The 288358-nt window shown below is 39.8% G+C and overlaps 3 protein-coding genes, 2 non-coding genes and 5 pseudogenes across 8 annotated transcripts; 5 read left to right on the top strand and 5 right to left on the bottom strand.

The window, feature by feature from the left end:
• Window positions 1-22082: 22082 nt before the first annotated feature.
• On the top strand, window positions 22083-27234 carry LOC101049501 (RNA-binding motif protein, X chromosome-like; annotated as a pseudogene).
• A 4560-nt stretch (window positions 27235-31794) lies between these two features.
• On the top strand, window positions 31795-32682 carry LOC101049809 (cTAGE family member 8-like; annotated as a pseudogene).
• An 18562-nt stretch (window positions 32683-51244) lies between these two features.
• PRCP (prolylcarboxypeptidase) lies at window positions 51245-128559 on the bottom strand. Its single transcript, XM_003935047.4, has 9 exons — window positions 127825-128559; window positions 86978-87118; window positions 80491-80592; window positions 77744-77925; window positions 77306-77463; window positions 76452-76621; window positions 66942-67106; window positions 66060-66247; window positions 51245-52000 (listed from the first exon to the last, which is right to left on the bottom strand). Exons 1-9 carry the CDS (start codon window positions 127990-127992, stop codon window positions 51784-51786), a joined length of 1491 nt encoding a protein of 496 aa, XP_003935096.1. The 5' UTR covers window positions 127993-128559; the 3' UTR covers window positions 51245-51783.
• Window positions 63146-64759, top strand: LOC120360952 (eukaryotic translation initiation factor 2 subunit 2 pseudogene; annotated as a pseudogene).
• On the top strand, window positions 71650-71750 carry LOC120361021 (small nucleolar RNA U13). Its single transcript, XR_005577384.1, has one exon. It is a non-coding gene; the product is annotated as a small nucleolar RNA U13 (small nucleolar RNA).
• On the bottom strand, window positions 87033-127818 carry LOC141584801 (cytochrome c1, heme protein, mitochondrial pseudogene; annotated as a pseudogene).
• LOC120360999 (U6 spliceosomal RNA) lies at window positions 122167-122273 on the bottom strand. Its single transcript, XR_005577364.1, has one exon. It is a non-coding gene; the product is annotated as a U6 spliceosomal RNA (small nuclear RNA).
• Window positions 128560-129346: 787 nt separating the features above from the next.
• Window positions 129347-162759, top strand: DDIAS (DNA damage induced apoptosis suppressor). 2 transcript variants are annotated; one of them, XM_074400386.1, is made up of 7 exons: window positions 129347-129533; window positions 137148-137311; window positions 141516-141639; window positions 142949-143077; window positions 154666-154827; window positions 156002-156119; window positions 157966-162759. In XM_074400386.1, exons 4-7 carry the CDS (start codon window positions 142965-142967, stop codon window positions 160576-160578), a joined length of 3006 nt encoding a protein of 1001 aa, XP_074256487.1. In that variant the 5' UTR covers window positions 129347-129533; window positions 137148-137311; window positions 141516-141639; window positions 142949-142964; the 3' UTR covers window positions 160579-162759. The 2 variants fall into 2 exon arrangements, with proteins under 2 accessions (XP_074256487.1, XP_010343918.1); XM_010345616.3 differs by lacking the exon at window positions 137148-137311.
• Window positions 162760-187812: 25053 nt separating this feature from the next.
• RAB30 (RAB30, member RAS oncogene family) lies at window positions 187813-287793 on the bottom strand. Of its 3 annotated transcripts, none has more exons than XM_003935050.3 (5): window positions 287592-287793; window positions 210454-210554; window positions 206699-206782; window positions 200963-201146; window positions 187813-195410 (listed from the first exon to the last, which is right to left on the bottom strand). In XM_003935050.3, the coding sequence occupies exons 2-5, from the start codon at window positions 210544-210546 to the stop codon at window positions 195160-195162; spliced, it is 612 nt and encodes a 203-aa protein (XP_003935099.1). In that variant the 5' UTR covers window positions 210547-210554; window positions 287592-287793; the 3' UTR covers window positions 187813-195159. The 3 variants fall into 3 exon arrangements, with proteins under 3 accessions (XP_003935099.1, XP_074256488.1, XP_039318237.1); XM_074400387.1 differs by lacking the exon at window positions 287592-287793 and adding an exon at window positions 277889-283731; XM_039462303.2 differs by lacking the exon at window positions 287592-287793 and adding an exon at window positions 249091-249300.
• LOC120361006 (small nucleolar RNA SNORA70) lies at window positions 257008-257100 on the bottom strand (annotated as a pseudogene).
• Window positions 287794-288358: the final 565 nt, after the last annotated feature.

Below are 288358 nucleotides of genomic sequence, written 5' to 3'. Positions count from 1 at the left end.
AAATCCCATATATGTGGATAGCCCCCCAAGTAAGAGGCTGAGCCTTATTAATGGGAAAGGAATATCTCCCACTTCTATTTTCATGCAAATTGTCCCAGCAGAAGAAAAACGGGGACAGTGAAAGTGATGACACTGATCTAATTATCTGCAGGCCAATATCACCAAGTTCCTGAAAGGAGCCCACAGAATGGCCTAACACAGACACACAAAACACAGCCAGGAAACAATCGGGACCTTAGCAACAAGGCAAAAACTGGCTCCTCTCTGCATAAAGAGCTGTTTTATGAGCATTTCTTGTTACTTTCAATTAGGCCCCGCCACCTCCCCGAAAAAAAGGTCCATTTTTAATCACTGCCGCCATTGCCCTGCAATTACTGGCACATACCACTCCACCAGCTCTGCCTTCAAGACCAGCATCTACTCACATAGTTTCAAGCCCTGGTTCTGTGAGAGAATACGACTTCAGTGGTTACAAAGCCTCAGCATCCTGACAATGTGCTACTTCACAAACTCTCTCATATGATTCACATGATCCTCAGAAGCACAGAGTGAGGCAAGTATCAAAATCCTCACATTTAAGAAGAGGAAAATGAAATCCAAGAAAATTAGGTCATCTGATGAAACCTTCAGAGCCAGCAACTATGGGTAAAGGAGCCTGAAGTTGCCTTCTCTTCCATGAAGAGCACCCGGCCAGTGAGCACCGTGAAGGCAAAGACTGGGTCTTGATCCACCTCTGGGTTCCAGCACTTGAGCCAATGCCTGTTCATAATTCTCTGCACAAGCCCAAGCTTTCAATCCTAATAGAGGTTTTACTATTTCCTCTGGGCTTTCCTTAAGTGTTCACATGCCTGTTTTTCTCCTCTTAACAAGAATTCAGGCAGGAAACTTCCTAGAATTTGTCCATGAAGATCTAGCAAGGGGCCAGGCATGGTGGTTCACACTGTTATTCCACTATTTTGGGAGGCTGAGGCAAGAGGATCACTTCAGACCAGGAGTTCAGGACCAGCCTGGGCAACATAGCAAGACTCTTGTCTCTGCAAATAATAAAATGCTAGCCAAGTCTTGTGGTGCAAGTCAGCAGTCTTATCTACTCAGGAGGCTGACGCTGGAGGACCTGAGACACCAGGCTGATCAAGAAAAGGCAGCTAATTAGATGTCAGACACCTGAACACACAGGATGTGCCAGGCCTTTCTCACCTTCCTTCTTGTGTCACAATTAGCAGGAAAGACAGACAGCAATCACCAACAATCATTTGTGCCTACTTACACAATAAGTGGAGAGCAGGAAGCCTGAATCCACCCACTTCACCCTCTTCCCTAACCCTGTCTGTTGTAGCTAAAGATGGTGAACATCTGAGAGCAAGTGATTTTCACTTGTTTCACAGAGGAAACTTTAGGAGTAAATGGTGCCCAGTAGGTCATTTCGTAAAGCAGATGAGAGCAGAGCTTCTCTGATGGAAGTGAAGGTATGAGGTCGAGAATGCCACCCGCTCAGCCCCCTCCTTGTTCCTTGCACTTGGTGGGGGTGGAGGTGTAAGCAGATGGGGAGAGCTGGGAGAAAGATGAGGAGGTTTTGGTCCATAAAGAGAAGCCAGGATGCCGCAGAGCATGAGGGATTTTATATTCTTTAGGGTTTTGTTATGGCACAACAATGGTAGGAGAACACAGTCAGGAATGAATAATAACTGGCTTCCAGGATCCTCACGAACCATGGTGATTATCTCTCAGCCAAAGTCTACAGGCAGCAGACTGATAAGAGACACATCAGTTCTTCTGTTTACAATTCATTTAGAGCTTTTTGTTTTTTCATTTATGTGGAAGCCAGTTATTCGGGCCTCCAAGATAGGTCTCTAGTCACCAGGGAAACATTTGTCTGTTGTCCCTCAACTACCTCTTGACTCCTCAAAACCAGAGAGGAAAAGATACCTAGCCAGATGGTAAGAGAGGTCTAAGTTCACGCAGGACCTTCCTTCAAAGGCTGTGGAGGCAGGAGCCCATGTAACTGCATCAGCTGGTGGCCAGGCATCCTCCAGACGCCCCTCTCCCACCACACCCCAGCTCTGGGCAGCTGCTTCCCAGCTGCAGTGCCTGCCAACCCACAGACTAGAGAGAAGGAAATGAAACCATAACCATTTATCACCTGTCAAAAATTTAGACTTCACTTGTCCTGAACAGCACAGCCAGACACACAAATACAAGCACCAGTCAGAGGACAAGAAGGGGGATGTGAAGGAGAGCCGAGGGGCCTGTAGTCCACTTGCAGAGAAGAAGACAGGACCGTAACAGAACATTTTGCCAGTATTTTTCCTGTCCTTGACCTAAATAGGGCAGCACAGTCTGTGGATGCGCATTTCTCTAGGAGTAAAAAGAGCTGGCTGAGGGTTTCTGTTCCACTCCTTCACTGTGTGCCTTTCAGAAACTTACCTGGGCCTTCTAAGACCTGGCTCCTTCATCTGTGGAGAGGTAATAATAGGAACACCTGCTTCGAGATTTTCGTAAAGGTCAACTAAGACATGTGACAAGCTTTGCAAACTCTAAAGCACTGTAAACATAAGTTAGTATTAAGAGCATCTAAAGGCTCTCTAGATTCTGATTCTGAGTATATTTATCAGATTATCATCTACCTGTTTCTGTTTTGCCCTATGTTTGACTTAGGACAAAGCAAAGGAATCAGTGACTGTCAATTGCCATGCCGCCTGGGACAACAGCCTGTTTAGATCACCAAAGAAGACTGCAGTGTGCAGAGGAAATCACAAAGGCCTGAAGGCAAATAAGCTACTACCAGCCATGGGGCCCTGGGCACAATACTTTATGTTTTTGTGTGTGTACCCTTATCTGTGATATCAGGCTGATAGCACACACCTTCTGAGTTGGGGTGATCGGTCAGTGTCTAAACTTCCCAGTTTGTACGTGAAGATCAGGATGATCATGCTTGTTGGGGTCACTAAGACAAAATATCTTGAAATTAGTATTCTTGTAACAAGGACGCAATTTATATTTTCATATTTTATGAAATATTATTTCATAATGAGGGTACTATTTCATATTTTCTTTAATTGCTCCAATTCTCCTCAAAAGTTACAGGAGAGAGAAGACAACTTTTTCAATTCACGGTATCTCTTTCTCTTCATGCTTAACAGTCTCTTCCGTGTATGTTGGTGTCTTTGGGGTCAACGCTCTTTTGACTTTCTCTCCCTTCCTCTGCTCCACTCAGAAATGGCATTTGGGTCAAAGAGGAGGGGCTTAACTGAACTTGTGGCAGTTGAAGAGAAAGGTCCTCACATTTCTCCAGAAAGTTCCTTAGGTTTTTACTCTCTCATTTGGCCTCTAGACTGGTTCATGATGAGGTGTTGCTAATTTTTCATATCTTTTAAGGTTATCATTTGTCTGGGTTGCAAAACTTCTATGTGATCTTTTTTTCCTGCCCACCCCCCCACCCCCATTTTGTGAGACAGCATCTTGCTCGGTCACACCTGTCACACAGGCTGAAGTGCAGTGGTGCGATCTCAGCTCACTACAACCTCTTCCTCCCGGGTTCAAGTGATACTCCTGCCTCAGCCACCCGAGTACCTGGGATTGTAGGTATCTGGCACCACGCCCAGCTAATTTTTCTATTTTTAGTAGAGACAAGGTTTTGCCATGTTGGCCAGGCTGGTCTTGAACTCCTAGCCTCAACTGACCCACCTAACTTTGCCTTCCAAAGTGCTGGGGTTATAGGTGTGTGCCACCACACCTGGCCTCTATGTTAATGATCTTTTCTTTATCTCAATCCCAGCTCAACTAGTCCATTAATCTCCTTGGCACATCTGAGGCCCCTCACCAAACCAAGCAGAAACTTTTGAATTCCCTATGGGTCCTGCACAGGCCAGGGGAATCGGCAGTACTAACTTACGCTATCTAGGCCACTTCTTGACCACTGCTACATTTTGCAGCTTCTGCCTCAGCTTAGGCTCAATGCTAACTCGAACGCACTTCTTCTAGAGGTTTCCTGCAACCCTAAGCCCTGAACCCAGGCCACTAGTTCTATTACCTTCAGTTCTCTTATGACTCTCTGAAGGCTTCCACGATGCATACACACAAACGCACACATACACATACACATCCCGCACACACACACACCTCAAAGTTATACCCTAAAGAGATGGGGAAATGAGGGCACTGGTGTTTGTCTGTCTTATCCTTCCATGCTCGCTCTTCTCCTTCCAACGTTAACAATGCCAGAAAAGGTGGAATTGCTCAAGTTATTTCTCATGAGTCAGAGCCTTTTTCTATGTACCCTGAGCATTCCTAGTATTACGGTTTATAGTCATTTTTAAAATTATACATTACTAATGTGTCATAAAATCTATTTAGTGGGTCAAGACCAGATTTTTAGAAACAAAATATAGGACACAATAAAAAGTATCAGAAGGCATCTCCTAAATAAGGGCAGTAGTATTTCCTGAAAATTTTATTACAATTTTACATCAATGTGTGTCTGTGTGTCTGTGTGTGTGTGTGTGTGTGTATGTGTGTGTGTGTGTGTGTGTGTGTTGAGCAATAACAAAAAATATATTCTTTACCATAGATTGTAATCAAAAAGTCTAGGCCAGTGCGGTGACTAATGCCTATAATCCCACTACTTTGGGAAGCCAAGGCAGGAGGATTGTTTGAGCCCAGGAGTTCCAGACCAGCCAGGGCAACATAGTGAGACCTTGTCTCCACAAAAAGTAAAATAATTAGCTGTGCGTGGTAACACATGCCTGTATTGCCAACTACTCAGGAGGATGATGTAGGAGGATCTCCTGAGCCCAGGAGATCAAGGCTACAGTGAGATGTGATTGCATCGCTGCATTCCAGCCTGGGTGACAGAGCTAGAGCCTGTTACAAAACAAAACAAAACAAAACAAAACAAAACAAAACAAAACAAAACAAACTTGAAAATCACTGGCTACATTTAAATGTTAATGTTGAAAAATTTTTAAAAATATATGCATAAATGAAAAGAAATCCAAGCAATGCTTTTAGTATATAAAGATAGCTTAAGACTTAAAAAATCTATCTTGGCCAGGCAGGATGGTCATGCCTGTAGCTACTTGATAGGCTGAGGCAGGAAGACTGCTTGAATCCAGGATTTTGAGGCCAGCGTTGGCAACAGAGCAATAATGCCATCTCAAAAATAATAATAATAAAGGAAAAAAATCAGTCTTTCTGTCAAAAATGCCTGATCTCAAAACTGCTGTTTTACTAGAAATTCATGAAAGTATTCTGGGATGAAAGCGAATTCTGAGTAATAGACATTTTGCTATGGTGTTTTCTACCCTTGCAGTGACAGATGATGACATTGAGTCATAGAGTGAAGAGCTCCAAGGCAGCAAGATTTATAATATATTAAAAAATAATATGAATAGTACAAAAAGTATGCTGCCCAGTACTATCGTAGAATGTGTATCCACCACCAGCAGACCTGGTCCAAAGGGCACACTAAGATTCAATGACCTCTTACTACCTAGCATTTTGTCAGACATCCCAGAATCAAGGATGCCCTGACTGACTTGCAACCTGCCACAAATGGTAATCCGTGATTATCTTCAACCAAATTGAGTTTTTCACAATTTTAAAGGCCAAATTCAGGAGTGACCCTGCCATGATACTTTCCAACATCCCAGTTTATAAGAGGAGCCAAAGCAGGTCTGGAATAAATGTCCATAAATGGTTTTAAACAAGTAACTGCAGTCCAGTTCCATCAGAAACATCCACCAATCGAGTCAGGAGAAAGCCTCAGAGCATCTTGTGCCATGTAAGTGAAAAGAGTGTCTCACAGTTCGGGTTGATCCAGAAAAGACCACCCTCTCTTGAGTTCTGTGCTGCAGACAGGACCCTCGCTCTCCCTCCTCCTACCCCTCCAACACTCACAGCCTATATCCCTACCTGCCTCGAGACCATCAGAGTTAATTTCATATGCCCTTTACTCTGCTTAAATTAGACACCAAAAGCAGTGTGGAGCTTCCTTGTCCTCTGGGCTCTCATCCCCATTTGGCTTGCTATATCCACTTTTCTGATGCCAACTACCTGGGGAGATATCTGAGGAAACTCTCCCACTGTATCCGCCTGGAAATCAGAGCCAGTCATCAGCAAATCCCATACATCCTCCTGACACTCCCAGGAAGACAATGCTTCTCCAGCAACCCTCTCAAGTGGCTGCTGTTTTAAACTCCTTGTACCACGCAGAGCCCTGGTGGGGGCAAATGTTTCCTTGTCCATCTTGATGCCTGTTGACCATTTCACCCCTCTGCCCTAACACTCTGCTTTTAATTGCATCACCAGGCTCTATCACTCCTACTCCTACTTCATTGCTGTCATCTACTGGCCTCTAAGTTACGCTTCTTTGCTTCTTGAAGATCATATCTCACTTTCGCTCTCATTTAGTTTAAATTAATAATTTCACTGAGGCATAATTTAAATAACCATACAGATCTTCCTTCCTATATCCTGGCTTACGTATTCATTGATCTCATCTTCTCCAATGATATTGTCTCATACCCTAGTCATGGTAATGTCCTACACCTTATTATTACCAATAATTTGATTTTCAAGCATCCCACTCTCTGATCATCACCCCTCTTATCTTTCCAGTTTAGTGTCCCAATTCCAGAAAATTTTTGGCCCCACAGAGGCCTCCAATCTACAGATCCCACTCCTTTTCACTGCCCCCCACCCCTCACCCCTAGCAGTCCCTATGAGGTATCACTCCCCTCCCCTCCTTTTCCAGCTTAGAGCATATTCTCATCATCATAATTTCTCTCTTCAACTAGAAAAATTATGTTTCTTGCTTTATTACACTCTTCTTGAAAAGTTCCAAAGAACTTCAGTGAGATTCACCTCTTCACTTCCAGCCTGCACCTGAGCAGCTCAAGCTGGCTAAAGGTAACACACAACCGTACTGACTGGTCTGACTTAAGTCCATGACTCTAAGCTCAAGCAGGCCCTCGTAACTGCTCAGGAATCATCTCCCGGATCCATTCACTCTCCACTTGCTTCACTGAGGAAGTAGAAACAGTCATACAGAACTTCCAGAGGTTGCATCACTACATTTGACCTAATGCATTTGTCTGTGCCCACACTCGCCTCCTTCCTTCCCATTACTCTGAATAGATCGTCTTCACTCCCCCTCAGGCCAACCTGTCCACTTGTCCATGAGATGCCATCCCCACTCCCTTGGTTAAAAAGTCATAATTACAGAAAATCTCTTCTCCTTTTCTGCATTTCCAAAGAAGTTGCACCATTTTATTAATATATTTGCACCAGTCATTTATGAAAGTTTTTATTTTCCCCCATCTTTGCTAGCATATGCTGTCTTCCATTTTTTTTATCATAGCCATCTTGAGTGTTGAAGTAGTATCTTGTGATTTTGAGTTTTCCTAATGACTAATGATACTGAATACATTTTCATGCATTTGTTAACCATTTGTGTATACATTTTTCTCTAGAAAAATCTATTTCAGTTCTTTGCCCGATTTTTTCTTTAAGGTTTTTATGCTTTGCAAATACTTTCTAGCACCCGACATGTAGAAGAAATTTACCAACAATCTTCCTACCCTCAATAATGTAGCAAGTGTTTTTTGTGTTTCCAAGTTTATCTACATACATAATTCTTTAATTCTATTTTTTAATTGTGATAAACTATACATAACATAAAATTTGCCTAGTACACAGTGGCTGCCAGGTAAATGTATATTGAATGAGTGAATGAATGAATGAATGAACAAATAATGAAATAAAAGTCCCACACCTTAGGCTGACTAGTCCCAGATGCCACCCCCATCTCCAGAACAGTTTCCTGTACTTTTCTGAGAGAAGACTAGAGCTGTTAGCTTCTTTCAGCAGTGCTGAGTTGGCAGAGAGAAATTGCTAGCCTCGTCCCCTGCACTCAGCTGGCTGGGCTCCAAGCTCCATGGCTGGCCCTGGGTTCTGGGGAAAAAGAGAAGTGCAGCTATAGATCACTGCTTGTGTGAAGCAAGCAACACTTGCTTCCGCAAACAAAATGCCTCCTTTATTCACCTTCACCTCAGCCAGAAGAGCTGCGAACCAGCCAGCTTTGTCCTCAGACCCTTCTCCTCTATCTCAGGAAGCCAAGAGCCAGAGCCCACTCCCTCAGTTCTGGTGTGTGGTCTGAGTCTCAATTCTGTCTAGCAGACAGTATGGAGGACCCAGGTCAGCGAGGTCATCAGAATGCTAAGAGGAAATCTGATTGATGAGCAAGTGTCTGCAGGGATGAATGGAAACCTTAATTAATGACTTCTGTCCTGTTTCAAAGAAAGGTTCTCTTATACCCAGTTCCCTCTTTTCTCTGAAAAAAAGAAAAAATTGGGGTGGGTGAGGAACTGAGGAAGAAAAGGAGGAAAAAACACTCCTATAATCCAAAGTTTTCTAAATGACATAAAGGAGACTTCAAAGACAGGCATGGTCAGTTTTTTATGTGCAAGACTGGTTCAGTGATTCTCTCCTCTCTTTGTTTCCACGGACAGCTAGGCTCCATTCCAAAGCTAAAAAATAAAAGGCCACTTTGTTCTGAGGGGAGCTAGCTTTTACAAGAAATTTCCTCCTCACCACTGGGGCAAATTAACTGCCTCAGTCCTGGTTACTCTGGGAGCATTTCTCCAGAGCTGGTCTGGCAGTCCAGCCTCCCACTCTTGCCATAAGATACATGTATACAAAGTTTACATAGTCCACTCCACACACTTAGAAAACTGACTTGATCAAAGTCAGTGTGAGAACTGCGATAATGGAGGACTGTTACAGGCTCATGTGCAATAAAGACAAGGCAATATCAGCAGAAATAGGCTACAGAGGATTCGTAGAATAGACGATGTCTGCACTGAGGTTTACCTTCATAATATTAATTGGTAACTCAGCATTGAACATCTGCCACATGCCTGGTCCCAAGTCTGGCTGATGCAGAATATAAAGAGGAACCTTCAACTTGCAACTCGGCAAGTCACTTCAAATCTCTGTTCTCTGAATCCTCACCTCTAAAGTGGAGTCATAATACCTGTTTCCAGATGTTGCTAAAGAAGCAGTGAAATAAGTTTGCTTAGGTAAAATTCTTATGCAGTACCTGGGCCATAGAAGATAATCAATAAATAATAGTTAAGAAAGGCAGAGCGGGTCAGTATCCATGTCCAGCGAGAACAGCAAACATAAAAAACACATAATTACATTGTGTTGTTACAAAGCCTACATGAGGTGTGCACGAAGTATAGGGCACCAAATACAAGTATGAAGTATACTTATATTTGAAACCCACAGGGAAAGTTTCAATGCAGGTTTCACAGAGAAGACAAATTTTATCTGGATGTTGAAAATCGAATAACAATTTACCAGGTAAAGTGAGGAGGAAGGGCAATAGGAGCAGAGGGCCCAGTTGAAGGCACATCAAGCTATTCCTATGGGCTTGTGTGGATGAAGAGTCAGTGGCAGAGAGGAAAGACATTAGGATGACAGAAGCAACCAACCTTGGTAATGGGTTGGACATGGGGCTGAGTGAGGGAAGAGGAAGAAGTCAAAGACGGCAGAGGGTGGGCTTAGCAGTGGGAAGATTGTGGTGCTCCAAATTAGTCTCACAAGGAAGACTAATTTTCCAAGGCAGAGGTGCCTATTCAGGGCAAAGATGAAAGAGAAGGTGGGTTGGATCCACAAATCCAAACCAATGGGGTAATTGAGATGCTCTTACACTCCTGGAAGTGATGAAGTGATGAATAGGAGGGAGGACACTTGGCTAACTTTGGCCTAGTGGCCTCAAATTGCAGCAGACCCTACCTCGGCAATTCTATGACCTTTATGAGTTACTGTTGAAACCCTCATCAGATATGTCCCTGGCAACTCTGTAAGGCATGTGAACAGACTTGCTGTTCAGTTTAACAATGAGAAAGCTGGAACAATGAGTGGGCTTTAACTCAACAATTCAGGTATACTAATTAACTTAATTATATTAACTGTTTAAGTTATAATCCAGGAATTTCATTTGCTGAATTTTGCAAAAACGCCCAAGCCACAAAGTCAAATGTTTGCCAATGACAAATCAAGTTCACATAAAGTTAAATTACCTTTTACGGATAGTTTTCTTATCAGTTGTATTTTTAGTCAGTTGTATAATTTATTTTTATTAGAAAATACAGAACCATGGTAAAACATTTTAAATGTATGAAAGGATACCAGTTTCTTGTATATCTTTACACAAGAATATATTTACTTATAAAATTTATTCTATACTAATAAAAGTTGGTTTGCATAACTCCTTTTATTTATACAAATGATATATACTCATTTTCTGCACAGTCTGAAAATGGAACCATTAATATTTTTCTCATTTTCTTTTTTAGATTAAAAAATATCTATTAAACTCTAATAAATGATGTGCACACAGCTTTTAGAAAAGGTAGCCTTTTGTAATGTATACAGATATCTTTACATTCTTTATGCTGACTTTTAAATTGTCATCTTTTTCAATTACAATTTTTGTACATAGTAAAAGAGAAGATGTGTACAGACCCTGTTATTGCCAAGCATCTTAAAGATGAAGAGGGAATTAATGATAGGTATAATTCAGTCAAAATGCCAAAAAAAGATTCAGCAAAGTAAAAAATATTTTTAAAACTTGATTCTCTAGGTCCTTTTTGTTTTACATTCTCAAACCATTGTCAAATATTCTAAATATCTGACTGTCTTTTTAATCAATATTCCATACCAAAAATTGTTTTATTAAATATTTTGGTACATAAGCCACAAAAAAAGGGAATCCTCCCTAACTCATTTTATGAGACCAACATCATCCTGATACCAACACCTGGCAGAGACACAACTAAAAAGAAAATTTCAGGCCAATATCCATGATGAACATTGATACAAAAATCTTCAATAAAATACTGGCAAACCAATTGCAACAGCACAACAAAAAGTTTATCCATCACAATCAAGTAGGCTTCATCCCAGGGATGCAAGGCTGGTTCAACATACCCGAATCTATAAATGTAATCCGTCACATAAATAGAACCAATGATTATCTCAATAGATGCAGAGAAAGTCTTTGACAAAAATTCAACAGATCTTTCTGCTAAAAACTCTCAATAAACTAGGTATCAATGGAACGTATCACAAAATAATAAAAGTTATTTATGACAAACCCACTGCTGATATCGTACTAAACAGACAAAAACTGGAAGCACTCTCTTTGAAAACTGGCACTAGACAAGGGTGCCCTCTCTCACCACTCCTATTCAACACAGTGTTGGAAGTTCTAGCCAGAGCAATCAGGCAAGAAAAAGAAACAAAGTGTATTTAATTAGAAAAAGAGGAAGCCAAATTGTTTCCATTTGCAGATGACAGGATTGTATATTTAGAAGACCCCAATCCTCTCAACCAAAAATCTCCTTAAGATGAGAAGAAACTTGAGCAAAATCTCAGGATACAAAATCAATGTGCAAAAATCGCAGGCATTTCTATACACTGATAACAGAGAGCCAAATCATGAGTGAACTCCCATTCACAATTGCTACAAAGAGAATAAAATACCTAGGAATACACCTAACAGGGGACGTGAAGGACCTCTTCAAGGAGAGCTGCAAATCACTGCTCAAGGAAATAAGAGAAGACACAAACAGAAGGAAAAACATTCCATGCTCATGGTTAGGAAGAATCAGTATCATTAAAATGGCCACACTGCCCAAAGTAATTTATAGATTCAACGCTATCCCCAAATAGCTACCAATGACCTTCTTCGCAGAACTGGGTAAAAAAAAACAACTTAAACTTCATTTGGAATGAAAAAATAGCCCACATAGCCCAAGAAAATCCTAAGCCAAAAGAACAAAGCTGGAGGCATCATGCTTCCTGACTTCAAACTATACTACAAGGCTACAGTAATCAAAACAGCATACTATTAGTACCAAAACAGATTTATAGACCAATGCAATGGAACAGAGGCCTCGGAAGTAATGCCACACATCTACAACCATCTGATCTTTGACAAACCCGACAAAAACAAGCAATGGGAAAAGAATTCCCTGTTTAATAAACAGTATTGGGAAAACTGGCTAGCCATGTGCAGAAAACTGAAACTGGAACCCTGCCTTACATCTTACACAAAAATTAACTCCAGATGGGTTAAAGATTTAAACATAAGACCTAACAGCATAAAAATCCTAGAAGAAAACCTAGGCAATACCATTCAGGACATAGGCATAGGCAAGGACTTCGTGACTAAAACATCAAAAGCAATGGCAGCAAAAGCCAAAATAGACAAATGGGATCTAATTAAACTTAAGAGCTTCTGCACAGCAAAAGAAACAATCATTAGAGTGAACAGGCAACCAACAGAATGAGAAAAAAATTTTGCAAGCTACCCATCTGACAAAGGGCTAATATCCAGAATCTATAAAGAACTAAAACAAACTACCCATCAAAAAGTGGGCTAAGCATATGAACAGACACTTTTCAAAAGAAGACATTTATGTGGGCAACAAACATATTTTAAAAAGCTCATCATCAGTGGTCATTAGAGAAATGCAAATCAAAACCACATTGAGATACCATCTCACACCAGTTAGAATGGATATCATTAAAAAATCTGGAGACAATAGATGCTGGAGAGGATATGGAGAAATAGGCTTTAACACTCTTGGTGGGAGTGTAAATTCAACCACTGTGGAAGACAGTGTCATGATTCCTCAGGGAGCTAGAGATGGAAATACCATTTGACCAATCAATCCCATTACTGGGTATATACCCAAAGGATTATAAATCATTCTATTATAAAACACATGCACACATATGTTCGCTGTGGCACTGTTTACAATAGCAAAGACTTGGAACCAATCCAAATGCCCATCAATGATAGACTGAATAAAGAAAACGTGACACATATACACCATGGAATACTATGCAGTCATAAAAAATGATGAGTTCATGTCCTTTGCAGGGACATGGATGAAGCAGGAAACCATCATTCTCAGCAAACTGACACAAGAACAGAAAACCAAACATCACATGTTCTCGCTCATAAGTGGATACTGAACAATGAGAACACAGGGACACAGGGAGGGGAACATCACACACTGGGGCCTATTGGGGGGTGGGGAGGCTAGGGAAGGGAAGACAGGAGGTAGGGGGATTGGGAAGGGATAACATTAGGAGAAATACCTAATGTTGGTGACAGGGGGACGGAGGTAGCAAACCACTGTGGCATGTGTATACTTATGTAACAATCCTGCACAATCTGCACATGTACCCCAGAACTTACAGTATTATTTAAAAAATAGAAAGAAATAGAACTTCGGGGGGGTGGGAAATGCTAGGTATATTTTTACTTTTTGAAGTTATTGCTGCCAAGCTCAGTGGCTCATGCCTGTAATCCCATCACTTTGGGAGGCCAAGGTGGGTGGATCACCTGAAGTCAGGAGTTCAAGACCAGCCTAACCAATATGGTGAGGCTGACCTTCACTAGTAAAAATACAAAAATTAGCCAGGTGTGGTGGCAAGCACCTATAATCCTAGCTACTCAGAGGGCTAAGCCAGGAGAATCGCTTGAACACAGGAGGCGGAGGTTCCAGTGAGCCAAGATCACACCACTGGACTCCAACCTGGGTGACAGAGCAAGACTCCATCTCAAAAAAAAAAAAAAAAAAAAAAAAAAAAAAAAAAAAAAAAAAGTCATTACCAAATTGCTGTCTTGTTAACAATTCCATTAGCAATTTATTTATTTATTTATTTATTTGAGACGGAGTTTCACTCTTGTTACCCAGGATGGAGTGTAATGGCGCGATCTCGGCTCACCGCAACCTCTGCCTCCTGGGTTCAGGCAATTCTCCCACCTCAGCCTCCTGAGTAGCTGAGATTACAGGCACACGCCACCATGCCCAGCTAATTTTTTGTATTTTTAGTAGAGACGGGGTTTCACTATGTTGACCAGGATGGTCTCGATCTCTTGACTTCGTGATCCACCTGCCTCGGCCTCCCAAAGTGCTGGGATTACAGGCTTGAGCTCCATTAGCAATTTATTAAAGTGCCTCATTTCCCTCACTCTCACCAATGCAATGTGTTATCAAATATGTTCATCTTTTTCAATCTGACAGGTAAAAGTGATATCTTTTTAAATTTTTTAAGTTTTATTTTTATAGATTTAGGGGTACAGTGAAGTTGTGCTACATGGATTTATTGCGTAGTGGTGAAATCTAGGCTTTTAGTGTATTCTTTACCAAATAGTGTATCTTGTATCCAATAGGCAATATTTCATCTCTCTCCCCCTCCCATCTTTTGGAGCCCCCAGTATCTATTGTTTCAGTCTGTATGTCCATGTATACCCATTGTTTTGCTCCACTTACAAGTGAGAACATAAATTTTTTGACTTTCTGTTTCTAAGTCATTTTACTTAAGATAATGGCCTCTAATTTCAACCATGTTGCTGCAAAAGACATGATTTCATTCTTTTTTTAATTAAAAAGGATTATATATATTATATATAATACAGATAATGGTCTCCAATATAAAATATAAAATAAATACATTATATGTAACATTTATATTATATTGGAGGCCATTATCTATATTTTATACATATCACATTTTTAACCCAATTATCCATTAATGGACGCTTGTTTCCATGACTTTGCCATTGCAAACAGTGCTGTGATAAACAAGTGCAGGTGTCTTTCTTATATAATCATTTATTTTCCTCTGGGGAGATTCTCAGTAGAGGGATTTCTGGATCAAAGGGTAGTTCTGTTTTTAGTTCTTCAAGAAATCATCATACTATTTCCCTCAGATGTACTAATTTCATATTCCCACAACAATGTATAAGCATTCCCTTTTCTCCACATCCTCTCCAACATCTGTTGTTTACTGACTTTTTACTAATAGCCATTTTGACTGGTGTAAGATGGTATCTCATTGTGGTTTTCATTTGCATTTCTCTGATCGTTAGTGATGAGCATTTTTTTCATATGTTCATTGGCTCCTTGTACGTCTTCTTTTGAAAAATGTCTGTTCATGTCCTTTGCTCACTTTTTAATGGGATAATCAGGTTTTTTTTTCCTTGTTGAGTAATGTAAGTTCCTTGTAGATTCTGGATATTAGCCCTTTATTGGATGCATTGTTTGCAAATATTTTCTCCCAGTCCATGTGTTATGTGTTTACTCTGCTACTATTTCTTTTTCTGTGCAGCAGTTTTTTAGTTTAAGGCCCATTTGTGTATTTTTGGTTTTGTTGCAATTGCTTTAGGGAACTTAGTCAAAAATTCTTTGCCTAGTCAAATGTCCAGAAGAGTCTTTTGTAGGTTGCCTTCTAGAATTTTTATAGTTTCAAGTCTTGCATCTAAGTCTTTAATCCATCCTGAGTTAATTTTTGTGTGTGATGAGAGATAGGGGTTCAGTTTCATTTTTCTGCATATGGCCATACAATTTTCCCAGGACCCCTTATTGAATAAGGTGTTGGTATGGTTTGGCTGTCTCCCCACCCACATCTCACGTTAAATTGTAATCCTTATAATCCCTATGTGTCAAGGGTGGGACCGGGTGGAGGTAATTGGATCATGGGGGCAGTTGCCACGATGCTGTTCTCCCAATAGTGAGTGTGTTCTCATGAGATATGATGGGCTTATAAGCATCTGGCCTTTACCCTGCTTGCACTTCTCCTTCCTGCCACCTTGTGAAGAATGTGTCTTACTTCCCCTTTGCCTTCTGCCATGATTGTAAGTCTCCTGAGGATTCCCCAGCCACAATAAGTCAATTAAATCCCTTTCCTTTATAGATTACCAAGTCTTGGGCAGTTCTTTATAGCAGTGTGAAAACGGACTAATATAGGTGTTCTTTCCCCATTGTATATTTTTGTTAATTTTGTCAAAGATCAGTTGGTTGTGGGTATGTGACATCATTTCTGGGTTCTCTATTCTGTGTATTTGTTTTATACCAGTACAATGCTGATTTGGTTACCATAACCTTGTAATATAATTTGAAGTCAATGTGATACCTCCAGCATTATTCTTTTTGCTTAGGATTGCTTTGGCTATTCAGGCTCTTTTTCGACTTCATATGTATTTTAGTATTGTTTTCTCTACCTCTGTGAAAAATTATGTTGGTAGTTTCATAGGAATTGCATTGAATCTACAGATTGTTTTGTGCAGTATGGTCATTTTAATAATATTGATTCTTCCAATAAATATTGTTAAATAGGCCAAAATTTTTAAAGGCCAACAGGGGAAGAATGGAGATACTCAAAATAGGAAGGTTTCTCCCCTTTGTATTCTGTCAAAAAGGAAGAAGAGAAAACAAAAAAATTAGTTTGGAGGAGATCATCCATGAGCATGGGATGTTTTTCCATTTGTTTTTGTCATCCATGATTTCTTTCATCAGTGTTGTGTAGTTCTCCTTGCAGAGATCTTTCACCTCCTTGGTTAAATGTATTCCTAAGTATTTTTACAGCAATTGCAAATAGGATTACTTTCTTGATTTGGTTCTCAGCTTTATCATCATTGATCTATAGAAATGCTACTAATTTTTGCAGTTTGATTTCCGTATCCTGAAACTTTATTGAAGTTACTTATAAAATCTAGGAATCTTTTGGAGGAGTCTTTAAGTTTTTACAGGTGTAAGAGTAAATCTTCGGCTAACAGAGATAATTTGACTTCCTCTTTTCCAATTTGAATGCTTTTCATTTCTTTCTCTTGCCTGATTGCTTTAGCTAGAACTTCTAGTACTGTATGAAAACAAGTGGTGAAAGTAGGTAACTTTCTCTTCTTCCAGTTCTTAGGGGGAATGCTTTCAACTTTTCTCTGTTTAGTAGGATGTTGGTTGTGGATTTGTCATATATGGCCTTTATTATTTTGAGGTATGTCTCTTCTATGCTTAATATGGTCAAGGTTTTTATCATGAAAGGATGTTGGATGTTTAAAATGCTTTTTCTGCATCTATCTATATGATCATATGGTTTTTGTTTTTCATTCTGTTTGTGTGGTGAATCACATTTATTGATTTATGTATGTTGAACTAACCTTGCATCCCTGGAATAAAACCCACTTGACCATAGCATATGATCTTTTTGATGTGCTGTTGTATACAATGTATTAGTATTTTGTTGAGGATTTTGGCATCCATGTTCATCAGGGATATTGTTCTATAGTTTTCTTTTTTGATGTGTCCTTGCCTGGCTTTGGTATCAAGATGATGCTGGTTTCATAGAATGAGATAGGGAGGATTCACTCCTCCTTGATTTTTTGGGGAATAGTTTTATTAGGATTAGTATCAGTTCTTCCTTGTATATCTGGTATAACTGGCCAGTGTAGACCAACACTGGCCAGTTATTTGTTTGGGCCAAATAAGAAAAAAAAAAAAAGATTCAACTGTGAACCCCCTGTCTGGTCTTGGAATTTTTGTTGTTGCTGGTTTTGGAAGACTTTTTTGTTACTGATCCAATTCCACTACTCATTATTGATCTATTCAGGATTTCCATTTCTTCCTGATTCAATCTTGGGAGGTTTGTGTTTCCAGTCAGGTATCCATTTCCTCTAGTTTTTCTAGTTTGCACACATAGAGATGCTCATAGTAGTCTCTGATTATCTATTCTATTTCTATTGTACCAATTGTAATGACATCTTTATCACTTTTGATTGTGCTTGTTAGAATCACCCGCTTTTAAATCAGTTAACCTATTAGTCGCCTATCACTTTTATCTTGTCTTTTATTTTATTTTTTTGTTTGTTTGCTTGCTTGCTTTTTAAAGACGTGGTCTTGCTCTGTCACCCAGGCTGGAGTGCAGTAGCACAATAAGGGCTCACTGCAGCCTTAACCTCCCAAACTCAAGTGATCCTCCCACTTATTCTGTGTTTGTAGAATAGAATGTTCTGCAAATGTCTGTTAAAACTATATGGTCTAGAATCCAGTTTAAGTCCAGAGTTTCTTTGATTTTTCTGCCTCAATGATATGTCCAATACTGTCAGTGGGACATTAAACTCTTCAGTATTATTGTATTGACATCTATGTTTTTTCTTAGATCCAGTAGTATTTGTGTCTCAGATCTAGTAGCATCTGGGCACTCTGGTGTTGGGTGCATGTATGCTTAGAATTGTTATATCTTCCTGTTGGATTGATCTTTTTGTCATTATATAATGACTTCCTTTGTCTTTTTTAATGGTTGTTAATTTAAAGTATGTTTTTATCTGATATAAGTAAAGCTACACCTGCTCCTATTTTTGGTTTCTGTTTGCCTAGAATATCTTTCTCTGCCCCTCTAGTTTGAGTCTGTAAATGTCTTTAGCAGTTAGGTTGGTTTCTTATATACAGAACATGGTTGGATTTTGCTTTTTTCAATACATTTCCCTAGCCTGTATCTTTTAAGTAGAGAATTGTGTTTATTTATGTTTGGGGTTAGTATTGATATGTAAGGTTCCCTTCCTGTTACAGTGTTAATTATTACGGTGTTGCTTTGCAGTCTTTATTGTGTAACCACTTTATAAGACATAGGCGTTTTATATTTTCCTGTGTTTTTATGATAGAAAGTATTACCTTTTCATTTCTATGTTTAGATCTTTGAATGGTTCTTGCAGGGCTGGTGTAATGGTGAGAAATTCTCTTGGTGTTTGTCTTTGAAAGGGTTTTTATTTCTCCTTCATTTATGAAGCTTAGTTTAGCAAGACAAAAAATTTATTGGCTGGCATTTCTTTTCTTTACAAAGACTGAAAATAGGCCCCCAGTCTTTTCTGCTGAGAATTCCACTGTTAGTCTGATGGGATTTCCGTTATAGGTGATTAGATGCTTCTCTCCTCTTTTAAGGATTTTTCCTTCATGTTAACTTTAATAGTCTGATGACTGGGTATTTTTAAAAGCAATATTTTGAATTATTTATCTGGTATTTCAAAAATTTCCTTTTTGTTAAGTTCCATTGCTAGAGAGTTAGTGTGGTGCTTTGGGGTGTTACAACACTCTCCTTAAATATTTCCAGAACTGTTCTTCTGGTTCCTTCTCATCTGGGTAAGCTACCTCTTCCTCTTATTTTTGAATTTACTTTCATTGTGATGAGATTTTACTCTCTCTCTCAAAGATTTGACTACAATATCTGTTGAATGGAGTCCTTTGGAGTTGGTTCTGGGTGCTTTCAGTGGCAAAGACTGTGCAGTTTCCTTAGTGTGTGTGCATGTGTGTGTGTGTGTGTGTGTGTGTACAACTTTCTCCTCATCAAATGTTTTTAAAATCAATATTTTGAATTCCTCATCTGGTATTTCAAAAATTTTATTTTGGTTAAGATCCATTGCTAAAGAGTTAGTGTGGTCCTCTGGGGATGTTGTAACACTCTCTTTAAATACTTCCAAAACTTTTCTTTTGGTTCCTTCTCATCTGGGTAAGTGATCTCTTTCTCTTATTTTTGAATTTACTTTCATTGGCATAAGATTTTTTTTCTCTCTCTCAAGGATTTGACTGTAATGTTGTTGAAGAGAATCCTTTGGGTTTGGTTCTGAGTGCTTTCAGTGGCAAAGACTCTGTGTAGTTTCCTAAGTTATAGATAGCTTTTGTACAGGAGCTTTCTCCAATCCTGGTTGTAGTAGTAATGTACTGGGCAGATAAGCAGGCTCACTGCCTCTTGCGTGGCCTATATAGCAGAGGCCTCAGGAAACTAATCTAGTTCCTCACTGCTGAGTGCTTATGTCAGCAAATTATATTTTGGGTTGTTTAGTTCATCCTCTCAGTCTGTGGGTGATTCTTATGGGTAAGAGCCAGGTGCAGCTCAGGTAAATGGGTATATGCTTGATCTCTGTTTGCCACAAGGTGCTCCCTGTTGCCTTAGGCAATAGGCCATCCTGTAGAATGCACAGTGGTCTGAGCTTCCTGCTCAGTTCTGGAAGAGATGAAGCTTGGCCTGCCAAATTGGGCAGACCCACCTATTCATCCCCCAATAGCAAGTGTAAGCAATGGCTCCAAAAGGGAAGTCCAGGAGGCAGCCACCAAGCACCTAGAGCTATGCCTGAGTATGGAGTGGAGAAACTTCTGCTTCCCCAAGTGTTCTGCCCAGGAAGGGAGGAGTGGCCTAAACACCCGAAGAGTGGTTGTGCCAAATGCCTGGAGATACATCTGGGCATGGAGTAGAGGGGTTGCTGCTGCACTGAGATCTCTGTACCTGAAGGAAGAGGTAGCTCAGGCTCCTAATCCAGGTGAGTGAGTGTACCATATACCTAAGAATATGCCCCAGTGTGGAGCAATGACGGCTCCACTGCACCAAGGGACTTCTGCACAAGAAGGAATATTTGACCCACTTGACCCAGGAGGCCAACAGGAGAAGAATGGAGCTACTCAGAATGAGAGAGTTTCTCCCCTTTGTATTACATCAAAAAAGAAGAAGAGAAATTAGAAACATTAACTTGAAGGAGATCAAACCTGTTGTCATTTCTCCTAGCCAGTGAATTCTATAGGTCCTGAGCCATTTGCATGTGTCTTTGAGCCCGTTGGGGAATGTTGATTTAATCATCAATTCACAGTGATTGCAGGAGAGAGGGAATATTTTAAATCACACCAAAAAGATTCAAACAGCAAAATCTGGAGGGTGGGAAACTATAGGGAGAAAAAAATTTCAATATTTCTTCAACAAATAATTTGTAAAGGGCAGGAGTGTATTTACTAGATTAAAGCATACTTGCAAGACTTTGCAACCAAATCAATATAAAGAAATCATTTGAATCCATAGTTTAGTTTTAAAAAATAAACTAATTTTTGGCCAGAGTGCAGTGGCTCAAGTCTGTAATCCCAGGACTCTGGGAGGCTGAAGTGGGTGGATCACCTGAGGTCAGGAGTTTGAGACCAGCCTGACCAACATAGTGAAACCCCATCTCTACTAAAAAATACAATAAAATTAGCCTGGCATGGTGGCACATGCCTATAATCCCAGCTACTTGGGAGGCTGAGGCAGGAGAACTGCTTGAACCGGGAGGCAGAGGTTGCAATGAGCTGAGATTGCACCATTGCACTATGGCCTGGGTAACAAGAACAAAACTCTGTCTCAAAAAATAAGAAAAAATAATTTTTAAAATTTATAAGACAACTAGGAAAATGTGGAAAATAATCTAAATTTTGATGATATTGAGTAATTATAGTTACTTGCTTAGGCATAATAGGAGTATTGTGGTTGCATTGTTTTTTAAACACTTCTTATCTCTTATATATACACTGAAATTGTAATAGATGAAAATACAATATCAAAAATTTTCTAATAATTCAGTTTGAAGTCAGGAAAGTGGGTGAGGAGCATGTCAAACAATAATGGTGATAATTATCAAAGCACAGTGATGGGTACTTGGGAGCTCATCATACTATTATATTTTTACATATGTTTGAAACATAAAAACTAACTTTAGCCCCTACCTCACACCACAAAAACGAGTAATTAAATCTGTATCACAGACCTAAATATGAAAGCTAAAACTATAAAGATCCTAGAAGAAAATGTAGAGTATTTTCCTGACCTTGGAGTAGGCAAAAGTGTTTTAGTTAAGACATAAAAGTCACTTTCTTTCTCACAAAAAAAGAAATTAATAAATCCAACTTCATAAAAATAAAAAACATACACTTTTCCAAAATAAAACCAAAATGAGATGGTCACCAAAATGGCCAAATTTAAAATAAAAAGATTGGCCACAAAAAGTAATTAAAGAGATAGAGTAATTTGAACTTTCATGCACTGTGAGTGGAACTCTACAATGTTAAACCAAATTTACAAATTGGTCTAACAATTTATGATAAAGACAAACATGTTATCTACCAAGCAATTCCACTTTTAGGTATATTCCTAAAATAAACATGCAAATATTCACAAAAAGTTTTGTATTGTAATACTCATAGGAGCTTTATTTATAATAGCCCAAACCTGACATAACCCAGATGTCTATCTACAGAAGAATGGACAAAGAAGAAATTGTTTTGGTTGTGTAGTAGTGCTAGCAGCTTCGCGGTTCAGTTTTCAAACCCAGAAGCCGCCACTTGTGTTGAGCTGGGTAGGAAGCCCTTGTTGGCAAGCTATTTGGAGCTTGAACCCAATGTCACCCCTCTGACTCACCAGTTGGGGGTAAAAAAATGGTTGAAGCAGATCACCCAGGAAAGCTCTTCACTGGTGGGCTTAATACAGAAACAAACTAAAAAGCTCTTGAAGCAGGATTTGGCAAATATGGACAAATAGTCAAAGTAGTATTGACAAAAGACCATGAAACCAACAAATCAAGAGGATCTAATTTTTGTCACCTTTGAAAACCCAGCAGATGCTAAGGATGCAGCCAGAGACATGAATAAAAAGTCATTAGATGAAAAAGCCATCAAGGTGAAACAAGCCACCAAACTATCATTTGAAAGTAGTAGTCGTGGACTGCCTCCACCTCCAAGAAGTAGAGGCCCTCCAACAGGTCTTAGAGGTGGAAGAGGAGGAAGTGAAGGAACCAGGGGGCCTCCCTCATGGGGAGAACATATGAATGATGGTGAATATTCCACGAATTTTAACACGAGTTCTTGCAGGGTACCACTACCTGTTAAAAGAAGACCACCACCAGTGTGCTGTATCCAGGAAACCCATCTCACTTGCAAGGATACACAAAGGCTCAAAATAAAGGGTTGGAGGAAGATTTACCAAGCAAATAGTGAGCAAAAAAAAGCAGGAGTTGCAATCCTAGTCTCTGATAAAATAGACTTTAAACCAACAAAGATCAAAAGAGACAAAGAAGGGCATTACATAATGGTAAAAGGATCAATCCAACAAGAAGAGCTAATGATCCTAAATATATACGCATCCAATGCAGGAGCACCCAGACACATAAAGCAAGTTCTTAATGACTTACAAAGAGACTTAGACTCCCACACAATAATAGTGGGAGACTTTAACACCCCACTGTCAACATTAGACAGACCAACAGGACAGAAAATTAACAAGGATATCCAGGACTTAAACTCAGACCTGGAACAAGCAAACCTAATAGGCATTTACAGAACTCTCCACCCCAAATCCACAGAATATACATTCTTCTTAGCACCACATCACACCTACTCTAAAATTGACCACATAATTGGAAGCAAATCACTCCTCAGCAAATGCAAAAGAATGGAAATCATAACAAACAGTCTCTCAGACCACAATGCAATCAAGTTAGAACTCAGAATTCAGAAACTAACTCAGAACCACACAACTTCACGGAAGCTGAACAACTGGCTCTTGAATGTTGAACGGATAAACAACAAAATGAAGGCAGAAATACAGATGTTCTTTGAAACCAACAAGAACGAAGACACAACATACCAGAATCTCTGGGACACATTTAAAGCAGTGTCTAGAGGAAAATATATAGCAATAAATGCCCACATTAGAAGCAAGAAAAGATCTAAAATTGACTATCATCAAAATTGAAAGAGCTAGAGGAATAAGATCAAAAAAAACTCAAAGCGAGCAGAAGACAAGAAATAACTAAGATCAGAGCAGAACTGAAGGAGATAGAGACCCAAAAAGTCCTTCAAAAAATCAACAAATCCAGGAGCTGGTTTTTCAAAAAGATCAACAAAATAGACAGACCACTAGCCAGATTAATAAAAAAGAAAAGAGAGAATAATCAAATAGATACAATAAAAAACAATAAAGGGGATATCACCACAGACTCCACAGAAATACAAACCACCATCAGAGATTATTACAAACAACTTTATGCACATAAACTAGTACACCTGGAAGAAATGGATAAATTCCTGGACACTTGCCTCCTCCCAAGCCTAAACCAGGAAGAAGTTGAAACCCTGAATAAACCAATAACAAGGGCTGAAGTTGCGGCAGCAATTAATAGCCTACCACCCAAAAAAGCCCAGGTCCAGATGAATTCACAGCCAGATTCTACCAGACATACAAAGAGGAGTTGGTACCATTCCTTCTGAAACTATTCCAAACAATACAAAAAGAAGGAATCCTTCCCAAATCATTTTATGAGACCAACATCACCCTGATACCAAAACCCGGCAGAGACTCAACAAGAAAAGAAAACCTCAGGCCAATATCCATGATGAACATAGATGCAAAAATCTTCAATAAAATACTGACAAACCGATTGTAACAACACACTGTAAAGCTTATCCACCATGTTCAAGTAGGCTTCATCCTGGGGATGTAAAGCTGGTTCAACATATGCAAGTCTATAAATGTAATTCACCACATAAACAGAACCAAAGACAAAAACCATGTGATTATCTCAATTGATGCAGAGGAAGGCCTTTCACAAAATTCAACAGCCCTTTATGCTAAAAAACCCTCAATAAACTAGGTAATGACGGAACCTATCTCAAAATAATAAAAGCTATTTATGACAAACTAACAGCCAATATCATACTGAATGGGCAAAAACTGGAAGCATTCCCTTTGAAATCTGGCACTAGACAAGGATGCCCTCTCTCACCACTCCTATTCAATATAGTATTGGAAGTTGTAGCCAGAGCAATCAGGCAAGAAAAAGAAATAAAGAGTATTCAGTTAGGAAAGGAGGAAGTCAAATTGTCTCTATTTGCAGACAACATGATTGTATATTTAGAAGACCCCATTGTCTCAGCCCAAAATCTCCTTAAGGTGATAAGCAACTTCAGCAAAGTCTCAGGATACAAAATCAATGTGCAAAAATCACAAACATTACTATGCACCAATAACAGACTTAAAGAGAGCCAAATCAAGAATGAACTGCCATTCGCAATTGCTGCAAAGAGAATAAAATACCTAGGAATACAACTAACAAAGAATGTAAAGGACCTTTCCAAGGAGAACAACAAACCACTGTTCAATGAAATGAGAGAGGACACAGATGGAGAAACATTCCATGCTCATGCTTAGGAAGAAACAATATCATGAAAATGGCCATACTGCCCAAAGTAATTTAGATTAAATGCTATCCCCATCAAGCTACCAATGACCTTCACAGAACTGGAAAAAACCACCTTAAACTTCATATGGAACCAAAAGAGAGCCCGCATAGCCAAGTCAATTGTAAGCAAAAAGAACAAAGCTGGAGGAATCACACTACTGGACTTCAAACTACACTACAAGTTTACAGTAATCAAAACAGCAGAGTACTGGTACCAAAACAGAGATATAGACCAATGGAACAGACCAGAGGCCTTGGAGGGAACACCACACATCTACAACCATCTGATCTTTGACAAACCTGACAAAAACAAGCAATGGGGAAAGGATTCCCTGTTTAATAAATGGTGCTGGGAAAACTGGCTAGCCATGTGCACAATGCGGAAACTGGACCCCTTCCTGACACCTTACACTAATTAAAGACTTAAACATAAGACCTAACACCATAAAAACCCTAAAAGAAAACTAGGCAAAACCATTCAGGACATAGGCATAGGCAAGGACTTCATGACCAAAACACCAAAAGCATTGGGAACAAAAGCCAAAACAGACAAATGGGACCTAATCAAACTCCACAGCTTCTGCACAGCAAAAGAAACAGTCATTAGAGTGAATCAGCAACCAACAGAATGGGAAAAAATTTTTGCAATCTACCCATCCGACAAAGGGCTAATATCCAGAATCTACAAAGAACTAAAACAGATTTACAAGAAAAAAAAAAAAAAGAAAGAAACAAGCCCATTCAAAAGTGAACGAAGGATATGAACAGACAGTTTACAAAAGAAGACATATATGAGGCCAGCAAACATATGAAAAAATGCTGCTCATCACTGATCATTAGAGAAATGCAAATCAAAAGCACATTGAGATACCATCTCCCATCAGTTAGAATGGCGATCATTAAAAAATCTGGAGACAAAAGATGCTGGAGAGGATGTGGAGAAATAGAAACACTTTTACACTGTTGGTGGGACTGCAAATTAGTTCAACCATTGTGGAAGACAATGTGGTGATTCCTCAAGGACCTAGAAATAGAAATTCCATTTGACCCAGCAATCCCATTACTGGGTATATATCCAAAGGATTATAAATCGTTCTACTATAAGGATACATGCACATGAATGTTCATTGCAGCACTGTTTACAATAGCGAAGACTTGGAACCAACCCAAATGCTCATCGATGATAGACTGGGACAGGGAAAATGTGGCACATATACACCATGGAATACTACACAGCCATAAAAAAACGATGAGTTTGTGTTCTTTGTAGCGACATGGATGAAACTGGAAACCATCATTCTCAGCAAACTGACACAAGAACAGAAAATCAGACACCGCATGTTCTCATTCACAGGTGGGTATTGAACAATGAGAACACATGGACACAGGGAGAGGAGCATCACACACTGGGATCTGTCGGGGGAAATAGGGGAAGGACAGTGGGGGGTGGGGAGCTGGGGAGAGATAGCATGGGGAGAAATGCCAGATATAGGTGAGGGAGAGGAAGGCAACAAATCACACTGCCATGTGTGTACCTATGCAACAATCTTGCATGTTCTTCACATGTACCCCAAAACCGAAAATGCAATTGAAAAAAAACCACAAAGTCTAAAAATACAAAAAAAAAAAAAAACAATACCACCACCAAGCAGTGGGGGGTCCTCCTAAGAGATCTGCACCTTCAGGACCAGTTTGCAGCAGCAGTGGAATGGGAGGAAGATCTCCTGTATCAGGTGGAAGAGATAGTTACGAGGCCCACCTCAAAGGGAACTGCTGCCCTCTCATAGAGATGTTTATTTGTCCCCACGAGATGATGGGTATTCTACTAGAGACAGCTGTTCAAGCAGCGATTATCCAAGTTTTCGTGATATAAGAGATTATGCACCACCATGAGATTATACTTATCGTGATTATGGTCACTCCAATTCAAGTGATGACTATCTATCAAGAGGCTATAGTGATAGAGATGATATGGTCATGATCGTGACTCTTCAGATCATCAAAGTGGAGGTTTCTACAGAGATTCACATGAGAGTTTTGGCAACTCACGTAGCGCTCCACCTACACGAGGGCCCCCACCTTCTTATGGTGGAAGCAGTTGCTATGATGATTACAGCAGCTCACGTGACAGATATGGTGGAAGTCGAGACAGTTACTCAATCAGCTGAAGTGATCTCTACTTAAGTGGTCATTATCAGGTTGGCAGACAAGAAAGAGGGCTTCCTCCTTCTATGGAAAGAGGGTACCCTCCTCCACATGATTCCTACAGCAGTTCAAGCCAAAGAACACCTAGAGGTGGTGGCCGTGAAGGAAGCCGATCTGATAGAGGGGGAGGCAGAAACAGATACTAGAAACAAACAAAACTGGCACCAAAATCCCAGTTCAAAGAAACAAAAAATGGAAACTATTCTGTCATCACTACCCAAGGACTACTAAAAGAAAAAATATATATTACCTTTTTTAAATTCCCTGTTAAGTTCCCCTCCATAATTTTTATATTCTTGTGAGGAAAAAATTAAAACATGTTTAATTTTATTGACTTTATGACATTTGCAACAAGCAAATGTTAAATGTCTTAAGATTTCTTGTACACTTTCCAAATAAAAGTGTCCTTAATGGCCACTTCCTATGTGATTTTCCCCAGTAAATTAGGGAAGAAATTCTAAGATCTTCCACAAAACATCCAGCCATGTAAAAAATGAAGAGAATCGTTCTGCCTGTACAAACAAGCTAGCTATTAGAGGGTGATTGGGGTACTCTACTCAAGATTTCAGGGTGTCTTTCAACTGAAATCTCAGTGTTGTCAGTATGAAAAATCTGAAATCAGATGCTTATGTAAGGAAAGTGCTGTTTACTCAGTAAACCCAAAAAAGCAAATGAAGTATGCCGATCGTTTTGCCTTTCTGACATTTCCCTGGGAATCTGCAAGAACCTCCCTTTCCCCTCCCCCAATATGACCGTTGTAGCGTGTGTTAAACAACTACAGAATATTAAATAAAAAGTTTGACAAAAAAAAGAGAGAGAGAGAGAGAGAGAGAGAAAGAGAGAAATTGTTTTGTGTTTGTACCATGAATTATACCTAGTCAATAATATAAACTACTAATGTGATAACATGGATAGATCTAAAAACTGTTGAGCAAAATAAACTAGAAACAAAAGTTCATTCTGTATAATTCCATTTATGTGAAGCTCTATAACAGGCAAAACAGATTTATGGTAGCAGAAATCAATATAGTAGTTACCTCTGGAAGTGGGTGGCTTCACTCAGAAAGAGACGTAAGGATACTTTCTGGAGTCATGAAAATGTTCTAATCTTTTTCTGGATAATGGTCACATAAGTTTATATCTATGTAAAAAAAATGTACTGTTCTATTCACTTCAGATTTGTGCATTTTACTAGTTGTAATGTATAACTCAATAAAGCAGTATTCTAAGAACATAAGAGACAAAAACAGAAACATATATTACTGACAGCATGATAGAATACATACTTTAAGAAACATGCTGAGTAAACTAAAACAATTATACATTTAAGTGCAAATTATGGCAGAAAGGAGAAAGTAAAATTACAGAAAGAATTGAATAACTGTGTATAAGTAGCAAGAATATACAAGAAGGAGGCTAAAAGCTAGAAGGGTAGGAGGAGAATTTGAAGAGAAATGATGCCAGAAAGCATGACAGTGAGCTGGAAAATATTTCTAGCCAAAAATCCATAGAGCAAGAAATGGTTCATTGATATTTATATCAGTGATAGCTGTCAGTTGTTACACATACATGCTATAATAACCCCTTTTGTTACACAAACCTTTATTGAAAGAATGCCAGACACAACTTTTCTTAATGGTGCTTTGAGGGAAATTAAAGGGAAAAATAAATATGTAGCACACCTAGGATGATATAGGCAAGAAGGAAGGAAAGCAACCATAAGGTCTGTGTGGTAGTAGGGAAAGAAGAAAACCACCATGTATACCCACCATATACACACAGGTATTCTCAGAGTGCTGAAAAGGCATTGTGTTAATTCAGCCACCACTCGAATCTTTTTAACTCTGAAAAATTAACTAACTGATAAAGTAACCAAAAACAAAAGCATATATCCCGTTAAACAGATAAATACTGAAGATGTTTTCAATGCAATCAAGAACCAAAAATGTTGACTGCTATCACCACTATCACCCAGCATTGTTTTTGAAAGACATTAGGCTAATACAAGGAGATGAGAGAAATATAAAATTTGTATAATGTTTAAAAATGAGACACAATGCTATCATTATGTACAAGTGACACTTAGAAAACCCAAGAGACTCTTTAAAACCTATCATTAGCATTTGTCAAGACAGTAGAATACAAGATACCAAACTCATTCAACAAATATTTAGTAAGTACCTACTGTGTTCCATAAATTGTTTTAGGAGCTGAGGATATAGATGAAGAAAACAGAAATACATTCCTGCCCCCAAACAGCTTTTACTGTGCCAGTGGTGGGAAACAGAGAGTAAACAAAATAAATAAGTAAAATATATTCATTATTAGTTGATAAGGCCTTAACGGAAAAATATGTAAAGGGAAAGATGACAGCAGAGAAGGTAGTGAGATATATTTTAAGGTGGAGCTGCCAGGATTCTGTCAGATTGGACGCAGAATGCAATAGAAAGAATTCAAGAATTATTTTAAGGACTTCTGGCCTAAGAATCTGGAGGAACAGAACTGCCATTTCTTGATAAGGGGAAGACAGCATGGGGAGCAGGTTTGGAGAAACAGATTCAGGAGTTTAGTTTGGGGACCCTGAGTGTGAGATTTCTATTAGCCATTCAAATGAGAGATCAGGTAGACACTTTGATATATGTGTCTGGAATTCAGTCTAGACACAAGAATCAGTATATATACGATATTAAGGCCAGGAGAATGATGGATAATGTAGGCAGTAATCATAGACTGAAAAGAGAAGTATAAGGACTGAGTCCTGCCACACATCGCATTCAAAGTTCAAGATGATCAGGAGATTTTCAGTAAAGAAAGAGGCATACATACAAAAATCTATAGCTTGTTTCCTTGTGACAATAATCCATTAGAAAGGAATATTGGACAAAATTTCCACTTATATTCATAAAATACCTAGGAATAAATTTAACAAGAAAAGTATAAAATCTGTATAATGGAAAACCATAAAATCTCATATAAAAATATAAAACAAAAACTAAACAAGCAGAGAAGTCTACCAAGTTTCTCTAGATTTCATTCACAATAATAATAACTTCAGTCCTTTCCAATGCAATTGCAACTAGAATTCTAATGGATTTTTGTCTCCAAAAATGATTGTAGTATAAAAAAAGTAAAAACAACCAAAAAATCTTGATAAGTGAAAACAGTAAAAGATCTTGCTTTACAAATATTAAGTTACTATAACCCTCTTCCATTTCTCCTTCCCTTTCCTTACAATTCAGTGCCAAGACATTAGGTGGCACCAAGCCAGGTCTGCAGTCAGAGAGAGGACACAGTGATACAGAGTGGGATGCTGGAACCCAGGCAGGGTGAGGAGGGTGGGGTGTCTGTACAGCAGGGCAGGCCATCATTGAAAATCTGAGCCCACAGGGGATGAGGGGGACATCCACATGTGGGAGTAGCCTGGTGTGAAATATTGGAGTCAGAATTGGGTGAGAAGGTCATCCCTACAGAGGGGAGGCCTTGTGTACAGTATCAGATGGTCTGGCCATGGTGGCTCACTCCTGTAATCCAGCACTTTGGGAGGCTATGGTGGGAGAATTACTTCAACCAGGAGGTCGAGGCTGCAGTGAGCTGTGATAAGGTTACAGCTGGTAGCTAGTTTAGACATAAACAGGTAAGGAGAGAGGCCCCCACTCCAGGAAAGTTAAACGACCATCAGGTGATGGTCAGGCGGTTGTTAACTATCTCTCTAATAACGTAGCAGCCAGCACCAGGAAAAGGCAGGCTCCCTATAGATAGGAAAAACCTGGAAGTGGTGATCTGTGCTTTCTGCTAAGATTTCAGGAGTTGGGTGGATGGGCTTACACATGTGCACTAAGAGGCAAAATGGCAGACTTTAACTGGTATATGATCTTCTAAGAATATTTGGCTGGTAAGGGAAGAACGTCTCAAGTGAGCATGCATGTAACTCCAGTAAACACACTGCATGTGGCCTGTCCCAGGTGCTGGCAGGCCACTGCGCAGGTGGACAGCCCACCCCAAGGAAAGAATCAGGGGAGAGAATATGCAAGAGCCCGGAAGCATGCTAACATATAAAACCCCGAGTCAAAAGGTCAAACCCTACACTTGTCCTCCAAGATGCCCGCTTTGCCCTCTTCGAAGTGTAATTTACGTTTTTTATTTTTTCATTCCTGCTCTAAAGCTTTTTATTAAACTTCACTCTTGCTCTAAAACTTGCCTTAGTCTCTTCTTCTGCCTTATGCCCCTCCGTCAAATTCTTTCTTCTGAGGACGCAAGAATTGAGGTTGCTGCAGATCCTTCTGGATTCGCTCCCGGTAAACCGGATAATCACCATGGAAAACAGTAACACCACGGTACTCCAGCCCGGGCGAGAGTGAGGCTCTGTCTCCAAAAAATAAGAAATAGAAACCAAACCGAGGGGTCGGGTGGTGAGGACATGGTGCGTCACAGGCTTGTGCAGGTTGGGCTCAGACCTGTGCTGTCTCAGGATGTAAAGTGTAACAAGGGGGCGGGGGTGGGCAGCGTGGGCCTGTGAGGCCTGTGGGTGCCTGTGTCTCCCAGCTCCCCCTGCAGCCAGCTCTGCAGTGGTCCGCTCCAGTTGCCACGTGACAACGATTCAGGTTCAAGACCATCATGGTTTACCGAATGCTTAGTGTTCTCTGCCCGTCACTGTGACCCCAACAGACCTGGGTTACTGAGGCAACCTCCAGAGCAGCCTTGGCACTATGGAGCAGCCCCGAGCTACCCCTCAGAGGTGCTTACAGCTGGTCCTGAAGGTTCTACTGCCTGATGGTATGATACAGGATTCTAATCCTTATGGTTTTCCATGGGAATTGGTGATATGGGCAGCTATTATTGGATTTTTTGCTTTTCCCTTTTTTTTTTGCAGAGAAGTTTTAGATCAGTTAGGAGTCGGCTTTATGTGGAAAGAGAGAAAAAGCTTGCCATGGCGCTTTCTGGACTAATTGAAGAAAAATGTAAACTACTTGAAAAATTTAGCCTTGTTCAAAAAGAGTATGAAGGCTATGAAGTAGTGTCATCTTTAATGGATGCCAGCTTTGAGGAGGCAACAGAAATGCAAAGTTTGGAGGCAGCCTGTGAATAGCTAATAAACAGGTCCAATTCTGAACTAAAGGATGAAATACTCTGTCTAGTAAAAGAGTTAAAAGAAGAGAAATCTAAGCATTCTGAACAAGATGAATTGATGGTAGATATTTCAAAAAGATTACAGTCCCTACAAGATGAGTCAAAATCCCTCAAATCACAAGTAGCTGAAGCCAAAATTACCTTCAAGATATTTCAAATGAATGAAGAACAACCGAAGAGAGCAATAAAAGATGCTTTGAATGAACGTTCTCAACTTCAGAAGCAGAAACAGCTTTTTCAAGAAGCCGAAGTATGGAAAGAACAAGTCAGTGAACTTAACAAACAGAAAATAACATTTGAAGACTCCAAAGTACACACAGAACAAGTTCTAAATGACAAAATCACATCAAGACTTTGACTGGTGCTTGCTAAAGATGAAAGATTGGGCTGCTATGCTTGGAGAACATGTAACGGATGATGAGAACTTGGAATTAGAAGTGGACAGTGAATTGGAAAATGGTGCTTAATTAGATAATCCTCCAAAAGGAGCCTTGAAGGGAAGTTAAATGCTTCTTTAAAAACCTTAGAAGCAGAAAAAAAACAAATTTATGTTTAGTTATCTGAAGGTGATTAAACAAAGGAAGAGTTTACAGAGCATATTAAACATTTTCACACTGAACAAGCATCTTTGCAGTCAGAAAACACACATTTTGAAAATGAGAATCAGAAACTTCAATAGAAACTTAGAGTGATGACTGAATTATATCAAGAAAATGAAATGAAACTCCACAAGAAATTAGTATTAGAGGAAAATTACCAGTTAGAGAAAGAAGAAAAACTTTCTGAAGTGGATGAAAAGATCAGCCACAGCACTGAAGAGTTGGAGACCTATAGAAAGCGAGCCAAAGATTTTGAAGAATTGCAGAGAACTATTCATTATTATAAAGGCGGATTATTTCCTATAAGAAAAAAGCACATGATAATTGGTTGGCAGCTCAGACTGCTGAAAGAAACCTCAAAGATTTAAGGACAGAAAATGCTTACAACAGACAAAAATTAACTGAAACAGTGTTTAAATTTGAACTTTTAGAAAAAGACTCTTATGTACTTTATGTTCCAAATATAGCATTTGAAAGAGAACATTCCCCACATGGTCCCTCACCATTGAGTCGGCCTTCATTTGAAACGAGAGCTTTTCTCTCTCTTCCAACTTTGTTCAAGGGCCCACTCAGACTCTCATCTTTGCTTCCCGGGGGAGAAGGAAGAGGCTCAAGAAGCCCAGGGTATCCTCTGAACCTTCAGATTACCAATGAAAGAATCAAGCTGTGACCAATTAACCAGTCCTCATAGGGCTCCTGACAGTGCGTCCCTGTCACTGCATGGGAACAGGACCATAGGATAATGTTTCCTACACCAGGACAATCATATCCTGATTCAGCTCTTCTTCCACAAAGCCAAGACAGATTTTATTCTAATTCTGGTAGACTGTCTGGACCAGCAGAACTCAGAAGTTTTAGTATGTCTTCTTTGGGATATTACCTTCCCCCAAGGCCTGGATTTTTCGCCCCAACCCCACATTCTGAAGGTAGAAGGGTTGATTCGGCCTGCTACTGGACACCCAGAACCACAGCAAGAAACCTGACAATATTTTTGCTCTCTTCTCATTTTCAGTCTAAGCAACTACTGTTATTCAAGTATTAAACTTTTGCTCAAATTGAAGCATTAAGCTTCCATTCTCAGGATGGTATTTTATAAACATAGATGATTTAAATATGAATCTTATGAGTAAATTCTACCCATTTTATTTTATTGATACTATAACTATTTCAATACGATTAATGAATCCACTATTATATAAACAATAGTGAGAATTTTATATATGTAATCTTGCAGGTGGAGAGGCTTTAATTCTAAAGCCTGTGTCTTTAGGACTGTATTTACTGTGGTAGTAGACCAATGTGAAAGTAACTTTATGCTTAATTAAATAAATTTTTGTTGATTTTTTTTTTTAGTATGCCAGTTTTTTGTTTTTTGTTTTATGTTTTATGCACTTTAAGTTCTGGGATACATGTGCAGATCTTGCAAGATTGTTGCATAGGTACACAGATGCCATGGTAGTTTGCTGTCTCCATACCCCCCATCACCTACATCAGGCATTTCTCCCAGTGTTATTCCTCCCCAACCTCTGCACCTGCCACCGTTCCTCCCCTAGCTCCCACCCCCCAACAGACCCCAGTGTGTTACATTCCCCTCCCTGTGCCCAGGTGTTCTAATTGTTCAACACCCACTTATGAGTGAGAACATGCAGTGTTTGGTTTTCTGTTCTTGTGTCAGTTTGCTGAGAATGATGGTTTCCAGATTCATCCATGTCCCCACAAAGGACATGAACTCATCCTTTGTATGGCTGTATAGTATTCCATGGTGCATATGTGCCACATTTTCTTTGTCCAGTCTATCACTGATGGGCATTTGGGTTGGTTCCAGGTCTTTACTATTGTAAACAGTGCTGCAACGAACATACATGTGCATGTGTCTTTATAATAAAATGATTTATACTCCTTTGGGTATATACCTAGTAATGGGATTGCTGAGTCAACTGGAATTTCTGTTTCTAGATTCTCAAGGAATTGCCACACTGTCTTCCACAATGGTTGAACTAATTTACACTCCCACCAATACTGTCAAAGTGTTCCTATTACTCCAATTTCTCCACATCCTCACCAACATCTGTTGTCTCCAGATTTTTTTCATGATCACCATGCTAACTGGTGTGAGATGGTATCTCAATATGGTTTCAATTTGCATTTCTCTAATGACTAGCGATGATGAGCATTTTTTTATATGTTTGTTGGCTGCATACATGTCTTCTTTTGAAAAGTGTCTGTTCATATCCTTAGCCCACTTTCGAATGGGTTTATTTGTTTGTTTCTTGCAATTTTGTTTTAGCTCTTTGTAGATTCTGGATATTAGCCCTTTGTCAGATAGGTAGCTTGCAAATTTTTTTTTTTCCCTATCCTGTTGGCTTCTGGTTCACTCTAATGATTGTCTCTTTTGCTGTGCAGAAACTCTTTAGTTTAATTAGATCCCATTTGTCTATTTTGGCTTTTGTTGCCATTGCTTTCGGTGTTTTAGTCATGAAGTCCTTGCCTATACCTATGTCCTGAATAGTTTTGCCTAGGTTTTCTTTTAGGGTTTTTATGGTGTTAGGTGTTATGTTTAAATCTTTAATCCATCTGGAGTTAATATTTGTATAAGGTGTAAGAAAGGGGTCCAGTTTCAGCTTTCTGCATATGGCTAGCCAGTTTTCCCAATACCATTTATTAAACAGGAAGTCCTTTCCCCATTTCTTGTTTTTGCTGGTTTGTCAAAGATCAGATGGTTGTAGATGTGTGGTGTTACTTCCAAGGTCTCTGTTCTGTTCCATTGGTCTATATCTCTGTTTTGGCACTAGTAGCATGCGGTTTTGATTACTGTAGCCTTGTAGTATAGTTCGAAGTCAGGTAGCATGATGCCTCCAGCCTTGTTGTTTTTGCTTAGGATTGTCTTGGTTATGCAGGCTCTCTTTTGGTTCCATCTGAAGTTTAAAGTGGTTTTTTCCAGTTCTGTGAAGAAGGTCAATGGTAGCTATATGGGGATAGCATTGAATCTATAAATTACTTTGGGCAGTGTGGCCATTTTCATAATATTGATTCTTCCTAACCATGAGCATGGAATGTTTTTCCATCTGTTTGTGTCCTCTTTTATTTCCTTGAGCAGTGGTTTGTAGTTCTCCTTGAAGGGGTCCTTCACATCCTTTGTTAGTTGTATTCCTAGGTATTTTATTCTCTTTGTAGCAATTGTGAATGGGAGTTCGCTCATAATTTGGCTGTTTGTCTGTTATTGGTGTATAAGAATGCTTGTGATTTCTGCACATTGACTTTGTATCCTGAGACTGCTCAAGTTGCTTATCAGCTTAAGGAGATTTTGGGCTGAGATGATGAGGTTTTCTAAATATACAATTATGTCATCTGCTAATAGAGACAATTTGACTTCCTCTTTTTCTAATTGAATACACTTTATTTCTTTTTCTTTTAAAAATGAGAAATAAGAGTAATATTTTTCTTTGGAAACAAGAACATCAGCTGGATGGTGTCTAAACAGGATGAGAAGGCTTCTACAGCAGGGTGAGCACAGTGCTGAGTATCAGTTCAAGTAGGGTGAGAAGGGGTCTGGCCATACAGGAGAGCTGCTTGGTGCAGAGGGTTGAAGACAGGAAAAGGAGGGCATCCATGAAAGCTGGCACGAAGTACTGGAGCCTGATCAGAGTGAAAAGGGTACCCATACCCAGAGTGAAAAGGTCAACCCCACATGAGCCCTAGCAGGGCGAGAAGGGGGTTCATTAGAAGAAGGAGTACTGTGGTCTGAATATTTGTGTCTCCCTCAAAATTCATATTTTGAAATCCTAATCCCCAAGGTGATGACATTGAAAGGTGGGGTCTTTGGGAGGTAATCAGGCCATGAGCACACAGCATTCATGATTGAGATTAGTGCCCTTATAAAAGAGGCACCAGAAAGCTAGCTGTTTTCTTATGCCATGTGGGGACACAGCTAAAAGGCACCATTTATTAATGAGAAGGCTGGGTCCTGACCAGGCATTGGATTTTTAAGTCTCTAGTACCATGAGAAACAAATTTTTGTTGTTTATGAGCTACCCATTCTATCCATTTTGTTATAGCAGCCAAAGCAGATCAAGACAGGAGGCTTCCACCCAAGTAGAGTGAGAAGTAATACATGCTAAAAAAGGATGGTGTCATTGATAGAAGATTGGTTACACATGTGGAGATTGATCAAGCAAGTAAATATATTAAGGATATTGAGAGCTGGTTTCTCATTATTAGAAAAGAGAATTATAATGATGGAAAGGAATAAAACTAGCAGAAACCCTATGATACTGGACTGAAATTGGAAACATCATGGTTTTCCATATATAGTGATAGATGTAGAAATACGTGTGTGTGTGTGGTATATATTATTATGGAAAGCTATATATCTTTCCTACCCCTATCCCCTAAGAGGGTCTGAGACCAGCAACACCTCACTAGGTATGAGTACAATTTGTACCAATGTGTGGTTTCTAAAATACTACTCTCTGGTGAAAGAAACCAGGTCTCCTTGGAGAAATAGCTAATTTCAGAGCTGGGGTAGAGAAATTATAAGATGAACCTAGAACATCTTATGCTAAAAAACACAGAAGAGCTCAAAGAATAATGGGACCATGTCAAAAGGACAGAAAATTCAGCTTGAAAGGTTCCTACTAATGAAATCAAAGAAAATTTGAGCAGCAAAATAAAAATAGTAACAAAGTATAATCCACTGGATAAAATAAATAAATAAACAAATGGGAAGTTCAAGGGAGAACACATTATTAATATATTTTCAAAGTCCCTGTCCATAAAAGACTTACTTCTTACAAAGTTAAAAATGAGTAAATTTAACTGGACAACCCTGGGAGAGATAATCAAATGATTAAAGTAAACATCATCAGTAGCCGAACAAATTGAAATCATGCATCATCTAATAAGATGTTAAGAAAATACAGCATCATTCCTGCTAGAGACGCCTAACCTGAATGTAACCATGAAGAAACTTTATGCAGACACAAACGAAAGATATTCTGCAAAATAACTGGCCAATAATTGGCAAGAGTTTCGAGGTCATGAAAATCAAGGAAGGTCTGAGAAACTGTTCCACATTAAAGGAGTGATAACAACTAAATTCGAGGCTTGATTCTGAACTATAACTTTTGGCTATAAAGCACATTATTGGATCAACTGGGGTAACTAATGGAATCTGAGGATTAGATAGTAATAATATGCCAATATTAATTTCCTGACTTTGATGATACATTGTTGCTATGGAGAAGAATATCCTGGTTTGTCAGAATTGTACACTAAAGTATTTGGAGGCAATGGGACATTAATTCAGTAGCTTACTGTCAAGTAGTTTAAGTTTAAAAACATCTGTATATGTAACTTTTTTGGAAGTTTGCAGGTGTTTCAAACTTTTTTAATGAAGCTTTACAGTGAGCTGTAATGGCATCACTGCATTCCAGCTGGTCTACAGAGTGAGAACTTGTCTCAAAACAAATGGTAACCACTAGAGATTGTTATTTTTTTTAAAAAAGAAAAGAGATATTTTAAAGATCATAATGTTAAGAGTTCAATTAAAACACATGCCACAGAGACACAATATTCGGCAGTCTATCTCAGTAAAGGTCTCTTGAGAAAATTAAATTCTACAAAAAATATCATGAATTACTTTTTTTAAAAAATTCTCCTAACAATGGTGTACAGTTAATGCCATTTCTTGATGCAGTGGTGAGACATTAATTCCATTACACACAATGGATGCTTTACACCACTGGGGCATAATTCCTTCATGGTATTCAGAATAGAGAGCCTTAGATAGAGAAAGGGTCAAGAAGAAAGCATGGGTTCCTGGCTTGGAACCTGTGAAGCTGGGAGTTCTATTTACTGAAATTAAAAACACACATATTCTCCATCTTTTTGGTGTAGAAAGTTCTTCCACATCTAATGTGCTGTTTCTTGTTCTTTCTACCCAATCTACCTGAATGTCCCACCAGCAAACTAGCTCCTCATGTCCTAAAACAAGTTCTTATTTTCCATTCTTCCACATCCCATCTGCACCTTCAGTTGAGTGGACTTTACCCTGGAGATGACAGGAAGCCAGTGTTTTGCAAGCATCTCTTCAAGGTTGGGGTCTACATAGATGTACTTGTGCAATCTCGCGCCACAGGACAAGTGTATTGAGTAAATAATTTGGAATGCATTACTTATGATAACTAAACCATTTGGGGTTTTTTAAAGTAAGTAAATGACAAGATATGTATTTACAGGGATTACTCAGGCTACGATGTACAGAACCTCCTAGAGTAGGATTTCTCAATCTCAGCACTATTAACATTTGGACTTGATAATTCTTGTTGTGGGGGGTTGTTCTGTGCATGTAGGATTTTTAGCAGCATCTCTGACCTCTTCCACCAAATCCCAGCAATGTCCCACTGCCCCCATTTATGACAATCAAAATAGTCTTCAGGCATCGCAATGTCCCTATGAAGTAAAATTGCCCCTGATTGGGAAACACTGTCCTAGAGGGAAAAGATGAAAGATCAGTCAAATGGAGGGCATTCACTGGACAATGTTATAGGGGAAAGAAGGCAGTGAACTCAAATTGATTAAAAATGTTTACTATGTGCTCAGCACTTTACCTATGTTATCCCATTTCAAAGTGGGATATGAGATAAGAGAACCCCACCCCATCTCCATCCCAACTGGCCCCTGAAATTCCTTCAGGGTAACCTTAGGTCAAGCTCCCAATTTATTAAACCCTAAAACAGACACCATTACCTTCCCCGGCCCCATTTGTGTGCAGTGAAGTCTAATTCCCACGCCATGTCAAAGAGGAGTGTTGACATTGCTCCATGGGTATTAAGTTATTCCAGAGAGGCTTCAAAATCATTTTCCAGTCAGCTCCAAGGGGGAAAGGGGCAGAGGTTCTTTGACACAAGTTGGTCAAACTCCAGGACTTGGGTGACTTCTTCCTCCACCCAAGTTCTCAGCCATCTTTGGGGAGCCTCTCCCTGGGGCCCATGCAGTGGCTGAGCCAAGAGCTGAATGCTGGCGCTGGGTCTGTTTTCATGGTGAGGTCCAACTCAGAGGGACCAGGCAGGTGCCTGTGCATTCACTCAGCAGTCTGACAACTTAGTCTGCTCCTCTGCTCCCACCAACGCCCGCTGGTTGCTGCTAGTATTAATAACATGAGCAGCAGGAGGCTTTGCACCAGGATCAGGGCTGTCTGGATAATTAGCCAGTGGCTTAGGACTAGTCCGTAAATTACTCTGTGACCTGAGAATCCAGCTGGCCACCACCATCACTCAGGCCAGCTCACTTTATTGCTCTCCCCTCCTGCTGTACTCTGTCTAGTTTACATTCAGAGCATTGATTTCATGCCTTTTTGTTTTCCATCTTAGGGTGAGAAGTAGTCCCTTTGGGGAGACTGGTTCTCAGGTCAGTGGGATGGCTGTAGTGACATGGGAAAGAGGAATATTGGAGTTTTTGTTTTGTGCAGTCATTTAGTTTCCTTCAGTATGTCAGCACTTGCTCTCTGTGGCATTCCCAAATGACCTTCAGTCTTCTTCATCAGACTTGTGACATAATAAACTGCATATATATATATATAAAACTTTGCATCTTTGCATATTGGAGAAGGAAAGAGTGAAGAAAAAACTCTAATATCATTCCCAACTTACACACTCCACACAGGACTATCAAATGGGAAAAGTGCATTCAAGCTGTGGTCTCTCTCCTTGGGGCATTTGCACAAACTGTTTCCTTTGCCTAGAGCACTATTTGTTCTCCCCTTTACCCCACTTTCACTCACCTTTCAAGTTTTTCTTTAGATATTGCTCTCCCACGAAGCTTTTCCTAATTCATTCAGTTGCTCACTTCTCTGGGCTTTCAAAGCTCCTATTCCATATTATATGACTAATCCCAGTTTGTTGCAATTACCTGTTTTCTCATCTGCTATGTCTTTCAGATCATGAGCTTGGTGAGAACAAGAAACAGGCCACATCTGTACCAGGCCCCCACTTAAGTAGTCAATAAAAATTAATAAATAGACATAGAAAGATAATAAATTCTACCTTCCAGACAAATCTGATTCCCAGCTTTAACCCAGCCAAGGCACCCACTTAGACACACAGCACCATTTCCAAAGAGAGTTGTCACAAGCGTTCTCAATGGAAAATCTATAGCCTCAGCAATAAGTTCCTCAAAAAATTTCCTCCATTGTTCAAGTAGGGGATAGAAAGGAGAAAGACTTCCTTTCTCACTTCCTGGAATTATCAACTGCATCTCTCCCTCTTTTCAACTCACTGATTTCTATAAATGCATCTGAAGATAATTCTGTAATTCTCACTTAATGTTTTCTTTAACTCCATAATTCACCTTAAAAAACACCAATATTTTGCTTTAGCTGGTTAAACTCCTTTGTAACCTTGATTGAGACATCTACATACATGCACTTTTGATTTCCTCTTGCATAGAATGAATTTATGATCTTTTAAGTGCCTTCCATCCTTGAAGTTTTCTGATCCTAAAATTTGAAGTATATTTTGTAATCTTGTACCATAAAGGTGACAACAGTTCCCACTTTGCTGCAAAACCTTTTTTGACAAACAAGATACAAACAAAATAATTAAAATATAAATACTCACTTTTTTTCACGACAAGGCTATAAGAGAAATCATAGTTGGTCCCCTGCTTACTCCTCTAACCTGCCCCACTCCACTATTAACTACAAACTGCTTCCAGTTCCTCTCTGCACAAATGCTTTCCTGGCCAAGGTGCTTTTACCTGTGCCATTCCCTCTGCTCACAATGCCCTTTCTCCTCAGTGTACCTAGCAAACTTCCAGTTCCGTGTTGAAACCCACCTATGGTCACATCCTCTAGGAAGTCTCTTTTAACTCGGGATAGAGCACCACACAATGGGGAAGAGTTTAGACTGGGAAGCCAAGCAGACCCAGGATGCTAATTTGGCCCACCACATGCCAGCTGTAATACTATGGAAAAGTGACTTACTTGATCTGACTGAGCCTTAGCCTCCTCATCTGTGAACGGGATGATAGCAGTTCTTACCTCCTGGGGCTGTGGGGATTGAATGAGGTAACTTAAGCAAAGCATTTGGCTTACCTCCAAGCAAATAATAGGCACTGTGTGAGGCTTAGCTATTATTATTAATTATCCCAAATTAGAATTAATTATTTCTAATACACAGTTTTTAGCTACATCTTACATGCCTGCCTCCCTATAACACTGCGACCTTTTTAAAAGTCAGAGACTGACTTCTCCTATATGCATCTCCAGAACTGTGCACAATGCCCCGCACTTAAGTGGCCTGTAAATGCTTTACGGAGCTAAATTAAATTATACATCTAGAATAGTATTCTTCAAAGAACAAGATTTAAAACTTTAAAATAAAAATAAAAAGTGTGCAACATGTTATGTGGTAATATTCCAGATTAGCTGGGACACTTCATATTCCCATTTTCAATTCCCACAGTGAATTAATATGGCAAGTATTATTATCTCTAGTTCACAAACGAGAGAACAGAGGACCAGAAGAATTTAAGTCTGACCCAAAGTTACAGAGCACATTGCAGAACTCAAACCTGTATCACTTTTATCCCTTCTTAAGTTTCTCTTGCCCAGCCATTCCCAAGGAGGAATAGCTAAGCCGCTCTTTTTTTTGACATGGAGTTATGCTCTTGTTGCCCAGGCTGGAGTGCAATGGCGCAATCTCGGCTCATTGCAACCTCTGCCTCCTGGGTTCAAGCAATTCTCCTGCCTCAGCCTCCCAAGTAGTTGGGAGTATAGGCATGCCCACCATGCCCAGCTAATTTTGTATATTTTAGTAGAGATGGGATTTCACAAAATGATTGATTAAATGGTGGTCAGGCTGGTCACTTTTAAACCTCAGGTGTTAGATTTTAAACATCAATAAGTGATCTGAGACCCAGCACCTCATGAAAGCAGGTGCCAGAAAAGGGACACTTCTCTGAGGTGCCATGCCCAATGGTGACCACAGTCCTCCCTTCTCAGGATGTCATGGAGAAAGCACGCCATGTGCTGTACGTTTAGCCCTCAGCATTCAGAGGGGACACTGCTTTCTATCAGTGCTTCGGACTCCTTCAGCTTTTCCTTTGCTTTTGTGCAGCCGAGAAGGTGAAGCATAAGAGTATCAAAAGCTGCAAACAGTCCCTACCTCTGGAGGCAGGCATTTACCAGAAGAAAGAATGGACCAATGGCTTCCCAGAGCATTGTTCAGCCACATTAGAGAAAGGATTAAGCAGATACATTCAGCTATTCTAACAGATTTTCTTTAAGCCTTGAATACGCCTCTCACACTCACTCAGATAATCACATTAGTTTTGTCATTAAAAGATTCCTTTTATAGAAAGTACCTAAACCGCTTAAACCACCCAGAGAGGTTGCATACATTATCAAACACCAAGACAAACAAAAGGGGTTTTCTGTCCCACATCTCAGCTTTCCTTTCTCCTCAAAAAATTTGGGAAATGAAGGTAGAAATGATTTTGCAAATGGCCAGTGGCTGCACAGCAACCCTCAGTCCTTCCTCCCCTGGGTAGTCCTCTGCAATCAGAACTGGGAGGACTGGAAAATAACTTCAGCACTGAGGCTAGCAGAAAACAGTTTAGAAACAGATGAAGACAGCAAGCACAAGGAGCGGGTACAAAGGAGTGTGCTTGCCTCTCTGCCATGGGAAATTGCATTTGGAACCACAAAAGAGTAGAAAAACACAGGATTTGGAATCAGGCAACTACCACTACTTACTAGGTCTGTGGCCATGGTTGGGGAGAGAAGGGAATCAATTCATTTACTTCATGGTCCTCAGTTATAAAATTGAGACAATATGTATTTCTCCTCCCACCAGGGTGTTTGTGGGGCTAAAATGAGAAAACGTAGGCAGAACAGTTCTGAGGTCTATAAAGAATGATTCAAGCATTAAAGGGGAGATTTTATTTGTTTCTTTTTTCAGTAGGCCCCATGATAGGAGCTATATGTTTTGGGATTTTTGTTTTGTTTTGTTTTGTTTCAGAGTAACATGTGTGGTATCTAACTACTGGCATATAATGGGTGCTTAACAACTTTTTCTCAACGAATAGTGCTTTTACTGACTTTCCCTCAAGTCCCCAACCATGCTGCAAACTCTCATCCCTCAAATTGCAGTTTAAATGTTGCTTCTCCTTGAAAGCCTTCCTCAGACCTGTAGGATGAGTTAATCCGACCTGCATTCACACTCCCACGGCATCCTGAATGCGGCACAGATTATTAGTCCAATGTGTGTAATCATCTGACATTGCAACTGTCTTTCTCCATGAGCCTTGAGCTTCTTGAGAACACCGAGCTTTACCTTTAAACAGTTAAACTCCTTAACACTAAACCTGCACAAAGTTGCCATTGAATAAATGTTTGAGTGAATGAATGATAAGTAAACAAACAATCCAAAGAATTAAGATTATTTGGCCCAGAAAAGAGGAAGTATCTCAAGAATCAGTCTCCAAAATAAAGGTTATTAAATTTGCAGATTAATGTCTATACTAGACATTGTACTACTGTGCTGTTTAGAGGGTAAAGTGTAAGGCTATTGAGTTAACAATCAGTTTTTCATTTCGTATGCAGGGTAAAAGTTGAGGAAAGGGTCTCAAATTATGATGGGAAAAATTTAGGTTAGACTAGGTTAATATCAACACTATTGCCACTTGGGACCCAGTAAATCTTTTTGTGGGGAGCTGTCCTGTGCATTGCAAGATGTTCAGCATCATCCCTGGTCTGCATCAGGGATGTTGCTGGCACACCTCCGCCCCAGCTGTGACAACCAAAACCATCTCCAGCATTGCCAGCTGTCCTCTAGGAGGCAAAATTGCTACAAGTTGGGAACCACTGTTGTAAACCTAAAGAACAAACTGCTGCAGGTGAGGGTCCAGTTATTCAGAAAAGGAGACAAAAGAGATGGTGGATCTGAATGTAAGCTCCTTAAAGATAAAGCAGGCCGGGCCGGGTGGCTCAAGCCTGTAATCCCAGCAATTTGGGAGGCCGAAGCAGGTGGATCACGAGGTCAAGAGATCGAGACCATTCCGGTCAACATGGTGAAACCCCGTCTCTACTAAAAATACAAAAAATTAGCTGGGCATGGTGGCACGTGCCTGTAATCCCAGCTTCTCAGGAGGCTGAGGCAGCAGAATTGCCTGAACCAGGGAGGCAGAGGTTGCGGTGAGCCGAAATCGCGCCATTGCACTCCAACCGAGAGAAACTCGGTCTCAAAAAAAAAAAAAAAAAAAAAAAAAGATAAAGCAGATGGATATTTTATTTTACTGGTTTATATTTTATCTTCCATTTTGAAGGGAGGTAGTTTAACCAAATGAACTGACATTATGGTAACATATGAAATGTCTTCTGTTAACTGTAAAAGAGACTTCTGAAATAGGAATAATCTGATAGCTCTTTGATGATGAGAGAAAGCCATTTATCAAATCTTCTGGCTTCTTCCACTTCTGTAATCTTAAGCACACTTACTTGTACATTCTCAGTGTCATAGCACTTTCTATACATCCTTAGCACACAGCTCCATTTAGAGTTTAGTATCTTGGAGTTATTGATTGATGGTTAAAACCTTTCTTTCTTTGGCTATGTACCTCTACATGTTAGGAGTTATGAAACAAAGAAAAACAGTTAGCACCACTCCTCCAAATGGACAGAGGAAATTTAGTAACAGATGCCAACCTCTCTGTGTTGAAAGAAGCTCCTGGTTGCTTGTCTTGACTCTGCCTCCCATGGCTGGGAAGCCCAGTTCACCTCTAAGCCAAGTAGGATGAGAGTATATTTGGTGTCTGAGCTCATTTTCAAAACTACTTCATTATTCCTTCCCCCTGTTCAACTACCTACTAAGGCATTTAAACTGGCCAAGAAACATTTATCTAGCAAAACTTTGGCTGAGAATGTCCCTCCAGATACTAAAATCTATTTCTAAATTAAACCATATTAGCAAAAATGTGTATACCTGTATTATATTTCCTTAGTTCACTGTAAAATCATTGTTATATTCTGGTTTATGACTCATTTATAATGCAAGATTACACAATTATGAAGATGGTGAAACCTGTAAATATATGAAGAGAGAATGGAGCTCTCATTCATACTTTTCCCATTTCTGAGGTTCTTCCAATAAGTTCCTACATGGGCTTCTCCAGATTAATTGGTCTGTTTTTATCTGATGCACAGAGTAAAAACTGCTTAACTGCCTTCATTTTTGTTTTCTGCTAGAAAGCTTAGAGCCAGATTTTCTTAGCCCTCATCTTCAGAAAATACACAGACTTCTATGGCAGCATTTCCCAACAGGTGTTCAGCAAAGCACTCATTTCTCAAATGTTCCATTTAGGAAGAGTTTCATATCAAATAAATTTGAGAAATGTCACCTTCTTGTTCATTCACAATATGTGAAACGTGACATGAAAAAGGGTTCTCAATCAAATACATTTTGGAAAAAAACCTGTTTTGGAAAGTATCTTATTGATTCACAATGCTTATAGCATATTCAAGGTTTGAGAGATTTGGTAATAAAGATAACCTGTTTAAACTTGTTTCAACCATGTTCAAATACTTTTGCCCAAGGTACCCCTTTTTTGTTGTTGCTGTTCTAGTTTTGAAGGTATATATATATCCTAAGTTATAATACTTTGCTTAATGTTCTCACCCTGTTTTTAGGAAAAACAAGTTCTCTGATGACAAGGACCAACAAGAGGTGGTCAGGTACTGTTTAAAGTGCTAGAAAAGCAGACAGACAATCCCCACCTTGGTGGATTTTACATTCTAGCTGACATACTAGGTGTAAACCTGGTTCTGTGAGAGCACAGATAAGGAATTACTTCCTTTAGGAAAGCTGGGAAAGACTTCACAGGGAAGGCAATCAAATTGATCTTGGCTTTAAAAGATGCAGAGCAGTTTGCCAGTAAAAAAAAAAAAAAAAATATATATATATATATATATATATGTATGTGGCTGGGTGCTGTCACTCATGCCTGTAATCATAGTACTTTGGGGAGGCCAAGACAGGTGGATCACCTGAGGTCAGGAGTTCAAGACCAGCGTGGGCAACATGGTGAAACCCCATCTCTACTAAAAATACAAAAATTAGCTGGGCGTGGTGGTGCATATCTGTAATCCCAGCTACTCGGGAGGCCGAGGAGGAAGCAGGAGAACTGCTTGAGCCTAGGAGACAGAGGTTGCAGTGAGCTGAGATTATAGCACTGCACTCTAGCCTGGGCTACAGAACGAGATTCCATCTCAACAACAACAAAAAAAAAATGGAGGTTTCTGCTGAGAAAGGGATTTTAGGCAGAAGAGCAGTATTTCAGAATAATGAGAAGTTTGGTACAACTGAAGTACAGGGTTACTAGGAAAGTGAAGGGTGGCAGTAAAAATGGGAAGTGAATCCAGAGAGGTAATTTAAAGAAAGGTTGTACTGGGGCTCAGTGGTGTCTTGGATCAGTAGAGTCATATGTAAGGGAATTAGGATGTTTGGATATTTCTTTAAAAATATTTTAGGAAAGTACAGGATGAGCTCCTGAAATATGTTTTTCAAACACTAGCACCTTGAGCCCATGCTTTGATTGCCATCTACTCACCATGACTCTCCAGCACACACTAGGTTCCACATCTCTATGTCCAACAACCCTACTTGACAGCCAGCTCCACTTGGTTATTTCAAAAGTTCATACAACTCAGCATGACAAAACTAACTCAAGTCTTCCTGTCAAACCTGGCCACCCTCCAGGGCACCTTCTCCTGTATATGGCACCACCATCTATCCAAGTGCACAAACCAGACATCATCATCTTTGACACCTGCCCAACTCATACCTCATATAGAACCTATTACCAAATCCCATTGACTTTTTTTTACTAAATCTTTCTCCAATTTTTCCACTTCTCCTTATCTCCATCTCTACCACTCTAGTCAAAACTACCTTTTTAACTTGACAACTGCAACTGGGGTTCCTAAGTATTTGCTTGTCCCTACAATATATCCTCTACTCTATAGCCAGAGTAGTCCTTTTCAATGAAAATCTGTTCATGTCATACCCCTGATTAAAGCCCATCAAAGGTGTTTCATCCATATAATTCTACTTGAATGAGCATTCCCACTGCTCATGTCTTCATATTCATCTTATGTCACATTCTCCGTGGTTGTTTCCCATTGCAGTGGCTTTCTTTCAGTTCCTTGAATATGCTACACTCAGGGCTTTTGCTCATGTCATTTTCTCCACTCCTCTTCCTAGTATAGCTCCCATTTATCATTTAGATCACAGCTAAAATGTGACATCTCAAAAAGGCACTGCTATTCCCCCAGACTATGTCATAATATTGTCTAAATGCTAAACATTTAACATTTAGTGTTATCAAGATTTGGGGCCATTAGAGTAGGACATTTAGCAATTAACCTCTTTCTATTTTCCTATTAGATTACAATTAACATCCTAATATACTCAACTCTTCATAACACTTATCATTGTAACGTATAACTTGACATGTCATGTCTTTCTCTTAGCAGAACATAAACTTTATTAAATTAGGTGCTGTGTTTGCTTTTTCACCATTGTATTTTTCAGGTTCTAGACCAATTCCTTATGCCTCTGTTAAGAACATAAAAAGTTGTACTCTCAATCACCATTTAGGAGAGTCACATACTACCTACAGATATACAAAACAACGATCTAACTTCATTTGTCCCCTTATTTTCCACACTTGCTCCACAATAGGTATAGGTCTTTCTACTACACGAGTTACTGGCATATTGTTGGATACCTGTTCTCCAAGAAACTGTGATAGATGCCGTGTGATTGAGTTGCCTGAACTGCTTCCCCCATCCTAGGAAGTACACCTCTGTAACCATGTTTTCATGGCCCTGTCCTTCCCTAACTACCTGAGAGTTGTGAATTTGTGAGGCATTGCTCCCTCAGAGGGCTGAGGACACCATTCAAAGAAGTCATCAAGGGCCTTGTGCAAATAGAGAAAAGTAAGCTGGTCTGTAGAGGATAAATAAAAATAAATAAATAAATAAATAAATAAATAAATAAATAAATAAATAAAGCAGTCATGGGGAGAGATGAATTAGGCAGGGCTCCCACACTCAGTTGAGTCAGGCAGGATGACAGAAGTAAGGTGAACTAAATTCAAATTCAAATTTCAGATTCTTTCAACTAATGACTCTCAAAGTGTGATGCTCCAGCATCACCTGCAAACTTGTTAGAAATTCAACTTCCCAAGATCCGCCCCAACACGTCAGAAACTCTGGGATGGGGCTCAGCAATCAGCATTTTTACAAGCCCTTTTGGGAAATTCTCGTACATGCTTTAGACTGCCTACTGAATTGTAGACACTGAATTGTAGACATCTGACAAACAAATCAAAACCACAGTCTGACAACAGGTCACTGCTGTTGAAAATGAAACAGCACACAGCAGTACTGATTTTCAGCGACTTTCCAGACCCTAGTTCTAGTTCCCCATGATTTCTAGTAACCCAAGTCCTGGGACTGATCTTGCTGTTTCAAAATGTTTCTTTTCCTTAAGCTGGTTTTGTGGGCTTTTGTTGCTTGAATCCAAACAAAAATTAAACTGTAACAGTAAAATGAAGCAAACAAAATCTGCCAAAAAGGAGCCCCAGTTCTGCCCCAGTTTTGCCACAGAGGAGCTGTGAGGCCTTAGACAAGTTCCTTCTCTCTAGGCCACAATTCTCTCTATTACAAAATAAGAGTTGAACTGGATATCTCCGGGGCCTTCGCCCTCTAATATGCTGGCTTAGACACCAGCTCTTCTGGATAACCTCTTGGCGCTACAGATTCCCTAAGAAAGTGCCCCTAAATTTCTTTAGTTTTACCAATTGAATCCAGGCACTTAAAGTAACAAAAATAAAAAGCACCCAATTCTTTCTAAGCTCTAGGGAGTTGAGAAAAATAAAAATTAAAAGCACTCAAGTCTCCATGTCTCTCTTTCCCTGTCAGTAAAAAGTGCAGTTTTATTAGAGGGATGCTTTAAATAATAAGGCTTATCTGACACTTCAATTATTTTTCATTTTAAAATTAAACTTTAGCATATTATAATTATACTCATTTCAGTTAAGGCTGCTATCTATATTTATAAAATGCATACAGGATAAAATTATGGATAACAGGATAAAATTATGCTTGCCAAAAAAATCTGTATTTTTGCAGTTTCTTCAGAATGATGCAACTCATCCAAACAATCAATATTAATTAAAATGGTACAGTATTTTAAAGATTCTAAACAAAGAAAAAAACCCTAAAACTGTAAAATAAATTGTAAGAATATCCTCTATTAAGCCCATAAACCCTGCATTATATAATTTCTTAGTTGACAAAGCATAAAAACTACCATTGTTTTGACCCTTAAATTCCCACCCCAATAGATTGTTCTCTGATGCTGAAACAAAAATAGTGACCAAATACTTTGATAGACAACTCATTACAATGAGAACTGAAGGCTTCTAAAACAAGACAAAGATTTTCCTGTATCTCCCAGATGCCAGGGAAAGTAAAAAAAAAAAAAAATATTTCAGCCTTCCACCCCAAGAATGAACTCTGTATCTGCACTTTAAAAAAAAAATTAATAAGTGCCTTAGAAATGACCAAGCTCAAGATACAGTTTTTAAAAAGCAGAAAATGTTCCCAAGGCACGTTGAAGAAAAAAAAAAATATTGAAAGAAAATGAAAAGAAACAAGGAGGAAGAAATCTTTCAACAGAGTAGAAACTGTTAGTCTCTCTCTTTCTCTCTCTCTCTCTGTGTCCCTGAAAGGTTTTGATCCAACCCTATTTGTTATCCTAGAAAAGCTCTTCTGAAGAAAGGTCTCAGTGTAAGAACTGCTTGAAAGAAGCCAACCCCTTGGAAATGGGAATGGCTTGGCCATTTATTAATGTCAAATATGCTGCCTGCATGAATTAGTCAGCTTGTCTTTTGGAAGTCATACAGAAAAGTTCTTGTACACCTGCCTGTTTGTCTGAAACTTCTGGTTTTAATGATAGCAGTAACAACTATTAGAAAATAAAATTTAAAAAATTTAAAAGCTGAATACTATATTCTACTTTTGGAATAGCTGATTCATCCATTTTAAAGGATCCTTACTGAAATATAATTAGTGACTATGACATAAAGCTTGCTTCGATTTAAAAAGACAAAACAGAGTCATTTTCCTAAACTGGCAGAATTTAAACCAAATTACCACAAAACTGACCTTAGAAACAAAGAGAAATGGAGCAGAAAAAGGCCAGATTTCTTACTGGCAGTACCACAGTGGCCAACATCCCAGAACTAAGAAAAGCTGCCAAGTGAAAGAGAAAAAAATTAAAGGACTTTCCAAAAACAGCTAAGTCCAGTGCACACAGCATTCCCAACAGCCGCAGTCAGAGTGAGTTTCAGAAGCAACACCCAGGTATAAGGTCCAGCTGTATTTTTTATTTACAGCACAGTTCAAAGTCATTAAATCCAGCACAAAAGAAATGGCTCTCATTTCCTGGATTGGCACCAGACATCCTACCAGCTGCAATTACATCATTTTTTATCTATCTTCTGCTTTTACTTTTTGTAGGGTAGGGATGGGGACTTACAAATGGGCCAAAGAGACTTCAACCACAAAACCAAGGAGAAATCTCTGCTTGCAGAGATACAAAAGAATTAACCCTCCCTCTTATGAAAGGCAGTCAGGAACTCTGCTCCAGTTGTGAGGGCCACTGATGGTGTGGGAGAGCTATCAGGAAGATTCTTCCTAGATGTGGTGCAAAGACAGTGAGAACCCAGGAAATCACACTCTTGGGACAGCTGCTCTTACCATCATCACCCTCTATTCTATCTCAACCGTGGCCCCATCAAATCTAATGATAAACAAGAGAAAGTAATTGCATGTAGAAAATCAGAGTAAATGGGAATGTGGTGGTGTGAACATAAAAGAAGAAACCGAAAAAAATCAAAAGTTGCTCAGTGCTGTTTTCTCACACTGCCATAGAATTCTCTGATCCAATTCTTCATATGTCTAACTTCCAAGGAGCGGGCTAACAGCACAGACGTGGGATCCAAGGCATTTTTGGCACGGAGATCTAAGTGGTGGGCCCCCTCTGAGATGGTGACTGCAACCAGAGTGTCTGTGATATCCTTAGTTACTCCACCTCCTGACCAGGGGTCTAGTTCACCATTGCTGCAAGTGAAAAAAAGAAGAAAAAATAAAGTTGTTAGTTTTTCTTATCGACACTCAGATAAAGCTAGGAGAAACCTATTATATGCTTAACACCTAAAATTATAAATTCATAGCCTGGTGGATTTGATCTGAGGATCTAATTTATCATACAGAAAGATGCTTCATACTGGAGTTTTGCAATATTCCTGCAACCAAGTGCAAAAACAAAAAACAAAACAAAACAAAAAAAAAAAAAACAAAAACAAAACAGAACCAGAGATTATTGAAGGAAGTGTTCCCATAAATCCGTAAATCATCCTAGACTGTACTGGGATATGAAATTTAGAAACCTGAATTTCAATCCTCATTTCATCATTCAAAAGTTACATAAAGCAAGTTGCCTGACTCAGTTTCCTAATCTGTAACACAGAGGTAACAGGCCAGGCCCAGAGGCTCATGCTTATAATCTCAGCTCTTTGGAAAACCAAGATGGTGAATCACTTAAGCCCAGGAGTTTGAGACTAGCCTGGGCAACATGGTGAAACCCCATCTTCTCAACAGAGGGAAAAAGGGAGAAAGGGAGGGAGGAAGGGAAGAAAGGAGAAAGCTGCATTTTTCGTCCAATACAGTACAGTACTTTGAAAAACAGGATGGTAGATCTGAAAAATGACACCAGGAACTAGAATCAGAAAATTTGGATTTTACTCAAAAATCTTCATTTTACATTAGCTTTAAAGTTAAGGAAACTCTACCAGGTTATTAGTCTCAGCTGATTCACACAACACAATTCAGAATAATGTAAACAGGATCAGTCATTGAAACTATTTAGTTTAACTGAGTAAAAAATCCAATATAACCACAGACAGCATCCCCAATAATATTTCTGAACAGTTTTGTTGAGATATAATTCACCTACCACAGAATTCACTCATTTAAAATACACAATTCAATGGTTTTTAGTATACTTAGAATTGTGCAACCAGCACCACACACCATTTTAGAACATTTTCATCACCCCAAATAGAAACCCATTATTCATTAGCAGTCACTCCTCATCTTCCTATCTTGCTGTTAGCCCCAGGAAACCATGAATCTATTTTCTGAATCTATAGTATAGATTTGCCTATTCTGGACATTTCATACAAATGGAATTAAATAATAGGTGGTCTTTTGGAACTGGCCTCTTTCACTTTGCTTAATGTTTTCAAGTTTTATCCATGTTGTGGCATGAATCAATACATGTTCCTTTTTATTGCCAAATAATATTTCATTGTATGGATACATCATATGTCATTTCTCTCTTCATCATTTGATGCACATTTGTGTTGTTTTCACTTTTTAGCTAATGAATATTGCTCCTTTGAACATTCACATACAAGTTTTTGTGTGGATGTATGATTTCACTTCTCTTAGGCATACACTTAAGAATTTCTAGGACATATGGTAACAATCTATTAACTGCCAGACTACTTTCCAAAGGGACTGCACCATTTTATACTCTCAGTAGCAACAGCTGAGGGTTCCACTTTCTTCAACACTTATTATTATCTATTTTAGACATCCTAGGCTAGTAAGTATTAAATGGTATTTCACTGTGGCTTTAATTTGCATTTCCCAAGAGACTGATGGGATTTAAAGATCTTATGTGCTGATTGGCCATTTGCATATCTTCTTTGGAAAGATATGACTATATCTTTATCTTTGCTCATTTTTTAACGAGGGTTATATGTCTTTTTATTCTTGAGTGAGAGCTCATACTCTGTTGTGTACTGCATAGTAGGAAAAGCATGAGGCTTGGGATCAAACACACTTTGGTTCCAGTGTCAGGCCTGCCTCTCATCTACCTAATCTCACAGAAAAAACTGTCATTGAAATACCTGAATCTAAGTACTCAGCCCATGGCAAGCCCTTGTATGGCACCTCTTGCCATCTCTTTACTTACATACGACTTGAAATCACTTATAAAACATTTTTATGTGTGTCCTGATACTTGTTTAACACGAACTCCGTTTTGCTGGTATTATTTACAAAGCCTTATCTATTCTGGATACAAGTTCCTTATCAAATATATGAATTGCAAACATTTTCTCCCATTCTGCAGACTATCTTCTAACTTCCTTGATAGTATCATTTGCAGCACGTTTTTCATTTTCATGAAGTCAAATTTATCTATTTTTTCTCTTTGTGTTTTTGGTATTGTATCCAACAAACTGCTGTCTAACCCATGGTGAAGAAGATTTATTTCTAAGTTTTCCTCTATGAGATTTATCACTTTAGCTCTTACATTTAAGCCTTTGATCTTTTCTGAGTTGATTTTTTTGTTATGGTATGAAATAGGGAGCGACCCTCAATCTTCTACATGCTGATCTCCAGTTTTCCCAGCATCATTTGCTAAAAAAACTATTCTTTTCTCAATGAATAGTCTTGCTACTTTTGTTGAAAATCAATAGGCCATACATATAAGGTTTGACTTCTGGACACTCAATTCTCTTCCACTTATCTATATATCTATATATATCCTTATGCCAATATCACACTGTATTGACTGTAGCTTTGTAATAAGTTTGTAATCAGGAAGCGTGAGTTCTTCAAGTTTGTTCTTCCTTTTCAAGATTGTTTTGGCTATTCTGGGTTCCTTATATTCCCATATAAATTTAAGGAGCAGCTTGTTAATTTCTATTTTGTAAAAAAAAGGCCAGCTGGAAATTTGACAGAGATCACATCAAAACTGTGGATCAACTTGAGGAGCATAGTCATCTTAAAAGTATTAACACTCAATAGTATTAATACATCTTGATAGTATTGACACTTAAGTATTAACACGTAATACTATTAAGTCATCTTAATGGTATACTAGTAATATTAATATTAATAGTGTTAATAATAACACAACTGTATTAATACTGTTAATATGTTAATACTATTAATATAATACTTAATAGTATTAATGCTAATACTATTAATACTTAATATTGTTAATAAGTGTTAATGCTATTAGTAGTATTAACACTTAACATAAGCTGTCTTTCCATTTAAAGGCAGCAATTTTTAATTTTTTTGTCTCCAATGTATACATCTTGCACTTCTTTTGCTAAATTAATACTTTTGTCAAAGTATTTTATTCTTGATGCTATTTAAGTCAAATTTTTCCCTAGTATAACATATTATGCATAGATTGCATTAGTGTTAACAGAGCCTTTCGCATTTGTTCATTGTAACAACCCTAGGAAGTAAGGTTAATTACAATTCTTTTATAGATGAGAAAACTAATACCCAAGAGGTTAAAAGGATTGGCAAAATCATTTGACTTGGCAAAATCATTTGACTTGGCAAATCTGAGATTCAAACATAGCTCTAAAAACCCTAGTCCAAGGCTTAATTTTATACCACATTGCATCGCGCAGAAACATGACTGCTGTTGGAAGACGACGGTTTACATTCTCTTAACTTGTGTGCGGCAGAGTAAGAAGAACATGAGCTTTGGGATCAGACACACTTTGGTTCCGGTCTCAGGTCTGCCTCTCATCTACCTGATCTCATAGAAACACATTCCTTAGGAAAAAAACTGTCATTGAAATACCTGGATCTGAGTGTTCCGCCCATGGCAAGTATTAGATTACTTTCCCCTTCTATGGTACCTCTTGGCCTATCTTTACCTACCTACCACTTGGAATCACTTATAGAACATTTTTATATGTGCCCTGATATTTGTTTATTACAAACTCCATTTTGCTAATATTGCTTTCAAAGCCTGAAATAAAAAATCTTTAAGCTCACATTATCGAATACATGAAATTATTTCCATAATTTGCATAATCATCAAAAAACTTCTCAGCTATAAGTACAACCTATACACATATGACTACCAAATAATGTATCTAGCCAGGATTATTCCCCCCAAACTTCAGAATCAAAGTTCAACTGTCTATTTGACATTTTTACATGGAAGTCAAATTAGACACTTAGCAGTTCCAGATACTCCCCAAATGCCAACCAGTCCCTTCTGCCATCTTTCCAATCTCGATTAGTGGAAAGTCTATCCTTTCAGTTGCTCAGGCCAAAAAATTTGGTGTCACTCTTTAATTTTTTTGGTTTTACTCTTTAATCTTCTCATTGTTTAACACACAATCTGTCAACAAATCCTGTCATCTATATCTTCAAATATATCCATAATCTCACCATTTTCCACTACCTCCACTGCACCACCCTCATCCAAGTCACCATTATCACTAGCCTGAGTTACTACAATAGCCTTTTAAGTGATCTTTCTGCTTCTACCCTTGTCTCCCTACAATTTAATATCCACAGAGCAGCCAACTTGATCCTGCTAAAACCTGAACCAGATTATGTCATTCCTTTTCTCAAAATGTTCCAAGTTTTCCTATCTCATTCATCATAAAAACCTAAGTCCTTACTAGAACCAACAAGTTTCTACATGATGCGGGGCCTCTGCTCCCTCCCTGATTTCATCTACTGTTACTCTCTCACTAACTCCACTCCAGCCACACTGACCTTACTTCACCTGAAGAATAACATGCTGGGGACACTTCTCTTTCAAGACCTTTGCCTTTGGTTAATCCTCTTACCCCACCAACTTCGTGGTTAGCTCCTTTAATTCCTCTATATCATTTTTTTACAAGTTACCCCTTGATGATATCTTCCTGGTCACGCTAATAAAAAATTTCAATTGTTTTCCCTCCCTATGACATTTTATAGCCCCTTTCCCTGGTTCATTTTTTTCTTTTTGTCACTTATATCCTTTTAACATATTTATAAGTTCTATCTTGTTTCATTACCTATCTCTCAAACTAGAACTCCATGAGGGCAGAGATTTTTGTCCATTTTGTTTATTTCTATATCTCCCAGTTCCTAGAAGCAGACCTGGCTCACAGTAGGAGCCCCCCCAAAAAATTACTGAATGAACTTAAAAAGTATCTAGTTGTCTGTGGCCTTATGTTGGATGCCCATCCTAGACATCTATAAATATACATATGCAAGTTCATAAACACGTTATAAATCATTTCAGTACTTTTTACATTGGAAAAAAAAGTTTATATAAATGATTAATACAAATATAAAGAGACTGACCTTCAGCTGTGTGTTAATAGTGGAAAGAACAATGAATTAATTCAGCAGATCTAAGCTGTACATCCTTACTAGCTGCATGGTGTTGGGTAAGTTACTGACCCTTGTGAACCTCAGTTCTCATGTGGATTATAGAAAAAAAAAAGTTTTTTTAAGAGAGATAATATCTTTCTCTCAGAGAACTATTGTGAGGCCCAAGTCAAATAATATATGTGGAAATAAATAAACTATAAATACTACACAAATGTATGATGTCATTATAGTTATTACCATATTCTGTAAGCATAATAAGTATTAACACCAGCAAGAGGTAAATGAATCATGAAAATATAATGTACAAATTATATGAGAAAAAAACATTTAGGCACAATAAGTTTATGTATGTTTGAAATACAATTTAAAATTGCCTGTCCTGGCCAGGCACAGTGGCTCATGCCTGTAATGCCAGCACTTTGGGGGGCCAAGGTGGATGGATCACTTAAGATCAGGAGTTCGAGATCAGCCTGCCCAACATGGTGAAACCCCACCTCTACTAAAAATACAAAAATTAGCTGGGCGTGGTGGCGCATGCCTATAATTCCAGCTACTTAGGAGGTTAAGGCAGGAGAATGGCTTGGACCCAGGAGGTAGAAGTTGCAGTGAGCCAAGATCATGCCACTGCACTCCAGCCTGGATGACAGAGCAAGACTCCGTCTCAAAAAAAAAAAAAAAAAAAAAAAAAAATTGCCTATCCTCTGTTCAATTGCAACTTAACATAATTCTTAAAAAAAAAAAAAAAAAATCTATACCCCAGAAGTGAACTTTTTTGGTTTTATTAAAAACAAGAAGAAAAACTCATATAAAATAGAAGCCTTAGTTTTCAACTACCAGATAAACTTTTAAAGTAAACTACACAAGGAGTTGGAATCTCTTAAATGAACAAATCGCCTTTATCATTATTCCAATTTGACAAGCCCAACCCAGATAGGAAACTCTCCATTATTTGCAAAACAAAAAAGCTATCCCAACAGCCACATAATAAGCAAACTGCATTTGATTTAAAAGGTCATCTGAAATAGCCTAGTGGCTTAGCAACAGTGTTTGGAGTTGCTGAGAGACCTAAGATGCACATAGACTTGAATTTCTTGGTCCTAGACCTGTGAAAGCCAAACCGATCATTGGGAAATCTACAACAAAAAGAAAAAAAAAAAAAAGCTGGCTTTCATGAGAGGATCTAGATGCCTGAGTAAAACCAACAGGGAGCTTCACTTAGTCGCTGGCAACAATTAATTTGCCTGAGAAATGATGTTAAACTAACCAGCTCCCCAGGGACTCCCTTTTGGATCTATACTAAAATAACTGAGAATGACTGTTGGCAAAATAATGTTGGGAAAGAAAATAAATCTTCCCCCCAAAAAACAATTGTGGAATAAAAAAAGAATTGCTGTAATGAGACTATTAACAGGTAAATAAATGTTTTCTGAGTACCTACTATATATATCAAGCACTGATTGGGCATGGGACTCCACAGTGAACAAAACAGACAAAATCTGTTGCTTACTTCCACAATAATTTATTCCTTGAAATAACCCTATTAGGTACTCATTATTATTCCTAACTAATATGAATTGGCAATTTGCCCAAGGCCATGCACCTAATTCAGGGAAGAAGAATGGCATCAAGGTCTACCTGACTTCAAAGCTTTAACTGAAAAATCTCCAGTCCAACACTTAAAGATTAAACTTCCCAACCAGAAAAGCAGTCAAACTTGGATTCATGTGAGGCAGCCTAGGGAGAGAAGCCTGGACATAAAGATTAAGATGTGTTCCGCAGGCCTCCTTAGACACCTTCTTTATTATTATTATTATTATTATTATTATTATTACTATACTTTAAATTCTGAGATACATGGGTAGAACATGCAGATTTGTTACATAGGTATACACGTGCCATAGTGGTTTAATGCATCCATCAACCCATCATCTACATTAGGTATTTCTTTTAACCCTAACCCTCCTCCCAGCACCCATCCCTTGACAGGCCCCGGTGTATGATGTTCCCCTCCCTGTGTCCATGTGTTCTCATTTGTTCAGCTCCCACTTACAAGTGAGAACATGTGGTGTTTGATTTTCTGTTCCTGTGTTAGTTTGCTGAGAATGATGGTTTCCAGCTTCATCCATGTCCCTGCAAAAGACATGAACTCATTCCTTTTTATGGCTGCATAGTATTCCATGGTATATATATGCCACATTTTCTTTATCCAGTCTATCATTGATGAGCATTTGGGTTGGTTCCAAGTCTTTGATATTGTGAATAGTGCTGCAATAAACGTACATGTGCATGTGTCTTTATAATAGAATGATTTATAATCCTTTGGGTAGATACCCAGTAATAGGATTGCTGGGTCAAATGGTATTTCTGGTTCTAGATCCTGGAGGAATGGCCACACTGTCTTCCATAATGGTTAAACTAATTCATGCTCCACCAACAGTGTAAAAGCGTTCCTATTTCTCCACATCCTCTCCAGCATCTGTTGTTTCCAGACTCTTTAATGATTGCCATTCTAACTGACATGAGATGGTATCTCATTATGGCTTTGATTTGCATTTCTCTAGTGACCAGTGATGATGAGCTTTTTTTCTTACGTCTGTTGGCCGCATAAATGTCTTCTTTTGAGAAGTGTCTGTTCATATCCTTTGCCCACTTTTTGATGGGGTTGTTTTTTTTTTCTTGTAAATTTGTTTAAGCTCCTTGTAGATTCTGGATATTAGCCCTTTGTCAGAACGATAGATTGCAAAAATTTTCTCCCATTATGTAGGTTGCTGGTTCACTTTGATGATAGTTTCTTTTGCTGCACAGAAGCTCTTTAGTTTACTTAGATCCCAAAATGTCTATTTTGGCTTTTGCTGCTATTGCTTTTGGTGTTTTAGTCATGATATCTTTCCCCATGCCTATACTTGGACAGCTTCTTACTCAGCAACCAGAAACGTTTTATAGCTAGTGGCCGTAAAGTACACAGAATAGGCACACCTGTGGCTGTTCCTTTACTTTGGGAGTACTCTTTCTTCAGAAAAGTAGGAGAATTTTGAATTTTTTAATAACTTAAAACTTTTTACATTGGATTTCTCATACCTAGCAAACTGTAGAAAAAGATTTCTTTGTAAAAGTAAACCTGCCACTGCAAAAAGATAAACCAGCATCTTCAAACAGTCCTGCCTTTAAACTTTCACATGCTTCTGAAGCCTTCCTGAGCTGTGTATTTCATTCATTGTCCTTATCAACAATAGGCACATTATTGGGCATTCATTATGTGCCAGTCACTGTAGCAGGTGCTAAAGATACAGAGATGGTTAAGATGAAGCCCCTGCCACTGATAAATTCACAATCTCATGGGGCAGATAGAAAAACAGATGACTACCACACGGAGTGATAAGCGGTTTTTACAGGTGCTACTAGAAGTAAGGGGGAGGTGGAAACCTATCCTCCCTTGGGAAGTATTTCTTGGAGAAAGTATGAGTCTTAAGGAAAAAGAGAGAGGGAAAGGACATTCAGGGACAAGCATACAGTTCCCTGTGGCTAGAACATAAAGGGCAAGGTGAAAGTGTACCTTCATTTACTCATTTAACAAATATTTTTTGAGCATAGATATTTGTCAGGTCTGGGCCAAGTACTTTGATGGGCTAACTATTTTAATGCATCACAACTTTATGGGGTGAGTGATATTATTATTCTCATTTCACAGAGGATAAAACTGATGATCAAAAAAGCTTAAGTAATTTTATTTAAGACAGCTCATTCTACCTTTGTATAGCTGTTCTTTAAAGTCCTTTCTTACACTGAGCTAAAAGTTTCTTACATGGAGCTCTAATTCTTACCTACTGACTTTTCTCACAAAATATGCTCCCTCCTCCAATGATGATGATGACGGTGAAGATTATTATTATAATCCCTTTGATAGTATGAGAAAGATAACATAAAAATCAAATGGATAACTAAAATAGCTGTATATAATGGTTCAATACAATTTAAGAAGGGCAATGCATTTTCAACTTGCTAGGTGCTTTGCTCAGCACTTTAGGTGACTAAGGCAGTTGGATCACTTGAGCCCAGAAGTTCAGCAGCAGCTTGGGCAAAATGATGGAATCCTATCTCTATTAAAAATTACAAAAATTACACACCTTTAGTCTCAGCTACTCAGGGGGCTGAGGTGGGAGAATCACCTGAACCTTGGGATGTTGAGGCTGCAGTAAGCCAAGATCATACCACTGCATTCTAGCCTGAGCAACAGAGCAAGACCTTGTCTCAAAATAAAAAAGTCAACTTGATCTTCAGCTTTGCAGGGTCAAAGCAAGGATGGATGAGCTTAAAGTTCAATAACCTGGAGCAATGTATATAAGCACTCTATGGAGACAAGCTCCTAAGGAAAACTAAGAAACTGATAGAGTACTTCCTCCTCTGATGGAACAAAGATGAGCTTGGAGACTGCTATGGTCTGACTGTCCCCCAAAATTCATGCTTTAAAAACTAATCCCCACGGTGGTGGTATTAAGAGGTGGGGCCTTTAAGAGAGTGATTAAGTTATAAGGCTCCACCCTTCTGAACAGAGCAGCGCCTCATAAAAGGACTGGAGAAAACTAGCTTAGGCCCCTTTTTGCCCTTCTACCTCCTGCCATGTGAGGATGCTGCCTTAAGATGCCATCTTGAAAGCACAGACTGGGCCCTCACCAGACACCAAACCTGCCAGCATCCTCATCTTGGGCTTCCCAGCCTCCATAACTGTAAGCAATGCATTTGTGCTGTTTATATATTATCCAGTCTCAGATGTTTTGCTATCACAGCACTAGTGGACTAAGACAAACCCAAAGGCTTATACTTAGGTCTCTTTCAACCCTCTCATTCTTTCAAGTTTTCCTGATTTCAAATACTCTAAATCTGGCACAGTTTCCTTAAACATCCTAACCAGACTTATTTGCTTAACTTTTAAAGACTGTGCTGAAGAGTACAGTTTTGAAGAATCCAGTTGAGAACAAGGAACACAACTTAAGGAAATTTTTAAAAAGCAGTTTTAAGTTTTCCATTAAAGCGTCTTGCCTTTTATTTGGGAACAGATATCCTGCTGGGTGGAATACTATGTAGCCATAAAAAGGAATGAGATCACATCCTTTGCAGGGACATGGATGGAGCTGGAAGCCATTATACTCAGCAAACTAACGCAGGATCAGAAAACCAAAGACTGCATGTTCTTGTTTATAAGTGGGAGCTGAACAATAAGAACAACACATGGATACAAGGAGGGGAACAATACACACTGGGGCCTGTCAGGCGGGGAGTAGGGGGAAATAGAGCATTAGGAAAAATAGCTAAGGCCAAACACAGTGGCTCATGCCTGTAATCCCAACACTGTAGGAGGCTGAGGTGGGCAGATCACCTGAAGTCAGGAGTTCAGGACCAGCCTAGCCAACATGGTCAAACCCCATCTCTACTAAGAATACAAAAATTAGCCAGGTGTGGTTCTCAGCTACTATACCACCAGGACTACAGGTGGTGGGCACCTGTAGTCCCAGCTACTTGGGAGGCTGAGGGAGGAGAATGGCTTGAACCTGGGAGGTGGAGGTTGCAAGTGAGCCGAGATCGTGCCATTGCACTCCAGCCTGAGTGACAAGAGCAAAATTCTGCTTCAAAAGAAAAAGAAAAATAGCTAATGCATGATGGACCTAATACCTAGGTGACGGGTTGATAGGTGCAGCAAACCACCATGCCACACATTTACCTAAGTAACAAACCTCCACATCCTGTACATGTATCCCAGAACTTAAAATAAAAATTAAAAAAGAAAATAGGATGAGTCTAGTAAGTCAGAGGGCTTTTTTACAAAGTGGGTAGTGCCACCAGCCTAAACTCAGAATCAGCTTCCAGGCAAACAGCACTCCTCACCCCTAAAAGCTTCTGGCTATGTACCAAAGGCCAAATTTGACTCTTATTTAAAAGAACTTGTAGAGTGCAGTGGTGGGAGACATACTAGCAGGATCAGCAACGCTGCCAGGGGCCTGGGGCTGACCTGTCTGAGTTCCCATCTGTGCTGAGCCCACTTGAGCCACAGCCATGTCCAGGGATGAGACAGTTTTTGATCCCACTATGGGCAAGAAGAAAAAGGGGAATCCCTTTATGTTAGGTGAAGAAGGGGATACAAAAACAGAGAAAAACCAGCCCAAAAAGTGAAGCTAGAGCCAGCTAAAGACAAAGATGTAGAAGCCAATGAAGAGGGCAGTAGGCAAAAACATGTTTCTGATCTTCTAGAAGACATGAACTTCTTTAATCAGAAGAAAAAGAAGGAAAAAAAGGATATTTGATATTTATAAAACTGAAGAAGGTGTAAAGGATCTTAAGATTGAAAGTGATGCTCAAGAACCAGATGAACCAGAGGAGGATCTTAACATTGTACTTGACAATAAAAAGAAGAATGTCAAGTTCCCAGATGAGGATGAAATACTAAAAAAAGACACAGCTCTAGAAGATGAAGACAGCAAAAAAGACGATGCTATCTCATTCAGTAATCAGATAGGCCCTGTGAGGTAGGCTCAGAAAGAGACTGCACATATGAGGAGCTACTGGATCATGTGTTTAACACCATAAGGGAAAAGAATACAGATACGGTTGCTTGAGAAAAAATGAAATTCACAGTGAAACCTCTACAGGTTGTACAAGTAGGAACCAAGAAAACTCCTTTCATCAACTTTAAGCATATCTGTAAACTATTACATCATCGGCCCAAATGTCTTGCATTTTTGGGATTTGTTTGTTTGTTTTTTTGTGGGTTGGGGTGTGTGTGTGTTGGGGGGAGGGGTGTGTGTGTGTGTGTGTGTGTGTGTGTGATTATTTTTTTTTTGAGACATCTGGCTCTGTTGCCCAGGCCAAAGTGTAGTGGTGCAATCTCAACTCACTGTAACCTCCACCTCCTGAGCTCAAGGCATCCTCCCACCTCGGCCTCCTGAGTAGCTGAGAATGCAGGCACATGCCACCATGCCAACTAACTTTTGTATTTTTTGTAGAGATGAGGTTTCACCATGTTACCCAGACTGGTCCCGAACTCCTGGGCTCAAGCAAGCCATCTGCCTTGGCCTCCCAAAGTGCTGGGATTATAGGAGTGAGCTACCGCAACCAGCCTCCTTGCATTTTTGTTGGCTGAATTGGGTACAAGTGGTTCTATAGATGGTAATAACCAACTTGTAGTCAAAGGAAGATTCCAACAGAAACAGAAAATGTCTTGAGGAGATGTATCCAGGAACATGTCACTTAAGTTATGGGGCTCTACCCTTATGAACAGAGTGGTGCCTCATAAAAGGTCTGAAGAAAACTAGCCCTTGATATATCAAGGAATTGTCAAGGTGATGACACACATGCCAATCCCCAGACACAATCCTGCAGAAGGGCACCCAACTCTATTTCTTACTTGCAAAAGTTGTCCTTCTCAATGTTTGGTTGCCAGTATCAACACCAGGCTGTAACACACAAGTAAGTACAGTTCCATGCCAAAGCTAACCAATTTGCTAATAATCACTGATTTCGCAAAGCATGTTGCGGAGATTTGGCTGGATAAGTTTGCCATCAGAGTGGATCTACCATCGTATTAAAAACAAGATTAAAAAGCTGCCAAGTTATTTGGCGAGGGCTGGTTGGTCTGAAATCCTTGCAAGACGCCAGTGCTCAAACTGGTGATACACTCATTGCCTGCTTTTACAACTGTCAGAGAAATGTGATATGGGGTAAGGAGGTGCCTTTTAAAAACCATTCACAGACTTTTGTAAAATGCAAGATAACGTTTAAGATTTTCTTTCAAAAAATAAAAATTAAGACAAATAAAAGAGCATGTAAATTTACAATTTAAATAGCTCTGGTTAAGAGTAAGTAATGGTATCTCCCATTTCTATATAAATTTGGGGAAATTCTTGATTAATTTGTTGCTATTTTAATAGCTGACAACCTAATGTTCCAGTCAAAACATGAAAATTTTGAAGTCACAGTCAGATACACAGAGTCTACTCAATTAACTCTAATGTGAACCAGCGGCAACTATGTGACTTCTTAAGGAGCAGTGTAACATAGAAAAGCAAACACAGCATTTGTAGTCAGACAGGCCATAGTAGAGAGATGGCTTTATTACTTAGTAACTAAAACAAAGCTGGGTGAGCTTTGGCAAGGATTGAACACAGTGACCTTCAGTTTCCTTCAAAGTAAAAAAAAGGGCTATAAGAACTACTCCACAGGGTTGTTGTGAGGATTTAACCAGGTAATTTACTTAAAGTGCCTCATTTAGTACTTGGAACAGAATGAAGCGGGCACTTAGAAAATATTGAATGCTGAAAATTTATTTCATCAGGAACAACAGTAACAGTCATAAAAAATTGAGAATGGGGCCGGGCATGGTGGCTCAAGCCTGTAATCCCAGCACTTTGGGAGGCCGAGGCGGGTGGATCACAAGGTCAAGAGATCGAGACCATCCTGGTCAACAAGGTGAAACCCCGTCTCTACTAAAAATACAAAAAATTAGCTGGGCATGGTGGTACGTGCCTGTAATCCCAGCTACTCAGGAGGCTGAGACAGGAGAATTGCCTGAACCCAGGAGGTGGAGGTTGCAGTGAGCCGAGATCATGTCATTGCACTCCAGCCTGGGTAACAAGAGTGAAACTCCGCCTCAAAAAAAAAAAAAAAAAGATTGAGAATGACAGATGATGCTTTATTTTGCACTGGAGAGTTTTTTTTTTTTTTTTTTTTTTTTTTTTTTTTTAATTTTGTTGCTGTTGATTTTTAAGCCTTTAATAAAGCACATTGGTAGTAGAGCAAAAAATCCTATCTCTTCTCAGCATCTTACCTTTCAAGGCATAGGAAAACAATGATGAGTACCACTGCTGTATTCTACATTGTTCTATTGTCCAGCATTTTCCTGGTTCTGTTTTTTCAAATATTCTACAAATGTCTCCATCAACTGAAGTTTCTCTTTGGACCAGCAAAAACTCACCTGAAAACAATGTTTGTGTGTGAACTAATGTTTTTGCCTCCATACATAGTAGTGATCCAGGAGGGCCTTGGTCTCACACCCCACTGTTGAAAACAATCATCAGAAAGTTCCTTTAAGTTCCATGAGTGAGGTTCAAACATGTCATCAACACCATTAGTACAAAAGGGCATGACTACTTCTGTGCAGGCCTAAACAGCAAACCAAGAGAGAATCCAATTAGAAAAATAAGGCAAAAAGAGGTTACATAAATTATACAAAGTCATAATACTGGTAAGTAGCGAAGGCAGGGTTTTAACTCAGGCAAGGCAGCTTTGAAGCCCCTGTTTTTTACTTTTATGACACATAATCTCTCATTATTCTTAAAAAGTCTTGGCCAAGGAGTTATGGAAGTTAGGATTATATCCTTTCAATGCAAACTGATTGATTTCACATTTATTATCATATTTAGCCCTCAAAACAACTCTGGAAGGAAAGTCTTATTCTTATTCTTATTGTTAGTCTCATTGTGCAGATGAAAGACAAATTAGACTCCCCTTCTCTTATATGTCCATAAAATGCTTCCTTTGTAGGACTTATCAAGATCTATTGAAATACTAATTACTTACTTTTTTGCTACGCTACATTTGATCATGTACTATTTATCTTTGTATCTTTCAAACCTAGAGGAGTGCCTGACACATGATAAGAACTCAATATCTACTTGGTGATTATTAAATGAATGAATGAATAAACAAAGAAATTTGTCCATAGTATTACAGCGTAAGGTAACAGGGCCCAACCTGGATCCAGGTTAGGTGACAAAATATTGTGTACTCTGGTTTTCTTATAGCACAACTGTATCAGTGAAAAGTAAGTTCCTCTTGGGAAATTATACACATTTACCTGATAGCTCCAACCCAGGGTTCCCAGACTGCCAGTTGCTGTCTCTGAAATATTCAGGCATTTTGCCTGGCCAGAATAATTGTAATACACATTAAGAGCTTGGAAAATATTCTGCAGCAGGAGTAAATCAGATACATTGGGACTTTTCAAATATTGGCACACTACCTGTCATTTTAGAAAGATAAATGGAGAAAGAGTCAGAATAATTAATATAAAATGACAGTTTAATAATACAAAGAAGAAATATTATTTTAATCTGCTCATAAAATATTCTTAAGCATCTAACTTCATTGTTTAACAATTTCTTTTTTGGGTTTAATAATCCCCTTCACAAATGAATAAACCTCTTCAATTACTCCCTGGACTATAGAAACAAACTGAAGTCATTTGCATGGTATGCAAAATCCTTTCTACCTACCATTCTAGCTTCCTCTTTGCTGCCTTTGTTCCAGCCTAGGAAAACCATTCCCCACTACACCAGGCTCCTTCTTCTTCTTTCCCCTTGCTCACCCTGAAACACTGTTTTCTATCTCCTCTCCCACTCCACTAATGCCTTCAAACACCAACTCCTCTTTTACAACACTCAGCTCATATCATCTCCTCTTCAAGGGCATCCCTGCCTATGTTTCCAAGTCGGGAAGAACTAGACCTCTCCCTTCTTAGTGCCTCCCGTATACCCTGTACCTATTTTTATCAGAGCCTCTGTAATGCTGACTTGATTTGCTACTTCACTGACTTGATTTCAGTATGTCTCCCTCAGTACTTAACAAGATATCTGGTAACTAAATGTTCGCTGAATGAATTACTATTCTTTTATAAAAATGCAAAATTTATACAATCTTATATGGAAAAACTATACCAAGTTCTAGCATATGTGGTGTGATAAAAAGCATATGCTATAACACCCAGCTCTAAAACATTCCTTTCAGTAACCTATAATAAATGCCTGAAATTCTAGCTATAAAAATCAGACAATATTCATGGTTAGGAGTAAAGGTGGGAACTGACTAGACAGAGCCATTGCAAACTTTCTGGGGTACGGAAATGTTCTATATCTTCATAGAGGTTGTGTTACATGAAAAATGTTATAATTCATACATTCCATGGTACCTAGATTTCATCCCTCCACCACCACAAGAAGAACCATACACAAATATTGAACTCTAGTTAATAATAAAGCTGAAGTATTTAGGAGGAAAATGCCTGCAATTTACTTTTAAATGCATTTAAAAATAGATAACTTAAAGGACTGATGAAGTGATGGATAGGTGAATACATATGCGATAAAAAAATGCAACAAAATACTATTTATAGAATTTAGACGTTAGGTTTATGAGTGTTCACTGCCCAATTATTTTAACTTTCCCATATGTTTAAAATTTTCCATAATAAAATGTTAGAGAAAAATCACAGACAATTGAATCATAACTGAATAATACTAACAACAGCTAGTGATTATTAAGCCCTGGGTTTCCAACAATTACACCGTGTAATCATCAAAGAACCCTATCAGATAGATGATTGTCCATTATTTTATATGAAAAAAAAAATCCTAATTCTTAGGTTAAGTCATCTTCAAGATCACTCAGTAAATAATAGGGCCTAGATTCGTCCCCAGTTGTCCCTGGTTATGAAATATACATCTTATCCATTATGACACACAGCTTAGGAACTGTCCACCTGTAAAACTACAAACAGTCCCAGTGGCAAGGAAAACCCAGTAAGCTTGAATTCTCTGTTGACTCTGACATGAATTCAGTAATCTGGTCCTTTCCCATTTCATGTGGAAAAGACTATGTATATATATGAAATAGACTAGTCCTGACAAAAAAAGAGACCAGTCCAGAGAAGGAGCCGGGAAAGGAGCCCAGTTACCCCACCTCAGAGAGAGATTTTGAGCAGCAGGAATAACAAGGCCTGGGCTGGGGGTATGCTCCCAACCAAGAAAAGAGGGTATTGAGAAAGGATCCAACCAAACCCAACCCTTCATCACAGTTCTGCCTGGCACCAGCTGCCAGCAATACCTTCCTGGAAAAAAAAAAAAAGAGAAAATGAATTTTCAGAACAATTAAATGCCTTTCCCCAAATATACTCTGCACAACAATATTACCATGGAACATTAATTGGTACTTTGTGGAAAAAAAAGTTTCCTAGTCAATAGTTTTCAGAAATTGTATATTAGCAAAGGTGAACAGTTTTCCTGACTGTTGTTATTATTATATAATTTCAGAGGATTTCTCAGAACCTTTAACATGCTCACAAGTAATATGACTTTCCAAAGGAAGCTGGAGTGTCCATCATTCCCAAAAGGTTTTTAGAACTGCTGAGTGTGAGACAAGTCAGAAATTAAGATGTCCAAATAATGGGATATACCTTTAAAAGTAATTGTGGGGTCATAGGAATAAGGAATACCAGGCTTTAGGATGTGCATGAAGAGACAGAATTGAGCTAAACTGAGAGCTTCACAAACCTATCAAGCCTAAAGCAATAGGGAAATGCAAATTGAAGAAAAATTAAAAGTCAAAACAGTGTTTTATCATTTTAACAACTCTCAATTTTTCATGGTAGTCAAAAAATACCTAACATTTGCATGGCACTTTTCTCAGAAAATGTTCCTACGAAATATGCCAATAAGAATAACTCAAGACAATATGGAAATCAAGAAACAATCATAAGATATATTAAACCATTCTATTGCCAAGAGTTGATCAGCATTCTTTCCTGAATCTGGATACCAATAGCCGATTCAGCTCTTTCAAAATGCAGCACAAAACTACATAGTAGACACATGGAATGCAGAGAAGAGCCTTGTGTTCAAGCACAGCACGGTAGATGGGGCAGGGTGACAATGCAAGCTGGGCATGGGGAGAGAAGGTACTGATGTGAAGCAACAAGCGGCCCAAAACTCTGGAAAAGAACAGTAGCAAGTGAGTGTGACTCACATGCTGGCATCAGAGCCCCTCTTAGAGCTTAGAACACTGGGCCTCTGTCAGGCAAAGAAAAGGAGTCCCTATGAATAGCCATCTCCACAAATAGCAGTTACTGTCACTTCTTAAAAGACAAGCATGGCTGGAGACCGGCACTGGCTGACAATACTTGGGTTTCAGCAGCCCCAGTTACACAGAAAGAACATCATGGTCAGAGAGTTGGCCTCTGCATGGATGGGATTCCAAGTCCAGAATAAGGGCAATCCCCAGCCACTGTGCTCTGTGAGGTCAGATCACCCTTAGAGTAGTGGAGTATGACAACTTATGAAGGGCACCGACCAACATTAGAAAATCTAGAAGGCAGGAATTGGGGTGGGGAGCTGAAAAACAGCTGAAGCAACCCTAAAATTGGGTCATTCCCAACCTTTCGTCATTACAAATAAGGCTATAATAAATGTCCATGGGGCTAAATCTTTAAACATATCCTTAACTGTTTTCTTGAGATAAATTCTTCAACAAATTACTGGCTCAAAGGAGATCAACATTTTTAAGGCCCTTGGTACATCCTGTCAAATGGCCTTATATAAAGGAAGTACTGATTTATAATTCTACTAGTATGCTAAATAAAAGGCCTGAAAAATGTCACTTAAAATTTTTTTTGCAAAATATTTGCAAATTTACTAGGAAAATTTTATTTTAGGTAATTCTAAAGTTCCTTTCTAACTCAAAGATTCTGTGAGTCCAAGCATCATCCTCTAGCATTAAAAAACAGAATCCCTAATATCTCTTTGCACTTCCTTAACAATTTTGGTAGCACAGTGAATGACGTTTCAAAAAAAATATTAGCAAGACCTTGACACTATTCTCATGCTTATTCAACGACTATAGTAACTCAAGGCCAGGCACAGTGGTTCAGTCTGTAATCCCAGCACTTTGGGAGCCCAGGCAGTAGGATCATCTTGAGGCCAGGAGTTCAAGACCAGCCTGAGAATATATCAAGACCTCATCTTTACAAACTAACGTTAAAAAAGTAGCCAGGTGTGATGGCACGTGTCTGTATCCCAGCTACTTAGGATGTAGGATGTAGGATGTAGGATGATTGTTTCAGTCAGGAGTTCTAGGCTCCAGTGCTATGATCATACCACTGCACTCTAGCCTGGGTGACAGAGTGAGACTCCATCTCTTAAAAAAAAAAAAAAAAAAAAAAAAGGCTAGAATAGTTTCAAACAAGATACTCACATACTTTTATCAAAGAACTGAAGGATTACATAAAATACATCAATATTAAACTGAACCATATGAAACTCTCATATTTGTAAGTCAAAAACAGTCAAATAGCAATTTTGGCTCAACCTCATATAATACTTTAGCTTACCCCTGATAATTTGCAGATGTTACCCACATGATGAAAGCAAGCACTTGGCCTGTTGATTTTTTACATACAGGCTGTGATATAGTCAGACAACAAGGGTCTTAGCCCATCATCTCTATCTAAAATACTCAATATCCAGGTAGCCCTGGAGTATACTTTCTATTTATTTTGTGAGCCCTAGCAAACGGCTTCTTCTAAACAATTTCTACATAGGCACATCATTCCTACACATGCCACAAATGTGCTAAAATGTGAACAGCTGGGACTGAGGTTGTTAGCACAAGTACTGAATATTCTTTGAGGGCAGGTACTTTCCTTACAATAACCCAGAGAGCACCATATGGCTATCATTCCCATTTCACAGAAGAGAAATAGGCTCAGAAGTCTGGCTACAGATACACAATTTAAAAACTATTAATGTAGGAAGCGTATGATCAGGTTTTCATGCTCACATGTGAAATGAACCTCCCTCAAACCCGGTTACGCTATCAGCACATTATCTATCTGATGTCGAAAAGAAAAAGCACTATGAATATAGATGTCAACCCAGACGTTGACCACAGAGTCCTGGTATAATCATCTGGTTTCCCAATATTACATAATAATAATAACTATTGTTATTATTTATGACTAGTATCAATTTAGTCCTTTTACTTTATACTAGATCCTATGAAATACTCATAAAAACCCTAATAAGCATTACAATTGTTATTATACGCATTTTGCAAATGAGAAAACTAAAACACAGAGAGGTTAAGAAACTTGCCCAAAACCACACAGCAAGGAAATGGCAGAACTGGAATTCCAATACAGACTCCAGTAATCCCAGTTACTCAGAAGGCTTAAGCAGGAGGATCTCTTGAGCCTAGGAGCTTGAGGCTGCAGTGAGCTATGATCATGCCACTGCACTCCAGCCTGGGTGACAGAATGAGACCTTGTATCTTATAAATAAAGAAAGAAAAGAAAAGGAAAGGAAAAAACACAAATGCTGACTCTCTGGAGCTTACAATCACTGTAACTATACAACATGTATTCAACTAAAAGCTAAAAGAAAAATAACCCTAACAAAAACAATGCTTAAATATATGTGCTGTCTCATGCTTACCTTTTAAAAACAAATTTTCTAATTCTTAGATCATCTTTACATTTTTCTATGTTTATTTGTTTTGGCAAAAACTTAGAAGGACTTTTGTGGCAATATGAAATCATAAAACTTTAAAAGCATTTAATAGTAAAAAAACAACAAAAAACAAACAAAAAAAAAAAACACTGCAAAGCAGTAGAGTAATATGAGGCATTTCCTAGAATAAAGATGAACATTCAGGAAACAGAAAGAGTATTAGAAAGTCCATTTTACTCATTCCAGTTTTAAAGAATATAGAAATAGCTGAGAAACTAGAACATTCATGCAACCTTAGTATCAAACTAATCAGATCTGCAATCAAATATTTCGGTTCTGCCCTTTGATCTCACATACACCAGACAAAGTAAAGATGATGATTTGTTTAAAAGCTTTAAGTGTTCCTACCTATGAGAGTACACATATAAATAAGAGAAAGAAAAAGGGGTCAAAGAGAATTTTTTAACAGAGGAAGGAAAGAAGATAGGTTTGGGGGGAAAAAAAAAAAAAAGACCAATCTCCTCTCAGAGCATGGTCCATCCACATTAGAGAAAGGATTAAGCAGATACATTCAGCTTTTCTAACAGATTTTCTTTCTCTAAGGCTTCAATACCCCTCTCACACTCACTCAGATAATCACATTAGTTTTGTCATTAAAAGCCCCCTTTTCATAGAATGCACCTAAACCGCTTAAACCACCCAGAGAGGTCGAATACATTACCAAACAGCAAGACAAACGGAAGAGATTTTTCCATCTTATGTCATTATTTCACTGTATCTATCTACATGCACAGAAGCCTATGCTAAAATATTTGAGAAATTATCAACTGAAATATGATTCCAAAATTAACAAATTACTTCGTCCTTTAAAACTGTCTTTAAGCTGAGAAGAGACCCAACAGTTTTCATGCTGACAGAACAGTCAAATGACAGAGGGGTTTTCTGTTTCCCTTTTCTCTTCTTCCTTGTGTTCTACCAGCCAAGTCCATGATTATTTCTGCATGAATGTCGCAGCTTCTGCTAACAGTAAACAAAAGCAAATGGAGTCTGAGCGTGCAAAGCCCAAAGACAAATTAAAAAGAACGATATTTGAATTGACACGGAAAATGGCATTTAGTTGCTGCCCATGGATCCTTCAGAACTGTACAAGGTCCCAGACAGAATTGGAAATCACCTGCTTTTTTTCATAACCCAACTGTTACATATTATCTCACCATCCTAAGCCTGAGTTACAGACTCAGAAAAGGACCACTGTTAGTCAGCCCTTTAAAAAGGAGGAAGTGTATCAGAGGGAGGAGGAGTTCTGGTTAAATGGAACTATCCAAGTGAAAGAGCGGTCCCCAACTGGGTAGTGTTCCAGGGATTAGTGGGTTGGGAGAACAGAGAGGGGGTCAATAAAGGAGAAATAGAATGAACAGTGAAAGAAAGTGATCTGAAGCTACAAGTTTCGAAGGAAGACAGTGGAAAAATTCTGAAAATCAAATGCGTAACTAACTATAGGATGAAACTGGAAAACAGAGCAAATAGAATTTCTCAAAGCAAGAGGAAAGAGATAAGATTACTTCTGGTGGGGTGTAGGCTGGAAACAGAATCATAAATGCAAGCAATCAAGAATTCCTTGGTTTGTCAAGAGAAAGGATAATGTCAGTAAGAAATAACTGAAGAGAATAACAAGAATTAATCCTGGATAAAAGAAGTAAAAGGTGATTGTGAGGAAAAGACATAAAGATACCTTACCTTAAAAATAAACTTTTATAATGCATATATATAAAGGATAAAAGGATTGCATTAAATCAAAAATAGATGACAAAATATTTGAGGTATACTCTGCTGGTTTTGAGTAATTATTTAGAAGATCAAAGGATAAAATATTGATTTACATGTAAGACTGAACAGCAAAATATTCCAAAATGTACATTAAAGAGGTAGGGAGAAAACCAGTTAGATTGCTCACTGTTCCAAATTGTGGTACACCAACTAACATTAAACAGCTATATTTCTCCAGCCTTTTTCTAGATCAGTTGTCGGCAAAGTACAACCCCCCAAACCAAATCCAGCCCACTGCCTATTTTCACAAATAAGGTATTATTGGAGACAGCCATCCTCATTTGTTTACATATTATCTATGGCTACTTTCATGCTACAGCTGCAGAGTTGAGTAATTGTGACAGAAACCATATGGCTTGCAAAGCCTAAAATATAGCCCTTTAAATGGAGAAAGTTTGTCAATCTCTGTTCTCAATAACAAGAGAATTCCCCATATGTTTTTATCATCTGACAATGCACTAATTCTTCAAGTGAGAATAAAGATGCAAATATAATTCTCACCTTGTGCATAGACAGATACAGAGTTAAATCTGATAGATGTCACACTGTGAGCAATGGTCCATGCAACCCTCAGTCAAGTTTCCTCCTACTCCAGTGCAATGCAGTAGATACAGGCTCTGAACAATGAAGACCCAAGTTCAAATGCTACCTCTACCAATTCTTAGTTGACCTTTAATTTCTTCTCCATAAATCTTGAATTATACCTTTTTTTCTACACAGTACTTTTATAAGAATTAAGTGAGACAGCATACATGAAAGTGCTTTGTAAATAGTAAAATAATATAGACAGATAAGGCATTATTAGCACATAGATGTTTATGGAAATGAACTGGTTTAGATTTATTTTTTCCTTATCATTTTGATCCAGGCTTTCTTCTCTTCTCCTTTCTTTTCTTTTTTTGAGGCAGGGTCTAGCTCTGTTGCCCAGGCTCACTGCAGCCCCAAGCAATCATCCCACATCAGCCTCCCAAGTAGCTGGAACTACAGGCACGCATCATTATGCTCTACTAATTTTTTAAATTTTTAGTAGAGATGAATTCTCACTATGTTTTTCAGGTGGGTCTCAAACTCCTAATCTCAAGCAATCATTCCACCTCAGACTCCCAGAGTGCTGGAATTACAGGCATGAGCCACCACACCAGGCCTACTGATTTAGGTTTTCTAACATAAAAGTGATCTGCTCTTTTTAACAACTTTGTATTGTCAAAATTCAATCTAATTCAATACCTATTTACCTCCAGCCTGCTATATGCAAGACACTCATTAGTCATTCTACTTTTTAAATGAAGAAAAATAATAGCAAATGAACTTTTGTAGTTACAAATTTTTAAGCAAGACATACATGTAATAATTCAAAGGGGTGGTTAAAGCCCATTTGAAACCTGGCTCTCATATCACCAATACTATTTTCACTTCCAACACTCATTCTAGCTGAAGAGTTGATTATATTCTCTAAATTTAACCATCAAGTTGGCCAGCCTTTGTTCTTAAAACTAAAAGGAAAGTTCTTTACAAAGAAATGCTTAAAATGAACGTAAACAATAAAGAATTTTGACATGAAAAGAACCTTAAAATTTATATTGTAATGTGTTTTTATACTTTCCAAAGTGTTTCATATACAACATTTTATTTGATTCTCAGCACAAAGAGAGGAAGACAGAGGATGGGGAAAGAAAAGCACCTGGCCCAAGATCACATAGTTGGTAGGTGAAGCAGCAGCTCTAGACCAAACTCTCACTTTCAGAATCGAATTTGATGTTTTTCAACTCTACTGTGTGCTGCATGGGGTCACTCTTCACATTGAGTGTAGCACTTAGAATGCTTTCACAGCTGACTAGATCATAGAACTTATGATAATGACTGCCATTTTTAAGCACCAATCATGTATTACACAGACCCATGTTACACATATATCACAAAGATTATATCACATACACACAAAGTACACAGCCCAGGATTTGACACATGATAATTATTCCATTAACAGCAACTTCTGGTATTATTTCTAATTCATACAACTCTATAATCAATAAATTTTACCTCCATTTTTCAAATGAGGAAACTGAGGCTCAAAAAAGCTAGGTAACATGTTCAGGCCCACATAACCAGAAAGTAGCAGAACCCAGGATTCTGGCTCAGGTTGGACTAACTCCAGAGCCCTTTTGTCACTGGGACTTTCTCTGATGCAGAAAGCCAGAGAATTCACGTTTAAAAAAAATGAGAAGTGGGTTACTAACAATGATGAGAGGACATTTCTCTATTACCTTGATGGGCCAAGCAGGCAAAGGCTGTAAAAAGTTAGATGCATAAGGATAGTCCACCATTGCCAGGTTCACCCAGGTTTCAGAGATCCAGTCTTTCAAATGTCGGACGTCCTCAGAAGTTAATGGGCTGCATAAGTGAAGGGCTTCAGAAAGCCACTGCAAACCACTGCCTAGGAATAGAATCGCATTGTTAGAATCTAAAAAGTACTGGTCAACAGATGGCTTTACAGATCATTTATTCACAGAGTATTTCAGAAAACTCAATCTTTTACACCCCCTTTCCCAGAATATTTTTAGAGCAACTGGAGAATTCCATGATAGACAAGTTGCCTATCCTCACAGAGTTTACCGGAATTGGTATTCAGAATTATTCCCACTTTTTAAGATACCATTAAAATGAATAAATAGGAATATCATAGAACAACAAAAATACATAAACTAAAACTAAATAAAACAAATGTATGTATCTAACAAACGGTGCCAAGCAAATGAGAGTAGACACAAAAAAAGACATACTATGTAATTCCAATTACTAAAATATTTAAAAACAAGTAAAAATTAATCTATGGTTCTAGAAGTGAGGACTTGGTTTTGCTGGGTAGGTATGGAGGTAGTGACTGAAAAGGCACGAGGAGACTTCTGAGATGCTGACAATGTCCTTTATTGATTTAAATTCTAATTACATTATGTCCTTGCTTTGTGAAAATTCATCAAGCTATGCATTTTAATTTGTATACTTTTCTGTATGTACCTTATACTTTAATAAACGGTTTACTTAAAAAGCGACAACTACTGAATTTAACAAATAAAAGGTTAAAAAAGCACACAATTCCATTCTCTTAATTAGATCTTACCAGTACTTGATAATCGATTAATGGCATCCCAGGACCTGCGGATGCTCTCTGAACAATGTGGACCACTTTTCCTAAAATCTGTAGTTACAATCTTCATAAATACGCCACAAGGTACTAAATCCTCAAACTGCCAGATAGGGGCAGAGGCTGCAAGAGCTCTAAATGACAAGAAAATCAAAGAAGGAAAAAAGAAAAGCACATATATATATATATATATATATATATATATATATATATATATATATATACATGTCATCTAAATCAAGTTTTAAAGTTGAAACTTATAATAAACAAAAATGGTGAGAAAAATAACACAGCTATTAATGAGACAGAAGCTAGAAAACTCAGTGTAATAGAACATGTTTTACCCAAAATGAATCTCTAAGTTTGCCTTGATAATCATTAAGAAGCTCTCATGTCCAACATAAATGCACTTACCCAACTACCATATGAGGATATTTCATCCTAAACCAGGCTGCAAGCATGCCACCATAGGAGCCTCCTATGGCAATGACAGGTTGATTTTCAGCTCCTGGGATTGTTCTTTTCATGTGTTTGATTAACTCTGCAAAATCAGCCAGAGCTTGTTCTGATGTCAGAAAATTCAAGTGTCTGGAATCCTAAAGAAAAATAACAAAGAACATGGGTATAAATGTACACATAATAGCAGCTTAGGAATAGCATGGATCCAGAAGAGAGCCAGTGTCAGATAAGCTTTTCTCCAAATAGAATTTCTAGGCAATTGAGCTAAAACGCCTAGTCAAAGCAATAGCTGTGCAGATTTAAACAACTCATGAAAATGATTTTAAGTATGTGGAAGAACATTATATATTTGCATACAAGTGTAATTTCTATTAAATGCTATTTACTAAAGACTTTGTTAAGGTTGTAGAAACAATAGAAACAAATTACAAGTAAAATTTAATAGCAAATGTGATAGAATATAAACTAAGCTTAATAGATAACTGTTATAACTTTTGTTTTGAATCTTGGCACATTTAAAATGTCTACCACATAGGTAAACATAAACTCGATCTTGTGGACAATTGAGGTAAGAATCGCCAGTAAAAATAAAACTCACCCTTCCTCATCAGGAAGATTTTATGTGACCTCAGCCTTATCAACAACCGAAACGAAGTAGTCTGCCTATTGTAAACAACCATAAAATTGGAAAGGAAAAAAACACTATTTTCAGGTATTAGAAAACAGTTAACAAGAGACACTGATCTTTGAGAAAAGGAAAACTCATAATGTTAAGTTTCATAATCGTCCTGCTCTCTACATGAGGAAAATTTACCTACTATAGTATAAGAAGGTGAAGCTCAGTGTCCAGCTGAGCTGGGGACGCTAAGGTCTTTTAAAATATGTCTGCAAATTCTTGGCACTCCTTCCTTTAAAATGTGAAGTCTAATTCCACTCCCTTTGAACTTGGATGGGACTTAGTGACTTGGTTCTAATTATTAGAATGGAGCAGAAATAATGATATATGACTACCAAGGTTAGGTCATTAAAAAAACACTGCAGCTTCCACCTTGCTGTCTTGCACTACCAACTTTGAGGGAAATTAGCTGCCTTGTAATGAACTCAAGTAGGTCCTTAACTGCAGCCTCTTGTCAACATCCAGCATGTTGATCTCTCATGTGAGTGATCCTCCAGAGCAGAAAGGCTCTCCAGCCCCAGTTAAGCCTTCAGATGACTGCAACTCCAGCCGACATCCTAACCTCATGAGACACCCTGAAACAGAATCACCTAGCTAAATCACTCCTAATTTTTCACCCCTGTAAACTATAAAGTAACAGATGTTTATTACTGTTTTAAGCCATAAGATCTTTACATAGCAATAGACAGCTAATATGGCTACATATTTCTTTATTGTGTATGCTTTCTAACTTCTTACCTCCTCTTTCCCTGTCTGTCACTATCTTTTACTTCTAGTTTTTATGGCACTCTGTACAGTTGAGTGCATTTTTTCCCTAATCCTTGCATACTATTTGTAACGTCCCTCAAGCTACTGACAGATTCTGTGAGCACACAAAGGGAAAGAAGTATATCAAAAAGAACCCCTGGCTTCATTTTGCTAACACAGTATCAATCACAGGAAGCTAGTAGAGGAAGTTATATTTCTATCTGCAACAAGCTGACTGCTTCCTAATGGTTTCAGGATCTGTCAAGTCCCTTAATCAGGTATTTATGCAAAATACCAAGCTAAAGAATAGAATTTCCCACATAGCCCAATAAATATCAGCAAACTGTCCCACTTTCTATTCATAACACAACACATTTTATTTATTTTTGCTCATGTATTTATTTGTAATTTGTAACAGTAAAACCTCCTTTTTAAAAGTAAAAACTCCTTTCAAAACAGGCAGCCTAGTAAAGGACTGGCCCCGAGTCCTTCTAGCTGAGAGTTCCCCAAAGCATATGTATATACTGATGGTTTTATGAAGCACACAAACATTTTTAATGGAACATTTATTGTTTCATTTTAGTGCAATTTGGAAAGAATTACCAATACATAGAGTCCTTGGTTAAGATAATGCTAAGTTTAAAAGTGAGTTGATTTTAAAAAAATATTAAGTAAATAATAGTACACATGCCAAATTACTATAGCCAGAGTCACAAGGGCAGTAGTACATGAATGACTCAGTTGAAGAAAAAGTGTCCTGGTTTATTACATGCAGAGTCTGTGATAAAGGCCAAAGCTCCTGCGAGAATAGGAATAGCTGAAAGGGAATCCAAGGGGTCAGTGGGCCTTAATGCATCATACAGCTTATTTGTCCTTATTTAATTATTTTATTTTATTTAAAACACCATATATATTTGTTATGCTCATTAGATTTTTTCCAGTGGAAGGCTCAATAATTTAAGTGTATAATTTATAAAACGTAATTGTTTACTGATAGTTTTGAAATAATAAAAAGTTCCCTGTACTGCCTCTGCAGCCACAGAGTAAGATTTAACTGCCTGAGGCACATTGAGTTAAGAACTGATTAAGAATTATAATAAAATGGCTAAGGAAACCTTCAATCTGTTCAAATTATATCTAAAAGGCAATGATTAAATATAAACTATTGACATTTTAGGCATTTCAAATTAAAATTATCTCACAGTGGGGCACATAATTTAGAAACTATTCTAAACTGAAAAGAAAAAACTTGTAGCTTAAAAGTAAAAAGTATATTTACCTTGAATGAGCTGTCACCAAAGGGGAGAGACTCTCCATAGTATCGATGTTCAGCAAACACCAACATAGCTTTCAGTTCCTCAGCCACATCCCACATGAACCCCTAAGAAGAGTTTACAAATTCACAGGATAAAATCAGAAGGTGAAAAAAAGTCACCGAACCTTTTGGCAAACCATATAAAATAGATGTTAAGCCAGACCAAAAAGAGCACTCTGAAAAGTTGCACAATTTATGTTTGTTCTACAAATAAATGATATAATTGCTGTCTTATTGTTGCGTATCAATCTCACACTTTATGAGTGAAACAATTAAAAATAATCCCAGGCTGCTCATCCACCAGTCATCCACATTTTTTTAACCTGACACTCTAGCCCGAGAATCAACATTATGTCTAAAATGGTCTTTATGTACAAAGAGCCAGTACAAATCCCTACTGAAATTACTTTTAAAAATCAAGGAGGAGGCTGGGCGCAGTGGCTCATGCCTGTAATCCTAGCACTTTGGGAGGCCGAGGCAGGAAGATCACAAGGTCAGGAGTTCAAGACCAGCAGGCGGATCACAAAGTCAGGAGTTCATGGCCAGCATGGTGAAATTCCATCTCCACTAAAAATACAAAAGTCAGCCAGGTATGGTGGCATGTGCTTGTCATCCCAGCTACTCGGGAGGCTGAGGCAAGAGAATCGCTTGAACCGAAGAGGCAGAGGTTGCAGTGAACTCAGATCACACCACTGCACTCCAGCCTGGGCAACAGAGCAAGACTCCATCTCAAAAAAATAATAATAATAATCAAGGAGGAGAGACTTTTCCCTAACTCATTCTATAAAGCTAGCATCATTATGATACAAAACCTGGCAAGGACACAATAAAAAAAGAAAACTTCAGGCCATAATATCTCTGATGAAAATAGATGCAAAAACCCTCAACAAAAAACTAGCAAACCAATCCAGCAGCATCAAGAAGTTAATTTACCAGAATCATACAGGCTTTATTCCTGGATGCAAGGTTGGCTCAACATACACAAATCCATACACAAAATGGAATTCACCACATAAACAGAATTCAAAAATAAAAACCACATGATCTTCTCAACAGATGCAGAAAGGGCCTTCGATGAAATTCAAAATCCCTTCATGGTAAAATTCTCAATCAGCTAAGTATTGAAGGAACATACCACAATATAATAAGAGACATCTATGACAAACCCATAGCCAACATCACACTGAATGGGTGAAAGCTGAAAGCATTTCTCTTGAGAACTAAATGCTCTGTCTCAGCACTCCCATCAACATAGCACTGGAAGTTGGAGCCAGTGTAATCAGGCAAGAGTAAAAAAATAAAAGGCTTCCAAATAGGAAGAGAGAATGTCAAACTATCTTTTTGCAGATAATATATAGGCTATACCTAGAAAACCCCACAGCCTTCACCAAAAGGCCTCCAGCACTAACAAAACAACTTCTATAAAGTTTCAGGATCAAATTCAACCTAAAAAATCAGAAGCATGTCTATACACCAATAACAATCAAGCTAACAGCCATATCAAAAACACAATCCCATTTACAATAGCCACAAAAAGAATGAAATACCCAGGGATACAGCTAACCAAGGAAGTGAAACATCTCTACAACGAGAATTACAAACCACTACTGAAAGGCATCAGAGACAACTCAAACAAATGAAAAGACATTCCATGTTTACACATACAAAGAATCAATATTGTTAAAATGGCCATAGTGCCCAAAACAATTTGCAGATTCAATACTACTCCTATCAAACTACTGACATCATTTTTCACAGGGTTAGAAAAAAACACTTTTGTAAATCATATAGAACAACAACAACAAAAATAAAACCTGAATCGCCAAAGCAATCCCAAACAAAAAAAAACAAAGTCAGTGGCATCACACTACCCAATTTCAAACTATACTGCAAGGCTACAATTACCAAAACATCAGATAATGGTACAAAAATAGGCATTCAGACCAATGTGACAGGATAGAGAATTCAGAAATAAAGCCACATACCTACAACCACCTGATCTTAAATAAAGTCAACAATAGCAAGCAATGAGAAAAGGACTCCCTATTCAATAAATTGTGCTGGGATAACTGGCTAGCCATATGCAGAAGACTGAAATTGGACCCCTTCCTTTCACCATATACAAAAGTCAACTCAAGATGGACAAAAGACTTAAATGTAAAACTGGAAACTACAAAAAGCCCTAGAAAGAAAACTATGAAATACCATTCTGGAAATCAGCTTTGGCAAAGAATTTATGACTAAGTTCTAAAAAGGAATTGCAACAAAAACAAAAACTGACAAGTGGGACCTAAACTAAAGAACTTCTGTATAGCAAAAGAAAATGTCAACAGGGTAAACAGAAAACCTACAGAATGAGAGAAAATATTTGCAAACTATGCATCTGACAAAAGTCTAATATCCAGAATCTGTAAGGAACTTAAACAAATTTACAAGAAAAAAACAAACAACCCCATTAAAGAGTGGGCAAAAGACATGGACACTTTTCAAAAGAAGGCATGCAAAAGCCCAACAAACATGAAAAAATGCTCAACATCATTAATAACCAGAGAAATGCAAATCAAAACCGCAATGAGATATCATCTCATACCAGTCAGAATGGCTATTACTAAAAAGTTAAAAAATAACAGATGTTGGTGAGGTTGTGGAGAAAAAGGAATGCTTATAAACTAAACTATTAGTGGGATACTAAATAGTTCAGCCACTATGGAAAGAAGTTTGGAGATTTTCAAAAGAACCTAAAATAGAACTATCACTCAACCCACCAATCCTCACGACTGAGTATAAAGAAAAATGGGCTAGGTGTGGTGGCTTCTGCCTGTAATCCCAGCACTTTGGGAGGCCAAGACAGGTGGATCACTTTAGTCCAGGAGTTCAAGACCAGCCTTGGCAACATAGTGAAACCCCATCTCTACAAAAAATAAAATTAAAAAGTAAATTAAAATTAAAAATAAAAATAAACCATTCTACCAAAAAGACACATGCCCTTGTATGTTCATCTTAGCACTGTTTGCAATACCAAACACAAAGAATCAACCTAGATACTATTCAAAGTGGACTAGTTAAAGAAAATGTGGTCTATACATACCATGGAATACTAAATAGCTATTAAAAAGAACAAAATGATATCCTTTGCAGTAACATGGATGTAGCTGGAGGCCATTATCCTAAGTGACACAGTAGAGCAACAGAAAACCAAACACTGCATGTTTTCACTTATAAGCAGGATCTAAACACTGAATATACCTGGACACAAAGATGGGAACAACAGACACTGAGTGACTACTAGAGCGGCTGAGGACTAACAGAGCAGAGAGTATGAGTGTAGGGCATGAGTTCAACAATTGCCTATTAGGTACTATGCTTATTACCTAGGTGATGGGATCATTCATATACCAAATGTCAGCAACACACAATTTACCCAAGTTAACAAACCTGCATATGTACCCCCTGAACCTAAAATAAAAGTCAAGGAAAACACACACACACACACACACACACACACACACACACACACACACACACAATGGAGAGAAAATAAACTAAAAATAAAACGTAATTTTAACTTTTAAAAAAATGGTCTTCAAATTGCACTGTTTGCCAAATCTTCCAGGAAAGAGCTAAAGGTATCTAAAGAAGCTGTCTACTCATAGACACTAATAACATAAAAGAGAAAACAAACAGGCATACTAAACTCCCTAGGGGTTTTCAATTTATCTTATTTATTGGAAAATAAATAATAGCTCACAAAGGCTAATATTAACTGCGTGTTTATAATGTGTCAGGCACTGTTCTAAGCATTTAATATGTATTAACTCACTTAATTATCACAGCAATCTATGAAATAAGCACTTTGATTACCCCCATTTTATAGACAAGAACACTGAGGCACAAATAACCTTCAACATTCACACAGCTAGTAAGCAGCAGAGCCAAGATTCAAACATAGGCATCTAGCTCCAGGGCACCAACATCAAGAGCTGTTAAATCTCCTTGCTACAACATCTATATCTGCTCATTAGTCAATCACTTCATTTTTTTCACTTATTCTGTTGTGGCCTCAGAATCTTTTCTCAACAAAGCATTCTAGGCAGTCAACATCAATCAATTAGATTTAGATTTAGCACAGATTAAAACTGTCATTCCAGTGCACATTGTTTCTTTTTAGTGTGTTGCTGCTCCCTAACAAAGACTAAGAATCTCAAGTGTTTTTGTTTGTTTTCATCAATGAATGAACAATTAGAAGAGTTGTATGCATATAAGGATAGAGAATTTAACCATTTATTTGTGATGGTTTCAATAACTCCACTTTCTCTCTTAAGGACCTACTCATTCACTGCCGTTTATCTACAGATCCTGCAAACATCCAGTTCAAGCATGCCCACCTCTGCCTGCCCCACCCTGGCAGTGCTGATGACTCCCGCTTCTCAACACCACTGTGCTAGGTATAGATCCTGGATACTGTGCTGCAAAATTTGCTTATATATATGTCACACACACCAGACCCTGAGTATCTTAAGAGTAAAGATCATCCATTAAAATGTCCAGACCTCTGTGCAGTTGACTTCAGGCTTTGAGAGGAGGCAATTTCATTGAACTAGTTCATAATGTAATAAGTGACCTATTTCAGGAGTATTCTTATTTTGCAAAAGAGGTCTGTGTAATATATCAACATCTTTTAACACTATGGGTTTGCAAGTCCCTTAATCTTCTTTAAGTCTTGACAAAACTCTATGAACTAGCTATTATTGCTGTATCCATTTAGCAGATGAGAAGACTGAGGCACAGAATAAGAAACTAACCCAAAGTCACACAGCAAAGTGACAAAATCAGCCTTCAAACCTTGTCAGTCTAGCTGAAGCCTTCACTCTTGACCACTATACGATGCTGCCTCTCAGTAAATTAATGTCCGGAAGTGAATGTGCATTGGAACATTTTAGTATGTAAAGGAAGGTCTCTGGAGCTGGAGATGGGCCAGGATCTGCCCTTCTAGGATCTGCCTCTAGTAGTTGTTTGGAACTGTTCCTACACTGAGTATCTCTTCCTTTCCACCACTTTTGAGAATGGAGATTCCCCAGCAAGCCTTAAGTTCTGCCACAGTGCCTGTCAAGAGTAGTGCCTAGTGGAGGCAGGAACAGCTCCCTGCCTATAATAAAAGAAAATGGGAACTGGAAAAATCACTGGTCAGGAGAAGTTGCCCTGTGGCCTTCACATAAAAGGAAGTCACACAAAAAGGAGAAAATAAACAAGGCAGACTCTGTTGTTTCACAGAATAACAGAACAGGAATCTGATGGTAAGGAGGTCCTGATTTCATTCACCACTGACCTAAAAGCAGTAGGCCTCCTAGGATCTCATTTCTCAGGGAATTATTTATTCAACTAACTTACTTAGATTCTTAACATTCCTAATGAGAAATGAGAAATACAATAACAATGTAATTGGATTAATATCTTTACTTTCAATTCATATACCAGTTCAACAAACATTTACTGAGACCTCATGACTACCAGGCACCATGCCAGACATTGGCATTGGAGATAATACAGAATTCATTCCCCACTTTAAGGTAGTTCACAACTAGTTCTTTGGTAGAAAGTTGGCATTTTCTAGTCTCAGCAGTGACACATTGAAAAGGAGCATTTCTTCCTTTCACATGTCTTTCTAAATTAAATTTTGTTAAAAGATTTCAGCATTATAAAAAGTCATAGAAAATACAGTCAGGGAAGCAAGCTAACAGGCTATATACTATTCCTAACCCTCACAAATAAAAGAAAAATGGTTGAACAGGAAAGCTAAACTAAAATGTAGTTACAATTTAACCTTTTCCAATTCTTACTTATATATCTTTTCTCATTTGCATTGGCCTTGTTTAGGTTTTATTCATTCATTCATTCATTCAATAGGTGTTTATTAATCAACTTCTATATGCCGAATACAGTCCTGGACACTGACAATATAACACTAAACAAACATACAGAAATTCCCGCCCTTGTTTTTATCTTCTAGAAACCATAATCAAAATAAACTATACATACTAACATTTTATGCCTGTTTCCCTTATAACCTTGTTCACTCTAGAAATAAGCTAAGATTTTAAAAACAAAACAAAGGAAAATAAAAAATTGCAAAATTCAGTTCTCTGAGATGTTCAGGCAGTCCATGAAAAATAAAATAATTCTATTATCCAAAAATAGTACATTATTCTTTTTATTTGTAATTCTTTAAGGCTGAATATGCAGACTTATTAGATATCTGTATTTAATTCTTTTATGAACTTCCTATTCATATACTTTTGCTATTTTTAGTGAGTTAATTTTTATTTCTATTATTAGTGAGTTAATTTTTTTGTTATTTTGTACAGAACTTTACAATTAACAACAGTAACACTTGGTCATATATACTGCAAAACATTTCTTCCAGGTTATCATAATATCACAGATATGCACATACCGTGTTATTACAAAACCAGATAATGTCCCCTTCATTACCAGTGTAGAAAAGTATCGATCCACCATTTTTCTTCCAGTATTTATCAGCTACTAGGTACCGCTGATTAAAAGTTTTCACAGTATTAAATCCAAAATGATCAACCTGTGATAAAAACAAAACAAACAAAACATATTTCAAAGGAAAGTAATTAAATGAGATCAACATAAAATTAATTCTTCCATTAAAATCAACCTATAATACAAAAATAATCAGAAGAAATGTTAAACTTCATTGTTTTATTATTAATAGTAACAATATTATTATTTTGAAATCATTTTCTTTATATTATAAAATAAAGCAATGTTTGCTATTGGTGGTCAAGATTTTCAATGTAAAAGAAAAAATAAAATTATAAAATCAAGTAGCTACTTAAACACATAATATTAAAATTAAATTGCTGATACAGTATGAACCTATTTTTTTAGTTTTTAAATGTATTTTTAATTGGTAAATAAAATTTTACAAATGGCGTATGTAATACGATGCTCTGAAATATGTATATACTGTAGAATAATTAAATTGAACTAATTAACACAAGCATTGCCTCACATATTTATATTTTTTGTGGTAAGACCACTTAAATCTACTCCCAGAGCAATTTTTAAGTATGTAATACATCCCATTATTTTTCAGAATACAAATATCCCTTACTATCTGAATTTTCATTATACAAACTTCCAATATTAAAAATTCATGAATTAAATAGACTACTGAAAAGGTTTACTACCATAAACCTTGTCACCCCAGCACATCATAGACATTCTAAGTTCCAAGATTTTTGTGTCTGTACCATTTCCACCAAAAGAAACTAGGGTTTATTAGTGAAGTGACTGGTTGACATTTGGGACAAAGAAGCTGCAAGATAAGCCTATATATCTTGCTATGCAAGAAAGCAAGAAAGTGCTCAAAATTAATGGAGGGTTGTATTTAACGAACATAGGCAACAACTACAAGGGACTATCACTGGCAATCATTTTAACAAATTGAACATAAAACAAAAACTAATTAAATATAAAAAGAATAATGACTGTAGTTAATTGAAACATGCAATTCATGAAACTCCATTAGTTCACAAAAATATTTTTAAAAAGCAAAGGAAAAGGTTCATTTGCCACCATTTAAGTTGTCTATTAAATCAACTCCTTACTTTGAAATTGGGAATTAAAAAGTTAACAATTCAACATTTAATCCAACAGAATTGTATTTGATGGCACTGAATAGGTCCAGTTAATAAAGAAGAGCTGTGTTTAGTCAAATGTCAGCTAACGTAGAAGGAATGACAGAATTAGAATAATGACAGTTCTGTGAAGTTACCGATTCAGGCAAGAATTATCAATTGGTGCTAAAAGTATTAGGAAAATGGATAATATGAAAATTAACATTCATCTTGTCACAAGGGGAAAACATAACTACAATGGAAGGATCAGGCTGTCATCCCTTTAATCTAGTCATCAATTTTGTTAGTATCATGAATGGTAGAGCAGGCAGGGATTATGTATCTCCTCATGTGGCAAAACCTGAAGCACATATCCCCTATGATGTATTCATGCCAAAAATGTTCCATTTTATCTTAATCCAGCCTTTAGATCTAATTTCCAGGTTCCAGGAAATATAAAGGTAAAAGAGTAGGTTGAAGATACTCTAAAGGGACAACAGATAAAACTGAAGGTAGAACATTTTACAAGGCAATATCATGAGAAAGGACTATTTTAGATTAACTGAATTTTAAGGAACATAATAACCAGACATAATACATGACCCTAGATTGGATCCTAGTTTGAACAAGCAAGATATAAATAATGACATACGATCAAATGTGTAATTTTAATATGGGCTGTGTATTAAATGATACAGGTTGAGCATCCCTAATCCAAAAATCCAAAATTCAAATTCTCCAAATCTGAAACTTTTGAGCACCAACATGATACTCAAGGGAAATGCTTAGGATTACAAAAAAAAAAAAAAAAAAAAATCAAAAATCTGAAATGCTTCTGGTCCCAAGCATTTCAGAGAAGGAATACTCAACTTGTACTAAAGACTTGCTCATTTTGTTAAAAATTATCATATTGTTTTGGCTACATAAGAAAATGATTTCTTAAACTGAACTTTATATTTTTGAGATTTTTTTTTACCCTTTGAGTTTTTATTAATTTACTATTTAAACTATACTTATCAAATACATGGTAACATTCGTGTACAAATATCTGAATATACAGTTATCCCACAGTACGGAGTCTCACTGCGTCTTCTGCATCATGGGGGCTGAATTCCTCAGTGCTTTGGAAGGACAGAAGTGAGAATGCAGCACTCAGTCTGGATAAGACCTAGGCTGTTTCAGTGCTGCTCCAGTCTCCCGGGAGAAACCCTTAGTTCTGACCTAAACCAGACCCTGTAAGACTTGCCTAGGTCATTACAAAATAGATGGGACTTCCTACACCCAGCTCTATCTACACACACAGTTCCCATTTATACCACAGGTCCCAAAATACAAGTGTCTCAAAACTGTACCTAACTGTATACTTCCTGGTATCTACAATCATCACCATATGTAGTCCTAAAATATATTCTAAAGACTGTCTAGTTTTCAGGAAAATAAGCAGTTTGTATGGACTAGGTATGTAATAATGATGTCCATGTGCTATAAACTCTTCCATTATACATGTTACTCAATCATTCATTCAACAAGCATCTATTGAACTCCTATTCTGGGCCAAATACTAAGCTAAGCAATGGGATAAAGAGTTGGCTGAGCTACAATCCCTGCATTTAACTTAAACTAATTCAACTACATACACTCAGTCTAAAAATAAGAGGGCAAGAGAAACAGACAGATAGTGAAAAGAAGATGGACAAGTGATTCCACCTGCTTCCATTCAATTAGTACAGTGGTTCTCCATGTGTGGTCCCCGGACCAGCAGTATCAGCATCACCTGGGAACTTGTTAGAAATGCAGTCCCTCTGGCTGAATCCCAGACCTACTGAATCAGAAACTGTGGGGTAAAACCCAGTAAACTGTTATTAACAAGACCTACAGGTGATTCGTAAAGTTGTGAAAACCACTGCGTTAGAATAAGCATCAAAATAAGACACTAATTTGCTATTCCTTCTCTTGTTCTACGTTTCAGAATACCTAATACTGTATGCTGAATCTCACTATGCTGAATGAGACTCTGGTGTCTAAAGATTTGAATTACCACTGAACATACCCCCAAATATAAGCTAACTGTATCATATGACACTCAACGTGAGAAAGCACCACAGGAACACCTGTTGAAGCTCAGCAGGTTTCAACAAGGGAGAACTTTTTTTTTTTTTAAAGTGAAACTGGTGGAACAAATTTTATTCAATGCAGTATATCCCAAAAGTAATTATTTGAGCATATAATCAATATTAAAACAATTATGGAGATTTTTTTAAATTGCATTTTAGGTTTTGAGGTACATGTGAAGAACATGCAAGATTGTTGCATAGGTACACACATGGCAGTGTGGTTTGCTGTCTTCCGTCCCCTCACCTGTATCTGTCATTTCTCCCCATGCTATCTCTTCCCACCTCCCCACCCCCCCGTCCCTCCCCCATTTCCCCCCAACGGACCCCAGTGTGTAGTGTTCCCCTCCCTGTGTCCATGTGTTCTCATTGTTCAACACCCGCCTATGAGTGAGAATATACGGTGTTTGATTTTCTGCTCTTGTGTCAGTTTGCTGAGAATGATGGTTTCCAGGTTCATCCATGTCCCTACAAAGGACGTGAACTCATCGTTTTTGAAGGCTGCGTAATATTCCATGGTGTATATGTACCACATTTTCCCTATCCAGTCTATCATCGTTGGGCATTTGGGTTGGTTCCAGGTCTTTGCTATTGTAAACAGTGCTGCAATGAACATTCGTGTGCACGTGTCCTTATAGTAGAATGATTTATAATCCTTTGGATATATACCCAGTAATGGGATTGCTGGGTCAAATGGGATTTTTATTTTTAGGTCCTTGAGGAATCGCCACACTGTCTTCCACAATGGTTGAATTAATTTACATTCCCACCAACAGTGTAAAAGCGTTCCTATTTCTCCACATCCTCTCCAGCATCTGTTGTTTCCAGATTTTTTAATGATCGCCATTCTAACTGGTGTGAGATGGTATCTCAATGTGGTTTTGATTTGTATTTCTCTGATGACCAGTGATGATGAGCATTTTTTCATATGTTTGTTGGCCTCCTGTATGTCTTCTTATGTAAAGTATCTGTTCATATCCTTCGCCCATTTTTGAATGGGCTTGTTTGTTTTTTTCTTGCAGATCTGCTTTAGTTCTTTGTAAATTCTGGATATCAGCCCCTTGTCAGATGGGTAGACTGCAAAAATAGAACTTAAAGAAAGGAAGCTCATGGCTCTCGAGCGAGATGCCTTCCCATGAGATTCCTGAAGATAATTTTGCTCTAATGATTTTCACCTCACCCACTGACCACAGAACTGAGTCTTCATGTAAAATGAGATATTACAGTGGCCTTTAAAAGCAGCCCACAAAGAAAAACACTAATAATCCAATCTAAAATTTTCAAATTTGAAAACATGGGTATTTGTATATGTCATGTTGAATATAACTGATAAAAAGTTCTTGCCAGAGAAACACTTCCATCTAGAATTATAAAGGCCACAAGAACTTCAGAACCAGAGAAAGCCAAATTCCCTTGTGTGGCTGTGCCCAACGTACTCCTGCTCCTAGCAATCATCCTTGATTATTAAGATTGGGGAAGAGAGAGAGGAACCCCGGCAAGAAAGTAGACTTGGGAGTTAAGAGACTTGAATTTGAATCTCTTCTGTGAAGCCTCGGGCAAATCACTTAACCTCTCTGAACCTTAGTATCTTCCTGTGTAAGGTAAGGGTAACGACATATAATTGAGAGGATTGCTGTGAGGATACGAAAAACGTACCTAAAGTACCAGGCATAGTTCCTGATATATACGTTCTTAAAAGATGTTAGTTCTCTTCTCTATCCCATTTGCACACCAATCTTAAGCATGGAGTACTTGGATGGAAGGCAGATTAAGTTCTTCACAGAATTACAGCACCTTAGAATGTTTCAAATCTCCTATTTTCTTAGTGCTTCACATAAGTACTAAACAATTGGAAATATGTAGCGAAACGTCCTTTGCATAACATGAATTAACAGAATTTCCTTGGCTCCTTCCTATCATCAAGGATATCAACTTCTGGCTAGATTTCAAACCCGAATGGCCAGGCATACTAGGGGCAGTATGCCCTCTGCTGTTGAGAAGTGGCACCCACATGCCACTTCCTGTTCTGGGTTCCCAAGTAAAGATTTTTGAATCACAACATGAAAAGGGGGCAAGGGCCTTAGAAGTCATGCCACATCTGTGTTGCTCAACTGAAGAAATTCGGCTTGAAGAGGTCAGATGACTTGGCCAGGGTCACAAGGCTGAGGCAAAGCTAGAACTTTATTTTTGCTGTTTGGTTTATTGAACCAATTAAAATAAATCATAGCACTGTAAAGGCAACACGGCATAACCTCAGAAACAAACATCTCTAGTCATGCCCAGCAGTTCTTTCTAGCACATAGTCCAATAAATTTTTTTTAATTTTTTTTGATCCAAGAAATTTTAAAACATGCTTCTCCACTTTACCATGTGGAGAAGAAATAGACCTGTGAGAATGGGTAGGCAAGAAGAAAAGAGAACATCCTTTAAATAATGTTTATTGTACAAAGCAATTATTTGGACTTAAAACCACTCAAGAATAAAGTTCACATCCAGAAAAAATCAGTAGCAACATTACATCTGTTAGTTTTGCTGGCAAGCTGGGGGCAGTGGGGGTGGGAGAAGTGGGGATGAGAGGGAATAATACAGAGCACCTACCACATGTCTGCCACCGTGCTGCTGCTTTACGCAGATCCCTTCCCCCTCTCAGCAGTTACCCTCTGGGGGCACTTTCATTATCCAGTTTTAAAATAAGAAGGCTGATGCTCAGAAAGATCAGATAGCTTGCCAAGGTAAGGTAACTAATAATTAGGAATCAAATGTAATTCCTTTCATGTGCTTTTAACCCCTACCCAATCCCACCTCCAAGAAAACCCAGATCTTTCTGCTCCTTGCATTATAGCAGGCTCATGCAGATAAAGCTAACTATAAACTTCAACCCTCAGTAAGGGACACTCTGAGTATCTTTCTCCTAAATTTGCAAAATGAAGGACAAATATCCCGGCCATTTACTAACAGTGACATTGCAGAATGTGTGGAATGTGGGTCTCTTCACTGACCTGACAATAATTGTTACTACACTACTATTGCTAACTCCATTAGGACACTGATAAAACCAAAAATCACACTGACTCCTTCTCAGCAGCCTTTGGTTTTAGAAAACTCAGTATGCAGTTGGATTTATTCAGGCACTCAGATATCTAATAACAGTTAACTGAAATTTTACTAAAGATACAAAAAGTTTACCCAGAGATATACATGACCAAACATATTAATGCCTCCAATAAATCAAAGCATCTTAAAGGAATTTTGCATGTGCTCTGATTTCCAACTCTAATGCAGAGATGCTAAAATAAGACCCTCTTTCTCCCATTTGATGTGTGTGTCCTATGTTAATTTGGGGATTGTGGCATTACATTCCACTAGAGTTCTTAAATGGAGACTGACAACTTTCTGGGCAAGCTTGCGATCCCTGACAGGAAGAACACCTTTCTGTTAGAAGAACACAGGTTCCCAAAGAAGAACTAAAATGTGGAAGAAAGGTGGAGTTTAGACAAGCCCTAGATCTACAGTTAGAGAAATATGGCTGTCAAGGAGTGGGATCCTACTAAGCTGTCCCTCACACATGGGCACCCTAGAGCTAGGACAAGATCAGAGAGCAAAGCCACATCGTATGAGTCAAATCTCTGGCTCTTGGATGACTCCTGGTTTATTTCTTTATTATGTCAAAGCCTTTCAAAAATCCTGCTTAAATATTCTACCTGTACTCATCTGTACAGTGAGGTTACCAGAAAGTATTGGAGACTAAATTTGACTTAAGGAATTAAAGGGAAAATAGTATCCCCCAGTGACAGTGTGATGGTGGCAAAGGAAATGTTTACAAGTCCCTCCAAGAGGAAGGTGAGTCCAGAAAAGAACTGTCCTCTCTTCCCACAAAGATGCTCTCTTCATTGCCAACCTTAGAGGGTCGAGTGTCTATCTGAACAAAAAAGATGGAAGTCCTCCCAGAGATATCCTTCAAAGACAATCATCTTTGTATGTAATAAGACACTGCTCCTCTTTACACACCTTCTGTAAGTGTTAACCAGGAGAGAGAACAGCATTCTCTGACTCCTATGCTTTTTTTTTTTTTTTTTTTTTGGTACTAACATGCCCCTAATCTTAAAAATGAGACTCTTAGAAATAAGTTTAATTAAAAAGAAAATGGTAAATTAGGAAGAGAAGAAAAAAAGTGATAATGGGAGAGTCCATCATAGGGAAAATTGGTGCCCCAGTCTCCTATACTCAGATAATTTGAAGGACAAGAACACAATAGCTACCACAGTGCCCTTGTACATGGTAGATACTTTATAGATCATTGCTAAACTGTGAAGCAGTTCAAATCTTCTAAGTAAGTGATTCTTGTGTTTCTGAGTATGAGGTTCCCTTGCTAATGTTAAATTATCACAGATATGTTATGTATTAGTAGCCAGTGCTTGAGAAAATATATAAGAAGCTATTATAAATTCAATAATGGTATATATAAATACCACAACAGCATCTATCTACATGTGAAAAAAAATGTGCTTAGTAACCAAATGGGGAGGGAAAACACCCTCTCCAAAAATTCTGCAGTGCTTAATAACCTTCCTTTTCTCTAACCAAGAACTCTGGGCCCCAGAGGAAAAATCCCTAAGTTATCAAAATGCTGTGAAATCAAAACACTCTTTGCTTTACTGCTAAAACAAAGGTGAAACTATCCTGCCCTGAAATACCTAAAATGCTCCAGTAAATCAAGATATAACATGTTTTGTCAAATAACAGTGTTAAGTGTTTCATTAGAGGGAGATTCTATCTGTTGGCCGAATTGCTCTGTGAAAGCACCACATAATCAATGCCTTCCCATGGCTTCAGGAAGCTTTGTACTAAGAGAATTATCTGGCCACAGCTTAAGCTCCCAAATAGAGATAAAGTTTTGCTGTAATAAACTACAGTATGGCATATAAATTTTAGGAAATGTTAGACCACTAGAGGGCGCTCTTACATAAGCAGTAATGTCGGAAAGCTCCATTACGTTTTTTGTTTTTTAGGAGATGGGAGTATCCTTCTGTGGTCCAGGCAAAGCAGAGTGGTCCGATCATAGCTCACTGCAGCCTCGAACTCCTGGGCTCAGACGATCCTCTCTCCTAGGACTGAGAGTAGCTGGAACTAAAGGCACACACCACCACACCCGGTTCGTTGTTTTAACTAAGTTTCATAAACTCTTAGGACAGAAAGGAAACAGATCTCAAGTCCAAACTCTTGTATAAAAAACAGACACAAGGCTGGCAATTATTTTAAATCTTTCTTTTCTAAATAAATATATACTCACAAAATTGAAACAGAGCAATCATCCCCCTTCTTTATAAAGTCATGGTAAAATTTTGTGCTGTCGGCCGGCCGGGCACAATGGCTCACGCCTGTAATCCTAGCACTTTGGGAGGCCGAGGTGGGTGGATCACCTGAGGTCAGGAGTTCAAGACTAGCCTGGCCATCATGGTGAAACCCCATCTTAAATTTAAAAAGAAAAAAAAGCCGGGCGCGGTGGCTCAAGCCTGTAATCCCAGCACTTTGGGAGGCCGAGGCGGGTGGATCACAAGGTCGAGAGATCGAGACCAACCTGGTCAACATGGTGAAAACCCGTCTCTACTAAAAATACAAAAAAATTAGCTGGGCATGGTGGCACGTGCCTGTAATCCCAGCTACTCAGGAGGCTGAGGCAGGAGAATTGCCTGAACCCAGGAGGCGGAGGTTGCGGTGAGCCGAGATCACGCCATTGCACTCCAGCCTGGGTAACAAGAGTGAAACTCCGTCTCAAAAAAAAAAAAAAAAAAAAAAGAAAAAAAAGAAAAAGGAAAAAAAAAGTATGCTGTCAGAAACCAGGATATTGGTTACCATTGCAGGGGAAAAGTGACTGTAAAAGAGAATGAGGGGATTCTGGAGTTAGGATAATGCATTGTTCTATATGTATAATAAGATAATTAAAAAACAGGTTGGCAAACATTTACAATCTCATTTTAAATATATATTTTATAAGGTATATGTTTACATTTCTATTTCACTATACTATGTCAGCTTCCAATTCTTCAGGACTGACCACTTAGACCGCTTCATGGTGTAGATGAGGGGTACCAGCAGCCTCCTCGTTATCAATATCTTGAGCCCCATTCGTTTTCGTTGGTCGTGCTCTGGCTCAGATGCCCAGCGCAGGAAGGTGCACACGTCCTTGGCTACCTGGGGCATGGCAGCTGGGGTGCCATAGTCAAACTCCAGGACATCTGTGTAGACGGGAGGGGTCATGCCGATGGCCTGGCCAGGAAAATAGGGGTTGAAGTAGAGACCTCTCCGCAGTGACACCCTGGTGGGTGGCTCGAAGTGTAGCCCGCAGTGTAACCAGTGGGCAGGAAGAAGATGCAGTCCTCCCCACCATCCCTAGCTCGCACAGCGTAGCTGAGGTCAAGTCCAATGCTCCATTACTGGCAGCTTGAGCAGCCTCAGGGTTGGGGTATGGTTTTGGGAAATAGTCATACAGCTCTCCTGGCCGCATGAACATCTCCCCATTTTCATTGGGGCCATCTTGAACCTCCACCTCCTCAGCCAGCACCTTAGCTTCAGCCTCAGTGTAGTACACGCCCACCAGGTGGCGGTAAGCCACTTAGTCCATGCTGTGGCAGGAGGAGCACACCTGCTTATATACCCGAAAACCCCTACGGATGCTGGTGTGGTCCAAGGAAGAAAGGAGGCCACGGTAAGACCGTGGATAACTTGGGGCATGCAGCTCCAGGTCACCGGCACTCACAGCAGAATGGAACTACGGTCAGCCCCACACTCCCTGCCGCCAGCATGCACAGTGCTGACAGCATCACCTTCCGGCCTCGACCACAAGGACACTCCCTGAGGTGTCCGCAGCAGGAGCTGCCTGGGCGCGTTCTGCACAGCAGACCCCGGGCACGCACGCCCGGGAGCCCAGCAGCCTGCGGGCCCAGCACGTATTTCATATGTAAATTATATTGCACTAAATCACATTAATATTAAATTTTTCTTTCATTTAAAAATATTATATTGAGTACTCACTAAAAGACAGGTATTAAGAAAAAAAACTAAGATACAATTCCATTTCTCAAGTTCTGAATCTAACAGGAATGATGACTGTCCTAGTAAACAACCAGACAGTGGTGTGGTTAAGTTCTGTTTGCAAAGCACTGTGAGAGCTTACAAGCCAAAGCCATGATCCTACCTGAGGAAATTACAGAGGGCTGCACCAAGGAAGAAATGTCTGAGCTGAACTTCGACACAGAGAAGAATTCTTTTTTTTTCAGGTACAGAAGAAACAGAAGAGCATTTCAAGCAAAGGGAGAAAAACGTGTGCAAAGCTATGATGAACTATACAGAATGAGCATAAATTCAGGAACTGTTGTTTTATGGTAAGAGGTTTATGAGGGGAAGACATGGGAGATGAGATTAGACTCACTGGGCTGCCACAGGGGCTCACGCCTGTAATCCCAGAACTTTGGGAACCTAAAGTGGGAGGAGCAAGTTGAGGCCAGGAGTTCAAGACCAGCCTGGCCAACATGACAAAACCCCATCTCTACAAAAATACAAAAAATTAGCTGGGCATGGTGCTACATGCCTGTAATCCCAGCTACTCTGAAGCCTGAGGCTGGAGAATCCCTTGAACCTGGGAGGCAGAGGTTGCAGTAAGCTGAGATCATACCACTGCACTCCCACCTGGGTGACAGAGCAAGACTCTGTCTCAAAAAGAAAAAGAAAAAGAAAAACCTAAGCCAGGCACAGTGGCTCACACCTGTAATTCCAACACTTTGGGAGGCCACAGTGGTAGTATCACTTGAGCCCAGGAGTTCAAGGCCAGCCTGGGCAACGTAGCAAGACCCTATCTCTACAAAAAACAAACAAACTATATATATATATAAAAGTTGGGTGTGGTGATGCATGTCTGTAGTCCTAACTACTCAGGAGGCTGAGACAGGAGGATTCCTTGAACCCAGGAGTTCAAGGAACTATGATCATGCCACTGCACTCCAGCCTGGGCAACAGAGCAAGACTCTGTCTCAAAAAAAAAAAAAAAGAAAGAAAAAAAGAAAGAAAGAAAGAAAGAAAAAAGGAAGGAAAGAAAGAAAGAAAAAGGTAGAAAGAAGAAAGGAAAGGAAGAGAAGAGAAATAAGGAAAGTAAGAAGAAAGGAAGGAAGGGAGGGAGAAAGGGAAGGAAGGAACTTAGCTGAAATCTAAAATTATTTCTCTAAACCAACAGGGAATGAAAAACATCCACTGGAAATAAACTCAACTAGGCAGGGACTTTTGTCTGTTTTGTCCACTGCTGAGTCCACAGTGACTGGAATAAGGCCTGGTGTATAGTAGAAGACCAATGAATACATTGAGAATAAATGCGTGCATGCATCATGGCTCTGCAGTTGGTACAAAAACAGAACTGAGAATGGAAAGCAAAGTTCCCAAGAAGGTCAACTTTGTGTAGGTTCATTTATTGTGCAGACCCAAAGTGGATCTGTTTCTAGCTTTGGAAGAGTTACACAACACTGTAGTTGGATGTGCCTTTTGCCCACTGACAAATCACATGCCTAAGGGAGAATCCAAGCCTAAAATCTAAGGCCAACCCATAACAGTTTGTCCTGCTGAGGAAGCAGGAAATGCATGCCTTCTGCTGGGTGGAGAAACAGTAAAAACTAAGAATAATATGGAGAGAAGGCCAGCATTGCAGGGGCTGCAGGAGAAGGACTAATCAGCATTTTCCCAAAGTATATTACCTAAAATATACTTGATCTTATGATAGAGTTATAAGTAAAAGTTTTTAAGACTAGAAAGGACTTTAAAGTCTTGGCTGTCAGCCAGGACACAGTAACTTTACCTGAGTTATCTGTAAAATATACAACATAGTAGTTCATTCAGCAGCATACTAGTATTTGGTGAACTCATATGTGCTGCAAAATGTTGATTTGATCAAAGTGTAAAATATGTTTTTCCAACAACAGAGTTCTAAGAAGGTAGAAACAGGGGAGAGATATAATGCCCTAGGACAAAACGTAATTGGAGGGAATCGTTGAGACAATAGGTAAGTGAGGGATATGTGATACAGCAAGATCCTGGGAAGGAGGGAGGGAATGGGGTCAACAGCACCAGCAGAAGGATCCAACTTGAGGAGGACAAGGAACGCCTTCTCCCCTGGGAAACAGATGGCTGCAGGAGTTATGTCTAACTAGCAAGGGAGGAAAACTAATTAGAAAGGGTTCTAGTTAAAATACCTCTCATAAAACACCTTAGTTTCTAGTCAATGGAGTAGAGGGACAAGGTGATCTATTAAAAGGGATAGTAAAAGAGAGCCCAGGATGGCAATGATTTAAAGATAAAGGTAAAGGTACAGCATGGAAGGAAAACCTGATGCGTAGGCCTCCATAAAGTTCCTGAGGCTGGAGACTGAATTTGTAGGCACAACCACCTGCCTACATATAAGCTCGCTTAGCAGGGATCACAATCCAGGAGCAGGAGCAGAGAAGTTTCTATAAGAATTCCATAAAGCGGTTGTGACAGAGGACAGGGGGCAAAAGAAGTAAGGTCATTCCTATCTCTACGCAGCCCTGAATATACCCAGAGCTATGAGGCCCTGTCCACCACAGACAATGCTGCCATAATCTGTTTGCTGATTTGCAAGGCAATCTAAACCATGTTGTATTTATTCTATTTTAAGGAGTAAATAATCTTGCCAGAACTCATATATATGATATATAAACATTTCAATGATAATCCTGTAAAAATAACATTACATATCATCAAAGCCTTACAAATTTATATTCTTCTGTTAAACATAAGATGATGTATTACTATTGTTTTCCTTCCTTTATAATCTATTGTTCTGAATGTTTCTTTTGTTTTCTTTTTTCTTTTCTTTTTTTTTTTTTTTTTTTTTTTGAGGCAGACTCTTGCTCTGTCACCCAGGTGGAGTGCAGTGGCACAATCTTGGCTCATGCAACCTTCACCTCCCGGGTTCAACTGATTCTCATGCCTCAGTCTCCCAAGTAGTGGGACTATGGGCACACCCCACCATGCCCAGCTAATTTTTATAGTATTAATAGAGACGGGGTTTTGCCATGTTTCCCAGGCTGCTTGCAAACTCCTGACCTCAAGTGATCCACCTGCCTCAGCCTCCCAAAGTGCTAGGATTATAGACAAGAGCCACCGCACCTGGACTATTCTGAATGTTTCTATACATGCAAAATGTTCTCAAGATACCACTGTTATAACTATATCACATATTCTGAGAAACTGAAGCTGGTATCTGGTGGTATAATATAAAAGGACAAAGACTCCTCAAACCCCAAAAAAGGCAAAACCATGTTTCTCACATTCAGGAGTTCAGACCTGTGATCTATGTAACTTACAATCCAGTCTTGCATACTACCCCTCCTCCCACAGAGAGCTGTGATGACTTCACAAATCTTCTGTTCTCCAACTGAGCAACCCCAGTTCTTACTAATTCCCATATAACACTATATTCTTGAGTCCTCCTAATCCTGCTCACACTCTGGATCAATCAACATTCTCTCTTACAGATGGTGTGCCCAGAGCTGAGTACAATATGTAACATGTGGCCTAATGAAGTGCCTTGCTCATCACTGGCCAGGAATAAATAATCGGTAAGTAAGTTTACAGACCTTATCCATGGTTTTGCTTTCTGCAGTTTCAGGTACCCATGGTCAACCATGGTCAGAAAATAGGTGAGTACAGTACAACAAGATATTTTGAGAGACAGAGACTATGCATTCACGTAATGTGTCATAATTGTTTACTCTTCATTCACTTAAGGTGTCATAATTGTTGTTAATCTCTTATTGTGCCTAATTTATAAATAAAACTTTATCACAGGAATGTATGTTTAGGAAAAAACATAGTATATATAGGGTCTGGTACTAACCCACATCTCTGGCATCCACTGGGGGTCGGTCTTGGAACTTATCCACCATAAAGAAGGGAGGACTACTGTATAGCTCCAATAACACAGCCTACTTTAAATTGAAAGTCAGGTAGGCATACTGGGTTAAATAGCATCCCCCCAAAATTCATGTCCTTCCTGGAACTTCAGAATGTGACTTTATTTAAAAAGGGGATCACTGCAGATGTCATTAATTAAGATGAGGTCATGCTGGAGAAGGGTAGGCCCTTAATCCAATATGACTGATGTTCTTAAAAGAAGAGACAAAGAGACAGGCACAGAGAGAAGAATGCCATGTGAAGACACAGATGCACAGAAGCAAGACAGCCATGTGACAATGGAAGCAGTGATTGGAGTCATGCAGCTGCCAGCAAAAGAACACCAAAGACTGCCAACAGCCAGCAGAAGCTTAGCAAGGGACACAGACCAGATTCTCCCTCAGAGTCGCCAAGAAGTAACCAGTCCCTGAGTTTGGACTTCTGGCCTCTGAAAGTCAGAAGATGAATTTCTTTTGTTTGAAGCCTCCCAGTTTGTGATACTCTGCAGCCCTAAGAAACTAATACAGAAGGCCTTTCTATGGAGGTGGCACTGGAACTGAAGCCTGAAGGAGCCAGACAAGGAAAGACCTCTAGAAAAAAGAAACAGAAAAAAACAAAGCGCCAAAGACCAGAAAGAGCTTAATGTAGAAACAGAGGTAAGACCAGAGAGAATGGCACTGGATGAGGCTTAGAGCTAAGTGGGCTATGATAGGGAGTCTGAATTGAATTTAAGGGCAATAGGAAGCCTTCAAGAGTTTTAAAACTCATTCTGAAAAAGAAAAGAAAAGAAAAGAAAAAAAGATCAGTTCACTTGTTCTGTGAAAGATGGCCTAGAGGAAAATTTTTAAAAGAAAAAAAAAGAAAGAAAGAGAATAAGTGAAAGCTATTGAAAGGTCCACATGGCACATGATTATGAGAACAAGCCAGGCTTCAAGCCAAGGTTGGTCTCTCTTAAATTGCTACATATTTTACATATATAACAATGTTTAATTTCCAAAATCATAATACACCCAATAAAGATCTCAATGAAGGACCGAATATATGACACCAGCAGTATTTGTTTAACAACAATCAACAAAAGGAGGTCTTTTGAACAGTTGTAGTCACCACTATAGCCCATTTATAACAGATTCTGCACTGGCCCTGACAGTAGGCATCCTAAACACTAAACACCCCACTAAATTGGCAAAAGAGTTTCAAGACCATCAGGCTCCCCCCAGCATTTAATAGAAGTCCATAAAGCATATTCTATTGCTATCCTTTTTCTCCAAAACTTATTAAAGAAACTGATAGAAGGTAATAAACTAATTGTTCTCAAACGTTTTGGTCCTGTTCCACCCTAATGAGATAAAAGACATCATTGGCCACAATCTTCATTGGTTACCTCCGATGAACTATTAAACTACATTTTTTAAAAAGGAAAAGCACATACAAACATAGTATTACAACATAATGCTAAAATACAACTGTTCCTCCTCCATGGAGAATCTTCTGTTAATCATTTCGTGAGAACCACTGTAAAAGAAACCCTACAACCTCTTTTCAGAGACTGCTTTAAAATAAATTATTTTTATCACATTGAAAAATACATGATGTTAAAACACTCTGGAAAATTAAACTACAAAATCCCCACATGAATAGCATCCACAAAAGGAAGCAGCTGAGGAAAGTAACGTCTAAGTTTTTTCCTCCCTGGAAACTCCAACATCAAATTTGCAGTCCTGATTTCACTATAAAATGTCCTCCAGGGACCTTTTTATCATTATCTTAAAGATACACACTACAGACTACTCATTGTTTTGCACATTCATCCGGTCTAAATGATAATGGCGCTGTAAAAAAGATAAAGGAAGGGAAAAGGATATCCTCAGCAGAAACCAAAAAGCTCAGAACAATAACAGCAATTTCAAATGTAACTAAGTGGCTTCCTTTGATTACTTTCAGGTGCTTTTGCCACCACATCACCAGATAATCAACATCTTCCCAGAGCAAGTAGGATGTGTATTTCTTGAGTGCCTACCATGGGATAAGCACTAGAGTTACAAGAGTGAACAAGCTAGATACAGTCATTGCCCTTACAGGGCTTATATTCTGGCAACAGACAACAAGAAACAGAAAACAAACAAGCAAACACACAAATAAGAACTTAGAAACTAATTGTACAGGTTTTACCTGGGTGCAGTGACTCAACCTGTGATCCCAGGACTTTGGGAGGCCAAGGCAGGCAGATCACTTGAGCCAAGGAGTTTGAGACCAGCCAGGGCAACATGGCAAAACCCTTTCTCTTCAAAAGACACAAAAATTAGCATGGCATGATGCCATGCACCTATGGTATCAGCCACTCAGCAGGATTAAGTGAGAGGATCACCTGAGCCCAGGAAGTCAAGGCTGCAGTGAGCTGTGATTGCAACACTGGACTCCAGCCTGGGGAAGAGTGAGACCCTCTCTCAAAAAAAAAGAAAGAAAGAAAGAAAAAAGAAAACTAATGGTACAGGTTTTATTCTGATAGAGAATGACAGAGGCAGATCGACTTTTAATAGGGTGGTCAGAAAAGAAGTCTTGGAGCAGGCAATAGTTACGACTTTGATCCCCACAGCCATCTAGCCTTCTATCCTGTGAAAGGTCCTGGGGATTCTATTCAACACCACTCCCTTCATGAAGCATTCCTGCCTTCTTTGTGTTTTCATGGTATTTTAGCTATATTGTATTCTTTTCAAATGTAGCCTTGCACTATAGTTATTTATACATACATGTCTTGTAACCGCCATACTATTACAAACTGCAAAACTGTCAAAAACCCATATTTAAAAAGTTAGAATCAATTTATCATACCATGTGCCTTATTTCCTCCTGCCCCTGTGAATAGTGTAAAGGCTGAACTAGGACTCTATATAAATAATCTCCTTTGTTCTTCAGGGGAACCTTATGGAGTAGAGAGGCTGTGTTTTCCCCACCACGCCCTACTGCCTCTCCCTTTCTGGCCCATCTCTGTACGCAGGTTGGCTCAGCACAGTGAAAAGAGCCCAGCTCTGTAGACTTAAAGTCCCACGTTGAAATGCTGACTGTGCCGCTTTCCAATGCACACAGTGCAAAACACAGTATGCATAGGCCTTGCTACATCAATGACTCCTGAGTTGAATTGGGAGAAGTGAGAAGTATGATGTGACACCTGAAGACCAAGTGACCTCACCTGAACTTAAGATTAAGACTACACCAGTTAACTCTGCTCTATGCCCATGAGGCCAGCAGTAAGACTCTGTTTCCTTTCTATCAGAGGTGTGTTAGCCTCAGGAATGTGAACAGATCCTACGATTACCCAGTTAAAATCCAACTCAACCTTGAAAGGTAGAAACGCAGTAAACACACAGTTGACTATAATTAATACTGAGCCTCTTCAGCAAAGACAGGCCCTTTCATTGTCCTACCATTTCCTGAGTGCTTTCTCTATGTGCCTGGCTACACTGGATACAAGAATAAAAGCCTATTTTTCGCTCTGAAGGAGACCACAGGTCCACAAGCAAGCAGAGAAATTATTTCTATACAAGGAATGCGCATTATAAATGTGGGTGAGAACAGGGTGATTGTTACGGCAGCAAGGAGGAGACACAACTCAACCAACCACTGGTACAGAAGGCCTTAGGGAAGGCAAACTCGGAGAAGCTGATAACATCCGTCCCGGCACTCTGCTCACCTCGTTTCCAGCCTCATCTTCTACCACATGGCCCTCTCCCACTTGATATTCCAGAAAGTTCCTGGCCATATGCTTTCTCAAGTTTCCAGGCTTCTCTACATGGATTTCCTCCTGCCTGGAATGCCTTCCTCTCTTGCATCATCGCAAAAAAAATTACTACCTCATCCTCAAAATGCCCACTCAAGTGCTGTCCCCTCTGCAAAGTTTTCTAGGCCCAAAGGAAAATGCTCCTTCTCTGATCCTATAACAGCTTCCAGCACCGTTGCCACCATACTGTGCTGTCACTGTTTCGAAGGTTGGCTCAGTACAGTGAAAACAGCCCAGCTCTGTAGCCTAAAAGTCCCACATTGAAATGCTGATTGTGCCGCTTTCCAGCTAGGTGATTTTCAGAAAACTATTTTACATCTCAGTACTCAATTGCTTCATCTACAAAAGGGAAAACTAATAACTTCCTTACAAGGTTCCAAGTATTCAAGGTGGCGTATGTACAAGTTTCTGACCACAGCAAAGGCTCAACACATACTCCCAATGACTGATAGCCATAAGTAACTTTATATTGTGGTATTAATCAAAGCACACACAAAAGTACATTACAACCATATGTGTATTTTTACATATGGCACATGATATAGTTTCGCTGTGTCCCAACCCAAATCTCAACTTGAATTCTATCTCCCAGAATTCCTATGTATTGTGGGAGGGACCCAGGAGGAGGTTATTGAAACATAGGGGCCAGTCTTTTTTTGTCTCATGATAGTAAGTCTCACAAAATCTGACAGGTTTATCAGTGGTTTCTACTTTTGCTTCCTCCTCATTTTCTCTTGCTGCCCCATGTAAGAAGCATCTTTTGCCTCCTGCTATGATTCTGAGGCCTCCCCAGCCATGTGGAACTGTAAGTCCAATTAAACCTCTTTTTCTTCCCAGTCTAAGGTATGTCTTTATCAGCTGCGTTAAAATGGACTAACAGAGTAAACTGGTACCAGTAGAGTGGGGCATTGCTTAAAAGATACCTGAAAATGTGGAAGCGACTTTGAAAATGCATAACAGGCAGAGGTTGGAACAGTTTGAAGGGCTGGGAATAAAACAGGAAAATGTGGGAAAGTCTGGAACCTCCTAGAGACTTGTTGAATGGCTTTGACAAAAATGCTGATAGTGATACAAACAATAAGGTCCAGGCTAAGGTGGTCTCAGATGGAGATAAGGAACTTGTTGGGAACTGGATCAAAGGTGACTCTTGTTAGGTTTTAGCAGAGACTGGTGGCATTTTGCCCTGCCCTAGAGATTTGTGAAACTTTGAACTTGAGAGACATGATTTAGGGTATCTGGCAGAAGAAGTGTCTAAGGAGCAAAGAATTCAAAATATGACTTAGGTGCTGTTAAAAGCATTCTGTTTTAAAAGGGAAATAGAGCATACAAGTTCAGAAAATGTGCAGCCTGACAATGCAGTAGAAAAGAGAAACCCATTTTCTGAGGACAAATTCGAGCTGGCTACAGAAAAATGCATAAGTAGAAAGGAGCCTAATGTTAATCCCCAGGAGCATGGGGGAAAATGTCTCCAGGCCATGTCAGAGACCTTCACGGCAGCCCCTCCCATCACAGGCCCAGAGCCCCAGGAGAAAAAAGTGGTTTTGTGAGCTGGGCCCAGGGTCCCCATGCTGCGTGCAGCCTAGGGACTGGGTGCCCTGTGTCCCAGCCACTACAGCCATGGCTGAAAGGGGCCAACATAGAGCTCAGGCTGTGGCTTCAGAGGGTGGAAGCCCCAAGCCTTAGCAGCTTCCACATGGTGTTGAGCCTGCAGGTGCACAGAAGAATTAAGGTTTGAGAACCTCCACCTAGATTTCAGAAGATGTATAGAAACGCCTGGATGCCTAGGCAAAAGTTTGCTGCAGGGGTGGAGCCCTCATGGAGAACCTGCTAGGACAGTGCGGAAGGGAATGTGGGGTCAGAGCCCCCTAATGGGGCACTGCCTAGTGGAGCTGTCAGAAGAGGGCCACTGTCCTCCAGACCCCCAAATGATAGACCCACTGACAGCTTGTACCATGAGCCTGGAAAAGCCACAGACACTCAATGGCAGCCAGTGAAAGCAGCTGGGAGGGAGGCTATACTCTGCAAAGCCACAGGGGCAGAGCTGTCCAAAACCATGGGAACCCACCTCTTGCATCAGTGTGACCTGGATGTTAGACTAGGAGTCAAAGGAGATCATTTTGGAGCTTTAAAATTTGACTGCCCACTGGATTTCAGACTTGCATGGGGCTTATAATCTCTTTGTTTTGGCCAATTTCTCCCATTTGGAATGGTGTATTTACCCAATACCTGTACCCCCACTGTATCTAGAAAGTAACTAACTTACTTTTGATTTTACAGGCTCATAGGTGGAAGGGACTTGCCTTCTCTCAGATAAGACTTTGGACTGTGGATTTTTGGGTCACCCCTGAAATGAGTTAAGACTTTGGGGGACTGCTGGGAAGGAATGATTGGTTTTGAAATGTGAGGACATGAGATTTGGAGGGGCCAGGGGTGATACAATATAGTTTGGCTGTGTCCCCACCCAAATCTCAACTTGAATTTATCTCCCAGAATTCCCGTGTGTTGTGGGAGGGACCCAGCGGGAGGTAAATGAATCATGGGGGTCGGTTCCCATGCTATTCTCATGAAAGTGAATAAGTGTCACGAGATCTGATGGGTTTATCAGAGGTTTCTGCTTTTGCTTCTTCCCCATTTTCTCTTGCTGCTACCATGTTAGAAGTGCCTTTTGCCTCCCACCATGATTCTGAGGCCTCCCCAGCCATGTGGAACTGCAAGAACAATTAAACCACTTTTTCTTCCCAGTCTCGGGTATGTCTTTATCAGCTGTACGAAAACAGACTAATACAGCATGTGACCCTGAAGAATGTAAAAAGTGGTTTGATGATCCATTTTCTCCAGGTACAATTCTGTCCTAATTTAGGCAATAAAAATAATTTTAGATAGCCTTTAAATAAAGGATCTTCTACAATGGAAAATTGCCACAAAGAATATAACCAAGAAAAGCTTTACCACAAAGACCCATTTCACTAAGGAAAAAATAATCAGTGGAAAACCAAACAGCACATTTGGAGAGAAACTGACTCAGGGGTGATAATTATAATCTGTCACTACTATTTACTATAAGGCATTCCTTCCCTTTAAAACCATAATGCTAGCGGCCTACAATTAAAAGGTTTCTCTGAAGATGTAGGGTTTAAGAAGGGCCCTGTAAAGCCTGGAGTGGAAAAAAGGAGAGGAGAAAAAACCATGGTGCCAGCTGCCCTGAACTGAAGCTCTGTTCTTTCAAACAGAGGGACTGAAGGGGCTACTATAAGTTAGCCTGGAATTATATGGTACAAACTGTAACCCTGGGAAAGCAAAGAAGGAGCAGAAACTAGGAAGGAATCTTGGAAAGGTCTTGGTGATCGACTGGATTTTGGTTTGGATGTGAAGGTGAGAGAACCAGAAAATTCCAAAGTTTTCTATCCCATGTGAACAGGAGCGTACAACTGACCCTTGAACAACAGGGGGATTAGGGGCACCTACCCATCTTCCACAACCCACACAGTCAAAAATCCTCCTATAACATTTGACTCACAGAAACTGAAGAGAATACTCTTGACCAGAGGCCTTACTGATAACATAAAGTCAATTAACACATATTTTGTATATGTATTATATTCCATACTCTTATCAAAATAAGCTAGAGAAAAATGTTAAGAAAATCTTAAGGAAAAGAAAATATAATTATTATTCATTAAGTGGAAGTGGACCCTCATAAAGGTTTTATCCTCATCTTCACTTTGAGAAGGCTGAACAGGAGGAGGAGGAAGAGAAGGAGTTGGTCTTACTGTTTCAGGGATGGCAGAGGCAGAAGTGGAGGAGGTAAAAGGGGAGACAGAGAGATATATTGGGGAAAAAATGTGTGTAAGTGAACCTGTGCAGTTCAAACCCATGTTGTTCCAGGATCAACTGCAGTATCATTAACAATAATGTGAAAAATTCAGAGGAGTTTTAAAAAGAAGTGTTATGTAATAACATTAACATTTGCTTTAGAAGTTTAACCTGTTTGGGACACCTGAGTTACACTGAGATATGCATATTAGGGACACGAAGCAGTACAAGCAGAATCCTGTTCTTCAGGTACTCACTACCTGGGAGGACCAAAGCTGATGCTGAGCCAGTTCTCAAAACTCTGAAATACTTCCATACTAGTTGGTGAAAAACTACCTGTGCAACACCACCATATACACACACAGACACACACACACACACACACACACGCACTTCCCTAATGCCCCAGACCCTTTCTTAGAACTCCAGACCTAAAGAACCATGGTACTTCAAAAAGCCTTAACTCCATGACTAGCTTCTGTTCTGACTGGACAGTGTCTAAGCCATATTGGTAGTATAATACTGGCAGACTGTTGACTAAACCAAGTACTAATGGTAGTAAGAATAACTTCTGCTTGAGCTAGTTATTTGAGGACTAATGAGGGCACACGCTGAGATACATTGATGGGTGTAATCCAGGCTGCTCCCAGTCCAGTGGGACACCAACATATAAACAAAGCAATGTAATCCACAGTATTGCATTGAACAGAGATCCAGCATCAAAGTATCTATAAAGTGGAGTGAGAGGCACAAAGAGGATAGTAATGAGTTACCCAGCCCATGGGAGGGAAGCAAAACAGTTCCTAACAAGAGAAGGTGATACAAGACATAAGCAGCAAGAGATGAACAGGAGTTTGCTAGGGAGGGAAAAGAGAAAGGTAAACCATTCCAAGCTGACAGATGTGGCTTATATGTAAGCCACATCTCAATATACTGTGTACAAAATGAAATGACTAATGTGTAATGTCTGACACACAGTGTCAATAATAAATAACAATCAATAATAAATATTAGAGTTTTCTGGCAGATTTATTTCTCTAATTATGTTTTTAAAGGTTGATTCTAAAACATAGTTGCATTATCTAAGCCTACACTAGCTAAGCAAGGGATAGGCATTCATGATATCCTGGAAAGAAGGAGTCAGTAAGTTTGGAATTTAAAAAGGAAGCATGAAAAAATGAGTTCACAACATCAAGTAGTGTTGCCTGCACTTTTTAGATGTGTGTAAGCAAAGATGAGTCTTGGTGCTGCTGCAGGCCTCTTAAATGCACAGAGTGTGACCCAAGGTTATTTAATGAAATCACAGGTGGTTAGTAAGTATAAATTCCCATCTCTTTTAAAGGGTTGTTGTTTTTTAGAAATTAGACTACATAAAAAGGCAAACCAATAGCCTGTTTTAGTCTGCACTGGTCACTGTCATCTAGAGCCAGTTGTTCAAGGGGAAGGAAGCACTCAACGCCAAGGAGAAGGGAGTCATCGCCGCTGCTTTCCAAAATTGGTGTATGAGCTGCTCCCACAAAGGAAGAGGCCATCAGTGCTCAGGAAGAGGCACAGATTTCCGACAGTTTTAAAGGACAGTGTCTGCAGCATGACCCATAGTTCAAACTGCATAAAAATAAAAATTCACTGACAAATGAAGTACTTCCTTACTTTCCTATCTGCTGAATCACAGCCATTGTTTGGGTTGTAGTTCCTGCTTTAAATTAGGTTATTCAATCACAATGATGCTGGCCAAACATACTAGTCATATGCCATCAGGAAAACTTATCAAAAATGCCATTTGCGCTAGGCATGGTGGCTCAGGCCTGTAATCCCAGAACTTTGGGAGGTCAAGGTAGGAGGATCACTTGAGCCTAGGAGTTCAAGACCAACTCGGGCAAACTGTAGAAACCCCATCTCTATAAAAAATACAAAAATTAGCTGGGCATGATAGGTATACCTGTAGTCAGGCTACTCAGGAAGCTGAGATGGGAGGATCGATTGAGCTCAGGACATCAAGGCTGCAGTGAGCCATGATCACGCCACTGTACTCCAACCCGGAAGACAAAGTGAGACCCTGTCTCAACAACAACTACAAAAAAATCCAGTTGTGTCACGTCTTAAACACATAAACACACATTCTTTTGCACTAATAAAATTTAATCTGTACCAAGGGTACCTTTTAAAACCTTTTTTTCCTCCTTCTGAAGACCACAAATGTTCTGATGTAGTGGAAAGATAAGGGAATTTGCAGACAGACCTGACTTTTGGTGCCAACTTGGCCATTTATCAGCTAGTTCACCAAGTTCATGGTTCTGGGCTTGTTTTCTCAAATGCAGAATGAAAAAAATAACACCTACTAGAGGGGTCTTGTAATGATTTAGTTGGATAATACATGTGTGCAAGTACCCAGAAAGGGTCAGCAGGAAGTAAGAGCTTGATTTATTACTAATATATTTTGCAAGGTGTTACTAGCACACACCTCCCAGTTCAAACACATGCATAAATATACACAATAAATGTATTCAGTGCTTAATATTGTCATGTGAGAGGAAAAAAATATAATTTAAAACTTCGGCAATTTGTTCTGAGTGGTCACTTAAAAAAACGATGGCTTGCAAAGTAAAATTACTTTTTTAATGGCAGCTATCTTGGAACAGAAAACAGAAATAGGACAGTGTCTTGGTGACAGTGAGAACCTCTTATACACCAAATACCATGTAGCCTGGGATATGACATGCTTTTCTTTTCCCTTTCTGTTCAGTTACAGTCACCAATGCTATGGCATATGTAATATATATTTCATATATATTCATCATTGTATAAATAACAGCTATGAGGAATAGTATATATTGCAGAAATATAACATGAGTGCTTTGGATATTTTATTTTTTAAATAATCTGTGATATCACTTTCATTGTTCCATATGCTGATGATGATAAATCCACATCTCAAAGGACCATTTATTTCCCCTTAGATGGCAGAATAACACAACTACAATCATGGTCCAAACAGCCAGGCTTTTCATAAATGTGGTTAAGGAGACTAGCTTAGATTTTCAGTCTAATATACTTTTAAATTATACACTTTATTAAATAAAAATAATCGTATTTTTATTATAAACAACATGCTAAAAATAAGACTAGTCTCCAGGCTTTTAAAGAAAACAAAATACTTTGGTACAGTTAACTGGATTTGACTCCCTAATCTAAGAGCTGGTAGACTTTCAACAGCAGAATACAAGAGAGGGACATGCAAGGACCTTCCACTCTTCCAAGAGTGAAAGTTAAATACATGGCAGTGACCAGTCCATGCAGCATGGATTAGCGACTTTTACACAAACTCTGTAACTTTTTCCAAGTCAAATTTTATACACCGACTATTGAGAAAGCTTAAAATGGATAATTTGCTCAAGGACTGAGCACCAAGCTTGCAGGGACAAAGTTCTATAACAGCGACTTCACTCCTGCCTCACCAATATAACCTCCTTTATTCCCTTGGATAGGACCTTTTCATGATAGTCAATGGAGGTTTCTTAACATCATTTACTCAATATATAGAGCTACCCAAAAGAACTCATAGCTTTATCTTAGAAGTTTTCATAGTCCCCTTCTGATGCTAACATAGTTCCCATTAATTTAAAACTCTTCTTTCGGGCCGGGCGCGGTGGCGCAAGCCTGTACTTTGGGAGGCCGAGGGGGGTGGATCACGAGGTCAAGAGATCGAGACCATCCTGGTCAACATGGTGAAACCCTGTCTCTACTAAAAATACAAAAAATTAGCTGGGCATGGTGGCACGTGCCTGTAATCCCAGCTACTCAGGAGGCTGAGGCAGGAGAATTGCTTGAACACAAGAGGTGGAGGTTGCGGTGAGCCGAGATCGCGCCATTGCGCTCCAGCCTGGGTAACAAGAGCGAAACTCCGTCTCAAAAAAAAAAAAAAAAAAAAAAAAACTCTTCTTTCTGTCACACAAAGTCAAAGTCAGAAGAAAGTTCTATATAATTGAAACCTCCATTATATTTTTGCTATCCAAAATTATGCAACCTGATATTAGGAGAATTAAAATTCTGCTTATTCCTCAACTTTATTGCTATTTAATATGGGTTAATATCTCTAAATCAGCCACGAACTACATGAATTTTTTTCATTTTTAATTTTTTTGACAGGGTCTCATTCTGTCACCCATGCTGGAGTACAGTGGTGCAATCATAGCTCACTGCAGCCTCGACCTCCTAGGCTCAAGTGATCATCCTCCATCAGCCTCCCAAGTAGCTGAAGACCATAGTTACATACCACCATGCCTGGCTAATTTTTATATTTTTTTTAAAAGACAAGGTCTTGCTTTGTTGCTTATGCTAGTCTCAGACTCCTAGTCTCAAGTGATCCTCCTACCTCAGCCTTTCAAAGTGCTGGAATTATAGGTGTGAGCCACCACGCTTGATTGAATTTAACGAATTAAATATAAGCCATGAATTATAAAACCTATTTCTGAAATATAGAAGCAACATGGTACAAAGGCTGTGATGTCGACAGAGCCAGGTTTAAATCCTAACTCTATCACTTATCAGCTATGCAATCATGCATAAATCACTTCAGCTTCTGTGCCCTTTTTCCTCCATAAAGCTGGAGGAATAACTCCCCACAGAGTAAAAAATAAATAGGCATTTATTCAGTGCCGTCAGAAGATGAATACAAAACAACCATACTCTGATCACCTGTGTTCTGTCCCACACCATTTAAACACCAAGCTATGCTCTTAAAGTCAATGAAAGCTACAGAGAAGGAATATCCACACTATGTGGATGTAAATGGTAATTATGACAATATTGACCTCACAGTGTTGGAAGCCAACCTCCACGGTCATCATCTTTGACCCTCCACCTCAGTTTTACTGACGTCTTTTCAGTTCCTCTAACACAGCCTGGTCTTTCCTACCTTAGGATCTCGTACATGATATGCCTTCTACCTTGACAGAAATTTTTATCATCTCCCTTCTCCTAGTTCACCCCTAATCATTTTTCTGGTCTCTGCTTTAACATCATTGCCGTCTATAGAATTCCCTAATACTCCAGACTTAGACCCCATTTTAGACATCCCATACTTCCTTAAAGCATACATCACACTTGTAATTACTTGTGATATCTTCTTTCTCACTAAACTGTAAGCTACATGAGGCCTATGTTTGCTTTCCACTTATCCCTAGCTATTAACTCAGAATATGGCACAAAGGAAGAGTTCAACAAATATTTGTTAAATAAATGTATGACTGTGCTGTTTGTTTTACTATGTAACTGTTAGATATTTTATCAACTATCATACAGTGATACTTCATTGTTATCCATTGAGGCTCAGAAAACAATACTCCAAAGTATTGATATTTTATCAACTATCAGAGTGATCCATCATTGTTACCTGTTGGAGCTCAGAAAACAGGATGCCAAAGTATTGTTCCTTGGGAGTACTCTGAACTGAAGAACACTGGAAGAGTCTCAGAAGCAAAGACTCTTTCTGACCCTCTTCTGTCTTTCTCTCTCCTGCTTCTCTTTCTCCCCCAAGGTGGGTCATAGAAACTAGGACCCTTGGCCGGGTGTGGTGGCTCATGCCTGTAACCCCAGCACTTTGGGAGGCATAGGCAGGCAGATCACTAGGTCAGAAGTTTAAGACCAGCCTGACCAACATGGTGAAACCCTGTCTCTACCGAAAATATAAAAATTAGCCAGGCATGGTGGCACATGCCTATAATCCCAGCTACTCAGGAGGCTGAGGCAAGAGAATCAGTTAACCCGGCAGGCAAAGGTTGCAGTGACCCGAAATCGTGCCACTGCATTCCAGCCTGGGTGACAAGAGCAAGACTCCATCTAAAAAAAAAAAAAAACAAAACTAGGACCCTTCTTCTTGAAAGCCAGCCATGAAGCCTACAAATATTAAATCTGACACTACATCCAGAAGGAAAGAATGCCACGCAGAGGGACCAAGAAGAATAAGAACAGACAGACCTTGCTGAGCTTCCCCACTCAGACTGTTACCACTAAGATCATTCCCTTTTTGTTCTACCACATTTCTACAGGACTGTCCATTCTTCATCAAACTTAAGCCTAAAAATGAAGAGTTTTCCCTGAGCTTTTGGGGTCTTCGTTTCTGAAGACTCCCAAGTCATATAAAACTGTGCTTAAATAAACTTGTTATGCTTTTCTCTTGTTAACCTATATTTTATTATAGGAGTGTTGACCATGACCCTTATGATGGCTGAGAAAACGCATTGCACCTTTGTGCCCCTATGTAACATACAACCAAATTGCAGGCATGCTCAGAGAAACCTTCTAAGGAAATCTGACTTTAACAAACCTGTTTTTTCCTAACCTGTGTAGGCAATCTGCACAATATGAGCGGCAGGAAAGATAACATCGCAGGCTTGACAGAGTCACAGCTGCTGCTTCTCTCCAGCCGCAGCACCGCAGGGCAACCTGAACTAACATGTATGCCATAGAAAGTAAGGATTTACAAAAATACATAGTTAACTGACTTCCATTTGCAAATTAAAAACTAAAATCATGAAAAGTTTACTTTAACACTCTAATAATAAATACAGGTGCTACACAATTACCACAGAAGTAGCCTTTAAGGAGACATTTTCCTTGTGATCATTCTTCATCTCAGCCCTCGCCCATAAACAAAATAAAGAAAAAACAAGAAATGCAGCATTCCCTCCCATAATCCTTTCTCTGTAGATGTGTTGAAAGAAGGAAAAGCACAAACTTCTAGCCACAGCTTCCAGGCCACCAAAATAAGAAAATTAAAACAGGCAGGTCAGTCTTTATCTGACATTCTATCATGCTCGCCAAAGAATGTTAGACAGCTGGAATCCAAGTTTCCTTACCCTTCCCCTCCTCCATATACACACTCCTTCCTTACCTCAGGGTGTAGAAAAATGGGAGAGAAGGAGGGGAAAAGATATAGATTCACCAGATTTGTGAAAACAATACTCTAGGAAAAACAATGTCACCTGTGCTATAGAAAAGTATGGATGTTTATAAGACAGGATTCCTGCTTTAAATGTAGACTAAGAGAGGAGTATAAAAGATTATATATAACACAAGGCTAGAATAAGGCATATGCCATAAAAGCACAAACAAAGATTTGACAAATCACATACTGTCCAGGAGATTTAAAAATCGGCTGGCTGCAATGGTTCCCACCCGTAATCCCAACACTTTGTGAGGCAGAGGTGGAAAGATCACTTGGGACCAAAGTTTAAGACCAGCCTGGGCAACACAACAAAGACCTCATTTCTTTAAAAAAAAAAAAATTAGCCAGGCATGGTGGCACATGCCTATAGTCTCAGCTACTCAAGAGCCTGAGGCAAGAGGGTCACCCAAACCCAGGAGTTTGAGGCCAAGGCTGCAGTGAGCTATGATCACACCACTGCATTCCAGCCAGAGTGACAGAGCAAGACTCTGTCTCCAAAAAAAAAAAAAAAAAGGAAGAAGGAGGAGGAAGAGAAGGAAGAGTAGGAGGGAAGGAGAAAAGAGGAAGGCAGAGAGAGAAGAGGAGGAGGAAAAGAAAGAATGAAGAAGAAGAGAAAAGGAGGAGGAGGAGGACAGCTCCTGGAGGAGGCAGAGACAGAAGCAGAGGCAGAGGCAGAAGCAGCAAAGGAAGCTACAGAAACAGCAGCAGAAGCAGCAGAAGCAGCAGAAGAAAAAAAAAAAAAACCAGCTCCTAGAGGAGGCAGTGTTAGAGATGAGGGTTAAAAAATTGGGTGGGATTGATAAAAGAGGTAAGGCCCGTGGGAGAGAGAGGTTCCAGGCAAAGGGAACAATGTGGACTAATGCATAGAGACAGGAAAGGAATGGGCATATGTGCTGAATAGATTAGCAAAATGGAAAGGCAGTTAGGGCTATAAACTGAAAGTCCTTAAATGTTACAGGATTTTGTTCTCAATAAAGCAAACAATAAAGAGTTGCCATTTCTGAACAGAACAGTGATTTAACTAGAGGAGAGGTGATTTGTGTGACAACACATGGGAGCTGCACTGGAGGAGGAACTGCAGGAAGCTCGGAGGACCAACTGGTCTACTCTTCTAATAGTCAGGGGAGGCGGTAATAGGGGCTGCAACAAGAGGCTGTAATAACTCCATTGCATACAATTCTCACTACTGAGGCCTCTCTCACCCTGTTGTTCTCACTTGGCAAAAGGGCAATCCACCAACTCCACAACCATACCCAAGGAACAGAATGTAGCTAGAGAAACATACAGCCACATCAAATGGCTTACTAACTTATATGAGATTTAAAAGCTGCCCTGCAATGAAACTCTACATCCCTAGTGCATTTACTTTCCTTCTCTGCTAGAGGAACATTTCTGTTGTCTCCCTTCCTCATTCTCGGCTGATGACCTTCCATCTTATTTCACTGAGAAAAAAGCAGCATTCTGAAAAACAGCACACAAGCTCTCACTACCATACCACCTTCTTACCTTCATCTGTGCCTATATGACGTGCCTACCCCTAATTACTATGGTCAAAGTGTTCATGCTCTTGTTTTTTTCACTAGATCCCTTTCCTTCTTGCCTAAGATATCTCACTAGCAATCCTACTTCTTTCTTGTTCCATCAACTTCTCATTATCTTGCCTCATTTCCCTTAGCATGCAATTATTTCTCCCATCTTAAAAACGGGAACCCTCTTCCCCTCCCTCTACCATACCATATTTCTGCTCCCCTTCACAGCAAAATTGCTCAGATTACCACACTCATGGTCTCAGTTCAGCTTCTCCCATTCTCTTGCATCCATTCCAGTGAGGCTTTTGCCTCCACCCACCCTCCACAGAAATTGCTGCCAAGGTCACCATAACCTCCACATTGCTAAATCAAGTGGCTAGTTCCTAGTCATTTTTTAGGCACTGTTGCTTATCTTCTTGAAATACTTTATTCATTAAGTGATCAGGCCATCACACCTCCTGGTTTTCTTCCTCCAGCTATTCCTTCTCAGTCTCCTTAACTGGTTCCTCATTTCCGTGACTTCTAAATGTGCGGTGTTGAGAAGATCATCTTTAAAAGAAAAGACTATCTTCACTAACCCCTTTGTTGCTCTTTCAATCTCATGGTTTTACATACCATCTGTACACTGTCAGCTTCAAATCTGTATTACTTGCCCCACCTTTCTTCTAAATTCTTGATTCAATACCATTACTGAAACCAAGCTCCAAGTTCCTCATCTCCTTCTTTCCCCAAACCTACTTCTTTTGCAGCTTTCCCCATCTTAGTAAATGACAACTCCAACCTTCTAACTGCTCAGGCCAAAACCCTTGGAGTCATCCTCAACTCTTTCTTTTTTCTTTTCTTTTTTTTGCTGCTTCTTTTTTTTTTCTTCCCTCCAAGCACAAGAAAGTGTGATTGTCATCCTCAACTCTTTATCTCACACCTACATCTAATTCATCTATTATACCTCTCAGCTACACCTTCAAAAATATCCAGTATCTGAGTACCTCTCAAACTCCACCACTACCACACTGATCCAAGCCACCATCGTCTCCAGTATGAACTTTTGCAACAACCTGGTCTTCCTGTTCTCCCCCTTTCCATTCCGTAGTCTATTCTCAATACAATAGCCAAAGTGTTTAAGACTTATTAATCAGAGTATGTCACTCTTCTGCCCCTAAAGCTCCAAAGCCTTCTCATCTCATTCTGATTTACCGCCAAATTCTTAATGGCCCAGATGTCCCCACATTATGTGGCTCCCTGAACTTCCTTTCTGTCCTCCTCTATTACTCTTTCCCTTGGGCATGTCCCTCCAGACATACCGTCCTCCTTACAGTTCCTCCCACTGGGAACACACCTCCTGTGCCTAGAATGTTTTTCCCCGTGCCTAGAATGCTCTTTCCCCATTGCCTCAAATATAGTATTCACCTAATAAAAAAACAGGTAAATGAATTTAGACACACATTGAACATTCATTTGCTATCTGCCTACTTTAACTATTATTAATGCATAAACATTTTCTCACATTGTCAGAATACTTCAAGACCATAATTTTTAGGGCTAATAATATTCCATTTTATACGCATACCTCAAATTATTTACAATTTGAAACCAAAAAACCAGGATATTTACGAATGGGATATTTTGGATGTTTCGTCAATATTTCTGAACTTCAGTAGTTTCACTTCTAAAAATGAGGATATGTACCTCACAGGATTGTTGTAAAGGCTGAATATGAACTAATAAGTAGACACAAAGTCATCAGGTTTGTTACCACTGCTTAGATTACAGAGGCATCATGGTATCAATGAAAGATCATAGACCTTGAAAGCAACAGATTAAAATGTGACTCACAATATTGTCCTTTAATAGCTTAAGACACTTAACATCTATCAGATTCAATTAAAACATTTATTTGAAAAAGCGATTATATTAATAATAAAGAGATGTAAAGAGTTTAGCATAATAGAGTACATCATCAATAAATGTTCATTCATTCACTTCTCATAAACAATATCTAGGATTTTTAAAATTGCAAATCAGAAAAATATTTTCATAAATTTTCCTGTTAAACATATTTTTAGATAATAAAAATTTTCAATACAGAATTATCCTTTTTATTAACAATTATTCAACACTTACCAAAGCACACTTGAGGTTATAAAAATCTCTAAATCAATTTTGTTTCTATTATAATAAAAATAGGCAAAACAATTATTTTTAATTACTGAACAATGGTATTAATAATAAGTTCCTCTTTATCATGTGCTTTACTGTATATACACAACAGGTTACTACACTATTAAAATGACAAGTTAAGCAAGAAAATATTTTAAAAATTTGCCTCACTTCACGGCTGTTTCTTGAAGCAATCCATGAGTTGAAGTCAGATGAATGCCAAGACATTACACAATTTTCAATGCTTTTCCATGTTATTTAGATACAAGTTTGAGTATATGCAATTGGAATGGTCAACAAGTACAATTTGAGCTCCTTCAGAATATAGTCATCTCTTCCTGGTCAGGACTTAGCCCAGTGCCTGACGTATAAAAAGTACTGGATCAGCACTGAGTAAGTAGGTGGGTGGGTGGGTGGGTGGCTAAGTGACTGATTAAGTATGGTAGTCATTAGCGCTGTCTCTCTGTCTAGGCACTACAAAGCCAATACTTTTTGTCTCCCTATCCTGTGATTGGGTACAGTCCTTTAACCAGTTCTGGCTAAGGAACTCTGAGAGGAAGTGACATAAGTAATTTCCATTTTGGAGCATTTATATGAGACCTTCCATGTTCTTTTTCCACAGATAAGTGATTATGAAAGGATACGCTAAAAAGGAAAACCCATCAACCACTCAGTATCTGAGTAAACATAATGAGCACAGCTCCCTGCTCATTAAATTGGAAGTTTATGACAGTAAGAGTCATACATTTTGTTAGGTTAAGTGACTAAAATTCATAAATTTTACTACAGCAGCAAAACCTAACCTATCCTGGATAAGCAAGTTAATGACATTCATTTCAGAACTAGAAATTTATCAGAGTTTAATTTTAAAAAAACCAAAATGGTACAGATAAGCACTATAGCTCAGCATAATAATTTAACCTCCCTGTATGATAGTTCTCTTGCTTGCCAAGTTTGATGGCTCATGCCTGTAATCCTAGCACTTTGGGCGACCACGGCAGGAGGATTGTGTGAGAACAAGAGTTCAAGACCAGCCTGGGCAACATAATGAGATCCCATCTGTACAAAAAGATTATAAAAATTAGCCAGGCATTGTGATGCACACTTGTAGTCCCAGCTACCCAGGAGGTTGACGTGGGAGGATCACTTGAGCCCAGAGGTTCAACGTTTTCGTGAGCTATGATCACACCACTGCACTCCAGCCTGGGTGACAGAGCAAGATCCTATCTAAAAACAAACAAAAAAGATAGTTCTCTTGCCTACAAAATGGAATAATAGCATCTACCTCACAGGTCAGTAATAGGGATCAAATAAATGAATGTCTATTCGTACTTAGGATAATATTTAGGGTATTTGAAGCTTTAAATAAATGGTAGTATATTATTATTAATAATGCATTAGACACATTTACATTATATATGTCATTTTACTCTCATCTCTTACTCCCTATTCATTTTAATTTATGGTCAATTTTTTCAATTTAAAATATCTTTATTAAGAAGTACCATATCCTCTCAGAACCACAAGGAAAAAAAAAAAAAAAAAACTAAGTACCATGCAAAGTACTAGAAATGAAGATAAATAAGATCTACCATCGAGGTATTTTTTTCCATACCTATGATTCTCCTTTCTTCTCCAATAGACCCACAACCAAACAAACTTTCAAATCACAAACACAATGTTCTATTATATTATAATATATATCAACTATGCAATGTTATAAATATTGTATCAATTGAAGAGGTGATTACTTTTTAATTTAAAAACACTTTATATGTTATGGGTCTGTGTCTTATTCAAAGTCAAGATGGAAAAGTTGTTTAGGTCCAATTCACCAAAGGCAATTAATGTTATGGCAAAAAACAGAACTTGTACCCACAGTCCCACTGCTCCTAATGCAGTGCCCTGTAAACAGGAAGTACTCTGTGAACAGAATTATAGGTGTATCAGAGATCAGTAGATCCAATCCATCTATGTTACAAATTAGAACAATTATCTAGAGGGTTAAGCAACTTGCCCAAGAGTATGATGTGAGTTAGTGGCAGGGCTGATCCAAGAACCCAAACTCTGAAAATGTTTTAAAAGTCTAAATTCTCTTTTTTTTTTTTTTTAAAGACATGCTGGTCAGGCTGGTCTTGAACTCCCGACCTCAGGTGATCTGCCCGCCTTGGCCTCTAAAGTGCTTGGATTACAGGCGTGAGTCACCACGCCCAGCCAAAAGTCTAAATTCTCTAAAGCGCAAAGTCCCTGCAATATGCTGACACAGGAATATAAACAAGACAGTGAAAAACCTAAAGTTAATTTTTATTGAAATTAGATTTTAACATTAGCTAGTAAGAAATTAAAAACTCGGCCATCAGAAAGACAGTGTTAGATTTACTATTATTCTAAAGAGAAGGTACTTTCAAAAACCTAAAAGCGTAAATTTATTACCATATTTCCCCCAACACTTTATCAACATTTAAAATATTGTAGAAAGTAAAATAGAAAGTTTCATATGTTTCTTTTTATATACAGAATCTTGTGTGAAAAGAATAATTTCAAGCAAGAAAAAAGGTTAATTCCTATGCCACAAGTTTATTAAAGTATTGATATTAATCTTACTGATTTTTTAAAAAGTGAAGGGGTTAATTTAAGCCACATACATTAGGAAACTGCAAGATAAAAATGTTTTTTGGGTTTTTAAAAAATATTTAATTTATAAAAAAATATGGAACGCTTCACAAATTTTTGTATCATCCTTACGCACAGGCCATGTTAATCCTCTTTATATCGTTCCAATTTTAGTATAAGTGCTGCCTAAGCGAGCATGATAAAAATGTTTATCATTTATTGTTTACTAAGTGTAACGCACTGTGCTAAATAAGCACTTTACACATATCACCTCTTTTTACAACAAACTTACGGGATAGGTAATACAATTATCCCAATTTTGCTCATTATGAAAATAGGGGCTGTCTCTGAGTAACTTACTCAGGTAGTGGCAGAAATAGAATTTTCTCTCAAATCTGTTTGCCTCTAAAAGATACTCTTTGGGGTCTGCTGTTGTTTTTTATTTTTTGTAGAGACAGCGTCTCACTATGTTGCCCAGGCCTCTAGCTCCTGGGCTCAAGTGAACCTCCTGTCCTCTCAAAATGCTAGGAGCCACCACACCCGTAACTAAAAGCTATGCCTTTAACCACCATCCTATTCAAGCTCTATCAAGTTGCTGACCCTCTTTTAGATCAAGGTCAATCCATCACATCTAAGGGGGAGGCTACATAATCTCTAAGGCCCCTTCTAAAAATGATTGTGTCACGAAACACAGAAATCAGTTCTGAATTTATATAATATTTCTAACAGGATACTCCAGGCCTAAGGGGAAGGCCATCAGTAAATGAACAGATAAGAAGAGAAAGGGGAAGAAAAATTTAAAGGAGGAGGAGAAAGATCATTATCATCATGCCCTTCCAAGGGACCTAACATAGCTAGACATAACATTTTACCAGACATCAGGGCTTCTGTGACAAAAGTGGTCAAGGGGAACCTAGAACACGAATTGAAAGCAGAACTATAAAGGATGTACATAGATTTAAATATAGCTTAGCCTACTGATGTGATTCCCCTCACAGCAGATGAGGAAGGAGCTGTAGGAAGGCCTTGCAGGAGTCAGTGACTATGAGCTCAATGCTGGGCTAAAACACAGACTTCTAACAGAAACAACGATCAGCAGTTAAATAGGAATAGTGAGGTACTAAATTTTCAGAGGAGGCATTACCACTACTGTCATACATTTGGATGAGAGTGAATTTTCAGGACAGAGTTGTGAAGGAACTAGCATTTGTTCCATTAAGTTGTTTAAAGTCCTAGCATGTTCTAGGCACCATCCATGTGGCTTTCATGTGTTGCCACACTGAACTCTGACAACAACCTTGGTGGATGTGATGATTAATTTTATGTGCCGACTTTATAGGCCATGGTACCCAGCTATTTGGTCAAACATCATTCTAGATGTTTTGTGAAGGTATTTTTTGGGTGAGATTAACATTTAAATCAGTGGACTTTTAAGCAAATTACACTCCATAATTTCGGTGGGCCTTATCTAATCAGTTTAAGGCCTTAATAGAAAAAAGTTGATTTTCCCTCACTTTGGGAGAACAAGATGGATGGATCACTTGAGGTCAGAAGTTCAAGACCAGCCTGGCCCACATGGTAAAACCCCATCTGCACTTTTTTTTCTTTTCTTTTTTTTTTGCCCTGGTTCTTGCTGACTGTCTGTATTTTTAAAACTGCAAAAATTAGCCAGGCATGGTGGCAGGCACCTGTAATCCTAGGTACTCAGGAGACTGAGGCAGGAGAATTGCTTGAACCCGGGAGGTAGAGGTTGCAGTGAGCCGAGATTGCACCACTACACTCCAGCCTGGGCCACAGAGCGAGACTCAATCTCAAAAACAAACAAACAAACAAACAAAACAAAAAACAAAAAAAACCTGACTTCCCCTAAGCAAGAAGAAATTCTGCCAGTGGAATGTCTGTGCATCCAAAGTGAAACTCTTCCCTGGGTTTCCTGCCAACTCTTCCCTGGGTTTCCTGCAACTCTTCCCTCGGTAGCCTGCCAACCTACCCTGATGGGACTTACTGAGCCTTCACAACTGCATGAGCCAATTCCTGAATAAAAATATCTTGCAGAGAGAGAGACATACAGACACACACCCTGACAATAAAATAGGTATTGCTCCCAACTTTACCAATGAGAAAAACGATGGCCTGCCAGGACTCATTCTCCCTTTCTACTACATCACACACTAAAATGTGTGACTTGGGACTCACCTTCTAGCCTGAGGGGCTCGGGTGGGAGGTACAAGGTAATAAGCGTGCAACATTGTAACCATAAGCCACACTCTCAAGGGAGCCCCTTATGACACTGATACCACACATACCACACATGTACCCAGAGCCTCGATGTGCCCAAGTGATGTACTATCCTTTCTCTGGTCTACTAACAGTTATTTCAGCTAAACATAAAACAAATATTCATACCTAAATCAGTATTTGAAGACTTTGAAAAGGAATAAAAAAGAATTAAAGAATTAAAGTAAATGATAAGAAGAAAAATAAAATGATTTGTGACAATTAAATGATGGTAGCCTTTGCTTTGCTTAGGTTCTTTTTGGATAATCTTGCATTCACCCTCAACAACTATTTATTTTGTGCTTTGTATTTTTTTATAGGCTCTTCTAGATATTGTAGGGTACTAACTAGCTGGAGGGACATATAAAATATAGTAAATGTGCAGGATGAAAAAAAACCAACTAAATTGCCTTAAAGAAGTCAAGGATTCACAGAAAAGGTGACATTTCTGCTGGAAGAGAAGTATGAGTTTAAATAGTGGAGAAGAGGGATGGCATTCCAGACAGAATTTCTGACACAGTGTAAGTCACTTGAGTCTGTTAGGTTGCTTAAAGTACAAGCTGGGATGGGGGGTTATGGCAGAATATAAAGTTGGAACAACCAGCTAGGGTTACATAGTAAGGAACAATGAATTCCCATGCCAAGGAGTTTGAGCTTTATCCTGCAATCAGACTTATGAAGGAATTTCTAAGCAGGGGAGGGACAAGGCCATGGGCTAAGCCTTTTTAGAGACGATTCCATAAAACCACATCCTTTACATACATAGGACAGCTAGGTCCAGCTTGGTCACTGGGGCAGATTTAACCATAGATAAATAATTATAAAGTTTGATAAAAATTAAACTTTCAATAAAAACTAAGCCTTACAGTCTTAATAATAGGTTTATTATTAGAAGGCATCAAAGTATTTCATGTGCTCTAACTAAAAAAAATAAACTTTAGTTTACGCATAGTCCCAACTAAAAATCAATGCTTCAGAAATTGGCAACTAGTATAATTATAATTATGCAATAAATACATATGTAAAAGTTCTCCTCAGAAAATGAAATAAAACTCAATTGGAATTGATGTAAGAAAAATTATTATGTTATTAAATACCTACATGGAATCTGTATCCTAAAATATAAATTAAATATAAGCCAGTGGGCAAAAGGTGGCTGAGTAAAGCTGGATTTTGCAAATGATCAAAAATGGAAAAAGAAACATTGTATTTCTTTTTTTTTTTTTTTTTTTTTGAGACGGAGTTTCGCTCTTGTTACCCAGGCTGGAGTGCAATGGTGCGATCTCGGCTCACCGCAACCTCCGCCTCCTGGGTTCAGGCAATTCTCCTGTCTCAGCCTCCTGAGTAGCTGGGATTACAGGCATGCACCACCATACCCAGCTAACTTTTTGTATTTTTAGTAGAGACGGGGTTTCACCATGTTGACCAGGATGGTCTCGATCTCTTGACCTCGTGATCCACCCACCTCGGCCTCCCAAAGTGCTGGGATTACAGGCTTGAGCCACCGCGCCCGGCCCAGAAACACTGTATTTCTAAAGAATACAGTGGCCAAGAAAGGAATCTACAATAAAGGAATATAAATTAGGAACTAAAGTACTAACAAATCATTCATTCCCTTCCACCCTTTCATCCTTTCACTCTCCTTTTCTGCTGATAGTTCTCTTTTTCATCAATCCCATTGGGATTTTAGAGATTTTCCATTCCAATAGCCTCCCCCTGGTTTTACTTTAGGAATTGAACTCTGCAAATAGTTGTATATAAAATCCCAGCATACAAAACAGATAAAAGCATAGAGAGCCACTTGAAAGCGGTCAAGGAGAGAGGGGGTACTGGAGCACCTAATTTGGCCTTCACTTCAGCCTTCATCCACTTTCCCTCTGAAACAGCTCTCCAAAGAGCCCTTAATTTTCCTCAGTAAAGTGTAAAACACATTGGTCCTTGTCCCAACCTTCCTAATTTACAAATGAGGGAATTATGCCCTAGAGAATTAATTTAAGGGAGTTCCCTGGGGCGGGGGAGTGGGGACTATTTCCTGGTACCTCTGCTAAAATTAAAATGTTTCCTCTTCCTCATAAACTTGAACTCAAATATCTGGGTTAAAAATTGTTTCTTAGCCAGACACACTGGCACACGATTGCAATCTCAGCACTTTGGAAGGCCAAGGCAGAGGGATCACTTGAGCCCAGCAGTTCAAGACCAGCCTAGGCAACATGGTAAAACCCTGTCTCTATTTTTTTTTTTTTTAATTTTTTAATTCAATTTTTTCTAAGTTATTCTGGAAGTCTATGACATCCCTCTACCACAAATTCCCATCCAAAATTCACATAAGTACTGGGCTCGGTGGCTCAGCCTGTAATCCCAACACTTTGGGAGGCTAACACAGAGGGATTATTGAGCCCACAAGTTCAAGACTGGCCTGGGCCACATAGTAAGACCTTGTCTCTACACAATCAACAACCACAAAAATTCACATAGGTCTTTAACCACATATTATATGAGTGCCTATTTGAGGCCAGATACTCTGCTAGGAACAGGTTATCTGCTCCCATTTAACCATCACCAGAAACCCCAAGAGATCAAGAAATTAAGCTCAGAGAAGTACTGTAACCTGCCCAAGGTCACAGAGCTAGCAAGGTGGAATCTGGTTCTGACTTACTCCTAAAGCCAAGCTTCAGACCCTTGTACTCTTTCTAATCCCAGCGTTTTCCAAATATTTTCCGATTTTTACACAGACTTTCAGAAATGCAGAACTGTCAGAATTTCTTGTCATTTTACAGAGGATGTACTTTTGCATCCAACCCTGTGGGGGAACCCTCATGCTGCAGCCAAGCACAAAGGCATCAAGCCTATTTCAACCTCTAAACTCAAGACCATAGAAAGGCTAATCCCCGCCCCCACCACAAACTCCTACCACTCCTTTTACAAGCACAGGCTACATACATTCACTCTTATGGGGAACAGGGACTGTCAACAATTAATAGGCCTACAAAATCAGCTCTGAGCTGACCCCTTATGAGAGGCTGGCTTTTAGGTTGCATAACTATCGGATATTATCCATAGGTAAAGATATTAGACTTTGTATTTAGGGCTGCCTTGGGGCAAAGGATGACTATCACCGCCGACTAGATACCAGAGCTGACATTTAATAATTTGAATTTGAGGGAAGGTCAAGGGAGTTCGGATTGGGGCACCCTCTGGGAACAGAGGGAGTTGAAGTGACTGTCGTGGCCAATTACAGAACAGCCTGAATAAAGAGTATAGGGCCAGAACTACTATTAAATTATTGGTGATGGGAGAAAATTTAAACAGAACTGGGATTTCGGGCCACCCTCTGGAAAACGTAAGCCAAAAACCGAACAGATCCTAGGCATCAAGGGGTGTGAATTTCGAGGTGGGCTCCGTTGCCCGGACTCTGCGGGTCGGGGTTCCTGGCGGTTGGGCCTGGGACAGCGAAGCCCCCGTTCTCCCTTACCTTCTGTTGGAAGTAGAGAACCGAATAGTTCTTGGCTACAGCTGGGAGGGATGTGGGGTTGGTTGGCAAGTGTAGGCTGCCGAGGGCCCTTAAGGCCGGCCGGAGGGCTATGGTGGCCCAGGGCGCCAGAAACGACAGGAGCAAGAACCGGAGGGCTCGGCGGCCCATGGCTCAGGCTGGCGGCTGCAGTGCGGGTGGGAGGGCGAAAAGGAGGCCGGCAGAAGCACACAGAGTAAGCCCTGCCCAGCCTGCAGCTCCGCCCGCCGTAAAACGGCTCCTCCCGGGGGAAACTCAAAGCCAGCCAGCTCCTCAGTCACCGCCCAAACCAGGTCACCCCAGCCACTCTGCCCCGACCCCCGAGGGCACCGCCTCCATTCCACTTTCCTCTCGCGCCATCTGCTCCTTAGCACTCACCTTCATTGCTGCCGCCCCGCGAAGTCTGCCCTTACGGTGCTAGGGCCTCCTCCTACCTCATCGCTGTATCCCACGCTTTATCTATAGCACCCCCAAAGCCCACCTGTCCTTCAGATTACCCTGTATCGCTACCACTATCATCACTGCCAAACCCCGCCCGGGCTGCCTCAATTCCATTACGACACCTCCAGCCCTCCGCAAATCCCTCATAATTGGCAATAACAGCTACCATGACTATTTATTGAAGGTTCACTACAGGCCAGTATATCACGAGGCAGGATGGCACAGGCAACATCTCCTGTAACTCAACCATCACAGCAATCTTGTGCGTCCTATATGGTTGTTATTCCCACCTGATGAGGAAACTGAGGCTCAGAGACGTGCGGGAACTTGCACTCAGAGGGCAGGAAGCGGAGCACGTCGTCGCAGACGGCTGGGTCCAGCTCCAAAGACTGTGCTCTTTGCACCCACCTCCATCATGGAGCCTATGATACTCCCTATGATACTCCCTATGATACTCCGTTCTTGGGTCACCCCAAATCCTTGTTGCTCGCACAACCCATCCATGACAAAGGTCTCCCCGGGTCCTCATCGCCCCTAAATCCCGCCGGGTCCCGGTCCCTTCTTCCAAGTAACGCCCCCTTTCTTCTCCGGCACCCGAAAACCAACTCCGCGCCCCACCACCCTCCTGCCACCGCTCCCTTCCTCCCCTCGCCCCTGAGTAGTGCTAGCCCCTAGGACGGCGCCGAGTCTGGCCTCCACAGCTCCCTCAACCCTCTTCATCCAGCTTCCACTCCCTCTTTCAGTCACTCCGCCAGACCTCAGGGAGCCCTCGCCCGCTCCACACTTTCTGGGGAACTCTAGCCCCAGGAGGCTCAGCGCCGCTCCAAAACCAACTTTACAGACTGTACTACTGCTCCACCTGTCGGGGAGAAATCGTCTACCTGCAGTCTGACGAAAATGGTCGCTCCCAGCTGCCTGCAGGATTTCTCGGCTAAGCTCCACCCTCTGCGGCGCCTTTTTCTGATTGGCTCTGAATAATCCCGGCCCAAGAGTGACTTCCGGCGGAAAAGGACGCGGGAGATTCGATTGGAAGGCTCGCGGCGGATGTGCGTCACTGTGCGTCGCCTGGGTCCGCTCCCGGTCTTCTGCCTCAGGTGAACTGGGTCAAGGCCTTCTCGGGAAGCCCAAGGGCCGGGGACTCTTAAGATGGCTTTTAACTTCGTTTTGACTGATACCCAGAGCCCGCACTTGTTTTTTCACAAGTCATTCTCCGTAAACCGGCAGCCATGAGGGTAAGAGTACAAATGTCAGTGATTTTATTTTAGACCCAGTGCTGTGGCTACCACCCAGCGAACGTTTATTGAACACTTACTGTGCCGTCGAGCTAGTCGCGGAGTGAGCGTTTAGAATCGGAAATACAGAGAGGAAAAGGCGCGACTCTTGCTTCTGTGATGTTCAAATACTTATTTAGCTTGCCGCTGTGCAGAGTAGTACGTGCTGAAGGGGGGTCTTCCCAGCTCCTGTGGTGGCTTAGAGGGACCATACTTAACTGAGCCATGTGCTTAAGCCAGAACTTGAAAGTTTCCTTCCTTTTCACACCTAGCCAGCCCCTACCAGCCTTTTAAATATCTCAGATCTGTTTACTTCTCTCCATTTTTCACTGACACTGTTTTGGTTCGACCCTGTGACTGCTACATAGCTGTGACAGTACTCCTCCGCCCTGGCTGGTTCTCCTGCTTTTCAGTCTTGCTACCTTCCAGTCCACATTGCCGGACTGATAAAGTTCATATTTGACCGAGACACTCCCCACTAAAGACCCTTCAGTCGCTCCTGTTTGCCCTCAGGTTTAAGCCCAAACTCTTTAATGTGACTTACAGGTTCTTTCCCGTCTAACTTTTGCCTGCCTTTTCAGCCCCAGTGGTTTTCCACCACTCCAGCCATATAGAATGTCTTTTGTGTTCCTGAAGGATACTGTCCTCTCTCTCACCCCAAACCGTCTTCTGATCCTGTCCCTGACCTGGCTAATTCTTACTCAGTTTGCAAAGCCTTTTAAATCAGAAACCCTTTCCTGACCTCTCAAGACTGGATCATAGAGCACCAAGAAATTGTTTGTTCTGCAGATACTTAAGTACCTCTTTCCTCTGTGCCAAGAACTGCTAGGTGCTGGGATCCAATGGTGAACAAAGTAGATTCCTGTTCTCATGGAACTTACCTTTTATGGATGGAATTAAGGAGAATTAACGAGGAAACTATGAATTAAACTGGTCTAAGAAGGCCTTTCTAAGGGGTTGATATTTAAATTGATGCCGAAAAGATGAGCATGATCCAACCATGCCAGAGAGGAAAGGATAAACATTCTAAACATAGTGAACAGGTTGTGCAAAGGTCCTGAGACAGTAAAGAGCTTGGCATGTTAATGTTCAAGAATCTAAGGAAAAACCGGTATTGCTGGAATATATTCAGAAAGGACAGTTGTATGAGAGGAGTCTGGAGAGATGGACAGGGGCCAGATCTTGGTTAGGATGTTAATCCAGCACCATAAGCAGGAGATAATGGTGGTTTGGATTAAGGTGATGGCAGAATATATGAGGGAAAAGTGAATGATAGTTTCTAGGTATGGAAGTAGATTCAAGTACCTTCTGATGAGTGTGATGTGGGATATGAAGGAAAGGAAGGAATGACAAATGACTCCTAGATATCCGACCTGAGTTACTGGTTAGTGAGTAGTACCATTTACTGAGACGGAGGAAAACTGCAAGCAAAGAAGTTTGAGAGGAAACTAAGAATTCAGGTTTTTTAACTATTAAACCTTGATATCCCTATGAGACATCAAATAGAGTTGGCTCTCAGGTAAGCAGTTAAGGCGTGGAAGTCTAGAGCTTGCATGTATGATCATTTCATTGATAGTTATACATTGTCTGTCTTAGCCAATAGACTATAAATTCCTTGAACACAAGAGCCTGTTTTTTCTATCTCTTTAACCCTGTTACCTTCTACATCCCTGTAATAAATGTCCCATAAATGATAGTCAATGGAAAAACTGTACTAAGATTTTCCTGGTTCATGTTTTTAAAGTATTTTTCATCAGTAGTTCTCTCTCTCTCTCTCTCTCTCTTTTTTTTTTTTTTTTTTTTAGACAGAGTTTCATTCTGTCATCTAGATGGGAGTGCAGTGTCCCGATCTCAGCTCACTGCAACCTACACCTCCCAGGTTCAAGCGATTCCCCTGCCTCAGCCTCCTGAGTAGCTGAGATTACAGGCACATGCCACCACGCCTGGCTAATTTTTTTGCATTTTTAGTAGAGACAGGGTTTTACTGTGTTAGCCAGTAGGGTCTCAATCTCCTCCCACCTGCCTCGGCCTCCCAAATTGCTGGGATTACAGTCGTGAGCCACCATACCCGGCCTGTTTTTTGCTTACTTAATTTTCACTCTCTTGCCTGCCTGTCTTAACTTTTCTAGAATTTTCGTGTTCATGCCACGTAATTATTTTTTAGGGACTTATGACTGCCTTTAGAAAAATTAAACGAGTATGTGCCCTTGGAGGAGACCATTAGATAGTGTTAAGAAAACAATTCAAAATAGCAACCCTTCCCATAGCTGAGGCCTCTTGGCCTGTAAAATATAAAATAGAAAATTGGAGAATAACAAGGTGACAAAGGTTTTCTTGCAAGGCAAGAGCAGTTTGGAGAGGAATGAAGAAAAGGAGAAAAGTTAGTTATACTTTCTTTGCTTTATGCCATTAGAAGTTTTTTAAAGGAGTAATTCTATCCTTTGGCAGTCTTGAAGCAAATACACACATAGTTTCTTTCAAGTGTAAAGCTTGAGCAAAGAATGCAACGGACTAGAAAGACTACTCATCAGAAGGCACGAGTTTCAGACCTGATTCCTCCTAATTCCTGACCTTTAAGTAGTTATTTAATTTCTCTTAGTGGATCAGGTAATGATGAAAAGCACTTTGCAAATGTAAAGCAGTCAAATGAACTCAAACTGGATAATGAACTTTAAGGTAGAATCCACATCTTACACTTTTCTCTTCAGCCCTATCCCCAGATGCCAATTTACACTAAATACTAATTGAACTTTAGGATCTGATATATAATAAGAATTAGTCTAGATTTTCTAATCTAACCCAGTTATTCTAGATTTTCTAGTCCAGCCCAAAGAAGGAAAAAAGATGTGTTGATATGTGCATGTATGGGTACTTTTTTTCATAAACGATTAAGATGCCTTCTGAGAACTTGCTTATAAGGTAGTTAAACTGAAAGGTCACCAAATAATGGATTAGAGCAAAGAATTGCAAAATAATCTAAATGAGACTGAGATGCTGTCAGGCCTCTGGGATTTAACTGTAACCATGTTTATCACAAGTGTTACTGACTGTCAAATAGTCTCACTGAGTAACTGAGGCCATTGGTTTTCAAGTGTGAACAATTTGGCCATTACCTGGGAACTTAATGAAAATGCAGATTCTCAGGCCCTTATCCCAGACTTACTGAATCAAATTTTGGAGTTAGAGCCCAGCAATCTGTTTTATCAAGCCTCCTAGTGATGTTTGAGAAATACTTGTGTAGTATGAAAATGAGATGCAGAGGTTGTAATCAATGAGTTTATGTAACTGATACCACTGATAAAACCATCTCTAGAATGAAAAAGATGCATCAGGCATTAGCTTGATTCCATTAAATAGTTGATTCATCACACAGCTCTTCTTCAAGCAACTTTCTGTTTATAATTTAAGTATAATATAGAGTAGTACCAAATATACATATATGGGATTCTGGTATGTCCCTTCCCTGTGATGGTAATTTTTCGTGTTAAATTACTAAAACATCTTTGGATTATGGTTTAGCTCCCCATATGGCTTGTCTAAAAGGGGAGAAAGCAAGTATTCCAGAATATTTCATGGTAGATTAGATATGTACTATTGTGTGTCCACATGGACCCCACATGTTTTGATAAGCATAAGTCTATTGGAGCCTTCATTCCTGGACATTGACCTAGGTAATCCCTGGGCTTTCAAAACAAAGGCCAACTGAGGCCTTAATTAGTTCTGCCCCAACATTTATACTTTTGTCTCTCTTTGTACCCTCCTTATTTCTACTCTTATGTGTGAGAGATTTAAAGCAATCAAGATTTTCTTTGTATATGAATATCCAGTATTTTTATTATATTTATTAATTTTTTTCATTATAAAAGTGATACACTTAGAAAATATTTTAGATATATAAAGGAAATAAAAATCACCCTTGACATTACCACACTGAGAAAATACTTTTTAAAAATCAGAATATGTATTTTCCTAACTATCCTCTTCTCTTTCCCCATCCCTCCCATCAAAAACTAAATTAGTCCCCTTATTATATTTTCTCATGGCACTATATGCATTTCCTGTGTAGAATTTGCCAGAATTGCAATTAAATTTTTTTGTGATTGTTTATGTAATGTCTGTCTCTTATACTAGACTGTAAGTCTAGTGACTAGGTAGAGACTTTGTCTGTTTGTCCATCAATCCCACTATCCCCACTTGGCATTTAGCAGCTGCACAATTAATAACTGATGAATAAATAATTGTGTTAGCATATTAAATTGGAATGTGATTTTCTGTGATGGAGCTGAAATGTAATACTGTATCATCATTCTTCTCAATAAATCTGAGAAGAAAGAGAAATTGCAAAGATACGACGTATAAAATTGTCCCTGAGTATATCATCATGTCTTTGTAATTTTAGTGTTTACTTATTTCATTTAATTATTCATCAGATATGCAGTCACTATACTGCAAGTCAAGCAGTACAGAGAGACAGAGAAATAAAACAAACTATAAAACACCCCAGAGCCTAGGTTTAAAAATAAATAAATACAAAAATAAATAAATAAACTAGGTGGCAAATATGAAGGAAATACTATGAAAACACCAAAGAAAATAGTTAACAGTAACTGTCTGAAAGTATCTTATTCTGTTATTGTCCAACAGACAATAAATGGGAGGCCTTTTTGCCATTTGCTGGGGTTCACCAGGTGAAATACAGATAGTAAAAATACTAATGATCCCTTTCATTACAGTTCTCAAATTTGCTGTTTTTAATAGATTTTTTAGACTTACTTATTTGATCCACTAGAGGGCAATAAACCCTTAAAGACAGCGTAAGCAACCTTTTTTTTTTTTTTTTTTTTTTTTTCCGAGACGGAGTTTCGCTCTTGTTACCCAGGCTGGAGTGCAATGGCGCGATCTCGGCTCACCGCAACCTCCGCCTCCTGGGTTCAGGCAATTCTCCTGCCTCAGCCTCCTGAGTAGCTGGGATTACAGGCACGCACCACCATGCCCAGCTATTTTTTTTGTATTTTTAGTAGAGACGGGGTTTCACCATGTTGACCAGGATGGTCTCGATCTCTTGACCTTGTGATCCACCCGCCTCGGCCTCCCAAAGTGCTGGGATTACAGGCTTGAGCCACCGTGCCCGGCCGAGCGTAAGCAACCTTTAAAAGCATAGTAGTAAGTGTTGGCACAATTAATTTAGAAATAAATCCAAAATTTCCTGCTTATTTAAGTTTTTCATTTATTCGTGAGTTGTCTGCCCAATTAGTAAATTTTTTTAGGATAGACAGTGTCTTATTTTTACTTAGCCCAGTGTACTAGTCATGTAACAAATTTATTCCATTTCCTAAAGTTTGAATAGCAATTGTGTAAAGAATATGATTTGATGAATGCCCATATTGTTGTGGTACAGTGTAAAATTCTGTTTTAGAGCCCTAATGAAAATAGTCTCTGCTCACAATATGACCACAAGTTAAAAAACTACAAGTGAGGATAAGATGTAAGTAATGATAAAATTAATACTAAATAAGGTACTGTGTATGAAACTAGTTTGTGTATTTTGTATACAAATATAAGATAATCTTATGATTTGTTAAAATTCTGTTTTATATTTAATGCTATGTGGCAAAATTGTGGCTTAGGAAGAGGAACTGCAAGTCATGAAGAAGATTAATATCTGAAGTTCAAATTGACAATTTCTGAGCTTTGCACTGAAAATATAAGCAGATAGTCCTTCTAAGATCTTACTCTGGGTCCAGTGTAAAAAAAAAAAAAAAAAGTATTAACAGATAAATTTAATATAATGTGGCATGTGATGCATTAAAGAGTAATTTAACTTCTGGGAAAATGTCATAGAAAAAAAGACTTCTAGGAAGGATCTTAAAGAAGAATAAGCATTACCAGGAGAATGAAAGAGCATTTTAGAGAGAAGAATGGAAAAAAGCAAAGGCATAGAAATGTGAAACATACTGTGGGGGTGGGGAAGCAAGGAACACAACTCAGATTGTTTCCCTTAGCATAAATTACTGGCACATAAAGAGCAAGAAAGAAAGTTAAGAGAATAGGCATTAGGGAGAATAAAACCAAATAGATGATACACTACAATAGACAAAACAAATGGTAGGACTACAAAGGTACAATAGTATATGGGGTAGAAAAAAAAAGAAAAGCCATTCTATTTGTTAACAAAGAAAGACTTTTTAGGGAACTTCAAATGAGACAGGAAGAAAATTCTGGTATCATGTGGCATATGCCTAATCTGTTATAAAAATTTTCTTAAATTGCAAGATTCTGCTTATAGTTATTCATTCATTCAATAAATTTTGTTTTGAGATAAGTCTCTGTTGCCCAGGCTGGAGTGCAGTGGCGCAATCACTGCACGTGACAGCCTCAATCTCCCAGGCTCAAGCAACCCTCCCATCTCAGCCTCCTGAGTAGCTGGAACTACAAGCGTGCACCACCATGGCCAGCTAATGTTTTTTATTCTTATTTGTAGAGATGAGGTCTTGCTGTCTTGCCCCGGCTGGTCTCAAACTCCTGGGCTCAAGCAATCCCACCTCAGCCTCCCAAAGTACTGGGGTTGCAGGCCTGATCCACTACACCTGACCCCATTCAATAACTATTTATTGTAAACTTAGTATGTGCTGAGCACTGTAGAGAGCAGTGCTCAGGTCCCTGTCTTTATGAAACTTAGGCTAATGGTGGGTAGAATGAACAAAAACAAGTAAGCAAAGTCATATATAGGATGACTCTCCAGCATGAATAGTACCACAAAGGATAAAACAGGTGGTGCCATAGAAACTAAGAGAAAGGTGGAGTCTGCTTGGGCTAAAGTGGGACTCTCTAAGGGAATAACATTAAAGATTGAAGGATGGTAAAGAACCAACTATTCCGAGACCTAAGGGAAGAATATCCTAGGTAAAGAGAACAGTAAGCACAAAACACTAAGAAAGGAAATTGTTTGGTGTGCTTGAGGAGCAGAAAAGAAGGCCAGCATGGCTTAAAATACAGTAATTAAGGAGGATGATAGTACAAAGTGAGATCAGGGACTGGCAAGATCTAGATGACCCAGGACTGCACAGATCATTAGGAGATACTGAGGCTTCATTCTAAACAACAGGATTTTAAGCAGGGAAGAGACAGCATCTTTGGGAGTGAGCTTTATTTCTTTTAGCTCCCCTAAATCACAGGTGGATGTACCACCATACTATACCCCACCCTAAATTAGATTTTAGAGATGTGGAAGGACGGTACCTTTTTTGACATAACATTATTTGTTGTGTTAACTAAAAGTTATAGGAAGTCTTTGTTTTGTTCTAAGCTCCTGCACTACACCCCAGTGGACCAGACTAAAAATCAAAGTGGAGTCATTTATGCTTCAAAGTTGCACCTCACCAAATCAAAACTACATTGTTATCTGACCTTCCTAGAACTCAGGAGAGAGAAATAAACTTTGATGCTTACAACAAAAAGTAGCCTTATGTTAACCAGTTATTCCTGTATTTTTCTGTTTCTCTGTTCATACTTTAGGAAGAAAGTAACTTTGAAATGACCAAGCTGCTTTTTGTTCTTTGTTTCTACTTTCTTCAGCTCTTCTCTGTTTATAAAACCAAACTTCTCTGCTGAGCCACCTGGGACATTTATTCTATTTTACAGAATAAAGTATTTCCCAGTTCTAGAATTGTTACTGGAAAGAGGCCCCAATCCAAAGCCCCAGAAAGGGTTCTTGGATCTCGCACAAGAAAGAATTCAGGGTAAGTCCATAAAGTGAGAGCAAATTTATTAGGAAAGTAAAGGCATAAAAGATACAGAACAGCATCAAGGGCTGCTGGTTGCCCATTTTTATGGTTATTTCTTGATGATATGCTAAACAACGATTGGATTACCAATGCCTCCCCTTTTTAGACTATATAGGGTAACTTCCTGACCTGACAGCTGGCATTTGTAAACTGTCATGGCACTGGTGGGAGTGTAGCATTAATGACAACCAGAGGTCACTCTCGTCACCATCTTGGTTTTGGTGGTTTTTAGCGAGCTTCTTTACTGCAACCTGTTTTATCAACAAAGTCTTTATGACCTGTATCTTATGCCAACCTCATGTCTCATCTGGTGATTTCAAATGCCTTAACCATCTGGGAATGCAGCCTAGTAAGTCTCAGCTTCATTTTACCCAGCCTCTAGACAAGATGGAGTTGCTTTTGTTCAAACTCCTCTGACAGAATCATAAATAAAGCCAATTAAGATCTTTCACAAAATTGTAATTTTGTCTTTTGACAGTTGCGATGACAAGAAATTTGAGGTTTTAGCATTCATAATGACAGTTTTCTTTTATCCTTCTTTCTGCCTTTCCTTTTTATCTATATTACCTACCCTACTGTGTCCTTAGAGGTTGCCATGTAGCCTAAGGTGACAACCAAATCTAGCAATATGTGATCTGCTTGTGGCAAAACCTTACTAATGTATACATAAGAGTCCCAACAGGGATAGCAAAAAATTAGGATTAGCTTTTTCTTTTCTGTGCTCCTTTTAATAGCACAGATCAGTGATTTATGTAAATTATTTATCTTTCATCTTTGCAAAATTTCATCTTACTACCTTAGGTATAAAGATTTTATTTTTATAGAAATGTTGTTTTGATTGACTATCAGGATTCGTATCACTTTAATATCTCCCTTCCATAGACACCACATTTCTACATTTCTGATCATCTTTATGGAGTACTCTGCCGAAAAGATTCTATTATTTTAAAACCAGTGACCTACAGTCTGTCAGAATTTGCTCATGCCAGTATCAAAAACATTTCATTTTCAGAAATTGAAAGCTTTTGCCATGTGTTTACAAATGAAAGTTTCTTAATATAGCTTTATCTCAAACAGTTACAAAGACCTTTGTTTTAAAGCAAGTATTTTATGCTATAAATAACCTAATCCATTTTAAAAATTAGTAAACAAACCAACCTCATTTTTTTGAGACAGAGTCTTACTGTGTCTCCCAGGCTGGAGTGCAGTGTGGCATGATCTCTGCTCACTGCAACCTCCGCCTCCCAGGTTCAAGTGATTGTCCTGCCTCAGCCTCCTGATTAGCTGGGATTACAGGCCCGTGCCATGACACCTGGCTAGTTTTTTATATTTTTGGGAGAGACAGGGTTTCACCATTTTGGCGAGGTTGGTCCCAAACTCTTGACCTCAAGTGATCTGGACCTCCTGAAGTGCTGGGATTATAGACATGAGCTACCTACTGCACCTAGCCACAGACCAATCTTTTAATTTTGGGTTTTTTGTTTTTTTGTTTTTTGAGAAAAAGTCTCACTCTGTCACCCAGGCTGGAGTGCAGTGGCATAAACACGGCTCACTGCAGTTTTCACCTCCTGGGTTCAAGTGATCCTCCCACCTCAGCCTCCCAAGTAGCTGGGACCACAAGCTCATACCGTCATGCCCGGCTAATTGTTTTTTTTGTGTGTGTGTGTGTTTTTTTAAGAGAAATGAGGTCTCACCATCTTGCTCAAGCTGAATTTTTACAAAGAAAATATAAAGAGGAAACATTGCTACAGGCATACCTCGGAGATATTGTAGGTTGGGTTTCTGACCACTGCAATAAGGCAAATATTGCAGTAAAGCAAGTCACACAAATTTTTTGGTTTCCCAGTGCATATATTACTAAAAGTTATATTTACATTATAGTCCACTAAGTATGCAATAGCATTATATCTAAAAAAAATACATATTTTAATTAAAAATACTTTATTATTTAAAAATGTTAATGGTTATCTGAGCCTTCAATGTGTCAATTTTTTGTAGTGGAGAGTCTTGCCTCAGTGTTAATGGTTGCTGACTGCTTGGAGTGGTGGTTGCTGAAGGTTGAGGTAACTGAGGCAATCTCTTAAAATAAGACAACAATGAAGTTTGCTGCATTGGTTGACTCTTCCTTTCACAAAAGATTTTCTATACTATTTAATGCTGTTTGATAGCATTTTACCCACAGTGGAACATCTTTCAGAATTGGAGTCAATCTTCTCAGACCCTGCCACTGCTTGTCAGCTAAGCTTATAGAATATTCTAAATCCTTTGTTGTCATTTCAACAGTGTTCACAGCATCCTCACCAGTAGTGGATTCCATATCAAGAAACTACTCTCTTTATTTATCCATAAAAAGCAACTCCTCATAACTTCATGCCTTATCATGAGATTGCAAAAATCGAGTCACATCTTCAGACTCCACTTCTAATTCTAGGTCTCTTGCTATTTTCACTAAATCTGCAGTCACTTCCTCTACTAAAGGCTTGAACCCCTCAGAGTCATCCGTGAGGACTGGAATCAACTTCTTCCAAATTCCAATTAGTGTTGATATTTTGACTTTCTCCCATAAATCATGAATGTTCTTCTTAGCATTTAGAAAGGTGAAACCTTTCCAGAAGATTTTCAACTTACTTTGCCCAGATCCATCAGAAGCAGCATAAATGGTAGCTATGGCTTTAAGAAATGTGTTTCTGAAATAGTAAGACTTGAAAGTCAAAATGACTCCTTGATCCATGTGTATAGAACGGATATGTTAACAGGCATGAAAACAACATCAGTCTCCTTGTGTTATCTCCATCAGCACTCTTGGGTAACCAGGTGTGTTGTCAATGAGCAGTAATATTTTGAAATAAATCTTTTTTTCTGAGCAATAGGTCTCAACTGTGGGCTTAAAATATTCCGTAAATCATGCTCTAAACAGATGTGCTGTCACGTAGGCTTTATTCTTCCATTTCTAGAGCACAGGCAGAGCAGAATTAGTGTAATCCTTAAGGGCCAGAGGATTATTGGAATGGAAAATGAGCACTGGCTTCAGTATCAAGTCACCAGCTGCATTCGCCCCTAACAAGAAAGTTAGCCTGTTCTTTGAAGGCTTAAAACCAGGCACTGACTTCTCTAGCTATGAAACTCCTAGATGTCATCTTCCTCCCATGTAAGGCTATTTTGTCTACATTTAAAATCTATTGTTTAGCATAGCCACCTTCATCAGTTATCTTAACTAGATATTTGGATAACTTGCTGCAGATTCTGCATCAGTACTTGCTGCTTTACCTTGCAGCAAATGTGGATTATGTTTTGGAGATGGCTTCTTTTCTTGAACTTCAAAAACCAACCTCTGCTATCTTCAAGCATTTTTTTCTGCAGCTTCCTTACCTCTCTCAGCCCTCATAGAATTGAAGAGCGTTAGGGTCTTACTCTGGATTAGGTTTTGATTTAAGGGAATGTTGTGGCTGGTTTGATCTTCTAGCCAGACCACTAAAACTTTCTCCATATCAACAATAAGGCTGTTTTACATTCTTATTTATGTGTTCACTGGAGTAGCACTTTTAATTTCCTTCAATAACATTTTCTTTGCATTCATAACTTTGCTGTTTGGCACAAGAAACCTAACTTTTGGCCTATCTCCGCTTTCAACATGCTTTCCTCACCAACCTTAATTTTTATTTCTGTCTTTTGTTTTAAAAAGAAAGACACGTGACTCTTCCTTTTACCTGAACACTTAGTCGTCGGAGGGTTAATAACTGGCCTAATTTCAATGTTGTTCTGTCTCAGAATAGGGAGACCCAACAAGAGGGAGAGAGATGGTGGGGCAGTCAGAACATATATTTATAGATTAAATTCGTCTTATACAGGTGCAGTCTGTGGCACCCCAAAACAATTACAATAGTAACATCAAAGATAACTGATCACAAGTCACCATCAGATATAATAAAAATGAAAACTTTTGAAATATTGTGAGAATTACCAAAATGTGACAGATGGAAAGTGACCACATGCTGTTGGAAAAATGGGCTTGCTTGACACAGGATTGCCATAAACCTTCCATTTGTAAAAAACGCAATATTTGTGAAGCATAATAAAGTGAAGTATAATAAAAGGAAATATGTCTGTGTTTTATTATTTTACTTCTCTGATTTTTTTTGTTTGTCTGTTTGTTTTTTAGAGATAGAGTCTTGCTCTGTTACCCAGGCTAGAGTGCCATGACAAATCATAGCTCACTGTGGCCTTGATCCTCCTGAGATCAAGTGATCTTCCTGCCTTAACGTCCAGAGTAGCTGGTACTACAGGTACGTGCCACCACACTCAGCTAATTCTCTTATATTTTTTGTAGAGACAATGCCTCTCTTTGTTTCCCAGGCTAGTCTTGAACTCCTGGGCTGAAGTGATCCTCCCACCTCAGTCTCCCAGAATGCTGAGATTACAGGCATGAGCCACCACACCTGGCCTTCTTGATGTGTTTTATACAAGAATATTAAAACACTTTGAGTTATCCTTTGACATGTAACATTTTGCTTTTTCTGTTTTTTCTCAAGATGCATAAAATGAGCACATTGAAATCTAATAAAGCAATATTTCAGCTAAAAAAGAACCATTTCCACCAATTTAGTTCTTTAAAGGTTTCATGTAAGTTCAATTACCAATTGAATATACCTTATCTGAAATTTCTGGGTCCAGAAGTGTTGTGAATTTTGGATTTTGGAATATTTGCATATAATTAATGAGATATCTTAGGAATGGGACCCAAGTCTAAACATAAATTTTGTCTGTTTCATGTACATCTTATATACGTAACCTGAAGGTAATTTTATACAATACTCTTTTTTTTTTTTTTTTTTTGAGGCAGAGTTTTGTTCTTGTTGCTGAGACTGGAGTGCTGTGGTGTGATCTTGGCTCACTGCAACCTCTGCCTCCCAGTTTCAAGCAATTCTGCCTCAGCCTCCCAAGTAGCTGGTATTACAGGTGCCCACCACCGTGCCTGGCTAATTTTTGTATTTTTAGTAGACATGGGGGTTTCACCATGTTGACCAGGCTGGTCTCGAACTCCTAACCTCAGGTGATCCGCCTGCCTCAGCCTGCCACAGTGCTGCGATTACAGGCATGAGCCGCTGCACCTGGCCACAATACTTTTAATAATTTCGTGCATGAAACAAAGTTTGTTTTAAGTACTTAGGTGTGGAATTTTGATTTGTGCCATCATGGCAGCACTCAAAAAATTTCAGATTCTGAGTTTTGGACTTTCAGATTGAAGATGTTCAACCTGTAATTTCCTTCATATTGATGGTAGGCACAAGTTTTGTATCTTTTTGTAAAGGTATGAAACAAGTTAAATGATATCTTTTCTGAATTTCTGGGATGGAGCATTTATTAAGAAACAGGATATAAGAATTTGCTTAAGCCAAATCAGATTTTCTTCCTATTAATATTTTAAGCAGAAAAAAATTAATTATCTAATACATTAGTACCACCTTTACTTTGAAAGTGAAACAAATGACATCTGTTACCTTAGCCACGGAGGTTAAGTGGTTTTCCTAAGAAATGAATATGCACTACAATGAACAATTTGCCAGTCATCTCAATGGCTATTTTGTTTTGCAGGCCACAGTGTGAACACATGAATAGAAGAAGAAAATTTCTTCTTGCCTCAGTACTTGCTCTCCAGAATTCAAGTTTTATATATCCATCATGTCAGAAGTGCTTGTCTAGGATAATCGTAGTCTCCAAAAGGTAAAAATAAAGTCTGTAAATGAAAGAGGAAATATAAGTACACATTGTAGATTTCCTGTGGCTCAAGGGCAGTGACCAAATTTACCAAACCAGGACATTAGATTCTCTCATGGGTTGGTTCATCTGTAAATCCCAGAACAGATTTCACTGCTAATCCTCTATGATTAGAGAGAAGTTTTAAATTACTGTCAAGTCCTTTGATAAATACCTGGCTCAAGGAAGAAAAATAACTTATCAGAGAGTAAGTCCCAATATTGGTACAAAATGTAGTTCATTTCTGGAATATCCCTGGGAATAATATAGGAGGCTTTTGTTTATTGTTTGTTTATTTTCACATGATCCACAGAATAGTTTTTAGTATAAATAAATAAACTCCTTGAGACCAGGGACTGTGTTATAGTAATATCTATCCTTTAGCAACTAGAAATGTGTTTGACATATAATTATTTATTATCATGCTCAGATGCAAGCCAACTATATCTGAGAGCCTAAAATCTTCCTCTGATCTTTATAGAGTAGAAGTGAGAGGTTAGATTTGAAGTTTCTCCAGAACACTGTCTCTCTGCATGGAAGAGAAGATAAGAATACCTAGTAAGCAGCTAGAAGTATTTAGGAAAGAGTAGTGTGCCAGCAATATTCCTAACTAGTTTTTTTGTCTAGTTAGCATTGAATGAGGAGGCAGAAAGGGATTGGCAGTTCTAACTGACATCTAGACTCTAAGTAATCCTTGAAGTAGTTATTACACTGTTCCTTTATTAAGTCACTCTCAAGTTCTCATTTATAAGCTCTAAGAGAAAGACCATGTTTATGTTAGTCATCATTAAATCCTTGACATCCTTCCTAGGGCTTGGTTCATAGAAAATATTCAACAAATGTTCATTAAATGAATGAATAAGTGATGGTATTATAGTGTTTAGATTGTCTTAGGCTCACACATTTTCACTTTTCTGCCTGTCATTTGAAACAACTAAAACCAATGGGCTGTTTGCCTTTCATCAGGATCTATACTTAGAAGTAGTGTGGCATAGTGTCCTTACTTAATGTTGTCGGATTCTTAGACACCCCAACTTTAAGCAGAATGTTGTATAATTAAACCAGTTTTTTTCTCATCAACATTATAATGACATTATTTGAGAACCTGCTATAAGTAGTTTTGCTTTAAGTCACAGTATCCAAGAACTTATCACTGACATTAAGTGAGGATTTACTGTAATGGAACAATTTCAAGCTCCAGAGAACACAGCAGAGTTGCATGTAGGCTCTGGCAATCATTAACTATGTGACTTAGGGCAAGATATTTAACTTCTGTGAGTCTAATTACTCATTTGTAAAATGGGATAATGGTACCCACAATATGGGATAATTGTAAAGTTAGAGGTAATGCACCAAAATGTTCTAATACATAACATATATTTGGATTTCCAAAATGGTAGCTATTATTATTATAGTCTATTATAAGTATACTTTACCTTATTACAGTATATTATGATTAAAAGCATCATTCTCTGGAACAGATTGCCTGGTTTAAATCACAACCCTGCTTGTTATAGCTGTGTGGCCTCAGGCAAGTTATTGTTATTATCTGAGCCTCAAAATGGCTCAGAAAGTGGTATCTACCTCATAGGGTTCTTGTAAGGATTAAATGGATTAATATACATAACATGCCTAGAACATTGTCTGATACATTATCAATAATATATAGGTATAAAATATTTTTTAAACTCTTCGGTCATTTATTTTAAAGATAATCTGCAACAAAAATTTAGGTTGAACAATAATGCCATTTTTACTTACTTAGACTGGTATTATCAATAGATAACATTAGTGAGTGTTTACTGTACAGTAGGCACTGTGCTAGGAGCTTTTTGGACATTATATCTTTTAATACAACAGTCCTATGAAGTGAATGCTATTGTTAATGCCAACCTTTAAAGGAGACAACTGAAGCTTACCAAAAATCATCACACAGCCAGCTAGTTAGGGGCAGGAACATATTCAAGCCTAAACAATCTGAATTCTGTTTACCTTCATAATCACCATATTACTTCCAAAATAGCAGTGAAATGTGTATTCAGAATGACACCTTCCCCTCTTTTTCTTAGAGCTTAAAATGCCCTGGGAAAGGACTTGTGACTGGATGCTTTCAGAATATAAAACCCATGGTATATAGTCCTTGCCTGTGGAAACATAGTCTATGGGAATATAACCTGTTTTCTGCATATATTACTGAGGGAATGTGTTTAGGGTTTTCGAGGCAAACAATCATATCATCAACTCACAGTGACAGTTTGACTTCCTCTTTATCAATTTAGATGCCCTTTCTTTCTTTCCCTTGTCTGATGGCATTGGCTAGGACTTCTAGTACTATGTTGAAGAGAAGTGGTGAGAGTGGGCATCCTTATCTTGTCCCAGTTCTCAGAGGGAATGCTTTCAACTTTTCCCCACTCAGTGTTATGTTGGCTGTGGGCTTGTCATAGATGGCTGTTATTACATTGAGGTTTGTCCCTTGTATGCCAATTTTGCTGAGAGTTTTAATCATAAAGGGATGCTGGATTTTGTCAAATGCTTTTTCTGCATCTACTGAGATGATTATGTGATTTTTGTTTTTAAAATTCTGTTTATGTGGTATATCATCACATTTACTGACTTGTATATATTAAACTGCCCCTGCATCTCTGGTATGAAACCACTTAATCATAGTAGATTATCTTTTTGATATGTTGTTGGATTAATTTATGTAGTATTTTGTTAAGGATTTTAGTGTCTATGTTTATTACAGATATAAGGCTGCAGTTTTCTTTTTTGGTTATGTTGTTTCCTGATTTTGGTATTAGAGTGATGCTGGTTTCATGGAATGAATTAGGGAGGGTTCTCTCTTTCTCTTATCTTGTGTAATAGTGTTGAAAGGATTGGTACCGATTCTTCTTTGAATGTCTGTGGAATTCTGCTATGAATCCATCTGGTCCTGGACTTTTTTGTTATTGGTGGTAATTTTTTAATTGCCATTTCAATCGTGCTGCTTGTTGTTGATCTGTTCAAAGTATCCAGTTCTCCCTGATTTAAGCTAGGAGGGTTGTATTTTTCCAGGAATTTATCCATCTCTTCTAGGTTTTCTAGTTTGTGTAAAAGTGTTCATAGTGGCTTTGAATGATCTTTTGTATCTCAGTGGTTGAGATACAAGTTGTAATATCTTCCATTTTGTTTCTTTATGAGGTTATTGGATTTTCTCTCTTCTTTTCTTGATTAATCTTGCTAATAGTGTATCAATTGTATCTTTTCAAAGAGCCAAGTTTTTGTTTTCATTTATCTTTTGCATTTTTTTGTTGTTTGTTGGTTTCAATTCCATTTAGTGCTGCTTTGATCTTGGTTATTTCCTTTCTTCTGCTGGGTTTGGGTTTGGTTTGTTCTTGTTCTACTAGTTCCTCGAGGTGTGACCTTAGAATGTCAAGTTTGTGCTCTTTCAGTCTTTTTGATGTAGGTATTTAGGGCTGTGATTTTTCCTCTTAGCACTACCCTTGCTGTATCCCAGAGGTTCTGATAGGCTGTGTCATTATCATTCAGTTCGAAGAATTTTTAAATTTCCGTCTTGATTTCATTTTTGACCCAATGATCATTCAGGAGCATATTATTTAATTTCCATGTATTTGCATGTTTTTGAAGGCTCCTTTTGGAGTTGACTTCCAGTTTTATTTCACTGTGGTCTGAGAAAATGCTTGATGTAATTTTAGTTTTCTTGAATTTATTGAGGCTCATTTTGTGTTCTTCCATATGGTCTATCTTGGAGAAAGTTCCATGCACTGTTGATTAGAATGTGTATCTGCAGTTGTTGGGTGAAATTTCTGGTATATATGTTAAGTTCATTTGTTCCAAGGCGTAGTTTAAATCCATTTTTTCTTTGTTGATTTTCTGTTGTGATGACCTGTCTAGTGCTGTCAGTGTAGTACTGAAGTCCCCCACTATTGTGTTGCTGTCTGTCTCATTTCTTAGGTCTATTAGTAATTGTTTTATAAATTTGGGAGCCCAGTGTTACGCGCATATATGTTTAGGATTGTGATATTTTCCTGTCGGACAAGGCTTTTTATCATTATATAATGTCCTTTGTCTCTTTTAACTGCTGTTACTTTAAAGTTTGTTTTGTCTGATGTAAGAATAGCTACCCCTGCTTGCTTTGGGTGTCCATTTGCGTGAAACACCTTTTCCCACTCCTTTACTTTACTTTAAGATTATGTGAGTCCTTATGTGTTAGGTGAGTCTCCTGAAAGGCACCAGATAGTTGGTTGGTGAGTTCTTATCCGTTCTCTTGTTCTGTATCTTTTAAGTGGAGCATCTGTGCCATTTACATTCAATGTTAGTATTGAGATTTGAGGTACTATTGCATTCATGGTGCTATTTGTTGCCTGTATACCTTGGATTTTTTGGTTTGTTTTGTTTTTGCTTTTTAAATTGTATTTTTGATTTATAGGTCCTGTGTGATTTATGCCTTAAAGAGATTCTGTTTTTGATGTGTTATCAGGATTTGTTTCAAGATTTAGAACTCCTTTTAGTGTTTTGTTTGTTTGTTTTTTTATGGAGTTTCGCTCTTTCGCCCAGGCTGGGGTGAAGTGGTGCAGTATCGGCTCACTGCAACCTCCACCCCTGGGATCAAGGGATTCTCCTGCCTTAGCCTCCTGAGTAGCTGGGATTACAGGTGCCTGCTACCACATCCAGCTAATTTTTGTATTTTTAGTAGAGATGGGGTTTCACCATGTTGGCCAGGCTGATCTCGAACTCCTGACCTCAGGTGATCCACTTGCCTCAGCCTCCCAAAGTGCTAGTATTACAGGTGTGAGCCACTGTACCTGGCCTAGCAGTTATTATATTGGTGGCTTGGTAGTGGCAAATTCTCTTAGCATTTGTCTGTCTGAAAAAAACTATCTTTCCTCTTATATGATGCTTAGTTTCACTGGATACAAATTTCTTGGCTGATAATTGTTTTTTTGAGGAGGCTGAAGATAGGGCCCTAATCCCTTCTAGCTTGTAGGGTTTCTGCTGAGAAATCTTGCTGTTAATCTGATAGGTTTTCCTTTATACGTTACCTGGTGCTTTTGTCTCACAACTCCTAGGATTCTTTCCTTCATCTTAACTTTAGATAACCTGATGACAACGTGCCTACGTGATTATCTTTTTGTGATGAATTTCCCGAATGTTTTTTGTGTTTCTGTATTTGGATGTCTAGGTCTCTAGCAAGGCCAGGGAAGTTTTCCTCAGTTATTCCCCCAAATACGGTTTTTTTTTTTTTTTTTTTGTGAGACGGAGTTTCGCTCTTGTTACCCAGGCTGGAGTGCAATGGCGCGATCTCGGCTCACCGCATCCTCCGCCTCCTGGGTTCAAGCAATTCTCCTGCCTCAGCCTCCTGAGTAGCTGGGATTACAGGCACGCGCCACCATGCCCAGCTAATTTTTTTTTTTTTTTTTTTTTTTTTTAGTAGAGACGGGGTTTCACCATGTTGACCAGGATGGTCTCGATCTCTTGACCTCGTGATCCACCCGCCTCAGCCTCCCAAAGTGCTAGGATTACAGGCTTGAGCCACCGCGCCCAGCTCCCCCAAATATGTTTTACAAACATTTAGATTTATTTTCTTCCTCGGAAACATCAATTATTCTTAGGTTTGGCCACTTAACATAATCCCAGACTTCTTGGAGGTTTTGTTCATATTTTCTTATTCTTTCTTTTTTGTGTTTGTTAGATTGGGTTAATTCCAAGATCTTGTCTTCGAAGTCTGAATTTCTTTCCTCTACTTGTTCAATTATATTGTTGAGACTTTGCAGAGCATTTTGCATTTCTGTAAGTGTGTCCAGTGTTTCCTGAAGTGTTTTTCTTGATGCTGTCTATTTCCTTGAATATTTCTCCCTTCACTTCTTGTATCATTTTTTGGATTTCCTTGCATTGGGCTTTGCCTTTCTTTGGTAACTCTCTACTTAGTTTAATAACTAGCCTTCTGAATTCTTTTTCAGGTAAAATCAGAGATTTCGTATTGGTTTGGATTCATTGCGGTGAGCTAGTGTGATTTTTTTTTTGGAAGTGTTAAAGAGCCTTGTTTTGTCGCATTACCAGAGTTGATTTTCTGGTTCCTTCTCATTTGGGTAGGCTCTGTCAGAGGAAAGGTCTAGGGCTGAAGGCTGTTGTTCAGATTCTTTTGTCCCACGGGACATTTCCTTGATGTAATACTCTTCCCCCTTTTCCTATGGATATGGCTTCCTATGAGCCAAGCTGCAGTGATTATCTTTTCTGGGTTTAGCCATCCAGCAAGTCTAGCTGGCTTAGGGCTAGTACTGGGGGCTTGTCTGCACAGAATCCTGTGATGTAAACCGTCTATGGGTCTCTCAGCCATGGATATCAGCATGGTATTTGGGTTGTCTCCTGGGTCCTACAGGAGCAGTCCACTTCCTTCAGAGGGTCTGTGGGTCTTCTTGGGATTCCTGGCTTGTTCTTGCAGTTGTTTTGGAGCTAATATTCATGACTTGAGCCTCCACATGCTGTTCTGTCCGTTTGAGTCGGGGCTGCAATCTAGTTCTGCCTCCCATCCGCCATGATGATCTAAATCCTGGTGCTTATCTTTTCTTGTGTTGTTTTTGCTTTCCCTTTTTCATACTTGGAATCAGTTGTAAGTCAACATAGGAAACAAATTCTTCATGTTCATTTCCCCATTGCTATAGCACAGCAAGTTTATGACACATTTATGCTCTTACCTTTGCACAAGATATTAGAGATACTGAAGAACAAAGAGTTCACTCCCTAAATATTTTCTTTGAACCTGAAATCCTTAGTGACTATAATTATAATAAGTATTTTGTGCTTTATGGAATTAACTTTTTTCTTTTCTTAACCTCCAAGTTAAGATCAGTGGTTGTTTTCAATCCACAGGTATTCTGCAAAGCCTTGGGGCTCCATGGAAGTGCTTCTGGAGGGAGATGGGATTAGAGTAATAATAATGCATAGTACTGAGTAGTAGGTAGGACTCCAGGGCCCCCACATTAGTTTCAACAAGATCTCTGTTCTCATCCATATATTAGTGTTCCAGGTTAAATTTCATTTGAAAGGGGATTCCATTACATAAATATACAGACATAGATATACATCTATAAAAATATATGTGTGCAGAGTTAGTTTAATCCTTCATATGAAGCAATAACTACACATACACACACAATAGTGTATATCTGTACACTCCCAAAAATTATAAACAAGAGAAAGAATTTAGTTATACAGACAAGCTATTCATCCAGCCCAAACAGATAGAAATTGCCCTTCTAGGTGACTAATGGGGCCCATAATCCCTTTTAGCCTAGAAAGCCATCTCTAATAACTTTCTTTTCCTAGTTAAAATAGGACTCATCAATCAGAGACTCCCTATCCACTTCCCTATTCCCAACTACCCAAAAAGCTTATATCATTTACTTAAGTAAGTCAAATTTAATTTCACACAAATAGATCATAGTTTTCTTCTTTTGTGAGAAAAGTGATACATGGAAGCGTTAAGAGATATGTTTTTTAAAATATGTCTGATTACTTTGTGTATATTTAATCTGGGTCTATAAACTTGGAAAGGGGTGTTATATAATCATATCGTCAGGACATTCTTAAACTGGAATCTGTGGATACATTATAGGTGTGTATGAATCCTCCAGTCCCCAAAATATGTAGAATGTTGTGTTCATATATGTTTTTTGGGGAAAGAAAGTGACTCCATTTCTTTCATCAGATTTTTTAAGGTTTTCAAGACCAAGAAAACATTAAGGATTACTTATCTCACTAATTCTTCCACATCTGGGCTACATATAAGTACTCTAGAAAAATAAACAAATAAGGCTGGACATGGTAGCTCACACCTGTAATCTCAGCACTTTGGGAGGCCAAGATGGGAGGATTGCTCAAGTCCAGGAGTTTGAGACCAGCCTGGGCAATGTAGTGAGACTCCATTTCTACAAAAATAAAAAATTAGGCTGGGCTCGTAGCTCTCACCTATAATCCCAGCACTTTGGGAGGCCAAGATAGGAGGACTGCTTGAGTCAAAAGTTTGAGACCAGCCTGGAAAACATAGTGAGACCTATCCTCTACCAAAAATAAACAAAATTAGCCAGGCATCATGGCATATGCCTGTAGTCCCAGCTGCTCAGGAGGCTGAGGTGGGAGGATTGCTTGGGCCCAAGAGGTCAAGGCTGCAGTGAGCTGAGATCATACCATTGTACTCCAGCCTGGGCAACGAAGTAAGACCCTGTCTCAAAAACACAAATAAATAAAAATTTAAAAATAAACAAATGAAACTTGGTGTTTTAACTGGGATCAAACAAAAAAGATAGCAAATTACAGCTATTATTTCAGATAGGTACTTTCAGAGGCTCCTTAAGCTCAAATCTATTTTCATAATTCTAAGGCATTATTTGCCTTTTCACTCTGAGCCTCTCATGAGTGCATAACGGAGTTTCCCAGAGGCTACATGACATGTAATATCACAACAGATTGAGCAGAGAAGCAGATACGAGAATCCAGCTGTCTTTTTATGAAATCAGACACTAAAGAGATTTGCAAAATGTAAAACAATGCTGGTCTCTTACTAATTTTTAAATTTTGAAAAACAGCTATTTTTCATAAAAAAAATTTTTATGTTAACCATGTAATGGGTCTGTTTTTTTGATTAATAAATATTTTTTTAGATTTCTCAGTTTTAATTTCTTTCATTTAATTTCTTGTTTCATGAGAAATAGAGATAGAGGCCAGGTGTGGTGACTCACGCCTGTAATCTCAACACTTGGGGAGACTGAGACAAGAGAATCACTTAAGCCTTGGAGTTCAAGACTAGTTTGGGCAACATAATCAGATCCCCATTTATACAAAAAAAATTTTAAATAGCCAACATGGTGGCACATGCCTGTGGTCCCAGCTACTCAAAAGGCTGAGGAAGGAGGATCTCTTGAACCCAAGGGTTTGAGGTTACAGTAAGCTATGATAACACCACTGCACTCCAGCCTGGGCAGCAGAGTGAGGTGAGACCCTGTCTCAAAACAAACCAAAAAAATATATAGAGACAAATATAATATGAACAAGTAAATTCTGTGGATCTAAACTACAGCATGAGTGGTAACGGATGATGTGTTAAATAATTGACTGTGGTAATCATTACACAGTGTATATGTATTTCAAGTGATCATGTTGTATACCTTGAATATATACAATATTTGGCAAGTTTTTTTGTTTGTTTGTTTGTTTTGAGACAGGGTCCAGCTCTGTCACCCAGAAGAGTTCAGTGGCACTATCATAGCTCACCACAACCTCTGCCTCCTGGGCTCAAGCACTCCTCCCACCTCAGTCTCCCAAGTAACTAGGACTGTAGGCACATGCCACTGTGCTGGTTAATTTTTGTATTTTTTGTAGAGACGCAGTTTTGCCATGTTTCCCAGGCTGGTCTCAAACTTCTGAGCTTGAGCAATCTGCCTGCCACACCCTTCCAAATTGCTGGGATTACAGGTGTGAGCCACCACACCCGGCCCAAGTAAATATTTTTAAATTGAAAAATATATAGATATTATTCACATAAACAAAAGCTCTTTGGTATTCTCAATAATTTTTTTAAGAGTATAAAGGAGTGTGAGACCAAAAAGTTTGAAAACTGTTATTCTGTAACAAATGACATTTTAGAAATAGGGGTGCCTCTAGAAGTTAAATCAGGGAACAGTGATGTGAATGTGTTGTGAATGTGTTGTTGATACCCTTGTTCCTCAAAGTATGGCCTAAGGTATATGTGCATCAGCATCACCTGGGAGTGTATTAAAAATGCAGGATCTTGGGCCTCACCCCAGCTTTCCTGAATCAGAATCTTCATTTTAACAAGATCTCCGGGTGATTTGTATACACATTAATGTTTGAGAAGCTTTAATCTGTATTACACCGTACTAACATTTATTTCAGTCCACCATCATTCCTAAAAGGGTTAGAGGAAGCTATATAAATAAATGTCTTCATTATACAAATGTACTTTGTAAAAGTGTATATAGCTTAATACGAAAATGTATTAACACTAATAGACATAGTTTTTTGAGGCTATTATTGATACTGTCTTTGCAAGCAGTTCTTTTAACTATTTGGTCTCATAGATCATATCATAATATCAGAACTTCATGATAGGAGTTCACAGCTTTGGGTTTGGGTCATAAATTTACCAACTTTGTCTTCTCAGATAAAAATTCAAATTTTTCCATGTGTAAATTTTACCTATAAAAATGAAATGATGTATGTTGAAAACATTTTTAAATTTAATGCTAATGCATATTAATTAGCCTAAGTTTTGCTAGGAATTTTACATTAAACCTGTTTGCATTGTTATTGCATAGCCTTTAAAGAACTTCCAATATATATTTTAAACAGTTCATTTCACTATAATTTAATACTAAAGGGGTTTTATCCCCTAGTGAGTCAGTTACCCTTAATTTATTCTATGGCTAACCTACAGCATAAACTCCAGCAGATTTGTGTAGGATTCTATGAATGGATTGGTACAGATCCATCCTCAATATGGTAGAAAAATGATAACACAGATGTAATAAAGGTGAGTCACTTTGAGAGCTACAGATTTTGGACTCCCCCTAGTGGCTATCTGTCAACAATCAGATTTATCCAACCGTCTTTCACGTTGCTTTCTGTTTGCATTTTGCCACTCTTTTTTAAGATCTTTAGCAACCTGAAGAAAAAACAAAGTTCTAGTATTAGCCATTACCATAAGATGTTTTTAGGTGCTTGTTTATTTCAAAAAATTTTTGATACTATTCTATTAAATAAAGTTAACATTACTTGGGGGGGTGGGAATTAAGAACTTGAAAGATGGAAATTAGAGTTACAATACATTGCAAACTAGAAAAGAAGGAAACAGTATAAGTGACAGTAATCATCACAATACTTCATATAGTTATGAGGGAGAAGCAGACTAACACTAATTTCACAATATTTACACTAGACCCTTTATTTTGTCTATTTTAATCCTCCTTCAGCTCTGGACTTTATAGATGAAGAAATGAAGAATTTAGTAACTGTCAGACAATGAGTACATGGCAATAGACTTACACTGTCATGTAGATGTATACTTTTTCACTGGGAAGCCTTTGGCCATCATTACAGATTGTCTCAAAAGCAAGTTAAATTGCATGGCTTTCATATCTGATTTTATATTCTGATAAGTTATCAACATATTTCAATAAATTAATTTTCATTATTGTGAGAAAAATGCAATTATGTGCTTTGCGTATAAATATGTATTAAATATTTTGAAATTATTTACTTTTCATCCTCTCCTTCATGCACAGTTTTCTTTTCATTTTCTATCAATTTAGTATGTATTTCTGTCAACTAGGAGCTATTTAATTTAAATCAGTAAAGCTAACTATTCTGAAGAGAGAAATTTAAAAGAAATTGATCTGAAAGAGTTTAAGAAGAATGTGAGTTCTATGGGAGCAATTGTATAGAAAATGTTATTTTAAATTTTTACTGTTCTGGATTTTTTATCATATGAAAAAAACACTTAATGATTATCTCCACACTTTTTTCCACCACTTTTTTAGGTCTAATTGTCCAAAATGTGGCTCTGCTGGTGAATCTGGAAATGCCAATTACAGATACAAACTTTCCTTAAAAGTTGCAGAATCAAACAAATTGTATGTTATTACTGTATTTGGAAGTTGCTTAGATACATTTTTTGGTCTTACTGCCACTGGTTTGCACAGGTAAGAATACGTAAAACATTCTTTTTCCTAGCTGCCCTTAGAATTTGAAGATACAAGTTTATAAGGCAATATCCATTTTTGTAAAAAGGTGATCATTCAACCTCAGATGATCAGTTCCCTTTAAAAGACTAGCAAGTAAGAAAGATGTTTGTTTCCTGAATACATATTGTGATTATGTTAAAACAGTCTCCTTTATCTAGTCCAAGTTAGAGAAATAGAGGGTAAGAAAGTAACATCGGCCGGGCGCGGTGGCTGAAGCCTGTTATCCCAGCACTTTGGGAGGCCGAGGCGGGTGGATCACGAGGTCAAGAGATCGAGACCATCCTGGTCAACATGGTGAAACCCCATCTCTACTAAAATACAAAAAAAATTAGCTGGGCATGGTGGCATGTGCCTGTAATCCCAGCTACTAGGAGGCTGAGGCAGGAGAATTGCCTGAACCCAGGAGGCGGAGGTTGCGGTGAGCCAAGATCGTGCCATTGCACTCCAGCCTGGGTAACCAAGAGCGAAACTCCGTCTCAAAAAAAAAAAAAAAAGAAAGTAACATCATTTCAAATTGAAGAATTATCCAAATTGAGGTTGGCATTCAAATGGTTAGGTTCCCCTGAGGCAGGAGAAGCTATTTAAGGGAATATTTGCATATCAGAAATTGAAATCTTGTTTTTTTTTAAATCTGTATTATAACTTCATTTGCATAGTTTGACCTTTAAGACATTGTCCTGAGAATATAAGAATAAGCAATTAAAGCTTTTCTTCCCCCTCAGTCTTCTACCTGGCTCCCCTAATCACTTGCAAGAAATCTTTGTCCACTTTTTTGTGGTTGTGACAATAAAAGGACTACAAGCAGGATTATCAGAGAAAAGGGAAGACTTTTTCCTGCTTTGAAGTAAAGGGCTAGAGAGCCCATCACTATTCCCTCTGCCACTTTTATTTTTCCCTATAATCATTGCCAGACCTGATGGTTAGGCAGATACCTACTTTACTCACACTTGATTAATTGGTTTTGTTGAGTTTTCTGTGCTATGAGAAACTAGAGAGAACAAACTGCATAGCTCATAACGTGACTTTTTTTCTCTATAGAAGGTTCATGCTGCATTTTCAAACTAATTATGTCTCTGACTTTATAGCATGATTAAATTTTGAAGTTTATTCACTTTTTTTTTTTTCAATCAAGGTACATTCAGGATCCTAATAAAATTCCAGAAACACTGGACAATGATACAACTCAGGATCTATTAACTAAAGCTGTTGAAACTTGCTTTGTTGGACAAAGCTTTATTTTTGGAGTGACGGTAATTGAGACTAGCTTTCTTTTTAATAATTTGTTAATATTTCCATTGTAATGAATTATGTGAATTTTGTAAATAGTTGTTAGGAGTTATATAAATGTGAAGGCCTGTAGAAACACTTTAAACTATGTAAAAATAGCTATAGGTAGTCTGTTAAAACACCATGGGTAGCAACTTCCTCTTTCAAAAGTCAGGGAAGCCTACTTCAAATGCTTTCAGAGCTTAAAGTATATAAATGTATTATATATTTAGAAATGTTAGATATTTGATTTTTGGTATTTAGTATTTATTTTGCCCTCCGGATTTTATTCAAATTCTGTAGTAAAACTTGCATTAATTCTCTAGCTTTTTAATTCTGTCATCTGTAAAAAGAGAATAATGGAACACTGAAGGCAAAGTATCTTAAAACTATATTAAGAAGGATGCTCTTTAATTATAAAAATGACTGTAGAAGAAGTTAAAAGAATGTATTGACTTTGAAGGTGTTAAAAACACATGCTTTGAATGAAGAGACCCCCCAAACAGGCTTTGTGTGAGCAACATGGCTGTTTATTCACCTGGGTGCAGGTGGGCTAAGGCTGAAAAGGGCGTTAACGAAGGGCAGTAGGATAGGAGTTGGTTTTATAGGTTTGGGGTGAGCAGTGGGAAGTTACAGAGTAAGGTAAATTTCAGTGGTGGGAGTAGGGGCAAGGAGTATACATTAACATAAGTTCAGTTACAATGGCCGGTGGGATAAGAGTAGTTAAGATGGCAGGGTGGGGTGAGGGGGAGCTTATGCTGGGGGAAGCTCCCCTGTGGGCGATCAGGGATAATGGCGAACACAGGGTAGCGGGGTGGTGATCTGCCAAGGCAGTCAGGACTTTAGACTTTCTGGGTCCGGGCTTGCACATGAAGGCCTGACAGAAGGAGTAATAGTTTTCTGTCTCATCTGTGCTAAAGGGAACACAGAGACATTTTTTCCACACTGGAATCAGGGTTTTAAAAGAGGGAATAAAGGACTCCATAATAGAAGAGTAAGAAAAATCCAAAGGGAAGGTAGAATCAACAGCTACAGAGCTTTACTTTGTTAAAATCATAACCAGTTCTTTTCTCTCCTCTCTTCTTTTGCCCTCCTCCTTTTTCTCCTCCCCTCCTCTCTTTCTTAACTAATGAGAAATATGATAAGTTGCCATTTATTGAGCCACTACTATTTTCTAAGCATTGTGCAGTTTTCCATTTTATTGCTAAACAGTAATCCTGCATTTTTATTTTTATTTTATAAATGAGAAAACTAAGACTCAGAGAGGTTAAATAAATTGTCTAGTGTCCAACACTACTAGTAAATGCTGGAACTAGAATTTCTTCAAATCAGTTTAAAGCTCTTTAAGATTTATATTCTCTTAAATATGGTACTTTGCCTATAACACTAATAGAATTGAAATTGGAATTGAAGGATGAGAGTAATAGTTATATCTATTTTAGCCTTTTAAATCTGTTTAGTTTAGTTTAGTTTAGTTTAGTTTTGAGATAGTGTCTCACTCTCACCCTGGCTGAAGTGCAGTGGCAAGATCATGGCTCACTGTAGCCTTGACCTCCCTAGGCTCTGGTGATCCTCCCACCTCAACCCCCTGAGTAGCTGAGACTGCAGGCGCATGCCACCATGCTCAGCTAATTTTTGTGGGGTTTTTGTAGAGATCGGGTTTCCCCATGTTGCCCAGTTTGCTGAGGCTCAAGTGATCTGTCTGCCTTAGCCTCTCAAAGTGCTGGGATTACAGGCATGAGCCATTGCACCTAGCTAAATCTTTGTTTCATATTTAAGTAAAAGGAAGAAAATTTTATTCTTATTTAAATTTCTTTACTTCTTTCACAGAATTTTGAAAACCAATCTGGACAAGGTTCAGAGGCCAATAACTACTTACAGCAATGCTCTGTCTACAAAAGAAAACCCAAAGCACTAGTTGCTTGCCAGATTGTTCTACCAGACCCAGGTGTTGCAGGCTTTACTGTCTTTGACTACTTCCATCAACTTTTGCAGGCTTTTAATTTCAGGAAACTTCATTGTGACTCTCAGTCACCTAATAGTAACTTACTTGCTTTAGATCACTCAAGTAGTGATCTCAGCAGCATATATACTCCTGACAGTACTTCTTATTTTTTCAAGTCCTGCAGCAAGGATACTTTTTCAAAATTCTGGCTGCCATCACTTGAATTCAGTTCCATTGTTTCACAACTAACAGATGATGATTTTTCAGCTTCAGAGCAAGATAAAGCCTTTGGTACTCTTTGCCAGAACAGAAAATCCATCTCTATTGCAGAGGCCACTGGTTTCAATAGCTGCCATGATCCCATTCAGGATTCATGGAGCCTTGTTTCATATATGGATAAAAAGAGTACAGCAGAAAAGTTGGGTAAACTTGGCTTACAAGCTAAGGAACTGAGTACAGTTCCCAGCAGTCATCATGAAACTGGAGTTAATGACTCTTTGAAAATGCAAGAGCCCCTTGAGTCAAGTAATGCAGATTCCTTCCACAGTCCAGTGGAAATTAAAAATGGGTCCCAGCATGAGCCACCATGTTTCCAGCATCATGGTATAGATACCCCCACTAGCCTTCAAAAGAGATCTGCATGTTGTTCACCTTCGTTACTCAGACTTGAAGAGACAGCCAGCAATTCCAAGGATTGTGACCCTGAAATATGGGATGATCTACCATTCTCTGAAAGCCTGAACAAGTTTCTGGCAGTTCTTGAAAGTGAGATTGCTATAACCCAGGCAGATGTCAGTAGTAGTAAACATCATGTAGATAATGACATCAGTAAATTTCATGCAGACAACAGCATGTTATCTGTGACTCCCCAGAGAACTACTGGAGCCCTGCATACACCACCTATAGTTTTAAGATCATCACAAGCAATAGTCAAAGCAAACTCTGGCAAAGGTAACTTCTTTTTCAACTGTAAAGTAAATCTAAGTCCCAGTGTTGAAAAGGAGTCACAACCAGATAACAAAGTAGAGGCTGTCTCTGTAAATCATAATGGAAGAGATATGTCAGAATATTTTCTACCAAAACCATCAGCTCTGTTTTCATCTTCAAAATATTCAGAAACAACAGTTACTCTTAAGAAGACTATAAGAATCTCACCACACAGTGATGAAATTCTACTTCGGCCCATTACTTCAGAGAGTGACCATTCTAGTCTAAATAACAAATATTTGAATGGACGTGGAGAAAAATTACTTTCAGAAATGAATGAAAAGTTGACAACTCTGTGTTGTAGGAAGTATAATGATGTGTCTGATCTTTGCAAATTAGAAAATAAACAATATTATAGGTGGCCAAAGAACCAAGATGACAGTTTTACAATTTGCAGGAAACTTACATATCCTTTAGAAACTCTTTGCAGTAATCCAAATAGAAATACAAATACGTTGAAAGACATCCCTTGTGGACATATCACTAACAGCTTAACACAGAGCAATTCTATTGGCCATGAAGGTAGCTATGATGCCTCTGCTGACCTCTTTGATGATATTGCTAAAGAAATGGACATTGCAACAGAGATTACCAAAAAATCACAGGATAGTTTGTTACAGTGGGGAATGTCTTTGCCAGAAAGTCATCATTCAGACTCTGATTTTTCACTGAGGTCACTTTCTGAAGACTTCATCCAGCCTTCACAGAAGTTATCCTTGCAAAACCCATCTGATTCTAGGCATTCAAGAACAAGCTCTCCAACACCTCATTTTCAATCAGATTCAGAATATAACTTTGAAAATAGTCAAGACTTTGTTCCGTGTTCACAGTCAACTCCAATTTCAGGGTTCCACCAAACCAGAATTCATGGGATAAACAGAGCTTTCAAAAAAATACCTGTATTTTATTCAGATCTTGATGCTAACTATGAAAAAATAAGGATTTTTCCTGAAAATGACAAGCAGCAAGCCAGCCCAAGCTGTCCAAAATACATAAAAACACCTAGCCAGAAAATCAGAAGCCCTGTTATATCTGGTATATCACAAACAGAAGTTTTCAACCACCATCCTTTAGCTAAGTGCCGTGAAACTGATAGTGATGAATGGGTCCCTCCTACCACACAAAAAATATTTCCTTCAGATATGCTTGGATTCCAAGTCATAGGTCTAGGGAGATCCCTTGCTGCCCATCATTTCCCTGATCAACAAGACTTAGCAAGAAAGAAACTGAAACATATTAGACAGGGAACCAAAAGAGGTTTAATTAAGAAGAAATTAAAGAATGTTCTTGAAGCAATAGTTATAAAAGAGAATACTCCTAAATATAACTGTAAACGTTCAAGCTGGATTTCTAAATGTCCAGACGTTCAAGTCTTAGAAACACCTCAGCTGCACCCTATTCTTGGACTTGATTCTTGTTCGGAAGTCAAACGTTGCCTTCCATTTTCAGAAAAAGGCTCACCTTCAGTATGTGAAACTAAAAGTGCTTGGTCGCCTGAATTGTTTTCATAAAAAGTCACCTGAACCCAATTCCTGAACTTTTAGATCTGTTTGGAAATGTTTGCCTTTGGTGGTATGGAAAGCATTCTTTACATTTTGAACACTTGGAGAGAAGCAAATTGAAAAGGGGACTGTGCTGAGTGCTACTGTGCCTTTTAAAATATAATTTTCCCCAGGGTTTTATCTAATATACTATGATTACATAATTGAGTGCTTTATTTTATACTGTTTATTGTACTTTAATAATATGGTTGTTTTTTGAAAGTATTAATATTTGTTAAAATCACATATACATCCAGAAATAAAGCCATTGCAAACCAAAACTTAGTCTTTCTTAATTCAGCTCAGACCAGAAAATGCCTGCTATATTATAGGCCAACGAGTGTGCTGAGTTTGGGATAGAAAGCTACAAGATCACTGATCTCAAAATAGTTTAATCTGCTGGATAAGACAGATATGTAAAAAGATAATTTCAATACAATGGAGAAAATGCAATGATATGGGTTTGTAATGGGCATGACAAACATTTACGTTGCTATGGGAGCATGGAAGAAAAGCAGTTAACCCATTGGAGAGCTGAGGGTAAGAAGAAACGTTAAAAAAAATTTACCATTTAGAAGTTATATGTGAAACTGTTACTATTTTATTTAATAACCTATACATTGAACGTCTACTCTACGTGCCAAGCACCATGCTTAGTGCTGGAAACTGAAGATAAAAAGCCCCTTCCCTCAAACTCATGATCAGTTGGAGTAATCAGGCAATTAGAATCTGGTTAAGTTCTATGATAGGAGATAAGCTTGGGGTGCTAATAGGAACAGAAATCAGAAGCAATTTTCAGACACTCAAGTCTTAGCAAAAGCTCTATTGCACCCTGTGAAATCTTTCACATAACCCTGGTCAGCTTCCTTTGCCATTCCCTACAACAACCATTCCAAAACAACATTTTCTTCATGCCCCAAACCAACTGCCACTCTCCCTGCCTCCTACTTCATGGAGAATATTGAGATCACCTGATATTTTCTCAACTTCCCACTACCAAACCTACCCACATGTCTATCTGTACTCACCCACAGCTGCTTTCCTCTAGTCATAGAAAATGGTACTCACCGTCTAAGTGCTAATCTTTCCATTTAGACTATTGATCTATTACACCTATCTTTGAAGTCTTGTACCAAATATTCCCCCTATATTTTTACCTTCTTGCTCTACTGTGTCTCTTCCTCCCCACATTTTTTATTTTGAAAATTTACAAACAGAAAAATTGAAAGAGGCTGGACGCGGTGGTTCAAGCCTATAATCCCAACAGTTTGAGAGGCCCAGGCGGGCGGATCACTTGAGGTCAGGAGTTTGAGACCAGCCTGGCTAAGACGGTGAAACCTTGTCTCTACTAAAAATACAAAAATTAGCTAGGCATGGTGGCGCATGCCTGTAATCCCAGCAACTTGGGAGGCTGAGGCACAAGAATTGCTTGAACCCAGGAAGCAGAGGTTGCAGTGAGTTAAGATTGCACCACTGCTCTCTAGCCTGGGTGACAGAGCAAGACTGTCTCACAAAAAAAAGAAAGAAAAAAGTTGAAAGACTACCACAGTGATACAGCATCTGTAAATACCATCTAGATTGAATAATTTTTAACATCTTACCTTTTGCATTATGTGTGTGTTTGGTTTGTGTGTGTGTATATAGATACAGTTTGGCTTTGCTAAACATTTAAAGGTCAGCCACAGACAGGACATTCACCCCTAAATTCTTCAGTGTAAATTTTCTTAAAGGCTTTTTTCTACGTAGCCTCAGTATCATTGTCACACCAAGAAAAAATAACAGTAATTCTCCAATATCATCAAATATTCAGCCCAATCAAATTTTTCTACTTGTCCCCAAAGTATAATTATTGAAGTTATTTAACCAGAATTTCATCAAGATTCATGCATCTGTTTTTCTACAACCTCACCTCTTATTTCACATAATATTAGCTTTATGAAAAAAAAATCAAGCCACTGTTTTGTAGAATGCCCCAATTCTTGACTTGTGTGTTTGTTTTCTTATACTAACAGTACGTTGTTCCTCTACCCTTGCCCAGTCCCCAAATTTCCTGAAAATTAGGCCTAAAGACTAGCTGGGGTTCAGGTTTTTTAAATGCTTTTTTAAGAGTAAAGAATCAGTGGTGGTAAATGAGTTTGCTTTTCCTTCTGTCGATACAGACTCAAGAATTTATTTTTTCAGTGAGAAGAACAATAAACCAAGCCCCGTTGCTTATGTCTGTAATCCCAGCACTTTGGGAGGCCGAAGCAGGAGGATTGCTAGAGTCCAAGAATTCAAGACCAGCCTGGACAACATGACAAGACCTTATCTCTACAAAAAAATCACCAGGTATGGTGGCACATGCCTGTAGTCCCAGCTACTTGGGAGGCTGAGGTAGGAGGATGGCTTGAACCCAAGAGGTGCAGGTTCTGGTGAGCTGAGATTGCACCACTGCCCTCCAGCCTGGGTGACCCTGTCTCCAAAAAACTGGTGCATATTTATTGTCCAGTCAGTGCATACTAAGATTCTTCTTTCTAAACTGTTTCCTAGTTTTTCGGACTAGGAAGTAGTCTCTATGTTCTTTTTGTCAGATATGCTATTCCTGGCTAATTTCATATCTCCCTCTGTGATAAAAGAGTAACAATGCTGTTAGTATTTACAATGTCATGACTTCAGAAACTGGTTGAACTATATAGATCTTGCCTCAGCAGTTCCAAAATGTCATTTGTTTAATGCTAGTTCCTCCTTTATGATGTGGCATCCGTTGTGCTACTGTGAATACTCGTTTCCAATGATCTCTCAAAGGTTGTTACTGTACTTCGCTGGTGATTACCAAAAAACCAAGTCACACTAAGAGTGTGCAGGAAAATTAATAATCAATTTTCTGGTCATATTTACCATTTTGACTAAATATTGAACCTGCTTTCCAACCATGCAGTCTCTTGAACATTCTAGGATGCAATTACTACATTCCTAGACTGTGATCTCTTTCAATGTTGGCTGCACTCTGGAAAGATAGGCAAGAGGCCTGTGGTTAGAGCAAGAAGAGTGTTTTCATTTGTGCAAAGAGTGTCTGTTCCTCCATCAGCATGGCTTAATGCCTGATCTGGAAAGTACAGTGTCACTATCAATTGGAAATGAGAGGATATTGATTGGAAGTGCCCACTGGCATTGTGGACCAACAGTCTTAAAAGGCCTCAAAGGAGATAGGCATGGCCTGCAGAAGGGGAAAGGGTAACCTTCCTGGTGTCAGTGGTAGGAGGCAGACAGGATAAATAGCAGCTGCCACTACCCTCACAGACCTGGGAAGGCCAATGTGCAGGCTTACACACACAACTCAATCCCAAGGAACAGTGGTGACCTTAGGTAGCCACAACCCTGAACTTGTGAGAGTCACCTAAAAAATATGCAGCACCATTCTGGCAGCCCAGTCTCTTACTGTCATATGAAAGAACTATTGCCTCAGCCAATGGGAATGACACCATTCTCTTAAGACCCAGGTTGATTTCATAGGTGCAAGTCCCAAGCTCCTGAGGACATTTGGTACACACCAAACGTGATGTAGAGGGTTGGAGAATGCTTCAAATGGGATAAATGGCACTATCCCGGGCATAAAAGTGAGACTTAGAAAATTTCAAGGGAGGCACTTCTGGCAACTAGCTCCCACATAGGACCAGGTCCAGGTTCAGGGTGGACATTTTGCTTAGTACCAGACACTAGAAGAGAATTTAGGGGGAACCTTGAGGAAGACATTCCAAAGCCTCAGTCTCCCTGAAGCATAGGGGCTGTGACAGGATATCCACTCACACAGGTCTCAGAGGTACTTTCTGCTCTCTCCATATTGTCCTTTTGTGCCTCTTTATTTGCCTGTTCTAAAAAGATAATGCCTCTTTTATTTTTTTTAGGCAGATCTTGGAGTGCAGTGGCAAAATCCTGGCTTACTGCAACCTCCATTTCCCGGGCTCAAGCAATCTTCCCACCTCAGCCTCCAGAGTAGCTGGCACTACAACCGAGTACCACCATGCCCAGCTAAATTTTTATTATTATTATTTGTAGAGACAGAGTCTCGCTGTTTTGGCCAGTCTGGTCTCAAACTCGTGAGCTCAAGTGATCTGCCCACCTTGGCCTCCCAAAGCACTGAGATGACAGGCATGAGCCACTGTTCCTGGCCAATTTTTAAAAATATTTTGTTGAGATAGGGTTTCCCTATGTTGCCTAGACTGTTCTCAAACTCCTAGGCTCAAGTAATCCTCCCACCTCAGGCTCCCAACATGCCAGGATTACAGATGTGAGCTGACATGCCCAGCCCAATGATGGTGCCTCTTATAGAGTGTCTAAATGAATAGAGAAACAAGGCCTAACTACAGGAAACCCACTTCACCTATGAAGACATACATAGATTAAAAGTGAATGAGTGGAAAAAGATATTCTATGCAATTGAACGCCAAAAAAAGAACAAGAGTAGCTAACTTGTATCGGATAAAATAGAATACAAATCAAGGAACATGAAAAGAGACAAAAAAAAAAAAAAAAAAAAGTCACTGTGTAATGAATAGGTCAATTCAGTAAGAGGATATAACCTTTAAAAATATTTATGCACCCAGCACCAGAGCTTTCAAGCATATGAAACAAATATTAATAGAGCTAAAGGAAAGATAAACTGAAATGCAATAATAGTGGGGGGCTAGACACAGTAGCTTATTCCTACAATTTAGTGCTTTGTGAGGCTCAAGTAGAAGGATCACCTGAAGTCAGGAGTTCATGACCAGCCTGTTCAACATAACAAGACCCCATCACCACAAAAAAATGTAAAAGTTAGCTGGGCATGGTGGTGTATACCTGTAGTCCCAGCTGCTTGGGAGGATGAGGTGGGAGGATCACTTGAGTCCAGGAGTTCACAGTTACAGCGAATTATGATAACACCACTGCACTCCAGCCTGGGCAACAGAGTTGAGACCCTGTCTTTAAAAGTAATAATAATAGAAGACTTTTCTCAGGAATGAACAAATTACCTAGACAGAAAACACCTAATAAGGCCTATCTGACACGTACTGAACATTTCACCAGGTCCTACAGAATACACATACTTTTGCACATCACACAAAACGTTCTCAAGAATAGACCACATCTTAAGTCACAAAACAATCCTGAACAAATTCAAAAAAAAGGTAAAAATCACATTAAGTATCTTTTTTGACCACAATGGAATAAAACAAGAAGTCAATATCAAGAGGAACCTCAGAAACTTTACAAAATTAATTTCCATGCAAATTAAACAACATTCTCCTGAACAACCAATGGGTCAATAAAGAAATTAAGAAAGAAAACTTCAGGTTGGGCACAATAGATCACGAGGTCAGGAGTTCAAGACCAGCCTGTCTCTACTAAAAATAGAAAAATTAGCCAGGCGTGGTGGTGTGCACCTGTAATCCCAGCTACTCAGGAGGCTGAGGCAGGAGAATTGCTTGAACCCAGGAGGCAGAGGTTGCAGTGAGGTGAGATCGCACTGTTGCCCTCCAGCCTGGGCAATAGAGTGAGACTTCGTCTCAAAACAAACAAACAAACAAACTTTAAAATGTTTTGAAACAAATGAACATGAGTATACAGTATATGAAAATCTATGAGATATAGCAAAAGCAATACTAAGAAGTTTATAGCAATAAACACCTGTACGACAAAAAGTAGAAAGATTTCAAATAAATGACCTAATGATGTACCTCAAGGAACGGGTAAAGCAACAACAAACCCAAAATAAGTGGAAGGAAAGAAATAATAAAAATCAGAGCAGAAACAAATGAAATAGAGACTTAAAGAAAACCCAAAAGATGGCACAAAAGTAGTCATGAAAGAATAAAAAAGAAAGAAAACCCGAAAGATCAATGAAACAAAATGTTTTTTTGAAAAGAAAACCAACAAACCTTTAGCTAGACTAATTATATTAATCCACTCTTACCCAGCTATAAAGAAATACCTGAGACTGGGTAATTTGTAAGAAAAGAGGTTTAATTGGCTCACAGTTCTCAGGCTGTACAGGAAGCATGGCAGCATCTGCTTCCAGGGAGGCTTCAGGGAGCTTTTACTTATGGCAGAAGGCAAACTTGGTGGGAGCACGCACAAGAGTAGGGGGCAGAGGTGCTGCACACTTTTAAACAACCAGATCTCATGATAACTCACCATCATGAGAACAGCACCAAGTGGATAGTGCTAAACCATTCATGAAGGATGCACCCCCATGATCCAATCATCTCCCACCAGGCCCTGCCTCCAATACTGGAGATTATAATTCAGCATGAGATTTGGTGGAGACACAGATCAAAACCATTATCACTAACAACAAAAAAGAGAGAGAAAGAAGACCCAGACAAATAATATTAGAAACAGAAGACAACGGAGACCACAGAAATACAGAGAATCAGACTATTATGAACAACTACACACCAACAAACTGGAAAACCAAGAAGAAATGGATAAATTCCTGGACATATACAACCTACCAAGATTGAACCATGAAAAAATAGAAAACCTCAATAAACCAGTAAAAAGTAATGAGATCAAAGCTGTAATAAAAAGTCTACCATCAAAAGCCCAGAAGTGGCTGGGTGCGGTGGCTCAAGCCTGTAATCTCAGCACTTTGGGAGGCCGAGGCAGGTGGATCACAAAGTCAAGAGATCGAGACCATCCTGGTCAACATGGTGAAATGCCGTCTCTACTAAAAATACAAAACATTAGATGGGCATGGTGGCGCATGCCTGTAATCCCAGCTACCCAGGAGTCTGAGGCGGAGAATTGCCTGAACCCAGGAGGCAGAGGTTGCGGTGAGCCGAGATCGCGCCATTGCACTCCAGCCTGGGTAACAAGAGTGAAACTCCATCTCAAAAAAAAAAAAAAGCCCAGAACCAAGAGCTTCATTGCTGAATTCTACCAAGCATTTTTATTTTTTATTTTGTGTGTGTGTTTTGTTTTTTTGTGTGTTTGTCTACCAAGCATTTTTAAAAGAACAAACACAAATTCTACTGAAGCTCTTAAAAAATTGAAGAAGAGGGAATACTTCCAAACTCATTCTACAAGGCCAGTGCTACCCTGATACCAAACCAGATAAGGACACAGAGTTAAAACTCCAGGCCAATATCACTGATGAACATAGATGCAAAAATCCTCAATGAAATACTAGCAAACCTACTTTAAGAATACATTTAAAAGATCATTCACCAATCAAGTAGAATTTATCACAGGGATTGAAAGATGGCTCAATATACACAAATCAATAAACACCACACATCGCATTAATAGAACCAAGAACAAAAACAACTGAGTGTTTGACATCTGAGTATTTCAGCAGATGCCAAAAAGCATTTGATAAAATTCATGTCCTTTATGATAAAAATTCTCATCAAACTGAGTATAAAAAGAACATACCTCAAAATAAAGGCCATATATGACAAACCCACGACTAACATTGTACTACATGGGGGAAAATTAAAGAAGGCCTTTCCTCTAAAGTCTGTGACAATAAAAGGATGCCCATTTCTACTCAATATAGTAGTAGAAGTCCTTACCACAACACTAAGGCAAGAAAAAGAAATAAAACTTAAAAGACTTAAAAAAAAAAAAAAAAACTATTAGAACTGATCAACATTCAGTAAAGTTGCAGGATCCAAAATCAACATGCAAAAATCAATAGGATTTATTTATGCCGAGAGAGAGAGAGATATGCAAAACAATACGAAAAAAAAAATCAAGAAAGCAATTCCTTTTACAATAGCTATAAAGTTTAGAAAATACCTAGGAATCAGTTTAAATAAGCTAATAATCCATGCAAGGAAACCTATAAAACATTGATGAAAAAAAATTGGAGAGACCGTAAAAAAAGGAAAGATACTCCATGCTCGTGGATTGGAAGAATTAATGTTGTTAAACTGACAGTACTACACAATGCAATTTATAGATTCAATGCAATCCCTGTCAAAATACCAATGACATTCTTTGAAGAAATAGAAAAAGAAATCCTAAAGATTATATGGAACCATGGAAAACTCCAAATAGCCAAAGCAATCCTGAACAACAGTAACAAAAAAACCTCTTTCAGCTCATCTTACTTCCTTCATAATTTACTGCAAAGCTATAGTAGCCAAATCAGCATGGTACTCTTAGGGGATCCTTGGGGTATTGCTTTGCCAGCCAGAAACCTCTGTAGCCAGTGGCACCTTTGCCAGAGTTTTTCTCAGGCCCGCTGGGCCCACTCAGCTTGGCCTCCTGCACTCAGCTCACACTGCCAGCTTGAATCCCATGCCTGTCAAGGATGAGAGGAGCAGCAAGGGGTGTGTGAATTACTGAGCGAGCATGAGGTCCAGCCACTGTGCACAGCCAGGTATGTTGCTTGCAGCAGATTGGGCAGCTCCAGGCACCAGCATGTGCATCAGCTCCCTGTAAGGCTGTGGCTAGACCAGGCATCCCACAGGCTACTTCCACAGCTGACATTGGGAAATGTGGTGGTGCCCAGAAGCTTGGAGATGCCAGGAACCACAGAGGCCCAAAGAGGGTGTCACAGCCCTGGCTAGAGGAGCTACTAAGTCTGGGCTCCCCAAAGGGCTGCAGCTCTTCTTTCCTTTTTGTTGCCCTCAGTATGGTGAGCAAGAGGCATGTATCGGCCCTGTTTGTGTTACAGCTCTTTAATCCCCAGCATTCGGTGGGTCCTGAGTTCTTGTCCTGCACCCAGGAATAATATGTTATTTAATCCAAAGTCTATCTTCTATCTAAATTTTTTTCTGAGACCAAACTTGCATGTTAATTTGTTTGTTTTAATTCAGTTCAAAATGTTTTATAATTTCCATGCGGTTTTTTTGATGCATGAATTATTTAAAAATGTGTTTCTTGGCCGGGCGCGGTGGCTCAAGCCTGTAATCCCAGCACTTTGGGAGGCCGAGGCGGGTGGATCATGAGGTCGAGAGATCGAGACCATCCTGGTCAACATGGTGAAACCCCGTCTCTACTAAAAATACAAAAAATTAGCTGGGTATGGTGGCGCGTGCCTGTAATCCCAGCTACTCAGGAGGCTGAGGCAGGAGAATTGCCTGAACTCAGGAGGCGGAGGTTGCGGTGAGCCGAGATCGCGCCATTGCACTCCAGCCTGGGTAACAAGAGCGAAACTCCGTCTCAAAAAAAAAAAAAAAAAAAAAAAAAAAAATGTGTTTCTTAATTTCTAAACAGAAAGGATTTTTTTCTAGTTAGGTCTTTGGGAATGCTTTCTACCTAAATTACATTATGGTAAAAGTATTTTATGTGCATATATTAGATTTATGAATTATTGTTCAAATCATCTATATCTGTACTGATTTTTACCCTTGTTCTATGAATTACTAAAAGAGATGTTAAAATCTCCGTCTCTAGGCAACAATTGTTCTGCAAACACACACACACACACACACACAAACACATACAAACTCACTATGACTGTGAATGTGTTTATTTCTCCTTTTAGTTCTGTCCATTTTAACTTATTTTGAGGTTATGTTATTAGACACAAATTCCATCTTGTGTCTTCCTGATTTCATCATAGAAGTTTCTTTATATCACTACTAATGCTTTTTGTCCTAAAATCTAATTATTATGACTATACTACATTAGCTTTATTTTAGTTAATGTTTGTGAGAGATCTCACCACTCTTTTCTCAATCTTTCTATATCCTTATGTCTTTGGTGTTCATTTTGTAAACCTATAGTTGGGCTTTGTTTTATTATCCAGTCTGACAATCTTTGTCCTCTAACTGGAACGTTTGGTTCATTAACAATGCAACAATTAAAATATATTTGTGTTTATGTTTATTATCTTATTTCGTATTTTCAATTTGTCCTGCCTATTTAATGTTTCTTCTCCTTTCTTTTTTTCTTTTTCTGTTACTTTTATTATTTGTTATTTTTTCTCCTAAGTTTGAAAGTTAAATGCCGTTTCTTTTGTTTTTACCTTAGGAATTACAACATGCAAACTTAGCTAATCAAAGTATAAAGCTAATCAGTACTTACAGTCTTTTCCCAAAGACCTTAAATTATTTTATTCCATTTACTCTTCTCTTGAATTATGGTTTTGTTTTTGTTTTTGTTTTTGTTTGAGACGAGTTTCGCTCTTATTACCCAGGCTGGAGTGCAATGGCGCGATCTCGGCTCACCGCAACCTCTGCCTCCTAGGTTCAGGCAATTCTCCTGCCTCAGCCTCCTGAGTAGCTAGGATAACAAGGCATGCGCCACCATGCCCAGCTAATTTTTTTTTTTTTTTTTTTTTTTTTTTTGTATTTTTAGTAGAGACGGCGTTTCACCATGTTGACCAGGATGGTCTTGATCTCTTGACCTCGTGATCCACCCACCTCGGCCTCCCAAAGTGCTGGGATTACAGGCGTGTGCCACCGCGCCCGGCCTTGAATTATGTTTGTCATGTAATTCTACATTTTTTAACTCCAATGAATACTAATTTCTGTCATTTTCCTTTCTCTTTTTTTAGATTTACCCATATATTTACTATTTTCCATACTTTGATGTATCTTTCATCTCAGATCTTATATAATTTTCCTTTGACCTGAAATATATCTTTTAGAATTTCTTTTGTTAAGTTCTCTTAATGACAAACTCAATTTTTGTTTCTTTGCTTGTTTGCTTGCTTGTCCATTTGTATGAAAATGTTATTTGGCCTTCAATCTTAAAAGATACTTTAGCTAAATGTAGAAATCTAGATTGGGAGTTATTTTTTTTTCCAACCACAATGCCAGCCCTTTGTCCTCTGGCTCTCATTGCTGTTAGGAAGCCAGCTTTCTATCTAACTGCCTTTCGCTTTTGAAAGTAAACTGAATTTTTTTCTTTCTGAATGTGTTTATTCTCTTTGTCTTTAGTGTTCCTTAGTTCTACTAATGGTGTGTTGAGATTCGGATTTCTTTTTATTCATCCCTCTTGAAATTCATTGTTTACTGAATTTGTAGATTAGCTCCTTTCATCAATTCTGAAAAATTCTTAGCCATAATCTTTTAAAATATTACATCTACCCCATTTTCTTTTTTCTCCAATTCTAGAATTTCAAGTAAATGTTATACATTTTCACTCTATCTTCCATGTCTCTTTAACATTTTCTTGATATTTTTCATCTTTGTATCTGTTTATGCTTCATTCTATATAATTTCTTTTCATCTCTTCAAGTGTGTCCAATTTACTTTTCTACCTATCCAATGATTTTTTGTTTTAAATATTTTCTTGTATTTTTTATTTTATATATAAAATTATATATCTTAGGTTAGGCATCCAGCTGTCAATATGAAAAATAAACAAATGACAGAACATGCAGACGTCCACAATAAATATAACATCAGGAAAAACCAGACTGTGAGAAACTGTAAGTCAAACACTTCACGTTCTTCCACGGATGATTGCAAGGGAAAGAAATGGGTAAAAGAGGAACCTTTATACTAAAATGATTTAAAAATGTATAATAGTTGTTTTTGTTTTTAATGGGCAAAATTAAACTTAAGTGCCTTGAGATACACATTTGGGTGCATCACTTCCTTGATGACTGTGGAAGTCAAAATAGCGGTTACTTTGAGGTGGAAAGAAGAGATTAAGGGGTGGCTGGCAAAGTTCTACTTCCTGGCGCAAATACAAGGGTGTTTACTTTATAATAGTTCATTACATAATATATTTTTTCTGTATTCATGTTTTAGTTTATGTTAAAGATGTTTAAAGATCACTTTTTTAAAAAAATGGAATACATGCTTTATACGGAGGGAAGCAAAAGACACTACATGTGGAGCCTCTCCCTCTGAGCCATCTCTTAGGTATTTTACATACTTGCTCATTTATTCCTTATAAGTAACCTATGAGGATTGAGGAAAATATCTTTGTAAATTCTGTAAACGGAGTTTACAGAGATCAAGTAACTTCCTCAAGGCTAAGGCCATGTCACTAAGGAGTGGCAGAACCAGAGCTCTAACTTTTCCAGTATCCTGCACTGCCACTCATGAAGCTAAAGGAGAAAGTTGCATGAACCTCCATCTCTCAAACTAGGCATTTCTCTGTGAAACACCTCCCTTCCTGTTCAATGTCTGCAAATACTTGAATAACTTAAGGTCAAGCATAGGTTAGGTATTCTGCAGTGGTTTTCTCTGACCCATCACTTGCTTTTCAGCCTAAAGTAATTTGTGATGTGTTGCCTCCAAGGGAGAAACATAAATTCACCTGTAAAAACTCACACCTTTCCTCTAATAGGATCCAGTCTATTTCTTGTAGTTCCCTTAATGTACCAAGCAGAAGTGCATGACCACTTGGCCCTTCCGTACAGCTCCTTCACAGTCTGCAGCATTTTCTGCTAACTAGAGGCTCAAGCTCTGCCAAGAGTCAAGTGTTTGTCCACCCCTTGCCTGCTTTGAATGGAAAATGATAATATGGCATTGTAAAACCCAGGTCTGACCAGCAGCCTTTCATTTTGTGAAAGTAACTGCAAGGGCTTAGAGCTGGGTTAATAGATTCAGCAGCACCTATAATTGGATCCAGGTGTTGTATATACTTGCTGTAGGCTACGACTTCAATAATTTCGAAATCAACCAAAAGAATCATGAAAAAAATATTATGCAAGATGTCGAAACAGAGGCCCCAAAACCAGCAGTTGCTGCAGAAGCATTTATCACCCTTTTTTTTTTTTTTTTGAGACGGAGTTTCGTTCTTGTTGCCCAGGCTGCAGTGCAATGGTGCGATCTCGGCTCACCGCAACCTCCGCCTCCTGGGTTCAGGCAATTCTCCTGCCTCAGCCTCCTGAGTAGCTGGGATTACAGGCACGCACCACCATGCCCAGCTACTTTTTTGTATTTTTAGTAGAGACGGGGTTTCACCATGTTGACCAGGATGGTCTCGATCTCTTGACCTCGTGATCCACCTGCCTCGGCCTCCCAAAGTGCTGGGATTACAGGCTTGAGCCACCGCGCCCGGCCTATCACCCTTTTTAAGATCTAAGCTTAGGGTATTGTATGTTTGGCAAAATAGCTGTATTTCAGCAGCCTTAAAGAGATTGCTTGTCTCAGGGCTTTCACTTTGGTAACAGATGAAGGCAGATTGATTGAAAGCATTTGAACAATTATTAATTTGAAAAAGCTGAATTGATATGATTAAGTTAAGTGAAGTTAATAAATGCCATTGACCATATAACTCTATCTTGGAGTATTTCTTTCTTATATAACACAAGAAAGTGAATATGGTGACTCTGATATTAAACCTGTAACTGAGTGCCATTCAGCCTAATTAACTAGACACCATCTTTCAATGGCCTGCTAGTTAATTAATCTTTTATTTTATACACATAATATTACTAACCATTTACTGCATGCCTATTATGTACCAGACACTATGGCATTTTAACTGTATTTTTTCTTTATTTAACTTTTAAGTTTGGGGCACATGGGCAGATTCTTTACATAGGCAAGCTTGTGTCATGGGGGTTTGTTGTACAGATTATTTTAATCACCCAAATATTAAGCCTAGTACCCATTAGTTATTTTTCCTGATCCTCCCAGCTTCCACCCTCCAATAGGCCCCAGTGTGTGTTATTCCCTTCTGTGTGTCCATGTGTTCTTATCATTTAGCTCCCACTTATAAGTGGGAACATGCCATATTTGGTTTTCTGTTCCTGTGTTAGTTTGTTAAGGATATTGGCCTCTAGCTCTATCCATGTTCCTGCAAAGGACATGACACAGTCTCACTTTTTTTTTTTTTTTTTTTTGAGACAGGGTCTGGCTTTGTCATCCAGGCTGGAGTGTAATGGTGCAGTCTCTGCTCACTGCAACCTCTATCTCCCAGGCTCAAACCATCCTCCTGCCTTGGCCTCCCGAGTAGCTGAGACTACAGGTGCATACCACCATGCCCAGCTAGTTGAGCTCATTCTTTTTTATGGCTGCATAGTATTCCATTATATATATGTATCACATTGTTTTTTCATCCAGTCCATCATTGATGGGCATTTAGGTTGATTCCATGTCTTTGGTATTGTAAATAGCATTGCAGTGAATATAGGCATGTGTCTTTATAATAGAATGATTTATATTTCTTTGGGTATATACCTAGTAATGGGATTGCTGAGTTAAATGATAATTTTGTCTTTAGGTCTTTGAGAACTTGCCACACTGCCTTCCACAATCATTGAACTAATTTACACTCCCACCAACAGAGTCTAAGTGTTCCTTTTTCTCTGCACCCTCACCAGCATTAGTTTTTGACTTTTTAATCATCATTCTGACTGGTGTGAGATGGTATCTCATTGTGGTCTTGATTTGCATTTCTCTAATGATCAGTGATGTTGAGCTTTTTTCATATGATCATTGGCCACATGTATGTCTTCTTTTGAAACGTGTCTGTTCATGTCCTTTGCCTACTTTTTCATGGAGTTGTCTTTTTCCTATAAATTTGTTTAAGTTCCTCATAGATGCTGGAAATTAGGCCTTTGTTGGATATATAGTTTGCAAAAACTTTCTCTCATTCAGTAGGTTGCTCACTCTGTTGATAGTTTCGTTTGCTGTGCAGAGCTCTTTAGTTTAATTAGATCCCATTTGTCAGGTTTTGCTTTTGTTGCAATTGCTTTTGGTGTCTTCACCATGAGATCTTTGCCCGTTCCTATGTTCAAAATGGTATTGCTTAGATTGTCTTCCAGGGTTTTTATAGTTTTGGGTTTTACATTTAATTCTTTAATCCATCTTGAATTAGTTTTTGTACATGGTGTAAGGAGGGGGTCCAGTTTCAATCATCTGCATATGCCTGGCCATTTATCTAGCACTGCTTATTGAATAGGGAACCCTTTCCTCAGTGCTTGTTTTTGTCAGCTTTGTCAAAGATCAGATAGTTGTAAGTGGGCAGCCTTCTGGGTTCTCTATTCTGTTTCAATGGTTTATGTGCCTGTTTTTGTACCAGTACTATGCTGTTTTGGTTACTGTAGCCCTGTAGTTTAGTTTGAAGTCAGGTATTAATATCATGATGTCTCCAGCTTTGTTCTTTTTGTTTAGTAATGCCTTGGCAATTTGGACTCTTTTAAAAATACTATATGAATTTTAAAATAGTTTTTTTCTAATTCTGTGAAGAATATCAGTGATAGTTTAATAGGAATAGCATTGAGTCTATAAATTGCTTCTAGTAGTATGGCCATTTTAACAATATTGATTCTTCCTATCCACGAACATGGAATGTTTTTCCATTTGTTTGTGCCGTCTCTGATTTCTTTGAGCAGTGTTTTGTAGCTCTCCTTGTAGAGATCATTCACCTCCCTGGTTAGCTGTATTCCTAGGTTTTTATTTTATTTTATTTTTGTGGCAGTTGTGAATGAGATTGCATTCCTGATTTGAGTCTTGGCTTGACTGTTTTTGGTATATAGGAATTTAAGTGATTTTTACACATTCATTTTGTATCCTGAGACTTTGTGGAAGTTAAGGAGCTTTTGGGCTGAGACTGTGGGGTTTTCTAGATTAGGATCATGTCATCTGCAAACAAGGATAGTTTGACTTTCACTCTTCCTGTTTGGGTGCTCTTTGTTTCTGTCTCTTGCCTGATTGCCCTGGCCAGAACTTCCAATACTATGTTGAATAAGAGTGGTGAGAGAGGGCATCCTTGCCTTGTGCCAGTTTTCAAGGAGGATGCTTCTAGTTTTTGCCATTCAGTATGATATTGGCTGTAGGTTTTTCATAGATGGCTGTTATTATTTTGAGGAATTTTCCTTGAGTCCTTAGTTCTGTTTATGTGATGAATGTTCTGTTTATGTGATGAATCATGTTTACTGATTTGTGTATGTTAAACCAAACTTCCATCAACGGATAAAGCCAACTTGATTGTGCTGGATAAGGTTTTTGATGTGCTGCTGGATTCAATTTGCTAGTATTTTGTTGAGGATTTTGTATCAATGTTCATCAAGGATATTGGCCTGAAGCTTCCTTTTTTGTTGTTGTGTCTCTGCCAGGTTTTGGTATCTGGATGATGCTGGCCTCATATAATGAGTTAAAGAGGAGTTCTTTCTCCTTAATTTTTTGGAGTAGTTTCAGCAGGAATGGTACCAGCTCTTCTTTGTACATCTGGTAGATTTCAGCTGTGACTCCATCTGGTCCTGGGCTTTTTTTGGTTGGTAGACTATTTATTACTGACTCAATTTCAGAGCTCATTATTGATCTGTTCAGGAATTTAATTTCTTCCTGGTTCAGTCTTAGTAAGGTGTATATGCCCAGGAGTTTATCCATTTCTTGTAGATTTTCTAGTTTATGTGCATAGAGGTGTTCATAATATTCTCTGATGATTATTTGTATTTCTGTGAAGTCAATGGTAACATCCCCCTTGTCATTTCCGATTGTGTTTACTTGTATCTTCTCTCTTTTCTTCTTTATTAGTCTAGCTAGTGCTCTGTTTTATTATTTTTTTCAAAAAGACAACTACTGGAGTCATGATCTTTTGAATGGTTTTTCATGTCTCAGTCTCCTTCGATTCAGCTCTGATTTTGGTTATTTACTTTCCTTTGCTAGCTTTGGGATTTGTTTGCTCTTGTTTCTCTAATTCTTTTAGCTGTAATGTTAGGTTGTTAACTTGAGATCTTTCTAAGTTTTTGACATGGGCATTTAATGCTATAAATTTCCCTTTTAACACTGCCTTAGCTGTGTCCCAGAGATTTTGGTATGTTGCATCTTTGTTCTCATTATTTTGAAGAACTTCTTGATTTCTGCCTTCATTTTATTATTTACCCAAAAGTCATTTAGGAGCGGTTATTCAATTTCCATGTAATTGGATGGTTTTGAGTAAATTTCTTAGTCTTGGTTTCTAATTTGATTGCGCTATGGTCTGAGAGATTGTTATGATTTCAATTCTTTTGCATTTGATGAGGATCACATCAGTGTTTTATTTCCAATTACGTTATTGATTTTAGAGTATGTGTCATGTGGTGATGAGAAGAATGTATATTCTGTTGTCTTTTGGATGGAGAGTTCTATAGTTGTCTACGAGGTTCATTTGATCCAGTACTGAGTTCTGGTCCTGAGTATCTTTGTTAATTTTCTGTCTCATTGATCTGTTTAATGTTGCCAGTGGGGTGTTAAAGCTCCCACTATTATTGTGTGGAAATCTAAATCTCTTTGAAGGTCTCTAAGAACTAGCTTTATGAATCTAGGTGCTCCTGTGTTGGGTACATATATATTTAGGATAGTTACACCTTCTTGTTGAATTGAACCATTTACCATTATGTAATGTTCTTTTTGTCTTTTTTGATCTTTGTTGGTTTGAAGTCTATTTTGCCATAAACTAGGATTGCAACCCTTGCTTTTTTCTGTTTTTCATTTGCTTAGTAGATTTTCCTCCATCCCTATATTTTGAACCTATGTGTGTCATTGCATGTGAGATGCATCTCTTGAAGACAGCACAGCAATGGATCTTGGTTCATTATCTAGCTTGAAACTCTGTGCCTTTTAATTGGGGCATTTAGCCCATTTACATTCAAAGGTAGAATTGATAGATGTGAATATGTGAATTCAAAATTAGTATGGATATATGTGAATCTTGTCATCATGATAGTAGCTGGTTATTTTGCAGACTTGTTTATGAGGTTGCTTTATAGGGTCACTGGTCTGTGTACTTCATTTTTGTTTTGTGGTGGCTGGTAAGGTTCTTTCCTTTCCATAACTAGTGCCTCCTTCGAGAGCTCTTGCAAGGCATGTCTGGTAGTAACAAATTCCCTCAGCATTTGCTTGACTGAAAAGGGTCTTCTTTTTCCTTTGCTTATGAAGCTTAGGTTGGCCAGATAGGAAATTCTGGATTAGAATTTATTTTAAGATTGTTAAATATTGGCCCCTAATCTCTTCTGGTTTTTAGGGTTTCTGCTGAGAGCTCTGCTGTTAGTCCGATGGGCTTCCCTTTATAGGTGACCTGGCCTTTCCCTCTATCTGCCTTTAACATTATTTTCTTTTATTTTGACCCTGATGAATCTGATGATTATGTATCTTGGGGATGATCTTCTTGTGAAGTATCTTACTGGGGTTCTCTGCATTTCCTGAATTTGAATGTGGCCTACCTGAATTTTAATGCCAGCTGGTTTATGGCCATAGGGGCTGCCCTGTTGGAGCTCTCCACTGAGTAGACACAGTCTGTCAGGTAGAAGCTATGGTGCGGGCCCCCAGGGCACGTGAGAGTGTGCTATAAGCAGGTATGGCCAGGCTGAGGCCTCAGGAAAGGCCAACAGTCCAAGGGGTGCTCAGGTCAGACCAGCCACAGCTGATAGGCAAGATCACCTGGCAGAAATCAGGTCCAACATTTTCCTTAGGGCTAAAGTCTCCTGTGAGAATAAGTTTAGCCTAGGGGAGAGGGTGTCCCTGGCTGTGCTCTGTTACAGACACTCTGGGAATAAACTCTCTGGGCTCCACGTCAGCTGGCTTACTGCCCCTACCACTTCTCTAAGCAGCTTTTTCTGCCAACTCAAGTTTCTGTGGTGGTTGAGGCATCTCCTCCTGCCAGGGTTCCAGAGGCCGGTGGTGAGAACAGGTTGGTCCTTGCTTGTTCAACTCACCCATTCCCTTGGACCCATTGTGGACCAGGAACAAGTTCTAATGCACAGTAGCCCCATGCAGGGTTCCCACTTTTCTCCTCCTTCAGTCCATCTTCTGTATCTTCCCTCTGTTCACTCTGGGTGCCTTCCCTCTGAAGATCTGTTAAGAGCATGCCAGTCATCTCAGTCACCCAGTGGGAGCTGTTACACTTAGCTATGTCTAGTCGGCTATCTTGCGCACCCCAAAAGATGACTTTGCATGTACAAATATTGATACCTAGTGGCTGGGCAGAAATTCTCTCATTTTAAATATCAATTTGGATGGGTAGCTGAAGTTTAAGTAAGAATGTACTTCAGAACTGATCCCTGGTCTGGCTTGTCTCCAGGCGACACAGCTGGACCATACCCTGCAAGTTTCCCACTTCCACTGCAAACACCTGGGAATGCCCTGTATTCTTTCAGTTAGTCCTCAGAACACTGTGTGGTCAGTGGTATTAGCTCAATTCTTAGAGAAGAAAAAACTGAGGCACAGAGGCAAAATAACTTGTTCAAGGTCACAATCAGTATATGGCAGAATTAGAAATCAGTCTTTTGTCTATAAAACCATGTTCTTCCCACAAATGTTAAGGCAAAAATTGCTAACTGCCTACCCAAATATCCATTCTCTGCTTTCTTCTCTGTAACAAAATACCTATTTTATTTAGAGTAGCATCATTCCCTATTGAAAGAATATGTTTTCCATGCTCTCTTGCAGGCCAAGTCCTGGCCAGAGAGATAAAAATGGAAATGTTGCATGGACAATATCATGAAACCACAATACTAATCCCAGGCCATCAACCTCTAGACTTTCACATGACAACAAAAAACAAGCAAACAAACAAAACCTTATTTTGTTTTATCAGGTTTCAAAAATTACATATAGCCAAATAATCCTAACCAATATGCCACATGTCAGTATTCCACCACATTTTGTTTTTGTGATAGGGTCTTGCTCTGTTGCCCAGGCTGAAATATAGTAGCACAATCATAGCTCACTACAGGCACAAACTTCTGGGCTCAAGTGATCCTCCTGCCTCAGCCTCCCAAGTAGCTTGGACTACAGGCACATGCTGCCACACTTAGTTAATTAAAAAGTTGTGGGGTCTTTTGGTAGAGATGGGGCTTCACTGTGTAGCCCTGTCTGGTCTTGAACTCTTGATCTCAAGTGACCCTCCTGCCTCAGCCTCCCAAAGTGCTGGGATTATAGGTGCGAGCCACTATGCCCAGCCCTCACTGTGTGTGTGTGTGTGTGTGTGTGTGTGTGTGTGGTGTGTTTTGTCGTCTTGTTGTTGAGACAGTCTCTCACTGTGTTACCCAGGCTGGAGTGCAGTAGTGCAATCACAGCTCACTGCAGCCTCAACTTCCTGGGCTCAAGTGATCTTCCCACCGCAGCCTCTTGAGTAGCTGGGACAACAGGTGCACACCACCATGTCAGGCTATTTTTTTGTTGTTTGTTTTATATTTTTTGTAGAAATAAGGTTCCACCATGTTACCCAGGCAAACTCCTAGGCTCAAGCAATCTGCCTGCCTTGGCCTCCCAAAATGCTGAGATTATAGGCATTTGCCACTGTGCCCATCCACAACATGGATGGGTTTTTGCTTTTGCCTCAAACAATTTTCTAAAGGAAAGTAATTCTGCTGTTAATGACCCACTGATTAGTAAAACAGCTGTCAGTTTCCAAATTATTAGCATTATCTTAGGGAAAAAAACACCAACCAGGCCTAGCATAATGGCTGGTGTCTGTAATACCAGCACTTTGGGAGGCTGAAGTAGCAGGATTGCTTGAGCCTAGGAGTTCAGGGCAGTAGTGAGCTGTGATCTTGCCACTGCACTCCACCCTGGGCAACAGAGAGACATCCTGTCTCTAAAAAAAATATAAATAGACCTATAGGTTCTATCATTTCAAAAAATACAGAATCCACCAGGTACAGTGGCTCACTCCTGTAATCTCAGCACTTTGGGAGGCCGAGGCGGGTGGATCACAAGGTCAAGAGATGGAAATCATCCTGGTCAACATGATAAAAACCCGTCTCTACTAAAAATATAAAAATTAGCTGGGCATAGTGGCACATGCCTGTAGTCCCAGCTACTTGGGAGGCTGAGGCAGGAGAATCACTTGAACCTGGGAGGCAGAGGTTGCGGTGAGCCAAGATCATGCCAGTGCATTCAAGCCTGGCGACAGAGCGAGACTCTGTCTCAAAAGAAAATTAAATAAATAAAATACAGAATCTATGTTTGAGGATATAAAAGATTTATTTAAAACTTTTCAGATACAATATATTATGGTTGTTTTTAAAACTCTTGTCTTTTAATGATACATACGAAAATATTTCTGGATGAAGTTGTATGACGGGCCACATGTGGAAGCTCACATTTGTAATCCCAGCACTTTGGGAGGCCAAGGTGGGAGTAATGCTTGAGGTCTGGAGTTCAAGACCAGCCTGGGCAACAAAGCAAGACCCCCATCACTTTTAAGAAATGATTAAATTAAGTTGAAATTTAAAAATTAAGAAACAAATTGTATGATATATGGGCCTTGCTTCAAAATAATACAGAATGGAGAAAATGGGGGGAATGTAGATAAAATAAAAATGACCATGAGTTGATAATTATTGTAATTATTGACCATGAATTGATATTATGTGTATATAAAGTATCATTACACTATTCTGCTTTTATCTATGTTGACATTTTCTATGATATAATACAAAGTTAAATAAGATATAGCCAGAATCATGAGCACGTCCCACAATCTCCACACTTACTCCTATGGTACAAGTCACCTTTTCTCACCTGCATTGTAGCAGTAGTCTCCCTAAATGGTTTCATTTCTTCTGTCTTTGCCCCTTTATAATCTATCCTCACAGGACAGCAGAGTGACCATACTAAAATATAAATTGAGATCGCTCCTCTACTCAAAACCCTCCAAGGGCTGCCATTTTACGCTAAGTGAAAACCAAAGTCCTTGCAATGGCCTCCAAGGTGCTGTGATCTATACCAGTATCCCCCTCAAACCTCATCTGTCCTTGCCCCTCACTCATTGATTTTGCTTCACCTGTACCGGAATCCTTGATGCTCTTGGAGCACCAGGAATTCTTTTGCCTTAATGCCTTTGCACATTCTGTTCCCTCTGCCTAGAACACATTTCACTAAGATTTTGTATACTGTTCCCTCCCTCACACTTCTTTTGGGTGTATTTTCTTTTATTTTTCTTTTTTTGAGGTGGAGTATCACTGTGTCACCCAGGCTGGATGCAATAGTGTGATCTCAGCTGCTCACTGCAACCTCTGCCTCCTGGATTCAAGCAATTCTCCTGCCTCAGCCTCCCAAGAAGCTGGGATTACAGGTATGTGCCACAACACCTGGCTCAGGTCTATTTTCAAATGACACATTATCAGTGAAGCCTTTCCTTGACCACCCTACATAAATTAGCAACACTCCACCATCATGACCTTTCCCTCGTTTATTTTTTCTTTCTCACCCTCATTCAAGCTGGGGTGCCATGGCACAATCACAGCTCACTGCAGCCTTGACCTCCTGCTCAAGAGATCATTTCACCTCAGCCTCCTGAGTAGCTGGGACTACAGGTGTGCACTAGCATGCCAAATAATTTTTTGTATTTTGTAGAGAAGGAATTTTACCATGTTGACCAGGCTGGTCTCGCACTCCTGGGCTCAAGCAATCTGCCCACCTCGGCCTCCGAAAGTGCTGGGATTACAGGTGTGAGCCACCATGCCTGCCCTTATTTTCTTCATAGTAATTATCACTACTTGATGTACTATACATTTCTTTATTTTCTACCCCTCCCATGCTATGATGTAAATTCCACAAAAGTACTTTTTACTATTTTGTTCACTGCTATAGTTCCAGTGACTAAAACACCACCTGGCAAGTAACAGGTAACTGACAAACAAATGAAGACAAGCATTGGGATCCTAATTTAACAAATGAGGAAACTGAGATGAAAACAGGTTAAATAACTTGCAAAGGATTATAGGTACTTTGGCCTAAAGTCTTTGTACTCTTCATTCCCTTTGCCCAGAATATTTCCATGTTCAAAACTGTGTCTCAATTTGCCTTGCCTCAAAATGTGTATACATTGTACTTCAGGAGCTGAAAGTACTTCACAGAATTACAATAAAGATTAAGTATTTAAGTATAAATATGAGCGTCAGTAAACTTTGTAGAGTGTTAGGCCTCATGCAGTTGTTAATTCTTGTGGGTTCATCTCTAAGATCAAAGTCAGACTGTTTCTCCAAGCTTATTTTGATCTAAATGTGAAAATGCAACCATTTTATGGTCTGAGTAAATTCCAAGCATTAAAATACAGATAAGAAGTCTTATATTATTAACATGTGGTTTCTTGCCAGCAATGGAAATAAGATATTTCAGTTCCTGAAATGTACTACAGGTCTTGAAATAAACAGATGTGAGCACCTGGCCGAAAGTACACCCATGTGATTGTGGTTTAACTATAGCTCCAGTTTCACCTCTCAGTTGCAGATATGTTTTGAGGCATATAGATAGTATATATCTGTTATAATCTGCCAGTTAGCAGGCATGGAATAATTGAGTCAATTAATAATAGTGATCCTCAAGGTCAGGAGTTTGAGACCAGTCTGGCCAACATAGTAAAGCCCTGTCCCCACTAGAAATATAAAAAATTAGCTGGGCATGTTAGGTAGCACACCCCTGTAGTCCCAGCTACTCGGGAGGGTGAGGCAGGAGAATTGCTTGAACCCAGGAGGCAGAGGTTGCAGTGAGCCGAGATCACACCACTGCACTCCAGCCCAGGCAACAATGCAAGACTTCATCCTAAAATAATAATAATGATATAATAATAATAATAATAATAGTGATCCTCAGTGTTTTTCAAAATACTGATTTCCAATTGGCCAAAGAATTGTGTATCTGTAGCATTACACTGTCCGGTGTGAGAAGCACAATTATCTAAACATTTTGATATTTTAGGAATAGACTGTATTTATGCTTTTCTTTAGGAGTCTGTAATGATTTTTATATGAATGAGCGTTTTAAAATTCTATGCAAGTTTGCAATTTGTTCCATTTAACTAGTGGAAAACCCAATGTACAAGGTGAACTAACTTGTCCAAATTCCCTTAGTGGCAAAAACAAAACAGAATGAAAAAACGAGTTTTAAGATTTTTCTACAGCTAGTGGCATTTGCCTGCCAGTCTTTGCTTCTATGACTTACAATATCATAGGAGAATGATATAAAATTGCCACTGTCTGGTGGTTTTTGACTTAAAGAACACAAATTCCATGTGGTTCAAATTAAAAAAAAAAAAAAACCACGACGTGCATATTTAGAACAAATTTCTGCAAACACATACTTTTAGCGAAGGTGCTAAAACAGCAAAATTAAGAGCCTCATACCAACTGCAGATAAGCTGCCATAGGACAATAACATAAAATTATAGCAAATGATTTTCAAAGCCAAATACTTTATAAATATTAACTAATAATGGCAGAAACTGTTACAGATTGCCCATGTTCAATTAACTAAAGAACACTATGCAGAGAGCCCAAGGTCAAAGAAAGATTTGACCCCTTTGTCATCATGTTAGCTCTATCACGTTCCATGACCTACTATACTCTTTTTTTTTTTTACCCAGACTGGAGTGCAATGGCGCGATCTCGGCTCACCGCAACCTCCACCTCCTGGGTTCAGGCAATTCTCCTGCCTCAGCCTCCTGAGTAGCTGGGATTACAGGCACGCACCCCCACGCCCAGCTAATTTTTTGTCTTTTTAGTAGAGACGGGGTTTCACCATGTTGACCAGGATGGTCTCGATCTCTTGACCTCATGATCCACCCACCTCGGCCTCCCAAAGTGCTGGGATTACAGGCGTGAGCCACCGCGCCCGACCGACCTACTATACTCTTAATCCTGCACATTCGTCTCTGAAATGCATGCTCAAGACAGAGGGTGAGAGGCAAGGATTGGTATGGAAATGAATTTCAAGAAAAGGTGCAAATCTATGACTTCTGTGGAGTGGAGATGGGGGCATCTAAAAGATTCCTGTGCCCACCCTATGGTGTATGTCAATAAATGGTGAATAAATGAATGGGTGAAGGAATGAATGTCCTACTAGTGATAAGAAGTCTCATTAATAATTATGTAAAAAATCTCAAGTGATATCAGATAATATGTTTTAGCTGGAAGGGACCTTAAAGCTATCTAATCTAGTGTCCATATTTTGTAGTTGGGAAAAATAAAGTTTGAAGTGATTAATCCAACAACATTCTGACTTGGACTAGAATTCATGGCTTCTCAATGTCAGAACTGGCACTAGAATTTGTGATTCCTAGTTTTCAGTGTAATACTCCTTCCAATATATATGATAGGATAAAAGATCTTTCTCACCAATAGATATAATTAGCATATAATTTTCACATCCTGAATATAGCATAGTAGTCTCTTTTAGTGTTTATCATCAGAGGAGGCCTTAAAGATTATCTAAACTAGCCCCTTGTTTTATAAAAGAAAAAACCATAGTGTAAAATGTTAAATGACTTGTCTAAAGTTAGTTAGCCAATTAGAAAATCAACATTTAAACTCAGGTCTCCAGATCCCCCAAATCCCCCAGATCCAGGGCACACTTTGCACCATGCTGAAAGCCATTAGTACACTTAAAGTTTGCTTTTTACATACTTTGATGGCATGTGATTCTCCAAATGTGGGCAAGAGGAAATGTTTATTTATATACAAGTACATGGGAAAGCAATTTCCATTTAGCTTTTTAAAAAAATTGTTACAAATAAAAAGTTTTTAATACATTCATCCTTTGCACACAAAATACATTCTTTTTCTTTTACTTTCAGTATGAATTATTCCTTAATAATAAAAACATAAGCTACAATGAATGGACAGTCATGTGGTTTGGCGATCTGACAAACTTTTTTTCAAGAATCGAAGTCCAAACTTTAAAAGACAGACAATATATAAAATAACTTACATATTTAAAATGCTACTTCATTGAATCCTAAAAGATTTAATGAGTACTCTTCTCCAGCATGATTTGTAGTTGTCCTTTACAGTGCAGAGGACAAGAAATCCTCAATTTCTGCAAGACTAAAACAGTCTTCATGAAATTGATTATCATGCCTAAATGACAGGCTCGTAGAAAAATTCTTATGGATATATTGGGGAGTTAGTCTTTTTTCAGGGGTCTCCTAATTGATCAATTAAACCAAGATCATAAGTTGCACTCTCCAAATAGAATTGCAAGAGATTCTACTTAAATAAACATAAATGATTTGATTCGTTAGATAATTGTTAAGAGAGATGTGAAAACATAACCCATACAAAAATCTTTTACATAAATGTTCATAGCAGCATTATTATAATTAAAAGGTGAAAACAACACAAATGTCCAGCAAATGATAAATGGACAAATAAAATGTGGCATATACATACAATGAAATATTATTTAACCATGAAAACAATGTACTGATTTATGCTACAACATGGATGAGCCTTGAAAACATTATGCTTATTTAGAGAAGCCAGACACAAAAGGCCACAATATTGTTTGACTATATGAAATGTCCAGGATAGGCAAATTTATAGAGACAGAAAGTAGATTAGTGGTTGCAAGATGCTGGGGGAAGGAGGAGAAGGAGTGATTGCAAATGGTATGGGTTTCTTTTGGAGGTGATGAAAATGTTCTGAAGTTAGGCAGTGGTGATGTTGCACAACTTAGTGAATATGATTAAAAACATTGAAGTTTACACTTTAATAGGGTGAACTGTATGGCGCACCAATTGTATCTTAATTTTAAAAAGAGATGCAACTTCATTTAAGAATATTTTGCTCAAGTTTCTGTTCCCTCCCCACTTCCCTTTTTTAATGTTGATTGAATTTTTTATACAGTCGTCTTTCTATAGAATGTTTTCAGCTAATTGGACTCAGGTCATCAGTGGGTTACATTTCTAACAGGCTTTTTGTTAAGTAAAAAAATCAGTATATGAACACATAAAATATGATGTAGTATAGTTAATATTTGCATATTAACATTTAAAATCAAGTACTATTCTTATATTGAAGTTGGTTAAATTTTATATACTGCTGTATACAAATAATACTGATATCCTATGCTTAAAACCAATAGGCAAATATGAAGAATTGAGTTCATAAAACTCAGTAATTAACCTGTTTATTAGTTAAAACTATGTGTTTATTAATATTAAAGATCCATGTTTTAATGGAGTGATAGGAAAGGTGGGGAGATCAAGGATTCTCTAAGTCTTCATAAAGCAGCTTTTCTAAATATTTTAACTAGCTGCTAAGATCTTCAGAATTATATATTTTGTGTTTTATTTCATCTCTATACTAAAATTCATGCATTAAAAGTGTGTACAAGATATATGGGGCACACTTTTTCCCTTCAGATTATCAAAAAACTCTTTTTACTCCTGTATTATCAAAATTTTGAGCAGTTTTTCTTTTTTTCTGAAAACAGAAATTTTGCTCATGAATTAGTTCAAATACATTTATATAGCTCCCTTATATACTATCAAAGGAGCTCCAACCATCTGGTATGTCTGGAAGACACTTCAGTGAGTAGAAATTAGAAGCCAGCATTTGAAATTTTCTATAACAGGGACATGAAAGCGTAAATAGGCTTCAAAGGGATAAGAGAATTTTACTTTTTTTTTTTTTTTTAAGATTTTTACTGTCCTCTGAAGTGAAGCAATTGAACCAAAGGATTTTACATTTTTAAAAAATAATTCAATTAACATTCATTGTCAAATAGCCTACAAGAAAGTTCCACTAGCATTCTGCAGTTGTATAGGATAAGAGAGTATTTGTTGCTAATGACATTCCAGAAAGCAATATGTTTAGCAGCTGTTTTTCAAAAGACTTGTCAAGTTTTACTATTGTTAATTAATCCAGGCTTAACTGTGTAATTTTAAACAAAAACTGTGCGTTATTCAATCAGTAACAAATTATCTTAACAAACTAGATTATCTTTTGCTTTTCTTTACATGAATTTTTGCTTTATTAGGTATTTTGTATTCCAATTTTTGTTTTAGAACTTAGTGCACATGTAGAAAGGGGAAGAAACCCTTTTGGATATTAGTAATACATGAAATTAAAAGCAGATCACAAAACTGAGATTTATGACTCCATTTTTAACAAAGGGGAGGAAACAAGAGCCATACAACCAGAAAAATTCTTCAGAAGCACACTTTGTTATCAATTATATAACTAAAGAAAGTATATATATATATAACTGAAGAGTTAACAGTAAGACTATGATCTACATCTGATACCAATAAGAAGCTAAGAGTAATAAATACCTATCCTGAACATACACTAAGTAAATAATTATTATCATTTTAATGAGCTTTTTTTTTACTGTTTTTTTTTTTTTTTAAATAGGCAAAAGAGCAATGATAAATGGCAAATGTGGCTCCTTAAAAAGAAGACAGGGATCCACCCAGTTTTCTTCCCATGAAGAATGGGATCAAGAAGAAAGAGGTTTAAATTGCACTGTGAGGTATTTCAGTTCTAAGATTAAGTTTCCTGATAATGAGTTTACAGTCCTGGAATTGCCTTTTGGGAGAGAGACCACCTTTCCTGAAGTATGTAAAGAAATGGAGGGTGACAGTAATGCCCAAAGGCAAAAGGATGGATCAAATTAATGACTTCCTTTTAAGGCACCCTTTCAGAAATGGAGTTCTTTTCTTTGAAGCCAGGAAAGTTTCTTTGTTTTGTCTCTTAAGGATCTCACTTGGCATCACACCATTCAATGTCTGCTCTTAATTAAGGAGAAAAAGAACTAATATTTGAGTGCTTACTATTTACCAAGCATTGTACTTTCAATTTATCTCATCTAATTTTCACAACAATCCTGACAGGTCTATCTCATAGATGAAAAAAACTGATGCTCAAAATATTGTGCTTTTCCTAAAGTCGCAGCTAATTTGTAGCATACTAGGTCTCCTCACACCTAAACTAGTGTTTTCCCTTCTATGTAATTCCCCACATCACTTTGAACTGGCAAAGTCACCACCCACCAAAGATTCCATCAGGAACTAGAACACAGCATCTTCAAAAATTCTGCTTTAAATCAATGGGAAAGTAAAATTTTGGCTCATACCTCAAAAAGTCAAAATGGTGACTAGCTTTTGTGCTCTGACCTCTTGTCCAAAGGAGTCAAAGAAGTCTCATCCAAACACAAACAGATTTCTCACCATACTGATTTAAGACCATGACTTTAAAAAAGAAAAAAAAAAAAGATATCAATGAAAAGCCGTCTATCAGCCTACCAAGTGTGAAAGTTATTTAGCAGGTGGAATAATTTGGGCCATAGGCTCAAATTATTAGCAAAAATTGCTTATAGTTACCTCTGATTTTCAAGTCAAAAATACTGTTTTTTATTGCTTTCTACATAAAGCAGTTCTTTTAAACTCATGTATTCTTTTAAAAAAAAATTTTTTTTCTCAGCCTATCAATGAGCTAAACTCATGTATTCTCAAGAAAATCAAACAAACTAAGGAAATGTCATTGAGACTTTTCTAAAATAGATCTGTGGACTGCTTTACATCAGTGACCTACCAGCCCATCTCTCTTGGGAACTGCAAAACTTCATGTTGGTCTGTTTGTGAGAACTTTAACAGAAGATTCTGCTCTGCTAAAAAAGGCCTATCCTAAAATCATCAAGGAGACACCCATTATTTATTAAAGGCCTATGTTTGGCAAGCAATAAATAATTTCATGTAACTTCTACTAAAACAATATTTTTAACTCAAGAACCAATCTGTAATTTCAACAGGACATCAGTGAATGGACTGACAAGGCAAGTCCACCATGGGGCATAATGGAGGCCAGTCTCTTGGCCTAACAACACGCAACCAACATCTTCCCTGAAAGATGAAGGTGGGATGCACTTGTAGCAGAAGAACGAGGCCCCATTTAAAAAACCATTAGCTATGGATTAACAAATATTTAATCAAACACGTTATGAGGGGCAAAATACTACACGCAACATGGAATTTAGGTTAATAAGTTACCTGCTCCAATCTCCAACCAACTGGATCCTCTCCACATCTTTGCCAGCCTCTTATGTAGCCTCTGCTTGACAGAGGCTATTACCTGAAGCAACCTGTCCCACAGTGAACCAACTTTTTGAGAACTATCTCCCTGACATGGAACCCAAATCTGTGTCCCTACAGCCTCATTCAGTGGGACTCATTCCACCCCTCTGAACTACAGAGCATCTTGCTCTAATGCACTAATTGTATTCCCCTTTTTTTCTAACCAAAATCTCCCCAAATCCTTCAAATATTCTTTAAATGTCTTGCATTTAAAATTCCTTCAGGGGAGGGGAGTGGTGAAAAATAAAATAAAAAAATAAAATTCCTTCAGCGAGCTGGTAATGCCTCAATTTGTTTTTAATTTCAAAGTATGGCTTCTGGAAATGACAATAACATTCCAGCATAATGGGACGAAGGAGAGGAAATGAAATGCCATCTCCCTTACTCTAACATTGCTATATTAACATGTTTTGAAGGGATAATTTCTTAGTTCAGTATGAAAAAATTACCAGTGTAAAGAATGTAAAGGAAGGCATCTTTCCTTCCAAACACAAATAGGCTCATGTCACAGAAATGAAATCCAAAAAGAAAGTAAAGAAAACATATCCCTCCCTTATCCCAAAATTAGTATTTAACCATACTGCTTAAATGGAACACATTTGACTGAAGGATGAGAAGCAAATGTTGTTTTACAGCTTTTAATTCTTTAGCTAAGTTTCAAAAGTATCATAGTATAAACATGTCAGGACCATGGTTGAGAAAAGTAACCAGTTGCAGTTAAAACAACAACAAAATTCTAGAAAAAAAGGAATGGCAAACCCTAGACGATCTCTCCCAGAGACTAATAGAGGAATGATCCCTAAATACGCATTACCATGAAATACAGAGTTCTACAGGATTAAGAAATTTAAAAAAAAAAAATTAGATTTTTGCCTAAATGACAGGTAATAAATCTAAACTTAGGAACATGTACTCACAGTTCAAAAAGTTCTGCCCACCTTGATTAACTTGTTTTCTGAGTACCATTAGTTGCTGGCTTAGTGGAGAAGGCCGTTGGTTTGCTATGCAAAAAAAAAAAAAAAAAAAAAAAGAAACATTTTTTTCTGATTATATTTCATTCATGTGCCTTGGTTTAAAGGGAGATGTTTCACTTTAGTAGGAAGACCAGTTCAAAACCATTTACAACTGATGTTTATTCAGTATGAGTCATGAACTGAAACTTGGTGTGAGATCTGGTAGAATTATGGGCTAGCTTAAAGGGTAATATGGCAAATCATTGGCATAACTCTGTCACCAGTGTCCTCCCAAGGCATATATATTCATGAATGAAAGAAGTTAAGAACCCAGTCCTTTGTTAAATGTGGTGTCTCTGGCCAAGAAGTCTAAATGGCTTAAAATAAATAATCTTGATCCAAAAATCTTATTTTGGTCAATGGTTTCTACCCTCCTAATAAACTCTAAATAAGAACAGACACATTGTCAAATCAATCTATTTAACTTTCATTTTAGTTTTCTTGCCACTTTACTCAGGGAGAGATAAAAATGTGAACTGATTAAAAGACTGGGAACAAGAAAGGCCAGGAAGAACCCATAGCCTAATGTAAGTAATCCACTAAAAAGTAAATGGCCATGCCAATTCAAAAAATATTAATATAATTCAACAGATTTAATAAAAGCATACAATGGGAGAAAAAGCCTTCTATGGGCAAAGAGAAGAAGCACAAAATCCTTTGAGGATATAGTCTACACCAGGCGTCCCCAAACTACGGCCCACAGGCCACATGCGGCCCCCTGAGGCCATTTATCCGGCCCCCCGCTGCACTTCAGGAAGGGGCATCTCTTTCATTGGTGGTCAGTGAGAGGAGCACAGTATGTGGCGGCCCTCCAACGGTCTGAGGGACAGTGAACTGGCCCCCTGTGTAAAAAGTTTGGGGACGCCTGGTCTACACAAAGCCATAATGAAATATCATTATCAGCAAATTTTTATTTCTTAGATTTCCCCAAGCCTGATTCCATGACATGAGTATCATACATTTTTCATTGGAAACTGAAAAAAGTTTTGCCATATATTTAATAACTTTATTGAAAGAAGAAAAAGATCACACCAAAAATGGTGGAATACACAAACCCTGGTAGTCTTAGCAGACCAAAGCCGAATTAAATTATGATAAAGCAATTTCTCTTTTTTCATCCACCACTAAATGAGAATTCATTTTTATCTAAAGACTCATCTTAGCAAATATTGCCATGGCAATAAGACTGTTAGGCAAACCAATAAATTTAGGTCCTGGCCTGGATTAAGATGACTGTAATTAGTGTCCTTTATTAAGTTCTACTTAAAGGGATTTCTGTTTAATCAAAAAAAGCCTCCCCCTGATCTTGGCACTTAAATATTTATTCAACTAATATTTATTGCACCTACAATATTTTCAGGGATTGTTTTCAAACGAGATATATTAGTAGACAAGCATCCATAAGGCCTAATCTGGAATTCACACAACTAAGAAAAAAAGAAACAAAGTCCCACCTTCTCATGTGTTGCTGCTGATGAGCCATGGATGATAAGTTATAGAAAGGCTGGGAGGAGCAACAGGGAAGAAAGAGGCCAAGACCACACAGTTTTTTAACTCCCATTCTGTCTGGCCATGGATATACAGAGAAGGCTAACCCCTAGGGAATAATATAAGTATCGCCATAAAAGGTGTTATTCTGCAACTAAATCAGTCCAATCTAACACAACCATTTCCTCTAAGTTCACAAAGCAACTTTATTTTCAACACTTGCTACTGGGAGACAAAGTTGGGTCATCATGTGCTGGGGGCACTGGATTTTTGCCCTAAATGACAGGTAATCAATCTAAACTTAGGAACATTTCCTTAAAGTTTAAAAAAGTTCTTTTACCCACCTGGATTAACTTGTTTTCTGAATACCTTTAGTTGCTGGCTTAGTGGAGAGGATGGGGAGGGAAAGGCAACAATTATTATAAATTATTTTGGTTCTATTAAAATGACTTTTCTTTCCTGCAGAGACCGATTCTAAAAGAAAAACAAACTTCTGGGATCCCTTTCTCTTTCCCACAGGATCAGGAAAACACAGTGAGGCCAACCAAAAGTTATCAGTCCCTTAAAAAATATGCATAATCCCATGTGCGAGAGACTGGTCAATCTGGAATCTGCTAGAGAAATGCTAGAAATGCTTTATGAACATCATGTTTCTACATGACTCATTTCTTTACAATTAAATAGCTTTCAAATATCAACATATCAGGACTGAGATTGTCACCATCTACAGCAACAGTGGAATTACACATCATATCCTTATTCCATTACTCATCCCTCAGTTATGCTAAGCAGCAAGCTACAGAAACATTTGACAGCATCAACAGCATACAGGCTTAATTATTTCCCCAATTTGCATTTATATCAGTGAACAAATTGGAAGCTATCAAAGTATGGCACTGAAGAAACAGAAACATATATTCAGCAGCACATCTTCCATTTTGAGTCCTGTTTTAAAATTGGCTAAGTAAAGGCATATACACCTCCATTTGAATTGGAGATTCGCAGTAACACATGCATATAAGGGTGAGAGGGAAGGAAGAAAGGAGGGAGGGAGGGAAGGAGGGAAGAAGAAAAGGAGAGACCACAAAAAGAGGAAAAGAAAGAAAAAAGGAAGAACGTATGGTTAAGCATCTGAGGGTAACATTATTACAAGAAGGAGGGGAAAAAATGACAGTTCGATCTGCTTCCACAAGCAGAATTTTTCTAAGGTTATCATCAAAGATATAAAAATGGGTCGTGAGACTTTTCATCTGTTGCTATTCTCACTTATCATACTAAAAAAATCTACAAAATCCTAAGCCTTGGTCTGTCCAAGATGGAGAGTACCAGGAAGTAAAAGATGTGACCTACTATCAAGGACTGTGCTCTGCTTGGAGCCCTGCACTACAGTCCCTTAATCCACAGTATTTTGGTCATATCTGGTCTGTTTCCTCATACTACTCAAAATATCTTAGAGCTAAGCTTTTATATTAGAATATCATCAAACATTTATTTATTTGTTTTTCAGTTTGCAAACTTTTTCATTTACTTAAAGGGCTGGAGAGACAAGAGAAGAGAATGGTAGAGATTCAGAAGGGACCATAAAAGGAAAAGTATTCTCTTTTCCCAAAAATCCACCTTTAAAAAGGTAGTAATGAGACTTTTAGAAAGAGTGCTGATTCATGGACTTCCCCCATTTTTTTATTTCTATATAATACATTTAAGGACATCAATATACTAAAACGTTTGGTCTGTGAAATAGCAGAATCATTAGCACCAAAAGGAGTCATGGAGCTTGTATATATTATTAAAACAATGATTGTTACTGTTGGTCATGGGTAAAGGTTTCATTTCATTTTTACATCCCAAAGTTCTTGAAAGTGCCTGTGGACAAGAGAAGTAACACTTTGCAAAATCTCCATGGGGTCGTCAAGACGTACCACAGAGAGACTGTACTTGGCCTTCCCAGTTTTGGTTTATCTGGTAGACAAGAAAACCAGGGCCCCCAGAAGATTACCACCGAAGCCCTAAAGAACAGCTCCCACATGCACCCACTGATGTGCAGGAGGGATCCCTACAGTACATTTCCCCCTGGACTCTGTTTGGGAATGCGCTTTTACTTGCTTTTTAAAAAAACAAAAGCAACATGCTCTGCAGATCATGGAGTGCCTAGTGCAATTTCCTCCTTGCTCCAACTCCAGACTGCAAAAGGGTGAAACCATTATATGTTCTGCTAATGCTGTCCTGTGGTCGAGGCCCTTGGCCTGCCATGCTTTTTGTAAGCTCAGGAGCCCACAGGAGTCAGAAGGTCCGAGAGCGGGAGCCATAGTCATCGCCAGATCTCCCCAGCATCTCATGGCCCATCAGGGCAGTTGCTGATTCCTTTTGCTTCTCTGTGCCTCAGCCTTTAGTTGAAATTACAACAAGTCAAATAGCTGATGCTTTTCCCTTCTCCAGGTAAGGGTGAGGATACATTGTTCACAAGTGTGTTCTGTCTGGCTTCACTGATGAGTCGGCATGCTAAGTCAAGGAAGAGTTTTTCCACATTATCAGATTCCTTGGCTGAGGTCTCCAGATAATACATGTCCTGAGCTTCTGAGAATTCTTCAGCTCGCTGCTGGGAGACCTCTCTCCTTTCAGCCAGATCAATCTTGTTGCCTGTAACAGTAGTAAAATCAAATAAAAAACGATGAGTTCACGTCCTTTGTAGGGTCATGGATGAACCTGGAAACCATCATTCTCAGCAAACTGACACAAGAGCAGAAAATCAAACACCGTATATTCTTGCTCATAGGCGGGTGTTGAACAATGAGAACACATGGACACAGGGAGGGGAGCACTACACACTGGGGTCCGTTGGGGGGAAATGGGGGAGGGGTGGGGGGGTGGGGAGGTGGGAAGAGATAGCATGGGGAGAAATGACAGATACAGGTGAGGGGACGGAAGGCAGCAAAGCACACTGCCATGTGTGTACCTATGCAACAATCTTGCATGTTCATCACATGTACCCCAAAACCTAAAATGCAATTTTAAAAAAAATAAATAAATAAATAAAGAATCATCATTTGACTTTGTGTATGCTTAGAAGCATCAAAATTCAACTCCAGATCTGAACTCAAACCAGACAGATGGGCAAGTAAAGCAAAGCAAATGTCACTGTGATTACCAAAATGTTTACTTTAAAATATGAGTGCCGCCGGGCGCGGTGGCTCAAGCCTGTAATCCCAGCACTTTGGGAGGCCGAGGCGGGTGGATCACGAGGTCAAAAGATAGAGACCATCCTGGTCAACATGGTGAAACCCTGTCTCTACTAAAAATACAAAACATTAGCTGGGCATGGTGGTGCGTGCCTGTAATCCCAGCTACTCAGGAGGCTGAGGCAGGAGAGTTGCCTGAACCCAGGAGGCGGAGGTTGCAGTGAGCCGAGATCGCGCCATTGCACTCCAATCTGGGTAACGAGCGAAACTCCGTCTCAAAAAAAAAAAAAATATATGAGTGCCATTCATAATGGCAAGGAACTGGAGACCACCCAAATATCCATCAGTAGGGCACTGACTGAATATACTATGGCCCATCCACAAAACAGAGTATTTGCTGTTGTAAAAATCAATTAGGAGTATTTCTATATACTGCCATGCAAAGGAAACACTGGGATACACTGTTAAGCAAAAAAAAAAAAAAAAAAAGCAAAGCAGAGAAAAGTATATACAACATGCACTGTCTATCCAAGAAAAAGGGAAGGATATGAATACATATATCATATGCATATTTTATTTATCTTTTAATAGAAGAATAAACCAACATCTTAATTTAAAAGAAAATGGTTACCTAAGAAAGGAACAGGGTTGAGGTGAAAGGAATAAAAACCAGACTTCTCTGAATATACTCTGTTTTGTAGATTTTACTTTAGGAACTTAAAAATGCTTTATTATAATTACACAATTAATTTCAAAATTAAATTTAAAAAGCAATCCCTAAAAACTGAAAGCAAAATTAAACAAATGAACATGTTCATCATATGTGGAATAACCACACAGAGTGTAACCCTTTTTTTCTTTTAGCTGAGACAAGGTCTGGCTCTACTGTCCAGGCTGGAGTGCAGTGGTGTGATCTTGACTTGCTGCAAACTCTGCCTCCTGGGCTCAAGCCATCCCCTCCCACCTCAGCCTCCTAAGTAGCTGGGACTACAGACATGGACTGCCATGTCCAGCTAATTTGAAAAATATTTTTTGCAGAGACAGGGTTTCGCCACATTGTTCAGGCTGGTCTTGAGCTTGTGAGCTCATGCAATCCACCTGCGTCGGCCTCCAGAAGTGATGGAATTACAGGCATGAGCCACCAAGCTAGGCCAACAGAGTAATTATTTCAAGGTGTTTGAGATACAGTAATTTAACCCAGTGGTATACAGCCTAAGGACAAAAAGAATTGAAGGCAAAATCCTGAACTGTCTAGGTAATCATCTTGGTGGTGGTACTGTTGGTATTATTATTCTGAGGTTGCTGTCCGTATATTATGGGATAAAGCAAATGAGTAATTATGCTGGTATCATTGGTAACTGGGACTTTTGGCATAGGAAAAAGGAAATAGAAGATTAATGAGGTTAAGTAAAATTTCTGCAGTCCTGAATTATAAATAGAAGTATCAGTATGAATAATTCATGATGTATTTTATCTTTAAAAAGTTTTCTACCTACCTTTATTCTCCAGGAAACTTGACAAAAATGTGTCAATTTTATTACCTGGCAACGCTGCTTATGGTAAAAATGACACCTCATTGATAAATTACTTCTGGCCTGGGAATTCTATCTATGAATTTATAAATACCTAATGGAAAGCCATAACTTCGGGCTTCCCTGAATGTGGTGACTTCCCTGGAAGAGACTCTGAGAGTTATGATTGTGGAGTTATTTTAATAAATATAGGCTCCTATGGGGTATTTAGGCTGCTAGGCCAAGGCAGATCCTCCATTTGTTTGACATGAGCCTTGTTCCCTCACACTAGAATTGTCTGGGGGTTGGGGACTGGGTAGGAGGTCCTGGAAAGGTACGTGGACTGCTACTAGGATTACTTCCACTGAAGAGGGATGCCGGATGCTGATCTGCTGTTAAGCTGTGCTTCCTGTCCTGTGTCCTTTTAAGTGAACATGATGTCACGTATGGTCTACAGCAGTCTTGTGAGTCGGAACGCTAGCAGAACCTATTAGGACAACCCTCTTGTGGATACGACAGAATACACCACACTCATGCACACATACACACAAGCTCTGTCCACTGAAAGAAAACAACGGCCAACCCATTGCAGGAGGACTGCTAACACCTAGGCTGTGGCCTCTAAATGTGACTTCCCACTGAAACGAAAGCACTTGTTGAAGAAAGGGCTAATTCAAGGTCTGGGGTAAGAAGTGCACAAGATGCGGCTGGAACACTTGCCATACCAGAAAACAAAAAAATTATCCAACATTCCTGTGGTCACGCCAAAAAGGACTCAGGAGCCCATTTGAAGAAGCTCCCACTGTCAAAGTTGGAACGATGGCTGCATCAGTTGTAATAATTGCAAGAGACTGGAATACATCAAATTAATTAATTTATTTATTTATTTATTGAGGCAGAGTCTTGCTCTGTTGCCCAGGCTAGAGTGCAGTGGCACAATCTTAGCTCAACTGCAAGCTCCACCTCCCAGGTTCAAGAGATTCTCCTGCCTCAGCCTCCCCAGTAGCTGGGATTATAGGCATATGCCACCATGCCCAGCTAATTTTTTGTATATTTTAGTAGAAATGGGGTTTAACCATGTTACCCAGGCTGGTCTCAAACTCCTGACCTCAAGTGATCCACCTGCATTGGCCTCCTAAAGTGCCGGAAATTACAGGTGTGAGCCATCTCACCCGGCCCATTAAATTTATTTAAATCTATAAATTTATAATAATATTATAAATATGAACAGATGTCAACAGTTACTCTTAGAAGATACTGGAGAACCAACTTGCTATCTTGAAAAGTGGTGAATAAAAAGAAAGAATCAAGCGTTCTTCTTGCCTGTCCTATGAGAACTATACCTCAGAGTATGATGTATGTAGTGTTTTATCTAAAACGAAAACCAAGAAACCCTGACTCTCATCAGGCCTGTAGATTACAAATCTGCAAGAAATATAGGGATGGAGGTGATGTCAAATGATACCTCAGGGGTGATAAAACAAAATTTAGACTTGTAAAGCCTATAGGACAAACAATGCATTAGCAATAAATTCTAAGGGAGAAAAAAAATGGGAGTGAACTTTCAGAAAAAAGAATGAAAAGACATAGCCATCAATTACAGCATATGGACCTCAGTTGGCATTCTTTTTTTTTTTTTTTTTTTTTTTGAGACAGTGTCTGGTTCTGTGACCCAGGCCTGACAGCAGTGGTACCATCATAGCTCACTGCAGCCTTCAACTTCTGGGGTCATATGATCCTCCTGCCTCAGCTTCCTGAGTAGTTGGGACCACAGGTATATACCACCATGCCTGGCTAAGCTCACTATGTTGCCCCGGCTGGTCTGAACTGCTGGGCTAAGGCAATCCTCCTGTCTCAGTTTCCCAAAGCACTGAAATTACAGGTGTGAGCCACCATGACTGGCTTCTGGGCCTTAGTTGGATCTTGATTTGAACAAACAAAAAAAATTCATGAGTCAATCAGGGAAATCTGAATACGAAGTTTTTAAGGCTACTAAAAAATTGTAAAGATATTTTAGGTGTAAAACTGGCATTGAGGTTAGGTTTTCTTTTTAAAAATCTATTAGAGATATACATAGATACTGAAACATGAATTAATACAACATCTGAGATTTGCTTAAAAATAATCTGAGGGAGAAGGTGGACAGCATTGCTAACGAAGGGATAAAATAAGATTGGTCATGGGTTGCTAACTGTGGAAGCTGGGAGATGTGTAGAAGGGGATTTACTATACTTTTGTGTATGTTTGAAATTTTCCATAGTAAAACTTTTTTTAAACCAATTCCTCTTTCAGATTGAACTAATTATCTCCCCTCAAATCTTCACTTAACTTCCTTAAATAAAATCCCAAGTAGTAACACTTTGACTCAAGTTCCCAAAGGCTTTCTGTAAAATAGAAAGTACAAATGCAGACTGCTCAAATGCTCCATGGCAGAGGTTCACCATTGTACAAGAGGCTTTTACAGGGAGCACTAGCTCATAGAAACACAGATGCTTCACCCAGCAGCCTGAGGAGAAGTTCAGCAATTTGTTATAACATAACCTATTACAGCTGGACAAATACAGGGCTTGGAGTTGATCTTACATGCTGTGTGACCTTGGGAAAAGAACTTCACCTCTTTGAGTCCTGGTCCCTGATCTGTAAATGAGGGATCATGACACAAAAAGTTCCTAGTATCATTCCTGACACATATATACCAATTATAACACTAAAGTGTTTACTGAGCTTATTATTGTTAACCATAATTTGTAACTTAACAATGCTTCTAAGGCTCTCTACTCAAATTTCCAAAATTCAGGTATTGCTAGACTATATAGCAACATCCCTTTCTAGGAAGAAAATGTGTTAACAGTCAAATGGTTACTAATACTTTTTCACTACAAATAGAGAAGCGTTTAATGATCTGGTCCATTTCAATGGGTATATCTGTCACCACAGAAAATCTATGGTTGTTTTATGCTTTCCCTCATACTAGAGGTTTTATTCTCCTACAACATGAAACAAACCACAGCATTTCCCTTACTGGATTCTTTGTGAAACACAGAATTTCTCAAATCAGTCTAAATGTTAGGAAGGCTAAATGTTAGGAGGGAAGAATAACCAAAATCCATTTTTTAGGCAATAAACAATTGCTTCAATAATGAATTCCTTATCAACTTAAAAGATAGTTTTCTTCTAGAACAGCCCTTTCTGTCATCGTGTAATTAGACTTTTTAAATTTTTAGCAGCTCACATAACTTTCATGGCCATCCAACTTCTTCCCTAGAGCCTACGTTGATAGAAAAATCAATCAGCAATGTTTTCTACTTTATTTTTCTAAACCGTCACCATGGGAAAGGACCTATTTCATTTTCTCTTCAATTACAGAAGAACTGAAGGTTGACTGCATGAACTATTAGCTAAGGACTAATATTCTTGGAAGGTACCAACGTATGAGCTTTATGTGATTATAAATCCTCTGATGCCCACAAATCAATTTCCCTCCTCTTTCGCCCTTACTTACCCACTAACACAGTGATGACCTTGTTGCTGGCATATTGTTCTATCTCCCGCAGCCACTCAGGAAGGCAACGGAAGGATTCCTCACAGGTGATGTCATAAGTGAGGATCAAGGCATTGGCGCTTCGGTAATAACTCTGGGTGATGGACCGAAATCTCTCTTGACCTGCTGTGTCCCAGATCTGTAGCTATAAAGGCATAAGAGAAGAATCAGGTAGAGAAGGATCAGGTTGGAGAAAAAAAGAAAAAACGCTCTGCCTTGTTTTAGTTTGGAAATGGGAACACCTTTACCCAAATAATTTCATGGTTATTTTCTACCCTAAAATAAAAAAAAAAATTTTAAAGCCCTTAAAATTAAAAAAAAAAAAATTGTTGGATGTGTTTCTGGTTAGGGAGAGGGGCTTATTTTGTTTTGTTTTTTCTTTGTTAAGAGTTTCCTTTTTATTCTTAAAAAAGAAAAACATAAAATTCATCAAGCCTTTATTGTGTGCCAAGCTCTATTCTAAGCATTTTACCTGTGGTAACTCACTTATTCCTCAAAATAACCCTATGAGGTGGATACTATTACAATACCCATTTCTTGCTTGAAGAAACGGAAGCACAGTGAGATTAATTAACTTCTTCAGCATCTAGTGTGTCCCAGAACCAATCAACCAGGCATTGTGGTCCCAGAGTCCATGTTCTTAACCACAATGCCTTATTACAAAAGGCAAGATACAGGGCAAGCTGTTATCCTGTGACTGTTGGCATTTAGTTAGCAACTGGAGGGAGATCCAGCCTCATCACTTCTCCAGTTCAAAATTCAAATGAATGTATTAAAGTATTATCTTTGTTAAAGAAAACCGGAATAATGCCATGGCAGACAATATAGTTTCGCTTCAGGTCTCTTAAGCTCTATGACCTTGGCCAAGTTACTTAATCTCTTTGGGCTTTGATAATTTCTTTACAAAAAGTGGTTACTAACACACAACCTGCTAAAGGTTCACTGTTTCTGCAGTTGTCTACCAGTTCTAAGCCCTAATAACTAATAATTATAATAACAAAGAAGAAGACAGTACTTCTAGGCCGGGCTCGGTGGCTCACGCCTGTAATCCCAGCACTTTGGGAGGCCGAGGCGGGTGGATCACGAGGTCAAGAGATCGAGACCATCCCGGTCAACATGGTGAAACCCCGTCTCTACTAAAAATACAAAAAATTAGCTGGGCATGGTGGTGCGTGCCTGTAATCCCAGCTACTCAGGAGGCTGAGGCAGGAGAATTGCCTGAACCCAGGAGGCGGAGGTTGCGGTGAGCTGAGATCGCACCATTGCACTGCAGCCTGGGTAACGAGAGCGAAACTCCATCTCAAAAAAAAAAAAAAAAAAAAAAGAAGAAGAAGACAGTACTTCTTAATTCTCCCTGAATTTCCCTGCACAGAGTAGACAACTACTGAAAACAACTATTCTTCAGAGAGGCTGCTAAGTGTAGAACAAATCACAAGGCCTCGAGAAATAAGAACATCAACAAAAATAATAAGCTTTCCTTCTAATTGCACAAATTTTGCAGGTATCAGGTGTAGTCATGTTCAGGGACGTAAAGCTGCTTCCTCAGGAAGGCATTCCAGAATCTTCAGATTGGGCTAGGTTCCCCACCCCCCATCTCACACAGTCTCTCTTGCAATACATCCTGTCATTGTCCCTCGTGGCATCTGACATGCCTGAATCATTTATTTGTAAAATTTGTAATTTGTTTCATAGCCGTCTTTCCCACTAGACTGAAAGCTTCATGAGGGAGATGTCAGGGTCTATTTTACTCATCAAACAGAGCACCTGACAAACAGGAGGTGATCAAATATTTATTGGCAGTCTCATTTAATCTTTACAACAACCCAGTGAGGTAGGCAAGTATACACCTCCCCATATTAATGGAAACTCTGGTTCCTAACTAACTGGTTACTCGCAAAGCTAGGACTTGGCATCCAGGCCTTCTATTTCCAGTTGAGGACTCATTCCATGCTCCCACGCTGCCGTTGCCACCAAAGACTAATTTAAATGTGCATCTGTATCCAAAGAGGATGGAATCTGTTGGTGTCACCCTCTGCTCATAACAGCTTAGCTAAAGAGACTGCTGAGTGACCCGTAGTCCCTGCCATGAATCAGCAGCACACAAAGGCTCTCCTTGATCTGAAGTTGCAGCTGCTCTTTGATGATACACATGAAAGCCTGTGTATGCTAAAGGCCACCATACAGATGTTATGGTTTTTGCCGGGACAAAGGTGATTTCTATTCTCTGCCTCAAACCTAGGGACACGGTTCCTGGCTGCCAGGTTGTGTCTTAGCATAACGGACTATTGTTTGAAAGCTGCACTGAGCCCCTAAAACACTTGTGATTGCGATTTAGGTACTGTTCGGCATTAGAAATCAGTGTGTTCTCACATCTCGAGAACCACTTTGAGGGTTAAAGCCACTGAAATATTTTTTAGAACAGTGATCATGTGACCGTGACAAGATATGTTGCCTTCTCATAGGGGACGGCTGTTTCTACCTAACAGTTGATTACTGAGGATATTCATATTCTACTGCCGTCGTTACTCAGCTTGGTTTTGCCATTCTCTGCAATTCATTTGCGCGTTTCAGCATGTATAGGACATTAATATATGCAAGGCACTGTGCTAGGCACAGGGAGTATAAAAAGATGAATAAAACGCAGGGAGGATATAAAGATGAATAAAATCATCCCTAATTTCAAAAAGCTCACAGGCTATAGGAAGGAAACACACAGTTAATTAACTATAGTAGAATATAAGACGTTCTATTAAAAAGGAAGAAAGTGTCCCTGGCTGTTAGTCTCATGCCTGTCAATGTTTTCAGTACTGCAGCCATGGGCTTTCTAACCACTCTCGCCTCTAGCATGGGGCTACAATGTTTGTCTACTCTCTTCTTCACACCACTACTTAACCTCCACTGCCTCGCCGTCACAATAATGTATTGCAATCATTGGCTTACTACTCTACTACTGAGTTCTTTGAGAGCAAAGGCTGTCTTCTATTTGACCTTATACCCCCAGTACCTTCCTAGCATAGTACATAGTATGGGGTAGAAACAGTTGAACGACGGCTAACTAAATGAACAAAGGATGGTGGAATCACAAGGGAGGAATTTATCAATTTTGTTCAACAGATTAGTAGGGTAGTAAAGAAGATTTCACAGATGGAGCTAGATGTTAGTAAGTTCCTAAGGGGCAGTGATGCTTTACTACCACAGTGCTTGGCACAAAACATTTACTACAATACAGGATGGAAGAATGAATGGATGGACAGATGATTAAAGAAACAAATGTATACTTTCCTGACTCCTATCTATGAACATAAATCTGATTGGAGAGAAGGACAACAAATCTTCTATTTCTATTATGATTAACATCCTAAGGTTAAAATGGTTTAACCTGAGTTTAGAGTTTTGCTTATTACTCTAGACCAAGGCAGAAGGATTACTTGAGCCCAGGAGTGATCAACATGGCAACATAGTGAGACTCCATCTCTACAAAAAATAAAAATAAATAGCTGAGTGTGGTGGCACACACCTGTAGTCCCAGCTACTTGGGAGGCTGAGGTGAGAGGATCACTTGAGCCTAGGAGGTCAAAGCTGCAGTGAGCTGCGATTGCACCACTGCACTCCAGCCTAGGCAAGAGAGCAAGACTCCGTCTCAAAAAAAAAGAATGACAATAAGAAAACAACTGTGCAGTTTTTCCCTTTTCTAAGAAAGGATTAAATAAGTTCTTCCTCATATGCCTACATGTTCATGAGGCCCTTAAATCAATATGGTTGAAGAGGGCCATTCTGTAGCTTTATTTTATATATTGGGCTTGAAAGAATCACAGGCAAGTGGATTTGGACTGGATTTGGGAGATAAGCCAAGTGTCACTTTTTTTTTTTTTTTTTTTTTGAGACGGAGTTTCACTCTTGTTACCCAGGCTGGAGTGCAATGGCGTGATCTTGGCTCACCGCAACCTCCACCTCCTGCGTTCAGGCAATTCTCCTGCCTCAGCCTCCCGAGAAGTGTTACTTTTTATAGATAAAGTTCTAGAAGCCCGAAGAGGTACTGGAGACAGAAAGTGTGCTATGAATACAAATATAAGTAAGACGCAAACCTTGCTCTTGGGGAGCCTGTGGCCTTATGGTGGAGTCAGATGTTATAAAAAGATCAATTTTTGCAGAATGTAATAAGCACTAAGCACTTTAAAATAAGGTTTGCAGAAAGTAGAATAAATGGAATATCTATGCCTGGGAATTCAGGAAAGAAAAATAAGCCTGTTCTTTAACAGCAGGGACCATTCCTTATTCACCCTTATTTATGGCCAGTGCCCGGAAGGTAGTAGGCACTATTTCTGATAAAATAAATGAACTCTCTCTCTCTCTCTCTCTCTCTCACACACACACACACACACACACACACACACACACACACACAAACGAATGGAAAACCAAAACATCTGGAAGTAAAAGGCATGAAACAGTAGTTATCTTTACCCAACTTCTTGGGTAACTAACTCCCCTCCACTAGGATGACAGAACACTACAAAAGATGCTTCCCCTCAGTGCTTCCTGAGCACACACTCCTTCCTGTCCCCACAGCCTGGCTCCTTCTCTCCACCCCACCACACTATTTTTCTTCACTTTCTAGTTAGCATTTACGTGGATTTAATACCCTGCTTTTATCTTCCAGCATTCCTGCTCCCCATTTACTGCTGTATTTGGTGTGGATGTCTCTGCAGTAGGAGCTATTTTAAGGAGTCACAGCTGGAAGAGACACTGAGAGAGCTTCTGGCCCTGACTGAAGGGCCTCCTCCTGAACACTTCTCTGTGATGGCAAGTATCTAGAAAATGCTGAAGAGCATTATGGAGCTTCTCTGCTCTTCCCAAGGCACTCAAAGGAAGGAGAGTATGCACGTATGGGAGACGGATGCAAACAAATGGACTCAACATAGGATGCTTAGGTTGGGAATCAAAATAGAACTCTAAAATGCCAGTTTTCATTGTGCTGCTGATGTGCTATCCTCCCTATCCTTCTTTTCCTTCCCTCCCTCCCCCACCTTCCTTCCTTCCTTCCTTTTCTTTCCCTTTCCTTCCAGATACTCAATAAACTTCCTCTCCTTTCTCCTGTTCCTGAACACACCACACTTCCAGGTACCAAACCATCCAGAAGCCGCAACGGCTGGAAGGGCAGGAAGCAGGGGGTAGAGAGCAGGTATCCTTTTCTGTATCCCTCATTTAGTGTCTTTCCTTTTTAGAGATAAGAATATGAAAAAAAAAAAAAGAGAGAGAGAGAGAGAGAATATAATAGGAGACGGGATCATTTAAATAAGTGATTCATAACGAAATGACCCATAGTGAAACGTAGAAATCAGGAGGCTCTTTCGTGGGGCTGCAATTTAGAGGAGGCAGCACCTGCTTACTGGGCAAGCTCAAGAAATCCAAAAAGAAATTTCTTCCTTGTCTTTATGTCACTTATGACATGGCAGGAGACAGGATAAACTTGCCTTAGCCATTCTCTGTCTTCTAATCTGTATATACATCATCCAAAATTCTTTCCTTCCCCCATAAAAAAGACTAGAAGAACTGTTTGAAAATAAGCTATTATGGTTTAGTGCATTGTTTCAATGTGGGTTTCAATTAGGAGATTTAATAAATGTTATGAAAGCACTACTTTCCCTAACCTCTCACACGGCACACGACCACCTTAGTGAATATTCAGCACCTTACCTTCACTTTTTCACCATTAATCTCCACTGTCTTAATCATAAAATCTACTCCAATTGTGGCTCCTTGACCTGGGGGGAAAAGACCCTGAAGAAGAAATAACAGAAAAGAACAGCTAAGCAAACACTTTAATTAAATGAAATTCTTTCTCCTCTTCCCCAGCACCACCCATCACTAGGTCCTTCCTTCAGCTGAGTTAACTGGGAGAAAAGATAACTCTGGCTCCCATCAAGGGAGTCCTGTGCAATTCTGTATGTATGTCTTGAGGGAAAGAGAAAGGAGGGAGAAAGTGGGAGAGGAAAATGGTGAAAGAAGAGGAAAGAGATAGGGAGACAGGGAAAAAGAGAGAAAGACAGGTGAAGGAGAAAATTGAGAAAGGGCAGGGGAACGTGATTTTAAGAATGAAACAAAAATCGGACATGAGGATAAGAAGGGCATGCAATCACAGGGATGAGATCAGAATTGGAAGGGTGGGGGCAAACAGGTTCTTTCTAAGAGGTAAAATCAAGGATACTTAAAACTAGTTATCAGTTTTGAGCACGGACAGCTGCAGGAGTGGGCAGCAATATGAAAAAACAAGTAAGAACTCAGCATGAGAGGCAGGAATAAGACAGTTTTGGGATCCATCTTTTTGGATCTCCTGAAGCTTCTGAATTTTTCTTTGCCTCAGGGTAATCACTGTTTTCCTCAGTGCAATGTACCATGCATATATAATTACATGGGATCAAAGCCAATGACACTGGGAAGATAATCTAAGAAAATTAAGTCATCAAGGAGACGGTGAGGTAGAAACAGTGCTAAACCAGGAGGCAGCAGCCTTAGGATCTCTGTGTAACCTAGGACAAACCACTCGCCCTCTCTGGGCCTCAAATTCAATGAGTTTGAGGCTGATGTAAGCCATTTTAAACCAAATAAACAAAATGCTTTACTTCAAATTGGAAACTTAACCAGAAAGATGGGATTTTAACAAAGTCACAAGTATACTTTATGCAATTTACTGTTACATAATTGTTTCCCACAAGCTTAGGGAGAGAGTTGGGGGTAGCAAGAAATTCTATCAAAAAAGAACGCTTCGCTGGGCGCGGTGGCTCATGCCTGTAATCCCAGCACTTTGGGAGGCCAAGGCGGGTGGATCACAAGGTCAAGAGATCGAGACCATCCTGGTCAACATAGTGAAACCCCGTCTCTACTAAAAATACAGAAAATTAGCTGGGCGTGGTGGCGCGTGCCTGTAATCCCAGCTACTCAGGAGGCTGAGGCAGGAGAATTGCCTGAACCCAGGACGCGGAGGTTGCGGTGAGCCGAGATCACGCCATTGCACTCCAGCCTGGGTAACAAGAGCGAAACTCCGTCTCAAAAAAAAAAAAAAAAAAAAAAAAACAAACTCTTTACCCAATTTCTCCAGAAATTAAAGTAAAATGGACTTTATTAGTTCTGGCAACTATGACTCAGACACCTTTAATTAAGAGTTCTTTAATTAAAGTTTTAGCTTAAAAGATTGAACTTCAAACCAAAAGAAAATGTTCTACTGCATGTCTGCAAAAGATGTAAACATAAACATTCATAACTTTACTTTCAAATATTGAATCAATTTTCTTCTGTTTCGGCTTGGCTCAGATACAAAAGCTGCCAAGCTTCAAGTTTATAGCTCCAGATGTTTTGCAGCTCAACAAATGCCAAAAAATTAAACAAATTCTTCCCTTCCCCAAACCCTTGTGCCTAAAAAACAGCCAATTCATTTTAACTGTCTGCTAAATAACAAAAACAAACATAATTCTGCCTCTGAAATAAGAGTTTATGGTAGAGATGAGGGGATAGGAGGGGTAAAATGTAGACACAAAAGACAAATAAGAAAGAAGAAAAATGTGCTTACTGGCAAAAATTACTATTGAAAATAGAGACATTTTCATATCTAATGACAGAGTTTGTGAGATGGAGTCTTGCTCTGTCGCCAGGCTGGAGTGCAGTGGCACAATCTTGGCTCACTGCAACCTCCGCCTCCTGGGTTCAAGCAATTCTTCCGCCTCAGCCTCCAAGTAGCTGGGACCACAGGCGTGTGCCACCATGCCCAGCTAATTTTTGCATATTTTTAGTAGAGACAGGGTTTCACCACGTTGACCAGGATGGGCTCGATCTCTTGACCTCGTGATCCACCCACCTCGGCCTCCCAAAGTGCTGGGATTACAGGCGTGAGCCACCGCACCAGGCCAAGTTTGTGCTTTTAAAGAGAATGGTCTCAGAAGTTAGAATGTATAGGAGACAGATATTATTGGGCTGAAAATCTGGAATCCAGGTTCCAGTCCTAGCCTTGCCACTTTATCTAATCTCACAATATGAAATCCTAAGCAAGGCATTTAGGCCCTCTAGATCTGAGCTTTTCATCTAGAAAGTGAGAGAGGTAGGTTGAATAATGGAGGTAGGATGAATAATCTCTAAGTGACCATTTAATACTAAGACAAGGTCAAGCAAACTTTTGATAAAGAAACTGAAAACTTCGCTACAGCCCTGCAGTCTTATCCTTTTGTCAAAAGCAGAAAATATTACTAATGTTAGGTAGAAGTATAACCCAGTTGGAGTTTCCAATATATCTCCAAGGCGGCTGACTGAGCCCAGATGCCTATTAGCTTGTTACTTTTGATTTCGAGGCCGAGGCTTAGTAAGAAGCATGGGTTCTATTCTGTGTTCATGCATCAGGGAAAAACCCTGACATTTCCAAAGTGACTCTGGGCCCTATAGCTGTTTGTTATTCAATCTGCCTCTCTCATTTTCCACAAAACCACAGACTGTCAAAGCTGGAAGGGGCCTTGGAGCTCACCCAGCTCCTAATGTGCAACAGGGAGTCCCAGGAAAGGGAAGTATCTTGCCCGGTCTCACAGAGCAAGCCAGGGCCAGAACCAGGACTAAGACCCATGTCTCAACTCCCAAGCCAGTGTTCTTTCCACAGAACCAGGCTATGCTATGCCTTAGGTAGAGGAGCCAGTCCCAACTTGCTGAACAAGTACTTTATGAAAATTCAAGATACGTACGTAATGGTCCTAAAAACGGTACCATTCACATTTTTCAGGGGAAAACATACAAAAAAGGTCAACTTTGGAATGATTTCTCACTCGTTTCTATATAAAAGCAGTATATATTCTCCACCAGTGATTCTCAAAAGGGCAGTCCAAAAGGGAACTTGTACTTTGATCTTATGATAAGAATTCAATCCAGAGGGACCACTCAATTCAGTTCAAATAATTCTTCACTATTCTCATTTCATTCCCACTGAAGAGATTTAGAAAATTGGCCTATTTGGTTCTAAATGAAAATGATTCACTCAAGGTTCCTGGGAGGATGCAAGGGGGCACAGGCAGAGAGTTGGATTGGTTTAATCTGTATTAGAGTTTTTAAAAATTTAATATTTAGGTTCAGTTTGATGTCCAGATTCATTTGTTTCCACCTGGGGATTATTAACTAGTAACTTACTTTTATCTAACGATTTAGTTTTGATACTGTACACTGACAGCAAAACCACGTGCCTCTGTTATTAAAGGAAGCAAGAAGAGGTGTGGGAGGGTTGGTGGAGATCCCTAGGGCCATGCTCTCTTGAGGTTTTAAAACCCCTTGTCCAGGCTGCAAAGCAGATGCAGCTTTCAAAGGGTGAATTAGGAACTCGTGGCTAAGATACTGGCATTGGGACTGGCCATCCATCTTGACGATTGCCCCAGTCCCTCAGGCTAGACTGAGAAACCCAACCCCGGTCTTCCTGGTTCCCTTACCTGAGTGAATCTTCGGACGAGGCACGTCTTCCCCACACCAGCGTTGCCAATTAAAACAATTTTGAACAGGAAATCATAATCTTCCATACTCATTTACACAGCTGGAAGGCAAACACAGGCAAAAGTGAGAGGGGTCCAGACAGACTCGCCCACACAGCTCCAGCTGCACCAGCTTTGTCTCCTGGGGAACAGGTCTGACTCATTTAAAGAGCAATTTAAAGGTCCCCTCTGGTGACCCTGCCAGTGAGAAACAAAGGTGTTTGGTCACAGACGGACTTTATTCCTTCTCAGCTACCTCATGCCACAGAGACTAAATGACGCAGATGTCCTTTCACCTGGTAACCTTTATTCCTCCAAGCTGTCATGTCTCAGGTTCCTCCTGTGATAAATCTGTTTTCTTTTAGCATGGAAAGGAGATTACAAAACTATGTGTAGGCAAGCTGGGGTGCAAAGAAGCAAGGACAACAGCGAGCCCATCCAGAGCTAAAAGAAAGTTTATAGAATGAGTATGACTCTGGGAAGACGGGCTAGTGACTAGGAGGCTGAATAAAGGAGAATGAAGAGGAAGGAGCTATGGATGGCCCTATTAGTCTCCTGCCTCTGGAAGTCTTAGGGACTTACCAATGGCAGTCATAGCCACCTTTCCCCTCTACCTCCTACACATCTCCTGCCAGCTATGCTGATGCTACAGGGCCTCCCAAAGTGCCTGTCTGTTCCCTCCTCTGGGCTTTGCTATGTGCCATTTCTTCTGCCTGGGATGCCTCCCCTTCCACTCCTGAGTCTTGAAGTCTTCGAAGGTCCAATGCCGGCATCTCTTTCTCTTTGAATCTTTCACTGATCTTTGCCAAATAAAGTCCAACACTTTGACCATTCCTCTGTCCTAAAACTTCACTTGCTGTATACAATTGTTTGTTCAAATATCTGCCTCATCCTTAAGGGATAGGATTATGCCTCTCAGCTCTATTTCCTTGCCCCTAAGACAGTTATTTGTAAATGTCTATCCTATGAAAAGAAAAAATTAATCGGCATGTTGCTTATGTGTAGGCTTTAGTTTTTCCAACTGCACTAAAAAGACGATGACTAAAAGGGCATACTAAAAGAATGCCCTGTCTACTTCAGTGTCCTGCTATGAAGATTTTAAAAAACTTACAAAAGAACCTTATACAAAAATTACTCACATGCGGTGGCACATGCCTGTAATCCCAGCTACTCAGGAGGCTGAGGCACAAGAATTGTTTGAGTCTGGGTAGTGGAGGTTTCAGTGAGCTGGGAGATCACACCACTGCACTCCAGCCTGGTGACAGAGCGAGACTGATACCCATAAAGCCCTATCCTGGTAAAAGCAATTGTAATCTACTGGGTGCCTATTATAGTACTCTGCTATCACCGTAAGAAATACAGAGAAGGGGCCGGGCACGGTGGCTCATGCCTGTAATCCCAGCACTTTGCGAGGCCGAGGCGGGTGGATCATGAGGTCAAGAGATCGAGACCATCCTGGTCAACATGGTGAAATCCCGTCTCTACTAAAAATACAAAAAATTAGCTGGGCATGGTGGCGCATGCCTGTCGTCCCAGCTCCTCAGGAGGCTGAGGCAGGGGAATTGCCTGAATCCAGGAGGCGGATGTTACAGTGAGCCGAGATCACGCCATTGGGTAACAAGAGCGAAACTCCGTCTCAAAAAAAAAAAGAAAGAAAGAAATACAGAGAATAGACAATGTCTGCCCTCAAGACCAACATGTGAAAATTTAAATAATGCTTTGAGCCCATGGTGGAGCTCTTTTCATAAAGTGTAGGCAGAACAGGCCCAGCAGACTCTGGAGAGAAAGGAAACCAGCAATTAGGGAACGAGAAGGGGAAGCCTGCTTGGAAGCGTAGGGAAGCCTCAGGGTCACTCCTACCAGCAGACTCAAATGCCTGCAGGCTTGCAGGGTAGAGAGGAGAGCCCAAGCAGCGGAACCTGTCCAGTAGCCAGGGGAGTAAATTCCCTGTGTGCAAAGATGATGTCTGTGTAGATTTCAATTAATCCTTGGAAAAATGACTGACCACCAAGCCAACATGTAGGTGGCAGTTCATGGGGTTCCATCCCAGTTCACTGGGACTGTGAAGGAAAAACATTTCTCTGTGTAAGAATCTGGGTCCATAAGCAGTGGTAGCACTATACTTGGCCTTTTATATATATTTCAATTTGTTTCTACAAGTTTGTAAGGTTTATACTTACTAACATATTATCTATTTTATAGGTTAGTGAACTGAGATTAAAGGATATTAAGAGGGTGACCTGAAATCATAAAGCTAAGAGGCAGACTTCATGTTCCAAAGGCATATGGTATCATAACAAATGCAGCCAGAGAGACCGAGGTTCAAATCCTGGCTACACTGACCTTCTAAGCCTGTGACTTTGGGCATATGACAATTTTTCAAAGCCTCAGCTTCCCCATCACCAAAATGAGGCTAATAACACCTATACCGCAGAATTGTGATGCGTGAAAGAATGGGAGCCCCTAAGGACAGTCCCTGGTTCTCTGTCACCTAAACTCCTTAAAATGATTTTCAAGTTTTCCATGATCTGGTTCCTGCTGTCATTGCCAGCTCTGTCTCCTACCACTCTCCTCACAATCCACAGTTGCTTAAACACCATGGCCCTGCTTTTCTCCTCATACCTTCACATATATTGTTCTGTCTGCACAGAACACAGAACACGACTGACCCTCACACCCTCCCCCACCACCCTAAGATCTCAACTTCAACCTCCTCTAGATCTCAACTTCAACATGACTTCCTCCAGTCTGCTCCTCTGACTACGAGGGGCCTGGGCTTCCCTGCTCTAGGCTCCCACAATGCCCTCCTCCTCTCCTCTGTAAACTCAGTATATTACCTGTAATTAGTTACTCACATATCTCACACTCCGGCCCCATCCCTCAGCACCTCAGCCCTACACCCATGCACACTCATGAGGGCAATGAGGTGTCTGGTTCAGTCCAGATCCTCACCCCTCCCCATCATCATCATCATCTCATTCTATATTATTCATTTAATCCTCAAAACGACTCTATAAGAGGGATGCTATACTATGTGTATCCCGACTTGGTGGAGGTGGGTGCTGAGACACAAGAGAATTTAAATAAGCAGTCATAAGGTCCCATGGCTGATAACCAGTGGAGCTGAGATTCACACCCAGTTAACCTGGCTCCTGTATTCATGTCCTTGAACCACTACCCAGGTGCCTTTCACAATGCTGGCTCAGAGCAACAGCTCAAAAAAGATGGATGAATTACATGATGAAGGACAAGCACTTAACTAATGTGACTGTCCTTTCCTTTTCCCCTCTGGCTTCAAGTACAAAACTCCACCACCCTGTAGGAGTTTAAATAATAATCAAAGTCAAACTCCTGATAAACACTCACAGACATGGTATGTCAATTAAAATTCAATAAAGCTATTAGAAAGAAAAAGAATACTGCCGGGCGCGGTGGCTCAAGCCTGTAATCCCAGCACTTTGGGAGGCCGAGGCGGGTGGATCACGAGGTCAAGAGATCGAGACCATCCTGGTCAACATGGTGAAACCCCGTCTCTACTAAAAATACAAAAAATTAGCTGGGCGTGGTGGTGCACGCCTGTAATCCCAGCTACTCAGGAGGCTGAGGCAGGAGAATTGCCTGAACCCAGGAGGTGGAGGTTGCGGTGAGCCGAGATCGTGCCATTGCACTCCAGCCTGGGTAACAAGAGCGAAACTCCTCCTCAAAAAAAAAAAAAAAGAAAGAAAGAAAGAAAAAGAATAAACTCACAGAAAGGCACAAGGACAGCAGGAAGACACGAGGCTCTGTGGACCACAGCTCCCTGCTTTCATAAGCCCATAAGAAACAGGAAACACAGGACTGTACTGCATTCTTTTTCTCTGCCTAGACTGTTTGACACACACTTGTTTCTACATCTTTGCTGGAGGTCAAAAACCAAAGCAGGAAATCCAGAGGAGAATGACAAAAATAAATGCTTTAGAAACAGGGCTCCTGAAAGAGGTTAACAGTGCCCAAATTATGCACCTTCAGAAAAAGAAGGTGAAAAAGAGGCTTTGTCATAGTGAACATTTCATGTGGTTACCACCTAGAGCAAGCCCCAGAATAAAAGTTAAGACACTAATCCTTTCTATAAGAAATTACTCTAATGCTGTTGAATGTTTTTGTTTGTTTATTTGTTTTGCTTTCTTTTGAGACAAAACCTTGCTCTACTGCCCAGGCTAGAGTGCAGTGGCATGATTACGGATCAAGCAATCCTCCTGCATCAACCTCCCAAGTATCTCAGATTACAGATGCAAACCACTGTGCCCAGCTAATTTCAAAATTTTTTTTTGGACAGACAGGGTCTCATTATGTTGCCCAGGCTTGTCTTGAACTTCTGGCCTGAATCAATCCTTCTGCATCAGTCTTCCAAAGTGCTGGGATTACAGGTATGAGCCACTATGCCAAGACTTGTTGGATATTTTTTAAAAGGAACTCTGAGTAATATTGGTCTTTAATAATGCAGGCTGTCTATGGCTAAAGCTGGACTGTAAACTCCAGGTTATCTGTTGTAGTTACTATTTTGCTTCTAAAGGAACGAATGAAAAGATCACAAGATTATCTGCAAACTTCTACTCTTTAAGGAAGCCCTTCTGTTTGGTCCATAAAATAACAGCCCAGGCAGTACCAGTCCCCATGTGATGAGATAGCATTTCCTCCTGAATGGGGGAAACCCATTCAGAAGCATTTACAGCCAGCCCTAAACTAACAACAAAAGTCATACCTCATCTGGGGGGAAGATACGCCACAAGATATGCTACTGACTAAACACTACTGCAGCATTTTGTGTTCTATTATTGTTAACAATGATAACAGCTGGCACTTATTCAGTGCTTGTTATGTCCTGGGTACTATTCTACATGTACTCGCTCATTTAATCCTCATAATCCTATGATGTAAGTACTCTTATTATTATCCCTAACTTGCCTAAGAGGAAGCCGATACAGAGATATCATCCTAAAGTCACACAGCTAGTTAGTCTCAGGACCAGGATTCAAACCTAGATCCACCTGACCCCAAAGCCTAGCTCTTCCTGCAACAGGATGCTGCTACCCCCTACCTTGTAATTGACATTGTCTCTCTGTCATGAGGGCTAGAGGCCCAGTTGAATGATCCCTGGGCCCCTTTGAACTGCAGTGTTCTAGAAGCTCCCCGCTCTGGAAGCAACACACCCACATTGATGGGGCCACACACTGATTTCAGATTACACAAGCACTGCTCCTCACCATGCCGTCCAGCCCAGGACTCTTTTGGGACCTGAAGTCAGACTTTAACTGCATGACTCTCACAATTCAGTCATCTTTCATCCCTGTAACTAAGTACCAGGCACAGGGAATATAAACAGGAACACAGACGAGCAGGCAAAATCCCCAGTATCATCATCACCACAACAGTTCTAAATAATTAGATATAGGGATAAAATTCAAACTGGAAAAAAAATCGATGAGCAAGATGAAAAAAATGAATTTTAAAAAGATACAGGAGATGAAATCTAGAATGAAAAGCTGAAAAAGAAAAACATTCTAAGCAACATGAATTTGGCAACATTTAAGCCACTCTTTAAAAGTGGCCTTTATCGAGCATGGAGGCTCATGCCTGTTACCCTAGCACTTTGGGAGGCTGAGGCAGGAGGATCATTTGAGCCCAGGAGTTCAGGGTTGCAGTGAGCCATGATCACACCACTGTACCCCAGCCTGGGTAACAGTAGAGCTCTGTCAAATCAATCAATCAATCCATAAGTGGCCTTAAAAAAAAAAACCTGTATTCACTGGTGCATTTTTCCTCTTTCTCTTTGGGGCTCAATATGACAGAGAAAGTCAGAGGCCAGATCTTCTCCCCAGCTTTCTGACATACCTCCAACCCCAGTCCCCTAAAATAATTTGGTGCCTTGTCCTTATTAAAAAACTGTGTGTCTTAGGCAGGTCCTTTTCACTTTCAGGGCCTTGACTTGGTCTGTAAATGAAGGGACCGGGTAAACAGGCAGCAAGGCCCTTCCCACCACAGCAACTGTGGTTATTTTTTCGTAACAAAGAGGCAGCATAGGCAATGAAGCCAAGAGGGGCTGGGTCTGTTAAAGAGCACTGTGTATAAAGTTTCTTTATCCATAAAATAGGGATGATATTAGAACCTATATCACTGAGTTGCATGAGAGGCAAATAAGATAACATATGGAAAGGTACTCCTTTTAAAAATATGTAAATGGTTTTTCCCACCAATCTGACAAAAGTCATCTATACTGATTGCAGAAAATACAGGCAAGCAAAAATGAAAAGAAAACTATCTATCATCTCTCCCTACCCAGACCTTCTCTTGGTATTAATTACAGTTAGCATGCTGGTATACATCCTTCTAGTCTTTTTCTTTATATACACTCATGTCTGTGTGTACATTTTATTACAAATCTATTAATTTTAAAAACAAAAACATTATAGAATCATATAAATTTTTTCTACAGAATGGTTATTTTCCCAAAACCCAAAATCAGAACTCATGGTCTGCAAATAGAACCGATTACCAGAAACCCTCAAAATTCATTCAACATTGCTCCTATGACCCTAGATCCTAAGTGAGAAGTATAGAGGATAGCTTTAAGTAACATAACTTTGAGAAATACTAAATATTATCATCCAATCTTGGAGATTTAAATGTTCTGAAAATTCCCATAATGAAGACCAGCTAACTTCATTTAATCTAGGATTTACCAAACATGATTTTAGTTGAGAATTCTTTTTTCATATAAAACAACTTTTAATATGCCTTGCAACTAGGGCTCCATGAAACATTAGCATGGTAACTACTACTATGTTTTACAGCATTTGAAATAAGAGCTTCCCAGGTAGGGTTGCCAGACACAGATTTTTGTTTGTTTTTTTTTAAATAAGAAATCCAGGTCATGTCACCCTGACCATGTCAAATTTCAGTTTCAGATGATTAGATGGCAAGAAATACATTTTAATATAAATTTGTTCCAAATGTGGCATGAGACATTTAAAGTTTGTTTTTTTATCTGAAATTCAAAATGAACTAGACGTCCTATCTGAGTACTCAGGCCAGAGTAGAAATGGAGGCCCTAGGCATAATACCATGCTTCCCCAGAAGCTGTAGAGGGCAATGGGCAGGACGTGAGAAACAAGACATCCCTGATAAATCCAAAACAACCAAACAGAGGAATAAAAAAGGGCAAGTAAAATTTTAAGAAGGCTTCATAGATCTGAGGTTCTTTAGAATCTGGGCCAGCTCTGGGGGGTGGGTTCAGACTGGCACAGGATGCTCAGCAGGCAAGTCTCACCCTCTTCAATGATCCTAGAGCACTGTGGACTTTCCTCCAAGAATGTCCCCACATGTGTGTCTACCTCAAGGAAGGAGCCATGCTCTACGTGTCTCTCACCCCTACCATCCGTTTTTTTTTGTTGTTGTTGTTTGTTTTGTTTTGTTTTCTTTTTTAAAAAACAGGGTTTCACCATGTTGGTCAGGCTGGTCTTGAACTCCCGACCTCAGGTGATCCACCCGCCTTGGCCTCCAAAGTGCTTGGATCACTTTGGAGGTGTGAACCACCATGCCCAGCCAAACCCCTACTATCCTTAAGGAAAAGTACTGTACCTCAACAAGACATCTGTCTCGGCTTAACCCACTGCTGTGTTCAGTAAGTGTACACTGACTTGAAAGCCTTTGATCCATCTTTCACCGTAACAAGATTCTGTCCCTGGAAGCTCATTATTGCTTAATTACTAGGAGGTAATTACTAACCGTTACTATAATCAACTGCTCCAAGCTCACTTGCATTACATCAGCTGCTAATTCCACGTTATTGCAAGTTAATTATTCTCCTTGGCCACAAATGTCAAATACCTACCTGGGCTGTGGTTGCTCCCTATTCACCAGACCGTAAACTCCAGCATTTTTACATGGCCCTTTATAGTTTACAAAATTCTTTCACAGACATTATCTAATCTGGACCTCTCAACACCTCAAGAGAAAGCTCTAATCATTCATGCTGCCAGTAAGGAAACTGAGGGTTTAGGTGACAAAGTGACTGACAAACTCTGACAGACTGGTGAGTCACAAGCTGGCCTCTATATCCTGGCCACCTAGAATTTCTCCTCTGCCTGAAGACATGATGTATTCCCAGGTTCCTGGCCATTTGGACCATGATTTGAACACACTGTGTGCTAGGAAATGCGCTAAAAAATATTTTCTACATGTAATCTTATTTAATCTTTTCAGTAGCCCATCAAATGGATATTAATATTATACAGATAAGAAAATTGAGATTCAGAGAGATTAATTAATTGGTTTAAAAATCAAACAGCTAATGAGTAAAAGTACCTGGATTCAAAACCCAGGTCTTCCTGGAAAAAAAAGAAGTTGGAGTTCTGTCTCACTCCTTATATTAAAATAAATTCTGGATGATTTCAAAGTTTAGAGCTAAAAAAAAATGAAGGCATAAAAGCACTAGAAGAAAACAATATATATAGATAGATAGATAGATATCCCACTGCATGTGTATGTGTGTGTGTGTATATATATATATAAAATACATATATATATATATATATATATATATATATATAAATCTTAAAGAAGGCTTTCTAAGAATTACTCAAAATCAAGATGATAAAAAGACTGACAAATTTGACTAAATGTTTCAAAAATTCTGTATGGCAAAACAATAAAAATGAAGAATTGACTAAATGTCTGCAATATATATTAAGTTCCTTACATACATAAAAAGCTCCCACAAAATAAGAAAAATTCAATAACCCATTAGAAAAAATAGGCTAAGGATGAACAGATAATTCACAAGAAAGGAATAAAAATAGCACTTACTTTTTTTAAAACTGATCAACCTTACCTTACTCATAACAGTTAATTCAAACTATAATACATTTATAATTATAAATTATAATTTTAACTATATAGAGTTATAATGAGGCCATTTTTCATCTCAGATTGGCCAAGTTCATTCTGTACTGGTAACAGTGTGGAGAAATGGGGCTCTTATAAACTACTGGTGGGAGGTAAATCAATGCAACCTCTATGGAGAGCATTATTGATTTAAAACTAAAAATGCTACTACAAACCCTCTGACCCAGCAATCGCACTTCAAGGAATCTATCACATTTATACTCACACCTGTGTACAAAGGGACATGTAGTAGGATATTTATTACAACAGTATTTGGGATAGCAATTACAAGAACAACCTAAAAGTCCATCAGCAGGAAAACTGTTATACAGATTAAGTAACCATACAGCAATGGACCACCGCACAGCCTGCTATGGATATCTGAAAGATGCAAGGCGAAGAATGCTGTGTTTATATTATAAAGAAAGGATAGGGGCACATGATTCTATATCTGTATATGCATAAGATATTTGTGTAATGATACAAAAGAAACTGGCAACAATAGTTGCCCCTGGGGAGGCTATAATGTTTAGCTCAGGCGTCCCCAAACTTTTTACACAGGGGGCCAGTTCACTGTCCCTCAGACCGTTGGAGGGCCGCCACATACTGTGCTCCTCTCACTGACCACCAATGAAAGAGGTGCCCCTTCCTGAAGTGCGGTGGGGGGCCGGATAAATGGCCTCAGGAGGCCGCATGTGGCCCACGGGCCACAGTTTGGGGGTGCCTGCTTTAGCTCTTTCTAGGAAAGATAACCTGCAACTCTTAAATTATATTCTGCCCTTTTATTCAGTTTATAGTAGTGCTTCAAAAGAAAGACAGTTTTCCCAAAACAGGGAGAGAGGCCCTGCTTAAAAAAAAAAAAAAAAAAAAATCTATTTGGGGTATTGTCTCAATCTTTCTATTTGTCTGCCCAGCTGCATCCCTTCATGCGTCAGGGACCCCAGGAAGCAATGTCCCCACCCAGACTCTGAAGTTGCTTTTCCAGTTCACTGTGTGTAACATTGCTTTCTCTAAACCATGTCTCAACATAGTGAGTTTCTACAAGGAGGATTCATTCTTTCAGACTAACTTCCCTCAAAACCAAGTATCCACAGTATGGCAGCCAAAGCCAACGGCTCAAACAATAGCTTGCTTATGTCATGAATAAAAACAAAAATTCACATTCATACAGCTTAGAAATTACCCTCACTGCATTCTGACATAGAACCTTTCTGAGAAACCTGAAGGAGCTCATCTTTTTCTCCTCATTTTACAGAGATGAGATTTGAAACCAAGACAGTGACTTGCCTCAGGCCAGAGCAACAGAGCCAGAAGAGCAAACACAGGTCCCCTGACTCCAAATCAGAGCTGCTGCCAGGACACATAAGATCTGCAAATATCAATCCCTACTGGGCAAGGCCACAGACATAACTGTCAGGGGTGGCTGGCATGAACACATGCCATGGATTAGGGGTGGAGTTAGGAGGAAGGAGCTCAGAAGCAACCCTTAGAATACTTTTTAAGATATACAAAAAGTAAAAATAAAAATGAAAAATAAAGCACAATACTATTTTCAAAAATCAAGGCAATCAAATATTTTATCTTATTCTTTGCATATTATGTTTGGTATTTTCCTAATTCCTAAAAATACAAAACAGATTTGGGATTCCAAACATGTAAGAAAGATGAGAATAATTCCAGAAAGCAGCATTTTGTCAGCATTTAACCCACGCAAACACCTAAATTACCTTCTGGTGCTCTTTCTGCCATAGTGAGAAGGCTGGCCATGGGGAGCATCCCTGCACTAAGCACAGATTTGGTATTCCAGGTAAGTGAGAGGAGAAGGGAGGGGGGCCCACCGCTTGAGACCCACTCAGTTAACTCCCCAGGGCTAATTTGTTTTGTACCACAGGACCTGGGAGCAGGTGCTTGACAAAGAACCTCAGATGTACTTGGAAATCCTAGCGCTTTGTTTCCTGGGGGAAGAAAAAGGATACCCTTCCCACTCATCAACGCCTTTCCAAGTTGGAGAACCTCTGTCTGGCAAAACACGTTTGTGAAAGTGCCCTTAAAAAGGCCCTTGCAGACCCAGGTTGCTGTTTCTGTCTTCCCTCTGTTGCACAAGCAGACAGGGCTCACTCTGTTGTCCTCCTCCGACGATAAACAATACCACTGCAAAGAGCTCTGGGCTTTGCCCCACTGCCCTCCCCGTTGTATTCTCTAAACCAGGGACCGTGTCTAATCTTTGCTCTGCAGAAGCTTCCCTGCGCCTGCTTGGCTGGACCGGAAGAACTTTCTTATCGGCTTCTTCAGTCTCCTCCCCGAGACTGAACACACAATGTAGCCTGGCCAAGCAGCCAGAGGTCAGGGCCACGGCTCAGAACTGGGCTCAAGTCTTTCCCATGACGGTCCTCTCCAGGAGAGCAGAGGCCTACCAAGAACAGAGATGTCTTCTCCCTGTTGGAAGACGCCACACCAGGCTGGACCCCTCCTCAGCTGTTCAGATTCCCTGCTCACTGGAAGCAAGAGAAAAAGTGAGAGGGAAGCAAGTGTCCCCATGCTCAGCGACCCAAACAGTTGAAGACAAAAAAACAACTCTCCCAAATTTGTCTCCCAAGTTTGTGACAGATCCTTAGTCAACCAGAAGAATGACTACTTGTCTCGAGCCCAGGTGCTTTATACACACCAGGCCATTATCACATCCTTCTTAGGCACTGTTACTATCAATCTGTTTTTACATCTATTAGTTTGCTATTTCCAGTGCATTATCTTATCTGTATCACGGCAAATTCCTATGTAGAAGATATGGTACAAATCTTCCCTCAACAGGACAGGGGCACATACACACGCACACACAGCATACCATAAGCTATCTGTCACCAAGGCCTGCTTGAATATGCCACTGCTTAACCCTTGTACCTACTGCACCAACATGACGCAGGGCCTCGTCAGCTCTCCCCTTCCCAGCCTACTGTGGACTTCTAACCAGGTTCCCAGTGGCCAGTCTACCAAATGTTTTCCCAAAAATGCCAACTAATTATCAGCCTTTAGGATGCAGTCAAAATCCTTAGGTTGGTGAAACAAGGCTCTTTATAATCTGGCCCAAAGTCATCTCTCTGCAACTCCCATATACCTTAGACTCCATCACATACGATGAACTCTGAGTTCTTTAAACTTGGATTCAACAAGTATTTATTAAAGAAATGGCCAAGAATCGGGAATTTTATTTTATTTTTGAGATGGAGTTTCTCATCACCCAGGCTGGAGCGCAATGGCAAGATCCCAGCTCATTGCAACCTCCGCCTCCTGGGTTCGACTGATTCTCCTGTCTCAGCCTCCCAAGTAGCTGGGATTGTAGGCACCCACCACCATACCCAGCTACTTTTTGTATTTTTAGTAGAGACTGGGTTTCACCATGTTAGCCAGGCTGGTCTCAAACTCCTGACCTCAGGTGATCTGCCCGCCTCGGCCTCCCAAATTGCTGAGATTATAGGCATGAGCCATCATGCCTGGCCAGAATTTGGAAAAATTTTAAGCCAAAATAAGTAGTCTCTTTCAAAGAGTTCTAGATTTCAAAATGTCTATGAAATCAAGAATTCTGTAACCATGCTTCAGGGTACAGTTTGAAGGCTGGGTGGAAGATGTGGGTGTGTAAAATTTACCAATAGGTGGAACCTGAGGGAAATCCTAAAGAAAACATAAATTCTGGGATTTTAATCCCAGGAACAACATGCCCAGAGACCCCCTCACAAAAAACAAAACAGAAAAACAAAAAACAAAAGACCACAGAGTTCCAAACTGATTTCAGGATGAACAGATAAATAAATGGCCACTAGTGTTAACCTAGTGAAAGCAGGAATGGCATCCAAACATTAACAGGTGAAGTAGAAAGAGGCACAACTTTCCTCAATAGCAACTTTTCAATACTCATCAAAAGCCTTCACAAGGTCCACACTCTTCAACCCAGCAAGAGGAAAATTCTGCTTCTGGGAATTTTCCAACAGAATGCTTCCTAAACGTGCACAAAGATTTATTTCTTTACCAATTGTTACTTTTTGTAGAGACGTGGTCTCACTACATTGCCCAGGCTGGTCTTGAACTCCTGCCCTCAAGTGAGCCACCTGCCTTGGACTTTCAAAGTGCTGAGATTACAGGTGCAAGCCACTATGCCTGGCCAAGATGACCCCCAAGATGGAGGGAGAAGTAAAACCTCTATACAACAACAATAGAGAAGGGCTAACAGAGAAGCCACATAATACAACATTATGAAATACATACTTGGACCAGGTGTGGTGGCTTGTGCCCATTATCTCAATGATCTGGGAGGGCTAGAAGGAAGGATCACCTGAGGCCAGGAGTTTGAGACCAGCCTAGGCAATACAGCAAGAGCCAAGCTCTACAAGAAATTTAAAAATTAGTCAGGTTTAGTGTCATGTGCCTGTACTCCTAGCTACTCAGGAGGCTGATGTGGGAAGATTCTTTGAGCCCAGAAGTTAGGCATTACAATCATGCCATTGCACTCCAACCTGGGTGACACAGTGAAATCCTGTCTCTAAAAAACAAAACAAAAATAAGTAAATAAATACTTAGAAGGAAATGTATTTTAACAATTGTTACCTCTGGGTGGTGAGATTATGAATAGCTTATTTCCTGCTTTTCACACTTACATCTTTTCTAAACTTTCTTCAATAAACATGACTTGATTACAATGTACATTATTAAAATATCTTAGGGGCTCAATAATGGGAAGGGAAACATGGGACAGGAACACACATATGAAGCCAGTGACTATCCACATTCAACAGGCTCTTCCAGAAACGAGGGTCTTACTTGGCACATACCAAAAGCCACAAAAGAGTTCAAACCATTCATGCAGTTAGCTCACTGCTGAGACTTCACTTTAAGGAAATGACTGAACGAACCCCAAATGTTAAATGAACAAAAATACTCATTACCTCTTATCTAAACGAGTAAAGAACTGGAAACAATCAAAATGTCCAAAGGACAGTCCTGTATAGAACATCAACACCAAGGAATGCAAGGCAGCCATTAAAAATGCCAATTATGAAAACTATGTAGAAAAATGAAATAATGTTGACAATAGGTTGTAAAATGAAAAGAATGCACAAAGCTCCATTTGTCAGGACTACAGCTACGAAAAATATGCATGTATACGAACAAGGGCATTCGAAAGTAAAAATATGTTGTATTAGAATTAGGAGATTACGGAGAACTCTTATTTTTTAAGTTTGTTCTTTTTTAAAAAAAAAGTTAACATTTTGCATGTATTACAGACACATTTTCAAAACTTTGGAAACACAGAAAAGAGAAAAATAAACTTGCCAATATGAACACAATCACTGTCAGCATTTTGATGTGTTTCTCCTAGTTTCTTTTTCCTGTGTACTGGCTGGTTTTGTTTTGTTTTGATCATTGTTGTAATCACATCAACACTTCTTTAAAGCAGTTACAAAATCATTTCAATTTAAGAACCAGAGAACTTAATGTAAATCATGTACTATAACACAGCGGTGGCTATCAAGAGACCTCATATAATGTCAGTTTGTAAGTAAAAAACAGAATATTGTACCACTATGACAAAATAGATGGACCAATCAAGGTTCCTAACACCTGCAGATGACTCTTAGGCCTATTTTAGTAACCATAAGCCAAGAGCATGGAGAGTATTATGTATTAAAGCTGCAGTGTGTATGACGTAGTTGGAATTAGAAGGGCATTACCGACTGAAAACAAAAAGATACAATGATGTACAAAGTTTTCAGATCAGAAGAAAGTTGAAGGAAACTAACTTAATTGGTCATTAGGTCCAAATATTTAACTTTCTTTATATCTCTCATACCTGGCCTCCTGCCCTGTATAGAACATCAACACCATGGAATGCAAGGCAGCCATTAGAAATGTCAATTATGAAAACTATGTAGAAAAATGAAATAACGTTGACAATAGGCTGTAAAATAAAAAGAATGCACAAGGCTGCATTTGTCACAGTAAAGAGAAAGCACAATCACTGTCAGCATTTTGATATGTTTCTCCTAGTTTCTTTTTCCTATGTACTGGCTGGTTTTGTTGTGATCATCAACATTTCTTTAAAGCAGACTCTGGTACCTGAGCAGCAGCTGCTGTGTTCTACTTATTTTCCCTGCCTTCTTCCCACCTCCTCACTTGCAGGCTGTCCCTCTTGCGTTCTGCTTCCAAATGCGACACAGACCATCACAGGCCTAACAAGCATCCATATCACTATGGACTCTTGTTAGAGAGAAAAACAGGGGCAGGGAAAAACACTATCTAAGCAATGCACAGCATTGGTCATGCACTAAATGAGGGAAGGTTGAGTCTGTTTTCACCACTGAGGGGCTCAGTTTCTGCAGGAGTGTGATGCTTTTGTGCTTTTCAAACAACAGGGTCCCTCAACACAAACTGATGATTCATCTATTATACACATGTCTTCCAAAGACTCTGCCCTCTGTTCTAAGGATAGAGGAAAAAGCTGCCGTGTTGGGCTGTCTGAGATACGGTATGCTACCACTAGCAGAGCAAACCTTACTCAGAGGCAAGGAGAAATGGAACTTGGCATTTTTTGCTTTCAGTGCTTTTAGAAATGAACCCTTGTACAAGATGCAATGCAACTCCACTGCAGCCTTTCCAAAGAACTAATCTAGTCATATCATTCCCATACTTAAAACTCTTCCAGGGCTCTGGCTGCCCCCCAAAAGTTGTCTGTAAGAAGCAGTACAGTACCCTGGTTAAGAGGACAAACTTTGGGGCCACCCTGCCTGAGTCTGAATCCTGTCTCTGCTCTTTATGACTTGGGTGACCTTGGGCCAGTTCCTTGTCTTCGTGGTGCCTACATTTATTTATTTATTATTATTTTTAAGAACAAATTCAATACCTATCCTATGTTTATTTATTTATAAATAGGGATAATAACAGTACTTACCTCACAGAACTGTTGTACAGATTAAAGGAATTAATACAACGAAGTACAAAGAAGAGGGCCTGGCATATAGGAAGTGCTCAATAAGTGTTAGGTGCTGCTACTGTTATTGGTATTGCTGGCGAAAGTTCAAATTCCCCAGCAGGGCATGCAGAGCCCTCCATGGCCCAGTACCTCGCATCTTTCAGGCTTTGCTTCTCACGATCTCTGTTACTACTATCACAACCACTATGATCATGCAGCCCTGCCAAGTTCCCAGAGCATGGGCCCCTAGACAGTTCATCCCTTCACACCTTGACTCACAGGGCTTATCTCTCTTTGTTGGGTGGTAAACAACCACCTGTCTCTCAAACTGTACCCCCATCCTCCACATGAATTAGTTACTCCCTACTTTGTGCCTCCTCTATGTTCTATAGACTTTTTCCATAGACATTTTTAAAATTTTCTTTTTTTTTTTTTGGAGACAGAGTCTTGCTCTATTGCCCAGGCTGGAGTGCAGTGGTGTGATCTCGGCTCACTACAACCTCCGCCTTTGGGTTCAAGAAATTCTCCCACCTCAGCCTTCCTAGTAGCTTGGATTACAGGCATGTGTTACCACACCTGGCTAATTTTTGTATTTTCAGTAAAGACAGGAGTTTCACCATGTTGACCAGGCTGGTCTCAAACTTATGAACTCAAGTGATCCGCCTGCGTGAACCTCCCAAAGTGCTGGGATTAAAGGTGTGAGCTCGGCTAGATACTTTTATTATTCTTGTTGGTTTATGTATCCTGTTTCCTCCACTTAAGGACAGAGGCTTCTGCAAATTCCTATCTGTATTCTCATTGCCTGACATTTCAGTAGACTAAATATTAAGTAAATGCAAAATGAAAACTGATCAGTATACACAAAAGCTGAGAGTGTTTTTCAGAGAAACTAAGCACTAGGATGAGGAAATCAAACCCCAAAACACTTTGCTCTTAAGGAGAGTTAATTGGCAAAGATCATATAACCAAAGAGTAAAAAACTATAATTTCCCAAGAGAAAGTTAAACCTTGTTACAACGCAGTGTCTCTGTGTGTGTTGGGGGAGTGCACACTTTGGAGTGCAGGTCAAATAAATATAAAATGGTGCAGGAGATCCAGACTGCAAGAAAGAAAGAGAACTAACCTTTGTTGAATGTCTACAATAAGCCAGATATTTACAAAACAATACAGTTTCTATAAACATAATGTGCTAAACACAGACCTATCCACTTTACCTGCATTATCAAATTAGATAATGCTAGTCCTCAACAACTCTGAGACATAAGTCTCTCCATTTTACAGGTGAGAAAAACATTCAGTCACTTCATACATATGTACTAAGCACCTACTATGTGCAAGTCACATATCCAGAAGCAGGGGATAGCATGATGAGCAAGCATAAAAGGTCCCTCTCTCATACAGCATAAAAATAGAGCAATGAATGAATAAATGGGAAAATAACTGTATACTTAAATAAACAAGAAAAATATCAGACAGTGATAGGTGCTAGTAGAGAATTAAAATAGGAGGAAAAGATTGGATAGCTGTCACAGAAGCCATCTCTGAAGTGGATATATTTAAAATGAGAATTTAATAAGAAAGAGCCAGATCAGGCTCAGTGGCTCACACCTATAATCCCAGCACTTTGGGAGGCTGAGGCAGGAAGATCACTTGAGCCCAGGAGTTCGAGATCATACTGGACAACACAGTGAGACCTCATCTCTACCAAAAATAAAGAAATTAGCTGGATATGCTGGCACACATCTGTAGTCTTAACTACTCAGGAAGGTGAGGCAGAAGGATCCCTTGTACCCAGGAGGTCAAGACTGCAGTGAGCTTTGATGGTGCCAGTGCACATCAACCAAGGCAACAAAAGAAGGCGTCTTTCCTCTTGAAAGGAAAGAAAGGGAGGAGAGAGGAAGGAAGGAAAGTGGGAAGGGGAGGGGAGGGGAGGGGAGGGGAGGGGAGGGGAGGGAGAGGAAGGAAGGAAGGAAGGAAGGAAGGAAGGAAGGAAGGAAGGAAAGAAAGAGGGAGGGAGGGAGGGAGAAAAGAAGGAAGGAAGAGGAAGGGAGGGAGGGAAGGAGGAGGGAGGGAGGAAGTAAGGAAGGAAGAAGAAGGAAGGAAGGAGGGAAGGGAGGGAGAAAGTAAGGAAGGAAGAGGGAGGAAAGGAGGGAGGGAGGGAGGGAGGGAAGGAGGAGGGAGGGAGGAAGTAAGGAAGGAAGAGGAAGGAAGAAGGAGGGAAGGGAGGGAGGGAAGGAAGGAGGGAGGGACGGGTGGGTAAAGCACAAGAAGAATGGAAGAAATGCATTTCAGGCATAGAGTTCAGCTAGTATAGGGGCCCTATAGTGACAATGAGCTTGGCATGTTTAAGGAACTGAAAGAAGGGACGTTGAGACTAAGCACATGGTCAACAAGAAGAGAACTGAGAGACTGCTGTGGGACAGGTCATACAGTCCTTGGAAAGCCAGGGCAAGGAGTTGGGATTTCATTCTGAGTGCAATGTAGGGTCACCTGGAGGCTTTTAAGAAATGTGACACAAACCAATTAACATTTAACAATTTTTTTTTTTTTTTTTTTTTTTGAGACGGAGTTTCGCTCTTGTTACCCGGGCTGGAGTGCAATGGCGCGATCTCGGCTCACCGCAACCTCCGCCTCCTGGGTTCAGGCAATTCTCCTGCCTCAGCCTCCTGAGTAGCTGGGATTACAGGCACACGCCACCATGCCCAGCTGATTTTTTGTATTTTTAGTAGAGACGGGGTTTCACCATGTCCACCAGGATGGTCTCGATCTCTTGACCTCGTGATCCACCCGCCTCGGCCTCCCAAAGTGCTGGGATTACAGGCTTGAGCCACCGCGCCCGGCCACAACAATTTTTTTATCTTTAGTCTTTATAATGGAAGGTATTATGGTGTGGATGCCAGCAGTAACAAACTGACTAGTTAGGAGGCTACTGCAAACCGTCTAGGTGAGAGATCATATGGCTTGGACCAGGGTGCTGGTAGTGGAGATGGAGAGAAGGATATAAATTTGGGAGTGTTTCTGAAAATAGAGAAGATAGAACTTGCTAAAGGATTAAAAGAGAATGGGAAAGAAAGAAAGAAATAAATAAAAAGCAATACCTAGATATTTGACTTGAGCACAAGGGGGGATAATGACACCACTTTCTGAAGCTGGGAAGATTGGGAAAACAGCGAGACTGGAGTGGGGTTGAATGAAGAGTCCTCTTTTGGCCAGGTTAAATTTGAAATGACTCTAAGACATCTATGTGGACATGAATCTGAAGTTCCAGTGAGAGAAGTCTGAGGCTAAAGATACAAACGTGAAGGTCGCTAGCAAACTGATGTTATTTAAAGCCACTGAATTATAAGAGGATATCTATGGAGAGTGAATCAATAGAGAAGACAGCCATTTCGGAACCTGGGCATATCACCATTTAGAGATGGAGGGAAGAAGGTGGCTGAAGAAAGCCCAGAGAGGTAGGAAGAGAATCAAGAAGTAGAGTGTCGGCCGGGTGCGGTGGCTCAAGCCTGTAACGCCAGCACTTTGGGAGGCCGAGGCAGGCGGATCATGAGGTCAGGAGATCGAGACCATCCTGGCCAACATGGTGAAACCCTGTCTCTACTAAAAATACACACACACAAAAATTAGCTAAGCGTGGTGGCGTGCATCTGTAGTCCCAGCTACCTGGGAGGCTGAGGCAGGAGAATTGCTTAAACCTAGGAGGTGGTTGCAGCGAGCCAAGATGGCGCCACTGCACTCCAGCCTGGCACCTGGCGACAGAGCAAGACTCTGTCTCAAAAAAAAAAAGAAGTAGAGTTTCAAGGAAAATGGTGATCAGTCTTGTCAAATGCTACTAAGAGATAAGTAAGATTAAAACAAATAAGTGGGCTGGGCATGGTAGCTCACGCCTGTAATCCCAGCATTTTGGGAGGCTGAGGCAGGCAGATTCCTTGACACCCCAGTCTGAGACTAGCTTGGGCAACAAGGCAAAATCCTATCTCTACAAAAAACACACAAATTAGCTGGTCATCGTGGCGTGAGACTGTAGTCCCAGCTACCGAGGAGGCTGAGACAGGAGGATCACTTGGGCCAGGGAGGCTGAGGATGCAGTGAGCTCTGATTGTGCCACTGTACTCCGGCCTGGGAAACGGAGCGAGAATCTGTCTCAAAACAAAACAAAACAAAAACAAAGAAGTGGCCTTAGATTTGGCAACATGAAGGTTATTTGCTGACAGAGACAAGGACAGTCCTGGTGGAATGAGAAAAAGAGATTAGAATTGGGGGAGTGGAGGGGAAAGTCAAGCCAAAACTATGGACAACTTATCAAAGTGCTCCTGAGAAAAGGGAAAGGGAAACTACGGGATAGCCATAGGATTTTGTCATGTCAACAGATTTTTAAAGTAAAAAAAAAAAATTATTTTGCAATATTTAAGAGATAAAATTTCAAAAAGTTGTGGTAATTTGGGAGGGTTGGCTTGTTTCCAGATAACACATATTAGAGTCTGTTTATTTGTTACTGAAAATGATTCAGTGATGAGATAAATTTAATCATGGCAGAGAAAGGGGACCTAATTATAAATTACAGAAATCTATAAGACTTAATCTTAAAAGGTTAAAAATATGCCCAAGGTTAACAAATACATTGGTAGGCAGAGAAGCCAGGACACTAATCCAGGTCTGTTTTGACTTGTAAGTGAATTATCTTTCTACACAACTGACCATAAAATATACAGCAGCATTTGCAGAAGGTCCCAACTCCAGGCTCTGAAGATAATCAGAAGAGTTGGAAGCAATCTTCAGAGAACTTAGGAGAGCCAGTGCAAACACACATCCCCTTCTCACTTCTGTGTAAGCAAGCTCTGTGCCTCATACAGACTTCTATTATTACATTTTCACTCAAATGTCACTTATGTTTGCACATCTGGCTTGGGGTCCTACTGGCTGCAGGACCCTCAGTACTTGCCCTTTCATGTTCAGAGTGAGTTGGAGGGGAAGATGGGGACATGAAAAAAATCAGTGCAGTGTCAGTAGAAAAACTTTAGGGACTAAACTCTCCAGTGACTTAATAAGGTATAAAACCTGGGCATGGTGGCTCACACCTGTAATCCCAGCACTTTGGGAGGCTGAGTTGGGCAGATCACTTGAGCCCAGGAGTTTGAGACCAGCCTGGGTAACATGGCAAGACCCTATCTCCACAAAAAATACAAAAATTAGCTGGGCATGGTTGGCACATGCCTGTAGTCCCAGCTACTAAAGAGGCTGAGGTGGGAATACCATTTGAGCCTGGGAGGTAGAGGGTGCAGTGAGCCATGCCAGTGCCAGTGCATTCCAGCCTGGGCAACAGGAGTGAGACCCTATCTCAAAATAATAGTAATTCATAATAATGTAGCAAAGACGTTTTTAAAATTTTTTTATTTAAATAGTTTTTGGGGAACCAGTGGTTTTTTGTTTTTTGTGTTTTTGGTTACCTGCCTAAGTTCTTTAGTGATAATTTCTGAGATTTTGGTGCCCCCTTCACCCGGGCAGTGCACACTGTACCCAATGTGTAGTCTTTTATCGCTCATCCCCTCTCACCTCTCCCCGCCAAGTCCCCAAAGTCCATCATTCTTATGCCTTGGCATCCTTATAGCTTAGCTCCCACTTATAAGTGAGAACATAACGATATTTAGTTTTTCATTACTGAGATATTTCACGTAGAATAATGATCTCCAAATCCATCCAGGACACTGCAAATGCCATAATTTCATTCCTTTTTATGACGGAGTAGTATATCATAGTGTATATATACCACATTTTCTTTTCTTTTTTTTTTTTTTTTTTTTTTTTTTTGATATGGAGTTTCGCTCGTTACCCAGGCTGGAGTGCAATGGCGCGATCTCGGCTCACCGCAACCTCCGCCTCCTGGGTTCAGGCAATTCTCCTGCCTCAGCCTCCTGAGTAGCTGGCATTACAGGCACGTGCCACCACGCCCAGCTAATTTTTTGTATTTTTAGTAGAGACGGGGTTTCACCATGTTGACCAGGATGGTCTCGATCTCTCGACCTCGTGATCCACCCGCCTCGGCCTCCCAAAGTGCTGGGATTACAAGCTTGAGCCACCGCGCCCGGCCATACCACATTTTCTTAATACACTTATTGGTGGATGGATATTTAAGCTGGTTCCATGTTTTTACAATTGTGAATTGTGCTGCTATAAACAAGTGTGTGTGTCTTTTTCATAAAGTGATTTCTTTTCTTCCGGGTAGATACCCAGTAGTGGGACTGCTGAATCAAATGGTAGTTCTACTTTTAGTTCTTTAAGGAATCTCCGTACTGTTTTCCACAGTGGTTTTACTAGTTTACCTTCCCACCGGCAGGGTAAAAGTGTTTCCTTTTCAGCCAGGTGTCGTAGCTCACACCTGTATTCTTAGCACTTTGGGAGGCCGAGGCAGGTGGACCACAAGGTCAGGAAATTGAAGACCATCCTGGTGACCAACATGGCGAAACCCTGTCTCCACTGAAAATAAAAAAATTACCTGGGCATGATGCCACGCACCTGTAGTCTCAGCTACTCCAGAGGCTAGGGAGAGAACAAGATTCCATCTCAAAAAAATAAAGTGTTCTCTTTTTACCACATCCATATCAACAGCTATTATTTTTTGATTTTTATATTATAGCCATTCTTGCAGGAATAAGGTGGTATCTCACTGTGGTTTGAATATGCATTTCTCCTGATAATTAGTGATGTTGAGCATTTTTTTCATTTGTTTGTTGACCATTTGTTTATCTTCTTTTGAGAATTGTCTATTCATGTCCTTCAATCACTTTTTAATGAGATTATTTGTTTTTTTCTTGCTGATTTGTTTGAGTTCCTTTTAGATTCTGGATATTGGTCCTTTGTCAGACGCATAGTCTGTGAATATTTTCTCCTACTCTGTGGGTTCTTTGTTTACTCTGCTGATTATTTCTTTTGCTGTGCAGAAGCTTTTTAGTTTAATTAGGTCCCATCTATTTATTTTTGTTTTTGTTGCATTTACTTTTGGGTTCTTGGCTATGAACTCTTTGCCTCAGCCAACATTTAGAAGAGTTTCAATGATGATACTGTCTAGAATTTTTATGTTTTCAGGTCTTAGACTTAAGTCTCTTTGATCCATCTTGATTTTTGTATAGGATTCAGTTTCATTCTTCTACATTTTGCTTGCCAATTATCCCAGTACCATTTGTCAGGGTGTCCTTTCCCCACTTTGTATTTTTGTTTGCTTTGTCAAAGATGAGTCGGCTGTAAGTATTTGGCTTTATTCCTGAGTGTAAAACTTTTTTTTGTTTTTCATTTTGAGACAGAGTCTCACTCTGTTACCCAGGCTAGAGTGCAATGGCACAATCTTGGCTCACTGCAACCTCCACCGCCCAGGTTCAAGCGATTCTCATGCCTTAGCCTCCTGAGTAGCTGGAATTACAGGCATGTGCCACCACGCCCCCTAATTTTTGTATTTTTAGTAGAGATGGGAGTTTTGTCACATTGGCCAGGCTGGTCTCGCACTCCTGACCTCAAGTGATCCATCTGCCTCAGCCTCCTAAAGTGCTGGGATTACAGGCGTTGAGCCACCACCCCGGGCCAAAAGGCCATGTCATTTTTTTTTTAAATAAGAGTTATGTATTTATGTTCAGCAAAAGTGAAGATGGAAATTAAGGTGCAGATCATTTTGTTTATTTCCCCTTTGCCTGGCTAACTCAGGAAGCAAGAGGCTAGGAAGTGACCTTTTGTCACCAATTTTCCATGCCTACCATGTTTTACCATGTGCCGGCACAAACCCCACTTCCCTGCCCCATCCTTCTCTCACCTAGCTTCCTATGAACTGTTCTAGTTTGCTTCTTCCTTCAGGGCAGCAGAGATGTCATTTCCCCCATGAAGTCCTCCCTGATCTTTCCATCTCTGAACCTTTATAACACTAAGTTACTAGTAGACACAAATTTAGCTCTTGATCATATTTTGTCTTATGATCATTCTCTAATTCAAGTATCAGAGTGGGAGCAAGAGTACTTTTTTTCTGTAGGAATTTCTTCAACACAAGTGTTGGCTATTGTTACTTACTGTGAGAGGTAGCTTAGTAGAATGATTCACATAGATTTGAGTTGAAGCTGTGGCTCTGTTCCAACTCTCACAGACTGAATGATTTTGGGCAAGTCATTTCCTGAGATTTGAGTTGAAGCTGTGGCTCTGTTCCAACTCTCACAGACTGAATGATTTTGGGCAAGTCATTTCCTGAGATTTGAGTTGAAGCTGTGGCTCTGTTCCAACTCTCACAGACTGAATGATTTTGGGCAAGTCATTTCCTGAGACTCAGTTCCCCTAACTAGAAAATGGGAATAATACTACCTACTGATGACAGTGGTGAGCTGTCTAGATTAGCCACTGCCATCACACTGCCTGCAGCAGGAAGGTGTGGGTGGGGCTTCATGATCCCTGGAGCCAGTGAGTGCCAGGGACAAGCAGAAGCTCCACCCCTCAGAATTGGGGAGGGAGATACCCAGGTGCCACTGCAGCTGCCCAAACCATGGCTGTAGACACAGGCCTCCAACTCCATGGAGCAGGCAGAAGCCTCCCCCAAAATCCTGGCACAGCTTCAGCCACCCAAACCACAGCTGTAGACCCAGGCATCCCTGTACTGTTGGGAGCCCAGGAAGGCCCCACACCCTGGCTTGCCCTTGCAGGGTCAGAGGTACCTATTCCCACTGCCTGGCCTCGCCTTACTCCTTGTGCCTGCTGTCATCTCAGACTAGGGCTGGGGTCAAGCTCAGGCACTGTCACGGCGTGGCTGGGTGTCCTCATGCTAGGACTCTGCTGCCTTAGTGGACAAGCATGAGGAAAAGCCAAGATGGGGGCTGAGGGTGGCTCAGCACTGGCCTGCAGTTGCCCATTGGCACGAGTAGACTGGACACCACAACTGAGGCAGGAGGCAGACAAGCTCCTGGACAGAACGGGTTGGGTCCCTGTTGAGGCCCAGGCTTCATGCCAGGGAGGGCCTGAAGGCTGGGAGCTGAGCTGCCAGTCCCACGAACCAGAGTGGAGATTTGTGATGCCTTTTTTGGCCTGCCCATGGACCAATTGCATGCACTTCTTCCCTTCTGAGACCCATAAAAACCTTGGGCTCAGCCAGACCACAGAATAGAAAGAGGATGAGACACCCAGCTGTCGAGACGAGCTGCCCTCTCTGCCAAGAGCTGCAGGCAATGGGACAACCTGCTTGCAGAGTGGAGCCACCTACTTTAGGGCCTCCTCTCTGCTGAGAGCTACAGAGAGGAGCCACCTACTCTAGGGCCTCCTGTCTGCCAAGACTGCAGATGACAGGATGACTAGCTGCAGAGCGGAGATACCCTCTCTGCTGAGAACTGAACACTTGTGGGGACCACCTGCCTGCAGAGAGGAGCTACCCTCTGCTAGGAGTTAAACACTCATCAGGACATCCTGGCTATGGAGAGGAGCTGCCCACTGAAGGTCTTCTCTGAGCTGTTCTATTTCTCAATAAAGCTCCTCTTTGTCTTTCTCACCCCTCTACCTGCCTGCATATTTCATTCTTCCTGGTCATAGGACAAGAACTTGGGACCCACTGAACGGCAAGGCTAAAAGAGTTGCTGTAACACAAACAGGGTTGAAACATGTCCCTTGCTTGCCAGGTTATGGGTGACGAGGAGAGAAGAGCTGTGGCCCTCCAGGGACCCCAGACCTGGGAGCTCCCTGATTGAGGGCTGTGAATCCCTCTTTGGGGCCCTGTGGCTCCTGGCACCTCCAAGCTTCCAGGCGCCACTTCATTCCCCAGTGCCAGTTGGGAAAGCTGCTTGTAATGTGCCAGGTTCAGCTGCAGCCTGGCAGGGAGCTAGCGCCCATGTCGGCACCTTGAGCTGCCCATCCTGCAGCAGTAGCTGGCATATCTGGCTGTGCAGAGGGCAGACACCACGCTCACTCACATACCTCTCACTGCTACACACTTGACTCAAGTCTCCCTTGGAGGCATGGGATCCAGGCTGGTAGTGTGAGCTGAGCGCAGCCTGCCAGGCCGAGTGGGCAGAACAAGCCCAGAAGGCCTGAGCAAAACTGGGGCAAAGGCGCTACCAGCCACAGGTTTCCGGCCAGAAAAGTGGCACCCCAAAGATCCCATGTCACTACCTCAAGGGCTGTTGTCAGATTTAAATGAGATATTTTTGTAAAGCACCTGTCACAGTACCTGGCATATTGGAAGTGCTCTATAAATATTGATTCCCCTCCTCCTAATGACTTTGTGAATGTCACTTTTATCTCTCCAACAAGACGTTGCTGAAGACAGATGACATAAATTATATATTTTATCAGATCATCCACATTCCTGGCACACAGCTCAGTGCACCATAGGCACTTAATTAAGTACTTCTTTGTTTGATCACAAGTAAAAATCATGGCTGTAGGTATGCCTCACAATAGACCAGTGTTTTCTAAATGCTGGTACCAGGTGAACTACATTAAACTCATCCAAAGAGCTGCTTTTTTGGTTTTGGTTTGGTTTTTGGGGGGGAGGGGCAGGGAACAGGGTCTTGCTTTGTTGCCCAGGCTGGAATCCAGTGGCACGATCATAGGTCAGTGATGCCTGGACCTGCCAGGCTCAGGTGATTGTTCTACCTCAGCTTCCCTTGTAGCTGGGATTACAGGCACATGCCACCACGCTCAGCTAATTTTTAAATTTTTGTAGAGACAAGGTCTTACTATGTTGCCCAGGCTGGTCTTGAACTCCCAGCCTCAAGTGATCCTCCTGCCTCAGCTTCCCAAAGGGTTGGTATTACAGGTGTGAGCCACCACACTTGGGCCAAAGAGCTTCTTAAAAGTAAAATTGCTAGATCCCTTCCCTAGATATTCTGATTAAGAAAGTATGTTCCATTAACTTCCAATAATTGAGAAAGATCTTCCAATTTTTACTTTAGATCTTTTTATCAGACATTTTGCATTGCTTGAATTTTTAAATAAGTATCCTTTATTTTATAATTTTAAAATAATGACGACTTTTAAATAAGAAAAGAAAAACAGACCAGAATCAGAAGTGGAATCTAGAGTACTACAAAAAGTTTCTTTCATTAGTAATGCACAATTTAGAAATAATAATAACGAAGCAAAAATATCCCCTGGTCACAACTGTGGAAATATGAGCATGGCCTGATATCAGATGATCATTTTGTTTTTTGTTTTAGATACAATAATTATGTTGCATCAAACGTCTTTATTCTTAGAAGACACATGCTGAAATGAGAATTTCAGATGAAGTGTTATAACGTCTGCTACTTTCAAGTAGTCCAGCATATGTGTATATATGCATATGTACATATTCGTATATACATACATGAGAAATAAGGTAAAATGTTAACAATTGTTTAATTTAGTTGGTGGGTATTTGGGTGTTCAATTTATTACTCTTTCAAATTCTCAGTATGATTAAAATTTTTCATAAATAATAGTTGGGGAAAAAATATTATTAGTTGATTCTGGTGATAACCTAGCTTGGGGACCACTGCTTTACCCAATAGATTTGTCCCTGAAGTTATAAAAATAAGAATTCTGAGATACACAACATATAAATGCTCTGAAGGCAATAGTATTTAAAGAAATTTCATGTCACAATCTCCCCATAAAACACCGTCTCCTAATTAATTGTTCATAAACCTACATTTCACATAGGATTTGCTTAAGGTCAGCGTTCAGATAAGGCAGACTTGAAACGTTGCTGAAGGCAAGAAGAGACATGCACAAGCACAAAGCCTGAGGATGGTACTTGGGTCCTGCCTGCTCCCTAACTCCTGTCTTGGTGATTTTACCTGCTGAATATTTATCAAACCAGTCCCCTCCTCTCCTGCACTCCTGCTACTGCCCTAGGTGAGACTTCATCCTATCTCCCCTTCACCAGTGCTGAGAACCCCAGCTGATGCCCCTGCCTGGGGTCCTACCCAGCTCAGATTCATTTCCACCTTGGCTAATATGTATCCAAAACACATGCTGGCTAGTCACTCTCCAACTGAAACCCTACAATGGCTTCCCATTTCAATATCAAGTCGAGAACTCTTCAACCTGTTTATAATATCCTCTCAACTTTTCCAGCCTCAATTCTCATCAAACTCACACTCTATAGCCCAGAAAGAGTGTATTTCCCATGATATGTCTCACCTCCATACTTCAGTCCCTGCATTCTTACTCCACCTTGCTCAGGCATCACTCTCCTTCTGGAAGCTCTCTTGGACTCACCACCTGCCATGCTTTCCCTCCCATCTCCCATATAGAGGTTAGAGTCTCCTATTTGGTTCTCCCACAATACCTCAACAGAGCTTAGGCCCTGCAGTGACTGCACTGCTCGCAAGTATTTACTTATGACTATCTACTCCATACCCTGGGCCTCCTGGGGAAGGACTGGATTTTATTCATCTCTGTAGCCCCAGTACTTACTTCTGCTTTGCCTGCCTGATGCTCCATTTTCTCATCTGGACAATCAGAAGAAAACCACCAACTTGAAAGTTTAAGTATTCAAAGCTTACCACAGGCATACAATAGGCCTTCAGCACATTTAATTAATATTCTCAGCATCTCCTGTTTTTTGCTTTCGAATTCTGCCCTTCAGGACCAGCCTCTTTACACTGGCTCTGTGTCCAGCAAGGACACAGCAAGTGAGCTCCCTACCCATCTACATGCCTAAATACTGAGGGTCTCAAACTCCAGATCTGCCTTGGGCTTCCCCACTCTGCCGGTGCCCTCTGGACTCTAGGATGACTCAACTAAGGGACCAGCGCAGTACTGCAAACATTTCTTGAGCAGTTTTATGCAAGGCAATATCCCTGCTGCCGTGGAAAGTGATATAACATGTACAAAAAATGTATGACCTCTTAGAGGGTAGGGGAAGGGTGGGAAGACAATCAGACAAATGAAGCCAGTACAATTCAAAGAAGGAAAAGGTTGTATATATCTGGGGTAGGCAGAAAAGCCTTAGAGGAAGTGGCATTTGAACTAGACCACAAAGGATGGATTGAACTAAGAGGCTGTTTCCAGAACACAATACCGAATGCTTCTGCTATTCAGAAGAAAAGTAAAGTTAGAAAATGCTGCCTACTAGTAACAAGCTCTGAGAAGTCTTGAAGTAAGGAACCCTACTTAACTGTGTTTAGCCCAGCATCCCAAGTTCGTTTGACTACTAGTTACTTCCCTATTTCTTTCCTCCTGGAGAAGAGATTTATAGCATCTTTCGAGCTCTGAGATGTCTTTAGGTCAGGAACCCTATATAACTCTGTTAAACCCAGCATCCCAAGTTTGTTTGTACACTAGTAAGTTCTCTATTTCTTTTCCCCTGGAGAAAGATGTATAGCAACTTGGAGAACACACTTTAAGAAACTACAGGTTAAATGTTACCCTTTCAAAGTTATCCATTTGCATTTTATTGGGACTTCACATTGATATTACCTTGACATCTGATTTTTCAACAACACAATCAGCAATTTAAAAAATTCTCCTGACATTTTGTCAGAAGGGAAAAAGCAATGGAAGATACTGCAGAACTAAGAAGTTTCTCTTGTGAAGCACAGTGTAGACCACAAGGCTTTCTATCAAGTGAAGGAAACAACACATCTCTGACTGAATCCATTCATTCTTTGTTAGGATGTTTACACTCTTATAGCTGCCCTCACTCCCTCTGCAACCTGCTGACTGGGTAAAAAAAATACCAGACTCGAAAGCAAAGGGAACAATATTGCATAACAACAAGCCCACAGGGCATGCTTTGCTCTTTATATTTACCAAACAGTTGTGCTTATAAAAGACAAGGAAAAAAGAGGCATTGCAGCTCATCTGTCCCCACTCCTGAAAGTACAATGCTGAATTAGCCAGTCAGAGTTAACATGTTTACTGGGAATGAGGCACTATGCACATGATACAAAGAAAAATAAGGTCTAGTACTTACTTCACAGGCCAGGACAAATAGGTAAACAAACTGTAATGCAGCCAAGTGCAAGCAAACACTTTGATAATAAATGGGGAGTACACAGAAGCTGGGACTCCTTACTTTTGCCTGGGCTTAAGGTCAAAAGAGAGGCACGTTAAAATAAGGAAAAATTCCTCTTTGTTCTTAAAGAATTGAAAAGAAGTTTTCCAGGCAAATAAAATATTTAGATACATATAGATATACAGATATAGACAGATGTTATAGATATAAAGCCAGGCCTGATGGTTCATGACTATAATCTCAGCACTTTGGGAAGCCCTTGCTTGAGCCCAGGAGTTTGAGACCAGCCTAGGAAACAAAGTGAGACCCCCATCTCTTCAAAAATATTTTAAAAAATTAGCCAGGCACAGTGGTGTGCATCTGTAGCCCTAGCTACAACAGAGGCTGAGGTGGGAGAATCACTTGAGCCTGGGAGGTTGAGGCTGCAGTGACCTCTGATCAGGCCACTACACTTCCGTGTAGGCTACAGACCAAGACCCTGTCTCAAAAAATAACAATGACAACAACAAAACCCCACAAAAACACAGATATAGATATACATATTTAAAAAAGGCCATATGGCTGAGTAGAATAGGATATGTGATATGATATGGATGTTTGTCCCCTTCAAATCTCATGTTGAAATGTAATCCTCAATGTTGGAGGTGGGGCCCGGTGTGAGGAGTTTGGATCATGGGATGGATCCCTCATGAATGGTTAGCACCATCCCTTTGGTAATAAGTGAATTCTGCCTCTAGTAGTTCATGTGAGATCTGTGTTGTTTAAGAGTGTGGCACCTCTGTCTTCACTCTCCCTTGCTCCCACTTTCACACGTAACATTCTGGCTCTTGTCATCCTCTGTCATGACTGTAAGCCTTCTGAGGTCTCACCAGAAGCAGATGCCAGCACCATGCTTCCTGTAAGCCTGCAAAACAGTGAGCCAATTAAACCTCTTTTCTTTATAATTTTTCCGGGTTCAAGTATTTCTTTGTAGTAATGCAAAAACGGACTACAATAGGATGGGGCATGATTGAAAAGAAAAAAAAGAGCAGCCAATCTGGAGAAGGTGTCACACTGAACAAGGGCTTCTAATTTCACTTATTCCAAAACCCCCATAAAAATTCAGTAAAGTACTTTCTTCTTATTAACTAAACCTTACAAGTACAGAGAAGACAAGAGAAGACAATGGTGTCACATTTTGGAAGCTTAGGAAGCAGATGAACAAGTAATTGACTTCACATACTTAGAAAATCTAGAACTCAGCTTATTAAAACCACAGAATCCTTAAAAAGCACAGGAACTGACAGTACCTTGTACTCCTAGAGCAGGTGTACGGAATGCTAGAATAAACAACACAAGATAGAAAGCTACTCAGGAAGTTAGATACCTAGACTCCCCCTCCTCATTAACAAAACTCCGAAGGTTTGTCTCTGGAGACCACAAAACAGAAATATCCAGCATTTGCTTGAAATAATCTGAGAAAGGGGCTTGGGGGGTACAGAGCAAACTAAAATATCCATCAACTGAAAACTAGTGAACCTGAATGATGGGTACATGGGGATTCACCGTATCATCCTCCCTACTTTTGTAAATCATTAGCATTCGCCATAACAAAAAGTAAGAGTGTCTCTGGCCTGGCAGTATCCAGCGTGGTTGACGGGGAAACATCATAGATAAGGAACTATGTCTACGGAAGGTAGAGTGCAAAGTTTCCCATATTCCTTCTCTTGAGTACCAAAGCATTTTCAGGTAGAACCCACTATGCAGAAAAGAGTAAAAGACTCTTCTTTGGTGACAGTACCCAAAGGAAAACTTGAAGATGCTAACATCAGGGGATCCCAACAAACAGCCCATCCAGATCACCCTACTATGAGGCTCAGAGCCAATTATCTCCATTCTGTATTTAGAGTTTCCTGACGGCACTTTTTAAAAACAGCTTTATGGAGATTTAAATCACATACCATATAATTCACCCTTTTAAAATATACAATTTTGCTCTAGGAACTAAATAAAAAAAAGAAAATGTACAATTCAATTTTTTTTTAAGCATATTCACAGAGTTGTAGAACCATCACCACAAACAATTTTAGAACATTTTCCATTCCCCCGAAGAAAATTCTAGACGCATTAGTAGTCACTCTGCATTCCCCCCACTCCCCAGCCGCAAGTAACTACTAGTCTATTTTTTTGTGTATGAAGATTTGTCCATTTTGGCCATTTCATATAAATGAAATCCTACACTGTGTGGTCTTTTGTGAGTGGCTTCTTTCACTTAGCATAATGTCAAGGTCTTGACAGCTTTTTTCTTCCCTCTCTTAATCAGGAGCAACACAGCCAAGGATCACATTTTAGAGTGACATCTTGGGAAAGCCTCTAATAAAGATACAGACTATGGCAAACACACAAAAAAGCAACTTGAAGGAAACAGTTAGGATGTAAGGGCAGAAATACCACTAATATTCTCATAAAAATGAAATAAAACTGCATCCATGAAATGAAAATAGGATGCTATATAAAGGAAACACAGAGAACAAAAAGAGCTCTTAGATGTTTACAACATAATAGCAGAATTTTTAAAAAAAACTTTAATAAAAGGATTGAAAGATAAAATCGAAATCTTCTAAAGAATAAAATCAAAAGACAAAGATATGGAAACAGCAGAGAGAAGTTAAGAATATTGTAAAGGTCCAGTACAGGAGGTCCTATACCCAAATAAGAGAAATTCCCAAGAAAGAAGAGAAAAAAGAAAAATTATAACAATATAATTCAATTAAATTTCAGAGAACTGAAGGATGCAGGCTGCCAGGTTGAAAGAGCCCGGCACACCAAGCACACTGAAATTTCAGAAAATTGCAGACAAAGAGAAGATTTTACAGACTGTCAGAGACGGGGGAGACAAATAGGTTATATATAAAGAAGCAGAAATCAGAACCCTTCCAATTTCTCTACAGCAACAATAGAAAAAAAATAAAGCAATGACTTTAAAATGTGAAGGAAAATGATTTTCAACTTAGAATGCAATACCGAGATAAACTATCAATCAAGCATGAGAATAGAACAAAGGTACTTTAAAGTATACAAGACTCAGAAATTCATATTCCATGAACCGTTTTATAAGATGCTCCTATTTTAGGAGGCTAAAACCGAAGGATTACTTGAATGCAGCAGTTTGGGAGCAGCCTGGCCAACATGGCTAGACCCTAACTCTGCAAAAAGTAAGAAAGCCAGGTGTGGTGGCATTCATCTGTCATCCCAGATACTCAAGAGGATCACTTGAGTCCAGGAGTTTGAGGCTACACTGAGCTGTTTCACATCACTGCACTCCAGCCTGGGCAACTGAGTGAGACCCTGTCTCAAAAACAAAAAAAAAAGCTCCTGGAGGTATACAAGTGGTATACAAGAAACAGCTAGAGAACTAGTCCAAAGACAAGCAACTGAAGACCCCAACGTGACTACCACAGGAAGTAGCCAAGCAGACTAAAGACATGTAACTCAAGAGACAGATACACTGAAGACAGTCATCACCAACAACCCCGCTGCCATTAAACTCTTTTGTGCTGTGTTCAAATATTTTAAATATATGATATAGAGTTTTCAAAGATACATAAAAGTAGAGCCGCTATACTTATTACCCAAATTCAACAATTACCAAGATTTTGACATGTTAACTTAATCTATCCCGTTTTTCCCCCTTATTTTTTCTTTGTTTAAATATTTTATTACTATGTTTTTTGAGACAGGGCCTCACTCTGTTGCCCAGGCTAGAGTGCAGTGGTGTCATCATAGCTCACTGCAGACTCAACCTCTGGGATGAAGTAAATCACCTGCCTCAGTCTCCCAACGTGATGGGATTACAGGTATGAGCCTCTGCACCCAGGCTGTTTAAATATTTTTAAATAAATTCTATATCATACCATTTTATTCTTATATACCTCAGAAGTCATCTCTGTATTATTCATCTCACATTATACTACTATTCTCACACCTGAAAAAAAGCAATTCCTTGATATCATCCAATACCCAGTCCATAAAATTTCCCCCAACATCTCAAAAATGTCTTTTTACACAGCACATGCATACTTGCAGCAGCACAATTCACAATCACAAAGATATGGAACCAACCTCAGTGCCCATCAACGAATGAGTGGATAAAGAAAACGTGGTATATATACACCATGGAATACTATTCAGCCATAAAAAGGAACAGAAGAATGTCTTTTGCAGCAACTTGGATTGAGCTGGAAGCCACTATTCTAAGTGAAGTAACTCAGGAACAGGAAACTAGATACCTTATTTTCTCACTTAAGTGGGAACTAAGCTATGAGGACACAAAAGCAATACAGAGTAGCATAATGAAATTTGGAATCTGGGGAAGGAGTGGGCAAGGGGGGTAAGGGATAAAAGACTACATATTGGGCACAGTGTACACTGTTTGGTGGACAGGTGCACTACAATCTCAGGAGTCACCACTGTACAATTTACCTATGTAACCAAAAACCATTAGTAACCCAAAAGTTATCTTAAAAAAAAAAAATTTAATGTCTTCTCAATGCCAGGTATGGTGGCTCGTGCCCATAATCCCAGCACTTTGGGAGGCCAAAGCAGGAGGATCACTTGAGCCCAGAGTTCAAGACCAGCTTGGGCAACAAGGTGAGACCTTGTCTCTTCAAAAAATAAAAAAATTAGTTGGGTGTTGTGGTATATGCTTGTAGTCTCAGCTTCTTGGGAGGCTGAAGTGGGCTGACCGCTTGAGCCCAGGAGGTCAAGGCTGTGGTGAGCAGTGTTCACACCACTGCACTCCAGCCTGGGTGACAAAGTAAAACCCTGTCTCAAAAAAAAAAAAAAAAAAAAAGTCTGTTTTTGACTGGGTTCAATGGCTCACACCTGTAATCCCAGCACTTTCAGAGGCCAAGGAGAACAAATCACCTGAGGTCAGGAGTTCAAGACCAGCCTGGCCAAAATGATAAAACCCCATCTCTACTGAAAATACAAAAATTAGCTGGGCGTGGCAGCACACACCTGTAATCCCAGCTACTCAGGAGGCTGAAGCAGGAGAGGAGGCAGAGGTTGCAGTGAGCCAAGATCATGCCATTGCACTCCAGTCTGGCCGACAGAGTGAGACCAAACAAAAAAAGTTTCCGCAATTAAACTAAATTGTTTCCCCCAACAAGTTCAAATGTTGACGCCTTAATTCCTAGTACCTTAGAATGTGACTGTTCATGTATTTGGAGATAGAGCCGTTAAAGAGGTAATTAAGTTAAAATGAGGTCATTAGGGTGGGCCCTAATCCAATCTAACTGGTGTCCTTATAAAAAGAAGAGTCTAGGACATGTAGCCGGACACTGGGAGTGTGCAAATACAGAGCAATGAGGTGGCAAGAGGCAGCCATCTGTAAGCCAAGGAGAGAGGCCTCAGAGGGAACCAATCCTGCCAGCACCCTGAATTGGGACTCCTAGCCTCCAGAGCTGTGAAAATACCAATTTCTGTTGTGTAAGCCACCCTGTGTGCGGTATTTTGTTATGACAGCCCTAGCAAACTAATACACAGACTATCCTAAGCCAAACAAGGTTCACATATGACATCTGGTTATAATTCTTAAGTCACTTTATTATTTTTTCCATGTCACTGACTTGTTACAGAAGCCAAGTCAGTTGTCTGACAGAATGTTCTACATTCTAAATTTTTCTGTTTGTTTCTTTAGAGTGTAATTCAGCTTGTCATGCTTTCCCCCATGTTTCCAATATATGAAAGTTCGCTCTAGAGGCTTGGTGAGATTTTAGGAGTCCATGTTTGGGTAAGAATATTCCAAAAGTGGTGCTAAGTGTTCTTTTTTTTTTTTTGAGACAGAGTTTCACTCTTGCACTCTTGTTGCCCAGGCTAGAGTGCAATGGTGCGATCTCCGCTCACTGCCACCTCTGCTTCTTGGGTGCAAGAGATTCTCCTGCCTCAGCCTCCTGAGTAGCTGGGATTAGAGGTGGATTCCACCACACCCAGCTAACTTTGTATTTTTAGCAGAGACGGGTTTCTCCATGTTGATCAAGCTGGTTTTGAACTCTTAACCTCACGTGATCCGCCCACCTCAGCCTCCCAAAGTGCTGGGATTACAGGCGTGAGCTACCGCACCCAGGCTGCATATTCACTTTTTAACATGACAAGAAATGCATAGGTAAACTTGGTCCAGGTTCTTTTCCGCCTCTATTTGTCTTGACCACGTGCTGATGAAGCACCTGCTCATCTCCTCCACACTATTTGTTTGGGTCAGTTTGTGACATTCACTTTATGCTACAGAAGAGTTTTGCTTTGACCTACTCCTTGAGAGTTGAAAGGAGGCCAAAGAGAGACTGGAAGTAGAAAAGACAGAGCCATTCACGCTCTGTGACCATATTCCTACCAGATGTCCAGTGTCTGTCCACACCACAACCCTGCCAGATGTCTCAATAGTAGTGATCCTTATTTCCTAGGATTCACTGACATCCTTGCCCACTGACTTCCCCATTAGAGTCTTTTAAACCCCCTGGAAATCTAAAGCCACATTATGAGCCAGAGTTTAGATCTAAAAGTGACAATAGTAACTTAAAAAGCTTGCTAGGTTTGTGCTTGCTGCTTGCTTTTTCAAAAAAAAACAAACTTGTTTTAGTAATACAAACACAGGTGGTTAAACTACACAGAAAAGAGAATGGTGAACACGAAAGTCAGGATATCATTATGTCTGTGAGGAGGAAACAGGGTATGATTTCAGGACAGAGAGTGGACAAACAGCTTCTAGGGTACCAATAATGTTCCATTTGATAAATTGGATGGCAAATTCACAATTTTCTTTCATTTTTTGAGACATTGTCTTACTATTTTGCCCAGGCTGGTCTTGAACTCCTGGCCTCAAGCAATACTCCAACCTCAGCCACCTGAATAGCTGGAATTGCAAACATGTGCCACTGCATCTGGCCACAATTTAATGTTCTTCTTTAAATTGTAAATATGCATTAAAAACATTCTTTCATATGCACTGTATGTTTTGCATTAATTATTTTTACGTAAGCAGTCCACCACAGCTAGACCACAGGGTTTGAAGAGTAGAGAAAAAGGAAAAAAGACTGGAAAAGGAGTTTACTCTAAAGGCAAATAGGAACCTTAATGATCCTCTCTTGGGAGTAATATCAGGGAACATTTATACCCAACGTCAATTAAAATGGCTTTCTCATAATCTATCCATCAAGAACGATAGAAAAATCCATTTTTTCTAAGTTACCTAGATACGAACTACCCGACATCTTAAGCATCTCATTGGGAAACATAATAATATGGTTTTGATGTATTTTTCCAGGGAGAGGAGCTTCAGCCTGCCCTAGGGAACACAAATTTGCCTCTAATTTTTTTTTTTTTTTTTGAGAGAGAGTCTCACTCTGTTGCTCAGGCTGGAGGGCAATGGCACGATCTCGGCTCACTGTAACCTCTGCTTCCCAGGTTCAAATGATTCTCCTGCCTCAGCCTCCCAAGTAGCTAGGAAATACAGGCACACACCACCATACCCAGCTAATTTTTGTATTTTTAGAAGAGGCGGGGTTTTACCATGTTGGCTGGTCTCAATATCCTGACCTTGGGTGATCTGCCCACCTCAGCCTCTTAAAGTGTTGGGATTACAGGTGTGAGTCACCAAGCCCCGCCTGCCTCAAGTTCCTAAACGATACAAAGCTGGGAGGAATACAGAACAAATGTTTTACAGAACAGAATTGGAATATATCTTGGCAAGCAGGAGTGACAGGTTAAATCTAGGCCAATTTATAATAACATCTCCCATTTGTTGAGAACACTTGATATGCCAAGAGCTTTACATAATTTGTCTCATTTAATCCCTACAACCACACTGTGAAGCTGAGATCCAGGAAAGAAACTTGCCCAAGGTCTTAAAGCAAGTTAATAGCAGAGTCATGGCCGGGCGTGGTGGCTCACGCCTATAATCCCAGCACTTTGGGAGGCCAAGGCGGGTGGATCACAAAGTCAAGAGATCGAGACCATCCTGGTCAACATGGTGAAACCCCGTCTCTACTAAAAATACAAAAAATTAGCTGGGCATGGTGGCGTGTGCCTGTAATCCCAGCTACTCAGGAGGCTGAGGCAGGAGAATTGCCTGAACCCAGGAGGCGGAGGTTGCGGTGAGTTGAGATCGCACCGTTGCACTCCAGCCTGGGTAACAAGAGCGAAACTCTGTCTCAAAAAAAAAAAATAGCAGAGTCATGATTTGAACCTAGGTTTGCAGGCTTAACTTTCAGTCTCAAGTGAGATTCCTACGGCCACCAGAAATTAACAATCCAAACTGAATCCTCTGCTACCACATTGGTAATTAAGAAAACAATAATAAATAAATAAATATATCAAACCTCTTTTATTCACCCTGTCACCCTCACAAAACTGCATCGCCCAACCCCAACTCCCTTGGGCATATGAGGGTATCAGATACCTCCAAAGAATGATCAAATCAAATGAAAAAAACAAAGAAACAAACAGAAACAAAAAAGAATAATCATATCAGGCCATTTTCATTAATGTAACACTTGAGGACTCCCGACAGCTGCCAGGAAACCTCCATCTGTCTTCAAGAGCAAGTCTGTCCTCAAGAGCAAGCCGTAACAGGATTCTCTCTGCAACCCATTCCCAGCTCAGCCATGTCTGCCTCCCCATCTGTATTTAAGACTTTGCAAAACCCAAGCTCTGAAGTTATATATAAATGGAGGCCCCTTACCACAAAGATTACTGAGCAAGACCCCTCAGCCAGGCTACTCCCTACCTTCAATTTTCTCTTGTCCTCAGGGGCACTGTAATTTGATGGGTGTGTATGGCTGAGAGAACAGCACAACCGGCTCCAGTGCACAGTCATATCCAATGGAGCTATCCCGAAAGACAGCCAGAGAATTTTAATGAAAACCAGAAAACCCCTGGCCGCTAAGTCCAACTGCAGTTCAGGCCTGCCAGCCCCTCCCCCTGCAGCTAAGAATCTCTGAGCCAGCTTTACCCCAAAGAGCAAGGAAGAAAATCCATTTTGCATTCAGTAAATCCTTCAATAGCAGCCACTTCCCAGGGTCATTTAGGTTAAAGGTGAGGCATATGATAACTGCAACAGGACCCAGGGACCCTGAGAGGCACAGGGTGTGGCAGCAGCAGATTTGAGCCAACAGATTATGAAACAGTCATTTAAAAAAAAAAAAAAAAAAGTCTTTCCTTCTGCCAAAGCTCTCTGCCCACAGCTGCATACAAGGCTAGTGAGGAATCTTAACAAGCTTAAAGGGACCGTATTTCAGATACTCCAGAACCAAAGGGGAGGAAATAAGTGTTTTGAGCACTAACTACCTATCAGGCGCTCTGACCTTATTTCATCCTCACTGTGAGATGGGAACTGTAAACTGCATGTAACAGATGAGAACATTGACTCAGAAAGGTTCCATAACTTGTCCAAGGCACACAGCTAGCAGCTTCCCCTAAGCAGGACTGAAGGTTCAGTGTAGGTGAGGCTCATCAGAAGTACCAAACCTTTTGTTCACAGAAGGTAGAAAGAAAGAAAAAGAAAAAGAAACAATAAACTCAAAATCCTGAACTATCCTGACTAATAAAAAGAATGATCATTTACTGAACACTGGCTATGTGCCAGGCACTAAGCTAATATTTTGGCAGGCACTATATCATCTAATCCTCACAGCAACTAGATAAGATACAAGTCATTATTACTTCCATCTAATAATCAGCAAACTATGGCTAAGACATTAAATAACTTGATCAAGGTCACTGCATCTCCAGGATTTGAACCCAGGGCCAGAACTATCTAATTCTAGAGCCCTCACCTTAAAACACTCATCCTAACAGCATTCAGAAGGGAGCCACCTAGATCATCACACCAAGCACGCAAGTTGCAGGGAGATTTCTGCTCCCCTCCCCAGCAGGTAATGCATATTCCAGACTTGCCTTTCAGTTCCTCCCAACACTGTTGAGTGGAGGCACAAAATCACTGCCACTGGGAAAGGTGATAGCTATGTTTCCACCTTCCCATGCACCATGGACTCTGCTGTCCCGACATGATTGAAGAAGCCCACCACCATGATCCAGAGATTCCTGTGAGTATAGAAGCAGACAGCTTCTTTTCCTCCGGCTCTGCTCCATAGGCCCATGCAACCTCAAGCAGCAACCTCACCCTCAACAGCTCACAGGCCTGTTTTGTATTCTTAACAGGAGACCACGTGCCTCCTTTTAGAACAACTGTGATTTCCCAAGGGAGATAACTGTCTAGACACAGCATCTATCTTGACAACCAGCCTGGGACACACGATGTTAGGTTTTATCATTTAGATTTTAGGGTCTGTGTTCAGCTCTGCAGTGAAGACTCTGTGCTTGGCACCTCTGGGTAATCAGACTGAGTATCACTCAGTGCAACAGCTAACACCCTGGGTTAGAACTGTTTTCCTAGCCAGGTAAGTGTTACCTGAGGGAAGTCACAGGCATCTTATGGATCACAGGCACAACACACAAACGGTTCTATTAATGAGGCTGAAACTTGACAGAACTCTTCTATGCATGTTCAGAATTAAGTACCAGGCTTTGACTGGTTGTGGACTGAATAGCTAATATGTATCAGATAGGGTGGTGGGTACATTCACAGCCAATATCTTAATTGACCTGAACAACATTCTGTGAGGTAGACAGATGAGCCAACTAAAGCCCAGTGAGACAGCATAATTTGCCCAAAGTCATACAGAAATGGCAAAGCTCAGGTTCAAATTTCCCTTTTTTTTGATGATGGAGTCTCACTCTGTCTCCCAGGCTGGACTACAGCGGCTCAATCTTAGCTCACTGCAACCTCCGCCTGCCAGGTTCAAGGGATTCTCCTGCCTCAGCCTCCCGAGTAGCTGGGACTACAGGCAGGTGCCACCACACCCAGCTAATTTTTGTATTTTTAATGAAAACAGGGTTTTATTGTGTTGCCCAGGCTGGTCTCTAACTCCTGACCTCAAGTGATCCACCCACCTCGGACTCCCAAAAAGTGCTGGGATTACAGGCATGAGCCACCACACCTGACCTCAAATTCATTTTTAATATGATTCCAACACCCTTTCAGTCAATTATGAGTCCATTCATTTATTTCTCAGTTATTGAGCTCCTATGAGCCAGCTACTGTGACACTTAAAGAGGATACAATTGTTAATGTAAGGTAGGTCCAGTCACCAAAGAACTAATGTTCTCGTGAGGAGAGATTACAATGCAGATAGGTAATTACACAATGATAACACGGGGCCTTAGAGGAGTGATGGGGTCAGGTCTCTCTGAGAAAGTGAGATGTCAGCTGAGATCTGAAGGATGAGAATGAGCCAGGCATTTGCAAAGCTAGGGAAAGAATGCAGGCAACAGATATAAGAAACACAAGGTTCGGCTGCAGGAAAAGGCTTGGCATGTCCAAGGAACATAAAAAAGAACAGAGACCAAGGCTGGGTAAGCAACAGGGAAAATAGAACGGTTGAGATGAGACAGAACATTGTTGACCATGGAAAACACTTTGAATTTTGTTCAAAGGGTAATGGGAGATCAAAGAAGAGTTTTAATCAGGGAAATAGTGTAATCTGATTTGTGCTTTAAAGAGATAATTCAAGCCAGGCACAGTGGCTCACGCCTGCAATCCCAGTACTTTGAGCGGCTGAGGCGGGCAGATTATGAAGTCAGGAGTTCGAGACCAGTCTGGCCAACATGGTGAAATCCTGTCTCTACTAAAAATACAAAAATTAGCCAGGCACAGTGGCGTGTGCCTGTAATCCCAGCTACTCGGGAGGCTGAGGCAAGAGAATCGCTTGAACCCGGGAGGCGGAGGTTGTGGTGAGCCAAGATTGCACCACTGCACTATAGCCTGGGCAACAGAGTGAGACTCTGTCTCAAAAAAAAAAAAAACATACGAGAGAGAGAGAGAGAGAGAGAGAGAAAGAAGTCTGGCTGCTCTGTGGAGAAGCGAGTGTAGGGAGCAGGCAAGACTTAGGAATGGGGGAGAGAGAATGGTGGCCTGGACTAGCGTAATGGTAGGGCAGAGGATTTTATACTTGGGGATAAGAAAGAAAATACTTGAGGTGATACTTGTTTTTTGTTTTTGTTTTTTAAATAAAATTTTTAAAATTTAATTACAATTAAAAAAATAAAAAGACAAATGAATTCTATTTTTATTTATTTTTTTATGAGACAAAGTCTTGCGCTGTTTCTCAAGCTGGTGTGCAGAGGTGTGATCTTGGCTCACTGCAACCTCTGCCTCCAGGGTTCAAGTGATTCTCCTGCCTCAGCCTCCTTAGTAGCTGGGATTACAGGCACCCTCCATCATACCTATCTAAATTTTATATTTTTAGTAGAGTCAGGGTTTTGCCATGTTAGCCACGCTGGTCTCAAACTCCTGATCTCAGGTGATCTGCCCACCTCGGCCTCCCAAAGTGCTGGGATTACAGGTGTGAGCCACCACATCCAGCCGAATGAATTTTTTAAAAAAGAATGAAAATACTTGCTGACAAATAGTATACGAATGGTAAAGGGAACAAACTCCTGGGTTTCTAGCTTAAATAACTGGGTAGATGGTGGTACCATGTATTAAGAGAAAAACTGGAGGAGAAGCAAAATGCTCATGACATAGCCAACTATATCACACTTAGAAGAAAAAAAGTGAACCCTAGTTGTGTTTGTTCAGGGGTAGCTAGGAATTAAAGGTCTGAAGCTACCCTGGTAAAGATAAAATGTTTGGGGGTTATGATAGAGAGTAAAGTGCAAGAATCTGAACGGATGCCCTAGGAAACGGGTTCCACTTACTTCAGACAGAGGGAAGGAGTTCAGTATGATGTAAGGAAAGGCTATCTCATGGTCAGAGTGAAGTGAGCTGCTCTGGGAGTGGGAGAGGGTGAAAGATGACTTCTCTGCCATTGGAAGGTTAAAGAAAAAACCAGATGACCCCTTGACTAGAGGGATAGAGAGAGAATTCAGTAATTGAATAGAGTAAATGCTACATAAAATCCTTCTAAACGCTGGAATTCTGTGGTTTTAAGATAAAATCTTAATTAATCTAACCTTCAGGACTGGAGTTTCTCCAACAGGCCAGAACTCCCTTGGTATGTCCTACCTCTCAGAAGGCAAATGAGAACGTTAGCTAATTTTAGTCACTATAAAGTGACTCCTAGTTCATTTCTAAGTGTCATACAAGATGCCGAAAGCTTTTTGGTGTAGGTAAAAGGGTCAAGCTACGGAATTGGATATCCCATATCAGCAATTTATTAGCTCTGTGTCCTCTGGCAAATTATTTAAATGCTCTGATTCTAAATTTATTTCTTTGAAATAGGGGGAAAGCAATGCCTACCTCAAGAGGTTTACTGTGAGGACCGTACCTGATACATTCTATTAAGAATAATAATGAGGCCAGGTACAGTGGCTCATGCTTGTAATCCCAGCACTTTAGGAGGCTGAGGCGGACAGATCACCTGAGGTCAGGAGTTCAAGACTAGCCTGGCCAACATGGGGAAATCCCGTGTCTATAAAAATACAAAAATTAGCCCAGCGTGGTAGCAGGCACCTGTAATCTCAGTTACTTAAGAGGCTGAGGCAGGAGAATCCCTTGAACCTGGGAGGTGGAGGTTGCAGTGTGCTGAGATCGTACCTCTGAACTCCAGCCTGGGCAACATGAGAGAAACTCCATCCAAAAAAAAAAAAAGAAGAAGAAGAATAGCTAACATCTATTATTACAGACCTATAACTATATGTTAGGCATGTGTTAACGTGCATTTTAAAAAAATGCAATCCTTACAAGAACCCAGAAAGTAGTCACTATTATCTTCCCTGTTGAAACACCAGAAAATTGATTTCTGAAGGTTAAGTGACTTATCCAAGAGTCATATAATTAGTAATTGCCCAAATTAAGAAAAACAAACTTCAACAAAGGTTGAGAGAAAAAGACAAAACAAACCCCATATTTAGATAAACTGAAAAAAAACAAATCTACTGTTGAATTAACAAACAATTCAATTGACTAACTAGTCATTTAGTAAACATTTATTGAACATATAAATAAATAATTGAATGAATGATTACAATGAACATTTATTGAGTTTCTGCTAGCACAGCATCAAGAAAGTAGTGTACAGAAAATGTACATCAATTTAATTTAGAGTTTGCCATTAACACTACAATCTTCAAAGTGCAAATAAATTGCCAACATAACAACACTTAGACTATGATAAAATGTCCTTAAAAATGCCATTTTCAGCTAAGCGCAGTGGCTCACAACTGTAGTCCCAGCACTCTGGGATGCCAAGGTGGACAGATACCTTGAGCTTAGGAGTTTGAAATTTCATCTCTACAAAAAATACAAAAGTTAGTCAGGTGTGGTGGCGTGTGTCTGTGGTCCCAGTTACGTGGGAAGCTGAGGGGGGAAGATCACTTGAGCCTGGAATGTGGAGGCTTCAGTGAGCCGAGAGCACACCACTGGGTGACTGTGCTCTTTTTTATAGTAGTCAAAACTCTTAAAGGAGAGCTCCGAGCAGTAGGCAAAGAACCAAGAGCACACAGCAATGGAAACTGAGGAAGGAGGCATTCTCAAAGGAAAGATGAATAGGACTTCCAAAGGAAGCAGAAATCTAAAAGAACAAAGGCTAAACAAATGGCTGACTTAATAAGTAGGAGTTTGTCAAAGGACTTCTCTGGAACTGTGGGGAAAGAAACCCAAGTTTCAAAGGGCAACTGGATGAATGGGTTAAAGAGAAAGAGGAGGGAGTCTTTTAAGAAGTTTGGCAATAAAAGGAGAGAGAGGGAAAGAAAAGTAAGTAGCCTGATGAGAAGAAGCAATAAGACTGTTAATAAGAGGATAAGGTGAGGAGCAAGAGAAAAAAGAAAAGAAAAAGCTGAAGACAGAAGATAGATGGAGAAGACGCAGGAAATAAACAGTAGGACCAGACCCTAGCACCTCAAGAGGGCAGAGGATAGAACACACAAAGGAAAGGCTACCCTTGGAAAAGAAGTCACCTTCTGCTCTAAGACAGAAATGAAAGAAAAGAGATTTTGACAATTGGACATGCTGAAAAGTTACTCTGAATCAAGCTTGAATACAGTACAAAGTGATCAAATTGAATAACTATTTTGAACTTAAAATAATGTTGATTTTCTTGACTCACTCATAACTTGGCATTGAAAAGGACAATGACCATTTGGATATGAGTTCCATATGTTAAAAATCAGTATTTGTTTCTGGATAGGAAGGAGGACTTATTGGTGGGCATTAAGAGGGAGCAGCACAGTGGAAGCCCTCATGAATGCAGGGCCTGTTACTTGCCCAGAGGGCCATGACTGGGGATGTATTTGACCCCACAGTCATCTCGGGTGAGCCTCTTCTCATCCCAGAGCCACCATGTCTTCAAATTAATCTGCATTGGCCAGGCATGGTGGCTCACGCCTATAGTCCCAGTATTTTGGGAGGCTGAGGCAGGCAAATGACTTGAGGCTAGGAGTTTGAGACCACTTGGCCAGCATGGTGAAACCCCACCTCTACCCAAAAAATATAAAAATTCAATGGGCATGGTGGTATGTGCCTGTAGTCCCAGCTACTGGGGAGCCTGAGGCAGGAGGATTGCTTGAACCCAGGAGGTGGAGATTGCAATGGGCTGAGATCACACTACTGCCCTCCAGCCTGGGAGACAGAGAAAAACTCTGCCTCAAAAAAATAAAAAAGGCTGGGCACAGTGGCCCATGCCTGTAATCCCAGCACTTTGGGAGGTGAAGGCAGACGGATCATCTGAGGTTGGGAGTTTGAGACCAGCCTGACCAACACAGAGAAACCCCATCTCTACTAAAAATACAAAATTAGCCAGGCGTGGTGGTGCATACCTGTAATCCCAGCTACTCTGGAGACTGAGGCAGGAGAATCACTTGAACCTGGGAAGCGGAGGTTGCCGTGAGCCAAGATTGTGCCAATGCACTCCAGCCTGAGCAACAAGAGCGAAACTCTGTCTCAAACAAACAAACAAACAAGAAAAATCATCTGCATGGAACTTTGTAAAGCCCCACTTCTTTCAGATGTGAATCTTCTGGTGGACAAGGAACTTGAACTTGGCCCTACTGAGGGCCTCAATCACATCTCCTTGATGTGGATAAACATGATGACTTGGCCAGTATGAACCCTGGCCATGGCTCCTTGAGGATTTCCAAAGGCAACTCCACTGTTTGAAGCCTGTACTGGGGACAGTACAAGATCAGAGACATGAACATACATTGAAAGGGCTGTCTCCAAGATCCGTTACAGAAATTCATACAAGAAACAGGCTGCACCAACAAAAGCGATGAGTTCGTGTCCTTTGTAGGGACATGGATGAACCTGGAAACCATCATTCTCAGCAAACTGACACAAGAGCAGAAAATCAAACACCACATGTTCTCACTCATAGGTGGGTGCTGAACAATGAGAACACATGGACACAGGGAGGGGAGCATCACACACTGAGGTCTATTGGGGGGAAATGGGGGAGGGACAGTGAGGGGTGGGGAGTTGGGGAGAGATAGCATGGAGAGAAATGCTAGATATAGGTGAAGGGGAGGAAGGCAGCAAATCACACTGCCATGTGTGTACCTATGCAACTATCTTGCATGTTCTTCAAATGTACTCCAAAAACTAAAATGCAATTAAAAAAAAAAAAGAAGAAGAAGAAGAAGAAGAAACAGGCTGCATACACTACCAAGGAAGCCACTGTTTGCAGCTATTGCACAACAGACCCCAAAGAGGAAAGGAACTGGGTCGGCTTAACTGGCTGCAAAAAAATCAGTCTTACTGAGATGTTGGTTATATTCTGTTTCTTAATCTGGGTACTGGTTACCCTGTGGTGTTCAGTTTGTATACTTAATTAAGCTAAAGAAAAAAAAGTTTTCATAAACTTTTTAACTTTAAAACTTTTTTAAAAAATGTTTTTGGTTGGGCACGGTGGCTCAGGCCTGTAATCCCAGCACTTTGGGAGGCCGAGGTGGGTGGATCACGAGGTTGAGAGATCGAGATCATCCTGGTCAACATGCTGAAACCTCGTCTCTACTAAAAATACAAAAAATTAGCTGGGCATGGTGGTGCATGCCTGTAATCCCAGCTACTCAGGAGGCTGAGGCAGGAGAACTGCCTGAACCCAGGAGGCGGAGGTTGCGGTGAGCTGAGATCGCGCCATTGCACTCCAGCCTGGGTAACAAGAGCGAAACTCTGTCTCAAAAAAAAAAAAAATGTTTTTAACCTAGTGATGGCTTATGACTATAATCCCAGCACTTTAGGATGCTGAGCTGGTAGATTGCTTGAGGCCAAGAGTGTAAGATCAGCCCGACCAACATGGTGAAACCGTGTCCCTACTAAAAATGCATAAATTAGCCAGGTGTGGTGGCACACGCCTGTAATCCCAGCTACTTGAGAGACTTAGGCAGAAGAATGGCTTTAACCCAGGAGGCGGAGGTTACAGTGAGCCAAGATCATACCACTGCACTCCAGCCTGGACAGCAGAGTGAGACTTAGTCTCAAAAAAAAAAAAAAAAAAAAAAAAAAAAGGTTTTTAACTTAGAATCATCCTTCCTCTACTATTTGTTCAGTTTTTAAAAGAGTGACTCAAGAAAACTATATATTTCTTCAGAAGGGAACATTCCTTATCATTCTTTAAGATCCTCATAGCACTGAATCAGACTAGATATGCAATAGGTATCTCATGAATATGTGTTGGTGTGATTGGAAGAATGTTTAACACCTAATGTCCAGACTTAAAACAAATCTGTCTCCAGGAAATGGCACCTTCGTGACTGCAAAATCTGGCAGACTTACTTAGTGCTTGTACTTAGTATCATTAATGATGTGGACAAACTAACATCATGTGTCTCCTTTTGTGATTAAATGGGAAATACACAACCTCAGCTATTTAGAATTCTTGCCCAAAATATTTAACCTGTATATAATTACGCAGAAATAATTACACAAATTCAGATTCTCACATATTGTTAAAAAAAAAAAAGCCTGGAATCTTTAAAAAAAAAATCATAAAACATAAATAAGGGAGGAGACTCCTAGACTAAAGATGCCTAACAACTAAATTTAATGTGTAATCTTGTTTGGATCCTGGATTAAAAACAAACTGACAGTTATAATGATTAACATTATAACATTAACATTATTATTAACAGTATTTGGACAATAGGCGTATGATAGATTGCAAAAACAGCTATGACTGTTCATACCCCTGTATCGATGCCCTTGAGCAATATGACTTTGCAGTTATTCCCATCAAGAGGAGCTTGTGACTTGCTTTGACCAAAAGATTGCAGAAGCAACACGGTGCCAATTCCAAGCCTAGGCCTTAAAAGGCTTTACACTCTTCCACTCTCAGAACCTGCCCATAAGCTATGGGAACAAGGCTGTTCTTGCCTGCTGGAGGATAAAAGACTCCTCTGGAGCAAAGACAAGCCATTCAAACTACGGCTGACTTAGATCAGCCAGCTCCTAGTCAGTCCAGCAGCTGACTCCAAAGGTATGAAGGAGCCCAACTGATCAGCTAAGCCTAATCCACACTAGAAGAAACACCCAACTGGCCCACAGAATTATGAGCACTAATAAACTGTGGTTGTTTTAAGCCACTAAGTTTTGACATGATTATCAGCTAGGTGATGAAGACAAAATGTAAACATGGACCCTATATTAGATGACATTATGGAATCAATATTAAATTTCTAAGGCATGATAATGGTATCATGGCTATGAAGAAAAATATGCCCCTTACATTTAGAATACTGATAAATTTAGAGATAAAGGATCATGATGTCTGCCCCACCGCCTAGTATAACTATGTATTTATAAAGAAAGATAAACCAAATGTGGCAAAATATTAGCAATTACCAAACCTAAGTAAAGGGTTTTTCGGTTGCCCTTTGTACTAATATGTTTGTTTGAAATTTTTCAAAATAAAAAATTAGACAGAAAAATACACATACACCTCTATTTACCTGGTAACACAGCAAGCTACCTTGCAGTGAACGGATCCTCTCCATCTCCCACCCCCTTCCCTTTTTTACTGGAGGCAACACTACTGTTGCTGAGAGGGGAGGGGAGTAGATATAAAGTGCAGTAAAGCAGGGTTATATTCTGACATAGTTAAATGAAAGACTTAATAGTTAAGAAATGTTTAAGCCGGGCGCTGTGGCTCACGCCTGTAATCCCAGCACTTTGGGAGGCCGAGTCGGGTGGATCACGAGGTCAAGAGATCGAGACCATCCTGGTCAACATAGTGAAACCCCATCTCTACTAAAAATACAAAAAATTAGCTGGGCATGGTGGCGCGTGCCTGTAATCCCAGCTACTCAGGAGGCTGAGGCAGGAGAATCGCCTGAACCCAGGAGGCAGAGGTTGCGGTGAGCCGAGATTGCGCCATTGCACTCCAGCCTGGGTAACAAGAGCGAAACTCCGTCTCAAAAAAAAAAAAAAAAGAAATGTTTAAAGGTAGGTGTTAACAGCAAGCAGCCATTGAGGTTTTCTTTCTGACATAATCAGAAAAAAAATTTGTATGGGATTGGATAGGGCTTGAAAAGAACAAAGCTTTGGCAAAAAGCATGGGCAGGTCTTTGAATTATTTTATGTTGGAAAACAAATATTCCTGTGTTTCTGTATTTTAAGAGATCTCTCAAACGCCTGCAAATGAGAAGGGTATCTTGTATTCATCTCTACCCCCTGAATATCCCTAAAGAATCTTACCAATATAACCTAAATCTGTATATTTATAACCTAATGAAAGCCTTCTTTATCTAATTTGGATTTTCTCCCAAGTGATATGCAGCAATTATTAATGCTGTATAGTGACTTACATGAACAAACCCAGAGGCCTAGGTTCAAAGGATACATCTTTCTGAACTGAAATCTAAGGACTTCAGCTTTACTATGCCATATAGAAAAATTCTGCTTAGATTGAATAACAAAGCCCATTCTCCCCATTCGCTGTATATAAAAACAAACAAACAAACAAACAAACAAAAACAGTAATCCAGGTAGGAAGATTTTTTTTTTAGAACAATCTCTACAAATCTGTTCAAGGTCTTTGACTTCAAAAAAGTCCAGTAGAGCAATCCCATGTATTACCATTGTCAGATGATTAAAACATTCAAGTTATATAAGAAAGGGAAGAAAATATTGCAAGATACTGTACATTTAATGAGTTGGTTGTTCTCATTCATCATGTATTACCATTGTCAGATGAGAAAAACATCCAACTTATTTATATAAGAAAGGCAAGAAAATATTGCCAGGTACCGTACATTTAATGAGATGGTTGTTCTTGTTCATCAGAACTGAAGAATTAATGCAGCAGAGACATTTGTTTTAGGCATCATTTGACTCAAAGCTAAATCCATTCCTCATTTTTCTTACAGAATTCCTTGCTTCTCTAGCCCATAAACCCCAGGATGCTTCAGAATATGATTTGAAACTACAGTTTTAAATCAAAATGGCTGTGCAAAAAAAAGGTACCACATACAGAGAGAATCTTCCAGTTGCCTGTACAAACATTATCAGATTCAGAGAAACCAAGTAGGCTATCAGGTCTTCAAGGAAACTTTGATGTTGAAAGAGAATTCTACTGTACACATTAATTCCTAAAAATGTTCAGGGGCACTGTAAAACAGCTGTAGAGCAATAGGCTTTCCTAGCCCAAATCTCCACATTAGTCTGTCTCATGAAAGGATTAGCCATCAGCAGATGAGACATGGTCTAACACAAACATTGAATTCCCCTTCACTCATCACCAAAGTGTCAACTGTTTAAAAGAAGCATGAATTGATTAATTTATTCTGTAAACATTTTTTTTTTTTAATAGAGATGAAGTCTTGCTTTGTCATCAGCCTTCCCAGCAACTGAAACTACAGGCATCCACCACTGTGACCATATAATTGTTTTTTTTTCTAGAGATAGGATCTTGCCATCTTGCCCAAGCTGGTCTTGAACTCCTGGGCTAAAACAACTCTCCCGCCTTGACCTCCCAAAGTGCTGAGACTACAGGCATGAGCTGCGGCACCCTATAAACATTTATTGAGCAAATGTTATATGCCAAGCCCAGAGTAGGAAAACACAGATGAAAAGGGCACCCTTCTTGCCCACCAGGAAGTCACAAACTAATGGAGAAACACAATCCAAGCACTTAGTCAAATGGGAATAAAGAGCTTTGCCATGGTTAAACCCTTGAGCCTAGATCCTGACTCTACCATTTATTGGCCTGGTGGCTTTGCACAAAATTGACTTAACCTCTCCAAGTTTTGTTTCTTTGGCTGTTAAATGGGTGTGGTAAACCTATTATATTGAGTTACTATCAGAATTGATATTATATATATGACTATACATATCATGGTAACTTTAGGTAAATGTCAGCTATAATTATTAATTTTGTTATTATCTGAGTGGTTATACTAGGTTCTATTTGTATCTAAAATCCACCCTGAGATTCTAATAATTAGTTATGTGACCCAGAGTAAGTAATTTAACATCGCTGGGCCTCATGCTCTTTATCTGTTAAATGAGAGGTTATAGGCCGGGCGTGGTAGCTCATGCCTGTAATCCAAGCACTTTGGAGGCCAAGGCAGGTGAATCACCTGAGGTCGGGAGTTCGAGACCAGACTGACCAACATGGTGAAACCCTGTCTTTATAAAAAAAAAAAAAAAAAAGAAAGAAAGAAAAAAAATTTTAAAAATGAGAGGTTATAGCTAAGTGATCTAAAATCCCTTCAAGCTCTGGAATATTAAAAGGCTCTATGATTGATCTTATATGGTTTCATATTTGTCTCAATGACACTACCCAGATAAATTGGTGAAACAAAGCAACTGCCAAATACATCACCTTTCTTCAGTAGTTGTCTGAATCTTTCATTTTAGTTTCTTTAACCTCATTACTTACCCAGGCATATATAGGTATCAACCCCTAAAGAAAGAAACAAGCAACTGAGGGAAGCCAGATCCTGATCTGTCCCATTCCTTTAGGTGGGGCAGATGCTTCCAAAACATAAGTGGGGGTGGGGGTAGGGGTGTGTGCAACGAATGAATGAATTCATTCATTCATCCACAGAAGCATACCACTCACTTTGGGAGAAGTGCCTGGCTGTGCTTCTACAGTACCCACTGCTTGTCTCTGTATGTCACGTTCCACAGAGCCATCTCATCTGCCTGCACAAACTAAGCTGACTAAGAGCTAAGGCTTCGTTGTACCAAACTGTACATCCTTAATCCCAAACACAGTGCCTGGAAAGTGACAGGCACCCAGTGTCTTAAAATTAACTAAGATTCATACTTCTTTTGGGACCAAAGCTATACATATGTAAGGTGACTTGGCACTGTGAGGTATGGGCCTAACCTCTAGGGATCCTTTTCTAAGTGTCACCACTTAGAAAAAGGGCTGGCGGGTACTTTACCCTCTGGCCTTCAGTTTCCTCATTGTTAAAATGAGAGGAATCTATTAGATCACGGAATGGCAAACTATGGCTCATGGGCCAAATCTAGCCTATATATCTACCCCCAGCCTAGAATAATTTTTACTTTTGTTTTTTAAGAGACAGGGTCTCACTCTATTGCCCAGGCTTCAGTGCAGTGGCGTGATCATAGCTCACTGTATCCTGAACTCCTGGGTTCAAGCCATCCTCCTACCTTTAGTCTTCTAAGTAGCTACAATTACAGGTGTGTACCACCACACCTGGCTAATTTATTTTTATTTTTGTAGAGAAGGGGGTCTCACTTTGTTGCCCAAACTGGTCTCGAACTCCTGGCTTCAAATGATCCTCCCACCTTGTGATCCCTCCCTGCCAAAATTCTGGGATTACAGCTGCGAGGCACGGCATCCAGACAATTTTTACATTTTTTAATGATTGTAAAAACAAGAATAATATGCATCAGAGACCATATGTGGCCTGCAAAGCCTAATATATTTACTTGCTGGCCCTTTTAATAGAAATAGCTTGCTGCTCCTAGATCAGATTATCTCTAAAGTCCCTTTAAAACCTGACATTTTAGCATTCTAATTCTGCTGGGTTTCCTTGCATTGTCTGATTCTGGCTCTTCACGAAGAGCAGTACCAAGTCTGAAACAATACTGAAGGCACAACAGGAACTCGACTGCTATTTGCTAACTGTATAAATGAATTCTGCATCAGCAACTCTAAGAACTAAATCCTCTACGAAGGGGGCAAGTCAGTTCAATGTGTATCAAGTGACTGCCTAATAAATGCCCCCAGGGTGGACACCTCGATGAGAGGAACAATCCACTCTATTGGCCTTTTGGATGACAGTGGCACCTGGAAGGGCCTGGAGCTCAAATAACTGGATTAAAACTCATCTTGTTCCACCAAATAAAAAATACATGTAGCCATCCCCTGAATAAACCCCTTGGGCGAATTATAAAACTATCTAGAAATAGCTATCAGAAACACAGATCCATCTAAACTGATCATCTTAATAGCCATGGACCCAAGAGAATAAATCACATCCACAATAAGGCATATAAAATAATTGAGCTCACAACATTATTTCTTTTTCCCTCTATTGTTAAAAATACATGAAACCAAAACAAGGAATTCGAACATTTATGTCAGGGAAACAAGCCAAGGAAAGTCTTGAATATATGATCCTATTAACACTAATGGAAGACAGTGCAAGGTAAAAGAAAAAACAAAGCTCCCTGTCTCAACTCTGACTACACATACAGTACTCTCCCAAAATAAACAGCCAGCAATTACTCTTTTAATGTTCCTCCTCTGTTCACCCATAAATCACTGCTACGTATAAACCTCTTGCTGATTCCAAAGGATGGGTTTCTTTTCTTTTTCTTTCACTTTCCCTCTTTTTTATTGCTAACAATGAGTTCTGAAAAGGGCTGAGGATGCTTTTCCACCATCCCTCAGTAGAGCATCTCCATTTACAAGAATAATACACTCCAATCACACACTTCATTGTCATACTGTTACTTATAAATCACAAAGTTCATCTAGAGATTCCGTCTTTTCTCCTTCCCTTTAAAGAAGCAACTTGGCTTCTTTAGAACCATACGAGCTGGGCACAGTGGCTCATGGCTGTAATCTAAGAACTTTAGGAGGCCAAAGCTGGTGGATCACCTGAGGTCAGGAGTTTGAGACCAGCCTGACCAACATGGAGAAACCCAATCTCTACTAAAAATACAAAATTAGCTGGGTGCGGTGGCGTATGCCTGTAATCCCAGCTACTCAAGAGGCTGAGGCAGGAAAATCACTTGAACCCCGGAGGCGGAGGTTGCAGTGAGCCGAGATCGTGCTATTGCACTCCAGCCTGGGCAACAAGAGCAAAACTCTGTCTCAAGAAAAAAAAAAAAAAAGAAAAGAAAAGAAGAAGCAACCTAGGGCTGGGTATGCTGGCTTTGGGAGATAAGAGGATGGCTTGAGGCCAGGAGTTTGAGATCAGCCTGAGCAACAAAGCAAGACCCTGTCTCTACAACAACAACAACAACAACAACAACAACAACAACAACAAAATGATGGATGCTCACCTCTCTCCACAAGGCCCCATATGCTCAATGATGAGATGGAGTCACAAATTTCACCCTCTCCCCAGGCACCCTGCTCTAGACATACTGGCCTAGAAGGTTAAAAAAAAAAAAATCCTACCTCTAATCCCAGCACTCAAGAGGCCTAGGCAGGAAGATTGCTTAAGCACAGGAGTTCAAGACCAGCTTGGGTAACACAGTGATATCCTGTCTCTACAAAAAAAGTAAGAAATCAGCCAAACATGGTGGCTCACTCCTGTAGTTCCAGTTACCCAGGAGGCTGAGATGGGAGGATCACTTGAGCCTAGGAAGTCAAGCCTGTAGTGAGCCATGATAGCACCACTGCACTAAGCTTGGGCAACAGTGAGACCCTGTCTCAAAAAAAAAAAAAAAAAAAAAAATCCTGAATATCACAGTGCTTATTTCCAAGCTCTTCATAAACCAGAAGAGAGATGAGTACTTTAAATTGGGATTCTTTCCCTGACTTAGTAGGTAAGTTTTTATTTTTCCAATAGCCAGAGGAGGCAGAGGAACACTGGCCCTCTGCTGACCTTTCTATGAACCTCAAAAAAATCTCTTTACCTCCCAAACCTTGTGGTTGTCTTCACATGTTTTCAAGCCAATAAAAATGAGTTTAATGTTAGTTTGCATCCTTGTTTGAGAGGTAAGGATCCTGCACTAGGTTCATGCTGTCTGAACTCTGCGACCCTCTAAGGAAAGGTCCTGCCATGACTGCTCACTGATTCAGGCCCCAAAAGCCTCCAAACTCCATTGCTATAAGCCCTGCTGCTGGGCCCCAGCATGGCCCTGAGTGGATGCTCTGCTTCTTGGCTGCTCTGATCTTCTTGGATGCTCTGCTCATCTTCTTGCTGGAGCATGTGACCCGGAGCATCCACTCAAGCTCGAAAAAGAACCACATGGTTAAAAAGAATCTTTTTAAAGTAGGTAGATAATTAATGTAAAGAAGGGCAGATTGCCTCCACAATAAGATAAATCTGATAATGCCTTCCTCTGTTGCTATAAAAGTCATTGCAAACTATTCATTAATGTTTGCAAAAAGAAAAGAGCCCAACATATGCCTACGTTTTTGTTTTTCTGAGACAGGGTCTCACTCTGTTGCCCAGGCTGGGGTACAGTGACGTGATCAGAGCTCACTGTAGCCTCAACCTCCTGGGCTCAAGCAACCTTCTCATCTCAACCTCCCGAGTAGCTGGGACTACGGGTGTACATTACCATGCCTGATTAATTCTTATTTTAAATTATTTGTAAAGACGGGGTTTCACTACGTTGCCCAGGCTAGAACAAGTGCCTTTTGAAGGTAAAGTTCATTAGAAAATTTGAGGTGATTCAAATAGGTTTTGGAAAACACCTTGGTCTCCTTACTGATTATTATCAGGCATCTTTGGAAATAACTACACATTAATTCTTCAAAGAGACTATTACTCTTTTAATAGTGTACAATCATCTTAACAGTAAGAATAAGAATGGTACAACTATTCTCACTCCTCGAGGCAGAATTTTTGGGGCCCTTCCTTTTGGGGCCCACAGTACCCTATACAGATTTTAATAATGGGGCCAGGCATGGTGGCTCATACCTATAATCCCAATGCTTCGAGAGGCAAGGGTGGGAGGATCACTTGAAGCTAAGAGTTTGAGACCAGCCTGGGCAACATAGGGAGACCTCATCTCTACCAAAAATAAAAAATAAAAACAATTAGCTAGGCATGATGGTGCATGCCTGTAGCCTCAGTTACTTGGGAGGCTGACAATTTCTTGAGCCTGGGATGTTGAAGCTGCTGTGAGCCATGGTTGAGCCACTGCACTTCAACCTGGGCAACAGAGCAAGACCCTGTCTTAAAAAAGAAGAAGAAGAAGAAGACGACGACTTTAAAAGGACCTGAACTCCTTTATTTACTCATTTGTTTATGTGATTGTCTCTTGACACCCCACTGCCCTTACTACCCACACTATAAGAACCCTAAGGACAAGGACATCATCATATTTTTTGTTGAGCCCTAGTGTTCAAAAGACTGCTTGGCACACAGCAAGTACTTCATAACAGGATAACAGAAAAGGAGGAGAGGGGATCACTGAAGATGAAAAGCGGAGTGGCAGTAAGAGTTAAGAAGGCAGAAGCTGAATTTGTTTTATTCATTGTTACCTGGCCAACAAATATTTTTTAAACGGCCTGAAGAAACAAAATGAGCCGTGGTACCAAGGCATGAAAATACAGAGCTTTGCTTTAAAGTAGTAAATATGATCCTTCATCAATTCTAAAAATACTTTTTCTTACTTTTTTGACAGCTTGAAAACTAGGGTGCATTTTATAATGAATGGCACCTTAGCATTTTGTGATAGTTTATTAGGAACCTCGTTTTCTTTTTCTCAGTGGTACATAAAATAATTATACATGTTAGAACTAATGGTGACATAGACTCAATGAAATGCAATCACTTGGTGTGGCTGTGGTAATAAAGGTTGGAAAAAGGACTATAAAATTGAGCTAAATTGTCCACAAGAATAGAAATAAGAGGAGAGGTTGAGCCCTTCCGGTGGATGGCAAATGGGGTGACTTTTTGTTTTTTTTTTTTTTTTAAAGATAAGGTCTCACCCTATCACCCAGGCAGGACTACAGTAGCATGAACATAGTTCACTGCAGCCTTGAACTCCCGGGCTCAAGTGATCCTCCCACCTCAGCCTCCTGAATAGCTGGGACTATAGGCACATCATCACACCTGGCTAATTTTTATTATTGGTAGAGACAGGGCCTCACTATCTTGCCTAGGGCTGGTCTCGAACTCCTAGGCTTAAGTCATTCTCCTGCCTTGGCCTCCTAAAGTGCTGAGATTACAGGTGTGAGCTACCACATCTGGCCAAATGGGACAACTCTTTATCTCACAGTGATTCCCCTTCTCTAACAGCAGCCCAAGAGAAGCTCCCAGTGGCCACATCTACACTAAACCACCCTGTTCTTCTGGCCCCTGCTGTTTGATCTAGGGGTGGTCACAGGATCCAAACTGGTCCAATCATTACTGATTGAGATTTTTTTTACTGGGAGCCAGTGTGAGTGTGAGTCAGTCCTCTCTGGTGGTAACCACAGTAAGACAGTGTTCTGGAACAATCTGTGGCCACGCTCCTTGCAATGTAGGAGAGAAGCAAAGGCAAGGGACGAAATCTCAAATATTTTTGAATCCCTGTGTGGTTCAAGCTTAGCTAGGTGTTCACCAAACACATTTTGTTTTCTTCCTGGGCAAACAGGCCTTTCTCAGCCTCCTTTACTGGGTCACAACTAAATTATGGGGTCACAAAGTAAATTACAGTTGATAGAATGAGGATAGATATAAGTGATATAAGCCACTTTCAGATCTGGCCCATGGAGATCCTTCAATCTCCTCCATCTGCAGGTTAAAAGGAAAAAGCTCTAAGAACAAAGGTGTCACAAGAGAGAAGAGCCTGCATGCCTGAAACGTTACAGATGGTCTAGTCAGGAATAACCATATTGAACTGCTGTATGCACAAGAAATAAACTTCATTTGTATTGAGCCACTGAAACCTGGGGGCTAGTAGAGAAGTTACCTGCTCTAAAACCTCCCGGTTCTAGCTGTGCCTGTTCTTTTCATCGTTACATAAAATACCTCAGTATCCTTCCCACAAATTCTCTCTTTACCCCAGTTAGAGTTGGGTTGTTCCCATCCATAACTTAAAGAGTTCTAACACAGCCAGGAAGAACAAAGAGCTATCATTTGAAGCAGCAAGAAGGTGGAAGTAAGCAATGATCTCTAAGTCTCTAGGGAACATATAGAAAATTTGTCAGAACAGGGTAATAATTCCAACAAACTGATGACAATCCACGAAAGACCCTTTCACTTTCCAAGGGCTTCTAGCTTTAAATTCATAAAGCACTTACAGTAAAAAAAAAAAAAAAAAAAAAAAAAAATACCCTCTTCCCCACTCTCATTTCATTCCCAGAAGCACATATGAAGTTGTAACAGGACTGACATAGGGCTTACCCACTAAGCTACCCTCAGGAGTTCTCAGCCATGCAGAATTCTACCAAGTGAGATAAACCTCATTTATCACACATAGCCAGCTCTGCTGTCCCAGAATTTATTGGAAAATGAATCACACATAGCTCTGAGAATTCAAATAATTACTCTGGGGTAAACAGTTCTGGGTATAAGTGTACAACCCTGGCTAGAGTTTTCAAAGCTAAGTATTCAAGAATCACCAAAGCTTCTGGTAGCATTTACAACACTATAAATGAGATTACAAAAATAAATGGGAGAATGATGCCACAAATGCCTCCTTGAGCAATAATCAGGTTTGCCAGGAACTAGAGACCAGTGATGACACAGCAGGCCTCCTGCTCAATTTCCAAAAACATTTCTCTTTTAGCCAAATTTGGTCTTTAAGAATAAGCTCTGGCATCTGTAAAACATGCTACAGGCTTGTTATAAAGCCCATTTATACTATATATTGAGTTATGTGACTCAGAACAGTAGGATGAAGCTGGGATTGTCATCAGTCCTTCATTTACAGCTATAAAATCAGGCTCAAACAGGTCAAGTGCTCACAGCCCCAGGATTTGGGACTTGAGCCAAGACTTGAGCTCTGATCTCCTGACCTCAGATCCTCTATCCATTTCACTATAGCCCAAACTATGGAGTATCAGGGAAGAGAAATGGCCTGACTAGAGGAGATTTTTCCAGGCTGCCATAATCCATCAACCCATTTTGGAAGCTAGTTTTCCATCTTGCACACAGCCACGTGTGGGAACTTAACAGCAAGGGCTAAAGGGCCGGAGAGAGATGTCTGGCCTGCCTCCAAAGCCAGCTGGGAAAACATTCCCTGACAAGACACTGTGCTCATGGGGGACCTTGAGAGAAGGAGCCTGAAGCAGAAGATTAGAAGTGCTGAGACTTCCATGTGATCCTGTCATAATCTTATAGTTCAAGGCCTCTAAGAACCAGATGACAAGGTCTCTCAGAGCCGCAAAGATAGACTCTGGAGCAAATGAGCTGAAGTTTTCCTTCTCTGGGGAGGGAGAGGGGATCCAGTACAAACCTAGCTGACCTCTATCAGCATTCTCTCAGATCATTTTTATGAGCTGCTTCTAAAAGACAAATTGCCAAGATCAAACACTCATACACTGGCTGGGAAAAGACACAGTGGGGGGCAAGGTGGTAATAATATATTAATGTTTTAGTAAAAAAACATTTACCCCTGGGAGCTGGTGATCTACCACCTCAGAAGGAAGGCACAGGGAACTGGAGTTGTCCTTCAGTGTGTTAGAAAAGTTGAAGAGCTGGCCTGCCCTAACTATCATGAATTCCTTGGGCTCCATAGATGAAAGGTACTATGCCCTGTACCCTGTTGTAGTTCATCCGGAAATAGAATGTCTAGTGTTTTGAAGGAGCATGAAGTAGAGGAAAGAGCCTGGAACCACTGCTTAGTCTCCTGCCAGCTGTGACCTTAAAAGCAAGTCACAACCTCTTCAAGCCTCCGTTTTTGTACTTATAAAGCAAGGATAAGAACACCTATGTTACAGGATTGTGGGGAGGATGAAATAAAATTATAAATGCAAAGGGCATAGCACAGCTGTTCAATTAATGTTAGTGCCTAACTTTTGCCCCTCAACCTCCACTTCAATTTCTTAGTATTGAAATTGTATATTTAGTAATTCCAATCCTTAGTAATTACTAGCACTTAGTAATTTTGAGAAAGTCACATATCTTACCCAGTGTCTTGGCAATTTCACTTGCTTTCTGAAGCATAACCATCTGTGACTTTAGTTGTAAGCATCTCCAATAACTCTGGACCCTTGAGTCTCTTACTAATCTGCCCTGTGCTTCCTAAATTCCTTCACAAAAATCACAGATCCCTTTTTAACCTGATAATCTTTCTCTAATCTAAAAGAGATTCTAAACCTTATAGGTATTTGGCACATTGCTGGGCACTTAACTGTCATATATAACTAAATTTTCCACCAGACTTAAAAAGTTTGCCAAAGCTTTAATGGATTTAATAAATGGCTCACACCCATAATCCCAACACTTTGGGAGGCTAAGGTGGGCGGATCACTTGAGGTCAGGAGTTTGAGATCAGCATGGCCGACGTGACAAAACCCTGTCTCTACTAAAAATACAAAAATTAGCCTGGAGTGGTGGCGTATGCCTGTAATCCCAGCTACTTAGAAGGTTAAGGCAGGAGAAATGCTTGAACCTGGGAGGTAGAGGTTGCAGTGAGCCAAGACTGTTCCACTGCACTCCACGCTGGGTAACAGGCACAGGGAGACTCTTTCCCTAAATAAATAAATAAATAAATAACATGAGTGTGACCATAGGGACAACAGGAAGGATAAGGTTCTTGTGGTCTTCATTATCTTCCTGGAGTCATTTCCTCTTAACATCCTCTCATCCAAGACAGGGTCACATGTCCCTCCTCTATGCTCCAATAGTTACCTGTATGTACACTGCCAGTATTATGGCCATACTGTATGATAACCATCTCTTTTACATCTCTTTTATTAGCTTCCAATCTCTTTATAGTCAAAAACAGTGTGCTGCCAGCCGGGCATGGTGGCTCATGCCTGTAATCCCAGCACTTTGGGAGGTGGATCCTAGCACTTCAGTGGGCGGATCACCTGAGGTCAGGCATTCAAGACCTGCCTGGATAACATGGTGAAACCCCATCTCTACTAAAAACACAAAAATTAGCTCGGCATGACGGCACACACCTGTAATCCTAGCCACTTGGGAGGCTGAGGCAGGAGACCTGCTTGAAGGCCGAGGATGCAGTGAGCCGAGATCATGCCACTGCACTCCAGCCTGGGCAACAGAGTTTAACTCTGTCTCAAAAAACAACAAACAAACAAACAAACAAACAAAAACAGTGTACTGCGAAATCTTGATTGCTGCTATCCATGAACACAATACCTGGTATATAATACAGATAAAATTAGTGTTTGATGAATGAATAAATTAGGTTTTTAGATCTGGGAGAAACTTCAGAAATAACGTGGACTAAAACAGGCCTTCATTTTACAGACAAGAAAGCTGAGCCTGTCCCTGGTTATCTAGGTGGCTAGGGAAAACAACATTAACAACAACAACAAAAAAGAAAGTTGAGGCCACACATGGTGGCACACATCTGTAGTCCCAGTTGCTGGGGAGGCCAAGAAGGATGAATCACTTGAGCCCAAGAGTTTGAGACCAGCCTGGGCCACACAGTGAGACCCCATGTCTACAAAAAAAAAAAAAAAAAAAAAAATACAAAAATCAGCCAGATGTGGTGGTGTGCACTGTGCGTCCCAGCTACTCAGGAGGCTGAGGTGGGCAGATTGACCAAGCCTGAGAGATTAAGGCTGCGGTGAGCCATGATCATGCCATTGCACTCTAGCCTGGGTGTCTCAAAAACAAAAACAAAGAAAGAAAGCAAAAGAAAAAGAAAGCTGAGCCTCAGACACGTAAGGTATCCTTAAAAGCAGCAACAAGATGACATGTGGTGGAAGACAGGTGCCATTTTGACTGTGGTTCAAAAGCAGACATCAGTTGGTACTCACCCCCAGGGAGAAGTGTGTGGCTTAGTGGACACGGCATGGGCTCTACAGGAAAAGTCTTGCTTCTGCCACCTACCTGTCATGTGATTTGGGGCAGGTTACTTCCCTCTCTGAGTCACAATTTCTGCATCTGTATCTGTTATTGGAGCTATTAATAGCTCCAGAGTTGTTAGGGTATTAAATCTGCCAACATACATAAAGTGCCCAGCATAACACCTGACACTATGTGCTAAATAAATGTTTACCGAATGAATCATGAATGAGTACCTGTCCAGCATACCACAACTTCATGAACCTGATGCAGACTTCGCTTTTAGGTCTCTCACCACAGGGAAGATGGCTGTGACACCCATCTTTATAGAACCATGTACTTGAAGATTTGTTCCTTGCAAAAACTGGACTTTAAAGCGTTTCTATAACTTTGCTCACTGTTCCCTTCCCCTGAGTTTCCCTTCTCACCTTCCTCATTGACACACAAATTTTATTCATCTTCCATTATGCAGCTAGAACTATCCTGTCTTGGAGGTCTTTTCTAACACTTACTACTTACTTCTCAGTCCTTCCTGTCTTACTGATCACTTTCTGCCAAGTAGTAAAGGAGTGCTATGCTTTAAATGGTTAGTGTCCCTTTCAAAATTCATAATGCAACTTAATTTAATCCTCAATGCATCTGTATTAAGAGGTGGGGACTTTAGGAGGTGATTAGGCCATGAGGGCTCCATCCTCATGAAGGGCTCGAAGGGGCAAGTTTTCCTTCTGTCCCTTCCACCATGTGACCACACAGCAGTATGCCCTTTAGAGGATGCAGGAACATGGCACCATCCAACAGGCACAAGAGTTGAGAAGCAGAGGGTAGCCTTCATCAGACACCAAGCCTGCCAGCACCTGGATCTTAAGACTTTCCAGCCACCAGAACTGTGAGAAATAAATTTCTGTTGTTTATGAATTAGTCTCAGGTATTTTGTTATAGCAGCACAAATGGACTAAGACATAAGGTGTATCTGTTTGGTTTTTTAAATTGTGGTAAGATATACATAATATAAAATTTACCATCTTAATAATTTCTAAGTATAGAGTTCAATAGCATGAAGTATATTCACCTTGATGTGTAACCAATTTATAGAACTTTTTCATCTTCTAAAACTGAAACTCTATACCCATTAAACGGCTTCCCACTTCTCTCCTGCCCCCAGCCCCTGGTAATCACTATTCTATTTTCTGTTTCTTTGTGTCCAACTACTCTAAATATCTCATATAACTAAAGTCATACAATATATGTTTTTTTGCGACTGGCTTTTATTTCACTTAGTGTAACACCTTCAAGGTCATCCATGTTGTGGCATGTGTCACAAGTTTCTTCCTTCTTAAAGCAGAGTAATATCCCACTGTATATAAATACCACATTTTGTTTATCCATTCGTCCATCATTGAGTATTTGCGTTGCTTCCATCTTTTGGCATGGTGAGTAATGCTGCTATGTGAACTCCTTAATCATAAAGATGTGTTTCAACCATCTCTACAGTTCTCAAGGTGTCTGACATGTGATGGGCTCTCCATAAATACCTATCAAGTAAAAAATGACTCACCTTTAAAGATTTTAAGGTGAAAAAATGAATTATCTTCCACATAAAACTGCAAATTGTTCAGTAGAAAAATCACACAGCACAGGCTCTGTAGTAAAATAGTCTTGATTTCTGGTCCTGGATCTGCCTCTTAACTAGTCATATGATCTTAAGCATGCTACTTAATTTTTCAGAGATTCAGTTTTCTTATGTGGTTTTTGCCAAAATTAAATGAATAATATGTTAGCACAGTACTTGGCAGGTCATAAACTAAAAAAAAAGTTTGCCAATATTATTATTATAAAGTTATAGAATGAAAGTAACTTACTATACTTGCAAATAGGCCATTTTGCTTTCAGACCATAATTTTAAAAGCAAAAAGCATTTAGAATTCTAAAATCAAACAATTTATGGCAGGTAATAGTCAAAACAGGACAGTTCCACAGCAGTAACAGTGAATACAGATTTATATCACTGAATTTGGAATCCTGAGTTATACGGCTGTAGCTCCAGGAGGTAGAAATTTCGTCATTTCATGGGACAGGCTTAACTGTTACACTAAGGATCTTCTTACTCAGCAAAATAGCCTGTCTGATATCTCAGAAATGTTTTAAAATCTAGATTACTTGAGGGTTTTTTTTTTTTTTTAAGTGCTAAATCTATTTTGAATTTAATCATTCATATTTTCAGGCTTCTTGCAAAAAGATGAAAAAATAAATAGATCTTTATTACTATTTCAGACAGAAGTATATATTTTAATCTCTCTCAAAAGAAACTGAGCTCTCTATCCCACTCCTGCAGGACATGAATTCCTTTTCTGGCTGCTACCTAAATTTTCCAGGCCAGAAACATTCTTTCCAAAGTTAGCTCTTAGAAAGCAAAGTTCTTGAGTTTTGGAAGGAAAAGCTTATTCAAGTTTCTTTTGTCTGCCATAACAATTAACATTTGACATAGCTAATTAAAATAGCTCTCTGTGACAACATCAGAAACTGAGTATTGGTGTGAGGGAGAGGAAAGGAAAAAAAGGTAAGAGATAATTGCCCAAATGCTAGTACTGGCCCCAAAATGGCCCAGATGGAAAGTGACCATTACCCCTAGCTTTCCTAGGACGATTATAACTTCACATAAATTTAACACTATACTAAGATGATTTGTTAAGTGGATGACAAAATGTGATTTGATGTGTGTACTTTTATAAGACTTTGCAATTAAATGAATTTATAAATAAGGGAGAAAATTATTCATCAGACCAAGAATTCCAATTGTGGATTCAGAACAATACTGTCACCATATGCCACAGGCCAATTTTAATTTTGCTCCCACATGATGGCTAAGAGCTACTGTCAGCTTTGCCCATCCCACAATGCCAGCCTGTACTGGGAAGCACACCAGGTGACAGGCACTGTGCTGAGACCTGAGCCTTGTTTCACCCTTGCAACAAACCCTGTGCTCCAAGTATTGGCATCTCCCCTCTCTCCACCTTTACCTCTTTAATTTTAATTAATTTCAGACTTACAAAAAGCTGCAAGAAAACTATTAATTACCCTTCATACAGACTACACAAATATTAATGCTTTACATTTGCTGTATCATTCTCCCTCTGTATATAAACACTTCTTTACCCTGAAATACTTAGCATTTTCTAGAAAACAAGGGCAGTCCTTGCGCTTCCAAGGCATAATTATCAAAATCAGGAAATTAACATTCATCCTATACTATTTTCTAATCTCAACCCTTATTCCAACTTCACCAATTGACCAAATAATGGCCTTCATGGCAAAAAATAAAATAAAATTTCTCTAATCTGAGAACCAATCCAGGATCATATGTGGCATTTGGTTTTTAATGTGTCTTTAGTACCGTTTCATCTAGAACCATTCCTCAGTCTTTGTTTTCATGATCTTTACCTTTTTGAAAAGTACAAAAAATACTGTGTAGAATGTTTCTCCATTTGGGTTTATCACATATTTCCTCAGCTATTTCTGATTAGATCAGGTTCTGTACTTTTGGCAGGAATGCCACACAAGTGATCCTGTGAACTTCTCAGATGCTGATTTGTCCCATCACTGGTGTTAACACTGATCACTTAGTTAAAGTGGTGTCTGCCATATTTCTCCACTGTGAAGTTACTATTTTCCTTGTAACTTGTAATGTCCTTGTAACTATTTTCCTTGTAATAAGTACCTTGTGAAGAAACATTGGAGAGTAGACATCCCCTATTATAGATGAAGAACCTGAGTCTCAGAGCAGTTGTGACTTGCCCAAGATCACACAGCTTGAAAATGCCATAACACAAATTCAAACTCCAGTCTGTAGGCTCCCATACTTGGGATCTTTTCAGAGCCTCCCTCTGCCTCCTGACCAGCCATCAATGGCTAAAGTAGCCTTCCCTAATGTCTTTCTGAGATGGTCTCACTCTGTTGCCCAGATTGGAGTACCATGGTGCAATCTTGGCTCACTGCCTTCCAGGCTCAAGCGATCCTCCTGCCTCAGCCTCCCAAGTAGCTGGGACTACAGGCACATGCCACCAAATCTGGTGAATTTTTGTATTTTTTGTAGATATGGGATTTTGCCATGATGCCTAAACTGTTCTCAAACTCCTGGGCTCAAGTGATCTGCCTGCCTTGGCCTCCCAAAGTGCTGGGATCACAGGTGTGAGGCACCATGCCTGGCCTCTTTCCAGGGTTTCTGTGTGCAAAATTGAATATATGTTCTTATCCCCAACTTATTTCACAAATATATACTGTTCTGCATCTTCCTTCTTTTAATATATCCTTGGAGATTTTTTCATATCTGTATTTAGAGAACACCCTAATTCCTGTTTGCAGTTTCAAACATATCCATTTATTTAACCAGTTCTCTACTGGTACACACTCAGGGTTGTTTCCAATTATTTGCTATTAGCAACAATGATGCAAGGATTGTGCTTTCTTTTTAAATTGGTTTCAGCAGGTGACATTCTGTTCCAGGATGCAGTGCAGAGTAGCAGGAACCGAGTAGCAGGACCTGCTTGAGTTGAACAAAACTGGGTTTTCCTCTGACCACCCCTGCTAACTAGGTATATGATCCTGGTAAAGTTACCTGTAGTTTCTGAGCCTTCATCTCCTTACTTGGAAGTGCAAAATCTCGCCTACTTTATCAGATTGCTTTTGGGACCAAATAGATAAGATAGGCTCACAATGGCTACATTTGGGACAATTTGAACATCAAAAAGCATAAGGTTGAGGTGGGGGAAAAAGGCAAGAAGACTGGTAATAGATTTTAACACATTGTGAGAAAAAGAAACTATGAGTCCAAGAGATATTTTTTAAAAGGGGGTTGAGGCCAGGGGAGATGGCTCATGCCTGTAATCCCAGGACTTTGGGAGGCCAAGGCGAGCAGATTACGAGGTCAAGAGATTGAGACCATCCTGGCCAACATGGTAAAACCCTGTCTCTACTAAAAATACAAAAATTAGCTGGGCATGGTGGTGTGTGCCTGTAGCCCCAGCTACTGGGGAGGCTGAGACAGAATCGCTTGAACCTGGGAGGCTGAGGTTACAGTGAGCCAAGATGACACCACTGCACTTCAGCCTGGCAGCAGAGTGAGATTCCCTCTCAAAAAGAAAAAGAAAAAATATCTGTGTGTGCATATGCATGTGTGTGTGTGTGTGTGTGTGTAAAGACAAAAGCAAATTAATCCAGATAAAAGGGTGCATGGAATGGTTTTGTTTATTTTTTAGGTGGGATTTGTTTTTTAAGATGAGGTCTTACAATGTTGTCCAGGCTGCTCTTGAACTCCTGGGCTCAAGCATTCTTCCCATTCCTAACTAGCTGAGACTACCAGTGTGCACCACTGTGCCTGGTTCACTGCTAATTTTGCAATTGCTCTAAAGGTCTGAAAGGTTTCAAATGAAGTTAGAAAAGGAATCAAATAAAACATAAACCACCTGGCATCCAGTAGGTGCTATGACAGTTCACGTTACGGCTTCAGGGAACTCAACAGGTCTACAGAAAACTCTTCCCCTGTGCCTGAAAATAACATAAACCATATGAAAGTAAATGCCACCATACAGTCCTGCCTTCATGAAGCTTATATTTTCAATCAGAAGGCAAGGCAAGAACAGGAAGCAGCTAGAGAAACAGTATATATAGTTTTGCTTTCAGAAAACCCACCTAGGGTCGACATCTGCATTTTTCAAAGTGGAAGGGCTAAGTCATGTTGAAAAACAAAACAAGTTTACTTAAACTTACTAAAAATTGCTTCCTCATTTGTATGTAAAAAAATTGAGCTAAATTCTACTGCCTAGAATGGAGAGACTAAGACACCACAATACACCTTTTTTGGGCATCTTTTATTAAAGACCCTCATTAAAAGATATTAGCTTCCTACAATAAAAGTGGTGAAGAAGGAAGGTCCCAGATGGTTCCATCTTTTGTTTTCCTATCAGAATACCCAGCACAGGACCTTGCATTTAGCACGCAAACCTGACTGAAGAAGTAACAATTAGAGAACATGAGACAGAATTCCTTAAAAAAATTCTTTCGGCCTACAAAGGCCACTGGAGTTAAAGGAAAGACTAGTGTGAACTGGTTCAGTTAGAGACCGGAGTCCTTTGACAACAGCACATATTTATGTGCACATACATTTGCCAAAGCCGTTTTATACACATCATCTCCTTTGAGCCCCACAATAATCCCCATTTTATAGATAAAGAAACTGAGGCTTAAAAAGATAAGTTGTCCGTGTAGCAAAGAGCTCAAATTTTTTGTCTGCTCCACCTAGTCACAATGGCTAAAAGAGTGAAAATAATTCATGGCTGCAATCCTCACAATCTCTTCCCGAGGGTTCCTGTTAGGGCAGAGTGACTCATTGATAGCCACTCCTAAGCTCACACCTGCTTTCCAAAAAAAAAAAAAAAGCCAAAAATCCGCCCTTTGAATGCTCCTACTGAAATTCAGAAAAATGAACACTCGGGCCTTTTAACCACCTGCTTCAGATATTTTTAAAGCAGAGCTTAAATTCTCCCCTTGCAATGTGGTTGCATGACTGAGATGTAGAGGAAGTAAGCAGAAGACATTATTTTCATTTCAAGGTTGAGGATGTCCACATTTTAGTGAAGTTAACTAACCATAACTAAAAAGTAAAATTTTTCTGCAGAAGTCTCTGGGGAAACCTCCTGGCTGCTTTATTGTTTCAGTTCACTTTTTAAACACTGTACTGTGTTGCACGCAGGGACAATGTATTTCTCTCTTCCAGAGATTTCTACATTATTTACACATCAACCTTTATTATAGCCATCATAAAAACCAGCAGGAACTCTAACTCAATTTTTGTCCCTGTTCTGTTCATCCTTCACAACTAGCTTCCCTTAGTAAGAGAGTTCAGCCCAAATAGCTAATGAACTTGGCAAAGGTATGTAGAGTTAGCCCTCACAACATTGCTGACAAGAATTTAAATCAGGGGGCAATGCTAGGGCCATCGGACTCAGTATTTTTACCTGCTGAAGGATGTCTTACAGAAATAGTCCCACAAATTCATAACAAAATGAGGTACTCAAAAGTTCACTGCAGCACAGTTCCCAACAACTATTAAAACAGGTAAGTTGGAGCAATATGCAAATGCATGGGGGAAATGCCCAAAATACATTAAGCATGAGAGAACAAGCAGAATTACATGTATTATAATATTGTTAGTACACATATGGGGAAAAATGAAAGAAGAATATATAACAAAATCTGGCAGCTGATTATCTTTATAATCAAATTATAGCATCATTCAAATTAAAATATTACCCTGGCTGTTAAGTGGAGAAGATTGAAGGAAAGACTTGGCCAGAGTGAATATGTAGAGAGCAAGTAGCAAATAATTTTTTGTAGAATTAAAGAGGACTTTCCTTATACAGTCCATGTGCTTTTCTGTAATTAATTTGGATTACTCTTATGTTTTTTCTTTCTTGTCTTTTCTGTTTTTAAGACCGGGTCCCACTCTGTCTCTCAGGCTGGACTGCAGTGGCATGATCAGGGCTCACTACAGCCTTGACATCTGGGGCTTAAGGGATCCTCCTGCCTCAGCCACACCCCACCATGCAGCTGGGACCACAGGTGTGCGCCACCATATCCAACTAATTCTTTGTATGTTTTGTAGAGACAGAGTCTCACCATGTTGCCCAGGCTGGTCTCAAACTCCTGGACTTAAGCAATTCACCTGCCTTGGCCTCCCAAAGTATTGGGATTACAGGCATAAGCCCCTGCACTCAGCCAATCTTACGTCAGTTCTAGAACCAAAAAACAAATTTAAGATATATATTTATGCACCTTTTCCCTTCAACATGGAAACAGCTAATGTTCCACCTGCATTACTCCCTCTAGTTATGTCAAGCAGAGTGCCAGATGTAGAAGTTTCCAGTCACAGAATACAGGATTGTATTTAGAAAGGATATTAAAAAAATCACTTATAATATCCCAAAAAGTGGTATCCCAGCCCATAGGCTGATTAAATACTTGAAATGACCAGGAAAAATCACTACCTTCTGAAGCAGCTCTTGATGTCTTCTAGCTTTGCTATGACATTCCTGAAGACAACATTCAGGAATGCCAGCTGATCATATACACCAATATCTACAACATATCAGGTTAAACAAATGGAATCATTATCACATCCAGAAAACTAACAAGTTACTGATTATCTAATATGTAGCTCCTATTCAAATTTCCCTAATTATCCTGAAAATGTCTTTTGTAGCATTTTTTTAAGTCCAAGATCCAATCTACGATTACATGTTCCATTTAGTTGTCATATCTCTTCAGTATCCCTTAATATAGATCTGTCCCTCATACCTTTCATTTTGTTGTCTTTCATGTATGACATTTTTGAAGATCACAAGCCAGCTATTTTGCAGTAGGTCCCACAATCTGGATTTGTCTGATTATTTCTTTGTGGTTAGGGTTTTTGGTTTTTTTTTCTTTTAATAGAGACAAGAGCGGGACACGGTGGCTCACCTTTTAGAGGCTAAAGTGGGAGTACTACTTGAGACCAGGAGTTCAAGACAAGCCTAGGCAACATAGTAAGACTGTGTCTCTACAAAAAAAATTTTTAATTAACTAGGCATGGCGGTGCACACCTGTGGTCCCAGCTACTCAGGAGGTTGAGATGGGCGGATCCCGTGAGCCCAGGCAATAAAGAGAGGCTGCACTGAGCTGTGATCATGCCACTGCACTCCAGCCTGGGCAACAGAGTAAGACTATGTCTCAAAGATAGACAGATAGATAGATACATAGACAGATAGATAGATAGATAGATAGAGACAGACAGACAGGGTCTCATTATGTTGCCCAGGGTAGTCTTGAACTCCTGGACTCAAGTAATCTTCCTGCCATGGCCTCCCAAAGTGCTAGAATTCCAGATGTGAGCTACTGTGCCCAGCCCCATGGTTAGATTTAAGTTAAGCATTTCTGGCAAAAATTCTACATCAGTGATGTTGTGTACTTCCCATTGAATCAGGTTATGTAGTTATGCTAAGTTACCTTTTTCCTCATTTTGTCACTGTGGATACTAAACAAGCATAACCCAATAAATACAATGTTTAAAATGATAAATAACATTAAAAACAGCTACCATGAGCACCAGCTATACCAGGCATAGTGTCAGACATTTAAAACACAGGACCTCATCATATAAAACTCACAACAATCTTACAAAAAAACAGAGGCTCAAAGAGATTAAGTAATGTGCTCAAAGACACACACATACTGATTTTTTAAAATGTGCATGTACATATGAACTCCAGCACACAAACATGCACACATATACAATTTAACATGATCTCAAAGGTTCATGATCTTCCTGAGGACCTTTCAGGAATGAATTAAGAACTGCTGTGTTAGGCTAATCTTGAGGAGGCCTACCTAGTTCTCAAAAGTTGGCTTCCTGGTTCTTAAAAAATAAAAAAATAAAAGTTGGCTTACTATAGGGAAAAAACTAAAAATAAATTAACTGTGGTCCATATTAAATTCCTCCATACTTGGAAATGCTCTTATTTGCAGATGGATAACATTTCCCCACAGCCAAGAAAATAGGGCAATGGTTCCCTAAATTATTACATTATTCCAATGTTTCATTTCTGCAACAAAATGAGAAAAAGATGACATAAAGAATTTTTCATAAAGCTAAATATATTTTCTATGAGATAAAAGTGAGAAGACATTTTTAATTTACTATAGAAAAATAACTATTGTTCACAGTACATTCAATTTCATTTTTTGTAATTTTACTTATCTATATAATTCAAAAGTCTGAGACACATTGATTTAGGGAACTCTACAAAATTACAATGATTTTTTTGAGAAACTAACTTGAATAAAGGAAGTTCAGTCGAAAAAGAAACCAGATCTTAAATATTTCTGAATTTCCCTAAAAGTCATCACAAAATATCTCAAAGGCTGAAGGTGTCAAGGATACTTTTTTATTTTCAGAGACAGAGTCTCACTCTGTTGCCCGGGCTGCAGTGCAGTGGCACAATCTCGGCTCGCAGTGGCACAATCTCGGCTCACAGCAGCTTCCACCTCCCAGGTTGAAGTGATTCTCCTGCCTCAGCCTCCTGAGTAGGTAGGACTCCAGGCCTGCACCACTACACTCAGCTAATTTTGTATTTTTAGTAGAGATGAGGTTTCACCATGTTGACCAGGCTGGTCTCAAACTCCTGATCTCAAGTGATCTGCACACCTCAGCCACCCAAAGTGCTGGGATTACAGGCATGAGCCACTGCGCCCGGCCTAGAATACATTTTAGTGGGTCTCTTAAAAGCATTTTACATTTGGCATCTGTATTATTACTCAAGAGTCCTCTTCCAATGTGTTGATATTTTCTGCTTTTGAATAAATCCTTAGTGACTTAGGTTAATTCACTCACTCAACAAACATTTAGAGTCTCTAATTTGTGTGAGGAAACATAGACTGGAGAGATTTTGCTTGCCTTCATGCCTAGTGTGGACTCCTTCCTAATCCCTCACCCCCACCCTCCAGTCTAGTATTGCCAAAGTACCTCCTTGTATGTGATTATTTAAGTTTGTCTCCCTCACCTGAGTGAATTCCTCCAAAGCAAACAATATCTTATTCAATGTTGTTTTCCTAGCATGGTGTGTAGAAAACTGTTATAATAAATAAGTAAATTGAGTATACTATTGTTTTCCACACTGGGGATCAGTATAAATTTGTGGAATACATACATTTTACAGATGAGGAAACTAAAGCTCAGAAAAGAATGTGGTATGTCCAACATCACACAGCTAATAAGTAGTGCCCAGTGTAAGAAAGCCTCATCCAGAGCTCTCTTCTACTCCACCATGCCACATTCTACACATGGACAGGAAGAGTGAAAGATCTTAGATGTCTTCCAAAGGTCCTCCCTTCTGGAAAACAAAATAACCTGGTTCCCATTCAGTGTTCCCTTTCTCTGAAAATGTCATCCCCAGTTGTTCAAGAAAAAAACTCAAGTCATTTAATGACTCCCTTTTCTCCCTATACTCCCATCCCGTCAATCAACAAATCTTATCAATTACAATTTTCTTTTTTTTTGAGACGGAGTTTCGCTCTTGTTACCCAGGCTGGAGTGCAATGGCGTGATCTCGGCTCACCGCAACATCCGCCTCCTGGGTTCAGGCAATTCTCCTGCCTCAGCCTCCTGAGTAGCTGGGATTACAGGCATGCGCCACGATGCCCAGCTAATTTTTTGTATTTTTAGTAGAGACGGGGTTTCACCATGTTGACCAGGATGGTCTCGATCTCTTGACCTTGTGATCCACCCGCCTCGGCCTCCCAAAGTGCTGGGATTACAGGCTTGAGCCACCGCGCCCAGCACAATTTTCAAACTTAAGGTGTCAGCTGGGCATGGTGGCTCATGCCTGTAATCCCAGCACTTTGGGAGGCAGAGCCAGGTGGATCATCTGAGGTTGGGAGTTCGAGACCAACCCAGCAAATATGGTGAAACCCCATCTCTACTAAAAATACAAAAGTTCGCCAGGCATGGTGGCGGGTGCCTGGAATCCAGGTACTCAGGAGGCTGAGGCAGGAGAAAGACTTGAACCCGGGAGGTGGAGGTTGCAGTGAGCTGAGATGGAGCCACTGCACTCCAGCCTGGACAACAAAAGCCAAACTCTGTCTCAAAACAAAACAAAACTTAGTGTCTCTCCAGTCTCTTCCATTTTCTTTAAACACTCTGTCACCACCCTAGATCTAAGCACCATGATCCCTCATATAGACAACAAAAATTATTTGCTACTTGCTGTCTATATATTCACTCTGGCCAAGTCTTTCCTTCAATCTCCTCCACTTAACAGACAGGGTAATATTTTAATATCATCCTACATATGCCGTTCACCTAGTTTATTAAAGCTGGGCTAGGTTCTCATTACTCTTAGGATAAAGACCAAAATTCACCTGTAGCTCAGACTACTGCCTACTCTCTAGCCTCTGCCCACCTCTCCAGCCTCATTCTTCTTCATTCTAGTCTTTCTTTTCTTACTCTGTCTCTGACTAACCTCCTTTCAAATCCTCATGTTCACTACTCTTCCCTTTGAACTTTGAACATGAAGTTCCCTCTGCCAGAAACCTTCTTTATTCCACTATGAACATCTCCCACTGCCATCCTGAATTACTACTTCCGCTTACCCTCCAAGTCTCTTCCGCTTACCCTCCAAGTCTCTTGAAGTGTCACTTCCTATAGGAAACCTTTCCTGATAACCCCAGACAAGGGGAAAGTACCATGTCAGGTACCCCTATGCAACCCTTTTGGAAATGGCATTCAACATATGTGCAATTATTTATTAAGTATATCCCCTATTAGAATATAAGCTCCATGAGGTCAGGGGAAGCATTTCTTTTCACTGAGGTATCCACAGTGCTTAGCACATGGTAGCTGCTCAATCAATATAAGTTGCCAGAATAATAGGTTGGGGCCAGATTATAGAGGGCTATAACATCAGTAAACCAAAGAGCAATGATCATTATCCCCTTGCAAATAATTAAACTGAAGGAGAAAGAAATGAATAGTTATTCAAGGTCACAGAGACAGCAGTGATGGGGCCAAATCTAATGCTGCATTCAGCCCATTTCTCCTCAGAACAATAAAAGAAACCTTGGTAAGTAAAGAAGTATTTCAGAAGAAGAAAATTAGGAATGAGAAGGTGGTGCATAAAAAGCCTAAGAGGACAGCTTCTGAATCTGCCTGTCATACTAGTTGCCTCCAGATGGATAGCAGTTAGACTTTCCACACCTAGAGAAGCACTGCTGTTATGTAAACAAATATAACAAACTTCTTTCCTCCACAAAGGAGAAGAAACAACAGGGGCGAAGGGGGGGCATGAGGAACTGTTATTCTCCACATATCTTCAAAAAACCAAATGGGCAGTTTGGCCACCTGGATTGCTCTTCAGCAATCCATAGGGAACAGGAAGAAAGGGAGGTGGGGGGGGGGGGGGAAGAACAGCCTTCCCACTACCAGCTGGAGCAAGGATAAGGAAAAAAGAATGCATTATATAAGGCAAGCCATTTGAAGACTACTTATTCCTTGGGAATTATGAGAACATTTCATGTAAAGCATTTAAAAACCTTGCTAACTCATAGGCTATTCGTAATACAGGTGCCAGTGAAAGGAAAAGTGGCATGAGCCCAACTGCAGCATATCATTGTTCACATGCTGCTGGGGCTAAATTATGTCTGTCACAGAAACCACAAACCAGACCAGGGGTCAGGCTCATTGCTGCTCATCCTGCCAAGCACAGATCGCAAGAAAAAGAAAAGGTAAAGAAATCCTCTTCAAAGAGAACTCTGAAAAAATATTCACATCGTCTACATCCACCCAGGAGTTCCTAGGTGAGGTGGAGGGTGAGCAAGGAGGGTGTTCCGAGATTGGAGAGAGATGGAGAGAGAGATGTGATATGATGGTGATAAGGGAGAGATTTTGAAACAGAAAGGATAAATGTAAACTGCAAATGGAGAGATAGGGAAAGAAACAGAATTTCAAGAGATGTTGGCGTGGGAGGGATAAAGGAAAGTACAGAAGAGAAGGGTAGGGTGTCCAGAAGAGCAGAGAGTTATCAAAAGAGAGACGGAGAGGCAAAAGCTGACTGTTGATCTTTTCCCAAATTCAAAAGCTGCTCATTGGCATCCCAATAAATCACTCTACTACAAAGCCCATACAATGAACTGTCCTTTGCATTCAGCATCAAGCAGCTTTTAACGAAATATCACACAGCTACAACTTTGGAGACCTAAGGATCTTAATTTAAAATGAACAAAATTGGCTCAGCAGCAGAAGACAGCCAGTAAAGACTTTCCCCCATGTCTTACTCAGCTATGAAAAGGTTTAGCATTCTAGAGTTAAGCAAATTATCTGGCATTTCTCCTTCTTTTGACATTCCAAGAGGGGGTGTGGTTGACCCCAGGTCCATTCATTTCCAAGGTTGTAGATCTCCCAGCTAAGACTGGCCCCATCTGTTGTGAAGCCAGCCAGCTGTTTATCTTAAAGTAACATATTTATTGCCCTAATCATCCCTATATCTCTTACAGGAGCATCATATAAGTTAGAATGCTTTCTGTCCTGTTAAACGTCAGTTCGTTAAAAAAAATAAATAAATAAAAAATAAAAATAAAAATAAAAAAGGCAACAACAACAATAACAAAAAAAAAAAAACTATGCTCCTTGGTTTCCCTGACCAAGATCACTCTTCCCATGGGCACTTTTCAGTAATGGCAAATGAAGGTTAACAGCGCTTCTAACTTTGCCTTTCTCTAATGTGTTAAAATGAACCCGGTTTTCCTAATTGAGCTCTTCAAACCGTTATTTGTGAGTAGTGACTATGCCTCAGGAAACAGCAACTCATTATGGTACCGTTGTCAGTGGCAAAGAGCCTATGCAATGTAATTTAAAACACACAAGCACAAATCTGTCGGCTCCACTTCCAAACAATCTTGAATCCAGCAGCCGGAGAACGGAAAACACTTAACAAAAACGCTGCTTCCAGCAGCCTCAGAAAATCTTCGTCAGACACGTGAAATGTTTCTGACTGGCACGGAGTGCACCATTAAAGGACACTGTCACCTCAAATCAGCAGAAAAGGCGAGACAAACGACATAGACATACACACAAAAAAAATCCTACAAAACTTAAGCACGTTCACCTTAAAAATTAATAACGGGTGCTCGTCCAAGCGACACACAAACGTTCTAAAGTAGTGCGACCACATTAATTCACTGTCTCCATTTCTCCCCACGCATCACCCCTTCCCACTCAAACCTCAGCTCTCGGGCCGTGTGTGACAGGACTGCAGTCTCCCACCTCTGCCTTCCTCTGATTTTCCAAGAGCACTCCCCAACATCCTTCCCAGCCCAGCCCCCTCTCCCCGACTCAAAAAGGTTGAGAGGAGTTGCGACTAGGGAATTGGCAGGCACCCGTCCTCTGGCGGGGGAAGGTTGCTGGAGTTGTTCTTTGCAGTGACCCAAATTGCAGAGCTTTTCCCCTCAGCAGCGCCTGCGAGCATCTCCCCAATCCCCCCCACCTCACCACCGCTCACAGCTTCCCAAAAGAAAGCCTTGAGAACTAAGCGGGAGGAATAACTTGGTAGAAGCATTTGAAAAAAAATCACTTCAACTCACCTGGTTTGGGATTTTTCTCCCCACCCCAGGCATAAACAGAAATGATGTGCGAATGAGTCGCGCACGCAAGGGAAGGTCTGCGACGTCCTGAGTCCAAGGGCTGGAGTCAGTCCCTGCCCTGGTGCTGCTGCTACTCTTCGCTTAGCTGGAGCGAGCGGCAATCGCAAGCCCAGCAGCAGGGGGTGGAGAGACCGTAGCACAATGAATGCGGTGAGGCTTTTGCAATGACATCATCCCTCTGTCCAAACGTCCCCAATAGCCATGCTCGGAAGCGGTGCTTTCTGGGAGTTGTAGTCTTCTTAAGTCCTGGCAGTATACTGAGGCCATCGCCGGAACTACAATGCCCAAAATGCTCCAAGACGGACGCGCCCAGAGCGAAGGAGCAAAGGGGACTCGGCCGCCATGTTAGGAGTACTGGGAAGATTCCGCGGAGCCAGGCAGAGGTTTTAGGGGTGCGCGGGAGTCGAGTGGTGGTTTAGTAGGGATGGTGAGGTGGAGGACGAACTGGTCGGATAGCTGCGGGCATGAACCTGGGAACCAGAGGGTGGAGGCCGTGCTGGGGGTTGATGTAGGGCGGGACTGACTAGAAGCGGTATCCAGAGGCCCAGTGAGCCTCGGTCTCAGTTCCTGAAGGTGTTGCGTGAGGCCTTACGCTTCCTTCTCTGTTTTTTAGCTAAGAGATTGAGAGAGTCGGTTTACTTCTGGGCTTGGAGTATCATTTAGATCGGTTAACAGTACAATTGAGAGAGTTGGTGTTTTTGTTGAGG

The sequence above is a fragment of the Saimiri boliviensis genome, chromosome 6 (assembly GCF_048565385.1).
Source record: "Saimiri boliviensis isolate mSaiBol1 chromosome 6, mSaiBol1.pri, whole genome shotgun sequence".
Lineage (NCBI taxonomy): Eukaryota > Metazoa > Chordata > Mammalia > Primates > Cebidae > Saimiri > Saimiri boliviensis.
The sequence above is the reverse complement of the archived record's forward strand: the minus strand, read 5'-3'. Positions and strand labels throughout refer to the sequence as shown.

Bases quoted from the DNA above. Each gene is read 5' to 3' on its own strand.
- PRCP (XM_003935047.4), bottom strand. From the start codon at position 127,992: ATGGGCCGCCGAGCCCTCCGGTTCTTGCTCCTGTCGTTTCTGGCGCCC. The intron at 87,119-127,824 runs GTAAGGGAGAAC...TTTTTATCACAG, and splicing joins TTCTCTACTTCCAACAGAAG to GTTGATCATTTTGGATTTAA. The intron at 67,107-76,451 runs GTAATAGAGAAA...CTAAAATGACAG, and splicing joins TGCCTGCTTGGCCCATCAAG to GTAGTGTGCCAATATTTGAA.
- DDIAS (XM_010345616.3), top strand. From the start codon at position 142,965: ATGAATAGAAGAAGAAAATTTCTTCTTGCCTCAGTACTTGCTCTCCAG. The intron at 143,078-154,665 runs GTAAAAATAAAG...CCACTTTTTTAG, and splicing joins ATAATCGTAGTCTCCAAAAG to GTCTAATTGTCCAAAATGTG. The intron at 156,120-157,965 runs GTAATTGAGACT...CTTCTTTCACAG, and splicing joins GCTTTATTTTTGGAGTGACG to AATTTTGAAAACCAATCTGG.
- RAB30 (XM_003935050.3), bottom strand. From the start codon at position 210,546: ATGAGTATGGAAGATTATGATTTCCTGTTCAAAATTGTTTTAATTGGC. The intron at 206,783-210,453 runs GTAAGGGAACCA...TTTCTTCTTCAG, and splicing joins TCGTCCGAAGATTCACTCAG to GGTCTTTTCCCCCCAGGTCA. The intron at 201,147-206,698 runs GTAAGGTGCTGA...ATGCCTTTATAG, and splicing joins TTAATGGTGAAAAAGTGAAG to CTACAGATCTGGGACACAGC.